General features: G+C 40.3%; 3 protein-coding genes across 3 annotated transcripts; all 3 read left to right on the top strand.

Annotated features, from left to right (window-relative positions):
• The first annotated feature begins 64413 nt into the window (after positions 1-64413).
• LOC127226837 (glyceraldehyde-3-phosphate dehydrogenase-like) lies at positions 64414-65037 on the top strand. The gene has a single exon (XM_051190957.1). It carries the CDS (start codon positions 64414-64416, stop codon positions 65035-65037), a length of 624 nt encoding a protein of 207 aa, XP_051046914.1.
• Positions 65038-65061: 24 nt separating this feature from the next.
• LOC127227233 (glyceraldehyde-3-phosphate dehydrogenase-like) lies at positions 65062-65373 on the top strand (the record flags this gene model as incomplete). Its single annotated transcript, XM_051191568.1, has 1 exon — positions 65062-65373. A coding segment is annotated over one exon (312 nt), but the record flags the coding sequence as incomplete, so codon positions are not given.
• A 65225-nt stretch (positions 65374-130598) lies between these two features.
• On the top strand, positions 130599-279367 carry P3h2 (prolyl 3-hydroxylase 2). The gene is made up of 15 exons (XM_051191244.1): positions 130599-131240; positions 242226-242378; positions 243665-243854; positions 249086-249217; positions 251351-251493; positions 251804-251893; positions 253497-253537; positions 254970-255061; positions 262552-262679; positions 263231-263326; positions 264102-264252; positions 265064-265181; positions 266029-266104; positions 269021-269161; positions 277963-279367. The coding sequence occupies exons 1-15, from the start codon at positions 130773-130775 to the stop codon at positions 278053-278055; spliced, it is 2112 nt and encodes a 703-aa protein (XP_051047201.1). The 5' UTR covers positions 130599-130772; the 3' UTR covers positions 278056-279367.
• Positions 279368-288358: the final 8991 nt, after the last annotated feature.

Here is a 288358-nt window from a genome sequence, read left to right as displayed (position 1 = left end):
TATCCACCCCTAAATGGCCAGTCCTAACCACAGGTACACATAACCAACATTGAATGGTTTCAGTAAGCTGAGGGAGAAAGAGAGAGAGTTTGTGTGTAAAATAATAAAAAATGGATCATGAATTTGAGAGGGAGTTGGAGAATATAAGAAGAGTTGGGGGAAGGAGAAGAATGGATAGAAATTATGTAAATAAAGAATTAATGTATGATTTTTTTAAGTGAAAAGACTAGGAGGAATTTTTGTGTTTTATCATAATGAAATGGTAACATGTTTGTAGATAGTTTTAACCTGGTTTTAAGCATTAACATGTAAATATTTTCTTGTCAGTTAAACATTTGTATGTTCTTGCCTTTTCCTATAATAAATCAAGTTAATTCTTTGTAAACTCAAAAACCACACTCTGATATCTAACAGAAGATTTAAATTTGTATCACTGAAAGGCAAGACTTAATTCCCACCTCCCCTCCCCACTGTCGAAAGCTATCTATTTTCAGGACTTCCTGAACTCAGCCATGTGCACAGGCGCGGTGCTTAGACAAGCTTCCAGGGGGTCTACTTGACACTTTTCCTACCCTCACACACTCTGGGCAGCACACAGAAGCTCTAGTGTCTCCTCTTTTCAGATGGAGCCCTAAACTCACCATGTTCTACCATCGCACTGGTGGGCCCTAACTCAGTCTCTAAGGCCACAGTGTTCCTTATGGCACTGCTGTATCCTACCTCAGTCACTAGGAGTTCTTGCTACTCTTTGAGAGTGACAACCCGAGTGGTTTTCTGTGCCTCCTTTTTGTCTGTTATAGCCTCTTCATCTTCTGTAGAGCAGTCGGAAGGATTTTAAAGAACAGGGCTGTATACAGCTCTGCAGAATCAGCAAGCAGCCTGCTTTCTTTCTCTACTGTCTAGGAAAGGCCAGGCTTGCTTTCCATTGGCCTCTTCAATGCACCCATCTCATTTCTCTGCTAAGCTTCCCATGCTTACTCCTTTCTGGAATATGCTACTGCCCTAGATTGTTAGGCAATACTAAGGCTTAGAAGGAAAGATCTGTCAAATCTGGTGACCAACTGCATGGCTCAGGGATTGACCTGACTGGGGTATGGAGGGAATGAAGAAATGCCAAACACATGGACACACAGACACAGAAAAGGCTTGGATCGGGTGCCCTGGGCTCTACATGAAAGGCTGCAGCATGTGCATTGCACACAGTTGAACAGGGAGGAAGGGCTATTGCCCACAGCTGAACAAGGAGACAGAGTTCTTACATACTGATAAACAGGGAAGCAGGTCTCTCTATAAACTGAATGAGAAGGCTGGTTTTGCTAATTTGGGTAGGAACTGTCTTAGTGGAGCTGGTTTCAAGCCATAAACATCTGAAGCGGAAAGTCATGGTAGATAGTTTCTGTACATGTGTCAACATTTGCACTGGAAACAGAAACCTCTCCCAAGCTAACCTTGGGGAGAAGGGAGAAGTCTTTGTCATTCCCATGGGTCTGAGGCATTGTGTGTGTCTGATGTGGCTCTGCCCAGGTCACCAACAATACACGTTCATTTAGAACTTCACTCCCTCCCTACACAGTAAGACTTAAACTCACTAATAAAAATAGAAATCCAACGGTAAGGGAAAAACTGTTGGGAGCATGACTGCCTAGCATGTGAGATGGGGTTTAACCCCCAGAAACCACTCACATTCTCCCCCACTCCTCTCTCTCTGTCTCTCTCTCTCTGTCTCTCTCTCTCTCTCTCTCTCTCTCTCTCTCTCTCTCTCTCTCTCTCTCTCTCTCTCTCTGTCCCACACACAGGCTTACTACACAGTAAATTATCAACAGATCTATACCAAACTCCTTAGTCCACTAAAATATTGCCTTCTTAAAGAGGTTTCTAGTGGCCATTCTTTAGGAATATTGCCTCTGTCTCTTTCTCCCTTCTCTATTTTTGTTTTAAATGAGAAATCAGCATATTGGACATGTTTCTGTTTTATTTCTCTGCATGTTTATAGACCATCTCTCCTTCATCGAATGTCTAAAGGAACCAGGTTTGTTTTGATCACTGGTGTTACTGAACATGAGATGCTCCATACTGTTATAAAGGGGACACAGAAGGAGATGAGCAGTCTTAAGGAAACAGGGAACAAGAAAGCACAAAGTGATGAAGTGCATATGGCATGAGAGGAAAGAAAGGACAAGAGGACAATGTAGTTTGGAGGAAGGAGAGGAGCAGGATGGGGGAGGGGAGGTGGAGGAGACAAAGGGGGGTATGAATAAGAACAAAGAATGATGACCTATATGTGTGAAAACACCAGAATAAAACTCATCGCTTTGTATGCTAACTTTAAAAATTAACTTAAGCAAAATGCCTGACTCATGACTGAAAGTCAGCAAATATTTATTTTGCATGAATACGGTGCAGGCGCTCAGGAGGTGCTCAGTGGGAATTTGCTCAAATGAATGGTATTAACATATTTTACAGAGTGCTTACCCGCTCACAGAAGCTGCTTAGACCTTGAGAACTCAGGACAGCCTGTACCCTGTCCCCTGATAAAGCACAATGGCACTATTTGGGTTTTAGCCTTCTTCAAATAGTCTAGTCTGGAATAAAAAAAAAAAAAAAAAAACACACATTGGGTTTTCCACATTTTAAACATGATTGCCCCTGAATGTTCCCTGATTTGAAGAATTTCACATAAAAATTTTCTCCTCAGGCTTTCTTGGTTTTGGTTTGAAGACTCCAATCCCCTAAAATCCTCAAAATGTAAAGTAGTCATTATTTGAAAAGAACAGTTCCCAGAGACAACTGCTCTGACTAACAGGTGACTCGAATCTTGTGCATTTAGACTCTCAAGCTCCTGCATTAGCTTCTCACACAGGCATAATGAGCACAGCCTCCTTAGGACTACAGAGGAATGAGCTTGGTCAAGCTGTTCATTTGACAGAGGACAAACAAGGCTTACAGAGGGGACAAGTCACCGTCAGGACCAGAGGCTTATCCATGATCATTGTGGAACATCATCTGATGTCTTTCTCTTCACTTAAGTCAGCAATTCCAAACCCTCCAAGTTCCCCATGTTGTGGTGACCCCAACCATAAAATTATTTTCATTACTACCTCAGAACTGTAATTTTGTTACTCTTGTGAATCATAATGTAAATATCTGTGTTTTCTGATGGTCTCAGGCGACCCCTGTGGAAAAATCATTCAGCTCCTGAACAGGTTTGCGACCCACAGGTTGAGAACGATTGCTTTAAGTAATTTCTCTCCTAATTTTTCTTTTTCTTATTCCAGTTTGTTTCATAAACATTTTTGGACAAACAAAAAAGACAAAACAGTATAGCAAAGAGGCACATCTACATCTAGATTGAATTCTCGTTCATATTTTGCTATATTTGCTTAACCTGTGGAAAATAAATTTTAGACAGATAGGTATTTTATCCCCTCTATGCCTTCCTGTAAACCAAGTGTAATTCCTCATGCAATCCCGGTACATTGCCAGTCTTCACATTATTACGATTAGGTACTTTTTAATACTCAGAGCATGTTCAAAGTCCCCTTACTGCTATAAGAATGTTATTTATACTTGGTTTACCCAACTGGTATCTAATTGCCTCTTATTCATGTCTTTTAAATTTAAGCAAAAATGTCCTACCTTTCAATGCCATACCATTATCTCCATGTCATTTTTTTGTTTGTTTTCATGACAGTGATTCTTTACAGAGACAGGTCAGTCATAGTATTAAATATCTGCCTTCTGGCTCAGTCAAAATTCTTCCTTGTTGATGCTTAATTTGTTCCACTGCTTTCCATGTTTCTTAAAAATTGACCATATATCTAAAACTTGAGTAGCTTACTGTCAAAGTACCTCTGTATTGAAAACCCAAATTTACAGCTATTTGTTTGTTATACTGTTAATCACCAAAAATGGGAGTGGAAAGACCACTGACTCAAATCAACATAACTACATTAACTAAAGCAAGAAATTAACTAAAGCAAGCTTTTTCTATTCCTGTACACAGGCTGCTCCCATCTCCAATGCTGGATTCGAGCGGTTAGGAATAGATGTGAAGAAGACAAGGTTTTTATAGCTCAGGTGTAGGAGGTTTCCAAGTTGGGGGTGTTGGGTGGGCCAAATATGTGGGTTTATAGGAACAGCACAAAAACGTCCTAAACAGCACAAAAACAGCTCAAAATTAGTCCTAATGATCTCCTGAAACAAAGATGCTATGACTACAACAGGTAGTCATAACAAGGTGGCCACATAACCTTTTGAAACAAAGGTAGGGCTGCAAGATGATTATAAACAACTTTTTAAAACCAAGACCCGATACCCTTCTTAGAAGAGGCATCACAGCCATTTGTAGTTAAGGTCCCAGGTGGGGAGCATAGCCCAACCCTTGAGAACCAGATATTTAATCATCAACAGGAATGAACATAGTTTGTCATTACTATAAGATGGCTTTTAAGCATATAATGGAGGCAGGCTAGTTCTTCAGTACAAAGCTCTAAAATGTAGTTGAAGCTTGAGGGAGGTTCAGGAGACAAGGAAGAAAGGGGAAAAGCTAGCAGGTGGGGCAGGGTAACAGGGCTATCTCAACTAAGCTCCCTGCACCCTGGGACCTGACATTTGGCCAGGGGCTTGAGAACTACAGTTTGGTCGGGATCCCAGAATGGATTTATGAAACACATAAAGTATGAAATACACACCAGAATATTAATTTCATAATGTATAACGAGAAACAAAGCTGCTAAAGCCATTGGAATGTTGCCCTTGAAAAGACTAACGTATTTTCCCCACAGGCTTGTGGTTTTCAACCCTGTCTGTGTGTGTGAGAGTCATCTGAGAGTCACAAAAATACCACCCTTAGAGATTCTGATTTAATTGTTCTTGGGTGGGGATCAGGGCTTGGTCGTTTTGAAGAGCTCCCCAGATGTTTCAACTATGCTACCAGGGAAGAGCAGTATTGCTGAAGGGAGTTCTACAGCAGGAGCCAGTTTCTTATCAGAAATTTCTTTTGTGAAAATGAGACTGGAACTTGGGGTCTAGGCAATATGAATCAAGTAAGTTTAAAGAGCTAGTGTGAACCAGTGGTGTCAGACATCTGTGTGCATGAAGGTGTGTTTTAAAGTGTGTTTACTTTAAAGATTCTCTATTAGTGAATCTCTGGATCCCAGGTTTCCTGTTAGTTCTCATTTCCTCACCCCTATGAAATTCTGATTAAACTTCTCTTGGCTAGACCTTTGGATGCCACTTTGATACTAAACAACCAACATTCTGACCTTGCTAAGGAAAGGGCCTCATGCCCTGTAATATCCGCTCCTCTGAAATGTCCTGGCTAGGAGACTGGAAAGACCAGTCTTCTGAAACCTTGGTTTCCTCAGAACAAGCTGCACGGCTTGTTAAGAGATTGCTAAATCTTGTCCTATAAAAGGTTTTAATTCTGTAGAGTTGGGGTGGAGCCCCACAACAAGAGGCAAGTCGGCCTCCCAAGGGACAAGTGGAAGTATCTCAAGACATTTTCTTCATCAGGCTATGGAGGTGGAGTCAGTTCCTGTGTTTAGTGGTTGAAGGTCCAGGATCTGAAAACTATCCATACTATTTAGGGATAATGATATCAGACTTGACAGGAAAAAAGAAAGAAAAAAATATGATACTCAGCTAAATTTGAATTTCAAATAAATGACAAACAACTTTTCTCCTTTAAATCAGCCCTGAACATTTCATGGAACATAGTACTATTAGAAAGTTCCCTGCCAGACAGGCTGTTGTTGAATCATAGAGAAGTTCCCCAGCACTCCTGAGACCCGAAGTTCAAACTCTAGCCCTGTAAAACAAGTACATATTTAAAAAAAAATTATCTTCTGTCTGAATTTCAAATTCTGATTGTCACCCTGTTTTGTTTGACCATCCCATCTGGTCAGCTTCACATGATAAAAAAAAATGTATGTGTTCCAAAATGTAATAGTTGAAAAATTCCATGCTAAGGTAATACTGTTGATTCTTGGACAAGTTGGTAGTTGGAACATAGATGCTGAACCCAGTCTGAGTTCACTGTGACCTGAGGTGTGATGGGAAGGTGAGGTTTTTATAAGGCTCCCAGGTGTTCTGAAGGGCAAACATGAGAGTCTCGGTATCATGGAGGTGGAGTATACTTATACCATGCAGAGCCTATACTAAGAAGGCAACAGGACTAGGAATATAACTCAGTAGGAAAGAGCTTGCCTAGCATGCACATGATCCTAGCTTTGGTCCTCAGCACTGATAAAAGGAAAAAGCAAATGAGCAAAGCAGGTGTCTGGGAGTCTATCCTAGCTTTTGATCAAGTCCCTTGAGAGTATTGCTACCTAAAGATCCTCACTTGGTTTAATTAAAATGCTTAATTTATATCTATCCTTATGAAGATTGTATTTTTTTTCAGTTATATGATGTTCTTATTACTTCTTTGGGAAGTGAATACACATATTTAAAGGGTTTTTTTTTTTGCTTTTTATAATATTTTTGTGAATTATTTGAGAATTTCATATATGCATACTGTAGGGTCCAAGTAAATGCTGAAGGAAGACCCCAGACTCAAATAGTATGCAAAGACAAAGATTGTTTATTCTGTATAAATAGTCAGCATTCATGTCTGGTCAAACACCTGTACAAAATGCTGACCAATGACACCCAAATGAGCATGCAGGTTCTTTTTAAACATAGCTAGAGGAATTTCAGAGATGGTTAAGTTGTCTCAAACATAATTGGTTAAGCAAGCAGCAGTTAAATTAATATACTTTTAATTGGCTGAGGTTTTGTCTTTGGACATACTTGGGTAAGTGTTAGGGGTTACAGGAATTGTCCTTGAGACATTGCGGGGCTGACTCATGCCTTTGTTCGTGTTTTCTCCCTCGTCCCTGAATATACTTTTTTGATAAATGGCCCTTTGTTGGGAGAGACACCTGTTTGCCCTCTCAAAGAACTGAAACCTAAATTTAGTTGTAAAAGTGGGAAGGTTTAAATCCTTCAATGCTATGTGTTTTGATCATATTCACCTCCTTTTCTTCCCCTAACTTTTCCTAGATCTAGCTTCACCTCCCCGCCACTCATAATTTCCTGTCCTCTCTTAATTTATTAAATTTTTAATTTTTAAAATTTATATCTTTTATTTTTAAGAATACATGTTAGGTTACAAAGCAGACCCCAAAATGTCAGTTCTGGTGATAATGTTTTAACATGACAGCCTGTCTTTTCATTAACTGCTGTTATACATGCTTTTTCCTGAATATAACTTACTTTGTCTGTACACTTGTTTCCTTTGTTTTAGTTTTATGTGTATATGTGTTTGTCTGCATCTATGTCTGTGTATCACATGCTTGCAGTGCCTACAGAGGCAGGAAGAGGGTGTTCAACCCTCTGAGACTGGAGCTACAAACCATGGCAAACCATCATCTAAGTCCTGAGCTCAGGTTTTCTGGAAGAACAGCCAGTTCTCTTAGCCACAGGGTCCTTTCTCCAGTTGCCAAACAATGTGCTTTGATCAAACACATGTCCCACCCCTCCTCAAGTTCTTCCCAGATCCACCTCTACCAACCCAAACCCTTCCCAACTACATAGCCTTCTCTCCTTTATTCTGTACTTTACCTAATTATGCTGCTCTTAAACTCATGGTTATGGGGCCACACTGTTAAAGAAAAACAACATCCCTTCCTCCAGAAGCATCATCTGTCAATAAATCTTCAGCTATAGATGGGGTTCTCATGTGCCCCTTCCCCTTCCATGTGGAAATGTTGACTGGTTTAATCTCATGTGGGGCTTGTGCAGGCAACCACAGATACTGTCAATTCTTGAGTGCATTAGTCTTCTCATTCCCAGAAGATGCTGGTTTCCTCTGCACCTGACTGATCTCTACTGTTTTCAATCTTTCTACCCAGATTTCTACCTATGGTCTTTTAAGTTCTGAAGGTAGGAAATGAATAGAACTCCCATTTGAGGCTGAGCACTTCATAGACACGTTTTCTCTGCACTCTGGCCAAGTATGAGTTTCTGCATCTGCTGCAATGTGAATAGTTTATATTATTTTGGGTGATCTCTGGGACCTCTCCAGTCAAAAACTTGACTTATGAAAAGGGCATTATTCACTCCAATAAAACTCTTTTACATGAATCTCTTCCTTTGTGTGTATGTGTCTGTCTGCTCTCTCTCTCTCTCTCTCTCTCTCTCTCTCTCTCTCTCTCTCTCTCTCTCATACACACACACAGAGAAACCTTATAGAATAGTAGGTTTCTATATGACCTTTATAAATATTCTTAGTATTACTTATCCTTAGTCCTCCTCCTCCACCATATCCTCCCCTCCTTCTCCTCACTTAAACCTTCCTCCCAACTATTTCCCCTTCAAATTATATATATATTTTTAAGGAAGACAATGATAAAGAAGAAGAAAGTAAATAACCTATATTTATTACATTATTTTAAAGACATAAATAAATGCCATAATAGTTAAGAAATATAATGCCATAAAATATGCTGAGAATAATAATGAAGAATTCTTGGAACTTGAATCAGGACAGATTAGTGTATCTCTCACATCTCATCAGAGAAAATTTTCTATATAATAGATGGATAATAACACAAGATGTAAAGAATATGAGGCTTGAGGATGCTCAGCACAAACTGAGACATCCATTTCATCACGTCGCTTCCTTTCCAGGCTCAGATATCATTAAGGAAGAGGGGAGTAGAAAGATTCTAAGACTCAGAGTCAGTGGATGACTACAAGGAATCAGTATTTTGTAGTCATAGCAAAAGGCAGTTGCACATATGAATTCACTTTATCTGCAATATAATTCACAAAATCTGTGCAAGCTCAAGCCAGAACAAATTTCCAGCATGGAGAGGGAAGTAGAGACGTGGTCCAACACCTAAATGAGGAGTTACTGGCAATTGATAGATTCTTGGAGAGTGGGTTTTCATTAAGGGTGTGGCTCTTGGTAGGTTGATCATGCTCCAGATTATATACACATGCTCAGGATTATATATGCAACACAAACTGGACTCAATGTGTTTCAAAGGAAAAAAAAAGCATAGGAAGTAAGATGAGGAGGAGAGCAGGCATGGATCTGGGAAGAGTTGGAAGAAGGGATGAATATGATCAAACACATGGTACAAAATTTTCAAAGAACTTTAAAAAATCAATATAAAAAATAAAAATCATTAGAAGATTAAAGTGGGAAACTTTCCAAATCTTGGTGAAAAACAAAAACAAAAAAAAACAAAAAACAAAAAACAAACAAACAAAAAAAAATATGGAAAGTGTTCTATAGGAATAACAGAAACCCAGTGAGCTTCCAAGATCCACAAAAAACTTATACAAAACTTATACCTGTTCCAACTGATAGATAATATAGAGAAGAAGGCCATGGTCAGGAATAATTGGAGAAAATGTATTTCTAAAAGTAAAATAGATAAGATTCTGGATTAAAATACTCTCCTGGTCACTAGCACTGTGAACACAAAGCAGACATGGAAAATAAAGGGCTTAACAATATAATTAAAGATGAAGATGACATTGACTTTCATGACAGCAATTTTAGAACAATATATATGAAAATTTCCCCAATCCAGGATCTTAGACCCAGGCAAACTAATCATTAAGTGGTAGACAGCAGAAAACCTTTTCAGAAATGCAAGGAATTAAATTCCTTCACAAACAAGAGTGTATCCCAAAACATGAAAGGCTGAAGACAGAAAAACAGGTGTCACCAGAGAAGAAAACTGTAAGGAACTTTAGAATGGCAGTTAAAAGTGTTTCTAAGCACAAAAGGTTCGTGGGATGTATAAAGTTACTGTATGGAGTAAGGTTTTTCCTCCTGCCACTGGTCTTGTCCCATCAAGTTGTTTACTATAAAGCTCCAGGGTCCTGCCCAGTGACTTGAAAACAATAGTCTCCCTAGCACATCTGACAAGTGAAAGAAAAATATTCGCTACTTAAAAGGTGCTAAATTAGTGGCAAGTACATTTAAAACAAATACCTACTGTGTCCCTTAAGGAGGAAAAAAAAAAAAAAAAAAAAAAAAGGACAAATAACTAAGTCCAACAAGAAGTAGCAGATTGTATCAGAAAAGAAAAAGAAATCATAACATATACTTATGCACACAATTATAATAGTGTGAAAGCTGAATTCCAGTACAGGCATGACCTTGATGTACTCACTGTGAATGTAGAACATGAAGGTTGTATATATGAATGGGAAGGCAATAAAAGTCAATCCAGTCCTCATCCTCCCTAGGCACTAGGGAAATGTCCAGAAATACACTAGGATGACCCCAACTAAGAGTTTAAACAATAGGGGAGAAACATTTTACCTTTAGGTTTCCCAAGCCCTAGGGGAGCTAAGAACTTTCCAATGCCTGACCCACCTTGTCTTTAAACCATAGAAATAGTAGTTATGCATCTTTAGTTTTCTAGAAACATTGTGGTTGTTCCTAACAGAAAAAAACAAATGAATCTGATTGGTTGCACTAAAAGGATTGCATTATGTATCCATTGACAATGTTGGACCATTCAAGGAAGCCCCTAATCTCCAAGTCCTGATTGATGAAAACCATAACAGAGGAAGCTCTGATTGGGGGCCAGTGAGATGGCTCAACCAGTAAACACACTTGCAGTCAAGCAGAGTAACCTTAGCGAGATAACTGGACCCCTGTGGCAGAAGGGAACTGACCCCCTGCCAGTTGTCCTCAGATCAGAGCATGTCTACAACAAATAAATAAGTGTAGACAGCTTATTTCTGTTTATTTTTCCTAGATGCTTCTCTTGCAACTGCTCATCCCTGTACCCTTCTTTACCCTGCAGAAAACAGTAATCAAGTCATATAATTTACTCATTTTCTTAGTTATCTCTCATGTGTACATAAGATATACCTATTGTTTAACTTCTATACATCTTTTTCTTACCAGCAGGCCACTCCAGACAAGACCTATGAATAAAAACAGATAGACATTTTTCCTCTCTTACAAGATTTAATCAGAATTAACAAGCAAATCTGCTGGAAAAAAATGGTAATTCTCACTTACACTTGATGTATAAATCCAACCCTCCCTCAGCTGTTTTCAGCAGGAGATGTTGCCAGATGTGTAAAACACATCTTGCATTTTGAGCTAATAGGAATAAGGAGTCATTATGTTTAGAAAAATTAAATATTGAGTGTACAGAAAACAAGCATAATTTGTAGTCTTTCTTGGCTCACTGATCAGATGATGCTATTAACTCAGCTGGTACTTATGATGTTTCCTTCTATTCAGTGATGGAGACTGCTCTGTTTTATTCTCAGCATGGTCCATACAGAAGTACTCTAAACATTTTCACTGTGCACACATGCAGTGTATAAAACTGTAATCTTTATTTTTATATTTTATTTTATATTGTAGTAATGTAGTATCTTGCCAACATGTACTGGTCTCATATGACAATGAATATAACTTAGGTTTCTCTTTCCTCATGCTAAGGATGCATGCATTTCTATGTTTCTTCTTAATGACAGCAAATAGGTAGTCTAATATAGAATTTAGGGTGTGGCCCAAACTTTGAGAATCAGTTGCTTATCACATAGATAGTGTGTTCTAAAATAACTTAGCTCTTCACTGTGAACATTCTCTCTTTCTGAAAATGGCTTGAATCAAGGGTGTACCTCTTAGAGGACCTTCCTCAACTCTTATCTCTGCACAGGCAAGCTTTGCCCCTAATGGATGCTACTCTGAGGCAAGGGGCTCAGAACTAGTAATTAACACAAGTGCCCATGGAAGATGCCTAAGAGCTATGGTTGATCCCAAAGCTGGTATGTCAAGTAGGGGATGGGCCTGGACAAGCTTGTCAGGACATCAGTGAAAGATGAGAAGAGGCAAAGAAAGAGAGCAGGGAAAAAAGCTGAGGCATGCTACTAGTCACAGATTTGAAGAAGATTCTAATGGCAGAATATGAGACAACTTTGACCACCAAAATAATTAAATATAATAATAAAGTATAAAATCTCCAAATTATAGACACTTATTTATATATATTTTATTATTAAAAATTTTGGAAATAAATAAAAGTATCACACACCTAAATTAATCAGACCAAAAGTCCATACAACTTAGTGAACTTGTAAACAGTTAGAATTGGCATCCCAAAAGGAAGCAGTACAGCTTCACATTAGCATTGAGCCTTTCAGAATGGAATGCATTTTATGTACTTATCCATGACCCAGACAAAAACAATCCATGGAAGAGTTAGAACTAGAAAATCAATTAGTTTTATATCCTCCTTCATGATCACATCCTTCCGCATCCCTTTATATTTAGCTTCCTGTGGTTCTCTTTTCCTCATATTGTATGGTACTCACACATGTATTTGTTTACATATATTACTGGCTAGATTTCACATCAGAGAGGAAATATGCAGTTCACTTCTTTCTGAGATTGTAGGAACTTGATTAATACTACATACTGTAAGTCCATGTATTTTCCTGCAAACTCTTTAACTTCATTTTTCTTTAGAGCTGTGTAATATTCCATTTTCGTTACTGAATTTTCATTACTAATTCATCTATTGATGGACTACAAGGTTAATTCCTCCATATATATATATATATATATATATATATACACACACACACACACACACACACACACACACATGTATAAAACAAAGGATGTCTAGTCATAAAAGTGCATATCATACGTTAAATTCCATATATTACTATAGTAATTATCTGTCAAGTGTTTATCTTGGCTTGTGATTTGCATGAAGTGATTGATCGTTTTTATTACCAAATCATTCACATTGTTTTCCTTACTTTATTACACAACACTTTTGTTATATCTCTGAAGAATAGTAAGACTTATTCAGAGATTTGAAGTCAACCCCTAATTCTGTGAATGGCAACCTGAATGATTTAGAAAAGTTTTCTAACCTATTTAAGATTTTATTGAAATAGGAGGAGGGTAATTGTCTCATCTGTCAATAATTCGGGATTCCATCTATTCACATTTTCACAATTCTGAAGCAGAGAATTTTGCTTTATTGAAATACGGTGGTAATCACACAGTGCATTAATGAAACAATATACTAAGTATATTTTTCACTATTCATGAAACAAATTAGAATTACACAAAATGACAAATGTAAATTGCTGAGAACAAACAAGACTTTCCATGGACTGTTGCTCTGTTACCACTCTAACTACATTGTTGATGTCTCTATATATAAATGAATTGCTGAACTGTGTTGAATTTGGGAGCTAATAACACGTGGAGCAACATACACAGAGTTCAGCCTTGCTCAGTCACTGTCCTGTCATCCACATTTGCTGAGCTATGCAACCCTCCATGATTCTCTGGCCCTAGTGTCCTTCTCCAGAGAGGGAACAGTAGAAGAAGAATAAGGCTAAGGAAGCTGAGGACTACCCAAGGTCAGCCAGCAAGGGCAGAGCTGCCCTTTCAAAGACTGAGAACTGGAAACTCTTGCCAACCCTTGACTCCCCCATGTGGTTGAAAGCCATTTAAGTCTCTCTAGATGGAACCTCCCCAACTCATGGTGGCCTAAATCTGTATTCTACAATCAATTGTTAAAATAGTCTCTCTATTTGTGCTTTCTGTCTTTCAAGTTTATCTAATCACTAAAGAAATTAAAGTACCCTCTGGACACAAATAGACTATCTTTTCACATATTTGTTGACAGTAAAAGGAAGCCCAGGAAAGCTACAGAAGGCAACAACATTCGTTTTGGTGGTCTCTCTGACAGTAAACACCATAAGCAAGGACCTAACCTTGGTCTGGTTTTGCTTGGATGAGTTTGTTTGTTTGTTTTATTTGTTTGTTTGATTGTTTGTTTGTTTTGGTTTTTTGTATTAATATAATGCTTCTCTGTATAACCTAGATGGCCTGAAACTCACAGTAATCCTTCTACCTCCTGAGTTCTGAATTACAGGAGAGTACTTTGACACCTAACTTTGAGTATATCACTTATGTATACTTGTCTCTGACAAGGGCTAGTGTGTGAAACTTTTATATTGTGGATCACTTGATTCTATAACCCCTAAAACAGTCTTCCTTCTAGGCCAACTAGGCTTCTGTCATTTCAAGTTTTATTTTCCATTTTTATGTCCCTTGTGAGACCTCCATGTCTGCACCACTGGAATCCTTTGCAGAATCTTTGTATTTTTGTTACCTGCTTTTTTGAGCCATCTTTCTTGAATCAGACTTTGTCGTGAAATAATTACTAGTTTTGAAAAAAAATCACTTGAAATTTTTTTCATCTACACAGATTGAGAAGGTAAATATGATTATGCAGAAAGCCAATGGGACCTATAAAAGTATTTATTCTTTTAAGTTTAGTTTTTACACCATATGTGACCCAAATACTAATTTCTTAAAGATTTCTTAAAAGTCCTACAGTCTTGCACATGTATCAATACTGTAGTCATGCAAGGCACTGGGTTTGGGAATGAGAGATGATAGGTGGAACTTTTGTGAAATGAGAAGCTCTCTTTAGTAAGGCTGGAGAACAAGTCCTACCAGTTCAGCTACAGCCCTGGGCACCAGGAGCAACCTCAAAGGACCATAGTGTTCGAGGGTATAATCAGGCCTTACCCACTCACTGCACACTTTAAGGGCAAGACCTGACATTTCCTAATGTGTGAGAGAGATCTCTGTTCTAGCAGTGAGTTATTATTGCACCCACATTTCAGGATGAGCAAATCATTAGTATTATGAGAGCTTGTAAACTCATGCAAACAACTAAATCATAATCTAGCAAAATAGATGGATACAAGCCCAATAAGAGGCACTAAAGATTATACAGTTGACAAAACAGGTAGGACACCTAAATGCTGGACACCTAAACAGGACACACACAGAATATGAGCTGTGGTCATTATTTACTGGGGAAGAGTCCAGAAATTCATTCTGTAAATGACACCAGGGATTTAGAAGGGCAACATTGATAAAGATTGTTTCAGGATAGAAGTATTCTAGAAGCATGGATATATGGGCACATGGAGTTAGGTGGGACAGTAATGCAGAGGTTAAACACACTCTGTGAAGCAGTTAAGGATCTATTAGTGGACAGAGAAGACCTGTGGGGAACAGAAAGCCATTTCTTATTGACCTTTACTTAACAGAAATATCCACCCCTGGTTTTGTTCTCATTTTGTGAATAACTCTGAGAAGAGCTTCTTGCTGAGGTTTGCACAGGTTTCTGGCCTTACAGCTCTAGGGCTTGTTGTCTTCTGTGCTGCAATGAAGGGCTAGATGAGATGGTAAGAGGTCACAGGGCAGGTGTCCCCACCCAGAAATCCAACTGAGCTCACTCAGACAATTTCACAGACTTAATGAAAGCCAGGCAGCAGCAGAGCATGGACTTACTGTCTTCAATATTGCCTGGACTTTTCACTCTTCCCTTTTCAAACCCACTGTATCTGTATTTTACATGTCTGGTTGATCTCACAGATGAGGTTCCACAAGTCATTGATAAGAACACATCCCCAAACCACAGCATACTTACTGCTATGTCAAACATCTTCGTGTGTGTGCATGTATGATGAGCTTGGAGATATTGAAGGAAGAATGCTGGGGAACGTCTATCTACATCTTCAAGCACTTCTAGTAAGCAAATGAATCAGGCCCTCACTTAAATGATGTATGTGGTCACCTGGGGCACCTTAGAGAAGGCCAGTCAGCCACCAGGGTTGGGCAATTTGAGGAGTGGCAGTCTGTAATAGTAGCATTCTGATGATGGGATCAGCCAGAAATGAATGCACAGAAAGACTTCCAAAGAGCTGATGTCATTTAAGACGTCAACTGTTCAAGTATTAAGAAAAGAATGAAGTGAGAACTGCCCTGGTCTTCTCCTTCGCACAGAGCCAGTGTCTGCAGGTACCACAGACGGAAGCATTGCTTCCTCAACTGCTGTCAAGCTCCCTCTGTCAGGGGGCAGGGTTGTTGAAGTAGGATGTCATTGTTCTTTGCTTTAAAGTTGAGAAGGATTGCCACATCTAGTTTCATAGATGATAGACAAGAGACATGAATGGACCGAAAGAAGGCTATCATGAAGGATTTTGACAATCTGCAGTCAAATCCCTCAGCTACCAAATGAGCCATTTCAGTCTGACTTAATTTCTAATTTCTTCACATTACTCCAGAAAAAAAAGAGGTTTTGCTGGTGAGGAGTTACAAACAGTGTTTGTAATGAAGCAGAAAAACTAATAACCAAATAGAATTGTTTACCTGAAAGAGTCTCATAGGCTAATCTTGAACATTCTCATACCATTAACCAAGAGCCTTGTCATAGTTTAGATTCTGATTTGGTTCATCTGGGATGGGGTCTGGGACTATGCATTTCCCTTAGGTCCCCCAGATGTTGCTTCATGAGACAGGTCCATGAGGCACAATTTGGTGTTAGAGTCTGAAGTGGCATATAGTAACTGGTTGGCAGTAGCTCATTTTAGTAAGTTTGCAAGAGTGAATAGCCTTTAGCCTTTACATGAAACCCCCCTTCATAATTCTGATTCCAACTCTCTACATTAATTAATATACCCAGCAATAATACAAATGTCTGTTCAGCATACTGAACCCCACTTCAAACCACACCAACCACTTCATTGCATAGAAAGCTTAAGGGGGAGCAAATGATTTTCTCCATTTTAGGTTTTACATGAAATATTTGCACAGTTATTTCTGTTTATGTAAGAATTAATTAAGGACTGTGATGAAACAAAAAGCACTTGAAAAGGAGTAGCTTGGAAAGGTATAAGAGATAGCGAAGTCTTTTATAAGAAGCATCCCTTGGAGGTCATCATATATGATTTGTATTCCACTTATTTATGTGTCTAATACTCCACATATATTTCATTATTTCCAGGCCACTTTCATATATAACAGTTAATTATTTTCTTAAAAAAAAAGATATAGGCTGAGTAAGTATTATTTACCCTATTATATAAATGACCAACTTGGAACATGATCGCTCAGACAGAGTTGCTCAAAGTCACACAGGAGCACTAGGATGAAGTGCTCTGAGTCCTAAGTCAGTGCTCCTTCTGGCTCCCATCCACAGTGCTCCCAGCACAGAAGCTTCACTTGGGTTTGCTGAGCCCTCGTTATGGACCAAAGTTCCCACGAGCAGAATATGAAAGGTGGTGGCCATTACAGATCTGGCTGTTGCTGGGTAAACAGAGAGGATGTGGCCCTTAGGAGTCTGTTCTTCACATCAGATTAAAACCTACTCCAGGCCTGGGTTTTCTGATGACTCATTTTCTTGCTTCTCCTCCAGCCAAGAATACAATGTACTATTCCTTCTGGAATGTTTATAGATGAGAGCACCTGGGGAGTGGAGGACAAGCTAACTGTTAAAGTCACCCAGCCTGAGTGCTGGTTCCCCAGTGACGTCCCCCTCTTTCCTACTTCACTCCTACTCACAGTCTCGATCTTACTCCTTGTTCATGTTTCATCCAAATACATCTAGTTTATGACAAGCAAAATTAGAAGTGTTTGCTTATCTGTTACTCAGCCTATTTTGGCAGTGCTGCAGATGGAACCCAGGTCCTTTTATATTCTAGACAAGTTCCCTGCCACCAAGCTACATGCCCAGCCCTTGCTTTTTGACCTACTTTTGTATCTGAGACTTGCCTTCAACCCACTGTGCATCCTTTCCATAACTCCCAAGGCTTTGTATTACTCAACTAGAACTGAAATTAGGGATTGTTTGTGGGCAGATGCAAACAGGTTTCATTTGCGTTGAATGGCTGGGAATGGAGATATAATGGAGATAGAGTGAATGCTGTGTTCAGCTTGGTATGGTGTGATGATCTAAATGAATTTCACTTTAGTTGTGTGACCCTAAACCAACTTCACTGGACTGGTCCTCTCTCATCCAAAATACAAGCATTCTGCCAAATTCATAGTACTGTCGTGAAAAGTTAATGAAATGCCATGTGTGAAATTGCTTTCGGGCTCACAAGAACTGTGCCAGTGTCTTTGTCTTTACTTCACAAATAATAACTTTAAGTGGGATGAGGCTAGTGAAAACCCAAAGCATGGCATATGTTTACTCCTCCTAAAGCACTTCCCATTCATTGACCTACGAATGCATATAAAATAGGGACTTGGCAACGGCATTATTTAAAAGCACCGTGGAAAAAGTGGCAAAGATAAAAGACTTGTGATCTGAGTTTGGGGTAATCCCGACAATAAAAATGTTCACTAAGAGCTGTCAACACTGTAGTTGAGTCTGGAAATTCCCTTTTGAGCATTCACTATTTCTGGAGCCCTATTAAACAAAAAAAGAGCACAACTTTGAAAACCTCTACGGGGAAGAAAATGAATCATTCTCTAGAATGAGGATCTGGATACAAACATACCTGCCAGAGGCTCTGGAAATGATTCTAAAACCGCAGCCTGCCCTTCCCTTCCTGCTAATCTGCGTTCTGTTGGTGTGACCACAGCAAATGCTACCTGTTGCTGGCCTTGAGCACATGCTGCTGTGTTCCTCTTCATTCTGTCATCTAAGCGCCTTCACATGGCAAAGTATCAGCAGCAGTTTAGAACATCTAGGAAGATGTTGTGAGCTGTGGTCAGCTCCATTATTTGAATTTTCCATTTACACTTTGTAAACATGTGATGTCTATTCCCAAGTTATAGAATCAAAGACCTCATGATCCAAGTAAACTACCTAATAAGGCTCCTTGGGTGGAGCAGAGAAGCCAAAAACTCTTGGTATCTATGGTGTTATACCACAGTAAGTATCAGAAAACATTGTTTCTCTCTTGAAGTCTCACCTACATTTTTTCAAAACCATTTAGATCTATCCTCATAACAGTTTCAGTATAAATAATGAGAATATTATATACAATGTGAATACAAAGTTTTTAAAATTAAATGAAAAGGTTGCACATATATAGCTATGATCATATATGTACATAAATACATACATGTGAATAAAAGCACATGATAATATGACATGTTTTATGAAATTGTTCAACACAATGCTCACATGTTTTTGAATCAGGGTCTTGCTACATAGACCAGGCTGGACTGGAACTCACACGGATCTTCCTTAGTGCCATCATGCCTGAATATTCACAGTATATCTAAATATTGTAAAACTCTATCTTTCTTTTTCTTTTCTTGGTTTTTTTGAGACAGGGTTTCTATGTGAAACAATCCTGGCTATCCTAGAACTTACTCTGTAGACAAGGGTAGCCTCAAACTCACAGAGATCAGACTGCCTTTATCGCCAGAATGCTGGGATTAAAGGTGTGAGACACCAATGCCCACTCTGTCTTTCTTTTTAACTAGGAAAATACATGAATTTACAACAATGGAGGACATTATTTTTCCTAAAACATATGAAACTTAGTGGACAAATTTTCAAAATATTCATGCACATCTAAATGTAAATATAACCAACTATACAAATGATTATATTTTGGGAAAACCAGTCACCATAAATATTTAGACTCTATATACAAGTCATATTTGTAAAAGATATCAAAGGAAAGATTACAAACAGGTTTTGCTGCCAGCCTGGTCCCACAGCCTCGCCAGCCCCAAATAACTCACAGAGATGCTGTATTAGATAAAAAGCTGTTGGCTTGTTATTAGCATTGCTTATTGGCTAGCTCTGTCTTAAATATTAACCCTTTTCTATTAATCTAAGTATTTCCATGTGGTCTTATCTTACCAGAGAGAGGGCCTGGAGTTCTCTCTCAGTCCTACATTTTGAAACTCCTCCTCCTCTCCCCGAAACCTCCTTGTCTTCTAGTCCTGCCTATCTTGCTTTCCTATTGGCCAACAGTACTTTATTCATTAACCAATAAGAGAACATATTTACAGAATAACATGTCCCATCAGAAAGATATAAGGAAAGTTATTAGGGAATGATACTACTATCTTAGCTACTCACATTTTTTATCCTTCACGCCCATGCAGTTCACTGGCCTGCCTGTCTTTGAACTGCTTCCTCACCACATGGCCCCAAATGACTGAGCCTTAGTGCATAGGGAGCTGTGTGTAAACATTATCATTTCCCCATTATATTGGTCTCTACTAGAAAACTAATGGACAATACCAACGAAACATCCAAAAGTGTACTCTGTCATGATTGGAGACAGCACAGAGTTCTCATTCTGTTCCAGGGACCCTTTATTAACTTTATTAACTACATTTTAACTACATTCATCACCTCCAGCGGTCATCCTGGCTGTGGGTGACCCTGGGAAGGATGTTATAAACAAGCTCTGATTTCCTTTTGAGCTGCTGTGTTGGTGGAGAAACAAAGGCACTTGAGAATCAGATAAACTGCCCTGTAATCCTAGACCTAGCACTCACTATGCACGTGTCAGGAATAAGGGAATTAACAGTCCTCTTCGTCAAAGACATATGTGAAAGGGGATCCACAGTGGGGCTCATGAGACAAGTGAAATAACATGGGTGAACTACCCATTGTGCATTCTGTCAGAGATCCGATCAGGGGCTAACTGCATGTGAGTATCTGAAATGCAATTACTAAACAATATTTCTTGCTGGGAACATCAGCTTACTTAGTTTTAATTAAACTGCATTCATTTCTGCTCTCCAAGGAAAGGACTGCCCATGTTACAGTGTTTTTCCTCCTTGAGTTAGCTCTTGCATCAGAAACCCAGTGCTCATCCCGTTCCTGTTTCTGAACTGTGGGGAGATGATTTGAAAGCAGAACTAGACTCTCTGTTTAATCCCACCTGGCTTACAAATGCACCTTTCTCAAGACTGCTCTCTGATAACATTTTCAAGCACACTCTACCCACACAGGGAGTGAAATCCATTCAAATAGTCAGTACAATGGTGATGTTATCAGAATATAAGTAATGGTGACGTGGAGAGTCATTCTACTCTTATTTTGGTCTAAACTTAACTGCTTCCCTAAATTTAAGTAGATTCACAATGGTTGTTCATATTATCATTAGACTGCAATAGTTTCTGCTAAATTCATTTACTATATTTTAATTTTGTTTTATTTTTTGTTTTGCTTTTATTGAAAATAGGTTTTTTTCTTATATAATAAATTTATCCTGATTATGTTTCCCTCCCTCTGAAACTCCTCCCATTTCTTCCCCACCTCCTATCTGCATGCACCCTGTTTCTGTCTCTCATTACAGAGCAAATAGGCTTCTAAGGGATAATGCAAGCTAAAATAAGATAAACAAAAAACAAAAAAGGAAAAGGGCCCTAAAAGTTACAAAACACAGATATGAATATGGAGGCCATTCATTCACACACTCAGAAAACCCACAAAACCACAAAACAATTAAGCCTCTCTCTCTCTCTCTCTCTCTCTCTCTCTCTCTCTGTGTGTGTGTGTGTGTGTGTGTGTGTGTGTGTGTGTGTGTGTGTGTATGTTTTGTTTTTCGAGACAAGGTTTCTCTGTGTAGCTTTGGAGCCTATACTGGCACTCACAGAGATCCACCTGCCTCTGCCTTCCCAGTGCTGGGATTAAAGGCCATTGCTACCACCTCAGGGCAAAAACCTGTCTTGAATAAAAAGGGAAAAAAGAGTTTGTTTCTCCAGTGAAATTCCCTGAGAGAAAACTAGTTTTTCGTTTGCAAATGATTATTAGTTGGAGATAGCTTCTGAGTGAGTTAGGGATGGGCATGTGCACACCTCTCCTTTCAGCTCTAGGACCCTATCTGGTGCAGACCTGTGCAGGCCTTGTGGGTGCTGCCTCAGTCTCTGTGAGTTCATAGGAGCATAACTGGCTACTGCCGATTTAGAGGGCCTTGTCTCCTTGTGTTCTCCATCCTCTCTGGGTCTTATACACTTTCTGGTAGAGACATCCCACTAAGGGCTAAGTGTTCTGAGGTCTCTAATTGTCTACATATAGTCTAGCTATAGGCTTCTATGTTTGTTCCCATCTGCTGCAGGAGGAAGCTTCTCTGGTGATGTCTGAACAAGACTCTGATCTATGAGTACATCAGAATATAATTGGGAGTGATTTGATTGTGATTTTTTTTTCCAGTTCTCCCGCTGAATCCCTGAGCTATTTACTCTCAGGTTTTTAGACAAACAAGCAGTGTCAGGTATGGGTTCCATCTTGGGGAGTGGATCAAATCAGAGATTGTTAGCTGATCACTGCCATAAGCTTTGTGTCACCATTGTACTAGCATATCTTGCAAACAGGACAGCATATTATATTCAAATAGTTTACAGCTACATTGGTGCTTTCCTGTCTCCTTTGATAGCCTGCAGATGACCTTCCTGTGTGAAAGATGCTAGCACATAGAGGTAAAAGTTCTGCATAGGCAACAAGCTCAACTTCTCCATGTTCAGTAAATTGTGTGGGTGTTGTCTTCAGCAGCATGTCCTTGCTGTCAGTTCGTGGAGAGGAACCTATAGTCTTCACAATAGCCTGAGTTGTTTTTAGGTTCCCATGGGAGTTATTTGGCCTACAACTCCATTAAATGTAACCCATTCCCAAAAATGGAAGACAAGAGATGTCCAGATGGGACTGTCTCCCTCATTTTTGTATTTCTTTGTTTGACGATTTTATTAGATCACCTTCACATATTTATATATTTTAGGAAGATCCTACTTCTTAGGTTTCTATACTACCCCTCAATTTGGTCCTTAATATTAGTTGTCTCTCCCTATACTTTCTCCCTCATTAACCTCTTCCCTTCCCCTCCCCACTTGACCTTCCCATTCCAGTTGTCTACCCCCAATCAATACAAGGTATCTATTTCCCTTCTAGGGAGATCCATCTGCCCCCTTTATTTCCTAACTCTATATTTAGCCTTGTAGTTCTATAAAATATAGCTCATCGTTGACTTACTTACTAAATAAGCAAATATAATACCATATTTGTCTTTCTGGGTCTGGGTTTCCTCACCCTAAATGTTTTTATTCTAGCACTATCCATTTACCTGCAAATTTCGTTTTTAACAGATGAGTGATATTTCATTGTATAAATGTGTCACATTTTCTTTATCCGTTAATCTGTTGAATGAAATTTAGATTGTTATCAATTCCTGGCTATTATAAATACAGCAGCAATGAACAGAGTGAAATAAGTATCTCTGTGGTATGATAAATAATCTTTTGGTAATATGCCCAAGAATGGTATGGCTGAACATATAGACTCCTATCTTTCTAAGGAACTGCTGCACAGATTTCCACAGTGACTGGACAGTTTGCAGTCACTCCAATAATAGATGGTAGTGTTCCTCTTACTCCACATCCTAGTCAGCATGAACTGTCATTTACTGTGTTGATCTTAACCATTCTGACAAGTAGTTTGATTTTCATTTTTCTTATAACTAGGATGTTGAACATTTCTGTAAATGTTTCTCAGCTATTTGAGATTCCTCTACTGATAATTTTCTGTTTTAGATCTATTCTCCACTGTAATGAGTAGGTTTTTCTGCCTGCCGCTGGTCTTGTCCCGCCGCCACCGTGGCAGCGGGACAAGACCAGCGGCAGGCAGAAAAACCATACTCCTTACATATGGTGCCCACGTGGCTAATAAGAACTTCCACTTAGAATTTAACAAAAGCTTTAAAAGGGTTTTAGAAACAAAAGAACAGAGATAAGCAAGGATAAAAGGTAGCAGCATTTTTCTCGATTGGACTCTGCTTTGCGAGAGACAAGTAGATATTTGTGCAGCTCTTTTAAGGGAAATTTCCTGACTCAGCATAAGCGGCAAAAAAAAAAAAAAAAAAAGAACGCATGGCTTTTAAAAAGTACTGCTAACAATTTATTGGTGTGTATGAGAGCTGGCAATGGCAGCAACCACATCTCCAAGCCAGCAACATGCTGCTGGATGGCAGTGCAAACTAAGGCAGTGAGCAGAAGCTCTCACTGCTGGCAGTAAAGTTACCAGCCATCATTTTTGATAAACCTCGACAGAAACAACTATGACTTACATTTTAGCAATGTTGTTGTTTACCAGATAAAAGACTTGTGGCCAGAAAAAGATAAACATTTACAGTAAAGACAGGTCCATATTAAGAAAAACCTCTAAAGGTTTACAGTGTGTTTTAAAATATACGTAGACATGGGAGAAAAAAAAGAATAAAATGATTTTAAAAAGACAAAGAGGAACTGGGTCTGGTATCACATGCCTTTAATCCCAGCATTCAAGAGACAGAGGCAAGCAGATCTCTTGTGATTTCAAAATAAACCTGGTATGCAGAGTAAATTCCAGGACGGATAAAAGTTACACAGAGAAAAAAAAAAAAGTAAAAGAAACACAGTAATAAAAAAGCCAGGATGGAGAGAATATGGATACTGTACAGTGTTATATTGTCTTTGTATCTTTTGACTGCTGAGGAAATAACAACTGTTAAAACAAATGTGCTGGATCAATCCAATTTATATATTTTAAAAATGCTTTGACTTCAAAATTTAAGTCTAAGGACAAGTTACTGGAGAAAAAGATTTCTATTTTTATTTCCACAGAAAATGAAAAGCTGTGGATTCCTTCCAGACTAATGTGGTTTGAGCAAGCCAGATCCCCTGAAACAATGTCCCAGGTGATCCAACATTCAAAACAGTTGGGACAAGCCAGCCTTACAGACTACAGCCAGGATTTCATCTTCTTAGGATCCCCCATGACAGTGCCCCTATCAGCAGGAAGTAGTTTGGAAAGAACAACACCCAAATTCCCAAATATGGTTTATAAATGTTTGTTTTCATTTAAATGGCGTTGGGTATAAATGGTTAATGACCACAACCAATCTTTTTAAAGGTTAAAAACGGGATTATGGTATAGATATGAATACTTTGTTTTGGAATGGATTTTCATTTATTGATACAATTTAAGGTCAATTTTGTGATATGTATATTTCTCCTCTTGTTTACATATTGTGTTTGCATAGTTCGTTTAGAAATGTAATGTATGATTTAGTACAGATTATAGATAATTACCTATAATAGTCAAAATTTATAGTGCTAGTTAGGTTTTCTAGATATATAGAGATGTACTTGAGATAGATAGGCATTCTTCAAACCTTTCAAAGACCTACAGAATATGGCATTTAAAATGCTTTAGGGTTTTTCTTGACAGTGAGACATAAATGCTCCTCGTAACACTACCTACATCAAAAAGGAAGATCAACATCAAAGAAACTCGTTATGGAGTTTGCTTTCAATATGGCAAGACTAGCCATATTGGACTAGTCTGGACTGTTTGACTTTATTCTGTATAAACTGGACATGCAGGACCAGGAAAGTGACTGCTGATTCAAGATGGACAGAGTTCCTGCTTCATGGAAGAGTCTTCCAGACAGTCTGCAGGACACAGAAAAAAAAATGACTGACAAACTGCTGATACAAAAAAACAGTTTAAGGTTTCCTACTTTGCTGAGGAGTCTGCCAGACACACTATGGCCTATGGGGTGAAGATGGAAGATTACAGAAGAACTTCGAGAGACTGACCAGGCAGTAAGTTGTGTCTGTCATTTCTAGAGTTTATATATTATCCTTCTGTGGTCTTTGAGGGAGTTGAAGACAGATAGTTATGGTTATAGTTTTCCTTAGTTAGAATTAAAGATAAGTTACATAGACTTTAGACACACAAAGATAGGATAGATAATGGAATATTTTCTTCAAATCTTGCTGAATGTTAATGGACTAAATATTGTTAATTGTGATTCTTATTTGATAACTGTTGTGTGATATATTTTGCTATGTTAAGGTTAAAACCCTTCTTTTTATTTTAGACAATAAATAGGAGATGATGGGAGGTGTCATTCTGTAAATATGTTTCTCAAACTGGTTAATGAATAAAACACTGTTGGCCAATAGGAAAGCAAGAGAGGAGGGACTAGGAGGCAAGGGAAAAAAAGGAAGTAGTAAGGAGGAGTCAAGATGGAGAGTCTGGAGAGAGCAGGATGCCAGCAGGCTCTCTGGTAAGATGAGACCACATAGAAATACATACATTAACAGAAATGGGCTAATAATTAAGACAGAGCTAGCTGATAAGAAACAAGTAACTGGCCAACAGAATTATATCAAATACAGAGTCTCAGTGTGTTAATTGGGGCTGGCGCAGTGGAGGGACAAGAACCCTACTCTTTACACTCTAATGGATTATTTGTTTTACTGACATCTAAATTTTTTGAGTTCTTTATGTATTTTGGATATTAGACCTCCATCAGATGTGGAGTTGGCAAGAAATATATCCCCATTCTGTAGTCTGCCACTTTGTTGATTGACAGTATTCTTTGCCATGCAGAAGCTTCTCAGTTTCGTGAAGTCCCATTTATTAATTGTTGAACTTAGTGCCTATGGTAACAGTGTTCTATTCACAGAGTCTTCTCCTGTGCCAATGAGTGCAAAACTTTCCCTCCACTTTCTCTTCTATCAGGTTCAGTGTGTCATGTTTTATGTTGAGAGCTTTGACAATCTGAAGTTGAGTTGTGTGGAGGATGATAACTATGGTATGGATCTATTTGTATTTTTCTACATGAAGCCATCCATTTTGACTGGCACCATTTTCTGAACATGCTGTCTTTTTCTGGTTTTTATTTCTGGCTTCTTTATCAAAAATAAGATGTCCATAGGTGTGTGCATTTAATTAAACTCCATTATCAGTGTGTTTGTTTCTGTGCTAGTACTGTGCTGTTTTATTACTATAGCTCTGTAGTAATCTTAAATTTGGGATTTCTTTGATTCAGGATTGTTTTAGTTATCCTCAATTGTGTGTGTCTCTGTGTGTGTGTTCAACAACTATGAGGAAATGTGTTGGAATTTTGATGAGTATTACTTTAATTCTTTATTGGATTTGGTGATATGGCCTTTATTATCATGTTAATTCTACCCATTCATGAGAATTAGAGATCTTTTCATCTTCTGATAACTATTTAATTTCTTTATTTGTTGTCTTAAAATTTTTATGATACATGTTTTTCACTTGCTTGGTTAGAGTTAGCCCAAGATATTTGTGAAATGTTTTGTTTCCCTGATTTCTTTCTCTATCATTGTATATAGGAAGGCTCTAATTTTTGTGAGTTAATTTTGTATCCATAGACTTATTCATAAGTTTTGCTGCTCTAGAGAGCCCTGGCTAACACAATAGGCATTCACTTCTTTAGGTTAGGAAAATTTTCTTTTATGATTTTGTTGAATTTTTTTAACTTTTCCTTGGGTTTCTTCTCTTTCTCTATTCCTATTTATATTATTCTCACATGTGATACTTCCATAGGGTTCCAGATTTCCTGGAAAGTTTGTGCCAAGATTATTTTAGATTTGACATTGTCTTTGACTGAGTTACCCATTACTTCTATCATGTTTTCAATGCCAGAAGTTCTCTTCTCTGTCTTTTGTATTCTAATGATAAGTTTTATTTCCAGATTTCCCTCAGTTTCAGTTTTCTTTATTGATTCTATTGCCATTTCCAGGTCTTGAAATAATTTATTCATTTCATCTTTAGTATCTCCTCTACCCTATATTCATAGAGGCTGTTTGGGAGTCTTTGTTTTGTGTTTTAGCTATATTGCAGTACTCAAGGCCTACTGTTGTAGGGTAGCTGGGCTCTTTTGGAGACATACTGTGCTGGATGTTATTGACTGTGCTTTTATTCTGCTGTCTAGGCATCTCAGCAGATTGTAATTCTATCTGGTCTCATCTTTGTTGGATGGTTATCCTGCTCCTTTGTTTCTGTTGTCTTCTCTGGTTCTTATAAGGGTATGGTGCCTGTTTTGCCTGGTAGGGAATTCTTTTCCAGATTCTGATAGGTGTGGCGACATTGAAATGTGTTTTTAGGTAATGGGAGTTGACATTTAGGAATGGATATGTGATGGGAGATGTCATTCTGGGTTGGCGTGTGACAAGGAGGAGGGTCTACAGGAGGGTGGAAAGCAAGGTGTTCGATTAAAATTTGCTTAGTCCTCTGGGGGCAGGGGCCTCAAAGAGAGACCACAATAGGTAGTCTGCTATAGAGCTGGGGAAGAGTCTGGGGAATCTTATTTGGAGGAGGGAAAGTGAAAACCTGAAATTTATTTAGCTGCTTTGCTGGTCTTCTTGCTTGGCTGGCAGGTTCCTAGGAATGCCTGCTGGAGTTGGTAACAAGATGGTGTGTGGGGTTGAAGTAAGTTTGGAGGGGGAAGATCTATATGATCCACTGGAGATGGGGGTAGAGAAGGAGGGGACCACTGTAGGTGCTCTGCCATAGAACTGAGGATGAGACTGGGGAAATTGGATTTAGAGGAGAGGAGGAAGAAATAAAGATTTGCAGTTAGCCTGTCTGCCTCCTTCATTTACTATTTTTCAAAATAGTTTACCTCTCTCTCTTTCTCAATATATATTCTCTATAAAGCTAAAAGTGGTCTTCCTTAAAGTGACAACCCAGATCTGTCTGCGAGTTCACATACAGTCCCCTGCCTTCACATAGGGGAGTATCTAAAAGGCCACTGAGTCTTCCATGCAAACTGTACTATCTTTCCTGTTGTCAAGTCACTTTTCTCCTGCACACTACTATCTTTTCTTCTTCTAGTAATGGAATGCTGTGGATCGAGTTGATCTCTGGGCAACCCCAATTGTATGGATGTATGGTACATTTCCAGTGACTACCTAAGGGTTCTCATGCCATTCAAACAGACTTGGGTCACTTTTACTTTAAAAGGCTCCAAAAACAAAACAAACAGCAACAACAAAGAAAAATATTGATGTTTTTTATTTCAAAAGTAATTTGCCAGAAAATCAAATGTAATGTGTTTTGTAACATGAGCCACTAGGATACAGATTTGAAGATGTTTCTTTCTGATGTTTAAGGATCTGAAAGGTCCTGGCTTCTCTGCAAGGAATGGAAAAAGAAAGGTCATAAATTTTTTCATATACACAATGTATCTTGAGCATATCTACCCCTTACTTCCCATCCAATTCCTCCAGAATCCTCCATCACATTGACTTTCCAACATCACGTTCTCCTGATTTGTTTATTTGTTTGTTTATTCAAATCCACTGAGTTCGGTTAATGTTGCTAACATACACACTTGTATGAGGTCATCCACTTGAGTATGAGGAACATACAGGTGCCTAAAAATGACTCTTTGTCAGCCACCATCAATTGCCAGGAGCTCCTCAGCTGGGGTTGGTACCTTGGGAGCCTTCTCCCACTACAGGCTGGAAGTTTTAAATTTCTATTATTAGCATGTGTTAGTTTTATTAGTTGCATATATTAATGTGGTTCTAAGTGGTATTTCCATATATGCATGTGACATACATAGATTAAATCCAGCTTGCTTTCTCGAGAAGCTTTCAAATGGGTAATATTGTTTTATTCAGTAATTCTCAATAATTCTTTTTTTTTTTTTCAAGATGACAGGGTTTCTCTGTGTAGCTCTGGAGCCTATCTTGGCAGTATTTACCTTTTATTAAAGGCAGGTCCCACAGCACGAAAAGAACTTTATTTTTCACTATAAACACGTTTCTGTTTGTTTTACTTTTTTAATTTATTCTTTGTGTCTCTTATATAATGCATCTTGATCCCATTCATTTCTCACCCCTTTGTATCTACCCTCTTGAAACACCCCCTCAAAAATTGAAATAAAATAAAATTTAAGAGAAAAAAGAAAGAACAACAAATCTCATCATGGAAGCTGTAGTGTGACATAGGGAGTCATGGAGTAAACCCTTTTGTTCATGTTTACTTACCAGCAAGTGTTCGTTGCAAAGAGTCATTGGTCTGGTTTGAGGTCTCTGATTTCTGCTACACCATGGATGCTGGGCCCTCAATGGAATTCCTCTTGGCTATCCTGTTGCTGCCCTGTGTTGGGAATATCCTGCATGTGCTCTAACAGATCCTAGATGGATGGGTCAGTTCATGTCCCTGGTACTTGTCATGAGTAGTTGCAGGGTTGTTCAGCCCACCAGCTCTTCCCTGTCCTCACCACCAGGGTGAGCTCTCCAGCACTGCTGTGGCTCATTTATCTTTTGCAGCAATGATCAAGGGGTTGGGCCAGATCTCCTGCTTTCACATCCTCAAGGTCAGCTCTCCCACACATATACCTTCAGGGCCAGTTCTCCTGGGTTGCTCAGGTGAGGTAGAGGGGTCACTCTCCTTAGTGCTGCAGCTGGCGAGGGGCAGGGACAGTTCTCCCACTCATGTCCTCAGGGCCACAGGCAGGGAGGTGGAGCTCTCCCCCACCCACACCATCATATGGCAGATTAGTTTTTGGTGCCAGCTCACCTGTGCCCCTGTAAACAGAGTGAGCACCAATATGCTGCCCAGATAAGGTGCAGGCCAACTCTCCAGAGTGTGTCAGGTCCCCCACTTACATGAGGCATGAGGAGAGGAGGACACCTTCCCTCATCTACACCACCACATGGCAAACAAGCGGGGCACAACCTGCTTTCGCACTCTCATACCCTCACGGCCAGTTTGCCCATGCCCCTGTGAACAGGGTCAGCTCTATTGTGCTGCCCCCCAGGTGAGGTGCAGGACCCTCTCTCCTCAGTGCTCTCTCCGGTGACAAACAGGACCAGTTCTCCCTAGTGATGCAGCCAGTGAGGGGTGGGAGGAACTCTGTCCAACCCTCTCCTTTCTGCTTTTGGTGGCATCAGGAGCCTCAGGCATCAACACAGACTGTGGTTACGTTAGGTCCAGGAACACTGAAGCATGCCTCAGCAGCAGCCTAGGCCCAAACCTAGGCCATCAAGCCACCCACCTCAGCCTGTTCCTCACCACTTACATCTCTTCAGATATACCTCTGTCCACAGGAAATAAGCCATTCTCCTCCCCCCCTCTCTTTTTCTCTCTCCCCACGCTCATACCACACCATACATTTGCTACATTTGTTCCCCATAATAGTAACCAGCCCATCTGCTAGATACCACAGGGCACAGGGGAGCCCATGTTTTCTCGTCTAAGCCTGGGACAATCCACCCTGGCTTTTCCTGTGTGTCTCTTTACCCCACTCAGTCTGTCATGGCAGTAGACAAAAACGTGCTTCCCACACGTTGGGATTTTTAACCAGATCAATATTATGCAGTTCTTATATAGGTAGCCATAGCTGCTATGAGTTCATGTCCCAGGACCCCTCCCTCATCCTCTGGCTCTTACATCTTTCTGCCCCTTCTTCCACAATCTTCCCCGAGCCTCGAGTGGTGGAGTGCTGATGTAGATGACACATTTAATACGGAACACCAAGAGTCATTTATGCTCAGCACATTGACCAGTTATCTTTCTCTGTAGTAAACACTACCCACTATAATATGTAACTTTTCTGACCAAGGTCAGAAATGCACAAATACATTGACATAAACATAAATATTTAGCAGGCATTTAACAACATGATCATTTAGTAAAACAGCATTGTAAGTTCTCCTCTAGAGCCTATGACAAGTCATGGGTTTGGATCATGTTTCTGGTGTAAGGCATGAATCCCTTCTTAAGGAACAGTTCTGAAAGATAACCAATAGAGCAGTTGATAACCCTTATAGTCTTGCCTCTGTTGCATCAGTGAACACATCTTGCCTGGCAGGTCAGTATTATCTCATGCAGGGGCTAGTAAGACTATTTGATGTCTTTTCTCTCCCAGCAGCTTGAGTAGCATCTTCCAGCAGGGAGAGTTTCTGGGTCAGTTCACTATTGATTTCTCTGTGTTGTGCAACTGAAGTGTGTATTGTCTTTAGAACTAGAGTCTTCGCGTCTATCTATGATGGACAACCAACACCAACTCGGTAACTTGTCTTGTTTTAGGTACCCCTTGACCAATAGCTTATAGGGGAAAACTGTGGTAAGGACATATTATCACCTCCCCTCCTACTCTTAGTGTGGAATGTGTTTTTGCTATTCCCTCATGCTGTAGGTACCCATTTTCTTTCCTTTTCCTCCCTTCTCCCTCTCTCCTTCTTTCCTTTCCTTTCCCACCTGCCTCTCATTCTTGTTTTGCTTTGTTCTATTTCTCTTTTCTTTGTGTGTGTGTGTGTGTGTGTGTGTGTGTGCCAACCTTCCTGATGATTTTAACTCTCTACAAAACCATCATCCACACACTAGGTCCAAATCTGGTTTTTGTTTTTGTTTTTGTTGTTGTTGTTGGTGGTGGTGGTGGTGGTGGTGGTAGTCTTTTTGTTTGTTTCCTTTTCAAGGAAAACTAGTACTGTTGTAATTGGACAGAACTAAGATATTTGATATGGTGATCATGGAAATGAAACACTCCTCACATGTGTAAGAATCAATTGATTTGTTCTATAGAACAAAAGAAAGAAATTGCTTCTGGAAGTTGTGCTACATGTAGCTTATCAGACAGGAAAGAAAGGTTTCTAGTGAACCCAAATCCCTAAAACTTTACCCCTAGGAACTGGTGCAGAAGGGGCTTGAACACCCAATGCATTTTTGACAACTTGTTTTTGTGGGTTTTTTGTTTGTTGTTTTTTTGTTTTTTTAGGGGGTGTTTCTACAAAATTTCCTTCTAATGAAGAAAGAAAAGTGCAACAGATAGAAAAAGAAACAAAGAGCAAAAAGATAACTGTGTGAATGGGGGAAGAGAAAGGAGGAAAAAGGAGAGAGGCAAAGAGGGAAAGGGGAGAGGGAGGAAGAGAAGGAAAAAAGGAGGGAGGGAGGGAGGGGGAGGGAGGGAGTGATGGACAGAAGGACTATATCTTCTGAGGATTTAAGGTTGAAGGACTGCCAGAGCAGCTTTAACATGTGTTCCCATGGCTCCACCTGCTGGCAGAAACTTTTTGAACCTTTGTCAAGCATTTCCAAGCATAGCTGGATTTAGCAGTGCATATGCAGGATGAGCCAACCTGAAGACACATCCTTCCAGACAAACTTATCCTCATTCTGCTCCGAATAAGGAGATGAAGCTTGATATGTGGAGATTTGTACATGTCTGTTGGGTTTTATTTGTAATAGCTACATTAAACACTTTATTGTTAACAGGTGGTCATTTCTTTGTGATCTATTACCAGTAACTACAAATATTTATAACAGGATCATACCTTTATAGAAAATAAGACATTTTTTATTAGTTTACCATCAAATTTAGTTATTTCCATCCTCTCAGATGTCAAAAATTAACATTGTACTAGTTTGAATATTACATAATTTCTCAGCCTAAGTATCACTTTGACATTGTGCTAAAGAATTTGTGGTTCAAGAGCCAGCATGCCAAGTATTGGGCAGAGTGGGGCAGAAGGATCATGATTTTGTCATCATTCGAGGCTACAAAGTGAGGAGAGGAAAGGAGGGGAGAGTAAGGGAAAGAGAGGACAGGGAGAGGAGAGGCAGAAGGAGCAGAGAGGGGAGGAAAGAAGAGAGAAAAGGAGATGGGGGAAAGAGAGGGGATGGGAGGAGAGGGAAGGGGAGGGTAGCGAAGGGGAGGGGAGGAAAGCATGCAATGCCAAGAATAAAGAGAGCCATGGCCGTGGTAAAAACCCAAATAACTGTGTGGGGATGAACAAATTCCATTGAACACTTATTGATAAGTGAATAAATAAACCAACAGAAAAGGGGACTTTGAGAAGTTCAACTACAGAGCAATTAAAGATTCCTAGATTCCCCGAGACATGAACATCAGTCCATGCGACATCAACATCAGCAATGCTCTGTGAACACAGTGGAGTCCAGGACTGAAGGAGTGTAGTGTGCATGGCACCAGAAGTAGGTCGGGGCTTTGTCAGACCGTAAGGCATTTCCTGAGCAGGAAGCAAAGGATCTGGGGTAGCCTGCCTGTTACATCTCTCAGGCACTGTATGGCATGCCCTGAGCTTACATGGATAGTTGTAGTCAAGGCTGCCATAGTTCACACCTACCCCAGCAGATTGTTATCTATGAGACTTTCAATCTTAAACATGCCTCTTTTTAAAACTAGAATGTATTTGGATACAAAGTCAATTTTGTAAATAAGGTAACACGTTTGATGTTTGTTTAGCATCAGGTATTGCAGAGATTGAAATCACAAAAAGAAACATTGAGTTTGGAAAATACTACAACTAGCCAAGGACTGTACTTTGGTAAATGAAAAATGTTTCAGATGAACATAATTTATTATTGTGGTTTAATAAGGATCAGGATAAACAATTAGGCCAAACAGATGTTTATTCAGGGAGAAGTAACTCACAGCATAGACTGAAAGACAAAAAGAAAATTAAAGAAACCCCCCCACTTGAAATGAAGGAGGTCTGACCTGGAAAGCTAACCCAGACCAATATCTGTTCCTTGGAATTTGCTAACTTCCCCTCACAAGGCCCTGAGACAACAAGATACCAAGAATTCACACTGCCCCTCCTTTCTTGTGAGTCAGCAGGTGGTGAATAGGGTCCTTAACAAACAAAGAGATAACTGTACCTCCGGTTTGCCTAGACAAGATTAATTAGCACACCCTGAGGCCCCAAGGTCTGTTGACCCTAATAGTGAGACCATCTGCCTCAAAGGGTCACATACTCAATGGACAGAGGGTCCCACCCCCTCCCTAAGCTTGTGGGTTTTGCCTTTAAAGACACCTGTGACCAGGGAAGGGGGCTTTTTCTCTAGTCTGCATGCTAAGGAAGCCCGTTTGTGCAAACATTTTCTGTTCATTAGAGCCTCTTGTATGTTGCAGCAACTGGACTGGACATTGCGTTCTTGGGGGTACTGACCGAAATTGGGAGACTCCTTATTCTGAGGGTCTTACAGATAGTTGAACACCAACAGGTTCCTGCTTCCAAGAATTCCTCTGGAAGTCCTCCTGTCCCTGTGTGGCTTGCAAGAGAGCTCTCCCTGGCCTCCTCTGACTTAGTTCCCCAGGTCACTTCTGCCTCTGGCTCCACCCCACAATGGGTGTGGTCAGTGCCACAGAAGGAAATAAAATGAATATCCCACTACAATTTATAGAAAATCAGCTTAGGGGAAGCAACAGCAGATGGTGACCAGCTTTCTAACCACCAAGTTCCACGGCTAAAGCGGACTTGCTAAGTCTATGGATTGTGATGCCCTGGAAGTCATACATGCTTCCAGACTGACAATAGAACAAATATAGGGCCCATTAGAGAAAGGAGAGTGTCCTTCCTTGGAGACACATAGCCTTCTTCCTGAGAAGACACACACCAACATAGTGACATCAGGAAGGGGGTGCGCATGTTCCTTAAATGAAATATTGAAAGTGCAAAGATGAGCCCAGCATTGGTGGTGCACACCTTTACTCCCAGCACTTAGGAGGCAGAGCCGATGGATCTCTGAGTTTGAGGCCGGCCTTGCCTACACAGTGAGTTATAGTACAGGCTCCACAGGAATACAGAGAAACTCTGTCTCCAAACAAAACAAAACAAACAAACAAAAAGCAAAACTGAGAGAAGAGATAAAAGGCCCTGCATAGCACAAGTGAGTGGAAATAATCCCAGTTAATGTTTTAATGACCTTGCTTAGAAACAATTAAAAGCATAGATTCTGGAGCAAAAAAATTCCAGGACTTAAAAACTGTTATGTTCTTTTTTGTTTGTTTATTTTATTTCCAAACTGCACAACAAAGGCAAGTATGTAAACTATCTTCTAGTCCTATTTCATAATATGTAGAATAGAATTGCTAGTGTAACTTACATAGAATAAATGAATTAATGAATACTAATAATTTAGGACATGCATGGTATGGATTTGTACTCATTAAATAGAATTTGTTTTGTTTTGTTCCAGTGTGTTTATCACTTGCTTATTTATATGTCAGACAGTCTAATAGTTTACAGTACAAAAAGTGAACAACTTAAGCGAGAACATAATATTTACATTGCAGTGTGGTTTAGGAAGATAAGTAGTTAATACAAAGTAGTGATAGGCAAGGACTTTGGCAGAAATACATACAGACAATACAGAAACCCATGGGAAGACACCATCATGGCAAAAATGACCAGGAAGGGCTGTGGTGAGGATGTAGAGGGTGGCAGAGGCAGAGGAAGGGAGAAAGCTAAGCTAAGTGGTGGAGAGACAACATATATATATATATATACATATATGTGTATATATATATGTATATGCCCAAAGGGAGATAGACATAGAGCATGGCACCCTCACAGGGCACATATGTGACCATTGAACATGTTAGGAACCTAGAGTAGGTAAGTTGTGGTGTGAGGAGTTAAGAAAAACCCAGATTCTGTGGGGGGCATTCGGGCTCTGGCTCAGTACATTCTGATTTTATGGTGGCATCATATTTAGGTGGAAAATATTTAGGGAGGAAATGGCAAGTAGGACTTACTTTTCAAAGAATTACAGATTTATTGAAATTTCAATAATTTTGAAATTAACAAACTAGTTGGAAGATTTTTACCCAGGCAAAAGATGGTTGGTTTGGAATAGGATGGTGGTAGTGGGCTTGGAGGCAGATAGGCTTGAAGAGTGAAGCTGCAGAAGTTGATGACTAATTGGAAGATTAAAAGGAGGGAAAGGAGGTATGTAAAAGTTAGGATTGGATGCTATATTGATGGGATCCTTCCGACTGTGACAGAAAAATAGAGCAGTGGGTTTGGGCACAACAAAGAGAATGACTTTGATTTCAAGTGATTTCTGTTTTTTAAGGATTCAACTTCCAGTCTAGTTTAATGTCCTCTGGTTTAAAAGTGGCCCATATTCACAGTTGCACTTTACATTTTGATGATTTCTTTCCCCTAGGCAAGCTACACACCGAATGCTGCTGCCTTGAAATGCTGAGAAAAGGCAGCAACGCAAACTTCCAGGTCAGCCACACAGTCATGGGATGAACAGCTGACATACATAGAACAGTGTACTTTGTTTCTAAGATTTGTCTATACATGTAGCATTTTCGATGTATAACAAGGTCCTCTTTGTTACAATGTCATTGTAAGTTAAAATCCAGCTATTCTTCTTGGATAACCCAGAGGAAATGTTATGATCACTCAGATGATGCAAGGCCTCAAGATTTGTGACATACCGACTTAATGGTGGATATCGGCCCTTCTCATTATCCAAATGAGTTGCACAGCTGCTTTTTCTCTGTGTATAAAGAGTGAAGTACTTAAAATAAATATCTATATAGATTCCTGGCCAGGGAAAAAATTAATTAACTGATCGAAAAGAAACAAGTTTAAAATATCTGAATTACACAAAAATTGGATGAAGAGGGACATGTATGCATCTATGGTAAACAGCACAAAGTCTAAGGTTGTGTTTCACACTAACATTCTTCAGAAGTCACTAAGGAGGAAGATTTCATCCTGAGGAAAAATGGGATACTTCTTCCATAGAGTGCCAAGAAGCCACTCTACTAGGTCACACAAACAGAAAAGCAAATGAGGGGGCAAGTGGCAGCACTGGAGGTGACAGTTGGGCCATTGTCTCAGAGTTCATCTAGCTACTGCTGCAGCCACACCAGCCAGTAGTGGAGACGGCTGCATTCTGAATTTTCCTTTGAAGAAGCAGGACAGTAATTTAGTCAAAAGGTTTGTAGGCAAGAGGGTGAACTAGATGACACTCTGTGAGATCCGCTGAAAAATGGAAGCAGACTAAGAAGTAATGCACTCTATTCCCATTAGGAGAAAAAGAACTGATGAAAAAATAGGCCTGTGTCAAATTTTCATCTACCAAGAAGCAGCCAGGGGAGGCAACCATCAGTGTCTAGCTGCACCATGCTGACAGATGGCTGTCAGCAGGGGAGGACATCATCAGTGTCCAAGTGCACAGTGCTGGTCAGTGGTGGTTGTCAGGAAGGTGTTCTCCCTTCTTAGATATAGGCACTTCCCTCAACAACAAGGACCTGGAGAGGCACTGGCCAGCTGGAGACTTGAGTAGGGGCTGGATGCACTGTGGCCAGAGTGATGGTGTTAGCAGCACAGGCTGAGGAGACAGAGGCCAAAGCACAGCAGTATATTGTAGAGATTCTTTATGTCCTAGAGTGAATAGCCAGAGTGAGGATCACCCATGGGAGAGCCACCTTGGAACGGGAGAGCCACCCTGAAATGGGAGAATTCTGCTGGTGAAAGATGAGCAGGTTCTCAGCTTTCAAGAAAATTCAGAGTCCTACTTTTAAAAAAATTAATAAGCACATAGGGATATAAACAAACAAGAAGTAAGGAAATCAATTCAGGAAGCTAGAAAAGTTGAAGAAATCATCATCACTTTGGAAACGCAAAACCACAGAGGATGAATTCAGCAAGGAACCAGAACTCTGACAGATAGCCAAACAGAAAATAGTCAAAATGGAAAAATCAATAATGATAATAATAAAAGCAATACTGAGCCCCAAACTGAGAACTATGGGGCAGAATATGGAGCGAAGGTAATTCTAAAGGCATTGATTTGTTGAAATTACAGCAGAAAAATTCTCAAACATGGAGACATACATACACACAAGAGCTATTTGGAACCTCTTCACAGCCTAGCACAGTGAAGATGTAAAAAACAAAATACAAAGCAAGTAAACTATGTCAAAAGACTTATGGAAAAAGAAAATCAAACTAAACTCAAGGTAAGTACATGTGATCAACATGAAGCCTCTCTTTAGGACAACCTGGAGTGAGAAGTTTTAAATCATGGAAGTAAATGCCTACCAACCAAGATGTTGTATCCAGCAATGCTGTCTTTTCCTCAAGAAAATGGGAATCAGTCTACCACAGGACCTGGCAATTCCACTCTTGGGCATATACACAAATGAACCACATCCATGCAACAAAGACATCTGCTCAACTTTGTTCATAGCAGCATTATTTGTAATAGCAATAACCTAGAGGCAACCTAGATGCCCCTCAACTGAAGAATAGATAAAGAAGATGTGGCACACAATGGAATACTACTCAGCGGGGGGGGGGGGGAATGGAATCTTGGAATTCACAGGCAAGTGGATGAAACTTGAAAAAAAACATCCTGAATGAGGTAACCCAGTCACAAAAAGAGGACTATGGTATGTACTCACTCATACATGGATTTTAGGCATAGAGAAAGGATCACCAGCCTATAATTCACACTGTCAGAAAAACTAGGATAGAGGGGGAACCTATGATTCGTATAAAGTCCCTCACAGAAAGGGAAAGGAGCAAGATCCCCTGAGCATATTGGGAGTGGTGAGGGGCAGTGAGTGGAGAGGGAGTTAGAAGAAAGAGAAGGGGAGGAGAGGAGAACATGTGGGACCAGGAAGATAAATAGAGGAGAGCAAAAAAGGATTCCATAATAGAGGGGGCCATTATAGGTTTGAAGAGAAAACTGACTATAGAGAAATGTCCAGAGACCTACAAGCATGACCCCAGCTAACAATCTGAGCAACAGTGGAAAGGCTACCTTAAATGCCCTTACCTGATAATGAGACTGATAACTAACTTATATACCATCATAGAGCCCTCATCTATTAGCTGATAGAAACAGAAGCAGATACCCACAGCTAAACAATGAGCTGAACTCCTGGAATCCAGTTGCAGAGAGGGAGGGGTGATAAAAAAAGGGGTCAAGATCAGGCTACAGAAACCTAAAGAGACAGATGACATGAACAAGGGGGAGCACATGGACCCCCCAGACTGATAGGTGGGAAACCAGCATTGTACTGACTCAGACCCCCTGAACATGGGTCTCAGTTAGAAGGCCTGGGCGGTCTATGAAACCTCTGACAGTGGAATCAGGATGTATCCCTGGTGCACAAAAGGACTCTGGGAGCACATTCCCCATGGAGGGATACTCCCTGAGCCTAGAGGCAGGAGGGAGGGCCTAGACCCTACTCCAAATGACTTGACAGATTTTGGTGATCTGTCCTGGAAGGCATCACCCTCCCTGTGGAGTGGGGAGGGGATGGGATGGGAGGGAGGTCAGGGGACATGAGAGGGAGAGAGGGAGAGGGAACTAGGGTCGATATGTAAAATAAGATATATATATATATATACATGTATATATATATATATATCTTAAGGACATTAGAAAACACATTCAAACTAAGAATTCACAACCAAAGCAATGCTGCAGAAAATGCCTGAAAGAATATTTTACACAGAGGAAAAAGCAAGTCCCGTCTATGAAAGCACCGGAGAGAGTTATGAGGTGAGCAGATGAACAAAGGAAAGCTAAGACATAATCATCATGCAGCATACAGTGAGCCAGTACTTCTGCAACTCACAGATCAGAAAGCAAATAACCACAGCTTTAACCAGAGGAACTACCAAAACCTACAGGGTTTATCAAATGCCTTCAATAACCACCTTCAAAGCAATTACCCCCTCCTCATCATTTAAAATACAAAGACAGGCTAACTGGATAAAACCAAGGACCAAATGTCTTATGCCTCCAAAAAAAAAAAAAAAACCCATCTCACTGACAAAGATACCAATGGACTGATAGTCAAAGGATGGTTATCAAAGAGGAAAACAAAAGAAAAGGAAGCAAGCTGAGATGATGTTCCACTTTTCTTTCTCTAGCTGTGATAAAAAACACTTTGACAGAAAGCAACTTAAGGAGGAAAGCATTGATTTAGCATATACTTGCAAGCCACAGCCCATTTTTGAGGGAAGTCAGGGCAGGAACTGAAGTGAGAACTAAAGTAAAAGCCACTACTAGGTCAATCACAGACTCTTGCTTAGCCAGCTTAGGTCAAGACCACCTATCCAGGAAATGTTAAAAGCCACAGTGTTGTCAATTAACATCAATTAACAATCAACACAATCCCTCACAGATCAATCTGATAAGAACAGATACTCAAATGAGATTCTTTGCAGGTGATTGTAGGCTGTCCAGTAGACAGTTAATGCTAAATAGAAGAAGAAATTTTTCTGATATCTTATAGACTTCAAGCCAAAATAAAAAAGGATAAATATGGCTACTACATCATAATGAAGGTAAATATTCACTCAGAAGGTTTAATAACTTTAATACTATATACATCTGATGTAGGGGCTTTTAAACTATAAAATAAGTATTAAAAATCATGAAAGGTTGTGCCTGATCTTGATACAATGGTATCACTCTTACCTTTACATCATTATCCAAATGAATTTCAGGATAAACTACAGCATAGTTTGATTGAACGAAACAAATATCAGTAGAATACATATGCTTCTGAGCAACCTGGGAAGTCATCACTAAAATTGATCACATTTAGAGATAACAAAACAAGCCATAATAAATACAAAATAATCTAAATTAGTATCTGAACATTAATAGCATATAATGAAATACAACCAAAAAAATCAGCAAAAAGAAACCACAGAAAATAGTCACATACATACTTGGACACTGAACCTTGTGCTCTTGAATTAGCCATGGGTTATTTTATAAGCTGAAAGGATTCCTAGAATTAAATGAAAATGACAGTGGAGTCTCACAGGACCTAGAATACAATGAGGGCAGTTCTCAGGGGGAAAGCTCGAGAGCTTACATTCTAAAAATCAGAGAGATCCAAAACAAGCCAAGCATCATCCCAAAGCTCTAGGAAAAAAAAAAAAAAATAAAGGCTGAACTCAAATGCAATATACAACAAGAAGTTGGAAAAAACATGGATGAAAAGGAAACTTGAAAATGGGGTGGGGTGGGGTGAGGCAGGATTCAAGACGGCATTGGCCACCAGTGCCCACCATCGCCCACAGGGCTGAAGGCACTCCTAGGGGCCTGAGAGACCCACAGAGGCTTCAAGGGAGAGGCAAATGGTGATAGACGGTGAGTCTGCAGAGTGCAAAGTATCTCCGGGAAAAAAAAAAAAAAAAAGGTAGGCCTTATGAGAAGATGTCTTTTTAAAAAAGTGGTTTCATGAAACTGGAGAAAAAAAAGATGGCAGAACCAAGGACCGGCCTTACTGGGTCAGGATACTTCCCTTGTTTGCTGGCTATGTCCCTACACCTGCGCGGCCAGCCTCTCTACTTCTGCTTCCCTCAGCCATGGGGCCACTCGGTTCCTGGAAAATCTGGAAAAAATAAAATGAAGAAACTAAATTGAGTAAAATTAAATCAAGTCAGTGTAAGCAGCTTAAACAGAAATATAGCAGGTCACGGTATTGCTGCAATAAATAAAAATATGCCCAAGGAAAAACCCCAAACTTGGCAAGTTCACTGACAAATTCCCTCAAACTTTAAAGGCTGATTTACTACCAACACCTCTCAAGCCGTTCCAAAAAGCAGAAAGCAAGGATATACAGCCAAAATACTGTATGAAACCAGCAGCCTTCTGCTATCAAAACTAGATAAGGAAACAGACAAAAAGTTCTCAGCAAAATATTTTCAAATTGAATTCAACAACACATCAAAAGCATTGTGCATTATGACCAAGTTGGTTTCATCCTAAGGATGCAAGGTTGATTCAACATCAACAAGTTAGTAAGTGTAATACAAAACATAAGTAGGCTGACAGTCAGAAACCATGTGATCGTCTCTAAATCACAGGTAGTGAAAAAGCACTCGACAAAGTTTCAATACCACTCCATGATATGAATCCCAAAACACTGGGACAGCAAGAACGTTTCTCAATGTAGTAAAACTATATATGATTCATCTAGAGCCTACATCACCTCAAAGAAGCAAAACTAAAACATTTCCTCTACAATTAGAAATGAGATAAGGGTTTTTGTGTTCTCCATTTGATTCAATATAGTGTTTAAAATCTCGTCTAGAGAAATTAACACAAGAAAAAGAAATGAAAGAAACACAGGTAGAACAGTATATCAAATTATTCTTACTGGAAGATGACAGCATCCCATAATTAAACATCCTATATCAAAGACCACCTGAAAACTTTTGATATGATAAAGTAAAATCAATATATGAAATCAGAAACCTTTCTGTAGCTCATTCATGAGGGTGCTGAAAAAAAATTAGAAGCATCCGTTCACAATTCCTAAGAATAAACCTCACCAAGGAGGGAAAACATCTCATAAGAAAGAACAATGAAAACAAAATTGAAGAAGATGCTAGATGATGGAGAAAGGAAAACAGTCTAGAAAGTTACTGCAATCTCTCTAAAAGCTTCAGTTACATCCATCACAGAATTTTAAGAGGCAATCCTAAAATTAAGACACACATAAAAAAGGCAAAACAATCCCAAGCAGAAAGAATAATGTTAGAGGTATCATAATTCCCAGTCTCGATTTCACCATACCAATGAAGACAGCATGATATTGGCACAAACAGACATGCATACTAATGGAATAGAATGGACCACCCAAAATAGACCTATACAGCTATCATAATCTAATTTTACATTTTTATTATATTTTTAAATTTCCATGTATCGCTTTGGGGCATGGTATGTGCATATGAATGCAGAGGCCTATGACTGTCAGAGATTCCCCTGGAGCTGTAGTTCTAGCAACTGTGAACTGCCCCACTGTGCACACTGTGGGACAATCTGTCTAGCGGGTCTAGCTAGAATTAGTAGGTTCTAGAATGGGTATGAGAGGCATCCTCACTAAATAAAATTGAAATCCATAAGGAAGACACTAAATGTCAACTTTGGGCTTCTATGTACATGTGCAAATATGTGTGCATGTGTCCAAACATACATGTGTGACCATACATAGATAGTACACATATGCATACAAAAAGCAAGGTAGATAGACAGAGAAAGAGACAAGGAGACAAGAAGGAAAAGAGAGAGGGAGGGAGGGGGAGGGGAAGGAGGGGGGAGGGAAGGTGAGCGCGTGGGCAGGAGGGCAGGCAGGCAGGCAAGCTCCCTCCCTGGGAATTAATTCTACTGGACTCTTACCTATCTTTTCCAAAAGTGTAAAGAAACACCTTTCTGACTTGAGGCTTATTTGCTGTTTCTGCAATGGCTAATACAGGGACCTTCCAAAACCAACAACAGTTCACAAAATACTCACAAGTGAAACTTATGTCAGTCCCAGGGTCTTATTTCATGGTAAATGAGTTGCACGGTAGACACCGATCCTAGGTATCTATCAATCTTCCCATAAATTGTGGCAGTGGGAAGCATCTGGCCTGGCAGAATGATGGAGTGACCTATTAAGTGTTCATCGAGGACACTGGCTGTGGACTCACATCCTGCTGGATTAAAGCATTTTCTCCCAGGATGCTGTATATATTCTCTGAACCCCACAAAAATCAATGTATGGTGTCATATTTCCAAGAGAGAATGCATTAGCCTAGGAAACAAAATAAAAATAGGAGGCCTGATTTAACTCCCATACTATAATGATCACAGTGACCCCATGACAGAATTTGTGCTTACACAACTACAATTTTGTGTTCTGCTAGATCTTAGTTGTATGTGCAAAAATGCTTCTACTGTTAAAAGTTCCCACTTAGCCTCAAGGCATGATTGGTATCCTAGCTTAGGCTACTTGTTCTGTTAATGTAGGCTGCTTATTTGGTAATTCAGAAAGAAAATACATTTATATTTTATAATACTGGGGCTGGAGATGCGAAGACTGTGACATGAGAACTACTTGCTGCACATCACATGGTAGAAGGTAGAAGAGCAAGTGAGCAAGCTAAGAGAATGATGTATGCGTGGTGGCTTGATGGAAAGGATCCCGCTACTGGCAAGTCAGCTCTTGTGGCCCTTTCATCTCTGCTGAAGTTGGTGGTATTGCCACTGATTGCTGTGAAGATAGAGAGGGTGAGGCAGAAAGTAGTATAAACTTTCAATGAACATTGCCACAGGATAGGAGAGGTGGCTTTAAAGTGTCACCGGGAGACAAGAACAGATACTTGCTTTGAATAAGTAAGGTTGCAAGAAGCGGATCCTTAGACAGCCTTTCAGATAACAGGAATGAGAGATGAGGCTGTTTGAATAAGAATGGCCCCCATAGGCTCATAGATTTGAATATTTGGTCACCAGAGAGTGACACTATTTGAAAAGATTAGGAGTGTGGCCTTGTTGAAGAAAGTGTGTCACTGTGTGTGTAGTTGGGGGGGGGGGACCTTTGAGATTTCAAGGGTACAAGCCAGGCCTAGAGTCTGTCTCTTCCTGCTGTCTATGGATCCTGATGCCAGGAGGAATGTTCCATCTCAGTTCCAGCTTGATTTCTTTCTTTTTTTTTTTTTCATTTTTTAAAAAATTTTAATTAGAAACAATCTTGTTTTACATGTCAACCCCAGTTACCTCTCTCTGCCCTCCTCCCCTGTTCCCTCCACCCCATCCCCTTTCTGCTCCCCAGGGAGGGTAAGGCCTTACATAGGGGATCTTCAAAGTCTGTCATATCATTTGGAGCAAGGCCCAGGCCCTCCCCCATGTTTCTAGACTAAGAAGAGTATCTCTCTATGTGAGCTGGACTCCAAATTCAATTCATATGCTAGGGATAAATACTGATCTACTACCAGAGGCTCCATAGACTTCCCAATCCTCCTAACTAACACCCACATTTAGGTTGTCCTATGCTGGTTTCCCAGCTCTCAGATTGGGGTCCATGAACTCTCCCTGGTTCAGGTCAGCTGTTTCTGTGGGTTTCTCCACCAGCTTGATTTCTTATACAGAGAAATGCACAATATTCATTTATCCAAGATGTGTGGTGTTGTCTTCGGTGTAAGTGTCTTAGTATAGCATTGTGTTGGGCAACCAAGAGGAATGATAAAAGTCTGTATTGTTTGGAAGGCAGGTGAGCTTGGGATACATACATACATACATACATACATACATACATACATCTCTCTATCTGGGCATGATGCTACAAGCCTTTAATCACAAGCCTTTAATCCTAGCACTCAGGAGGCTGAGGCAGGTGGATCTTTGTGAGTTTAAAGCAAGCCTTGCCCACATAGTGAGGTTCAGGACACTCATACTTCATAGTAAGGAAAAAAAGGTAGGTGAGAAAGTCAGGGGAAAGAACCAGAGGAACTAGGATACAAGGTGTATTCTAAGAGATTCCTATAAAGTCCCTCACAGAAGGGGGAAGGGACAAGTCCTCCAGAGCACAGGGGAAGTGGGGGGGCAATGAATGGAGAGAGAAGTAAGAGAAAGAGAAGGGAGGAAAGGAAAGTAAGTGCGACTAGGAAGATGGAGTCAGGGTAGGAATAGAACACAGAAGAGAGAGAGAGAGAGAAAGAGAGAGAGAGAGAGAGAGAGAGAGAGAGAGAGAATGAACACAAAAGAGGGAGCCATTATTGGTTTGAAGAGAAAAGTGAACCTAAAGAAATGTCTAGAGACCTACAAGACTGCCACAAACTAACAATTTGAGCATCCGTGGAAAGGCTACCATAAATGCCCTTCCCAGGTAGTGAGATCAACAACTAACTTATCCACCATCATGGAGCCTTCACCTAGTACCTGTTGGGAACAGAAGCAAACACCTATAACTAAACACTGAGTGGAACTAGAATCCAGATGCAGAGGGAGAGGACAAGATCAGGTTGTAGAAACACATAGAGACAGCTGACCTGAACAAGGAGGAGCTAACGGGCCACCAGACTGATAGCTGGGAAGCCAGCATGGGACTGACTCAGGCCCCCCTGAATATGGGTCTCAGCTAGAAGGACTGAGCAGTCTAAGGGACCTCAGACAGTGGAACCAGGATGTATCCCTGGTGCACAAAATGTCCTTGCTAACACATCCCCCATGGAGGGATAACTGCCTTAATCTAGAGCCAGGAGAGAAGTCCTAGTTCCTACTTCAAATGACTTGACAGATCTACATGACCCCACCTGGATGGCATTCCCCTACATAAGGAATTTGGGTGGGGGGATGGAAGGGGAGAATGGTCAGGGTGCATGTGAGGGGGCAGAGAGAATAAGAGGGAGGGAGAGAGGGAGGGGGAGAGGAAACTGGGATCAACATGTAAAATAAAAAATAAATATTAAAAAAAAGAAGAAAAAGAAGCAAGTCAGTAGGCACCACTCCTCAGTCATCTTACTTCAGTTTCTGACTCTAGTTTCCTGCCTCGGTTTCTCTTGATGATGTGAAGGACCATAACCTGTAAGCTACAATGGCCCTTTCCTCTCCAAGTTGCTTTTGGTCATGGCGTATATCACAACAACAGAAAGGCAACTAAAACAATATGCATTCTATAGGCAAGACAGGACACAAGATGCTTTTGTGTTTCTGCTTTTCTTTCTTTGTTGTTTTCCTTTGGTAGGCTTTTATTAGGCTTGTTTTAAGAGGGAGTTTCACTATGTAGCCTCAGCTGGCCTCAAATTCATCATCTTGATTCACCATCCAGAGTGCTGAGACTGCTCACAAGCACAGCATCTCTGTGGCTTTCTGTGGCTGAGATGCTATTTGTATGTAAGAAGCAAAGCTTAGTCTCAGTATGACTTCTCAATACACTTGCAATCTTCAGTACCATGCTGAAGTCAAAGAGCTTCTGGCTGTAAGTGGACACTAGATTTAGAAGAGAAGAGCAAGTTTGTTTTTCAAATTAAGACTGAGATACTGTAGAAGAGCAGATATCAGACCAGCAGGGAGGGAGGGAGGGAGGCAGCAAAGGAGAGGAGAGTTCAGAAACCAAAGTGCATCCTAAGGTCAGCAGCAAGCACCATGCACCAATGGCAGAAGACAGAGCCAGCAGACCTGCAAACGAAGTAAATGATTGTTCAACTTTATCATTTGCCTAGTTTGAGACTGGGCTGTCTGTTGGGCTGTTTCCAGAAAGGTTACTTTGAAGAAAAAATTCACCCTGGCAAAAGTGGCCCCATTGCATGGGCTAGGATCATAGACTCAATAAGGGAGGGCAAGAGAAAGTGAACTAAGAGCTAGGGTTCATCTCTCTTTGCTTTGTGAGTGTGGACACACATCCCACTGCCACGGACGGCTACAACTGCTCACCCAGTATGTCACCAAGACGGGAGGACTGTAAGCCTAAAGGAGCCCTTCCTTCCTTCAGTTCTTTCTTAACAGCTATTAGGTCACAGTAATGAGAGGAGAAACTGATAAAGGACTCTTGGCAGATGAGGGCGACCCAACCTAGAGGGAGTCTTAACTACCCTGGAAAGCAAGGCAAGTGTTGTGCTTTAGAAACAGGTTAAAACAGTTTAACGTGTTTCTTACTTTTCAGCATTGTTTTTCAAACTAGAGAGAGTGCACTTATGTTTGTGGTCAAATGTGAATACTTCCTTAGCACTGAAACAAGCTCTCCTGTAAGGGTCACAAATGCCTGTAAACCCTGGCAGTCCTGCCAAGACTCTTTACCAAACCTCAGCAGCTCCAAGAGTCTTTCAGACTTGTGCTTTGTAGTATCAAACTTACCTACTATTAACACTTTAAAGACAAATAAAAGGTCCCTTGATTATTTTTGATCAGGGTACGACTGGCCATCATTTTATTGGCTCCTTGGCTGCCTGTGTGTCTTTGGAATCCCAGAGATTGACCCTTCCTTCTGTTGATTCGTGTTGCTATCGGTGTGCAAGTCACTTTTGTATTCTGAATTTGAGTTCCAGTCTGTCCCTTGTTTATGTTTCTTTCATCTCAGGGAAATCGAGCATGTTTATGTATTCAAGCCCATTGGCACTTTTCTTTATGGCTGTAGGATTTCATTTTTGTCAGAATTTCTGGCGGTAGTTATAAAATTCATTTCGCATTTTCTCCTGAGTACTTTCAGATTTCGTTGTGAATATTTGCCTCTATAAACATGAGGAATGCGTATCGTAAATGGCTGGGGGTGAAAGAAACTTTTTTTCTGTTTTTGTTTTCCAAATTCACACTAAATTTTCACACCACCATCTGTTGCATACTTTCTCAGTTTCCCCACCAATGTGATGTGTTACTTTATTCATCGTGAATCTGTATCTGCCCTCTCTACCTTCCTATGTAATGCTTGTACTTTCTTGAAAACTTTTATTGGTAGAGTAGTATTAGTAACACTATCTGGGGTGTATGTATGTGTGTGTGTGTGTCTTTGTGATGTGTATGCATGTGTGGTATGTGTGTATGTATGTGTGATTTGTATGTATATGGTGTGTGTGATATGTATGCATGTGTTTGTGGTGTATATGTATTGTTGTTTGTGTGTTTTATGTATGTATGTGTAATATATATGTATGTCTGGTGTGTATATGTATGTGTTTGTGATGTGTGTGTTTGTGTGTGGTGTGCATGTATATGGGATGTGTAAATATGTGAGGGGTGTGTTCATGATGTGTGTGTATGTGTGAAGTGTGTATGTGTGTGTTTGTGATGTGTGTGTATGTGTGTGTGGTGTGCATGTATAGGGGATGTGTGTATATGTGGTGTGTGTGTGCGTGATGTGTGATGAGTCTGTAGGGATACAAATGGTATTCATAGGGGAACTTGTAGAGTCAGTTCTCTGAGTCCATTTCTAGGTGGCTGTGCCTACTGCTTCCATCCTCAGTCTTGCACCATCAAGTGGAAAATGCCCATTCAGCCATCTCACTGGTCCCATGCTTCTCTGCATTATTTTTTAATTTGGTTAACTATCTCACCCACATTTTCTTTTTTATTTGAACTCTGAAGAAAATTTGTGTTGGCCAAATAGATAGGAAAAAGCTTTTGGAGGATTTTGTTCACTGGGATCTTGGAGCATGGGAACAGTATCCATATTTACAATACCTAGCCTTCTTTTTTTTCTTTTTGCCTCTGTTCTTCTGGAAGACTGTATTCCAGACTGGCTTTGAACACTTGGTCTTCCCACCCCAACCTCCCTAGTGCCGGGAAGCTACCACACCTGGCCAATTGTGAATCTTCATTTACGTACAGTGGGACATATTTTTATTTCACTGTTCTCTTTGTAGAGTTAAACTTTTTTCTTCATAAATATATTGCTTATTTCATGTTAAAGGTATTCCTACTCCATGGTTTTTACTTAGAACTTTTTGAGCAGGAGTATTTTGAAAAAAGGTGGCATATTTCAACATACTGAGGAGGATCAATATCAGCTTTTGATTTCCCCAATAGTATCACCCGATACTATTTTTAAAGGATACACTATTGTTAAAATATTTCTTTCTAGCTATCCTTTTCCCAGCCAAAGGCTGGTTAATTTGCAGTGGGTAATAACAAAACCGACCACTAGATGGCAGAACAAGATACCTTTCTTTCATTTTCACACTTAAGAACCTGGTTCATAAACTCATGTTGTATAGTTTACAGTACTTCAAAATATACTAGTGTTGATCTTTAGATAAATAGAAAATAGAAAAATATATGTCTGAATCAATTACTAAGAATTATTTACACTTTATTGACTTAGCTGGTATAAACACAGCAGTAGAGTGGAAGTTTGAATCTACTGGTTTACTTTTTCCTCTCAAAATAAAGTATCCTCTCCAGGTGTCAAAACTGCACCTGTTGCCTTAAATGTACTTTCATCTGTAAGTGTAGTGTTTTTAATAATTGATCACTGTGTTGCGGAGCTGCCTGTATTCTTCTCTTCATGCTGAGCACAGAGTTTACATGCACTCAACTGCTTAAAGACGTTCAGGCAGTGCTTTTCAAGCAGGACATTGTGTTTCCTCACTGGACTATTAAATAAAGTTGGTCAGATCCAACCACCTATCTGTCTAGCATCTATCTAATGTAGAAAAATGACAGAATGTAATGCTTAGAAAAAGGCAATTTCCTTCAGTAAATTATTTGTATAGATTGTGTGCATTGGGTTGTGGTTTTGAAATGTATTCTTATTGTGTGTCATCCCCTCCCCCACCAAAAAAGTGCAGAAATGGAAAGGAAGCTGCTAGGATCTCTCAGACTTTGTGTCTCCTAGTGCTTTGTGGATCCCAAATCTCCACTTTCTGAACCATTCCCTGGAACCCCACATGTCATCTTAGGAGCCTTGGCAGTACTTCCAGGGGTGTGGGCTTCAAACTGCACCCAATGTTCTGCAGAAGTCTCAGAAGCCCCAGTCACTCAGGGGGTGCAGAGTCATCTCAAATCCTTCAATTTCTCCTGAAATAGTGAGCTTCCAGTTTCCAAATAGCATCCTCCAGACCCACGCCTGATGCTCTGGAGGAGTCTGTATGAAGTCATGCTCTCTCAGTGATACCTAGATAGGTGATTCAGTCTCACTTGAGAGTGAGCACCACTAGCTTTAACTCATCTTCCTAGTCCCAAATCAACCTATATCTTGAATGTTACTACAGCAGCAGCATCGTCTTTCTATTAATTGGAGTGCAATTTAGATATAAGCATTTAGATATAAGGATATTGTGTTTATATTGAGAATGTCAGCATGACCATGTTTCTCCTGTAGGTCTTTGTGAGCATCTATTTCTCAGACTTCCTTGTTTGTAAAATGGAAATGATTGTAGTATAGGTCTATTAAATCAATGCTGTAAGACCATCTCAGGCCAATAGTGAAAGTATAATATCATTAATTAATAGTAGGATTCTAAGAGTAGGAGCAAACTTAAAGAAGCCAAAAGACAAAAAAAATTTTAAAAAGTATTTCATCAAAAAAAGGAAGTCAAGAGATTTCCCAGTTGCCATTAACTTTCTAATTTTAATATTCTCTAATTATATATTTTAGGTGTTTTACCATTCTTCTAGTATTCATAAGTATAAGTATTTGAATTTTATATAAAATGATTTCATTTTTTTCTTAAAGTAGTGTTTCTACTACAGCCTCCTGTGATACAGACAGTAAGGAAAAAGTGTTAGATGAGCAGTGTGCATTTTCTCTTCCTCTTCCTCTTTTCCAAATAAAAAATAGCTGAGTTAAATCCACTTCTGTCATGCAGTCCATGACTACTGTAAAACGGGCAGGTGCCAAGTTTGGATTCTTTGAAAACTGCCCACGAAGTGCAGTCAGAACACATTTCTTGATATTTGCTATGCTTTGGAAAATGTAAGTGACCCACTCACTTCTCTTACTGCTCTGGCAGGTGTGATAGACAGAGAGCCAAGGACCTTGGGCACTCTGTCCTCACTGTAGAAATGCACCTTGGTAAGTGTCTGATATGGGCTTGAACAATATTGATTGAAAAAGGAATGAAATTGAAAAGATGGAACCTAAAATTTTTCAATTAATAGTCCTATCTTAGTCAAGTTAGTTGACTCTGGAACTTAACTTTATTAGTCTCTGAACTCTATGTAGAATACCTTGTGTGTCTACCATGATATAAAAAATGTAAATTACATAAAGGGCAGATATGAAGCCTGTTATTGATTTGTTCTTTAAATGCTAATAGTCTAATAAGGTGTCAATACATGCCTAGGTCAGTCCTATTAGTAGATGCACCCTATTTACTAAGAGGTTGGTTGTGATTGTTTTACATTTAATACTTCATACCTCTAATATACTCCAGGAAAGGATTTTAGGCCCTGCCATCATACTGTTTCATTTTATGGATGCTCCAATCCCCCAGAAAGATAGTGGCATTGTGGAAATGAATTCCAAATCCCTTAATTCTCAGAATGAGATACACCCCCTACCTCTCCTTTTCCTCCCCATTCCTTCTCTTTTTCTTTTCTCTGTCCCCCTTCTTTTCTTCCTCTTACTTCCTCTCTCCTATTTCTGCCGTATGATAAGTCAGAGTTTAAATACCTGGGGGAAACTTTATTCTATCTTTCTCCCCTGGGGACTAGCAGATGCTGGTTGGGTGTTAGGACTGAAGGCTAAACTCTTCAGGATGCTCTGACTGCAAGGACTAATTTGGGTCTCAGGATTAAGTATGAGATAGCTGATATCTTGGAGGATCAGCTAGGACAGCTGGAGTTGACTGAGATGTCCCAGGCCCCAGCCAACAGAGCCTCTCAGTGTGGGGTCCTAATCTCTGGAATTCCAACCATATGCTCTGACAGAGAACATTTGTTTTCCTTCTAAACTGGTTCTTGCTGTATCTAATGATAAAGACCCATCCTGTGTGTCACTGAGTCCCACAGCTGGGCACAGATCTAGAGTTGAGAACATTGGCTGGTCCTAGTGGACACAGAGAGAGATGACGCCTTACCACTTCACAGCTTTGCTTTGTTCCAGAGATGACTGCAGATCAACATTGCTCCAGAAAGAACATGTGACTTCTGCTAAAACACAAATGGTATTAATAGGGAGCAAAGATCAAATTTAGCTCAGCTATAGTAATTGGACTCTTTGTGTCAAGCACCATGTTAAACATTTTAAAAACATTAGCTCATGTTTTCCTCAAAGCAATCCCTTGAGGTAAGAATTGCTTTTCCTCTTTTACAGCTTACTTTGCTATGGCAGCCAGACTAAGGGGCTTCCCAGGCTCTACCCACAGCCCACCTCTCAGGGAGCCAAATTTTGCACCTGGGCCTGACTAACAGCAGAGCCAGAGGTCTAAAGAGAGGAAGTTTTCCTCTTGGAAAGAGCACTGTATCAGGAGTCGGGCAGGACTTCACTCCTCATTACAATGTATGTATTGTCAATGTCTCTTGCCTTCCATAACCCAAAGGTGAGACACGATACTTGTATTTTCTATCAATAATTTTTGTGTAAATCAATTAATTAATCCATGTATAGGAGAGTCTGTCGTGTTAGAGTCTGTGTACAAATTAACTACTGCTTTGATCTTTTCTCGAAGCTTTAGTTTTCTCATCCACATATGACCCTTTATCAGAATTCCCAACAATCTTGGGAGAATTAAGATGACCTAGGAAAGCATTTTATAAACTGTACAAAGCGCTGTACAAATGAGGTAATGTGCAAGCAATCCCCTTATAATTCTAATACAGTGTAAGGGATTGTAGTAGCTTCAGCCAGCTCCTGTGAGACTAGTAACATGTATCACTATTTAATATTGTTTAACTTTTATTAGCTTCCTTCAAAAGCTATGGCATATATTTTCCAGTAACTTGGCACAGACTTTCTCCTAGGCAGTGCTCCCCACACCCCCTAGTGCCACTCTGGAGAGAGATGACATCATTGTGAAAGCAGCAGCAGGCTCTTTGAATGGTCTGCAGGAGCCAGAGCCTTATGCATTGCGTGGCCTCAGAGCTGCACATGCATTAAAGCCATGAAAGCAGTTCTGTGAGGGAGACAAATACAAACACATGAGGTCACTTCTTCCAGAGTGTAGCAGGATGTAGACTCTTGGAGGAAAATAGCCTAAATGTCTTCTTGGAAAATTTTATCTGAGCACAGAACGCTTTATAATTTTTTCCAACTCTCTGCAATGTATACTACATCAAGCAGTGGGCCTTTTTTACTTTATTTTCTCTCACTCCCTCTCTCCTTAAGTTGTTCTTTTGAGTGTAAAGAGGAAATAGGTAGACACAGTTTTTGGTCACTAATGATTTCTTCTCTGAAAGCCCCCATCTCTGCAGGGAGAAGAGCATAATATGGCTTGAGAGCTGAATCCAGCTGGGTCAATAGTTCAATTTTTATTCACCTTCATCTGACATGAGAGCAGTATGGCACTCAGCTGAAACACACTGAAATCAGGAGACCTGGCTCAGTTGAATAATTCTACAAATAACTATTACATCACAAATGCATCTATAAATGCAAAAACCAATTATGCTTATATTATGTATATATGTGTATATATGTATATATGTATATATGTGTGTTTGTGTATATATGATGTACATATGTACATGTAAAACAAAGTATGTGCATATATGCTGTGCATGCATACACACACAAAACAATGTGTATATATGATATATGGGTACACACACACACACACACACACACACACACACTTTCTTCTTTAGTTCTGGCCCTATATTGCAGCACTTAAGAACTGAAAACCTCTATACTGGGAAAAATTTTTAACTCTCAAACCAAAGCCCACATTCCAGCAACTAGTATGAAACACACAAACAAATTTACTTTTTCCTTATAGATAGACAGTAGAATACAATTTCTTGCAATGTTCAATTATAGGGTTTGGTTATTTCATTACTGAGTTTATAATAAATGAATACATTAAATATTCTCAGAGGATCAGTTGTGACAGATGAGGTGACTCTGATGCCCCAGATCCCTGCTAGAAGAGCTGGGAAACCATTTACTCTCATCATGTTCTCTTGGTAATTTATTAAGACCTTTAGGCTGTAAGTATTTATTTCACATCTTTTCTTTGAACCATACTTATGCTTGACTGCATATAAAGATCTTCTATGCATAAAAATGTTCAGACTCAATTCTCTGCAATTCTGACTTAATTGAGGAGTAGTCTAGGTATTTAAAAGAAGCTGTGAAGATCCTGGTGTGGTGTAGTGAGCCTGAAATAGTAGTTGCTCATGAGGCTGAAGCAGGAGGATCACAAGCTCAAGACCTGCTTGGTAATATAGTGGGACCCTGTCTCAAAATGCCTGTTAGGTGAGAACTTGGATGAAGTAAAATGGTAAAGAAATTACTGTCTTAGTTAGGGTTTCTGTTGGTATGAAGAGACACCATGAACATGGCAACTCTTATAAGGGAAAATATTTAATTAAGGTGACAGCTTACAGTTTCAGAAGTTTAGTCCATTTCAGAAATTTAGTCCATTTCAGAAGTTTAGTACATTATTATCATGGCAGGGAGCATGACAGCTGGTAGTATGATGGTGTGTAGGCAGACATGATGTTTGAGAAGGTAGCTGAGAGTTCTACAACTTGCCAAGGTAATAGGAGGTGGTCTGAGTGTCACACTAAGTGAAGCTTGAGCATATATGACACCTCAAAGCCTGCCTCCACAGTGACACAGTTTCTCCAGTGATGCTATACCTACTCCCACCAAGCCACACCTCCTACTAATGCCACTCCCTTTGCAGCTCATTTTCTTCCAAACCACCATAATTACCTAGCATGCATTTGGTCCTAGGTTCCATCTCCAGTTTTTTTTAAAACAGCTAAATAAGAGTATTTAGGTTATTCTGCTAGGCACACAGTGTTGGGAAGTCCTCTAGAGTACAGTTTAAGATTGCATCTGAAGTGAACCATTGTAGATCTTGTTAAATTACTGGCATTTCATAATTCATCTAAAAGGATTGTGATTTTTAAATTTTATTTTGTGTGTGTATGAGTGTTTTGCCTGCACATGTATTGAACCGTGTGTGTGTGTGGTTCCTATGGAAGCCAGAGAAGAACATCAGATCCTAAGAAACTTAGAACTGAGTCATTTATTGGAGATAAATCTCAGGAAACATGCCATAACTTCAAGATTAGATATAGATCTTTGGAGAGAGAGAGAAAAATAAAAATAGGCGAGACAGATAGATAACACAGATAGTCTATACATAGATAGGTAAAGAGATTTAAAATTAAGAGCATTTTGTTTTTGAGATAGTTCTGAGTCATGAATCTGCATAGTAGTTCCCAGGGAGAGAGGTGGTGTGGTTCCTTCATGGAAGTTTGCATACCCAAGATCCAGGGGAACTGATGTTTTAAAGTTCAAATCTTAGAATGAAATAGGATTCCTGCAGTTTAAGCTATACACAAGGTAGGCAATCCCTATCATATGCAAAGGATAAACATTTTGCTTTCTTCAGACTTGCATCTGATTGGATGAGATCAACCCATGTTACAGAGGCCAGTCTCCTCTAGTTAGTCAATATCTTGGGGTTTTGCTTTTGTTATTTAGATTTGGGTTTTCTCTTTTTTTCTTCCTTCCGTCCTTCCTTTCTTTCTTTATCTTACTTCTTTGAATCACAGAGATGCCTCCACACTGACAGGGAAATCAAAATCCTTTATACATCTCAAACTGGGAAGACAAGAAAGGGGGTTATGATAGCTAATAATTCAAAGATAGAAATGTGCTAAGGCAGAAGAATTATAATAATGTGGTACACAATTTACACAAAAGCTGCTTTACCTCCGCTGCATGGAAACCCAGTATGGACAGGGCCATCCTCCTTTCTGGAGTTTTGGGGAGTATCCTTTGAGAGGATAAGGGACTTACTGCAATCATGATTCTTATAGCTACCTGGAATGACTATAAAAAACAAACAAGCAAAAAGCAATGTACAATTGTTACATCCTTGGCCACATTATAGAACTTTGCCTTCACCATTTTTCGCCAAACCCCAAGCCAAAAGCACTAACACAAGCAAAGCCAATTTAAAACAAATAAAGCCATGCTAATGTCTCTGTTTCATTTGTTTTTGTTTTGTTTCTACACAAGTTGGTTTTTGTCAAGAAAAGGTGGGACACCACTCAATCCCCATCCACATAGAAGCATCTATAATGTGGAATAGAGGACAGGACTTGTCCTACTCACAGCTATTGATTCATCTCTGCTGCAATGTGGATGGAGGGTAAGCTCCAATCCACAAAGTACTAGTACTCTGGGGAGCACTGGCCTTGATCTTGATGGTGTTTGGAATCTCAGCAGTTATCTCCTGCATCCTATCTTCAATGCCTGGGTACTAGTAGTGCCATCATACAGCACTGTGTTGGCATAGCAGTCTTTGCAGATGTTGACATCACACTCCTTAATGGAACTGAAGGTAGTTTCATGGATGCCACAGGAGTCTACACCCAGGAAAGAAGCCTGGAAAAGTACCTTGGAATAATAATCACATGTTGCAAATAGTGACAAACTGCAGTGGGTCAGCTCGTATCTCTTCTCTAGGGAGAAGGATGATTTAGAAGTTTTAGAATGGTACCCTGATGTCCTAGTTTGCTTCTACCAGATTAAATACCATTAGCAAAACATGGATAGGGGAGGAAGTGGTTTGATTGGCTTACAGGTTTCAACCCATTATTAGGGGAACTAAGATAGGAACATGGAAACCAGAAGCCATGGAGGAATTCTGTTTACTGACTTGCTCTACATGGCTGTCTTCTATTGTCTCAATAAAACACTGTGGACCAAAAGGCAAGTTGGGGAGGAAAGAGTTTAATTGGCTTACTTCAGCATTGCTGTTCATCACTGAAGGAATGCAGGACACGAATTCCAACAGGGCAGAATCCCATAGGCAGGAGCTGATGCAGAGGCCATGGATGGGTGCTGCATACTGGCTTGCTCTCCATGGCTTGTTCAACCTGTTTTCTTACAGAACCCAGGACAAGCAGCCCAGGGATGGTAACTCCTACCATAGGCCTGGGCCCTCCCCCACTGATCACTAAATGAGAAAATGCCTTAAAGATGAATCTCAAGGAGGCATTTTCTCAGCTGAGACTCCTTGCTCTGATGATGCTAGCTGTGTCAAGTTGACACACAAAACTACCCAGGACAATGGCTTCCTCAGTTTGCTTTCTTATGAACCCCAAGACAACCTGCCCAGGTACATCACAGCCTACAATGGCCTAGGTCTTTCTTTATCAATCATCAATTAGGAAAATGTCCCATCAGCTTGTCTAAGTGCCAATCTGATGATGTATTTTCTCAACTGAGTTTCCTCTTCCAACATGATCACAGATAATGCCAAGTTGACAAACAGAACAAAATAAAAACCTACCACCAATGAAAAACTAACCAGCATTCTTGCTCTTCTTGACTATTTTTCTTACTTTTTATACATTCTATCCAAATAATATTCATATCCATTTTAATATTTGTCTGTGAAATCACATAACGTGGTAATACTTATTAAAAATGATTTCTCTAAATTTCAATTAGGTTTCATGAGAAAAGGCAATACAGCATGGTCATGTTCTTTTCTCTTCTAATGTAATACTTTTTGTTGATTATTTGGGAATTTCACATAATGCACCCTGATTATGCTCACTCGACAGTCCTCTGTTGTGAGTAGGTTTTCCCTGCCAGCCTGGACCCACCACAGCTCCAGCCCCAATTAACACACAGAGACTCAGTATTTGATATAATGCTGTTAGCCAGGTACTAGTTTCTTATCAGCTAGCTCTGTCTTAATTATTAACCCATTTCTATTAATCTAAGTACTTCCACATGATCTCATCTTACTGGAGAGTAGGGCTGGTGTTCACTCTCTCCAGTCTCTACATGCTGACTCCTCCCTACTACTTCCTCAAATCTTCCTTGTCTCCTAGTCTCGCCTATCTTGCTTTCATATTGGCCAACAGTGCTTTATTCATTAACCAGTATGAGAAACATATTTACAGAATGACATCTCCCATCATCTCCTCTTTTCTGTCTAAACAAAAAGAAGGGTTTTAAACTTAACAAAGCAAAATATATCACACAACAGTTATCAAATAAGAATCACAGTTAGCAATATTTAGTCCATTAACATTTAGTAAGATTCAAGAAAATATTCCATCATCTATTCTTTCTTTGTGAGTCTAAAGTCCTATATGTAACTTATCTTTAATCCTAACTAAGGAAAACTATAATCATAACTATCTATGTCTTCAACTCCTTCAAAGACCACAGAAGGATAATATATAAACTCTAGAAATGACGGAAAAATCTTGCCTTGTCAGTCATATGAAGTTCTTCTGTAATTTTCCATCTTCAGCCCATAGGCCATAGTGTGTCTGGCAGACTCTTCAGCAAAGTAGGAAACTTTAAACTGTCTTCTTGTATTGAAGTTTGTCAGTCACTTTTCTCTGTGTCCTGCAGACTGTCTGGCAGACTCTTCCATGAAGCAGGAACTCTGTAGCAATGTCCATCTTGAATCAGTAGTCACTTTTCTGTGGGTCCTGCATGTCCACTTTATTCAGCATAAAGTCAAACAGTCCAGACAAGAGCAGTATCTTGTCCAAATAGCTAGTCTTGCCATATTGGAAGTAAACTTCATAACCCGTTTCTTCGATGTCCATCTTCCTTTCTGATGCAGGTGGTGTTGCCAGGAGCATTTATGTCTCACAGTCCAGAAAAACCCTAAACCATTTTAAATGCCATATTCTGTAGGTTTTTGAAAGGTTTGAAGAATGCCTATCCATCTCAAATACATCTCTATATATCTAGAAATCTTAACTAACTTAACTATAAGATCTGACTATAAGATCATAGGTACTATCTATAATCTGTATTGAATTAGACATTACATTTCTACACAATACCTAAACAAGAGGAGAAATATACATATCACAAAATTGACCTTAAATTGTATCAATAAATGAAAATCCATTCCAAAACAAAGTATTCATATCTATACTATAATCCTCTTTTTTACCTTTAAAAAGAGATTGGTTGTGGTCATTAACGATTTATAACCAACCCCATTTAAATGAAAACAAACATTTATAAACAATATTTAGGAATTTGGGCGTTGTTCTTTCCAAACTGCTTCTTACTGATAGGGGGCACTTTCATGGGGGTCCTAAGAAAATGCAGAAACCCTGGATGTAGTCTGCAAGGCTGCCTTATTCAAGCTGTTTTGAATGTTAGATTACCAGGAATTCTGTTTCAGGGGGTCTGGCTTGATCAAACCATGTTAGTCTGGAAGGAATCCACAGCTTTTCATTTTCTGTGGAAATAAAAATAGAAATCCTTTTCCCCAAGTAACTTGTCCTTAGACTTAAATTTTAAAGTCAATAAATTGGATTGATTCAGCAGCATTTGTTTTAACAGGTGTTGTTATTTCCTCAGCAGGCAAATGATACAAAGACAATATAATACCGTATAGTATCCAGATTTTCTCCATTTTTACGTGGCTTTTTTATTACTCTGTTTCTTTTACTTTTTATTTTTTCATTTTTTGAGACAGAGTTTCTCTGTGTAACTTTTACCTGTCTTGGAATTCATTCTGCATACCAGGTTTACTTTGCAATCATGGAGATCTGCTTGCCTCTGTCTCCCGAGTGCTGGGATTAAAGGCATGAGCCACCACACCCAACTCCTTGCTGTCTTTTTAAAACCATTGAATTCCTTTTCTCTCCCAAGCCTACATATATTTTAGAAAACACTGTAAACCTTTAGTGCTTTTTCTTAATGTGAATCTGTCTTTACTGTAAATCTTTTTCTTTTTCTGGCCACGAGTCTTTATCTGGTAAAGAACAACATTGCTAAAATGAAAGTCATAGCTGTGTTAGCCGCGGTCTATCCAAAATAGTGGTGGGTATTTTACCACCAGAACTGAGAGCTGTGCTCATTGCCTTGGTCTATGCTGCACCCAGAAGCCTGCTGTCGGCTTGAAGATGTGGTCAGTGCCATTGCCAGCTCTTGTACACACCATTCAGTTGCTAGCAAAGCCTTGTGATTTTTTGCCACTTATGCTGAGTCAGGAAATCTCCCTTAAAGGAGCTGCGCAAGTCTCTGCTTGTCTCTAGCAAAACAGAGTTCAACTGAGAAATATGCTGCTATCAAGAAGCCTTGATTGTCTTTGTTCTTTTATTTCTTAAACAATTTCTTTAGGTTTTCTTAGTTTTAAGTGGAAGTTATTATTTGCCACATTGTGGTGCCATAATGTTGTGAGTAGATTTTCCCTGTCAGCCTGGACCCACCATGGCGCCAGCCCCAATTAACACACAGAGACACTGTATTTGATATAATGCTAGTTTCTTACCGGCTAGCTCTGTCTTAATTATTAACCCATTTCTATTAATCTAAGTATTTCCATGTGGTCTCAGTCCTCCAAGGTCTACCCCACACCCTTGTGACTTACTCCCAGAGGGAAAAAAAGAAGAAGAAAGAAAAAATACCCAGACCATTTTCTGTTGCCCATGTACTCAGTGGAGCATGGTCAAACTCTCAGTAGCCAGACCCTTAAAGAAAAGTGAGTGCCCCTCTCACTCCCAATAAAACCCCCTCCAGAAGCCATCAACTATGAAGAGTTACACTCCAGCATCCCCATCACTAGTTTTCTTGGAGGTGGGGATCAGGTGTAGAAGCTGTCACAGAAATCTTTGTCTCTCATTTTCAACAGTCATTGATACCACTGCAGAAAAGCTTTCTTACCCTTTGCAGTTAGTTGCAGCACAAATCATGGGCTTTCACATGGTTTACAGTGACAGTACAGACTATGGACATTCACATGGCCTCAGGGGTTAGCAAGGACCATGGATCAGAGGCAGTGCAAACCGTGGACATCAACATGGCTTTCTGCCACAGCACAGAAGACACCATCCTGGTGCTCTAAGCATCACAGACCAAAGAAATCAACATGGCTTCTGGTGGCAAAATGGCCCAGGGACATCTACATGGATTCAGGCAGCAGCACAGACCTCTGACATCCACAGAGCCTTCAGTGGTAACACAGGACATAGACATCAGCATGTCCCCCAGCCACAGCAAGACCACAAACATCAACATAGACTCTAGTGGTAGCACAGACCACATACATCCACAAGGACCCTGGGCATCAACATGGGCTCGGGCAGGAGCACATACCACTGACACACCTAGGCTGTAGTCCAGAATACAGATAACAGCATAGCCTCCAGTGGCATCATGAACCATGGAGATCTTTCAAGGAGGTCCAATCCAGAAAATGAACTGTTCTCCATCTCCAACATCTTATTGTTACTAAGAGCCAGGACTATCATACAGCTGGGTGGGATTTTCAGTGACAGAGCTTGCATGAGTTCCAGGCTGCTGAACATTACCCTGCCAGCCCTAATCAACACTGGCATGCTCCCCCATTCAAGTATGGTGAAATTTTAAACATATATTTAAATCCAAGATTTCTGCTTTTCTAACAATGTGGCATTTCTCCCATGACTTTCTTTTCTTTTCTTTTTATAATCATTCATGAGGTGGAAAAGGGTTAAAATAATGAATGGAGAGGTGATTGTATGAATGCCAGTTCTCATTAATAACCTATCTGTTACCCTGCCAGGACAAAGGATCAACGGGAATAAAAACCAACAGTGCGAGCACAAAGGGCATGTTTGAAATGAAGCAGATAATCCACATTAGCTGGAACATATTGGGGCTGCAGGGGAAATGGTCTAATGAGAGGGTGAGTTGCCTGCTCCGGGGCTTTTAAGTATCAGAAGGAGGAGCTTGCACTTAATTTATCAGTTTAATAGGCAATTCATTTTATTGCAGATTATTGCCCTTGTTACTTTATACCAAAGTCATAACTCTGGGGAACTCTGCAGCATCTGGTGGTACTGATACAGCCTTTATAAACACAAACATTTATGCTGCCATATTTGTATCTGCTTTATAGACATGCTTCTGCTGTTTCCAAGTCCACACAGTTTTAAGTCGGGTTCCAGAAATGGCAACATTTGAAAGGTATATGAAAAAAGAAAAGTGAATATTAGGCTCCACTTTGAAATGCCTTATGATTTCCAAGAGTATGAAATATGAAATATGATTTTTTCAATAGCTTGAGTATGCAAAAAATGCCTTATGATTTCCAAGAGTATGAAATATGAAATATGATTTTTTCAATAGCTTGAGTATGCCTGTGGAAGAAGGAGCGTGGCCACGTCAGCCAGAAAGATGATGGAGGTAGAAAAACGGTAATTGTGAATCAAGAGTCTCCGGGGAGAGGGCTCCCAATGCTTTGGGGTGTTAGACAATCATTTGAGACCTCTTGAGAAACATGCACTTTCCAGAAGGGGGGCATGGAAAGGCTTTTATTAGTTCCCAGAGTTTCACAGGGAGACCAAAGAAGTATCTAATGTCTTTGAAAACCCAGGATCCTGGAAGCAAAAGATGTGGTTCCAAGGTCCAGCTAAGAACTGAGTTGAACTCCTCAGGTTGTTTCACCTTGTTAAAATTCAGTTTCATCATCTGAAAGTAGAATTAAACTTCTTTTATTTTTACCATCACCTAGAGAAATAAATAATATACCTGCTTAAAATGTATTTAGATATAACACAGGACAGAATACATAAATATAAATTAAATACACATAACACATAAAATATATATAATTCAATTAAAATGTTGAAAGTGAGAATTTTGGGAGGTATTATTTACAGTACATTTCACTCTAAAGACTTGGCTAGTTTGAACCTTGGTATGTAGCCAAGGCTAGCCTTGACTCTTGATCCTTCTGACTTTACTTCACAAATGCTGGGGCTACAGATGTGGGTCCCTACTAAACCGTGCTTTGAACACTACTGGTATTAAGAATACATTAGAGAAAGGGGAACACTCCTCCATTGTTGGTGGGAGTCCAAACTTGTACAGCTACTTTGGAAATCAGTATGGTGGTTCCTCAGGAAAATGGGAATCAGTAAACCTCAAGGTCCAGTCATTCCACTCTTAGGCATATACCCAAAAGAACAAGGACATCTGTTCAACTATGTTCATAGCAGCATTAGTTGTAATAGCCAGAACCTGGAAGCAACCCAGATGCCCCTCAACTGAATAATGGATAAAGAAAATGTAGTATGTTTATACAGTGGAGTATTACTTAGAGGGAAAAAAAACCAAAACAATGAAATCTTGTAATTCACAGGCAAATGGATAGAACTAGAAGAAACCATCCTGAGTGAAGAGGTAACCCAGTCACAAAAAAAAAAAAAAGACAAACATGGTATGTACTCACTCATATATGGATATTAGACATAGAGCAAAAGATTACCATCCTACAATCCACACCTTCAGAGAAGCTAGAAAACAAGGAAGATCCTAAGAGAGACATGCATGGTCCCCTGGAGAAGGGGAAAGGGACAAGAGCTCCTGAACAAATTGGGAGCTTGGGGGAGGGAGAGGCAGAAAGGAGGTAGGAAAAAGAGAAGAGGAGGAGTAAGGAGGAGAACATGAGGGATCAGGAAGATTGAGTCTGAGGAAGAGTAGAGGAGAGCAAGAAAAGATTTACCATAATAGAGGGAGCCATTGTAGGTTTAAAGAGAAATCTGGCAATAGGGAAATGTCCAGAGATCTACAAAAATTACCCCAACTAAGAATCTAAGTGAGGCTCTCTGCTCCTCCATGTTCTAGAGACAGCCACATCTTTTTGTGCAGTGCCAGCCTCATTTCTGAGACACAATGATGAAGGTCAGAGTAAACAGATTTGGCCGTATTGGACGCCTGGTTACTAGGGCTGCCATCAATTCTGGCAACGTGGACATTATTGCCATCAGTGACCCCTTCATTGACCTCAACTACATGGTCTATATGTTCCAGTATGACTCTACCCATGGCAAGTTCAAGGGCACAGTCAAGGCTGAGAATGGGAAGCTTGTCATCAACGGGAAGGCTATCACTATCTTCCAGAAGCGAGATCCCCCCAACATCAAATGGGGTGATGCTGGCGCTGAGTATGTTGTGGAGTCTACTGGCATCTTCACCACCATGGAGAAGGCTGGGGCCCATTTGAAGGGTGGGGCCAAAGGGGTCACCATCTCTGTCCCTTCTGCTGATGCCCCCATGTTTATGATGGGTGTGAACCATGAGAACTATGACAACTCCTTCAAGATTGTCAGTAACGCTTCCTGCACTACCAACTGCTTAGCCCCCCTGGCCAAGGTCATCCATGACAACTTTAACATTGTGGAAGGAATCATGACCACATTCCATGCCATCACTGCCACCCAGAAGACTGTGAATGGCCCCTCCTGGAAGCATCCACTGGTGCTGCCAAGGCTGTGGGCACGATCATCTCAGAGCTGAACGGGAAGCTCACTGTCATAGCCTTCTGTGTTAGCCTTCTGTGTTACTACACCAAATGTGTCTGTGGTGGATCTGACATGCCGCCTGGAGAAAGCTGCCAAGTATGACGTCATCAAGAAGTCCGAGGGCCCACTGAAGGGCATCCTGGGCTACACCGAGGACCAGGTTGTCTCCTGCGACTTCAACACTGACTCCCATTCTTCCACCTTTGACGTTGGGGCTGGCATCGCTCTCAATGACAACTTCATAAAGCTCATTTCCTGGTATGACAATGAATTTGGCTACAGCAACAGGTGGTGGCCTTCATGGCCTCCAAGGAGTAAGAGCCCATCCTAGACCATCCACCACCAACAAGGACATGATCAAGAGAGAGGCCCTGGCTGCTGAGCAGTCACTTCCCAACAACCCCCGACACTAATCTCCCTCACATCCTCCATCCCAGACCCTCAGAATTAAGGGGCGTAGGGAGCCCTGCTCTCTTGAGTACCATCAATCAAGTTCACTGCACCTGTCCAAAAAAAAAAAAAAAAAAAAAAAAGAATCTAAGCAATAGGAGAGAAGCTATCTTAAATTCCATTCCCCTATAATGAGATTGATGGCTACCTTATATCCCATCCTAGAGCCTTCAGCCAGTACTTGATGGAAACAGAAGCAGATACCCACAGCTAAGCACTGAGCTGAATTCATGGAATCCAGTTGTAGAGAGGGAAAAGTGATGAGTAGATGGTTCAAGACCATGCTGGAGAAACCCACAGAAACAGTGAACCTGAACAAGAAGGAGCTTATGGACCCCAGATTGACAGCTTGGAAGCCAGCATAGGACAGAACGAGGCCCCCTACACATGGGTGTCAGGAGGCCTGGGCAGTCTATGGGGCCCCTGGTAATGGAATAGCATTCATACCTAGTGTATGAATGGTCTTTGGGAACCCCATAGTGGGATATTTTCTCAGCCTAGACACACAGGGGAGGGCCTAGGCCCTTCCCCAAATGTTGTGACAGACTTTGATGAACCCCCATGGAAAGCCTCCCTCTCCCTGGGGAGTGGATGGGAGGGTGGGATGGGAGGAGGGTCAATGTGGGGGGCTTGGAATTACAGGAGGGAGAGGGAACTGGGATTGATATGTAAAATAAGATTGTTTCTAATTTAAATTAAAAAATTTGTTTTTAAAAAAGAACACATTCAACTCCTAGGTGTCTTAAACACTTATAGGAGTTATTTTTTGGTAAAAAAAAAATGTTTAAAATTTCATTTGATACATATAAAGTCTCAAAGTTTAGAAAATAGTCAGACAATTATGAATCTGTGACATCATAACATTAAGGTGGATGCAAGCACAAGGCACCATTGCCCAACTTTAGCTTTTACAAAAAAGCATGATGTGGAATTCAAAGCTGTAAATGTAAACAATAAGTGCCTTTAGATAAATAGATAAATAGATAAAATAAAATTTCAAGACTCAAAAAACTGAAGAGGCATAAATATATAAATATGTCTACTTTTATATCTTTATCTTTTCATATGCAGTTATTTAAACCTAGAGGAAACGAATACCCAGAAGTACCCAGAAGAGAAGGAATAGCAGAGGCATTATACCTGACCTCAAAACTTACATCCAGTAACTGAAAAGCTGCATCAATGCACACACCTACACAGAGCTATGAACACATCCATATCCATTCACATTGGTAGCTGTGATATTAAGTGTTAACTGTCAGCCGAACATGATCTGGAATCAGGAATCAGGAAACAGGTCCAGGCACAGGGAGTTTAACCTCTAGAAATGCCTGTAAGGGAGTGTGTTGATCAGGTTCACTGAAGTGGAAAAACCTACACTAGAGCAAGTCCCCTGCCCAGGGCTCAAGTCCCCTACTGTATAAAAATGAGAAAGTGAACTGGACACTGACATTAGCTACTCTCGTCTTTCTGTTTATGGATATAACTGTGGCTGACCCTATCAAGTCCCTGCTACTTTGAATTCCCACCACCATGGGCTGCCCTCCAAACTGTGATCACAAATAGATTCTTGCATTTAAGTCACTTTCACCAGGGTATTTTTTTTATAGCAATAGGAAAGCAAACCAAGAAAAAAAAAATCAGCTGATCTCCAAGCAGCAGCAAGTACATGCATTGAAAAAAGTAATACCTCCCACAGAAAATGAAAAGATGTGGATTCCTTCCAGACTAATGTGGTTTGATCACGCCAGACCGCCTGAAATAGAGTACAAGGTGATCCTACATTCAAAACAGCTGGACAAAACAGCCCTACAGACTACAGCCAGGATATCTGAATCTTCTTCGAATCCCCCATGACAGCGCCCCTTACCAGCAGGAAGTAGTTTGGAAAGAACGACGCCCAAATTCCCAAATATTGTGTATAAATGTTTGTTTTCATTTAATTGAACTATGTTATATAAAATTAAATAAAATAATAATAAAACAACAACAAAAACAAACAAACAAAAAAAAGAAAAAAAGAAAAAAGTAATACCTCTTATATAAACAGTACGGAAGAAACTGGTTATCTATTTGCACAGGGGAAGAAAAGCGACATATAACAGCCAGGGTAGCCGAGATATGCATCACCTCTGATATAGCTGATTTCACTCAAAATCTTCTTTACATGCTGCTTTTTAATATCTTACTAGTTGTTAATTGACATGGTTATTTTATGTACTTACAGAAAATAAGAAAGTATACATATCAACTCCAAAAGGATCAAAGACTCAAGGGCACAACTCAAAATTATAAATCCATTATGAGACAATGTAGAGGAAATACTTAAGATAATGTCAGGCCAAAGATATATAGATGATAGATAGATAGCTAGAGAGATAGATGATAGATAGATCAGAACCTCCCAACATACAAAAAACAAAAATTGAATGACAACACTACATCTTTATTTCTAGCAATAGGAACAGAAAAGTTAAGACAAAACCTTCAGAAGGGGAGAAAATATTTTTAAATTATTCATCCAGCTAAAAATCTACTTCCAGAATATATAACAGGATCAAACAACTAAACATTAAAACCAAATTAGACAAAATTGATGATCTAACAAAATAAAACAAATGAACAAACACCATTTGTAAAAAGTCCGTAAAATGGTCAAATGGCTTTATTATACATTTCTCAAAAAGAAAATATACAAGTAACCAGAAAAACTATGAAAAAAATGTTCAGAGTGACAAATTATCACACAAATACACATTCCAATCTCAGTAATTAAACCCCATTTAGAACAACTACTGGAAATAAGGGGAACAATTTCTGGTATGGGTATGCATAAACAGGAACTGCTTAGATTGTGGAGAGCAGCATGGATCTTCTTTTACAGAGTCAGAAATACAAACTACTTATGACCTAGTACTTGCCCTTTGCATATCTACCTAGAGAAACTGAAGCCAATGGAACATCTTTTCAGGAATAAAAATGAGTTGAGATGCTGTTATTTGCAGCACCATCAGTAGAACTGGAGGACACTGCCCTAAGGGAAATAAGCGACCAGAGAAGACTGATATGCTTAGCTTAATACACATGCAGAGAGGCAAAATCATTGCTCCTAGGGAACTGGACCATCACCAGAGCCTAGGAAATACATGCCCAAGGAATCCCTGAAGAGATGCCATGCTGTTCAACAGCACAGGGTGCAAGCGGATAAGAATGACTTCTGAAGTTCTGTAGCATAACTATAAATAAGAAGAAAGTCACAGTTCCACATGGCTCAGAAAGAATATTCTAGTCCCAAAACAAAAAGACACACATCTGAGGTGGCAGATATGTTTGCTACATGGTTCTGATCCTGATACATTGAATAACTATTGAAAGGCTCACCTTACCTTATAAATGTGTATGACTGCTATGTGATAAATAAAAATAAATAGGCTTTTGCAAATAATAATAATATAGCATATTGGCAAGGAAAGAAGGGAAAAAGAAGGAAGGTAGGGGAGGGAAAAGAGAAAGGGAAGGGAGGGAGGAAGGTTGGTTCAATATTCCAGTACCAGATTCCAGGACTTTGTCTGTTGATCAAGTGTCATGCCACCTTAGACCAAACATTTAGTCCTTGATTTCATCCCCATGGTGTGAGTTCTTTCTTCTAGAACTGGTATGCATTCTTGAATCCTTTAGCTTTGAATATTGTTAATGAATGATGGGGATTTGGCTCATGTTTAGCATTCCAATCATTGCTCTTAGCTCTTTTGGGTAATAAATACCCTTGGTGCCATAACCTTGTCCTTTCTCCAGGATAGAGTTGGTGTGCAGCACTCATTGTGGTATTATATGGAAGCGTGTGGCTGGCTTAGGTAGGCGAGCCACCTAAGTGAAGAGCAATGGGCTATGCCTCCCTGCAGGAAACTGTATCTGAGCCTCCAGTTTTCCTTGCCAGTGATGTTCAAATAAATCACGAGTTATAATGGCTCTACATATTAATAATTTCATCTGCACTCTCCAAGCACACTTCAGTCTAGTTACTATACATGACTCTGGACGTATATAGTCTTTCTACCATCTGGCTTTCCTACTTGAACCTTCCTTCAGTATTTAGCTGAAATAACATCTATCATGAAGACTTCTAGGTTTGACCAGTTCTATTCTTTGTCTTTCTGTCATTTTCTGAAGAAATGAGCAGCAATGCTGTATTTTCTAAGGTTTTCAAGAACGCACATATGTCCACAGCCAAACTGCACATTCCCTCTGCTTCCTCACTCCTAGAAAACTGCCAAACACACAGGAAGCACTACATAAATGTTTAGTGGAACCAACCCAGAAAGCATCACACCTACCACAGTCTCCTGTAAGTGTACAAGGAAGTTATTGAAGTACAAAAGACCAGATGGCCAGCCCAAGAGTCCCTAGCCTCAATGTAAATTATCTGAACCTCACTGTGCCATTCTTTCCCTCCAAAGTGTTTTCAAATTAAGATAAGTAATGTACCATAAACAGACTTGTTACAGGCCACAAGTAGGGCAAAGCCTGGACATGCTACAGAAGGACATGAAGTGCTCTGTGTCTCCACCTCAGAAAAGAGTTCTATCTGGTTAGCATGTGGCTTGCTCTCCACTCGGTAAGAAGATGTATTCCCCTTGATCTTGTTGGAGGGGGACACACTTTGTAAAAGTTAGAGCTAACATCATCAGCGAAGCTCTATACTGGTGAAAAGTTTAGTAGTAAAGGATTTTTCTGAGCTTTGCAATGCACTGTTGTATTTTCACGGTCATGTTCACATTTAAAATTATTAATTTCTACAGGAATTTTTTAGGAAAACTTAATATTTCTCCAATTTCACTGGGTGAAAAAGGTTTTAGAACAACTCAAGCGCAGTCAGGAGTCCTCAACGTTTTGGCTTACTGAACTTGATGATGAGTCAAAAAGCCCATCTCATCCTGTAGCCTCATCCTCAATCTGGAATGTAAATCTTTTTTTCTTTTTTGACAATAGGGCTTATTTACACAGAAATACCATGGGACATTCAAGGCTGAGCTGGTCAACTGACTGTACTCTTGAAGAGCAATAGGCTTCTGGCTTCAAAGGGTATTCCCAAGCTGTGTCATCATTGCTCTGTGAGCCCATTCCTCGGCCTCATCTTCACTCAACACTGCAGCCCTTCAGTTTACTGTCTTAGCAACCCAGATCCACTATCTATTCCAAAGCCATCCTCTGGTACCACCATTGGCTCATTTACCCCAGCTATTATAGATATTATAGAAAGAAAATAGGCCTTTAACATTAATCCAACCATTCTACACCTGGAGCTTAGTTAAATCCACCATGTTTTTATTTGGCCTCTATGTCTCCAGTCCTGTACCACTTCATCTACCACATGTGGTGGGACCAAACTAATCTTTAAAACAGAAGGAAAGCTGTGGCAGGCAGTCTCACTCTGTTAAATTCCCTTCACTTCTTCTTTGGCTGACTTGTCCACCCCAAAACAATCTAATCTATTTATCTCTTTCTTTAGGACATAGTTCAAACACTTGAAAGTGGCTTAGCAGACTTTTAAAAATCTTGAGTCGGTATCTTAAGTTCATCATCTCTCTTATTCCCAGTTTGTACTCTACACTCCATCCAGACTAAACACCTTCCAGCCAATGACGGCATGTTTGCTGCCCCCTCAAACCACCATAGGCCTAAGCCCATGGAACCACGGTTCCCAATATTTGTCTGTTTACTTCATTCCAGCCCAGGTTTTCTTGCACCTTTACCCTGATGAACCAGCCTCAGCCAACTCAGCAATGCTTCCAGGAAGCCTCCCAAAGCCCAGGGTAAAAAAGTGGGTTAGAGGTTGTTTGGCTTGACAACATCTGCCGTTTACTCCGGATGAAACAATTGCATATCCAGCGTGGGTTTCTCCATGACACTGCTGAAGACAGAAAGGGAAGATAGTGCTTTGAAATAGTTGGTGTAACTTCACAGTAGTTAACCATAATATAAACACCAAAGCATCTAACTAGTGATAAAAGGTAGCAAGCATGACGTAAACTGATGAGTATTGTCTGCAGGGATTACACTCACACCTCCATAGCCTTGCCCTTACTACTTCATAGGAAGACGAATCCATCTGTGTAACATCAGCAAGTGTTCATTTTTTTGTTGCTTGTCACCAGGAGCAGAGCAAATGATTCCAGATGGAGTCGTGATAAACAGGGCAGCTTTGAATTTGAATCCTTCGTATTGCTTCCATTTTGCCTCTATATTGGCTTTACTTTAGGATTTTATCAAGCGGTGGAGCGCCTAACCCAAGTGTTTTGGCATCTGTTAAATAACCACATTTTTATTAAATGCACAATGAGTCAGTCTCTCCTCAGAGTCTATAAAGTAACGTCTCGTAATGGTTTGGACATGCTACTTTACTATGTGTAAGAATTCTGAAGAAGCCATTTCTCATCCTAGTCCCCATCCTCCAAAGTACCCGGGAGCTTTAAGAATCTGAATATCTAACACGTTTTGTGGCTTAAGCAACAATCTACTGGTATGCCCCGAGAATTTGCTGCCTGAGGTACTGCAATTTGCAACAGTGAAGGGAGGATCTGCTTGAAGTGTGTGCAGCCACTTCTACTCACTTCTTACTAGATCCTGGCTCACACAGAGCTAAGGCAAATAAGGACACCTGTGCTTGCTGAGGGTCCCTGTTGTGCTGTTATAAAGGCAGACTGTGACACGGGTTATAGCCATTAAGGTAAGTCACTTGACTCCTCTCAAATGTAGAACACAATAGAAATTATATATTCATATATATATATGAATACGTATACTCATATGCATGAAAGGTCATTTCAGATAAGAAAGATAGTAAGGGCAATCTTCAGACATTGTATGATACAGGGAAAACAAAATTTTGAAAGATGAATGATGCTGACAGCTCCCTGGAAGGCTGAGAACAATTTTGTTTTTTAAATTTAAAGCTTTTTTCATGAAATATATTTTAATCAAGTTCCTCTTCCTACCTCCTCCAGTTCCTCCCTACCTCCCTTATCTACCAATGTCATGGTCATATTCTTTCTCTTGCTATTGCTCAAAACAAACAAACAAAACAAACAAACAAAACATGCCAAGAAGTCCATGGAGTTCATTTGGGGGTTGGGCAACTATTCCTGGGCCTGGGGCCTATTCTGGAATGTATTTAATGTACTCAGTGAGATTTTCACGGTGATACAAATGGCCTCAGAATGGAGAAAAGGAGAGTGGTCGAAATATGATTGTTGTCGCCCCAGCAAGATATACTTAACAGCATGTGGTGGAAAGGACCAGTGAAATTATGATTTTAACCCAAATATACAGTTCTCCCCAGGAACAGCAGGACAGCTCTTGAGCTCTCTAACTCCTCACGATGGCATCTGAGGTCCTTTGACTTCTCAGGATGAGCTACTCCTTGGATATTTTTTTTCTTTGTGTTGAAATAAAGGGAGGAACCAAGTCTGTTTTATATGCTGATACGTTCCTAGCATGTAGTAAAGTTTCTGGCACTTAATAAGTGTTAAATAAACATATATTGATTGACTGCCAATCTAGAAAAAGCTATAGGCATCATATAAAATTATTTCTTCTTTATTTGTTCATAAACACAGAAATCAGGGTGAAAGGAAGAAAGGAGTAAAACTGTACATCTGGCTGGCAATGAGATTAAAAATGGACCCCGCATGCCTGGCCTTCCAGCCCAGTCTTTCTTGATATCACACCAACCAGTGTTCTCAGGCTTCTATTTTTGAGTTCTGGATAATGAGGTACTTCTGTGTGACCTCATTGTTTTCTATTTGCCTGCCACAGGCTGTGGTCTGCCAGACAGCAACTCATTCAAGTCATCATCTTGCAGCCAGTGGTGTCCCTGATTAGAACAGTTAAGTGTGTTTTCTGTAGTCTGTGTCCTATTTCAAGTGGTTTGCTTTTGCTTAATTTATACTTCACTCCAAGTGAAGCACAACTTAATGCCATGGAGAAAAGAATGACCTGACAAACAATGACTGCTCAGAGACAGTTAAGTCCACCCTGCTACAGCATGCATTGAAAAATATATCACATGGAAAATACACCAAGCTCTGCTGGCCAAGCTTTATGAAGTATCTGCCTACTGTGAATGTTCCTGGCTCTGGCTTCGGTGAAGTTCATTAGTAAGTGCATTGCCTGGGTGTCAGAATATGTGTTCTGGGTAAAATAAAGAGGAGTGGAGCAGAAATACCAGGACTGGTAAAGGAAAGTTGGCTGGACCTGTGTGATCACATCTGTGCATCTGCATGACACCTTACTTCCCTTCATATGTGTTATGGTAATGTGGAGCGTCTTATCCCTAGACAAGGGAGAGCACCTGGATACAATCCCACAGTCCTACATGTGGGTCACTACACACAGGGTGGTCTAGATACGTGATACTCCATGTAGACACATACTTTCAACGCGTGGTCCCCAGCTGGTGGTGCTATTTGGGGGATGTTCTGGGAAACTTCAGAGACAGAATCTAGCTGGAGAAAGTAGGTCAATGACGGTACATGGTCAAGAATATCTTGTCATTGGTCCTTCACTTCTCTCTCTACTTATCTGTGTATGAAGAAATGAAGACCAGTGTTTGCCATATACTTTTGCCATACTGACTTTACACAGATATATAGAGCATGAACTCGGCCTTGTAAAACTAAAAGCCCAAAGAAATCCTTCTGCTTTTAAATGCTTTTTATTCACGGTTTTCTAATCATAGCAGCAAAAAGCTAAGTAATACACAAACTCAAAGTTACTTCACATATCTGAGTTAATTTCTCCGAGTGTAAGTGGAAATAATGCTTTACTAATGCCTGAATTTCATTTAGTGAGAAAACAAGGAATTCTAAAATGCCATGTACTTAAACATTTACAAGGAAACATCAATGCCTCATTTTGATTTTTCTGTTTAGTTTTATAACCTCATTATGAGGGACAAAAATCAAAGAGCCTCATTAGAATATGCCCACGAATATCAAGAGACAGAAGGACAAATATTTATATTTCTATCCATAACCACTTTCATTTATTAAGTACTTACTGAATGTGATGGATGATCATTGTATGAGTGTTATATGACTGTTAGGAAATACTGAGATGACCTATTTTGCAAATGAAGAAGACAAGTTCCCAGGGGTCAATACCTAGCTCAAAGGCCATGCCAATCCCAGAAAACATAGGGTTGTAAAACAACACCTACTTGGTAGGAGTTGTTGGCCAGGAAGTTGTTGGCCACAACAACTTCTTTACTGAAATAAAATACAGTGATCAAAAATAACAAAAGGAAGCAAGTTTATTTTGCCTTATGGTTCCAGAGGGATAGATTCATTAATGGCGAGGATAACATGGCAGCAGGCAGTCACAAGTATTGGCAGCAGGAAGCTGAGAGCTCACATTTCAACCATCCACAGGAAGCAGAGAAATTTACCAGGAAGTGGGGCAAAGTTGTCAACCCTGAAAACTTACCCTCAGTAATGTACTTTGTCCAGCAATGCTACATTTCCTAAAGGTTCCATAGCATTCCCAGAGAGCACCATTGAAAACAAAGTATTCAAATACATGAGCGGATGGGTGACAATTCTCATTCAAATTATAATAGACCTTTAAAATTATACTGGTTACCCTCATTACCTTTGTTTGCCCTTCTACCATAACTAGATGGTAATACCTTCTTATTGAAAACACCACAAATACTTCTATAAATAACACCGCAAAAACTCATTGGTTCATTAAGTTGGACTTTGGCACAATCATTACCTTAGCCTGTCATGGATTCCCTTACTGGGATGAGTAGATGTGTATGTGTGTTGTGTCTATCTAGTGAAAGTCTCTCACAAAACAATATCATTGAGTACTCAAGCTCCAATGGAAAGCTCCATACTCATGCCCACATGGTAAAGTCCAGAAGATCACAGAATAGAAACAAAACAATGTGGGAATGGGGTGAGAGCTTGGTGGACTGGGAGGGGGGGGGGAGGGCTGAGGAACCATTCTAGATATCTGCCACCAATTAATATCAAATTTAAGTTTTTTTGTAAGCAGATAGCTATCAACTATATGACATGATTCCTTTTAATTGTACTGACTTATAAAGGCCTTTGTAAATTCTGTACATACTTAAGAAGAATGTGTATTTCTTCTTTGCCAATGGAGTATGATCAATCTCATTAAGTTGGATAAAAATGTTATTCATGTCTTCCCTTTGAAGTTTCTGATTACTCGAGTATCTTCAGTTACTTCATGAGAAGAAACCCATACCTGACACTGCTTGGGTAACCAAAATCCAGAGACTAGATATCCCAGGGACCTATGATGAAAACAAATGCTACTGTTCACAACAACAAAAAAAGTAGCAATAAAATGACTCCTAATGATATTCTGCTATACTCATAGATTAGTGCCTTGCTTAGCCATCATCAGAGATGCTTCCTCCTACAGCAGATGGGAACAAGTATGGAGACCCACAGCCAATATGCATAAAGTGAGAGACTCTAAATGGATAATTCCACCAAATCCATTCCTTCAGGGTTCAGGAACCCAGCAGAAAAGAAGGCAGGAGTGTACAAGCCAGAAAGGATAGAGGATACCAGGAAAACAAGCCCCTAAATCAACAGGACTGATGCACTTAGGAACTCCTAGAGACTGGGACAGTTTGCACAGGACCTACAAGGATTTGCACCAGATGGGGTCCAACAGCTTAAGGGAGAAGTAGACTCATTTCTCCATCCCCAAACCAGAAGCAATCTCCAACTGAAAACCATTTACAAATGATAATTTAGTTTCTTCCAAGGGCATCTCACTGGGAAACAAAACTACTTTTAAGGGTAGGTGGCATGCCCAGCTGTAGATGAGTGACACACAGTGGCATCTTTGGAGGTTCTTTGTTTCATAATGTCATGTCAAGGTTTTTCCTTTAAAAAAAAACTATTATATTTTTCACTTTTGTTTTTATTTTATTTGTATTTTTTCTCCTCTACTTTTACTCTACAGGTCTTTGTGTATATATTATGGCTGTCAGTTTAGTGGTTTTTGTTACTGTCGTTGTTTTGTTTTGTTTTTTAAAATAGGATTCCTGAGTTTGCAAATGAGTAGGTCTCTGTTTTGTTTACCTTCTCTTGGACTCTTTTCCTTCTGCTTGTTTTGTATAATTCAGGTGTCAGTTTTTGTTTTATCTTATTATATTACATTGTATTTTAATATTATCCTATAGATGTCTTTTTGTTTTCTCATGAGAGACAAAAGGAGAGTGGATCCTGATGGGAGGAGAGGGTTTAAGGACCTAGGAGAAGTTGGGGGACACTGTAAACAGGCTATATTATGTGAGGAAAATATCTATTCTCAATAAAAGGAAAAAATAACTTCAGCTAAATGTGTTTTCCTCCTTGTGTTTCTATCAAGGTTTTGAGGTCTTTCATTTGCCAGCTATGTTTTAAATTATGGGTGTGTCTTCTTGAATAATTGAACCTTTATCACACAAAATACCCTTCATTATCTACAAGGGTATTATTTGCTGTGAATGCTTTGTCTGCTTGTACTACAGCTCTCTTGGTTCCCTTCATATTAGTATTAACTTTTGTTCTTTTCATATCATTTTAGGTTGAATCTGCAATTCATATTTAAGATTTTTATATATATTCCATGTGTATTATAACATGCATTTTCTTTTCTATTCAATTTGAACATCTCCTGTATCATCACCTCTATACTTTAAAACACTTAACACAACAATGTGTTTAGATTTAAATCATCACTCTGTTCTTTGACTTACATTTGCCTCATCTGTTCTTTGTTTCCTCATCCTTCTCCTTCCTCTCCTCCTTCCCTTCTCTTTCCTCTGGTCCTTCTCTTTGTCTTCTTTACCTAAGATTTGTTCTGATATGATTGCACAGTCGTTTTTCTCTTAATGATCACAGTTCTGTTTTTCTGTAGGCTTTGACCTCACTGTGTTCTGTGTTTTCAAGCATTTCAGAGATGTCCCACTTCAGAGATAACACAAGACACTTGCCATCATAGGTTTCAATTAGATCTCTCTTGAATTTTTGTTAAAGTGTGTATACACATAAATATATGTTACTTCTGTATATCATAAACATAAAGCTGCATTGGTATTTTTTTAATAGCTAAATCCTTTCAAATGGATTTAAATGATAGTTTTGCAACCTTTTACATAGTTTACTTGAGATATCTACAAGTTTAATCTTTTTAATTCCTTTGTTTTCATCTGGTAACATGTTTCATCAGTTTGAACAGCTTTACTTAACATTTCTTGTCTTGGTCTTCAGGAAAGAATATTTTTATTTTCACATCCTTATCTGTTTTAAAGTCTTTGTCTTAATTTTTAAAAGGAGACTTCATTCATTATGTACCCTTGACAATTTTCTCCCTTAAATATTTTATCACTGAAGGTTAATCTGGTTAGATGCTTGTGTTTTTTCTTTCAGGACAAACAACTTTGCTTTTGTTAATTACTAATTCTCACTTTTGCTTTCCTGTTTTTTCTTTGACTGTAATGTTTTCTGCATTCTTAAGCTGCAAAGTGAAGTAATTAATTTGAGACTTTCTTATTTTCCTAGCTGTTTATAGTCCTCATATTTTAAGTACAAATTTTGGACATGTCATTGGGGTCACAATGTTCTAGTCTTGTAATGCTGCCTTGAGGGTCCTTCACAAGAAGTGTTCTGTATCCTTTGTTCCTTGGTATGGATCCCATTATTTGGACTTGTCTGACTTTTAAAATATTTTTTTCTGAATTCCTGTTTTTGAGCAATTTGATCACTTCTTAGTATAGTTGTTTTTTGTGATTGTTATGTTTGAGACTTGTCCAACCTATGGAATCTGTAAGGTTTTAATTATAATTTCTGTAGTTTCTCTGTGCATGGCTGTCAGTTCCCTGATGTCTTGCAGCATGAGTCCTGTGAGCCTTTCCTTAAATTTGAAAAAAAAAAAAAAAAAAAAACAATGAAAAACAAAAACGAAACTTGCCCATTTTTCTGCATGTTTTCCCTTCATCCTTCCTCACCAGGATGTGCTTTATATGCAAGATCAACTCCCTGGCATGTCCCTGCCATTAAGCCAGACATTTTCCATCACAGATACCATATTTATCTTTAAAATATCAATTTGAGTCATCTAAAACTACCTTCCATGTGTTTACTTAATATGATCGGTGTTGACTTCAGCCTTTGAACACTTCAAATACATTTATCATAACTATTATAATTCCTCATTTCAAGAATTTAAAGTATGCATCAGTTCAGGGTTGGATTTGATAATGGACATTTTAGTTATCAGGGATTGTATATACCTGTTTGTTTTCATGAAAGATAATTTTTTGTTGGATGTTAGACATTGTGAAAATTTACATAGGTGGATGCATACTATGAAGTGAATTGTACCTAAGAGGTGCAATTCTAAAAATGAAAAATTCAAGGTGATCCTAGAAGATGCCACCAATCCAAGATGATCAGCCCTTTTATAAATGGGGAACTTTGGGTAATGATAGAGACACATAGGAAAGACCATAAGAGGACACAGGAAAGAAAAGCAGTGGCGTGGGCATAGGGGGTGAAGAATAGGGGGTTGCCACATTAAAAACTGAGGCTTGGAGTAATGTACCTGCAATCCAGCGACTACCCGAGGTGCCAGAAGCCAGGCAAGACCACACACCACCCCCAACACACATACACACACACACACACACACATACCTGTATGCACTGGGTGAGAACACATCACCCCAACTGCACAAGAGCACAAACAACCCTTTCCACCACTATCAACAACGAGCATAAGTTTTGGATGAGTTCTGGCATTCAAAAGGTGTGACAAAATGAAATTTTGTTGTTTGAATCTGTTCAGTTTGGGGATTTGGTTAAAAATTTGGGAGCCCAAGACATTCATGGAATGTCTTGCTTCTCATTTATATCAGAATTTTGACCTGTAGTTGAGTTAGTCAGAAAGAGCTTGAGCCTCGGAGTTTTGCTATTAAACTTTTCTTAGAGATGGTGGAATGCCATTTATTCTAGGGTTGATTTTACTTCTCTCCTAAGATGAGCCACCCCCAGCCACCACACTCAACATAATGCCAAGTTCCCATCTGGCTATTCAGAAACAGGCACTTTTCCCAGCCTATCACTTATCAAGTCCAAATATTGTTACTAGAAATTCTGTCTCTTATAGCAACTTACTCTCAACCATCCCTTGGTTGCACGCTGCTTGAATGAGAAAACCTGTGCAGATCCTGCAGCTACTCTGTATATGATGTTAACTCTGCTCCACTGGCCACAGGAGTCGGGTGACTTCTGACTTTCCTTGGGTCTTGGTCCAGGTTCTTGTGTTGATTACTCTTCTTGTGGAGTCTGGAAACTCTTAAGACAGCAACCTAGGTCCAGAGTCATTCTCTATAAAGCCCTACTTCTCTGTTGTGTTCGCATTCCTTATTGATCCCTGTTGTGGTTGCTTGACATCCATTTTGTTTCAGGTATTCAAGTGTTGTTTCAGGTGTCAATAGCAAAAGTTAAATTCCACCCCACAAACTCCACTGACCATAAGTAGAAGCTGTGTGTGTGTGTGTGTGTGTGTGTGTGTGTGTGTGTGTGTGTTCTCTGTTTTGTTCATATAGTTGTTCCTGTTGAAAAAGCTTAGAAATAATGATGTGAAAGCCAGTACTGCCACAAGTCTTCCAGCATCTAGACTATAGTCTTTTCATAACACCATGTAAGGATGGAAAAATTTAGCCTAACTCTCCCTAGACTCTTCCCCCTAGCAGTGAGTAAGCAAAAGGTCACATTCTCGACTGTATACGACAGGGCGGTTTACTACAGCACCTGTGAGTGAATGAACAGGAAATGAGCCTTGTCCCACCACCCTGAAGTCCTAGTGAAAGCAGACTTCCTGGGCTAAGCGCGGGCTTAGATAGTTCAAATTGATTGGTCCGCACTGGATGCTATGAGATGATTGGTTTGTGATGCACGGGCTTTGTTGTAACCCTATAAAAGCTGTCTGAACCCGGTACCCAGGGTTCCCAGTCCTCTACCCCATGTGGAGTATGGCTGTGGACCCCAGTGCACTGGAATATAAAAGACCTCATCCTTTTGCATCAAGACCGCTTCTCATGAGTGATTTCAGGGGACTCGCCTTTCCTGAGTCAGCGTGAGGGTCCACACCCTCCACAGGTCTTTCAACCACAAATGTCTTATTCCAGAACTGTAGCAGAAAAATGTCCTATGCCATTTAATCTGCATCTGAGCAATAGCAAGGCAGTTGAAAGGGTATTAAGCTTATGAGTCAGGGAGTGTTCTGCAATGAATCCAGTTAGCCAAAAGGGGTAACTCTGACAGTCAGTGTAATATTAACTCATGAATGACATAAGAGTGTTTCATCTGGGAGTAAATTATTAAAATCATCATGAATATATGTGGAATGTTATGGAAATCCACTCATTTAGAAAATTGAAATGAAATGTAAAGAATAAACTTTTTTTATTTTTTATTTTTTAACCTAAGTTTTCATGGTATAATCAAAGCTGCAGGGGAAAATCTCTGCAGAACTGTTTTACTGATAAATGATGTTTCATAGAATTGAAATATCCCCAGATTTTCTGTCAATACAAGAATGGATCTAAGCTTGGTTCTTTGGCTGCTTCTGACATTAAAGGAAGATAGAATGAGAAAACATCCATCTGTCCATGAAGAAAATGAACAGTATGAACAAGTGGTTCAATTAAAGCTAATTCAGACCACGCACATGCACACCCCCACAGGATTGGAGGTCTCTAGAGGTCAACACACTCTGAGCCCCTTATCTTTTAAGATGGGTTTGTTGTTGTTGTTGTTGTTGTTGTTGTTGTTGTTGTTGAGCATAAAGCTCACTAATTGGCTCGTAAGCCCCAGGGGCTGCTTGGCTCAGCCCTCACCCCATGCTAGAATTATAAATGTGTAGGTGCCAAGAGTCTAAATTCAGGACTTAATGCTTCCACAGTAAGCACTTTCTACAATGAGCTGTGTCTCCTGCTCCTACCATGTCACAATCTAGTGATTATTTTCATAATGGAGAAAAGACTAGGGACTGCTTGCAAGGAAGGCTGTGGAGTGCTTCTTGGGTGGCTTAGCAAAGCATGCTGGTTACCAAAGTACACACTTACTACATTTCACCTTTTTTTTTTGTTCTGTGACAAAAATTAAAGAGAAAATTTTTAATTTTGGATCATAACTTGAGTCCACAGTGGGTGGGTACCCTTGCCTTGGGCCTGAGGTAAGAATAACCACATGCTGATAAGAGCACTGGGCTAGCTGCTCACTCCATGTCAGTTAGGGGGAGGAGTTTCTTGATCATTTAAGAATGGGAATTCAGTGACTTACTTCCTCTCACTAGACATAGTAACTGTCTTAGGGGTTCTATTGTCATGAAGAGATTATTACAACAACTCCTCCAAAGGAAAACATTTTATTGGGGCTGGCTTACAGTTCAGATGTTTAAACCACTACCATTATGACAGGAAGCATGGTGGCATGCAGGCAGACATGATGCTGGAGAGGGAGCTGGGAGTTCTACATTTAGACAGCAGGCAGCAGGAGGAGAGAGAGAGATTAGGCCTGGGTTGAGCTTCTGAGACTTCAAAGCCCACCCCCAGTGACACACTTCCTCTGACAAGGCCACAACCACTCACACAAGGCCACACCTCCCAATAGTGGCACTCTCTATGGGCCTATTGTGGGCCATTTTCATTCAAACCCCCAAAGCTTCCAAAGTTCACCCATTTAACTATAAACTCATCGATTTACCAGTCCACTGAGGGAGATTACATCATTATGATCTAAAACTACCAGACTAACAGCTGGGAACCCAGTCTTCAACTTAGAAGCCATTGAGGGGTACAAATCTACACCACAACTCTTACCCAAGCATGCCTGTAATGTGCCTTTTTCTTCTATTTTGCAACATCTTATAATAAAAGTATCTTAGAAAAAGAACACACATCACTGAAGACAAAGTAGTATGTGAATACAAATGCTTACTGAGATTAAAAAAAAAAAAGTAAGTAATGGGACTGGGCAGATAGCCCAACAATTAAGAGCAATTGATGCTCTTCTGGAGGACATGAGTTCAATTCTCAGTACCCACATAAAATCAGTTGACTTATAACCATCTACAAGATACTCTGGTACAATAGTGGCACAAAAAGTTGTGGAGGTAACCAACTACTCTCTGATTTTTACATCATGAAATGGAATCTATGTCCAACACTGCTTGGGTGGCCAACAACCTAAAATTATATAGGCTATTGATCTAGGGGAAAGCAAAATACTACTGTTCTGCTAAAGAAACACAGCAATAAACAGATTTCTAATGACATTCTGCTATACTCATAGACCTGTGCCTTGCTCAGACATCATTAGAGATGTCTGATCCTAAAGTGGATGGAAACAAATACAAAGACACCCCCAACTGGACAATGTGTAGAGAGTGAAAGGCCTTAGAATACTCAACTCTAAATGGAAAGTCCCCATTGAACCCCTCACTTCAGGGCTCAGGGAACTCTGTAGAAGATTCAGAAAGATTGTGAGAGCCTGGGAAGTTGGAACACATAAAGGAAACAAGGCCTTCTAGATACATGTGAATTCAGAGAGACTGTGGTAGCATGCACAGGGCCTGCACATATGCAAGCCAGATGAGATCTCAGTGTTGAGAGGGGAAGTAGATACAACCCAGAAGCTATCACCAAAATTGATGGCTGCTTGCAAAAGTGAAATTACTTTCCCCCCACTAAGTCTCACTGGGTATATAGTCACAGGAGAGGCCCCATGTCCAGTAGTAGACAGTCAGCACAAAACAAACTCAGTGGTATTTTTAGTGGTTCTTGGTCTCACAGTGCTTTTTCTAAACCTTTCATTTTTCTTAACTTACAACACTTTTGCATATATATTACGACTTAAAAATGTTTGTTTGTATGGTGTTTCTGTGTGTGGATGTGTCTCTGCATCTGAATATATTTCTTGAGCTTTTTCTTTTGGGTCTTTTGGTTTTGAATTCTTTTATTTTAAGAAAAAAATAATCTGTCTTACACATTTAATTTCAGTTTTAATTTGAATTCTAAAGGTGACTGGACAGGTACTCAAATTTTAGTCTCCAGGGCCCTACTGCATTCTCATGGAGTAGTAATTGAGGCAGCCCAATCTAATGCAAAGAATATTGGCTTGTTCACTAAAGGGCACATGGCCACATCCTATCTATTAGCAATCCTTGCTAGGATCTTCAATGAGTCATTTTTCCCTCTGTGTTTTCTGTACCTACAGGTATCAGAGGAGGAGGGTAAGTGTGCCTGCATGTAGCACTTGTTGCCTGTGGATTGATTATGACAGTTCTTAACATCCTTGACACTTGCCTGCAATGAAACTAGTAAATCTTATCAAATGTTTCACAAGATAGTGAAGGAAATTTTATTTCTGCTAGATCTAATGCAGAAGTGACTTATTTTCCATGTACCTTTTCTAATAACTCATTTTCACTTTTCAAAAATTATCAGCAACTCACATATTAGGGACATACAATTAAATTCTGGCCCTGCCTACAGAAACACAAGATTAATTGATTCTCAAAGAGCATTTTTGTTTCTAAATTACACAACAAAAGTTATCATTTCCCGAAAGTTCAGAGAGAGGAGCATCTGTCCAACCCTCACTTCCCTCTACAGCAAGCAATTTATAACAGCATGGAAACATGGCTTGAGGCTTAGTTTTAGCCAAAGTTCTTTCCATTTGCCAAGTCCTCTGGTTAAGACAGGGCATCTGAACTCAGCACAACAGCAAATTTGAACTTGTCCAGACAAAATCAAAGGTGGAATGAAGCACTCTCTACTGTCAAGAAACTGAGCAGAACATAGGCTCTTCCCAGCTATGTTATGAAAAGGTTTGGTTAGTTCTAATTCAAGCAAGAATCACACACTTCCAAAGTAATCCATTTGCTAGTAGTTTTTAAAGCAAAATTAAGAGAGATACTCTTTACCAAATATAGCAGACCAATATTTTTATATACTCTCATACTCTAGAAACTAAAAATGCAAGTTAGTTATTTGATCATGTATCGTGCTCACTTTGAAACTCATCATCTCATGATCAGAAATAGTGTGCCAGCATGGCTACTGTTTAATGACAAAATCAGCATCCCACACCTCTCCAGGACAAAGGCAGGCACATAATAAATGAGAATTTTTAGCAGATATGTTTTTTTAAGGACTCATTCACAATTATCTTCACTTTAGAATTCCTCTGTTCTCTTGTTCTATAAAGGGACTCTCTGATCTTTATTTTTATTAGGCATAAGGCAAGGACTGTGCCATGAACCATTGGTAAATCAGCAACTGTTCAAAACAAATAAAACTGTGTTATTCTTCCATATTGAAATCTCTTAAGCCAGGTGGTAGTACCTCCCAGCACTCGGGAGGCAGAGGCAGGTGGATCTCCGTGAGTTCAAGGGCAGCCTGGTCTAGAGAGTGAGTTCCAGTACAAGCCAAAGCTACACAGAGAAACCCTGCCTCAAAAAAAAAAATCTCTTGAAGCATTGAGATTCAAGAATAAACCCTGAGCCTCCCAATTTGTGAATGATGATGAGCCTTTTCATATTAGCTCTAGTATGCAGCCCTGGTAGTGTGCAGGGTCTATATTCCTTGTGACCCTGGGACCAGCTCTCTTGCCTATTGTAGGTAGGAAGAGGTAAAGGATGGAGGGTGTCTTTTCCTCATCCATGCCACTATGTGGCAGACTTGGGGTTGGGTAGGAGATCACTTTTGCTCAGAGCCAGCTCACCTATGTTCCTGGCAACAGGGTCACCTCTAGTGTGCTGCCCGGGTGAGGTACAAGCCTGTGGTGAGGGGTGGGGCCATCTTCCCTGATTATAAAGCCAGCTCTCCTGTTGCAGTATCCAGGAAGGAGCAAAACCAGCTATCCCAGGGCCAGTGAGGGGCAGGGCCAGCTCAGCAGGGCCCTCGGATTTCAACATATTTGGTTCCTAGGACCCCATGGTAACACAGTGGTAACATGGGCCACGAACATCAACATAGATCCCGATGCAGCATGGCCACAGACCCAGACATAGCCTTGGCAGCAGCTGAGACCTGGGCATCACTATGGCCCTAGTGCCAGCACAGGCTACTCAGGGTAGTATGGCTCTGGTAGCAACATGGCCTTTGGAGACCAACATGGTCTCAGGTTGCTGACCACACCCTGGGTATGTCCACAGACCTTGGAGGTAATGGGAGCAAGACATCAGCTTAGACCCTGGCTGCTGTAAAGCTATGGACCCAGGTGTCACCATGACCCCAAGTGATAGCACAGGCCACCTGGTTTGGCATGACTCTCTCAGTGGCATGGCCCTTGAACACCAATGTGGTCCCAGGAGACTGCCCAGAACCCTGGCATCAGCATGGTCTTCAGTGGCATCAGGAGCCAAGGACATCAACTCAGATCCTGTTTGCTGTAGGGTCACAGACCCATAGATGGCCTTCAGCAGCAGCCCTGGCCTGAACAACACCATTACCTCAGATGACAGTGCCAGTCACTCAACTACTCAAGGCCCTCTCTGTGACCCAGACCCTGGGCATCCAAGAGACCCCTGGTTGCACCATGGGCAACCGGCCATAAACACTGACTTGGGCTATGGTAGGATCACAGACCCAATCATGGTCCTTGACAGCAGCCGGGACTTGGAAGTCACCATGGCCACACATGTCAGTGCAGGCCACTCAGATTGACAAGGCCTTCAGACACAAACCTGACTCCAGGTGACAGCCCAAACCACAGGTCTCTGCCCTCATGTCAACAGGAGCCACAAACATCACTTCATATCCCTTCAGCTGCTTCAGGGCCTTAGACCAAGATTGGCCCTGGGCAGCTCCTGGTTGAGTCCTGTTCCAGCCAGCGACTTAGTATGGTGGGTAGGTGTTGCTGTGTCAAGGTCCAGGGTTAGAGGCTCCAGACAGATTATCTTCACCCCCCCCAATAAAGCCACAGGGTTTTATTTCCATCCCATTAGGCAGGGCTCAGCAAGGCAGGGAGCAAGCCAGCTATGAGTGGGTTCAATAGCACCACAATGACTTGAAAGTCCCCCATGCGGGAACATCTTGGAGATGTAGTGTTCCTATTGACAAGTTTTTAGACATCATGACTATTCTCCAAACATAGTCATATTTTGAAAGGTTAGAAGATGAAACTTCAGCGTGTAAATATCACAATGGGGTATCATAATTTGGTTCCTAACCACATACATTGTATATGCACTTTATTTGTATATTTATAGAATATTCTAGAAAAATCTATATCCTACTTTTTAAAAATTGTATTCTTTATCCTTTAAACAAACACCCACACAAAACCAAACATAACTGAACCATGACCTTTTCATTTCATGGTTGTGAGGAGAACTAGCTTTATTCCCTTCTCTTTTCTTTCTTTTTGCTATTATAGTTAAGACAAAAATCAGACATGAGGTAGAACCGAAAAACAACCATAACACATACAGACACAGAGAGGTGGGGGGGAAGAGACAGAGAAAGGACAGAGAGAGACACAGAGACAGAGACTTACTTGCACACTGGCTCTGTTGAATAAAGTGCTTGCTTGATACCATTTGACAAAATCTCCCTCTTTCCTTTCCCTCCTCTCCTCTCCCCTTCCCTCCATCTCTTCCTTTCTCCTGGAGTGGGTTTCTTTTCCTTGTACTTTATATAACTACATTATTTCTATTTATAAAAAAATCTTAAGGGAAGTATCATAATTCCCAAATGCTTACCTAATAATGATAATATTCCTTCGTTTTGTATGAGTTTGTCCTCTTAGAACAAACTAATTTTTGAACAAACTAAGAGACCTTTCAATATACATTCAAGTTGATTTGTTTCTTGGTATTTTCCTGAATTAGAACTTAGAAAATATTAATCCCTCTCTGAAGTCTCTTTTCTTCATTTTCATCTTTACTATTCTGTAGATTAAGAACCAGAGTGTATAAATCTGTGTATTAATACATCCTGTTACTGGTTTATAGACCCAGCAACTTGAATATCGATCTCCTCTAACACAATAAATAAATGACCCAGAGACAGATATTAGGGTTCAACCTGATGATCAGGGATGCCAAGCAGGCAAGCTACCAGAGACCCTTATTTCTAAATGGGCTGGGGTGTTCCTGTTCTCAAAGTGGCTGGAGAATGAAGGCCTGGTACTGAGACCTTGCTCCTGTCTTATATAGCTCCCTAATGCCGGGATTAAAGGTGTGAGCTCTGATTCAATCTCACGTATTCCTGGGTAGCCTAGAACTCAGAGAGATCTGTCTACCTCTGAATCCTGAGTTCTAGGATTAAAGGTATGTACCACTACCTCCTAGCTTCAGGCTGCTAGAATTAAAGGTGTATGCCTGGCTTCTATGGCTTGTGGCTGACTTTGCTTTCTGAATGAATCTTCAGGCAAGCTTTAATAAATCATCAATAAAATATCACTACAATTTCCCTTTACCTTCTGCCCAGGAAGCTAATTAATAGGAATGATTTGCAGATAGCACCAGGTGATACTGAGCCATGTGGGAAGTGTCACTAAACACAACAATGAAGAAAGTAAAGGAGAGAAAAGCAGGACAGATGGACATTAATGGAATGGAATGAAATTGTGTCAAGCCATTATGCTAGATCATCTCTGGATTGCACTTTATATTTTAGAAGGTTTTTTTTTTTCTAAAAAATGTGTAGATAAGCCAGGCATTAGTGGTGCATGCCTTTAATCCCAGAACTTGGGAGGCAGAGGCAGGTTGATCTCTGTGATCTACAGAGCTAGCTTTGGTCTACAGAATTAGTCCCAGGATAGGTTCCAAAACAATACAGAGAAACCCTGTCTCAAAAAACAAACAAAATATTGTATTCTTCCTTTTATTAAAAAATAATTTCTAAAACTCATTTGAGAAATTCTGCATCTTCATGATGCTTTTGTATTATAACATGATAAAATATTATGAACATAGATAATATTCAAGGGAAAATGGAAACTGTAAACTACTCAGAAATTAAGATATATTGCACAAAGTCGTACACTATCAGACAGTACCATAGCTAAAACCTGATAGTTTTGGGCTGGAGAGATGGCTCAGCCGTTAAAGGCTAGGCTCACAACCAAAAATATAAGAGCTGATAGTTTCCAGCTGAAAGACTACTTTTCCAAGCTTTCCTTGTGAACTAAGAAAGTCATCCTTGCGCCTATAAGGGGACTTATCCTGTCTTCCTCTGTAGGATTTCTTGGCCTTCTACTCACAAGACAAGATACCATCTACATCTCCCGTCTCATCCTCCCCCTCCCTCCAGAAAAGGTCAGACCCAGCCTCACTTCCTTTGCACTTTGGATCTATCTATAGCTGCTTTTATAAAAACCTAACAAGATGGGAGAGCCATTTGCCTTTCTAATGACTAGAAGTGGGACTCTGGTGTGTTACACTGCATGCACTGGCTTAAGATACTGATTGCATGAATCTCCACAATTCCAAGCAGGACAGAAATGTCTTTGTTTTTCCTGCTAGCTACAGTGCTAAGGCTACCCACCTTTATGCCTGGGAATGCCCAACCCCTGGATTTATGGTATGGACAGCTTTGCTTTGCTTTTGGTGGCATTATTAGTTGACTGTGCATTTAAAATCTGAGCTTTGAATGTGTCATTTCACAACATCCTGACTCACATTTTCTCTGCCGAGAAGTCTGTTGAACATCTGTAAGGATTTTTTCCTCTTGTGTGATAAACATCTTTCCTCTTGTTACTGTCTTAACTTTGACAACTCTAATGAGTCTTGTGGTATCTTTCCCATTAATGTTTCTTCTCTAGGATTTGGGGAGTTCTCGGCAATCACTGTGTTATAAACTTTGTAAGATCTATGTCCACTTCTCTGGCTCCCCCTCTCTTCCCCTTCCTACTCTTCTCTCTCCCACTTTTAAGAATTCCACTTCTCTCTGCCATCCCACTCTGCCTCCCGCCTCTGAAAGTTGTATTATTAATATTCTTTGTTGGTTTTGTTTCTTCACATGTTGACGTCCCACTGTCTCTTAGTCTGTCTTGACATTTTTTCATCCCTTTCTTTTTTCTTTCTCAGTTAAGTAGCTCCAAATGATCTATCTTTAGGGTTAGTGATTCTGTCTTCTATTCTATCATATCTGTTGTTAAAGGTATCTTCTTAATTTTTCCATTCTGTCACATACTTATGCAGCTGCTGGACTTGCATTATTGTTGGTCTTTTCAATACTTTCTATTTTTAATGAAACATCTTGTTTGTTTCATTGTTTTCCAAAACTTGAGTTTTCTATGCAAGTTCTGTTGTGGTTTTTGGAGCTTTTTTGAGGGTGGTTATTTTGAATTGCTTGTCTGGCATTCTGATGAACTCCATCCTGGAGGAACTGGCCAGTGGTACAGTATTAATAATCTTGGATCATATTTTCATGACTCTTTTGGCCTCTGTGGTGCTGTATTGATGTCAGTAAAACAAAACTGTGCACATCATTCTCAGTCAGTAGTGACTGAAAGATAAAGGTGTAAGGAGTATGGGTTTTCTGCCCGCCGTCAGTTTTGTCTCGCCGTCGCGCCAGCCCCAATTAATGTATAGAGACTCTGTATTTGATATTATACTATTGGCCAGTTATTACTTTCTTATCAGCTAGCTCTGTATTAAGTATTAACTCATTTATGTTAATCTATATATTTTCACGTGGTCTTCTTACCCGGAGCAGGCTGCCGCATACTGCTCTCTCCAGACTTTTTATCTTGGCTCCTCCTTCCTACTTTCTATTTCCTCCTTATCTCCTAGTCCCTCCTATCTTCCTTTCCTATTGGCCAACAGTGCTTTATTATTAACCAGTATGAGAAACATATACAGAATGACATCTCCCATCATAAAGGCATGTTGGATCTCAGATATGATGAGATTGCCACCAATGAAACAGGAGTGGGGACAGGGATCATAGGACTCCTACTGGTTGCTAAGGGACTGCTGGGAAGATTCCAAGGTTGACGGATGCACTATGAAGGGTTTGGGTTAGCATGAGTTCAGTGTAGCATCTCGGAGTTCATGGCTCTCAGAGCTTGGATAGAAGATTAGTATGAGGGCAAATGTCTGCTTTTCAAGTCTTAGCTGAGTCTTTGCACAAAGCATGTTAGTAGGAACACAGACTAGTGCAGTTCCTTGCAGATGTCCAGGAACTCTCCCATTTTGACATAAAGTAAGTCTCTGAACTGTGGCTGGGTTTGGCTGGGACTGTCTCCCTCTTGGCTGCTTTAGGTTTACAGCTAAGACTAAGTCCTGCATGCTGCTTCTGGAAGTTTAGATGTATAGAGCTTGGCAAGTCTTGAGTGGCCAAAACATCTCTTATCTTGGTTAAAGACTCACTAGCCATGTTGTAGAACCTCCTTAGAGTGATCTTCCAGGACCCAAGTTGGTGGACCTGTCAACTGAGTCATGGATTGACAAATGATTCTGGTGTTAGAACCAAGGTCATGTAAGGTTGTAGCTAAGTCCACAGAGGATAAAATCTATTCCTGACTACTGGGTTGGATGTGAACCCAACTTCCTAAAATATGCCTTTTCATCCTAGGGCTACATAAGGATTTCAATGTCTATAACTCCTAGGGCTACATAAGGATTTCAATGCCTATAACTTGGATCTTAAAGTCCCCCCAACCCCCAAAAGCACTTTGTGCATGGATGGCTGTCGAATGCTTGTCACTCTAGGACTACTTGCTGGGAAACTCCTCCTTTGCCATCTTTCTGACATTACTCGGGGCCTTACCATCTTTCTTCCATTGTTCCTGTCCCATTGCTCATTAGTATACCTATCATCTCTGTATCAACTCCACTTTTTAAATTTTTTTCTTTTTACAGTAAGGATGGTTCGTGCTTACATCTCAGTACATTTTCCAGACAGTTATCTGATTATAGAACTCTAACAATGTTTTCTTTTTTCCCCCAATCTTTTAATTCCTTTTAGCCAAACTTGAAGGAAATTTCTTCAGTACAGTTCCTTTGAGCTTTTTGTGTTTTCTTTGTTTTTCGTTTGTTTGTTTGTTTTTGTTTTGTTTTAAGACAGGGTTTCTCTGTATAACAGCCATGGCTGTCCTAGAACTTATATTGTAGACAAGGCTGGCCTCGAACTCACAGAGATCTGCCTGCTTCTGCCTTCTGAGTGCTGGGATTAAAGGCGTGCACCACCAGCACCCAGCCCTTTTTTGTGTTTTCTATGACACCGAGTATCACTGCCTACCCCAAAAAATGTATCTACAGTATTTTTCAAAGAAATATCTAGATTCCAATTTACATGTAAAATTCTCAAGAACTTAGGATCTTTTGTCAGTTGAGAATGTTCTAGGACCCAAAGAAACATTTCAAGACTGCCACCATCAGCTTTGTTAACACCACTTTATGTGAAATAATAGGTGGAGAATTGATCATTGGAGTTAGTTTATACAATCTGTTAGCAAATTTGGTAATCTCTTTTAGTGGAGGGTTGGAATGGTGGCCTGGTGAGAGTATATTTAGAAGTAAATAGGAGGTAAAAGGGAGCCTGGCATGTACAGACTATTTTATAAAAAATAGAAAACATGGACTCTGTGTGAGTAGTTTGAAAGAGAAATTATCCCATCTGATCAATGTCAATGAAAGTGATTTTGAAGAAGTAAAATCTTTGAGACTAAAGAAGTGTGATTCACTGTACAATATGGACTTTAATAGGAATAGGCGCAGGCAGGAGAGAGCATGAGTTTTGGTACAGCCCTGCTTCACTGCGTTGGCAGTAAAATGGTGAGGCTGTATCATAATTGCTTCTGCTTTCCAGGTGAGTGTGAAAAGCAATCCTACACTATCAGAGAAGACTTGGGATGTGGAAAAGGTTCCAAACAAGTGTCTAAAGGGAGGTGGAATGTGTGTTCACTCATGAGTCTTAGTTGATTGCCTAGTACCCGGAGGCACTCCCATTCCAAGTCTGAACTGAGACCACATTCTCCAGGCATGTTTGGTTACTCAGCCGTGTGCGGAACATTGCTTTGTGATTGGTGATAGTGCCTGTAGTGCTGTACTCAGCTGTGACTTACAGAAATCTTGAAGTTCATCTTTTCTCATTCACTTCAGTGGCAAGACAGAGGTACATTGCTTTGTGATTGGTGATAATGTCTGTAGTTCAGCACCCAGACAGGGAGATAGGGAGAAGTTCAATGAGACAGGGAGATAGGGAGAAGTTCAATGAGACAGGGAGATAACACCCGCCCCCAAATTCTACCCTATCCTTACCTGTTACAATTCATTCATGAAAAGTGTATTATTTGTCTTTAGAAACTGGAATACTAAGCTATCCATCTTTTTTTTTTTTTTTTAAACAGGATTTCTCTGTGTAGCCCTGGCTGTCTGGGAACTCACTCTCACTGTGTAGCCCTGGCTGTCCTGGAACTCACAGAGATCTGCCTGCCTCTGCCTCCCGATTAAAGGTTGCACCACCACTCTCCAGCACTAAACCATCCGATCTTAATTCTGAAATACAAGGCTGCTTGCTGATGGAGGGTAGCAGCCTGTGCCCATGGCTGTCTTACTGAGTGTGGTACACTGAGTGGCACAGTGACTTGCACTGCAGCTCCTGCTCCATGAACAGTTTCTTCCTCCTCATTCTCCTGGATGAACCTTCACTAAAATGACAACTGTTATAAGCAGGGTTTTTAAAATTATTTTTGCTGTTGTGTTTGTTTGTTTGTTTTTGAGACAAGGTTTCTCTGTGTGACCCTGGTTGTCCTGAAACTCACTTGGTAAACCAGGCTAGCCTTGAACTCACGGAGCTCTGCCTGTCTCTGCCTTCTGAGTGCTGGGATTAACGGTATGTGTCACCACTGCCTGGAAAATGATTTTAATTATAAATTCAAAGCACAGACATGAAAACTATTGATAAGACAGGAATTGACTTTGAAATGATCCAGAGCTGATCCATTCCAAATGTCAACTTTATAGTGCCAATTCTTCCTTGAATTTACAAGCAAAACTTGGAGGTAGAATGTGAATACAGCTCCAACCTCAGTATAAAAGACTTGATGAGACTAGATGTCAAAATAGCAACAAGAGCCATACAAATGGTTCCAGGTGGTAAACAGAATAAAAAAAAAAAAAAAAAAAAAAAAGCCAGAGACAACTTACCATGCTAGGAGAACCACCAAGCGCCAAGCCCTTGATTCCTTTGTGGTCATTAGGCCACACAGATCTTCATCTGAGTGTGACTTAAACTACCACCCTGTGTTTAACCCTCTAAAGATTGCTAACCACATTTGGGTCAGCTTTTTCTCAAAAGCTACAAACTACATATGGAATTTTCATATCATCTCCAGCATTTCCTTTGCTTGAATTAATGGAAGTGATTTGAAATACAAATGAATTAATAAAGTTAGTCAACTACTAAGTAATATGGTTATCATTGGCTCTAAGGCCAATAGGAAGTTAGCTGAGATAAACAACTTATTTTCATATAAAATAATTAGTTCTAAGTGGATTAAATAACATTCTAACAATGACATAGGCAAGATCCTGTGTAAAGCAGTGTCTACTGTAAACAGAGTAGGGTAGAGACAAGAATAAAATTTTAAAAATTCAGTCTCATTAATAATGTCACCTCAAACATCATGTCTCTCGGACAAGTGATTCAGGATTCTTAGTGGTTTATTGAAAATCCTTAATTTTCCTGTGGAGGATTCAGTCTGTTTTAGCACTCCAGCCAAGGTGTCCCACCCATTGCAGATTCATCACCCCTTGGGGATGTAAAGACAAAGGGCTCATATTTGCAGTATTGCTAGCTTTGCTGAACAAATAAAACCATCTTCTCCTAAAGAATTTTGATCATATGTTATTTTTTCCTTATTATGAGTAATAGATGGCCAGCATAAATTCCCTGTGAGGAGTGGCACTGTGTTCTAGTTTGCTGGTTTTTCCAACATCAACACTAGCTTCTTTTGAAAATGATCCTCAGTGCCAACTTGTCAATCTTTACACTTCCGGCCATCAATGTTTTTGAAGCATTGATGCTAAAATGTTAGAAAGTGGCATGGAAATGATGCTACCTGTCTCCCTCGTGGTATAGGGATTAGTATGTGGAAGGAAAGGAAGGAACACTTGCCTGGATCCCTTCTTCAGATGAACATCTCTTCAAGTTACCCTCCAGATTTTCTTTCATATTGATCTTAAGATTTCCTTTTATTTTGTCTATGTACCCGTATGTGTGTGTGTGTGTGTGTGTGTGTGTGTGTGTGTGTGTGTGTGTGCCTGTGGAGGCCTCATGAGGGAGCAACAAGCACATTAGCCTTCACCCTCTAAATTTTCAATAACAGTGTTATCAAAACTTACCCTGACACTTCAAACTTCTTAATATGACATTCTAGCCCCTTTGCTAACAGTTTCCATTCTCATTTTCTGCCACTCACCTCTCTTATTTCTATGGTCCCATCTGTAATACCAAACACTGTTATTAGAAATGTCTACTTCTTTTGTAATTCTGTACTTTATTTATGGTGCTGATTTCTGAACACCATTTGCCTAACAACAATTCTTTCTAAGTTGTTCATCTAACATATACTATTTTTTATAGTTTTGTAGATATTTAACTAATTAAAACCTTAATAGCATATTTAGAGGTCTTCCCACAAGCAGTTATGTTTATCCATATTACTGTGTGTCTGTGTACATCTCTCCTTTGGGTGTTGTGAAATCCTTGAGCACAGACTAGCTGTTTGGTGGCCTTAGTGTTATCAGTGTCCTGTACAGTATCTTGGCAAATGGAAATCATACAACTCAGCTAATATTGTGAATATTGTGAAGAGCACCAGCCTTGTTCTTTCCTTTTTTTTTTTTTTTTTTTTTTTTTTTGCTGTTTCCTGTTTGTGGGTTTGTTTGTTTGTTTTTGTGTTATTCTTATCTGCATATAGAATTTTTCATGCTTAGCTTTAGGATACATAAAGCCAAAAGAGGATATATGAATATATACAACTGTTTATATTGAAAAAAACTGAGTTTATAAATGATTACACTATTTAAAATGAGCTTTCAATTTAAAATTATATTGTCTGTTGCTATGATAATATTTCAAAGGACTACTCCCTATTTGGAATCAATTATTCTCATGAATATGATGAATATACAACCTATATTTTACACATTTTGTAAATATGTACATATCAATGCATAAGCTATGCTATTATTTTGTTTTATAAATACTTAAATGCTATCATACTATCTTCATTTTTTAAAGGTACATTTTTGCTTATTATTTATGACTGTCAATTCTTTGTGTGTGTGTGTGTGTGTGTGTGTGTGTGTGTGTGTGTGTGTGTGTGTTTCAGTCAGGGTTTCTCTGTGATACCTTGGTTATTTTGCAATTGTGTTTGTGATCATCAGCATTGATGTAAACATTGGAGAGGATACCATCACAGTTTCTGCTATGTATGCCTATTCTTTGTTATCATGGCTGGCTGTTGTATCTAATCATAAAGTTCTGCTATTTTAAATTAACCAGAGCTATCCCTAGGCTAGATCTTGTCTCTTCTGTGTTAAAAGGTATGCAGATTCCTTGAGATGATTTTCCATTGCCTTCGGATGCACTTCCTGCCTAGCTTTCTCTCCTCCTGAATTCCTGACAAGACCCTTTAATACAAGCACAGGCTGCTAGCTCGCTGACTTCTCTGTCTCCCTGATGTTTCCCAGAGCTTCTTCCTAGCCATAATCTGGCACTGATGTACTGATTAGCTGACTCATCACCTTCTTAATGTTTGTTCTTTGGGATCCCTGGGCCATAGCCCTGGAAAAAGATTCCATTCACTGCCTCCACCCACCTGAGTCATCAGCAGCAGCTCTGGCACCTGGGGTACCTGCCCTCCACAGGTTCAACACAGACTCATGCCCTGGCAGCTTCTGTCCTTTTGACTTTCAGGGTGTTGGTCTTTTAACACCTGGATAGAAAATCTGGGTGGAGTGCCCATACCATGAATCATCCCAGAACAGACAACACTCCCTAAGCTGAGGAATAACACTGCCAGGCAAGTTTCTAGTACCTGGTATGGCCACAGTCCCTTCAAGGAACAAAGAAACATAACTTTACATGGTACAATAGCACTGCCACCATTGCCATCACCACACATGATGTCTAAGCAAACAGAGCATAGTCTAACCTGGCTTCATATGAGGATCGTGGCTACTGGTTCACTCTCCTAGTTGAGCATGAGAGTCATTGCAAAGCTTACTAATATTCAAGTACCTACCTCTGTTAGAAAAACAATGAATGGCTGCAGGTTGGATGAACTGTGCTCTTTTTTCTCACTGAGGTGATTATTTAGAGATACACTGTGAACTGAGGACAGAAAACCATGAATAATATGTGGACTAAGTAACTTCAGGGAACCCTAGACAAAAATAGGAATTTTTAGAAGACCTGGCTTTGTTCCAAAAATCTCTCCCCTCAAATGTATCTATATGCACAACACACTATTGCTCAGTTATCCTGACACCTTCTGTCTCGTGTGTGTGTGTGTGTGTGTGTGTGTGTGTGTGTGTGTGTGTGTGTGTGTGTGCCTATCCACAAGTGTGTTTAGGTGTATAAGATGGACATGTACCCAAAATATGTATAGATGTGTAAGTATGAGAATGTAGAATATTGTGTTTTTGAGGAAAAGTCTCTTCCCTGACCTGGAGCTCACCTAGTAAGACAGACTAGCTTGGTAGTAATCCCCAGGGATTTACCTGTCTCAGCCTCTCTAGCACTGGATTCACGAAGCCCAGCTTGTTAAAGTAGGTTCTGGAGAGAAACCCAAGTCCTCATGCTTACAATGCAAGCCACTTAACAGCTGTGTTATCTCTCTGCAGACCCTGGTTATGAATTTTTGCATAGTTTGCAAAGTAAAAGGTTTCATTGTGATGTTTTTATGAATAATTGTCAATAAACTTTATCTTTATTTGTTCTACCACCAACTGCATTTCCCTGTTTCTCCTGCCTGGCTTGTCGCTTGTCCCCTTGTTACTTTCATAGGCTTGTAGTCTTCTTTTGCTTTCTTATCATATCTATTCAAATTCTTGGGGTTTTTTTTTTCCCTTTCCGTTCCTTACCATTGTTCTGTCCCCTCTTGTATTCATCTTTATAATTTGGTGCATACAAATGTGAGGCCTTCCTTCCACTTAGAAGCACATATAAAAAGATGCTCAGCTATAATGTTGATGCTTCCTGCGCCCCTTGTGTTCTCTAACTGCAGCTGTGTTGTGGGTCTTACTTCACCTGCCTTCTCCCTTACAACCTTGCTCTATTGTGAGTGACAGCTCTCCTTCCTGGCTGATGCATTCCACTCCTTCAAGAACCAGCAAATCCTCTTCAGGTATACTCCACATCCCAGCCTCAATCTCCTCACACACACTAGGCAACTAAACTCTTGTCTGTAGTTCTGTGTCTAATTATATTTTTGGAAATTATTCCTTGGATTATAGTTAGTTATTTAATACAGTTTCTAACTCCCTTAACACAAAAAGGAATCTGATAGAAGAACATGACTCAGCTAGTAAGGGCACTGGCTGCCAAGCATGAGGATCTGGGTTTGAACCTACATAGTAGGAAAGAATGAGCTCCCACAAGTTATTCTGAACGTACAGGTATGCATGCACATGCACACATACACACACAATAAATTAATATAAAAATATATGCATATACTCTTGCACACTTGCATGTACACACACACACACATTTAAATTTACATTACACTTACAAGAGACAACGGCAGATTTGTCCTTTTGAATCTGGTTTATGTAACAAAATTTCCATTTCCATCCATTTCCCTACAGAGTTCATTGATGAATTCAGCTCATGAGGTTTCAGAGGAATATAAGGAATATGTGAGTCACTGGACCTGAGGCTGCCCCTGTATTTGCTGTTTCTCAGCTCTCTGTATTCCTTCATTGGAGAACTACCTATGCAGCTCATCAGCCCATATATGGAGTAGATAATTTTTTATTAAATATAATTACATTATTTCCTTTCTTTTACTTCCTCAAACAAGTTGGAGGCTTTGGGTTTTAAGTTTTGCAAATCTTTGTAGATCCTCAATATTTATCTGTTGTCTGATGCAGAGTTGGTATGAGGATTAAAATTGGTTATCAACTCAATAAGCTATTAAGTACCTCTATGAGGGATTTGATCTTTTTAAAAAATTAGTTTTCTTAAAAATGTATAAACTTCCTCTTTTAAAAAAAGCACCCTTCTGCTTGTCTCCCCTACACCTTCCACTTGAGGTGGGTCTGGGTTCCACCCAGGCCCAACTCTGCCTGTCCCCTCCCTGGAGCTTCATGGGTCTGCTCAGCATATTAGTAAACCTGCCCCAGTAGACCAGACCTTCTGGAATGGGCCCACATCTCAGTCTTGGCCTCCCTACCCCCTCCAGTTGAGGTGAGTTGGGGTTCTGCTCAGGCCCAACTCCCACATCCCCATTTTGGAGCTTTCTGCATCTACTCAGAATGTAGTAAACCCTCCCCAGCATGTTGGACCATTTGGAGCCTGCCCACATCTCAGACTTAGCCCACTTATACCCAGCAGGAGAGAAAAGAAGAGGCAGAGACTGCACCTGCATTCACTGAAAAAAGGAATGGGAAGAGGACAGTATAAGAACACACTGGATAATAGAAACATGAATCTGACAACACCAGAATCTAGGGAATCTACACCAGCAAGACCCAAACATCCCAACGCATATGAAGCAGAAGAGAAGGACCTTAAAAACAACTTCATGAAGATGACAGAGACCCTCAAAGAGGAAATGAGAAAATACCTTAAAGAAATGGAAGAAAAAGAAACAAACAAAAAATACAGGAAATAGAAGAAAAGACAAATCAAAATATTCAAGAAATAAACAAATCTCTTAAAGAAAGCAAGGAAAGCCAGGAAAAAGCAACCAAACAAGTGAAAGAAATAATTCAAACAGTTCAAGGCTTGAAAGCTGAAATAGAAACAATAAAGAAAACACAGAATGTGGGAATGCTGGAAATAGAAAAGCTGGGTAAACAATCAGGAACTAAAGATGTAAGTATAACCAATAGAATACAAGAAATAGAAGACAGAATCTCAGGCGATAAAGATATACTAGGAGAAATAGATTCATTGACCAAAGAAAATCTTAAGTCCAACAAATCCCTAACACAAAAAATCCAGGACACCATGGAAAGGCCAAACTTAAGGATAATAGGTATAGAAGAAGGCAAAGAAATATAGCCAAGAGTACAGAAAACATATTCAACAATATCATAGAAGAAAACTTTCCTAACCTAAAGAAAAAAATGCCTATGAAAGTACAAGAAGCATACAGAACATCAAATAGAGTGGACTCCCCCCCTAAAAAAAGTCCCCTTGCCAAATAATAATCAAAACACCAAACTTAAAGGAAAAAAGGCTAGGAAACACATAGGCAGACCTATCAGAATTACACCATAACTTCTCAATGGAAGCCAGAAGGTCCTGGATAGATGTTCTACAAACACTGAGAGACCAAGGGACCATGGATGCCAGTCCAGACTAACATACCCAGGAAAACTTTCAATCACTACAGATGAAGAAAACAAGATATTCAATGACAAAACCAGATTTAAACAATAGATATCCACAAATCCAGCCCTACAGAAACTACTAGAAGGAAAACTGCAACTCAAGGAAGTTAGTTAACTACACTCACAAAAACATAGGCAAGAGAGAATCACACTTTACCAACAGCCAAAGGAAAAAAGGGGGTGTGGGGAGGGTCTACACATAACACCAACAACAAATCCAAAACAAACAAGAATTAACAATCAATGGTCTTTAATATCCTTCAATATCAATGGTCTTAACATGCCTATAAAAGGACACAGGCTAACAGAATGGATACAAAGACAGAACCCATCCTTCTGCTGCATACAAGAAACACACCTAAACTTCAAAGACAGATGTTACCTTAGAGTAAAGGGTTGGGAAAAGATTTTCAAATCAAATGGACCTAAGAAACAAGCTGGTTTAGCAACCCTAATATCTAACAAATTAGACTTCAAACTAAAATCAATCAAAAGAGATGAAGAAGGTCATTTTATATTCATCACAGGAGAAGACCATCAAGATGAAGTCTCAATTATGAACACCAATGCCCCAAATACAAAGACCCCACATTCGTAAAAGAGACTTCAATCACACATGAAACCCCACACACTTATATTGGAAGACTTCAACACCCCACTCTCACCACTAGACAGGATCACCAGACAGAAACTTAACAAAGAAGCAAAGAAACTAACAGAAGTTATGACCCAATTCGGTTTAACAGACATTTATAGAACATTCCATCCAAACATAGAAGAATATACCTCTTTTCAACACTACATGGAACCACGGAATGGGAAAAGAGCTTCACCAACCACTTATTGGGGCTGATCTCCAAAATATATAAAGAACTCAAGAAACTAGACATGAAACTACCAAATAATACAATTAAAAAATGGGGTGCAGATTTAAACAGAGAATTCTCAACAGAAGAATCTGAAATGGAGAGATACACTTAAAGAATTACTTAGTTATTTCCTAACCACTGCAAGATACTAACATATACCTATCAAAATGGATCAAAAACACCAATGATAGCCTATGCTGGGCAGATATGGAGTAAGGAGAATACTCCTCCACTGCTGCTGGGAGAGCAAACTTATACAACCATTCTTGAAATCAGTATGGCAGTTTCTCAGAAAATTGGGTATCAATCTGCATCAAAACCCAATGATACTACTCTTGGGCATTTACCCAAAGGATACACCCTCATACCACAAGGTTACTTGCTCAACTATGTTCATAGAAGCATTATTTGTAATTGCCAGAACCTGGAAACAACCCAGATACTCTTTAACAGAAGAATGGATAAAGAAAATGTAGTACATCTACACAATGAAATATTACCCAGTTATAACAAAATAAATAAATTAATTAATTAATAAAAATAAAAGATGACATCATAAAATTAGCAAGCAAATGGATGGAACTAGAAGAAACCATGCCGAGTGAGGTAACCCAAACCCAGAAAGACAAACATGATATGTACTCACTCTTAAGTGGATATTAGGCATAAACCAAAGGATAACCAGGCTGCAGTCCACAGTCCCAGGAAAGGTAGGTAACAAGGAGGATCCTAAGAGGGACACAAGGATCTCCCTGGAAAAAGAAAATAGAAGGTATCTCCCAGGTAAACTGGGGGTAGGGGTGTAAAGGGGAGGGGATGGGGGATGGGAACATGAGGGATAAGGATAGTCAAGTTGGGGGAAGGACAGAGGGGAGAATAATGAAAGAAATATCTTGAAAGAGGGGGTCCTTATGGAGTTAGGAAGAAACCTGGTGCCAGGGAAACTCCTAGGAACCCACAAGAATGATATCAGCTAAGATTCCTAAAAATAGTGGAGAGGGTACCTGAACTGGCCTTTCCCTGTAATCAGATTGGTGACTATCCTGTCATCTAAAACCTTCATCTAGTAACTGATGGAAGCAGATGCAGAGATCCACAGCCAAGCACTGGGAAAACTCTGCAAGTCCAATTGACAAGAGGGAGGAGGGATTGTATGAGCAAGAGGCTGCTCAATCATGATGGGGATATTCACAGAGACAGCTGACCTGGGCTTGTGGGAGCTCGCAGACTCTGGACCCACAGCTAAGGAGCCTACATGGGACTGACCTAGGGCCTCTGTGTCTATATGGCAGTTGTATAGCTTGGTCTCTTTGAAGGGCCCCTAGCAGCAGGACCAGGATCTGTCCCTGATGCATGCATGAGCTGGCTGGCCCTTTGGAACCTATTTCCTGTGGTGGCATGCCTTGCCCAGCCTTGATGTAAGGGGGAGGAGCTTGCTCCTGCCTTAACTTGATAAGCCATACTTGCTTTGTTATCCCTTCTGAATGGAGACAGAAGAAGAAAGGATTGGAGAGGTGGGTGGGGGTGGGGTGGGAGGTGTAGGGGTAGGGGGGTTGGGAGGGAGTGCAGAGAGGGAACAGGAGGGGAGGAGGGGGAAAATTGTGGTTGATACTAAAATAAATATTTTTTTTAAAAAAAAGAAACTAAACTGACCAAAGTATTTAGATCTAATCTCATTTAGCTGACTAATAAGCCATGTAATCTGGAGGAGTAATTTATCTTTGAGGTTTGAGTTATTCTGTACATATATAAATGCATTAAAATTATAAAAAAAAGAAGCCTAGTGCTCTTCACTGAAACAGCCAGAAAGGTGCTCTGAGGATTAGACCTCCTCCACTCATTTTAAAGGAGAGCTAAAAATGTCTCTGAGGAGTTCTAAAAGACAACTCCTGAAGAATGTGTCCCCAGGATCTGCACACAAAGGCAATGAGAAGGTGGTCTACACGGGGCTGGGTACATCCAGAACTGGCAATAGAACCTGGCAGTGCCATCCAAATGATAGCAGTTTTTCTGAAACTGCGGAAATAATGCAGACTTGCATGATTTCCACTGAGGCCAGGGAGCATATGGCATTGTCAGAGTTCTTCAAAGGGTACACTGAATTGTCAATATGCAAATCTGTACAAATAAAACTCATGTTGCAATGAGGACCCTAGGTTGCTGAGATGCCAGAACATGGGATATCCACTGGGGAAGGCTTGGAGTAGCGCTGGTTCAAGAGAGAGGGTGTGAGTGCTATACGCTGAAGGGGCAGAGCTAACCAAACACTTTGGCGTGTAGATGATTTACTCATAAACCTCAGATCATAAATAGTGGTGGTAGATTTGGTATGTTTCCTGCTTTGTTTGGCTTTTACTTGGTATTTCCCCATTCTTCCTTTTTGTAAATAGCTTGTTTTTTCAATGTCATTGAATATTGGAAATACGAAATATTTCTATATTGATTTTATATGGCTCCCAGCTAAGATCTGAGAAGAGACTTTGGACTTCTGAATAGTGTTAAGTTTGTACTTGTCTGTTGATAACCCTTTCTTACCGTGTCTTTTATCAGGCTTGCTGACTTTCACTTTTAGAATTTCTGATTTTACTTTTTTTCTAAATTTCAGTTTCCTTGCTGGATATTTCTCCATGATATTTTTCTTGTCTATACTGGTTTATATTTTCATCAACTTTAGCCATGTTTTCTTATCTAGGCACCAAACTGATTTCCTTACTTTGTTCATCTATTTATGTGATTGGTCATTGATACTTTTTACAAGATCCCCAGTGGTTTCTAGTATTTCAATTAAGTCATTATCTTCAGCATCTCTCTTTACTTTCTTACAGAAACAATTCACTTCAGTTAGCTTATCATAACATGACTCACTCTCCAACTGTTAACCACACTTCATCATGTCTAAAAAGCTTTAAACATGTGTTCCAAACTTGTCCAAGGCAAATTTATCCTCAGCATTCATTGAAAGACTTACCTAAAATTAAACATCTGTCGTGGTTTGAATGAGAATGGCCCATGGGAGTGGAACCCTTTGAAAGGATTAGAAGGATTGGGAGAAGTAGTCTTGGAGAAAATATGTCATGGGTGGTGGGCTTTGAAGTTTCAAAAGCCAGGCCCAGTCTCTCTCTGCCTCTCTCTGTGTGTCTCTCTCTGTCTCTCTATGTCTCTGTCTCTTTCTCTGTCTGCCTGAAGATCAGGATACTGCTCCAGTGCAATGTGTGCTGTCATGCTTCCGACCATGACGATAATGAAATTATTCTGAAACTGTAAGCAAGCCCCCAACTAAATGCTTCCTTTTATAAGAGTTGCCTTGATCATGGTGTCTCTTCACAGCAATACAATGGTAACTAAGAAAAATAATGATACCAGAAGTGGGCTAAAAAAGCCATTTAGTCAAGTTGAGAGTGCTCAGTGAGCTGTTTTGTAGGAGAGCGTGCTGGATAAATATATTGAAAGCAGACCTCACTTGGGAAGTTTCAAAGTGAAGCAAAGCCTCCACTGGGCCATTTGTATGAAGACTTTGTGGTTTCTGTCCACGTGGATATGAAAAATCAGCAGTGATTAACAAGAAACCAGAACCACTGAATCCAAACCTTTGCTTTTCTGGGATAGTAGATGCTGGTCAGCTGGAGCTAAAGAATCAGCTATGGTTAAGAAGAGACCAACATCACTGAGGTGAAATCTCCAGCCTTCTCCAAGACTATGTTTTTAAAGAGACAACTTTCAAATTATTTAAATATGTAAGGCTATGGGAATTTTTACCTTTTTAATCTGTTTTATATTGTGATATTTTTATTAATATGTGAACTTGGGGGATGAACAAAAGTTGTGGCTTAACAGTGATGTGTTTGTGTGTCAAGTTGGAAAGCATTCATTTGTTTTGTATGGGTTAGTTTAATGCCAACTTGACACAAGCTGGCGTTGTCAGGAAGGAACTCCAACTGAGAAAATGCCACCACAAAACTGGGCATTTTTTAAATTAGTGATTGAGGGAGTTGAGGGGGGGAAGGACCAATCAATTGTGGTTGGGGTCACCCCTAGACTAGTAGTCTAAGAAACCAGGTTGAATAAGCCATGGAGAATAAGCTAGTAAGTAATGCTCACCCATGGTCTCTGCATCACCTCCTGCCTTCAAGTTCCTGCCACGTTTGATTTCCTGTCCTGACTTCCTTCACTGATGAACAATCATAGGGAAACATGAGCCAAATACACACTTTATCCCGCAACTTGGTTTTGGTCATGGTGTTTCACCACTGTAATAGTAACCCTAACTATGACAGATTTTGGTTCCAGGGACATGGGTATTGCTATGACATCCCCGACCATGCTGTTTGTTTGAGGAATATGAAAAATTTGGGGACTTGGGTTAGAAGAATAATTGGATGTGTTAAGCAAAACTAAATAGGCTTTCTTAGTAGGGGCATGGGAGAGAGTTCTGAGAGTTATTTGAACTCTGGAGGCCCAGATTAAGAAGGTTTGGAGGGAAAGAATATTAGTAAATGGCCTAGAGGCTATCCTTATGGTATTTTGGCAAAGAACATGCCCTTGTCCTGAAATTCTGCCTGGGAATAAATTGAAGAGTTTGGATTAATGGCATTGGCACGTCTGACTTTAAGACAGCCTACTATTGACTGTGTTTTGTAAGTAGTTACTTCCATGCAGGTCTATAATAAAAAGGAGCAAGCTGGTCAAGAGATAATTCAAAATGTATAGTTTGAGTAGAAAAGGAGCACTAGAAAATGTAATATTTGAGCTAAATCCAGTGTTCAAAGAGTTAAAACGTTTAAAGAAAAGCACAGTGCTAAATGGATAAAAGGAGTGGTGACCTCAGGGCAAGACCCCACCCAGCTAAGCTTCCAACTTGTGGAAAGCAATTTAAAAAAGCTTAAACAGTGAAGGAAACCATCAAAAACAGAAAGCTGATGCAAATGTAATTGAAAGAAGGGGCCATGTTCCAGCCCCATCAAGCAGTAGAATTTGGCAGCTTTGGCCACATAGTTCAGGCTTTAGAGTCAAGGACATTGGAAGGGGGTTGTGAAATCTTCCTTCATGTCTAAGGAAAGCAGCTGAGGCCAGGTCAGGGTTATGCCTCCATGGAGGCTATCATTTAGTCGTAGTGTCTCTTCACAGCATCAGAACAGTGAGGAAGACAACATCCAAATCCTTCAATTTGTCTTTTAAGATGCTAGAGGGACCATGAAAACATTGGTTTCCATCACTGCAGAAAGCAGTGAATCCTGCTGTCATTTATCAAGAAGTTATTTTGACAACCTACTGGTGTGGGAAATCCATTGGGAAAGACCAAAGTCTTAAAACTTAATTCAGATTTAGATCAAACCTATTTATTTTTACTGCTAGCAGAAGAGTAGCTGCCTTAGAGCCAAATAGCATGCTGTGCCAAAGGAGCTAAAAGAAGGGGTTATAAAGGTAGATACTAAAGGTATACAATTCAATTATTTATGGAAGGCACAGGGACAAGAAAATTGTTTTACTTCCTCAGTTGTTTCCCTTTCCAGTTGTATAGTAATAAAAAGACTAATTCATCACAGTCCCACGGGGATAAGAGGGTTTACAAAAGCAAAGCAGAAAGCAAGTAGTTCAATACATCACAGCAGGCTACCATTATCCCATTCACCTGCAAGCCACTAGGATCCCACAGAAATTCCAGGGTAAAGGTCAATGGTCCTTAAGGGATGCCTGGTACCATATTAAGTTTCTTTAGCCATCACAAGGGAGTTATGTGTAAATTATTGCAAAGATTCAAGAACTCAAGGGGAAGTATCTCTAATTCATTGGGTAGAGCCCAGCAGTAACACAGTGCCATCAGGATAGGGCTAGCTGTCATGTCCCAACACTATGAGGTATCTTGATGGTATTTTCAGGCAGCCCATAATACAGAGAAGCATTAATATGAGCTAATATGATTGATATCTTATGTAAAAGACTTAGAAATTGTTGTCAGCTGAAGGTAGATTCAGGGCCTTAGAAATCATGATGTAGCAGCCAACATCATCATGACAATGTTTTGTATTTAAGATCAATGTACAGAAGAAGCTGGATAGCATAGCAGATGAAGTAACTATCTAGGAAGGGTGCAGAAAGGAATTAGTTTATTTTTCTTGCAAGCAAAATGCTTAATTAGAATAATATTTTTGTATATGGTATGAAAGAATTTCTAAGACAATATGTTGAACTTCAAAATTACTGTTGAAGACAAATGAATTCATTTCCAATTCGTCACTATCTAATTGAATATCCAATTTTATAGTTAAAGTCAAGGTTGAATAATTTGCCCAAATTCAGATAGTGTGCTGAGGGCAGCATGATCGTAACCTGGGTCTCTACACAATAGATGTTAGTAGTCATTTTCCCCATATGTCCACTATTTCAGCAATGCTACCACAGTGTTTCCAAAACCATGTTATGGAGGAGAGCCCATGAAGAATGGTGGGGGTTAAAGGAATTATATTTTTCAAAAAATGAGCAAATGCTTCACATCTTATAAAACTGAACAAATAGAACATACTTGCATGGAAAGGAAAACAAAGATGATGACAGCCCCACACTGTGATTTTCTCTTAATGGTTCCTAATGTTTTCAGGCAGCAGACTTCCCTAACTTGCAGAAGGAGCCCTTTGAAAAATAGCTAGATCGTTTTCTGAATGCCAAAGCAAGCTATTTCATTTTAATTTGGGTGCTTTTCAGCGCAAATCAGAACTTTATTATTCTCAAAGAAGAAGCTCGTTCCTAAGAGTTTGATATAAATCAGAAGGGAAAATGCTGTTTTATGTTTAACTCTTTGCTTATTTAAAACTATAATTAAGGATTATTGAACCTTTCATTGTGAATACCCAACAGTTAATCATTTAGGTAATTGGGTGAATTAGAAGTTTTCATTTTTTTTTTTTTTGTCTTTGAGCTCTAGATAATAATGAACAGCTAACATTACCCAATAGCAGTCCGGAGTCAGCAGCTACTAATGTTTAGAATGATGTTCTTTAAATAAATTGCCCAATTCCTGAATGTGTTAATGAGTGGGCGTCTCTATATTTGTCTCGTATCACTTTTCTTGGGCTTCTTCTCTTTGTTTTACCTGATTCTGATGTGTTAATTTTTGTTTTATCTTACTTGTTTTATTATTATCCTGTAGAAGCCTGTTTGTTTCTTAATGGGGAAGAGGAAGGAGGTGGATACAGATGAGAGAGAAGGTGGAGAGAAACTGAGAGGAGTAGAGGAAGAGGAAACTATAATAAGAATATATTATATGAGAAAAATTCTATTTTCAATAAAATTTTAAAAGGAAGTAATACTGCAGTTAATGTAGCTGGGAAAAAGGAATTTAGATGTAATTTAACAAAGACAAAAATCACCACATGTATAGTTACCAAAATAATACACTCTGGCTTTAAAATTCTTTTCCTAATAAAAGATTGTGTTTGGAAAAAATAATTGCCCTTGTTTTAAAAAAATCCCTGTGAAATTATTATGAACACATTTGCTTTTCATTCTGAATGCAGCCTAGTATCATTAAACTAGCAGAATCAAATGCTGTTTTGGCCTGTTTTTGTTATAAATTCTTTAGGCTTTATTAAGAAAATATTGGCACAGTCAAGGGTAAACTGCATATTCCTGCACTTTTTGAGAGTTTACAGAGACTTATTTGCTATTTAGGGGTCAGTCATTTATTAATCTACTACAACAAAGTTGACCATCTAGAGCCACAGTTATGCAAACTGTTCTGTTTCTGAGTACCTAATCATCCTACCTGTACTATTTGTTTAATTTTCAACTATTTTACTAAATAGTTAGAAAACAAAAATAGACAAAGTTCTTGTTTTAAACAGCTTAAGAGGAAGACAGACAGACATATAAATATCTTTGTAGGAATGTCATGCATAAATTTGAAAACACAAACACAGATCTCATCTCACTTTCCTTGGAGGCAGTGAAGAAGGTAGGCTTATGAACACAACATTAAGATGCTCAATGCTGCTGCCTCTGGCTGCTATGGGCAGGGAAGCTTTTTTTGCAGTGGTGTCTATGGTTGCAGACTCATATTTGAGAATGAGAGTCATTGAAGGCTTCTGTGACAGTCCCCACACCCACCTAAAAAGAGAAAGTTCAGACAGGAAGCTATTGAAGAGAAGCCTTAAAAATTGTTAAAGTTTGTAATAAAGATCCTGAAATGTGGTACTTCACAGTCTTCTGGTGGAGGGGTGGAGAAGGACTCCAGTTTAAGGGACTGGCCATTGAGAGTTTGACTGTGCTCCAATGAGTACATGGGCAATACAAATTGGACTTGGGTGCCCATAAAGATGGCTGCACTCCATCTTGGCACAAGGGCAGAGAATTCAAAGCTGTCAGCAATCCACAAGACCTGAAGGTCAAAGGTGTGGCTACAGAAGGATCCTTTGGCTTTGTTAGTCTAAATAACAGACCTGAATCTGAGGAGTGGCTGCTCCTGACTGTCAAGGCTAAGGAAGGAAAAGTTGAATCTGAGGTTTGGCTACTCCTGAACTCAAGGCTAGGGAACAAGAAGTTGGAACTAAGGTGTAGTTACTGAACCCTTAGAATAAGTGAGGTAGAAAAGGCTGCTTATTCTAAATACACGACACTGAGTTCCCCTTTTTAGTTATGGTATATAAGAGGGGTGAAAAATAAACTCGTGGCATTTCAGTATTGACTGATCTGCCCTCCTCCTTTACTCTGTCTCTCTGTCTTTCTTTATTGTTTATAGTTAGCCTTTCCCTCAGCCACACTCCACACCTCAGGTATGGACTTGGGTCCCCAATCAGCTGGCTCCGATTGCAGCCCCACAAAGAAGGCTCCTGACAGTGGTGGTGATGGGGAGGGAGACACGAGACTGGGAGGAATGGGAAGTGAGTATGATCAGAGTGCATTATACGGAATACGAAATAGTTCATAAAAATAGTATGCTACATAAAAAAAATAAAACAATAACCTGAGAAATTGGGAAAAAATACATTGATTTTTAAAAAGAGACACCTAGAGAAACAGCAGTTAAGCATAATGAAGACTTACATTGAGTTACAGCAAGACGGACATGTATTAACTCATTTAACACACCTCACATACTGTTATCTCATCTAAATGTGTGGCATTGAAGCATGGTTAAGTCATCTACCTGGTGTCACCTGGCCAGGTAGCAGAGGAAATATTTTCCTTATTTCCAACACAGTCACCAATAAGATAAACATCAGTTATCAAAACAAATCCTTTTCCAACCCTGCAGTTTTGTCCACACAATGACATCTAATATGCATGAAATGGGACCTCAAGACTTGCATGACATTTTCTTTGGCAACAGATGGTGATAGTCTAAGTGCTGTTGCCTCCACCTGCCAAGGGACACTATTAACTTCTCACCTCTAACAGAAGGCAAAGAGATTCCAGAATATAACTGAAAGATCTTTGGGAGGCTTTTACAGCAATTGAATCAGTGGACATAGAATGGAAAAAAGAATAAGAGATAGAAAGGAAAACACATGACTGCTCCTAGGTATGGTGGAGAAGAACGTTTACTATAGATATGTGGGAGAGCATAGTTGGAGGCAGGGGCATTGGGAGAGTTCAGAATGGACATCACCAGACTGAGCTGGCCCATGTGGGAAAAGAGGAGGGAAAGGGGGAGGGGAGGAAGGGGAAGCAGGTGCAGCAGCCAGGAGGCTAAAGGTCTAAGAGGGAAGGGCAAGCAAAATGTCTGGATTATATGGGGAAGAACCAGTAGGGGAAGGGCAGATGAGCTTCTGGGCTGGAGAGTTCAGGGTAGAGGGTGGAGTTTGCTTCCACTCATGTCCTATAACAGGTAGGAACTGAGGGATGCCAGGAGAACTTGGCACCTAGGTGTGCTTTGATATGTTAAATAGGCATCTCAGCTGTTTGGGGATTTAAAACTTGGCAGATGGCCTATGTCTTTCCCACCACGAGATAGTTTCTTTTAGCTGGAAAACCAAAGTAGTACACACAAGAGTTAGTGTCTACATCAGAATCCAAACTCTCACATCAGTTAAGGAGTGGTTAAGATCTTCAAGAGCCTGTTAAAGGTCATGTGAGTGATGGGAGATAGAGAATGCTGGGAAGAGGAATGCCAAGGGTGAGTCTGCTGAGGAGCTGCTGAGGAAAGAAGAGACCCTGACATCACTAGTAAGCCAAGACCATGTGGAGATACACAGACTAATAGAAATGGATTAATAATAAGAAAGAGCTATCCAGCTATCTCTGCGGGTCTACTCTGAGTTCCTGCGGGCAAGATCCTTGACCTCCAAATCCTGGCCTCTGCCAAAGAAAGAGGTCTCAGCTGGAGACCTTCAGTTTCCAGTGAGATCCAACTATCCTGCAAAACCTTCTCAAGATCCAGCTCAGCCCTTGCCGTCTTCTGCCAGCTATTGGCCAGAGCTATTGCCCAGAGGACCACTGTGAGTACCTGCTGGCATCTTCTTCTGGACCTCATCCTTGACCCCATCCCTGGATCCCTGTCTGCGGAGAAACCTCCTAGAGAGCTTGGACCACACAGAGCTACAGATATTGAATCTCAGACCCACATAAGCCCATCGGGGAAGTACCATAGAGAGAGGGGGAGACACCACCAACACCTACTGGAAGAAGCTATGGGAAGAAGGCACTACAAGAGAACACCTAACAATAGAAAGACAAGCATGACACCACCAGAATCTAGGGAATCTACACCAACTAGAATGGAACACAACAACAAAGCAGAGGAAGCAGAAGGGAACGACTTAAAAATTACCATCATAAAAATGACAGAGGCCCTCAAAGAAGATGTGAGAAAATCCCTTAAAGAAATGGAGGAAAAAACAAACAAAAAAGTGGAAGAAATGAACAAATTCCTTAAGGAAAGTACAGGAAGCCAAGAAAAAACAATTAAGCAGGTGAAGGAAATGGTTCAAGACTTGAAAACTGAAATAGAGAAAATAAAGGCAACACAAACTGAAAGAATGCTGGAAATTGAAAAGCTGGGCAAAAAATCGGCAGCTACGGACACAAGCATAACCAACAGAATTCAAGAGATGGAAGACAGAGTCTCAGGCACAGAAGATAAACTAGAAGAAATAGATTCATCGACCAAAGAAAATCATAAATCCAACAAATCCTTAACATAAAATATCCAGGAAATGTGGGACACCATGAAAAGGCCAAACCTAAGAATAATAGGCATAGACGAAGGTGAGGAAGCCCAGCTCAAAGGTGCCAAAAACATATTCAACAAAATCATTGAGGAAAACTTTCCAAATCTGAAGAAGGACATGCCCATGAAAGTACAAGAAGCATACCGAACCCCAAATAGGCTGGACCAAAGAAAAAAGACCCCTCGACATATAATAATCAAAACACCTAGCATACAGAATAAAGAAAAAGTATTAAGAGCAGTGAAGGAAAAAGGACAGGTAACATATAAAGGCAGACCTATCAAAATTACACCTGACTTCTCCATGGAAACCCTCAAGGCCAGAAGGTCCTGGATAGATGTTCTAAAAGTATTAAGAGAACACGGATGCCAGCCTAGGCTACTATATCCAGCAAAACTCTCAATCACTATAGATGGAGAGAACAAGATATTTAATGACAAAACCAGATTTTCCCAATACGTATCTACAAATCCAGCCCTACAGAAAGTATTGGAAGGAAAACTCCAACCCAAGGAAGGTAACTATGCCCACAAAAATGTAGGCAACAGATAATCCAACTACACCAGAAACCAAGGGTGAAGCAGAACTAATATATTCACAATACCACTGCCAACAACAAACCTAAATCAAACAAGCATCAATAATCAATGCTCCTTACTCACCCTCAACATTAATGGTCGTAACTCACCTATAAAAAGACACAGGCTAACAGAATGGATACGAAGACAGAATCCATCCTTCTGCTGCATACAAGAAACACATCTAAGCTTCAAAGATAGACATTACCTCAGGGTAAAGGGTTGGGAAAAGATTTTCTAATCAAATGGAAATAAGAAGCAAGCAGGCATAGCTATCCTAATATCTAACAAGTGAGTCAAACCAAAATTAGTCAAAAGAGATGAAGACGGTCATTTCATTTTCATCGCAGGAGAAATCTATCAACACAAAGTCTCAGTTCTGAACATCTATGTCCCTAATACAAAGTCACCCACATTCGTAAAAGAAACACTACTAAAACTCAAAGCTCATATAAAACCTCACATACTTATAGTGGGAGATGCAGATGGAGAGGACAAGACCATGCTGCAGAAACACATACAGACAGCTTACCTGAACAAGGAGGAGTTAACGGCCACTAGACTGATAGCTGGGAAGCCAGCATGGGACTGACTCAGGCCCCCCTGAATATGGATCTCAGCCAGAAGGACTGAGCAGTCTAAGAGACCTCAGACAGTGGAGCCAGGATGTATCCCTGGTGCATAAAAGGACTTTGCGAACATATCCCCCATGGAGGGATAACTGCCTTAACCTAGAGACAGGAGAGAAGCCCTAGTCCCTACTTCACATGACCTGTCAGATCTACATGACCCCAACTGGATGGCATTCCCCTACATATGGAATTGGGGTGGAGGGATGGGAGGGGAGGGTGTTTAGAGTGCATGTGAGAGGGCAGAGAGGGTAAAAGGGAGGGAAGGAGGGAGGGAGGGAGGGAAGGAAGGGAGGGAGGGAGGGAGGGCTGAGGGGAGGGAGAGAGAGAGAGGGAAGGAGGAAGAAGGAACTGGGATCGACATGTAAAATAATAAATTAAAAAAAAAAAAAAAAAAAAAAAAAAAAAAACGCTTTGACTCCAAAATTTAAGTTGAAGGACAAGTTACTGGGGAAAAGGATTTCTACTTTTGTTTCCACAGAAAATGAAAAGATGTGGATTCCTTCCAGACTAATGTGGTTTGATCACGCCAGACCGCCTGAAACAGAGTACAGGGTGACCTACATTCAAAACAGCTGGACAAAGCAGCCTTACAGACTACAGCCAGGATTTCTGAAGCTTCTTCGAATCCCCCAAGACAGCGCCCCTTACCAGCAGGAAGTAGTTTGTAAAGAACAACGCCCAAATTCCCAAATATTGTGTATAAATGTTTGTTTTCATTTAATTGGACTTTGTTATATAAAATAAAATAAATTAATAAAAAAAAGAAAGAAAGAGCTATCTAATAAGAAGCCTGAGTCATTGTCCGAACAGTTTTTAACTAATATAAGCCTGTTTGTGTTTAATTTGGGACTAAATGGCTGTGGGGACTTGGCAGGACAGATTTTTTTTTTTTTTTTGTCACTATGTGAGAGAAAATCCACACACAGACTTTTGGACTTGCCTTGTAGGGTTGTCTGCAAGGGTAAGGAACTTTTAAGGGCTTCACCAACAGAATGGCTGGGATTTTGTCATCTACTAGCCTACACAGGACCCAATTCCTATGTTGGGTCTGCAGAGCTGAAACCATCCACCAGACAAGCAATGGGAATATCCTTGTCTTCCTTTCTTTATTTGGCTAACACCAGTAGAGAATGAAGCCTGAAATGCAAATATATAATTAGCTGAAAAGAAAGTAGAAAGCATAAAGGAAGGGTGTTGCTATGTTCAACTTTACACTTTCCCCCAATGAGGACTAGGAGTCTAACATTGACACAAACTTGACCAGGGCAGTGATAAACCTGTATCTCAGAATCTAGATTCTGGCTAATGTCTTAGATAGGATATTAGAGTTTCCCAATTCAGATTGTGTCTTAGTTAGAGTTACTATTGCTGTAATGAAACATTATGACCAAAAACAGTTTAGAGAGAAAAGAATCTCTTTGGCTTACATTTCCAGTCAGAACAGGAACTCACGTAAGGCAGGAACCTGGAGGCAGGAGCTAATGCAGAGGCCATGGGGGCGGTACTGCTTACTGGTTTTGTCCCTCTGGATTGGTTAGCCTACTTTCTTAGAGAACCCAGGCATGGCAATACCCAGAGTGGGCTTGGTTCCCCCCCAACCCCCCGTACCAATCACTAATTTAAAAAATGCCCTGTGGGAATGGAGGCATTTTTCTTAATTGTGTTATTTAGCTTGTGTCAAGTTGACATAAAACTATCCAATAGACTGAGTTCACGTGTAAAGTAAACAGAAGATTTTATGTAAAAGTTAAAGCAACAGGACTGTGAAGAACTCATCATGGAACAGGGATATTTACTGCCAACAATTAAATGTAGCAGACAATGGGAGCAATGCATGTGGTTGTATTAATTATGTGTCTCAAGCTTAACTTTCAAGTTACACTAGCAGAAGATGAAGTCATGATATCCAAAATCTCTTTATCTCTCAAAAACAGTCAGAGCTCCAAATATTCCATTGGGTTCCATCACTTGACATCCCATGACAATGCCTCATGCCTCTCTAAGTCTGATTTGCCTGTATATAAATGATTTAGTGAGGGACCACAGCAAACAGAACTGGAATTAGAATAATTACAGGTAAGCCTGTGCTCATGAATCTTAGTAGTTCAGTTAACATTCCACCTGAAAGTGTTATAAATCCGAGTGTTGTTTGCCTTATATGCTTTTATTTGCTTTTGTTTTCCTTCTTTCCTTGTGTGTGTGTGTGTGTGTGTGTGTGTGTGTGTGTATGTGTGTGTGTGTTTCCATGTGTTTGAACCCATATATGTGCCTGAGGTGGATGTTTGAAATCTTCTTCCATTGTTCCTCTATGTATTCTCTCACTAGGCACTAACTAGACATAATATTACCTAATTCTGATTCGCTTTCAACATCGAAAAAGATCTACTTCAGGTATGGTGGTATGTCTATAGATTCTCCTTAATTCTTTGAGGTAGGGTATCTTTTCAGATCCAGAGCTCACAGATCAGGTTATTCTTGCTAGGCAGCTTGCTTGTTCTTCCGGTGCCTCTCCCTTCTCAAGCTGGAATAGGTGACTTATCACACTCATCAAACGGTATTTGTTTTCTGGGGGTCTGAAGCTCCAGTCCTCTTGTTTGCATGGCAAGCACTGACCACTAAATCATCTCTCCATCCTGTATGGCCACCTGAGGAAAACATGTTTAGAAAACATGGTAGGTAATTGATATACTGTAGTAGGACTTTCTTGGCCCAGTTACTAACTTTGAAAGTTTGGTCTTTTTAGCTTAAGCTTGTTCCCAACTTGTTCTTATATCTCAAATTAACCTGTTTCTATTAATCTACATTCTGCCACATGACCATTTACCTCTCTTCCATCCTATATGACTCTCTTAGCGTCTCTCTGGCATCTCTTGTGTGCCTCAGAGTCTTATCCAGTTCCTCTCTCTCCTGGAAGTTCTGCCCATTCTGTCCTGCCTGGTTGTTGGCTATTCAAATCTTTATTAAGCCAACCAGAAGGTACCTTAGGCAAAGACACATCTTCCCACAACACATATGTAATCCTAATATGAAAGAACTAATGGACAATAGAATACACCATAGAATTTAAAAGTATCACCCAAATGCAATAGAATATTATGCAATGTTTATGCCAGTATGTGTATGTTTGTATATGTATTGTGTGTTTGTTTGTACATGACTGTATGTGTGTATGTATGTGAGTGAGTACATGCTATTGAGTGTGAGAGAAACAGACCTTAGGAATATTTTCAAATGTTTTATTTTAGCAATGAGGAGATTGCTAATAAGTTTGATGATATGGGAATGATTTCAAAAGTGTAAATAATTGCTATCAGGATGGCTCAGTTGTGAAAGGTGCTACTCCCATACCAACAATCTGAGTTTGAGCCTCTGAACCCACCTGGTGGAGAGAACTGACTCCCATAAGTTGATCTTTTCATATGTAGCCACACATGTATTACACACACACACACACACACACACACACACACACACACACACAAATAAATAAATAAATAAATAAATAAATAAATGTGAACTTGAAAAAAAAATGGGTTAGCTAGGCATGGCAACACAGGTCTTTAGTCCCAGCACTCAGGATGCAGAGGCAGGCTACAAGAGCTCAAAGCCAACCTGATCTACAAGGCAAGTTCAGGACAGCTGGGGCTACATAGAGAGAAACCCTCCCTCAAAAAAAAAATACAAAAAACAAAACAGACAAACAAAGATGAGTTTGTAAGGAAGAACTAAAATAAAGATACATGCCTGCATTTCTCTGATGTCCGAGGCCATTAGGTTGGGATTGCCTTGCAGGTCTGGTTTTATCTTGCAAGCTTATTCTAGCTGGACCTTACACTTGAACCACTGTCTTGAGTCCTTCTCTGAGGCCTCACTGCACCTGCACTGTTTGTACATTCTCCTGTATACTCTGTTGTTCTTTCTATTATTCCTTTGTTTGTCTTTTCTTTGCTCATTCTTCTTGACCTGGAAGTGAGAACAGTCCCATGAAATGCAGAGCACAGTACATTCAAAAAGCAAAGTAAAAGAACAGTATAAATTTAAAATTTTTTCCAAAATTGTTGCTTCCAACTTTGGTTTTTTGGGAAAGTAGTGTGCTTTCTTTGTCTTGTGGGCTGCCTTCTCCAGGGATTCTGCCTGCTCTTTTCTAAGGCTATATTGGCTGGGTACATGGTGTGTTTCAAAATTAGAGGCTTTCAGAGTCTCAAAACATGAGTAACTCATTTCTTTTCTAATACAGATCTCACAAACAAAATCCAAGGAGATGGCCAAAGTGTGTGAGAGAGGATCCAATGCCCTCAAGAACTTTTAAACACCTCTGGAAACATCATGCATTTTGCTCCCACCAAGATTTTAGAGAAACCAGTTAGTGCTGTATAGCAATTTCCTCCATGATAAAAAGCTTCCATCTTGGAGGGCATCTCCTTAAGACAGGGGTGTCTGAAAGGAAGGCAAAGCACCCTACCCACATTGTGCAGGGAAGCTCCTTAAGCTTAGGAAACAAATAACTCACAGGCTTCAGACAGTCCTAAGAAATAGCCTATAGACTGGGCTCCTCCAAACTGGACCAGCCACCTGGGAGCAGCAGAGATCTGCCTAGACGCCTGAGGGGCAGGAGTAGGGGTGGAGGATGGCTGAGGGAGAATCTGTTTTGCTGCCTGCAAGGTGTGTATTGAGACCCAGAGTTCCCTTTTCAATAGCCCTGCTCCATGCCAGGGTGGGTTTTGGTGATGCAGCTGTCTTTGAGTCATGTCTGCTCCTGTAAATAGGCCCTCAACCATGCTTCTTTAAGTAACCGCAATAATTCTGTCTCCTTCACCAAGCTGGTCTTCCATGGTTTCCTTATTTTGGTCTGTTGTCAGTCCCTTATCACATCTCTCCAGGAATAGTTTCACACAATGGAAAGGGAGAATGTCTCAGTCCTGGTAAGTTCATCCTCCTCCCCCATCCAAAGGAATCTAAAATCAAAGCAGCTTCCCATGTTAGTTCTGGTACTGAATCACCACACTCTTATCAGCTGAGAAGTCATTTTCCTACCTAAACTGGACGATCATAAGGTGTCCTCGGAGCCTTCACAGGCTTGTCATGGTTGAGTCTATCGGAAATGATCACTGTGGTGGAAACAGACTGTGTCCCTTGGCTAGTAGCTGTTAGGAAGCCAGCCCCTGAACCTCATTCACTGACAAGTCCAGATGAACTGTGGCATTTCAGATAAGCAAATGCTAAGGTTGTGACATGTCGCCTTATCAGGAAATATTTGAGAAGCTTTGATCTATACCCAGGGAAAGAGTGTTGACTATGGATAAATATAAAACCTGGTCATGCTGTTCCATTCTCAAAATGTGAAATGAAAGGCAGACACTCTTAAAAGGAAAGCTACTGAAGAAAAAAAAAACTGAATAATAATTTATATCCAACTTTTAATGTTCTTGTCAGAAATTTTTAGTCAATATTGACACATCTATTTTAAGGGAAGGGCCAAAAATTTTGTCATTTAAAATGAGGCAGTGTATAAAACACAAGGATAAATAAAGTCACGTTTTTTTTTTTTTTTTTCTTTTATCCTCTAAATTAGAGAAGCACATCGCTGGGGGATTTCCACCTTTGTGAGTCTGTAGTGGGCTACTGAACCATAGTCATGCCATCTCATGAAAGCATGCCTAAGAATACTTGAGGAAAACTTGTCCCTGGACCAACCCCAAATTCCTATGGTAAACTGAACTCTAATTCCTAGTCCTAAATTCCTACACAATATGACCTTGAGATAAAGGTTAATTTACGGATCATTTAACTGTAATCTCTCCACTTTTTTAAACAATGCTTCCTTTCTGTATTTATCACAATTGCGGTTTTTGCCCTTAAAAGCTCCAACAGGAGGATGAGATGGCTTCTGCTAATCTGCTGGGTAGTCCCCTCCCCCAACATACACCTCCCACTGGTAGTTAATAAAGACTTTTCTGCTTCTTCAGGGCTCTCCTTCAGGTACCTGTAATGAGACAGATTTGCAGTCTGAAAGGCTTTCGGATGCACAGTGTGGAAGTTGATGTGTCTAGCTCACTTATTATAGGGTGTCAAGAATGAGGATGGGGATAGAGAAAGGAGACCTTCAGTGGTGACTATGGTGGATTCAGAATGTTTTTATTTAATTAGTTTTTTTCCCCTCAAAGTGTAGCAAACTCTAGAGTGCAGAGAATTTCTCCACAACGTGAAGAGTAATGCTTTAATGCGATTGTTCCTATATAGCAAATGATGTGGGGAGTTGGCAGGGCTATGGAGAAAGAGGAGACACAGACAAGAATTTCCCCAGCCTTACAGCATTACCCAAGGGCCCTGTGCAGGAAATGTCTAAGGGGGCCGGCTAGGCAAGGAGATGATCGTCTCCCTATCATTTTTCATGGGTTTGTGTGCAAGCTCGAGCACATTTGTAGATGCTCTGAGGATGGTCAAATGATACCTGAAGTAAAGCTACTGTTTGCCATCCAGTATTCTTACTATAGAAGGGATTATTATTCTGGAATCAATGGACAGCCTGTGACTCTTTAGAACATTAGCTTCAACCACACTTTAATAAGTAAGTTGGTGTCTTTTGAAATGCACCAGAATTGGGGAAATATGTAAATGTCACCTAAATTTGGTTATAGGAAATAAGTTATGGAATATGTTTTTTCAAAACATCAATTTTGATTATAAAGTAATGTATTAAAATTCTCTTTAAGTTCTTCCTAAAGCGTTAGTGTCAACACAGAGTTACATGGAGTGTCTGAGTAGAAGGGAGTAAATGATAAGATCATCTGTCTTCATTTTAACAAGTCCTTTTACAACTAAGAGGCAGAGACAACAAGAGGATAGCAAATGCAGAACAGATTGAACTGGGAGGGTTTCAGGGCCCTGGAGGTGGTGTTCGCACACTGTGGCTTGACTCAAAATAAGGTCAGCCCCTTGCTCTGCTTTCAGAGACTAGCTAAGGTTTCCAAAGCCACATGATCTGAGTAAACTTCTAAATGACTTAGGGGAAGCTGAAAAGTGGGCTTGGGAACCCACATTTAACTTCATCACAGAGCCAGCTGTAGCAAGAACATCACAGTGCTTTGGCACTCCCAGGAATGGGATAATATTGCTGTGATTTTGAGTGAAAGATCTGAGATTACAGAGAGTGGGGAGGAATTTGAGGGTCAAGTTCCATTCATTCCTATAGTATTAAGGGTAGGAAAGGCCCAGAAGGAAATGGTCTGCTGAACATATCAAAACTAATTTGTGGCAGAATCAGCCAATCCAAAGTATTTTGACTTCATGCCAGAATATATGTTTATCTCTTTAAAATATAAGTCATTTTTAAAAAAATTTGTTTATGCATGCATGCATGTGGACATGTTCAAATAGATTTGAGTGCAATGTGTATGTCAGGAACATTATACGTGTGCATGATGAAGCCAGAGCTTTATTTACATAAGGAGCTTCATCCAATTCTTTCCAGCTCATTTATTGAGACAGTGTCTCTCACTTGAACCTGAGATTGATGATTCCACTAGTCTATCTAGCTGGCTTATTATCCCTGCTTCTCAAACCCTTGGGGTACAGGTGTACTGATACATGCACTGGGCTTTAAAAGGGTACTTGAGATAGGAACTCAGATCTTCATGCTTGCATAGCTAGGATTTTATCCATATTTTATTCCCCAAACCCAAATTTTATTGTATTGTTCTTACTCACTCAAATAGCATTCAGATATCAAATAGACACAGTACTGAGATCTGAGCAAGCTCTTTTCTCCCAGGCAGTTGTTGGGTGGACAACTGTAAGTTTCTAGCTGAATTGGTTTGCTTTTGTATGAAATGTACTTGGCCAGGTTATGACTTAGTAGCCATCTGGAAGTCAGTATGGAAGGGAGCCCTTGGGGATGTCTGGGTAAAGAAGCCACGGACTGAAGGCCTGTAGGTGGTCAGGTGATCAGAAAGTTAGAATATGTTTCCCAGGGGATCCAAGAGAAGTAGCAAGATCAGAATTTAAAGCATCATGGATGAGTGAGTCCCACACTGGTGAGGTTGATGAGTTCTACTAACATTTTTTAACTGAATTCTTTGAAATCATATTAAGTAAAATATTAATTTTTATACAGATATACTTGGTAGTTAACTTAACAGTTTAATTTTGCTCCTAAGACTTTGTTGAGTGATTTAAAATTTTGCTAAATAAATTCAATATCAATTTCTTTACTAAAAAACAAATCAAACCTATTTTTTTCTTCTTTTAGATTTTCTCTCTCTCTCTGTGTGTGTACCCTACTCTAACATTGATACTAAATCATACTAAGGTTTATATTTGTAACAACGACCATACTTTGGTGAACATGTTTCCCATGGGCCTGGTCCCACTACTGCGTCAGCCCCAAATAACACAGAGACACTGTATTAGATATAAAGCTGTTGGCCTATTACTAGTGTTTCTTATTGGCTAGCTCTGTCTTAAATATTATCTAAGTACTTCCACGTGGTCTCACCTTACCAGAGAGAGGGCCCAGACCTCTGTTCTCACGGTCTTACATGTTGATTCTCCCCTCTCCCTCTTCCAGAAATCTCCTTGTCTCCTAGTCCCACCTATCTTGCTTTCCAATTGGCCAGCAGTGCTTTATTCATTAACCAGTACAAGAAACATATTTACAGAATGACATCTCCCATCATCTCCTCTTCTCTGTCTAAAATAAAAAGAAGGGTTTTAACGTTAACATAGTAAATTATATCACAAAAGTTATCAAATAAGAACCATAGTTAATAATGTTCAGTCCATTAACATTTAGCAAGATTCAAAGAAAATATTTTTTCATTTATCCTATCTTTGTGAATCTAAAGTCCTATATATAACTTTAATCCTAACTAAGTAAAACTCTAACCATAACTATCTGTCCTCAACTCCTTCAAAGACCACAGAAGGTTAATATATAAACTCTAGAATTGATAGAGACAACAAGCCTGGCCAGTCACCCGAAGTTCTTCTGTAATGTTCCATCTTCAGCTTAAAGGCCATAGTGTGTCTAGCAGACTCCTCAGCCAAGCAGGACATTTTAAAATGTCCACCTGCATCGGCAGTTTGTCAGTCACTTTTCTATGTGTCCTGCAAAATGTCTGTCAGACTCTTCCATAAAGCAGGAACCCTGTTTATCAGCAGTCATTGTCCTGTGGGTCCTGCATGTCCAGTTTACACAGCATAAAGTCAGTCGGTCTAGACAAGAGCAGTATCTTGCCCAAATAGCTAGTCTTGCCATATTGAAAGTAAACTCCATAACAAAATTCTTCAATGTCCATCTTCCTTTCTGATGTAAGTGGTGTTGCCAGGAGCAGTTATGTCTCATTGTCAAGAAAAACCCTAAACCATTTTAAATGCCACATTCTATAGGTCTTTGAAAGGTTTGAAGAATGTCTATTCATCTCAAATACATCTCTGTATATCTAGAGATGTATATATATACATCTCTGTATAACTCACTTAACTATAAGTTTTGACTATTATAGGTAACTATCTATAATCTGTACCTAATTATACATTACATTTCTAAATGAGCTATATAAACACAATACCTGAATAAGAGGAGAAATATATCACAAAATTGACCTTACATTTGTTTCAATAAATGAAAATCCATTTCAAAACAAAGTATTCATATCTATACCTCCTTAATCCCCTTTTCGCCTTTAAAAGGAGACTGGTTGTTATCATTAACCATTTGTAACTAAGCCTATTTAAATGAAAACAAACATTTATAGACAATATTTGGGAATTTGGGTGTCGTTCTTTCCAAATTGCTTCCTGCTGGTAGGGGGCACTGTCATGGGGATCCTAAGGTGTAGAAATCCTGGCTGTAGTCATCTGCAAGGCTGCCTGTCCAAGCTGTTTTGAATGGAGGTTCACCTGGGACATTGCTTCAGGGGGTCTTGCTTGATCAAACCATGTTAGTCTGGAAGGATTCCACAACTTTTTATCTTCTGTGGAAACAAAAATAGAAGTTCTTTTCCCCAGTAACCCATCCTTAGACTTAAATTTTGAAGTCAAAGCATTTTTAAAATATATAAATTGGATTAATTTAGCAGTATTGATAATCAAGTGTATTTCTTCCTTAGTAATTGAGCAATTTAAAGACAACATCATAGCATATAATATCCAGATTTTTTTGGTGTGCTTTCCATCTTTACATGGCTTTTTTTTTTTTTTTTTTTTTTTTTTTTTTTGCTCTATTTCTTTTATTTTTATTTATTTCATTTTTTGAGACTGGGTTTCTCTGTGTAATTTTGGCTGCCCTGGAATTCACTCTGCACACCATGTTTACTTTGAAATCACAGAGATCTTCTTGCCTCTGTCTCCAGAGTGCTGGAATTAAAGACGTGTGCCATCACACCCAGCTAATCTCTCCAGCTGCTCATACGCAGCAACATTGAATTGTTAGCAGCACTTCTTAAAAGCCCTGCAGTTTTTTGTTGCATCTGATGAGTTAGGAAATCTCCCTTAAAGGAGCTGCTCAAGTCTCTGTCTCTAGCAAAACAGAGTTTAACCAAGAAAAATGCTGCTACAAAGAAGCCTTGCTTGTCATTGTTCTTTTGTTTCTAAACCCTGTTTTTAAGCTTTTGTCAGGTTTGAAGTGAAAGTTCTCTGCCCCAGATTGGGTGCCATTTTGTTACCAGCAATTTTCCCACTGGCCTGGTCCCACAGCTGTGCCAGCCCCCAATAATACAAATATAAAGCTGTTGGCCTGTTACTAGTGTTTCTTATTGGCTAGGTCTGCCTTAAATATTAACCCATTTCTATTAATGTAAGTATTTTCACGTGGTCTCATCTTACCGGAGAGAGGGCCCAGACCTATGTTCTCCAGGTCTTGCTGTTGACACTTCCTCCCTCTTCTGGAAACCTCCTTGTCTCCTAGTCCTGCCTATTGCTTTCCTTTTGGCCAGCAGTGCTTTATTCATTAACCATCTCCCATCAGTGTATAATTGAAATTATGCTTTCTCAAATCAATTTCTTCTAGATTTTCATCAGACAAGCATGCTCGATAATGAGATAATGTAATTTCTAGAGGTGGAGAGGAACTTCTTGGGAATTGGAGAGGCTTCATCCTGTAGTGGGTTGAGATGTGTCACTCAGATACTCAGCATTAAATCACCAAAAAGAAGAGAAAACCTAACAGCGAGGGAAAGAAGCAGAGATGCTGGGCCAAGTGCATCAAGAGTTTCCTCGATCATTCTATTGAGCAAAGGCAACAAGGGTGGAAATGACTGATAAAGCAGTCTAGGATGAGAGGCAGGTACCTGGCAGTGGAGCCCATGGCTCTTCCTAAGTCTCTCTAATCCCACCATGAGAAGGTTTGAAGCCTTTAAGAAAATGGTTAGAAAAGTTACTAGACTTGGTAGCTTGTTATTAGAAGGGATTTGTTCATTGGAATCTGAAACAGAAAGGAGATTATTCCCAGTTATGTGGGATTAGGTTTAGGTTAAAGCATAATTCTGTGACTATTGTTTTTAGATCCTATCTACTCTAGTTAATTTCTATTGCTGTAACACAGCACTGACCAAAACCAACTTAGGGAGGAGTGTATTTGACCTACTCTTCTGTATTACCATCCATTACCTAGGACAGTCAGGGCAGGGCCTCAGGAAGCTTCTCAGGGAGTAACTGAAACAGAGGCCACAGAGGAAGGCTGCTTATTGGCTTGTCCCCTCTGACCAGCTTGATACCCTTTCTAATATTGTCCAGCCTTACCTGCCCATGGGTGGTACCACTCACAGTGGCCTGAGCTCTTCTACATCAATCAGAGGTCAAGAAGTGTCCCACAGACCACTCTGATGGAGGAAAATTTCTTGACGGAAGTGCCCTTCAATCAAAAACTAACCAGTACACTAACCAGAACTCCTCCTCTTCATTTATAAGTCTGTATGATTGATCTCTTCCTTTCTTAATAAAGTTAAAAAGTATACCTGGTTTAGGGTCTTTCATTTGTTTTTGTTGGAGCTGAACAAAGATGATAATTTCATAGCCCAGGGGAACTAGATGTAAATTCTCCACAAATCAAGTAGTGTCATCATCCTTATATTCCCTATGTTTGGATTTCTATCTAGAGCTCCCCACAAAATGCAAAAACGTTTTCTGGAAGTCAGTTCAGAACATCATTATTTTGAGGTGGACTTCTCCAAACTTTTCCCACTGAGTTGAGGCCAGAGAGGAAGTATTTCAGCTTTGCTCTAGACAGACAGCCCAGGGCAGAGTCAGCCAGGATCCCTGCCACAATCAGGCAGGGCAGTGCATGAGGGATGATTCTGATAAGGTTGGAAAAGCACGGTAGGCTACACTTAGGCTATGGCAGCAGCTGAAACCCAGGCATTTGGGACAGAGATGTCTCTATCAAGGTTGCTTGTCTTTTCCTTCCCCTTTCTCTCCCTCTGTATTTTCCTCCCCTTTTCTTCCCCACTTAAAGTTCCTCTCCCCTTTCTCCATTTCCTTTTTCCCCAATCTCCTTCTCTAGAGCTGCCTTGCTCTGTCCTTTTATGCTTTCTTGATTTCTGCACTTTCTCTGGGTTCTAACACTCACATATAAAGGTTTGTACTGGTTTAATTTTATCATTGTCATTATTCTTGGTTATCCACCAAACTAAAACAGAACCATGCCTTTCTCAGTTTGCTTTCTTATACAACCCAGGACTACCTATGGCACTAGCCATGGTTGTCTGGACTCTCCCACATCAATGGTTAATTAGTAAAATGCCCTACAGATATGCCTGTAGGCCAAGGTAAGTTTTTAGTTTAAGTTCTCCTCCCAGGTAACTCTAGCTTGTGCAAACTAGCAAACAAGAACAAAAACAAAAACAAACAAACAAAAAAACCCATGGAAATTTATGGTAATAGTGCTTTACTCAAAGAGACTCTTTAAAGTGACAGTACGTGTGACAAAACAGCCTGGCATATAGTCATACTGCATTGCCAAGTGAATCCTGCTTTTTAGCCTCTTACATTTCTTAGGAATAGTTAGCTTTGTTTATTTATACTCCTCCATTTTTGTTGTTTAACAAAATCTGGATGCTCCCAAGGAAAGAAGTTAGGCTGTCTCCCTGACATGAACACAGAGGCTGGGTGTATCCATGGTTTGTTTCACTTGGAAGTTTAAAGCTCCATCGAGAAGGAAGGTTAAGTGTGGAGATGGAGCCACTAAGAAAACTGGAAAGAAACACACAGTCTTGGAACATGGCAGGACTGTTTGATTTTAAATGTAGGCTAAATATTAATTTTTTTCTAAAAAAAAAGTTCTCTTCCTCCTCTAGGAGTCCTTTTTCTACTCACTTATGTTGACAGACTGTTGACTGTCCTTTCACACCAACTTGGTTGGAAGCAAAAAGAACTTCAGATGATCCTATTTGTGTAAGAAAAAAAAAAAAAAACAGTCTTCCAAACAACTCCCTTGTCGCCAGCATCAACAGCAGCTGAACACGGGCTGAGTTGTTGCACAGTGAGAATTATTCCTTTCATTTCAAAGGCATGAGATGTTTGGGGCAAGCAAAAGCCCTGGCTGGTTAAACACCATCAAAATAAACCAGTATCACATTTGCTTAGGGAATGCACTGATTAAATCTCCCGATGCAGTCTGAATACACTGTTTGTTCCTCCAGAAAGGTTTTATAAGGAGGGAGGTCAGCTCAAAAATCTAAGCTGATTTGGAGAGCCTAAGAAGTGTCTGAAGAATTTCTCTATCCAGAATTCCTTTCTTCTGATGAAACCCTGCTGCAAGTGCACTTGAGCTGTTGATGACTTATAAACAGAAGTCAAAGGGAACTGGAGCTTCTGTCAAGACCCATTCCAAATATAATAAAAAGGGAGACGACTGGATGTCTCTTCAGGGCTCTGGATGAGCACTCTTGTGCTTTGGCTGTTCTTTGACATTGAAAGGAATGGGGATGCAGTTTCAGACTCTCATTTGTTACCTGTCTCGGCAGAAATGTCAGCAGTTTGTGTTTCCAGTAGCTCTTCTCTCAAACCATAGTGTCTCTCTCATTTTCTCTCTCTCTCTTTCCTGCCTTCTCTCTTCTCTTCTTTCATGCATTTTTTTTCTTTCACCTTCAAAAAGAAGCAGCTCATAAAAGTACATCACCCAGTGTTCTATGTGCAATTAAGCATCTTCTTCCTGCCATGACTGTCTCTGTGTTGTGACCGTGAATCTTAACTTCATCATTTGTATATGGCAACTGGACAAAGTCTGCAGTGCTAAATTACTGTCCCAAGGTTCCTGAAGTTTAGGTGTTGCACTTCTTTCTTAAGGCACTTGTCCTGTACCTTATAAGACATTCAGCACCATCCTTTGCTTCTACACAATTGTAGGCAGCAATTGTACGATATTTCTTCCCACACCACTGAGTTGACAATGGAGACTATCTCCACTATCAATTGTACCTGGGTGGGACATCATTCCTGGCTGAGAATTCCTGTATCAAAGCCCCTTAGACATGAGTACAAAGAAGGGCCAGGCCTGGTCATTGCAGATGTTGTTGTTGTTGTTGTTGTTAATTTAGTCTTTGATAATAACATAAAGCTCAAGAATGGGTCTTTATGAGAAATTAGATAACAAAGCACGGGATTCTGCTTTAAGAGTTCCAGAATCAGCAAAGAAATTGATGAAAAAGCAAAATCAGGGTCCTGTCACAGATCTCATAAACCAGGAACCATGAAGTGGGCTCCAAAACTTATAATTCAACTTTAAAGGTGAGTCATATCGCGCTTATTAGGGAAGCATATCACCAAGATAACACAAAATCACATTATTCCAGGGACTCACGAATATGACAATACCACATGGAACCCCACCTAACTGCCTTACTCCTCCTCTTGAGGCACCTTCAAAGGTAGTATCCCCAACCTTGGTTTCAGAATAGAAACATCAGAGAGACTTAGGAAAGTCCCATTGGTTAGCTCATACATCATAGGTTAGGTACGGTCCACCATACCAATTCAATAGAGTCCCTCAGAGCTGGGACCAAATAGAAATATTTAAGTCCATTAGGTTATTGCAGTGTTCAGAAAAGCCTAAGGGATTATCTATTGTTAAGTTGTGGTTGTGCACAGGTATGACCCAGAAGTCTTAAAAGAGCTCTACCAGCTGGGAGCCAGAAATTTGTTTGTGGGCTACTGACTGAAGGCTTTTGATTTCCTCCAGTGTCATTTCTCCCAAGATCTCTTAGCTCTGTTTTGCCAGAAGGTTCAGCTCCTGTGTTACTAGAGCATGCCGAATTCAACTTAGTATGGTCCACATTCTTATCATTTTGTATTAAAGAATGTGGATCATACTAAGTTCTATATTTTGTGTTCATATCTGCATACCACTCTAAACTCCCAGTAATAAGAATTCAGATGGAACCATCTCTTCCTTCCCCCATACAATACTCCAGGGGTAGGCTTCTACAGATATTAATTTAGTGACACTTACTCAATGATATAGAAATATCTCTTATGTAGAGCTGAGATATGCAAACGCATCTTGGCATTTGGTCTGTATCCCAAACACACTATTTCTGATTATGTGCTTCAAACCCTTCTCCAAGTGGGTTGATAAACTTTAGACCCTAGCGTCTTTATCTGAATAGTTTGTCACTAGGAGAGAAATCTTTACTACATCTGGAGCTCTGACCATCCAAGGCAAGCCTCACACTGAAGCTTTGCCATCAGTGGAAAGAGACAACTTAGAAATATTAGAGAATTTGATGAAAAAATAATATGTACACGAACCAGTTTTCCTTGGAGTTATATAGCCAGGACTGTTCATGACCAAAGTGGGCAAAACCCACCAAGAAGAACAAGGAAATGACATGACACTCTGGCCACCTCCTTGCAGAGAGACCATTTCTTACAAAACATTACTGAGAAAATCAGATAGGCTGCACAATGTATGTGGTTCTTTCCCACTGCTCATCCCTCCAGAGACTACGATGAGATTTCAACAGACAATCCTGGACAAGCAGAATTCCTCCCAGGGAGTTGCAGGCTGGACTCTGGAGTCTACTCCTTCCCCCCTCTCAGAGTGTGCAGCCAAGGAGCAGAAAAGAGAACACCTTGGCCATGAAGGTATTTATGACCAGCTGAAGGGGAGGAACAGGAAAGCCTCCTTGGACTCTGGCAGCTGTTTCTGTCAGCTTTCCCATTTCTAGATTGATGTTCACTGCTTAAGTCCCAGGGTACCGGGTTTGTTAAACTGCCTCTTTGTTTAACTCTCACAATAGGGATTTATGTCCAAACATCACTGGACATGTTGGGAATCTGGTTGCTTTGGAAGAGGTAACCGAGGCTCAGTTGCACAAAGTCACACACATGGAAAGCTGCCAGAGGCAAATGCGAAGTACAGCTTCACCTTCCTCCAGGGGTCTGAACAGGAAACTCGGGTTATTTATCGTCCTCTTAGCATACTGTCCACATGCAGTGCGGGATCACATCCACACACTGCCAAAGGAGACGTCAAGAGAGAGGGCGGGAAACTTCTCTTCCTGTGGCCCAGAGTTAGGTCCGACCTTTGCTTGTTCTTAGCTGTGTAAACTAGGCAAACCACTTTTCTCCACAAAGCTCCGGAGCCACTCCCTCTCTCCAGTGCTTTCCACACAGGCTGGGATGGACCTTCATGTTGCATCTAAGGGTGAAGAACTGCAAGGAGCGTGGCTTCAGAAACGACTATGAGCCTCTTGGTGCAGGTGTGGGTTCATGTGTCTGTCAAAAGAAAACTCAACCCTTGTGGCTGCAGGGGGCCTCAGCTTCTAGTACCTTCCTTATGCCCAGGGCATTTTTCTTTTTCTCTATATTTACACTTTAGCGAGTTGATTACCGTATGCTCAGAGCGACTTGAATGAGGCTTCCAAAAAGACAATGCCATGTGCAAAGACTCAAGTCATAGGTACCACAGTTTTCCAGAGTTCCTGAACCAAGTTTTGCATAGGCCTTTGTCTTCTTGGGAAATTCCCAAACCAATTCACATAGGGGCACAAAAGGTTTCTGGTCAGTCAAAGGATGAATTAGGCTAGGCGCTAGCTCTTAGGAGCTAGTTGCCACTCAGCGGGTAGTCAGTGCTAGTAGCTATCACTGTGGTGCCAGGCCAAGAGGGTACGGCTACACTTGTCCCCTTGGTCTGCCTCTCGCGGTGTTAGCTCTGAGAGTGCTGGAGCGCGGCTCGCAGAGGCTCGGCGGGCGGCAGGAGGAGCGTGTGAGTTGGAGGCGGCCCTTTAAGAGCGGCCAGACGGACTAGCCTCCGCCTCTAGAACCGCAGCGCGCCGGCGGTCACCTGGGGCTGTCCGGCAGGGCAGCGGATCGCAGCGGGAAGGGCGTGCTAGCCCGGGGGAGCCGGAGCGGGGTTCGGACGCGAGGTGCGGCGAGGGCAGGCACGGAGCGCGGCGGTTCCCCCGCGGGTCTGGCGGAGGATGCGGGAGAGCACGTGGGTGTCGCTGCTGCTGCTGTTGCTGCTGCCCGAGCCACAGTGGGGCGGCCCCCAGGACGGCAGCCGGGAGCCGGAGCCGGAGGCAGAGCACGGCCGGCTGCAGCCCTTCGACCTGCTCTACGCCAGCGGAGTGGCTGCCTACTACAGCGGCGACTACGAGAGTGCGGTGCGTGATCTGGAAGCCGCGCTGCTCAGCCACCGACGCCTGCTAGACATCCGCACGCGCTGCGCCCGCCACTGCGCCGCGCGCCGCCCGCTCGCACACCCCGGCTCCGGCCCCGGAGCCGAGCTGCCCTTCTTCCGAGCGCTGCTCGCGCGGGCGAGCTGCTCCCGCAGCTGCCAGAGCCAGCGCTTGGGCGGCCCCGCGTCCCGCCACCGCGTCAGCGAGGACGTGCGCAGCGACTTCCAGCGCAGAGTGCCCTACAACTACCTGCAGCGGGCCTACATAAAGGTACTGAGCGTGTCTGCGCCCAAAGCTCTAGCACCCTTTCCTAGGGCTGGCTCAGGGCATTGCTGTGTCCGCCAGCCAGCCTTTTACTGTGGTGTCCTGTGCGTGAAAGTAGACGCCCAGGGACTAGATGGACTCGGGCTCTCAGCATTAGTTTCACAAAGCAAAAGTGGGCTGGGCAGCCGATAACCCTGTATCAAAAGTGTCCTACTACACTCACGTACCTGTGGTCTACCTAGATGATAGAGTAAAATTCTTGACATAGCCTAATCCTGATTTCCCTTTCTTCTGGCCATCCCCTCCTGCTCTGCACTCCGAACCTTCTAAGCTTAACAATGTTTTCTCAAGCTAAAAGAAAACATGGTCTTAAACGAAGTTTTTTTTTTTTTTTTCAACGATGGAAGAGCAAAGAGAAAAGGTAGAGGAAGTATTCTTGAGGCTGTGTGAGGCAATCTCATTGAAAATTGGACTTTTGTGGATTACTGGGGGTTCCTATTGTCCTGGGCTGCTTCACCTGGAGCTCTATGGTTTTCTTTGCATTTGTTTAAACCCCCCGAAGTTGTTGTCAAGAGGTATGCGATGTAACTGGCATATTTCCCACACCCACAATTTAAAAGACATAACTGGACATATAGCAGACAATAATTCCCCAGCCTCTCTCTCCCATGAGCGCGCGCATGCGGCACACACACACGCACGCATGCACTCATGTTTCTCCAGTTCGTCCTACCTTCTGGCTTTCTGGGTGGATATATCCAGGTCTTTTCCACAGTGGTGGGAGGAGTTAATAAAGTCACAACAGAGAGAGACCTATTCTCAGAGCTCCAGTGTGGGAAGGGATGAATTTCAGGAGTTGACAAGGCTGGATCAATGAATGAGGAGGCCAGAGTCCTGTCCAGGACGTATGAATTGTTGGTCCTCCTGTGCTTTCGAATGGATTTGCTAAGACATGCATTAAGCATACCCTTGCTTTTTTAAAAAGAGAGTGGCACAATTTTTCTTGTCCTTGCAGATATCAGTCAGTTCTGGAAGGGCCCCTTGAGAGCCAATAGCAAAACATCCCAATCTGGTTGCCAGAGCAGAGTATTGACAGTCCTGTAGTGTGACTCCCTATGTGTGGGTCTCCCTGAAGGGGGTTGTCTCAAGTGGTTCTGTAGTACCTGCATGGCAGACAGCGTTTCCCTTAGCAGGGAGAAAAGGAAAAGAGAAGGATGCATACTCACATTGGGTCCTTGGAAAATAAATACCATGCAATCAGTATATGGGTTGCTGTGGTTCTTATTTCTCATCCCTTTGCCCTGTTCCCTGCCTGGAGGTCAAAGAAGATGAAGCTCCAGGCTCAACAGCCTTCAGACTTTTATGGAGATGTTGATTCATATAGTTGACAATTTCTGAATAAGGAAATATGTTTGCTGTTTTGGAAATTTGCTTGTTAAGACGTAAAGGATACATTATGGTTCTTTTCTACTGTGCTCCATGGAAACTCTAGGGGGAAGCCTTGCCTTTGCTTCACAGGGAACCTCTCCCACCTCCATACCTCCACCCCCCCCCCCACAACACACACACCAGCACAATACCATCATATAGACTAAAACATCCAAAATAGTAAAAGGCCATTCTTGGGCAGTGTGAGAGATTTGGACTGTAGGATGTTCACTCACTGGCAGGGTGACCAGCTCCTGTGTACTTGGATATGTTCATAGTGTCTTGGTATAATTGAATTAACTGCAGTCAGAAAGCCACACATAACTGAATTACTTCTGTTGACTATGACACTGTACTTAGAAGTCTACTCCTAGGTCAGCTATAACTAAGCAGCAGAAGATGTCTCGGAGTTAAAGTAACATAACCATTCTCAGCTAGAAGATAAACACATCGCACTGGCTCTCAGGGGTAATTCCCTCCTATATTCTGGACAGTGAGCTGCTATGGCAACAGCTCCCCAATGCTCATGAGTTGGGCAGTAAGGAGAGTCAAGAATTGTAAACTCTGGCTCCTTGCACTCAAATTTCTCTTTTGAGAGATGAAGATTGGGATGTTCAGAAAGGAAAAGGTACTTGCTCCTTGTCACCCAGTAGTAGTGAAGTTTAGCATGGCTTAGTGAAGTAAGCCCAGAACCTAGAGTGGGCTGGAAGCTACTGGACTCCAGTCTGTGCTGTGCCCACAGTCCTTAGGAGATTCTGAGCTCTGTCGAAAGATGCACTAGCAGAGATTACACTGAAGCCATATTTGGACAGCTCTGGGGTCAGCAGGTCCTTGTTCCCTGCAGTCACAGGTACTCCCCTTTAGTACTGTGTATTAATCTTCTCAGAAGTCTGGCATGTTGGGGAATCACCTGGACAGTTAGTAGCTCTACACAGGCATGATTGTGGGTGTGTAAACAAAGGCAGGGTAAGACGCCTCCCAACTATTAAAAGTCTCTTCTGTAAGATATAATTCATTGACCATAGCCCGAGGCCTAAGATACACTTATTAATGTGATGTTCCTTGTAAGAGTGCATAGTGGCTTCTCTTTGCTACTGTATAAAGCCTAAATAGTTTAACCTAGCATCCATGGTCTCTCTCTGCCCCTTACCCTTTATCGTCCTGTTTCCTCATGCCTAACACTGTGGATCTTAGCCTTGCTATTCTCCTTGGGAGCTTGAAGGACCCAGAATTGAAAAAGATTGGAGATTCAAGTCTGTTGTAGACTATCCCACCTTTCTATCCCCCATTTGCAAGATTGGGTGACACTAGCTACCTGCTTGGTTTGAGGTGGGTTTAAGACAGCATGGGACCTGACTCTTAACAGACACTACAGGTGCAATTATTTGTATTGCTGTTGTGCAAATAAAGGATTCCATCCCCCCCCTTTTTTAACATGTTGGAAATCATCAATATCCTAACACCAAGAGAGACCTCTGTGAGGTTTTTAGTGTCCTCCCATTGCTCCCAGCAGCTGAATGCTCCTGGCAGAGGACATTCCTCTTTTGTCTTTTTATTTCATTTTAATGTACTTTTTAAGTACATTAAGTGTGTGTGTGTGTGTGTGTGTGTGTGATTACTTCTTTGAGCTCCCTGCAATCAAGGACCACTGATCATTTTTGTATTTTTCAAAGAAGGGAGTCCTAGGCAGGCATGCTTAGCAGATGTATGATCCTGTTACCCTTTGGGGCATGAATATGTTACTGAATAGTAGATATATGTGCTCAAGAGGTCTGAATTGGCTCATCAGCAATCCTGTTCATTCTAAACATCTTAAGCAAGATGGGTGGGCATCAATGTTGAACATCCATTTGCTGCATGGATACGAAGTCAAGCTCTATGCATGTGGAATATTGAGAGGCATTTCTGTATGGGTAAAAGGTGATTTACCACATTTGGTCTGTTTTCCTGGATGCCAGATGGGGTGAAAAGCGACTTTTTTATTTTTGTTTTTTGAGGCAGAGGTTCTCTGTGTAGCCCTGGTTGTCCTGGAATTGGTTTTGTAGACCAGGCTGGCTGAGAACTCACTGAGGCCTACCTGCCTCTGTCTCCCAAATGCTGGGATTAAAGGCTTGAGTCACAACTGCCTGCCTTGCTTGATTTCTTACTGTTTTGTACTTAGGAGTTTTGGGTGTTGTTGCAAACCCCCTTCCCACTCTATCCACTTTGTTGGTTTGATTTTTTTTTTTTTCTCTTCTTTAGCTTTTATCACTTAAAGCTGTACTTCAGAGAATTGTCCATCCACTATACCCACTTTATGGACATCAGTGGCTTTTAAAAACAAATGTAAGAGAGATTTTTCTTTTTTATCTGTGTCATGAATCATCTGGGATGATTTTCTGTATCTTTTTCTTCCACTGTTCCTAGCTGCCTGAAAAGAAACAGCAACAAACCAGTGCTGTTGTTTATTTTCTTACTTAAAACAAGCTTGCTCTTGCATGTTTTATCCTTGAATTGGTGCTTTGTGAAATTTGACCCTTGTTTTTCTTGCTAGGATTAAGTGAAGGTGGGGGTGGTGCATTAACTTAGGCATTTCTTCCCCTCCAGTCATCTTCAGATCCCTTTATCTGGCATCCTTCATTTATTTCAGGAGGCATGGTTTTGCCTTCTTGAAATACTATTCTCAACTATTGGTTGCTCTTCAAAATTTGAGCACCCCCACTCAAAAAAAAAAAAAGCCTTTCTTTTTTAGATCTTGAATCATCAAAATGTGTCACTACCTATCCTCTGTCCCTTAGGAAGGAAACCTGTGAAATTCATGGTATAGCCAGTTACTAGGTACTGTATAGTCTTCCCTGTTGTTTCCACATTAGGTTTATGCATCCTACATCCAACCAGCTCTTCACCAGTCTGTTCTTGTAACTGTCCAGTGCCCCGAGGGCTGACAATTCAATTAGACCAGATCAGTGTAGCACTCACTGCTTACAGGTTTTCTTCCTTCTCAGCCCGGGGCATCATGGATTCCTTTACAGATTTTAATAAAGGCAAGTAATAAAATTGCGCTTCTCATTTTTTTTTAAAACAGACTCCATCTATGGGAATCAAATAGATTCTGTCAGAAATATTACTTCCTCATTGATAGACCCTAAAGAGGTCATAGGTAGATTCCTTGAGAAAAGGGTGAATTTCTTAGAGGCTTAGGTGTCAGGGCTAGGGGACTCCAGGTGGGTTTCATCTAGTCAAGTTTTGTTGGGCATGGAAGTAGGAGAGGTAACAGTATGGTTCTAGAAATTCAATCCAGCAAAGGCAGAGATGCTGAGTATGGTCACTAACATTCATTGGCCTGGAAGACCCCAAAGACCATGAAGGTTTCTAGCCCTGTCACTTGACAAACAATGTCACTGGCCCTAGATTGGTAAAACAAAGAAGGGCAGCCATTCTAGGGAATCCATGGTGCTCTGAGATTGACTCTGTAGTCTTCAGAGGCAGAGCAGAGAGACAGCAAGCCTTCCTAGGCTCCCCACCCCTTGCCTTTTCATTCACGTGGTACAAAGTTCAGTCAGCCAACCATCACCATTGTCTGGTGGAAAATTTTGCATTTCTCATTAGGAGCAACAATTCTTTTTTTTTTTTTTCCATTCCACACTCTTCCATAATTCTCTTCCTGTCCTGTAATTCATCCCTCCTTTCCTGCTGTCTGACTTCCTAACTAATTTCTACCAGACCTGTCCATCACTTGCCAAATGGATGATCCAGAGACAGCTTTTCATGGGATGTGCTTTTGTGAGGAAGAGGCTGACTTTGCTTGTACTCTGTTTTGCTGAACTGTGCTGTACAGTTCTCTATACTCTCCTCAGCCCTACTCTGCTTTTTCTTTTTGTTGGTTCACGGGATAAAAGCATTTCTGAAAGGGGGAAGGTTAGGATGCTTCTTGTGCAAATAGCCTAAACCAAACCAAATTAAACAAGTAGAAATCTGACAAGGTCAAATTTCTGGTTCATGTTAAATGAAAAGCATAGAGCCACTTACTAGTGAGGCATACAGTTTGAACATCTCCAGAGAGCTTTCCTTTACTCCCTGTCCCCATGTGTTAGGACTTTAGCACAGATTGGAGAAGATATTCTCCAGATCTGCATCTTTCCACAGCTCCTCCTGTCACACTCATGGAACGTTGTGCACCAGGCAGCTGTTTTACAGAGGAGCAAATGAGGGAGGATAGGGCTGCTCAGAGTGAATTCACTTAAATAGAAGAGCCGAGAGTAGAACTGAAGGAGTAGATTCCCTCGCTCTGTTGGGATCTCACCCTGACCATTGTTACTTTATCAAGGACATACATGGAAAATGGCAGACTTATAATAGAAATTACATTATTTTTATACTGTTTCTATGTGTTCTGTTCAGGATAAGGAAAAGAATTCAACTAACTCTAGAGGTACTAGTCATTTCTGTAAGCGTGAGGCTCCCTCTGAGCTTTTGTGACTTAAGTGGTTTTACCAATTCAATTGCTTGGGTTCCTCCAGCTCTGAGATTCTGAGACAAAGGCTATCAAGAACACTGTTGATGCTGACTGAGAGTTCCCGTATTGGGTGGAGTCAAATTAGAAGGGCTTTTTCTGAAATTTTATGTCTTTGTGAAAGTTCACAGGAAAGGGGACACCACCTGGGCAGGAAGAACTAGGTGTCGTGGAGGGAGTGATGACACAGGGAGGCCATTTCTAGGATGCTAGTCTTCAAGTAGGAATTTGGATAAAAAGCAACCATCTTGGAATGAAGCTGCAGCAGGGACTTTGAATAAATCCGAAGGAGAGCTGGTTGGTTGAACAGAAGCAGGTGGCCCTCCTCCACACCAGTCAGTCATCTCCACAGTTTTCCACAGTGGTGCCCAGCCACATTCATGGCGCATCAGAGCTTGAACAATCCTATTTTACGAACAGAAAACATATTCCCAAAGAGATTGCAGCTGCACACATTCATGCAGAAGTTTGATGGGAAAGTTAAAAGTCAAGGTCTCAGACACCCCCCCACCCCCCCACGTCCCCACCCCCACCCCCGGCTGAGACCTTGTCACTGATGCTGTTTACAGGACACACACTGAAGAAACAGACTGCATGACAGCAGCAAAAGACATAGCATTTCATGTGTATTATCTGGTCAGTGGGAGTCCCTATACATAAAAGCCAGAGTCTTGTTGAGTAATGATACTGCTTGTATTACTATTGAGCCTGATTCTGGAGAAGGCTTACCAGTACCACCTGGGTCACCTCTGTTCCCTGTTGAATGGTTGAAGAAATCTTTTCTGGAAGAAAAAGGAAGGAGTAAGAGACAGAAAAGGAGAGAGCCAAGATGTCAGAATTTCCAGAAGTCCTGCCTATCATAATGAATCTGTTGGACTTTGTCATCTGAAAATAACTGATTTGGGTTTTGTGATTAGGACTCTACTGGGGATTGCAGCATGACTACAATGAGACTCTGGAAGGGACTGGGATAAGGGTAAAAGATACAATAAACAAAAGGGTATGAAACAAAGACGCATATGGAGGTTAATTGAACCAATCTTATTATTCTTGCCCAAATGCTAAATATTTAGCTTTAACTGTGCCAAGATCAATAGTCATGCATGTTAAAAATCAACACACAACTAAGAATCCAGGCACAGAGAATTCCTCCACCACCAGATTTGTCTGTTTGTAAGAATCATCTCAAATTATGCTATCAAAAGATTAATCCAGTAGACCATACAAATTATTTCCCACTGAAGCAAAACACGCTCCTTATTATTTTAAGATAGAATCTTGGCATATTCTCAGATTCTAATAGCTCTTACAAATGCCATCAGGGACAAAGTCTGTCACAGTCACTCATGACTTCTATAGGATTACCAAGGGGATTAATTCAACAGTGGGGCCAGGGATGAATTTCAGGTCAGTAGGTTTATAAGCCTAAGTCTCTCAACCCTAACTTTACTGTTTAGAGAAAGGACATTCCTCCTAGTAGGAGGCTTTCCTCTTCATCTTAGGGTGGCAGCCAACATCTCTGGCCCTTAATTACTTAGTAGTTATCAGTAGCACATACCCTACCCTTGTCCCAAATAGTATGACAAGCATAGAATTTTCCCTTACATTGTATTCATCAGAAGTCTCAATGGCATCAATCTGAGAACTGCTGAAATGAACATCTAACCATATAAGGCATGACTATGCATCATGGCTTGAAGATCTCAAGTCAAGTTCTGGCAGGAGATATGTGATGATATTGTGCCCACTGATGAATGATGAATATTTAGGGAAAAGTTTGTCTTGGCATCATGCTGAGGGAAGTCCACTGGAAAGAGACTTTGTTCCTTAGATGAGGAGCACTGGGTTTATGTGCCGTGGATGGTTCTGCCTTTCTGTTATTGGATTTGCCTGCCATGGATGGTCCTGTCTTTATGCTATTGGATTTACCTGCTGTGGATGGTCCTGCCTTTCTGCCATTGTTCAGATTGGAGAAAAACAACAAGAGCATTAGCATTTCTGCTGCTTTTCATCCCAATATGATCCAACATGTTGCTTTAGTGATGCAAATACCTCTTGGCTGTGAATTCTAGACTCCAGAATGTACTCATGTATTTACCTACCTACATCTATCCATCCACACACAAACACATCCCTTTCATCTCAGATGTTTCCCAAACAGTATTCTACTGTGACTCTTGAGTTTCTTGTGTTTAGATGAGTTGTCTTAGTAACTACCTTGAGCAAACTAAAAACCAGAAGTCAACTTATACAAGTTTTGAAGAGTGGAAAATCAGAGGCTGGGGGCTTGGGGAGAGAAAGACTCATCCTGTGGAGGGAAGGTGGGATACAGAGACAAGAAAAATGAAATAAAAGGAGTTATAAGGCTGTGTATTGCATTAGGAAGTGAACCAAGCCAGGTGTCTGGGACAAGCTGAGGCTGCTCTAAATAGGAGCCTGTCTCTGTGATAAAACCAGTAACTCAGAGGCAGGGTATAGGTCTTCCCTCAGTTCTGCCTGACCACCATGACTGCTTCTTTGAGGCAGTTTGGCCCTAATGAGCCCAGAACCACAGAACCAGTTTCCTCTGAAGAGTAAAAAACCCTCTTGAGGGAGATTCCATTTGCTCAGCATATTTACCAAATACCATAATCCCCTCCAGACAGCAAAACAAACAGTCCAGGGAAAGACTGACCGCCCCCCGCCCCCTGCCCCTCCCTGTCCCGCCCCACAAAAGCCAGCCACTCATTTCCATTAAAATACCATTTTTTTTTCCAGTTAAAAAATATTATTGAGTCCTTTTAGATATAAGTTTCTTTTTAGGTCCTAGAATTGAAGAAGGAAAATTAGATACTTTGTCTTCAAAAGGGTCACAACCTATTGAAGGTTAAGGAGATGTGGTCTTGTGTGCTTATGCAGGACCTTGTGTTCAAAGGCAGTGTACTTGAAAGCAATGGGATTAGCTATGGAAAATGCATACAAAAACAAAGAAAATAGCAACAAACAAACAAACAAAAAACCAACCAAAAAACCAAAAATGCAAAACAACAAAAAACAAACAAAAGAAAACAAAAATACAAAGACATACAAGGAGCAAGTTATAAATACTAGCAGTTAAACATTTTGATAGCAAAGAAGGAAGGAGATCCTGTTAGATGCAGAGAGAAAAGAACACGAATAATTCATTTAATAAAATGTAGTACCAGGCTGGGCACTGTGCTTTACACTTGGGACTCCTGAGCTGGTAAGAATGAGGTAGGAAGTGAGTTGTAGCCTAGACTTCGTCTCAGTAAACAAAACAAAATGAGATAAAATAAGAAGAGTACAAGCAGTTGAAAAACTAAATTTGATGGATCATTTTTCTTAAAGAATGAATGTACTTTTTTGAGAATTGAGAGGTGGGAAGGACCCTGGAAGGAGTTGGAAAAGGAGGGACCATATCACAGTACATTGTATGAAAAACTATTTTCAATAAAAAAATTGAGTGATAAGGAGGATTTTTAGAGAATTGAACTTGTAGTTATAGAACATAGTGCCTCAAAGCCAAATCCAATGAATTTCAGTTTTAGCAATTATTTAATATTAAAGGAAATGTCATTTACCAATTCAGGTTTCCTTGTAATCATAGATATAGTTATTTTTCTTTCTGTGGCTTTTTTTCTTCACTCTTTGTGAGTCTTAATCTGCATCTTTATGAAGAAAAATAATTCCCAGCTCATAGGGCAGATGAAAGGATAAAATGAGAAAATATTTAGGGAAGTAATTTATGAAAGATATATACATGTATATACTACATGTATTTATGTATTAATATAGATACAGATAATTTAATACATATATGTATTAAAGGAATTAAAGGACTCCACATGATATCTACAGTGATGCTATGAAAAGATGATCAGAGGAAAAACTGCCTTGTGCAGGTGAAAAGGCCACAGAGATATCTCCTACTTTACCGAAGTAATGAAATTATTTTTGTACTATGACTGGTAAGTACACACACACACACACACACACACACACAAAGTTATTAAACTGCTAAAAGAATCGTTTATGTATGTGATGCAGAATCAGACCATAGGTAACACATAGGCCCATTATTGTTTGCAAAACAGTTTATACCTAATGTTCCAAAACAGCCATGAAAGGTTATTGAAAACAAACAGCTAGATTTAGCTTTGAGGAAGAGTATTTTTATGACTTTTAAGTTTTTAACAATGCTATATATCAGTTATTAACTATTCCTGTGCTCCAGCTCTGCTATATTATTATGTGGATTTTCTTTCAATAAGCTTTAGATAACCTATCTGGTGATTCTTCCCTTTGCAGCAAAGATTCTGAGGGTGAAAGATAAAACAAGCCACACCAGATGACACTGCCAGTATTGAGCTGAGATGGAATCTGAAAGATTAATCCAAGTATTTCTGGTCACAAACTCTGAGTTCTTGCACACTTTTTTTTCTTTCTTCTTATTTATTCTTTTCTCATAAAATACATCCCAATTGCTGCCTCCTCTCCCTCCATGCCTTCCAGCCCCATCCACTTCCACCTCATTCTCTTTATCCATTCTTTGGTTGAGGGATATTGGTGTTGTTGCTCTAAGTGAAACTGTCATTTCACCATGACATCTATGACCCAGAAAAGACGCAAGACTATTCTTACAGTCATAATAAGTCCAAGAGAAGCTGGAAGCTGGAACCCAGTGTTTCCTCTGTAGCAAAACATTTTCTCTAGTAATTCAATCACCTGTGGTTTTTCTAATTCATTGTTGGTGTGTGTGTGTGTGTGTGTGTGTGTGTGTGTGTGTGTGTGTGTGTATGTGTGTGTGTGTGTATGTGTGTGTGTGTGTATGTGTATGTGTGTGTGTGTGTAGTAGTAGTAGTAGTAGTAGTAGTAGTATTAATATATGTGGAGGTCAGAAGAAACATGTTTTTCCTGTTACTTTTACATTGATTCTGGAGATTGAATTAAGGGCCCCAAGTTTGTGTGACAAGGACTTCTATCCATTGATACACCTCACTGGCCCTGATGTCTTTTATTGAAAATTGATAGTCTAAGTGAAATGTTAACCATGAAGGTAGAGATGCTAATGTATATTTATTGCTGTAGACATTTAAAGATAGCTAACTTCTTGAAATTCTTCAAGCCTGTGAATATATGTGGTTATGTACAGGGGTGTAAGGAATGGAGAACAGACTTCTAGCAGGAAAAGATTGATTTCCTAGTTGTTTGACAAGTAATTACACAAGTTATCTTACCATCTGCTGCTCCTCAGTCTAAACAATTAAATATGTTCTTTGTAAAGAATTCATTATTTAAAGCTGCTGTTCCTATTATAAATGACTACTATATGCTCACTTTTATAGAGTATTTTTTGTTCAATATTAATTATACTTCAATCTTTGGTTTGAAAGTTTGGAAGACACAGAAGGGAGAGTATCAATATTTATATACAAAACTTACTTATATGTTATTGTTGTCATTTTCAATATTTTTTATGATTTTTCAATCTACTCATGTACATAAAATACAATATGCCTTTATTTTGGTGACAAAATCTTCTTTAACTTATTGTATCTTAATCCTTAAAATGCACACTTTTTATGTTACAAATAGTTTTACACAAGTAAAAGCATGCAGCTGTGTAAACTCTGCATTACAGGCTTTCTGAGGTAGCACTTTTCATAAGTTTTCCCCATTTACTGGCTATTATGAATAAAGCCACTATGAACATAGTTTAGCAAGTGTCCTTGTCATAGCATGGAGGAACTTTTAGATATATGTCCAACATATATGCTATAGCCGGGTCTTGAGTAGATCAATTCCCAATTATTTGAAGAACCACTATATTGGTTTCCATATTAGCAGTGTAAGTTTGCACTCCCACCAGCAATGGAGGAGCATTACGCTTGCTCCACATAGTCTCCAGCATGAGCTGTCATTTGTATTATTGATCTAAGTCCATTATGACAGGTGTAATATGGATTCTCAAAGTAATTTTGATTTGCATTTCCTTGATGGCTAAGGATGTTGAACATTTATTTGTTTCTCAGCCACTTGAGATTCCTTTATTGACAATTCTCTGTTTAGATCTGTACCCCATTTTAAAGTTGGATTGAAGTGATTCACTGTCCAAAGATGAAGTCTGAGTCACAGGTACTCTGGGAAGTCCTTTCTTTTGCTCCTTTAATGTCCTTTCTCTCCTTTGCATGTCTATTGCATGTGCTACTAGCTCATTGTTTCCCCTTAGGTCTACTTTTGGTTCCATATACCAGTACACTGAAGAACTTGAAGCTCTGCAACTGGAAAAAATAGAAGAGCACTACTTACAGACCATTTGGCTCAGAGCTGCTCTTATCTTTAGGGTTTCTCTTGAAGTCCTCCCTTTGGATAAGAGCACTTCAAGCAGCATTTAAAAGAAGACACGTTAATGTTTAAGTATGTGGTACTTTAATACGATAGACAGAGTAGGCCATTTTCAAGAGACCAAGCTAGAATGGTAACTGAGAACAAGGGCATGTGAGAAGCCGTTGAAATGGATGAGTAGGCAAACAGAAGACAAGGGACAATCCAAAACTTCAATTGCTCTTGGTTTTAGTGACATTGAGGAATCAAAGCTCTAGGACTGTGCAACAAGATTCATAGAACAAGGTCCCATTTAATAGAAAAGCCACTCTTTACTAGCAGTGTTATGATATGGCATAATATGTGTTAAGATAAGATGCTCCAGAAGAACTTCAGAGAGGAGACAGTCAAAAGCTAACAGGGAAGCTATTTTGTGGTCCAAGAATTTAGTGATGTCAAAATAGATGAAATTTTCTAATGTATCCGTAGCAGGACTCCGTGTTTCCAAAATTTGTTTTTTACCTGTACATGGAATCATTAAAGATTTCCCAATTAGAAATGCTTATAGTTTTGTATCTTGATTTTTTAAGTCTGCTTCGCATAACCTTAAGCCAGAGTCACCAACATACTCTCTATAGGGAATCTACAGACTTCAAAAAAGAAATTGGATACACAGTACCAAGACCTTAAGTATTCACAGGGATCTGCCTCCTCAGAGTAGGAACACGGTCAGCATGAGACCTTTGGCCTCCGACTCCATTGTGATGGCATCTGAAGCAATTTTACTCATTACAGAGAAGCCTGGAAGCTTTAAGTTAAATGCTACATTCTCTGCAACTGACCAGAACATACCTAGCGGAATTGGAAGTGTGTGTACCCCTCTTCAGAACATACTAAGAAAACCATTCCTATTCTGATTTGCTTCTTTTGTGTGTTAATGGACATCTAAAAACTTAAAGAATGAGATACTATGGATCAGCTCCTAAAGTTTTTTTACCAGTACCAATTCTGGTCAGGTTACTATGTGTGTTGCCAGGGTGTCTGGGCAGATAGTATATATGAGAATATTACAGTTGGGAAAAGGTAGTTGCTGGATACAAGCATGGGACAGATTGGGAGTCAATGGTGGGGGCACATGGAAATCTAAGGGGGAAGGAATGTGAAACAAAATTCTGGACAGGAGGTGGTGGGTGAGTGGAACTAGAAACCCAGGCTCTCTAAATACCATGCTGACACCAACATGTGCTGGCACAAATCCTCCCCCAGGTTGTTTTGCTTCAGTGTACTGGCTGTTTTGACACGTCAGAAGTTTCAGCTGTATGACTAATTAGGCCTGGCCCTTAGACAGGAGAGGACATGTGAAATATTACTGTGTAAAGATGTATTACATTTGTTTATGTTGTGGAATAGTACTTTAACCATGTAAAGATGGTGTGCTGCTTTTGTTTAGCTATGTAAAGAGGTGTTGCTGTTTTACCTAAAGGCACCTGATTGGTCTAATACAGAGCTGAACTGCCAATAGTTAGGCAGAAGAGGGATAAACATGGCTCGTGGGCAGAGAGAATAAGTAAGAGGAGGAGTCTAGGGTCAGGAGGAAGGGAGAAGAAGAAAGAGAAGGAGAGAACTGGGAGAGCCAGCCAGATATGGAGTAGGAATTCCAAAATGAAAGAAAGGTAAGAAGCCCTAAGGCCAAACATATGTGAAGAGAAATAGGTTAATTTGTTAGAAGAGCTAGTGGGTCAAGGTAAGGCTGAGTGAGCATCTATATCTAATAATAAGTCTCCGTGTCATGATTTGGGAGCTGGTGGTTGTCCAAAAGAAAGGGCACATTTAGATGATTTCCTTTTTGCTCTCTTTTGCTAGTATTTCTAGGTTGTAGGCTTCTAACATGCATGGAAGCAGGAATCTACCCCTATGGTGATGAGTTGCTATGGTCCCTAGCTTGTCCATCTTCTTTCTCATTTTAGGTTTCTTTCTATTATTGTACACTGTGTTTTGTCCAGACTTTTTAGCTGCACTTAAGAGAAAGTCTCAGTAAAAAGTTGGTTTTCCCTATCATTTTCAGAACCGGAAGTCTTTACATAGATTCAAAAAGGTTTGATAATGACGATGATGACACGATGGGGGTGATGCAGATGATAATACTATGTGGAGTATATCTAATTCTAGGATTCTAAATGGGGTTTACTAATAATATTTTATAGCAAAAAGCAGTCACAGAGTCTTTCTGATCTCAAATAAACTCCTCCAGCCAGCTTAGGTCAGAATCTCTAACTCAGCTCTGAGCAAGAGGATTGTGGGAATTGTTCCTTACTTCTACTTGTGAAGTAAACCAGTTTAGTCTTTCACCTGGCTCTAGAGCTGTAGACCAGACTTATCAGGAATGAAATCTGTGAATTAATTTTGCATGCATGAATGAATGAATATTTGACCATCCTTGCCTATTCTTCCAACAGAACAGTTAACAAAGGCTTGATAAGTAGGGGTGGCGGTGTGAACTCTCATCTTAGAGTCTTTAGGATCACTTAGCTAACAGGCTAACCCAGGCAACATAAATCTGGTTATATCTGGGGTCATTATCCATGAGTGAAGACTTCTTGCCTCGCATGCATAAGGCCCCAGTATCTATCCCAAATACTTCAAAATAAATAAACAAGCAAAAAATAAAGGACAGTGACTCTCTCTACATCTATAAAGGATAGTGACTGTGTGTGTGTATGTGTGTGTGTGTGTGTGTGTGTGTGTGTGTGTGTCTGGGTCTGAGTCTGTGTAGGAGGGGAGTGAACAAGGGCAGAAAGCAAAGAGAAATTCACCCCCAAACAAACAAAATGGTAAGGAGTTCATTTAATATATTATATGTGAGATAATGATTTAGATTATGAATAAAAAAATAATATTTTTGAGCAATAATTTGTAGCATATACTATCTCAGAGTAAACATAGGAATACCATAATTAGTACTTCACAAATTCTAAATTCTTGTGTATATTTGATGTAAATTGGATAAAGAGGTAGTCTTGGTACTTGGTAAAATTTCCAAAAGTATTTAGTGACATTGAAATATCCATTCTCACAGAAAATCAATTTATCCATGATTCTTTGAAGAATTACATATTTTAAAATATTTAAATGAAAATAATCTGTGCACTTGATCAGACTTCTTAAGAGATCCTTCTTCAGAGGAGGCAAGAAGGATGGATTTATGGTTAATCATAATGAGTTAGGTGAGATGCCAGGAGTTAGGACATTTTGACTCTGATTTCATAATAACCTGTCAAGTTCTGTACTGCTTTCTTGTACTTAACCTTTTCATTAGTTTAGAATCTTCATTTATATTTTACTTGGTGCAGTAATGGGATCAAATCAAGGTCTTTCCACATGCTGAGTAAAATACCTGCCTCTGAGCTACACCCCATCCATATCTTTATTTGCAAAATAGGGCAATTGGGGTGTATGATTTTGCAATTCTCTACCAAACACAGGCTATTTTGATAATTGGCATAACATTTTCTCTCACCAACAATTTATTACATGCTACAGAACGGTCTCTTCATTTTGACCTTAATAAGTCCTTGTATCCTCCCCTCCACAGCATAAAAGTGTTACGTTTAGATACTAAGAATAAATGGAAAGTAATGGCTCTTCACTGTTGTTGTCTGGGTGTGGAGCAGTGCCTTTAACTCTCACCGGGGGAAGGTAAAGTTCTTTCTCTATTGCACATGCTGTTTTCTCTCGTCTGATGTCTTCCAGTAGCACTTGAAAGGGAAACCCTACAAAATTTCATTCATTTTACTTTCTAATGTATACTAACTTTGTGATGTTCTTCACTAGCAGCTACACAAGAGTAATTCATGTAGCTATTTTTACTACAATGGCCCCTGGAGCATTAGCCAGTTACATAACTTTTAGTTCTATTATATATTAGTACTTTTTATCTCTATTGGCAGACTTCCATTAGTCAATAAGGAACAGTACATATATGAGTTTAATTCATGTATACCAATATATAGCAGTGTTAGTAAGATTGCAAATTTAATAAAGCATTGATGTCTGACTATAAAGAACAAACAACATAAAATATTTCTTTATGATTAATTGGTGACTATCCATCAAGAGACATGCCATAGAAACTACTGATGACTTCATGTGAGTTTTAAAATGCCATAATTATCAAGAACCTAGTGAGATTGCTTTGAAAATCATAATAAAAGCATGCACTTCAAATTTGTGCAATATACCTCTATCAAATATCTCTATATCTAAAATTGTTGGTGGTCTCCTGTAAGCCGTGCATGGGTGCATTTGTTACACAAGTTTGCAGTGAGGACTGAAGAAAATGTACTTGACATGTTCAGGACCCTCAAGTCTACTGGAACCATATCTCACTCCTGGGAGACTTTATTTCACTGATAGCTTCTTCTACACTGTAAAGTAATTTTGATGAGCTAATGAAATGTTGTTTTTTTTATTTTTCATCACATCAGATTGCTCATTTCCATTTATACACATTGGTTGGTTATGAAATTCAATAGATGTTGAATAATTTCCCCAACACTTCCTAGTTTACATAAATCAGATAAGAATAATGTAGATATAAATGAACATGTTTCTATTTGCCCTTAAAATACCGAAGGCCTCTGACCTCCTTAATACATTCCAGACTCACTAATGCCCTTATCTTTGGGGAAAGAGGAGAAACTGTGCTTAGAATAGCACTTGGGATATGTGTGTGTGTGTGTGTGTGTGTATGTGGGTGAAGATCACTGAGTAGAATATTTGTAGCTTCTTGCTTTGAATTGCTATGATAACACCCACTCCTCAAGATTATCTATTGATGCCTGGGCAAGTTAGGAATAACAATTAGGTATTCAAATGAGTCTTTCTAGAGGATGCTTGAGACAGAGTGAAGTTAGAAAGCCTGCAACACAAGTTCCCAGGCAGCCCATATTGTGGTAAAGATCTCATTTCTCTTTAAGTTATAACCGGTATGCTCTAGTTGTGTGTGACACACACACACACACACACACACACACACACACACACACACACACACACACGAGATGGTGTGTGACCGTGTGTGACTGTGTCTTGCAGCCCATTTGTTGGTGGTGTCAGTCTCTTACTGGCTTCTTTGCTGAATGTTGCCTGAGAACCCAGTATTAGCATTTTTGATTTTCTAGGTGTATGAAAGCAATCAGCATTGGGAGGCCCAGAGCAGTCTCTGTCTAAATCACCCAGCCGGTGAGTCAGGATGTGAGCCAGATGACCCAGCATATAGACCCTTATTCACCCTATTCTTATGAATAGTTGGAGTGGGTAATAAGATAATCACCTCCCATGTTTGAATCATGCCATGATAAAATTAATGAACTATGCTAACATAGTTCCTTTGTGAGCCCTTGGAGGAGGTTGAGAGTCCCTGAGTCAGATCCTGAATGCAGCAGAGTTGCGACCCAGTAGAGGACTGCAGACTCAAAACCAGTGTTCTGAAAAATGTTAAGTACTTTGTAGACATGAAGCTACAGAGTTGAATACATTTCCACTTCAAGACTCTGATGTTGCTGATTCTATGTGTGTCTTTGTTCATATATAGTTTCCATGCTACAGAGATCACAACTTTGCAAAATACCATGCACTGTGTAACTATATATGTGAATTGTATAGAATACACAATATAGAAAGACAGAGTAAATAACATTTTTTTGAGCCTTGACTAGTGTAGGGAATTTGGATGTTGACTGCGTACAAAGGAATTTTTTTGATGAAAAAGATATAAAATTATATTTCAGAGAGGTTGCACAAATCTCTGAATATGCTTGTAAACACACAAAATTATATACCACAAACTGATGCTCTGATATATGGATTAGATCTCAAAGATATCCTTTCTGGGGGAGGGAGGGATCTGAATTCATTCATTCCACTCTTGAGTGTTTGGAGACCCTTTGGCTTTTTAATGACATTTGTGTTTACTGATGTGGGACAGTCATAGGAGGAGCTGGATGTGAGAATACTGTTTTCAACCAGAAGTTAGCACAGGGGCACAGCTAAATATGGGACCACCTAGAGGATTTTCCATCTGAAGCAGATTAATACTGGAGCCTAGATGCTAGTTCCAACTGCCAATCGAATTTAGCAGATTGCACAGCTGTGTAAACCCAGGTCTCTTTGTGTGGCTCCTGATGTATATGCTTGTGTTTTGTTTGTAAACTTCCGTGTTCTGTTCTGAGTAAACACTGATAGATTTCATTCTCTTGTCTGAGTTTCAGGATCTAAAATAGGACACTGAAAACTGGTTTCCGATGGCATGCATATCAGTGCCGTTGTCTTTAATAGTGCGTGGATTGGCTCTTCTTAATGAATCCCAGTTAGAACATGTGATTAGTTTTTAGTTTCTGCTTAAGTTGGCATAGCCTTGTGGGTTTTGCTGTCTCTTTACCCTTAGTGTGTATCACCACACACACACACACACACACACACACACACACACACACACACTCATTGCTTAACATCTGAAGAGTTATTCCTTGTGATATTTAGAATGAGACAACTTGCCATGAGATATGGTTCAAATTCAAACTCTTTTGTACAACTGAATTGTGTTGGAATGTCCCTAATGATGTCCCTAAGACATTAATGTCCCTAATACTTGGTTATATCATCTACAAAGTGGACATAATGTTAAGCCTCAGTTTCCTTGCCTGTAAGAAGGGCAGTTCCTCAGAGAGCTAGCATTAGTTCAGCTAATAGGAATGTAGTGCTTGTGACTAGCCTGTCATGGGTAAGAAGCACAGGGTGGCTCTTTCTGCTAAAAACTACCCTTTGGAAAATGTTGATTTGCTTTAGCAAGTTTCCAACTCATGATAATGATTATTGTGGCTGTAGAATATCCTTTATAAACAGGGTAAATGTCAACTATATATAGGTAAGGAAGCCTGGGTAGTCTTCCTAGCCATTCCCTTTCTAGCCTCTTTACTTTGTGCCAATCATTTTCTGTCTTTGTGTGTATTGATTTTCTTTGGTGGGATGAGAAATGAGGCTGAAGCATGTCGCCTTCCCTGGTGGTGGCGTCGGGATGATATCCTTTTATGTGGATGTGTTCAGTGCTTTCTAAATTATACAGATGTTGCATTGTTGATATAGTGGTGAGCATATCTACCTTCTAAATTATACAGAATTATATGCATGCATTTCTAAGTCCCAGATTGATCAATTATTTTGTGTTGTACAGAAAGACAGAGATACCCAGTACTCAATGTTGTTGGTGCATTGTATTCAGGCATAACCAAACAGTTACATCAGGGATGTGACCCTGAGTCAGCCTTTCCAAGGCCGCCACTATCCCAGTGGCTTTGGAAATCATAGGGAAAATGTGAATCAGGGAGCTGTTTAACTTGCTTGCTAAATATAGCTCAATGCTTCTCAAACCAAGACAAATCTGTCTAGAATGGTTCTTGTTGCTACCAGCAACAAGGGTCATAGAATTGAAGGACATCAGATATCAAGCAAATGGAAAACAACTTCCTCAAGTAATGCCTTCCAGAAGAATCCCAAGTCACAGTGCTAAAAAAGAGCTAACTAGGAAGTGTTGCTTATCTTGGGATTTCCCGTTTGTGGTTTAGTGGGGAAGTAACTATAGACTGGAAGATGTGGTTCAGGATTTGGATTTGGATGTAACCTAGCACTGGTACTGGGATACTGAATAGCATCTTTTCAATGTGTGAACCATAGATCACATCAGTCAAGCTGAGGCTAATTTTCTTCCTGAATTCTGGCTGTCTGACATCCCAGGCGGCTAGACATTTCTCTCTATCTAAACTTGTGAAATCAATCAAATTAATCAAAATTCTTTCAGTTAGTGACATGCAAAATGTTTCTTCTGGGAAGCAGAGGGGACAATGTGAAATGATTCCTTTCATTATGCAAAAGCAACTCTAAATGACCTTATTGGAATCTTATAAGCTTGAATTACTTTGTTTGCCTTGTCTGTCTTTCTTTTCTTCTTTCTTAATAGAAACAATCTTATTTTACATATCAATCCTGCCCCCCCCACCATGTATCTAGGCTAAAAGAATATTCCTCCATGGGGAATGCCCTTCTGAAATCCATTCTTGTACTAGGAATAAATACTGGTTCCACTGCCAGAGGTCCTATAGACTGCCCATGTCTCCTAGCTGACACCCACATACAGGGGTGGTGGTGCAAGCTGGTAGTATTTGCTGAAGGAGGCAGAGACAGAAGGATCATAAGTTCAGCTTGAGGCCAGCTTGCTTTGTTTTTCTTTTTTCTTTTTTTTTATATAATTTTTTTTATTTAATTTTATATAACAAAGTCCAATTAAATGAAAACAAACATTTATACACAATATTTGGGAATTTGGGTGTCGTTCTTTCCAAACTACTTCCTGCTGGTAAGGGGCGCTGTCTTGGGGGATTCGAAGAAGATTCAGATATCCTGGCTGTAGTCTGTAGAGCTGTTTTGTCCAGCTGTTTTGAATGTAGGATCAGCTTGTACTCTGTTTCAGGCGGTCTGGCGTGATCAAACCACATTAGTCTGGAAGGAATCCACATCTTTTCATTTTCTGTGGAAACAAAAATAGAAATCCTTTTCCCCAGTAACTTGTTCTTCAACTTAAATTTTGGAGTCAAAGCGTTTTTTTTTTTTTTTTTTTTTTTTTTTTTTTTTATTATTTTACATGTCGATCCCAGTTCCCTCTCCCTCCCTCCCTTCCCTCCAGCCCTCCCTCCATCCCTCCCTTTTACCCTCTCTGCCCTCTCACATGCACTCTAAACACCCTCCCCTCCCAACCCCCCACCACAATACCATATGTAGGGGAATGCCATCCAGTTGGGGTCATGTAGATCTGACAGGTCCTGTGAAGTAGGGACTAGGGCTTCTCTCCTATCTCTAGAATAAGGCAGTTATCCCTCCATGGGGGATATGTTTGCAAAGTCCTTTTGTGCACCAGGGATACATCCTGGCTCCACTGTCTGAGGTCTCTTAGACTGCTCAGACCTTCTGGCTGAGACCCATATTCAGGGGGGTCTGAGTCAGTCCCCTGTTGGCTTCCCAGCTATCAGTCTAGTGGCCCTTAGCTCCTCCTTGTTCAGGTAAGCTGTCTCTATGTACTTCTACCGCATGGTCTTGTCCTCTCCATCTGCTTCTGGGTTCTAGTTCGACTCAGTGTTTATGTATGGGTGTTTGCTCCTATTTTCAACAGGCATTAGTTGAGGGCTCCATGGAGAAGTTAGTTGTTGATCTCACTCTCCGGGAAGGGCATTTATGATAGCCTTTCCACGGAAGCTGAGATTGTTAGTTGGGAGCAGTCTTGTAGTTCCCTCGACCTTTCTTTGTGTTCAACTTTATCTTCAAACCAATATTGGCTCCCTCTTTTATGTTCTCTCTCTCTGTCTCTGTCTCTCTCTCTCTCTCTCTTTCCTATTTTCCATTCCTAACCAGGCTCAATCCTCCTGGTTGCACATGCCTTCCTCTCCTCCCCCTCATTTTCTCCTACTTCTCTCTCCATTAGCTGTCCTCCCCCACTTTACCTGAGCTCTGGGGGACTTGTCCCTTCCCAGTTCTGTGAGGGACTTTATATGAATCTCTTAGAATACACCTTGTATCCTAGTTCCTCTGGTGATGTGAATTATAGGCTGGTGATAATTTGATCTAGTTCTAAAATCTATATATGAGTGAGTACATACTGTGTTTCTCTTTTTGTGACTGGGTTACCTCATTCAGGATGGTTTCTTCAAGTGCCATCCACTTGCCTGCGAGCTTGCTTTGTTTTTCAAGATGGGTTTCTCTGTGTAGCCCTAGCTGTCCTAGAACTCACTCTGTAGACCAGGCTGGCCTCCAACTCAGAGATCTGCCTGCCTTTGCCTCCTGGGATTAAAGGTGTGTGTCAGCGCTGTCTTTGCTTTTTATCGGTTGTCGTTATTTGTCTTGTAAATCCAACAGTCATGAGGTTATCTCGTCAGTAACCTTCCTTTGTCTTATTTTTTCCCTTATAAACTTTCCAGCACCTAAGAGCTTCCCTCAGTGCCTTCCCTCCTAGTTTCATGTTTCAATATGGGCTTCCTGCATGCCAGTGATTGTATAGAAACAGATGGCCATTTGCATTGCCATCAAGACTGTCATTCTTCCCAATGTGGCTTGCTAGGCATTATGGCACTCAACTCCTGTCCATTGAGCACCACAGGGAAAGGACACATAGCCTGTCTATGATGTCTCTTAGTTATGACCGTGTGATCACAGCTGTGGGATTAGAACCAGTGAGGAGTCTTGTGCTGATGCTGCTTAACACATCTTCTCCAAGTTGAGGTTCAGAATTACTTGTAGTCCTTGGATCAGTATCCATGGGTAGAACACCTTTATCTCCAAGTCTGTTAAGGTAAGCTTTAAAAGATACGAAGTTAGGAAGGGAAGGGAGGGCACTACTTGAAATACTTAGCAGGAAAAGTGAATGGGTGTTTGTGTTTTTATAAGCACAGTAGGGAAAAGGAGAATGCGAGGGATGTAAATCTGGGTGCTGGGTATATTGTGATTTTATGAGCCAGAAGAAGAATCTGGGGGGAGGGTGCAGAGTGGGGCGAAAGCATATTACTTTTTACTTGTTTTGTCTTGATTTGCCCTCTATAAAAATCTAATTATTTGTACCCAGTTGCCTTTCATAAAACAGAATGTATTATTGCTTCAAATGAATGGACTTTTAAAATAGCAGGCACATACTACAAATACTCAAAAAGAGTTCCGGTCCTGGCTTCCAGAATGAATAATCTTCTCCCTCAGTGTGCTCTTTAAAGGCAGATGGCTGAAGTAGCAGACTGTTCCTGGGAAAATGCCACGGCACCTTTGTCCCTTTCCTTTTCTTTTTTTAATTTACCCATCTAACAGTATGATGCATCTCTGAAATAGGAACAGTTTCTTGATGTTTGTGTCTTGCCTTAAACACAAACTATTTTTCCAGTTGACAGTAGTGATGGATGTATGGCATGGGGGTAATGTTAGTTATCAATTATTGCATGTGGTTTTGTGTATTGGTTAAGGAGACGTATTCGCTTTTCTATAGACAACATGGCTGAGACTTACATAACATGTGTAGTCCCAAACATGGTCCTACATTTAGCATCCTGTTCATAGACTTAGCAGCTGGGCTACTTTTGTCCTAAAAGAGCAGACTGTGTTCTCTGCTGTCTATGGGGTTTAACATCCCACCCTCTGTTCATCTGGAAACTATGTGACAGTGATATGAAACATAGTAAACCTTGAGCTGGCAAAATGCTATGGCAAACAGTTATCTTAGTGCTACCTCCATCAGTCTTCATGCTATACCTTAGGCGAAAGAGCAGTCAGAAAACTTGAGCTCAGTGGTGGGCCAGGCAAATTTAATTTAGTTTGTCTTGGATTCTGGTATCAGAACAATCAATAAATACAAAAACACATAGCCATAAATACCTTGGGATTGCCTGCATTTTGATTTGTTCCTGCTGATGGCTCTCTTTATTAACATAATAAAAAATAACTTCAGTATTTAAATATAAATATCACACAGTAAGTAATGTAAGCCTCCTTTCTCAGTGCTTTTGTGAGAACACGGACTTACTTTGTCGCATTATACACTGAGGAGGGAGTAGCAGACACATATGATCACATTAGGTGTAGTTGCCAGAATGCTTAGCACTGGTTGGTATGTGGGAAACTCTGGGAAAGTCAAGGAAAACTCCGGGGTACATATATCAGAGTCTACATTCAAATGAAAGCTGTCTGAGACAGAAGGAGCAGGGCGGGGTCCTGCAGGTAGTACGTCAGTGTGTCTGAAGACTCACTGCTGTGTGTTCTCCAGGCAGCCCATTCTCTTAGGTGCTAAAGATTTTTAGGGTCTGAACAAGTTATGTTTCTGAAATATTTGCTCACCTTTCTGTACCAATTCATATTTTGCCTTCAGTGTTTTACTCAACAACTGCTGGCTGCGATATGGGTGACCACAGAAGGAAACGAATGAAATATTTAAAAGAAGTTTCTGATCTCTTTGAGAGCATGGCTCTGTTTAGTTAACGTAGGAAACATGTTTGACCGATGTTCAATGAGACATGAAAAGTTGCTGTGGGGACAAGGCAGGAGCAGTTCTGAAGTCTGATAGCCCTGGGTTAGTGCAGCTACAGGGAAGGTTCGTTGAGTAGATTCTTTCCACACTATGACATAGACCACAAGTTCTACTTCACCAGCCTTGGAGACTTCACCCAGCCTAGACGCCTCCCCCCACAAAGGCTCCATTCATCACTTCTTCACTCTGTGATTGAAATGCGATGTGGTATTGGTGTTACTAGCTAAATATGGAGTCAAAACCTCAAATTGCTTTAGGGTGGTGGCTTTGTGGTAGCCGAGCCTTTTAAAGCAGACCCCACAAATAGGACACCCATCTTGCCCTGCCCATACAGTTATGACTCAGTGGACTTCAGAAACACCCACATGACAAGCGGCACTTGTCTCTGAGCTGCTGACATGTGTCTTCACACGTATCTCAAATACACAGCTTCTTCCCATAGAGGCTGCATTCCTGCCCTGGCAGAGTACCGAAGGAGCAGGGTGAAGGGTGAGGTATAAGGTCAGCAGCATATGTGACGGCTCTCTAGTCAGGACAGACCACCCAGATCTGCCCCCTGCTTGGAGGGCAGGAACAGAAGGTCACAGGAAAGGGGATACTAGACAGTTCTTAATAATTTAGCATGAGGACATAGAGGCCCATCCTGTGCTGCCCATGTTTCAAAAGATGACTTAGACATTTTTAATTAACTTCAACCCATGATGTACTCAGCTGGGTGCATCCTTAGTCATCTTGTATGAATGGAGTTGGCAGAAGCCCTGGGAGATCAAATAAAGAGCTAGAGGAAGAGATGATGATGTAGAATGCCGCCATGTCTTCCGAAGGGACCAAGTATGTTTCTTATTTCCCCTGACCCTTCTGTACATTCAGTACTCAGCAGGACGAAGTGTGGGAAAGTTCCAGGGTGGCACAGGTGTTAAATGCCCCTTGCTGTGTGGGTGGAGGTTTGCTGATTCACCACATCCCAACTATAACAGAAATTGTTTCTATTGTCATATGTGTGTACAAATACTATCTAAAACTTCTGAGCTTTTCACTGTTATCCCCAGAGGCTGAGAGGCAAGAGGAATGCAAGTTTGAGGTCTGCATAGGCTAAAAAATGTGATGCTGACTCAAAAAACAAACAAACAAAAAATGTTTTCATTTAAGTATAAAAGAATTTTAACTAAACTTTCTTTTAAATTTTCTTTTTCAGGAGTGTGTGACAGATGCTGGGTTAAGTGCTCTACTACTGAGTTATAGCCCTGGTTTGTTTATTTTTAGTAAAGAGAGAATTTTGTAAAGAGAATTCTTCTGAACTTACTGTTCATAAGCATACAGCTGTTCTGGAAAGAAAAAACTATACCCATTTACCTTCCTTTTAATCTTTTCATCTATATTCTGTTATTTTTCACCAAGAGCAGAGTGTGGTACTTACTTCTATTATTATTAATATTACTATTATTATAATCTTTCCACATCACAACTGTAACTCATTTTAGTAACTTTCAGTCTAGTCACAAGAGACATGCACATGTTTTCTTTGTTATTGCTGTTCTTTTGAGAGAAGGTTTCACTGTGTAGCCCTGGCTGTTCTGAACCTCTCTATGTAGACCAGGCTGGCTTTGAACTCAGAGCTCTGCCAAGGCCATGTGCCACCACACCCAGCTTAATGTGTGTGTGTGTGTGTGTGTTTCTTTAATTCAGAGATGAAGAAAAAAGCCCAAGCTTGCTCTGTGTTCGTGTAAAAGAGAACCTTTAAGTTTACTGATATTTTTTTTTGTCATGAAAGAGTCTAGAATGGTCTGGTTTAGTTTCTTCAGGATGCACTGTGAAGAGATCTACTCCCCTACCACATCCTCCTTTAGATGTATTTTAGACTTGCTTTTAGCCTCAGGAAAAAATGGAGTAATTCAGAGACTTAAAAACAAACAAACAAACACACACAAAAAAACTTGTGTTAATTTAAAATGCACCTGAAAGAACTTTACAAAAAAGTTCTTTCTTGGCTTGAAGTTTTATAATTACCAACAAGTGAGACTGCATCTTTTGAAATAAAGATTATATCCAGATGTTCTCTACAGGATGGCTTGAATGGTCTCTGCTACCCTCTCCATGAGAGTCAATTCGAAAATCTGTCATGTAGCATTAATTAAAATACCTTCACAGTATAGTTCGTATGGTGAGATATCGGAAAGCAGTTGCTTTTAAGGAATTGTCGAAAACTCCTGTATTAATTCATTTTGCATCTCAAGTGTATCCAAGTATTCACACAGCATCTTTTATATTAGTTGTCAGGATGGAGGTGGTCAAGTCTGCCTTTTAAATCAAAAGAAGGTAAGTTTTATTTTCCAGGTTCTTCTGTCTTTTCTGTGCTTTCTTCCCACCCATCCAGCCATCATCTTCAAATACAAACTTCAGGATAAAAGGCAGTATACATTGGATCATTGTGTATCGGAATTTAGCATCACTTACTTTGTGTCAAACTATAGGTCCTATAGAGGTTCCGAAGAATTTTTAGTATGTGTTGAATAACACAAGAAATGATGACAGGGACCCTTTCTTGAAAATAATATTAAGTCAGGTGATTCTGACATGTCAGGGATGGGGAAAGAACTTGGAAAGTGTTGTTGTAAACTGGTACTACTACATCCGGCACAGGTGGAATTTGTTTATGTGGTGACTTGTTTTTGTTTGTGTGTTTTGTTTTGTTTTGTTTTGTTTTCAGTTTATCTTAACTGGATCTGGACCCAGAACATGAGTTTGCAACACATTCAAGATGAAACAAATGCCATTTATAGATTCTTTAGTACTGTGTACATACGAATAATTTGAATCTTATTCTCTATAACAAGTCAAATCATCCATACCCTTCTGGGTGAGGTGAGTCAGAGGCTGAGCAATGGGAAGGGCCTTTGACCTACTAATTAATAACAAACTATGGCTTAAATCTTTTAGAAAAAAACTACTGTCTTTCAGATTTCTCCCTTCTTTGTATGCACCTTCCTGGGATAGTTTCAACTGTTACATAATTAGTTGGTGACAAGATTCATTCTGGTCAATCTGCAGCCTTCTAGATCTTGTTCTGGTATGAAATTTGTTTTGATCCCTGAATTACTATGTGGTTTCTCTTGACCTCTAAGGACTGGAATTTGTGATTCTGTAGTCCAGTCCTTCTATGGCATTATTTGTATACACTGAAACCTTATCGCACATCTACAAGGCTCTGAACATCTGCATTTTCCCAGTTGTATGAGCTCGGAGTTGACGCTTGGACTCCTGGACCTCCTTTCAGCTACATACAGGATAAGCAATCCTAGAGGCCAGCTGCAGGATGTAAAGTAGAAAGAGATGGGCTTGTGGAGGTCAAGAGTGTCCCTGGGAGAAAGCCAGGAAAGCAGACACTTCCTAATGTGGCACTTAGGCTCTTTTAGAGAGCTCTAGTCCTTTTGTCCCTTTTTTTAAAAAATTTAATTTAATTTTATCATATTCATAGCAACCCCTTCTCTTGCTCACTCACCTATCCCTCATCTCCTACACCCCATGCACTCCTCAGAGAGGTAAGGCCTCCCTTGGGGAGTCAACAAAGTCTGACATACCAAGTTGAGGCAGGAACAAGCTCTTGTCCCCTGTGTCAAGGCTGAGCATTTCTCACCCTAGAGAATGGGTGCCAAAAAGGTAGTTCATGCACCCGGGATAACTCCTGGTCCCACTGCCAGGGATCCTCTGACAGATCAAGTCATATAACTGTCACCTACATTCAGAGGGTCTGGTTAGGTCCCATGCAGTATCCCTAGCAGTATGTCCAGAGTCCTTGAGCTCCCACTAGCTCAGGTCAACTGTCTCTATGGTTTTCCCCATCATGATCATGATTCTCCTTGCTCATATGACCCCTCTTCCAGCCATTAAAGGTGAGGCTCGCAACCAAAAATATAAGAGAGCTCTAGTCTTTTCTATAGACGTTCCACTGGGTTGTTTTTATCTTCTTTGCTCCTGTGGGAGGAGCCATTCTGGGACACCACTTGGGATAATGAGATACAAAAACAGGACAATGGTAATGGAGAATAAAGGGGACCCAAGATCCATTGATCCAGGAAGAGCATTACCAGACAAATTTAGTTTAGAGTTGAGGGGGTGATAATTCAAGATCACCTCAATATTTGTTCCTCCCTTAAAGGAGTAGACAGTGATGTTGTGAGTCAAAACAATGCATCTGGAGGCAATTTAACAAAGACCAGTTTGGGCAATGAAGGATAAACCTTAATAAGAGTGTTCCACTGTATCTCTTGCAGTTTTCATCTCACCTTTAACTGTCCAGTGAAAAGTGGTACCTCAGAAAGTCTGTAATGCACAGTGCCTGCTGCTGTGTGCTTTTACTTGTGTAAAACTATTTGTAATATAGCAAGCATGCATTTAAAGTTTAAGAGACAATAAGTTTAAGAAGATGTTCTCACCAAACTAAGGCATATTGTATTTTATGAAATATGTCCATGAGTAGATGGAAATACCATAAAAACATATGACAACAAAACATATAAGTAAGTTTTGTATATAAATATTGGTGTTCTCCCTTCTGTGTCTTCCAAATTTTCAAACAAAAGATTGAAGTATAGTTAATATTGAACAAAAAAATACTCTATAAAAGTGAGCATATAGTAGTCATCTAAAATAGGAACAGCAGTTTTAGATAATGACTTCTTTACAAGAAACATATTTAATTGTTTAGAGTGAAGGGCAACAGATGGTTAGATAACTTGTGTAATTTCTTGTCAAACAACTAGAAAACCAATCTTTTCCTGCTGGAAAAAAACCTATTCTCCATTACTTACACCTCTATATATAACCACATATATTCACAGATTTGAAGCATTTCAAGAAGGTAGCTGTCTTTCAATATCTTAAGTAATAAACATATGTTAGCATCTCTACCTTCATGGTTAATATTACACTTAGACTAACAAATCTTTATAATAGACATTGGGGCCAATGAGGTGGATCAGTGGGTAGAAGTTCTTGTCACACTAATTTAAGGATCTGAATTCAATCTCCAGAATCTATGTAAAGGCAGCAGGAAAATATGTTCTTCTGACCTCCACACATGCTACACACACACACACATCACAGATACACATAGACAACAGGCAAACATACATACCATACACACATATACACACATACACATACCATACTTACATATATACACACCACACACAAATACACAGCACACACACATACAACTACACACCAATAATAAATTAAAAACACTACCTGTGATTGTGTCACTAGTGAGAATGTTTTGCTACAGAGGAAGCACTGAATTTCAGCTTCCAGCTTATCTTGGATTTACTATGACTGTGAGACTAGTCTTGGTTCTTTCCTGAGTCATAGATGTTATGAAAAAATAATGGGAGCAACTCAAGAATAAGCCAATACCTAATCCCTCAACAACCCACCTTAGACCATGGTTGCAATCCGACTCTACTTCTCCATCTCACTTTTTTCCTCTGAAAACAGTTGCTCATGAATTTAGAACTTCAGTAGTAGTTGAGGAAAAAATAGAGTGCCCCGACTTTGATGGGCAAAGACTCACCTGCAGCTCCCTGCTAAAAGTTGCTAACTCTAATCTCCACATTGAGGAGGCTGGGTAAAACATCCAGTTCAGATGGTGGAGGAGCTAAGGTCAGCATTCCCTCAAAGCCTGTATATTTTGCACTGCTTAATTTTTTTTTCATTATAGGAGAAGTGAACAAATGGGAAACAAACAAACACTTCGTGGTGTCAATGTATCCAAATGTATATGTGTAAATATTTTACTAGTAATTACTTATATTTACTCAATAATATGTTTTAAATGTAAAACCTCATGCCTAAATAACATTGCCTCTGAGTGTTGATTTATTTATTATATATCAGGATTGCTGGCAGTTTAGCTTTTAAAAATGTGGTATTTTTAATTACTTCTTTGAGAATTTCCTGATGTACTTTGATCATATTCATTGCTATTCGCTAGCTCTCTCCAGAATCCACTCCAGCCTTCTCACCTCCCCCACACCAATGTCGTCTTCAGTTTTATAGAGCCTCCCTTTAAACATGCATTTAGGTTTTACAAATGATGTGAGTTAGAATGAAAGGCTGTCTACTAGGAGATGGAAACAATTAAAACATTAAAAATGATCCTATCAGCAAAAGAATGCTTTTAGTGTGCCATATAAAAAGATGACAAAGGTTTCTGAAGACAGCTTATTTGCCATCTGCAACCCCTTTGTTTGCAGAACTTTCTTACTTTCCTATCCTGAAGCTTGTCAGTCATGAGTATGGAAAAGACTCTGGAGTCAAGGAAGTCATGGGTAAGGAAGAATTCTAGCTATAAGGAAATTCTAATTGTATGCACAACATACATACTATATATAATCTGGGTATTGGGGACCTAATTTATGGAGTAGGTTCAAATCCCCAGTCTACCCTTATCCTCCTTTTAAGTCTGAGTAAACCACTGAGGAATACACTCCCCCACTTCACCCCCAAGATCACTGCTGTTATCATCTCAGTTGCTTTGAGAAAGGTTTGGTTTGATTTTTTTCCCCCTAGGAGATAGCATGTGGACAATTTTAAACTTATAATGTGACAATTGTTATAATAAAATAATTCTCAGTTTGTTTTAAAAATCTAACCAAGTCCATGGTTCATGTTTGTTTGTTCATTTTCAATAATCACTACTTTGAACACAGCTAAGGCCCAGTGGTAGCCTGAAGGATGAGTGCTGTTCTTCAGTCTACTTAAAAAAAGTAAAAAGCTGTGTGTTCATCTGAACTATCGCTGAGAGATTTTCACATGGTATGAGAGCAGATTAGATATCTATGGGTAGCTGGGAAATTATCCTAGTTGGTTAATTTTCGAAGGAACTTTTCTGGAGGGCTGTCTTTGTGCCTGAGATGGGGCAGTTCATATACCACAAGGACACAGCTTCAGAAGGAAGGACCTTTTGGTGACATAATCCTTCATTTTCACCCAATTAAAATGGTGTGATCCTCTCTGCACCAAAACGTTGAAAAGTTTGCAGGAAATTTGTGTCACTAGACTCTCTTATTAACAACACTGCATGGTGCAAGGGGTGTGGTGGGGGACTCATCTCCTTTCCTTTGCCAAAATAGAAAAGGTGCACCAATCTTCCTCGTTTGATGTGTATGATGTCTACCCTCTGCTCTAGCAATTCTGAGGGATAGAAATTCAGTGTTTCTTACTAAAGGACTTCACTGGTTCATCCAGTCCCTCTGTCTTAGTTAGGGTTACTATTGCTGTGAAGAGACACCATGACCATGACAAGTCATAAAAGAAAACATTTAACTGGAGCTAGCTTGCAGGTTCCAGTGTTTAGTCCATTGTCATCATGGTGAAAAGCATGGTGTTGTTCAGCAACATGTGGTGTTAGGGAAGGAGCTGAGAGTTCTACATTTGGATTGGCAGACAGCAGGAAGAGTGAGTGCCACTGGGGCCTGGCTTGAGTTTCTAAAACACCAGAGCCTATCCCCAGTGACATACTTCCTCCAATAAGGCCACACCTCCTCCAACAATGCCACACCTTCTAATAGTGCCACTCCCTATGGACCTATGAGGGCCATTTTCATTCAAACCACAGTATCCCCTTTTCCTCCTGGCTGTTTTATATGTCTTAGACCACATGTGTGCTTGGATAAAGTTAGGCTGAAGAAGCAAAACTGCCAGTTATTTTCATAATTGCCTTTTTGCGGTTGTATGAAGTCAGCATTATTAGAAGGAAATGACCTGAACACACCTGCTTCTTCCTGTGGTGGTGGTGGTGGTGGTAGTGGTGTGTGTGGAGGTGTTGATGACTTTACATGAGTGCAAGTACATTCTTCCTTGTGTTAGGGGATTCCTTAACCCAAACTTGGAGTCTTACATTCCTTCTCCCCAAATAAGATTAGTAGAAAATACCAAATTTTGTTAAAAAATAAACATATATAACATTTCCACAAAAGTGCTGTTATAATAGTGATGATTAATTCTTTTTTATCATTTTTGTCTTTGCTCAGTGCAAACACTCTGCTAAGGATAATACCTTCATAGCCTTATTTATTCCTGATACAAAATTCTGTGATGGGTATTTCTAGTTTTATAGAGGTGGAAACCTGGATTGCATTCTCTACATTCACATAATTACAAAATTTAGGACTTGTGTCCAGGTTCATCTCAAAGTAGAGTCAATGTTTCAACCTTATTTATCCTCTTTGGCTGAAAGCTGTATTTAACTTTAGCTAGTACTCCAGAAATCCCTCGCCATTCTGAACCCTTCTGTAGTCCATCAAGTACAATCATGTTCCTGGAGTGGCTGCGTTCCCCTGCCCTAGCCCCACCACTGACTGTGCTAGGACTTCAGATTTTCACTTCATGCAAATTATTTCATGTTCTAAAACATGGAAGTGGCTTAACCAGAAGTGGATTAAAAGTTTTGCCATTAAGCATTTTGAGGATGATAATGGAACATGGGGAAATATTGTCTTGGGCTGGCATGGCAACAGTGCTGGGGGCTAGCAGGGCTGTCATCATGTCCTTGACTGACCAGAATGATCTCCTTGAAAGAGTCACTTGTTCAGACTGTGTGGTATTTCACTTTAGGGATGATTCATTTCCTTAGACCAAAGGTCCTTTGCCTTTTTTCCAAATCATTTTTTCCTTCTGTTCATATTCAGTTTCAAATTTGGTAAAGATATACAAGTGAATGTCTTAAGATTTTCCATTATAGACACTTAATTTGGCATCAATGGTAATATTAGCCAAGGTTGGCTTCAGGGCTGTATGTTTACAATTTAATGGTCCTTAAGTGGGAGAGAAACTTATTTCATTGTTCAGTCTGTGGTATTCATGCAGTTTGATGCAGGTGTATGTGGGAAGCTATGTTGCTAAGGCATTGATAGATGAATTGTTTGGAGTTGTGTGTGTGTGTGTGTGTGTGTGTGTGTGTGCATGCTACTTAGTGCTTTATTATCAGAACTGTGTCTAGCCCTAGCCAAATGGAATCCTAGAATTTGACAAGTCATTCTTTGTGCCTGACTTCCTCATTAACATAAAGATCAACTTTTGCATCCTAATAATATGTGAAAATTAGTGTATGAAAATGTTAAATATGTCTAGCTATTAAATATATAATTATGCATGAATTTTTAAGCTTCCATGAGCAGAAGTCCTTTTTGTGCTTATTTACAATAATAAATTTTATCACAAAACTTACAGTCTCTGTAGTCCATAGAGTGAGTTATTTGACCGTATTATTTCATAATTTCTTTAGCTTTCTTAAAAGACAGGGACATTTGTGCTGCCTGTGCTATGGATATGGACAAGCTGAGTAGCGGACTGCCAGTGTCTTAGATCTAGGCATAGTACCCCTCAAATGACTCTCAGTTTTTGCTGTTGCTCCATGTATTCTCTCCCTTGTCCCTATCTTCCTTCCTATCTCATCCTGCTTCATCTTCCTGTTTCAGTGTCTTCCTCTCCATCCATAGGTATTTATGCTATTTTCCCTTCCAATCCTTCCCCACTGGTCCTTATACTCTCCTAACTGCTGTGGTGATAAAGCTGTATCCTGATTATTGATGACTTAACAACAAGCCTCTCCATATAAACGAGTACATACCATAGTTGTCTTCCTGGGTCTGAGTTTCGCCATTCAGGGTTATTTTCTTCTACTTCAATTTATCTGCAAATTTCATAATTTCATTATTTTATAAAATGACAGGGTAATATTACCTTGCGTTATCTTTTCTTTTGTGTCTCCATTTCCTCAGATGAGTAAGGCCAGGACTGTAGATTGTAATACCTTGTGAAGCATTTGACCTCATTTGGTTCTGTGTTCACTAACAGGTATCACCGATTTATGTTTAGCCTGCAGCATGGATACTTGGGTCACAGGTAGACATGGAGAGATATGTCTCCTTTTTGGAGCTATGCTGGTAGCTGTCTCATGTTTGTGTGATTGGGGAGCCACTTCGTATTGAAGAGCTGCCCAGCATTTCACTCTGTAGAGCCAGAAAAGAATGTTAGGGAATGTTCTAGTTTATGATAGTTTATGATAAAGTATACTCTTTTCTTGTCAAAATTCCAGGGCGTGGGGATAACTTGGCTCTCTATGTCTAGAGTGTGCTCCTGCCAAAGCCATACATATCCCCCCCCCCAGTAAAGACACTCATTCTTAATTGTTTCAACGTGTCTTTATATATTAGATATTTTCATATCTGGAAGGACTTGAAAGTCATCATTGCTGACTCTGAAGCTTGAACCCAGGAGTAAACAAAGTTGTTCAAAAAATAGGAACTGAAGAGATGGGTTAAAGCATGCTCACTTTATACCTCAGATCTTGAAAAGAGGGAGATTGTACTAATATGAGCCACACAGGATACAGAAAGCTGTTTCCAGATTCCCTTGTAGGATTGGCTCTGAAGGATAATTGAGGCACGTGCAGAAGCGATGCGAATTATGCTAAGGTAGAGACTGTGATGGGCCCCTCCATCACACAGTCTGTAATAATTACAACATGGATAGCCTGATGGTCTTTGCCTGGGACCTATATGTCTCAGCATCTGCCCTAGGCTGTCTGTCTAGCCCTGATCTCCACTAATCCTTTCTAACATCCTGCACACAAATGAATGTCTTCCTAATTTCTCTCTTCCTCGGTATTGCTCTCCTTTTATGTCCACATGTCTACTTCTCCAAATCCTAGACATTTTCCAGTGGCCTTTCCTTGACCCTTATAATTCAGAAGGAAAATTTTCCCTCCTCAGAAGTCCCATGTGATTTTATGTGTATCAATCTTACACACTTATTCCTTGTGGATTGCATGACAGGTATATACCCTTGACTTTGCCAGGAGGCTATGAACTCCGTGAGAACACAGGCCCTGTTTTACCTTTGCACTGGTGCTGCACTCCTCAGTGTGGGCAGTGAGTAGGAGTGGAGAGGAGTGGAGTGGAGGACTGATCCCTGCAGGAAGTACAGAGTATCAGGGTTCTAATGTAGGCCAAGTGCTTGTTGCAGAGTGAGGAGACAAGACCCTAAGCAAGAGAACCTTTGAGCTGTGACTGTAGGGGGTGGAGGATGCTCAGAAGTTAGGAACACACATAGTTTTTCTAGAGAAGTAGAGTTTGGTTCTCAGCCCCTTCTTTAGGTGCCTAACAAACCATCTGAGACTTCAGTTTCCAGAGGGATCGGCACCTCTGGCTTTCCAAGGCACCACAGTATAGTCATGTGCACATACTTCCCCCTACACACATATAATTCAAAAATAAAATAATTATTTTTTTTAAAGTTCCCATTCTGTCCAAGGATTTGTCTGAGTGTGAGCCCTCTCTCTATTGTGCATTAAGATTTTTCTAATTGAATTTTTTTATAATTGATTAAAGAGAACCAAGGTATATGCGGTATTGAAACCAAAGTTATGAAATGAACAGTTGAAAAATCAGAGGCAAGATTGGTCACAGAGCCACTAAACTATTCATTTTCACATGTATTTAATCTCTCTTTTGGCCTTTCCTGGGTCATTTCTTGTATTCTGTGGCTCAAAAACTGGATTCTCTATTTACAATAATGCTTTGAGAGTGTGGCTATAAACAGAACTGCAGTGTTTTCCACTTAAATTCACAATGATTTAATGAATGAGATCATAAGATTCGGTGATCTAATTTCATTTTCTAATTAAGAGATGAAATGGCACTACACTGAGTGATAGAGAATCACATAGCTGGTCCATGCAGGTTCTGGGTGAAAATCAGGCTTCTGACTTATATATTAAGTGTGCTGTTCCCTACCCATGTGACACTTTTTCATCTAATTACATGCTCTGCTTCTGTAGATGGTCTTTTCTCAAAAGGGTGGATGATTATCAAAAGCATTCTTTGTAAGACCTGTTTATTACTTAAGAGCGTCTGGCAAAGTTCAGGCAGATGCAGACATGATTCACCCAGAAGTCCTATTTGTAATTTATTTGAGGTATGGTTTTAGTACAAAAAGAGCAAATATCTTGGGCTGTGTTTGGCATCTCCTTCCAGTGCATGTCATCTGGACATTTCCACACCACTGGCTTTGAAGTTGAGATTCTGTTCGTCATGAACTGAGCCTCTGAAGTCCTGGTCCTACTGTTTGCACTTGTCCTACTTGCTTTGCTCACAGAGCAGTTCCAAGGCACACAATGTCATCATCTGTCAGTCCTACCCTGTGGAGATGCTGCCGTAGTCACCACTTCCTGGAGTACGTAATACCATCCAGATCTCTGTCTGGGCTTTGCTCACTGGTGTTCTTTTTATTATCTGCACTTAACCATGTCTTTGCAGATTAGGGCAGACTGCTTTAGATTCTCACAGGAGGCAGGCTGTTGGAGGTTGTGAGGATGAGGAGGAAGAGGAGAGAGAGAGGGCTGATATTTATCAGTGCTGTGCTGTAGAGGAATGGCCTGTGAGCTATAGCACTTATGTTTGCACTGAGGAAGTAAGGTGGGAGGCTGAAGTTTCCTTCTGGCTCCCAGAGAATCTCTAATATGCCAGCCAGGGTCACAGGATGGGGTTATTTTAATCTGTTTAATTGTGGTGTAATGCAGATATGGAAAATTATATAAATTCACCATTCATTTAATGAAGACTGTAAAGTGAATGTTTCTGGCCCAGCTGCGTCCCACTGCTCTTCATCCCCAAATAAACACACAAAGACATATTAATCTGTTGGCCAATGACTAGGGCTTTTTATTGGCTAGCTCTGTCTTAAATATTAACCCATAATAACTACTAATCCATGTATTTCCTTGTGATCTTGGCTTAGTGGAGAATGCCGGACCTGGAACTCCTTTGCCTGCTACATGATGACTGCTGAGCATCTCTGCAGAGAAGAGAGCGATTTCCTTCCTGTTTGTCCCTGCTTATATCCTGATTCTGCACAGCTATGTCATTTTCTGTCTGGCCAATTAGCCAATCAGAGTTTTATTCATTAACCAATAAGAGAAACATCAGAAGACCATTCACCATCACTAGACATCATTTCTAAACTCCAAATGGCAGTGTTCATCCATTAGGACTGAATTCTAATAATGTATTAATGTATTTTGTAGGGTTTTTTTGGTTCTCTCTCTCCCCCCCCCTCTCTCTGTGTGTATGTATGTGTGTGTGTGTGTGTGTGTGTGTGTGTGTTTGTGGGTGTGTGGTTATGTTCTCACACATACTTGTGCACACGCATGCAAAGACTGGAGGTTAACATTGGGTCACTCACTTCCCAAACAGAGTCTCTAGCTGAACTTGGATCTCAACAGTTGCTGGATGTCTGGTCAGTGATCTGGCTATCTCAGGCCCTTACCCTCCAGTGTTAGGATTAGAGACTGTCACCACTGTGTCCAGCTTTTTATATGGGTGCTGGGAATCATAGCCTCATGCTTGCATATCAGGCAAGATCTTGATTGAGCTATCTTTCTTGAACCTGATACTAAATATTTCTACCAGCTTGGTTATAATCTACTGCTTGTGTTATTTCTGCAGGTACCCTGTGGTTTTCCCTTTGCCATTTGCAAAGTTATACAACTATAATTGTAAACAATACAAGACATGCTAGCTATGATATAAGACTTTTAAAATAATTTTTTCATTTTATTTAAATTAGAAACAATCTTATTTTATATATCAATTCCAGTTCACTCTCTCTTCCATTCTCCCATGGCCCCTACCAACCCACATCCCATCCTTATACTGCTCCATAGAAAGGGTGAGGCCTTCTATTGGGGATCATCAAAGTCTGTCACATCATTTGGGGCAGGGCCTACGTGCTAGTATCCCCAGCCAACATATTTCTGGCACATAACTGGATGTTCAATAATGTTTGTTCAATAAATAAGGCAAGTATCATCAGACATAGAGTAACAGATAATTACTGTCCTTGGCATGTTTATTCTGGGTTTGCTGGTTTGATAACAAAACATGTTTCAGGTTTGAAGATGCAGGCTGTTCCTTTGAGTCACTAGCCAAAGGCAAAGAGTTTCACTCTATTAATTGCCCAAGTTCCTAATGAGACCCTTGGGATAGGGCCTTGCATTAGTTCTCAGGTGCCCCTGTGCCCAGGAATGATTCTCAAGGGAAGTCTTTAGAATTCTAGATTTATAGGCCTGTTTCTCTTTCTGGGTAAACCCCACACAGCACACATAGATTTAGGATTTGTAGAGGTGTCTGCTCTGCTGAGAGAACTTCTGAGGCCACAGGATCAAAGCTTCCCCCTGGAATCTGTCACTGCATTATGAAAGTCCTCCTGACACTCAGGAAATGCACACCTGCTTGCCTTGGGTTATTATTTAACCTTTTCTACTCTGGCTTCCATTCTAGGCCTTTCTGTTTGCAATCGCAGGCACGCCATCTTCTAAGAAAAAATACATGATTTTCTTTTCCAAGTTCTCAAGAAGTAAGTGCATGTTGGTACTCAAAATAAAATAAAAAAGCATAAGAGAAATATTTTTTAAAGTTTTTGGTTTTCCTCCACCCCCTGCTCTCTCTTTCTGATGATTTTAATGGTACTTAAATTTTAGACTTTCTTGGTTACTTTCACAATGTCTGGTTGAGACCTAAAGTAGACTATAATATTCTTGCAGGTTTATTTATTTATTTACTTATTTATTTATATTTTTAGTTTACATATCGATCCCAGTTCCCTCTCTCTTTCTCTCGCTCCCTCTTTCCCTATCTCCCACCCTCTGCCGACCACCCTCCCCTCCCCTCCCCCCCCCACTCCACTTGTAGGGTGATGCCCTCTAGGAGGAGTCATCTAAATCTGTCAAGTGATTTGGAGTAGGGACTAGGCATTCTCTCCTCTCTCTTAGGTTAAAGGAGTATCCCTCCATAGGGGATGTGCCCGCAAAGTCCTTTTGTGCACCAGGAATACATCCTGGCTCCACTGTCTGAGGTCCCTTAGATTGCTCAGTCCTTCTAGCTGAGACCCATGTTCAGGGGGTCTGAGTCAGTCTCATGTTGGCTTCCCAGCTATCAGTCTGAGGGCCCATTAGCTCCTCCTTGTTCAGGTCAGCTGTCTCTGTGGGTTTCTGAAGCCTGGTCTTGTCCTCCTCTGCATCTGGATTCCAGTTTGGCTCAGTGTTTAATTGTGGGTGTCTGCTTCTGTTTCTATCAGCTACTAGATGAGGGCTCCATGATGGTGGATCAATTCATAGGTGTGTAGGTTAATATCAGGATTTTTGATTTGATTCCATTGCTCTACTTGTCTATTTTTGTGCCAATACCAGGCTGTTTTCAGGACTATAGTTCTTTAAGTCGGAGATGGTGATGCCTCCTGAAGTTCCTTTATTGTACAGGGTTGTTTTTGCTATCCTGGGTCTTTTGTTTTTCCATATAAAGTTGATTATTATCCTTTTGAGGTCAGTGAAGAATTGTTATGAGTCTTTTATAACAGTACAAAATTATGAACTTTTTTTCTGAAAATAATAAATGCCAATAAATGGAGGTGAATCTAAGAAATGAGTGAATGTTCATCTGCATTTAGCCACTGATACCATCCTGCTGTGTGCTATTTCCCTCATAATTTTCTATAACCTTATTCATGGTTTTCTATAATCTTATTAATTAGAACTTTCAAAAATATACTTTTAGATGATTAAATAGATGTAGTGTAATTACTATGTTTATAATTTAATTGACATCTATTTAACACATGCCTGATGCAGTTATTCATGCAGTTTTACATTCTGATAAATATTTCTGATATCCTCATTATATTAAATATGAACCACATCATTTCCTTAAAGTTGGCCCCTAGAAGTGGAATTGCTGGATCAGCTATTATGTCTAATTTATGTTATGTACATATATGTTGCAAAATCACTCTTTAGAAAGTTGGTCCATAAGATTTCCTGAATCACTATAGTCTGGACAATGGGAATATTAAATTGATACATTTAAATTAATTAGTCTTAACATGTATTCTACAAATACACTAAACAGTCAGTGCCTGAAATGTTTTATCTTATTTCATTATTGACATTCTCTACCCTGTAAGAGTTATGTTAGGGCCAAACATATGCAGACCTCCCTAGCTCATTTCTGTCCTTTGAATTGTTTGGAAGCCATGTGCAGACCTACAGTTAGCACATTTGCCTACAACTAATGGGAAAGTCTATATACTATAATACTAGAAGAAAATTCTCTCCTCATTTACAGTATGTTCCTTCTGATTTCAAAATGTATGTTACTAGAACATCCATGAAGCATAGAAATAGATGGTAGTAAAACAATTCAAGGATACTTCTAAAATTTCTCACTTGGATAGTAAAGAACAAACACAATTATCATATTTTTAATCTTTAATACAAGTTCATATTGACTGCCAACCAATGTCTGTTGATTGATATTTCAGTTGTCTGTAGAGCTGAAAGTGGGCTCAACTACCACAAAATAATTCACAGATTAGTCGAAGCTTAAATAGGTATTTATTCCAAGAGACATATTAGGGACTGGAGTAGAATTACAGCCACACTGTGACTTATGGGAGATTTTAAGATTGATATAAGTGTTCTGGGGTCCTGTATATTGATAAAGCCAATGAACATGTGAATGATGGCAGTTGGGGGTCAGTGCTTGTGGGCTCAACTTTTCTTTCCAGGGAAATGTCTCACTGCAGAACATGCTGGCAGTTACTGTGGAAATCTGGTCTGTCAGATTTGATTGATCTCTTAGAAGCTAATGGAAAAATATTTTAAAATCCAGATTAGAGCCAAAATTTTCTTACTCAAAATTTCTTCAAAAAAATTTTCCCCCTAGGTTCATTTTATTCTGCTTACATGTACTTTTTGTATCCTACATGTAATATGGTTATGATGTTCTGTTCTGGTCAATGTAGATGAACATTTTTGACTCTTAGCATGAGTTTCGGGAGAGAGGAAGTATATGAACATGGAGATTGAGCTGTAGCCAGAGTCTGGAATTTGAGGCAGCTTTGAGATAATGGAAACTCCCACTTAGCAGACAATGTGTTTTTATTTAAGTAGAAGTTTCTTTATGGATTGGCAGTTATAAGAAATTGTAATGCAAAAAAATGGCTTCACATACACAAATTGTCAAAATTCCCTGACTTATAAGCCCGAGTCTGATTCATGTCTATGGCCCCCTCCTCCTCCACGGGTACTTTTCCAGGGTACTGTGAAGGTGGAGAGAGAAGGTGCTCTTGTACAGGGCACAATCTGGGACATATCAGGAACTCTTGGGTCTCCCTATGAGACCAAGGAGGTTTCAACAGCTTTGACTGGTCTCTGCTCTTAGCCCTTCTTCTATAGCCTTCTAACACATGCCATGTTTTTGATGATATTTATAGCAATGCATTGTTTTTCGAATGTGTGTACTGGGCATTAAGCTCAGGGCCTTGTGCATGGTAGGCAAGCACTTTTCAGCTGAGCCAAATCCCCAGACCAATATGCAAAATTATCATTTTGTTCCATGGCATCATTAGCCTCTATATCCACTGGGTAATTCTAGTCAGAGAACAAATGTATTCCTATCACCCATCTTATCACAACAAACCTTTCTTATCTCATTGCTGTATTCTCACACCTTCAAAACCTTGTCTGTGCTTGTTGTCCCTACCATCTTTCCTCCTGTTTTCCCCATAAATTATGTTAATTTTATTTCCATCTTTACTAATGCATTGAAATGTCACTCAGGCAGTCCCACAGTTGTGCAGTTGTGTACATCTGGCTAAAGCTAGAGTCAGCTGTCTGCTGCCAAAGGTTTCGTCCTTGCAGCCACATTTTTCTCTTCTGATGTTGCATTATGAGATGCTTCCTTCTCTCTGCAATCAGCTTCCCTGTCCTTGTCAAGTTTCCTTCCATTTAAGAAGCTCGTTTCTGAGCTGGCATTGGTGGTGCATGGCATTAATCCCAGCACTCGGGATGTAGAGGTGGGCAGATCTCTGTGAGTTCGAGGCCTCGAGGCCAGCCTGATCTACAGAGTTAGTTCCAGTACAGAGAAACCCTGTAAAAAAAAAAAAAAGCTCATTATTCCTGCTATCTCTTTGGTGTACTCTGTACTCTGTTTGTCCTATTATAGGCTTCAGTGTCTCATTTCTTGAAGAGATTAGCAGGATTATCACACCCAGGGATGAAGACAATCAAGAGAGGAGAAACAAGGAAAGCTGAATAAATACGTTATCAATCCTATAGAGAATTTCTGTTTGGCTGACTAGGTGCTGAGGTCCATTTATATAGAGAGGGGCTAAACATGTCATATCAAATAGATATATTACTTTATTTATGAGCTGGGGAAGATTCCCAGGTATGTGTGCCCTCAATCTCTAACCCTTAAATCAGTGATGTTTCTAAGCCAATTAGGCTTCGTGTGAAAGTGGCAATTGATTTTATTAAAATACAAGTCCTAACGATGTCTTAGAAGGGAAACCATATACTTGGAAGCTGGTGCTATTTCTTAATTACGTATTACTGTCTTCTGCAGTGGTTTTCCACTAAGCACAATAGGTGGTCATTGGAAGCAATTGATAAGCCTTCTCACACATGAAACTGTGGCATTGATCTTCATGAGAGCCTTGTCTAGGCTGGAAGAATTGCAAAATGAACTGAGCAGCACAAATTTTTCAAAGAAAAAATATTGCCAGATATGACCATGCTCTGTAATTTGGCTAGCTTCTCAGAACCACTAAATCTGCTGTGAGATTGTGTCTTCTAGAAGTAACAGGGAGGCCATACCCATGATACCTTAACAGTATGGCTACATAAAGAGGACCTGAGCAATGCCAGTACCAATATAGACATCCTGACATGGATGAGGGGGAACCTAGTCACAGAATATGGACTGCTGAGGGAAGGACATAGTCTTTCTCAGGGAAGGTCCCCTTATGTTAAACAATACCAAGTAGTCAGTCCTGAAATCACAGCTATACAGACAACATGATGACACAGACTCAGCAAGTTACATATTTAAGTGTTTATATTTGTATGTAACAATAATCAAAGAAAGGTCATCACTTTGAAATGGTAGGAAGTTATTGAAGGATTAGAAAGGAGGAAAGGGAGCAGGGAAGTGATATAATTATATTTAATTTAAAAATTAGTATATTTAAAAAAAATAGGTAGCCAACTGACTATGACACCATTTAGAGTTTCAAATGAACCTAGTTTCCCAATTCCGGCATTTCTAAAGACTCAGCAACACAGATGGGAGGACAAAAGGCCGGGTGAGGTCACAAGTGTGTGTGCAGTTCCTACTACAAATGTGTCAGGGTCACATGAAAATTATTAATAGTGAACACAAAGATGGAACACAGAAGCATTGGTTATGGGAAAGAGAAAATTCCAGAGAAATTAAGGTGAGGGTAGGATGTGTCACATGCTGCTGTGCCATTGTTCATGTAGTGTGGATCTGTGATAGAAATGAAGGATGTATGACTGGGACTAGGGAGATGACACAGTGGTAAAGAACACTTGCTGCCCTTTCAGAGAACTTGAGTTCAGTTCTAAGGACCAGCATGGTGACTCACAGCCATCTGTAACTACAATCCAGAAGATCTGATACCTTCTTTTGATCTTCACTAACACCACACACACACATGATACACATACATATGTTATGGCAAAACACTTGTAAATATAAAATAATAAAGAAATATTCTGGAGGCCATGCAAAGATTCTTCACTCCTGTAGAAGAAGCATGGAGCTAGAGACCTTACAACAGGTCATATTTCTCCCTTATCCTCTTTCCCTTCTCTATTTCTTCCTTCAGGTTCACCATGATCTATTTCTTAAGTGTCATGTGTGTGAGAGATGTATCAGATTCAAATCAAGTGTACAGAGAGATGAGAAATGAGTGGTGGAGATGTCTATCAAAATAATGAAACCACAGTACGTTTTACATGTAAACTATTATCTTACCAGAGTCCATCAGGAAAGGCTTTGTGCCATCAGTCACATTGAGTTGGATGTGGGAGGGTGAGGGGAAGGCAAACAGGAACTTTCCAAGAAGACTAAAATGAACACAGCCCAGAAAAGAGGTTCTGTGGCTGACTTTTAAGGAGGCATGAATAAGCAAGCCAATGTGATGCCATGTTAAAATGCCAGGAGGCAGCCACATACTGAGCCTTAGGCCCAGGGTTCTGCTAGCTTCTCCTTCCTTTTCAGAAGTATTCAGGAAAGTGGAAAGTTTCTATCTCTCCTTTTCTTACTCTGGCCAAAACCTGTGCATTTCAGGCTTCTTCACTCTTTCTTCAAAGATCCCCTGCCTACTCCTTGACATGCTCCTGTCATTGACTATATGAATCCTTTGAGAACCTCATTGCTAAACTGCTGGCCTAGGCAAAAATAGTCAACCAACCATGTAGGTGGAGTTTTCCTGTCTAGACTATCAATCAGTTTTGTTCCACCAGCTGCTCCCCAAATAACCACACAGAGACTCATTATTAATTATACATGCTTGGCCAATAGCTTAGGCTTGTCTCCAGCCAGCTCTTCAACTTAAATTAAACCATTTCTATTAATACATGTGTTAGGCTGAGGCTCATTTACCTAATGTATGAACTTCCCATGTTGCTTTTTTTCTGCATGTCTGGCTCTAGAGTCTGCCTTTCTCCTTCCCAGCATTCCCTCTGCCCTGAAAATCCTGCCCAGCTACTGGCCATTCAGCTTTTTATTAAGCTAGTCTTCACAGTGTAGAGACTCCACAATATCCAACAAACCAAGCGAACAATAACAACAACAACACAGGGCTTCCTCCCTTTCTCTGCTCTGACTTCCTCCTCTGGGCAGCAGTTGTTTTTCTTTTAAATGTTAAACAAATTATTCTAAAGGAGAAAAAAAATAAGTTAACAATATCAATAGTGTCAAATGATTTTGAAATCTGTTCAAGCAGACCAATTACACTATCAGACTTTTCTCCCTAAATCTGTATTGATGGCTGTAGGTGCATAGATTGATAAAAGACCAAACAGAAGGCTTTGCAGTAACCCAGGAAATGCTTTTAGTGTTCTAATTACAATGGCAGATAGGATACTTAGGGAACATTCTGAATAATTAAAAACATTTTAAGAGCTGTTAAAATGAGACAGCTAATGCAGATGTTCCTTGACTTATGATTATGATATGTTTTAATAAGCTCCTATTAACTTGGAAACAGTGTGTGTAAATGTGTATTTAATATGCCGAACACATTGGACACTGTAGTTTAACAACATTGCGTTCTACAGTGTTTGTTGTTTATGATCTGGGCTTTATTTAATGCCTTCACTCAGAGTCATGAGAGAATACAGAAGCAAACAGCCAGCCAATCAATCTCTGTCTGTCTGTCTGTCTGCTCTCTCTCTCTCTCTCTCTCTCTCTCTCTCTCTCTCTCTCTCTGTGTGTGTGTGTGTGTGTGTAAGGTCAGAATTCAGAATTAAAAGTAGAAGTATGGCTTCTACTAAAAGCATATTGCTTTTGTACCATTAGAAAGTAGGAAATTATAGATCAAACATTGAAAATTGGGGCCAATGTAAGTTTGGGTAAAAGTAAATCTTTAGTTAAGGTATGTGTGGGAGTTTGAATGAGACTATGAGAATTACCCCCCCCCCATACACACACAAATACACATAGGCTGATATATTTGACTACTTTGTCCCCACTTGGTGGAACAGTTAGGAATGATTAGGAAGTGTGACTTTGGAGAAGGCGTGTCACTGAGGGTAGGCTTTGAGGTTTCAAAACACATGTGAGCTCTGAGCTGTTCCTGCTGCCATGCCTTCATTCTGCCATCATGGACTTTAACCCTCTAAAACCATAAGACTAATTAAATCCTTCCTTTTATAATTTGACTTGGACATGGTGCTTTATCACAACAATAGAAAAGTAACTAATGTAATGCAGTGCTGCTGTTTAAACTTCTTATAGTGCCTGTAATATTGGCCTGGTCACTAAGGCCAAAGGGGAATTCTGTTTCTCTAGATGATGGCTCTGTTGCTGGTAGAGCCATTGAGAGAGTAGGTCTCTGTCATTCTAATAAAACTGAGATTTAAAGGCTAGGATGAAAACCTGCCAGTTCAGGAAGTTGAATAGCAACTGGCTAACTTTCTCTCTTTGCTGGCATCCGGGAAGCACTCCCACAGTGCCCCTGCTAAAACTGCCCATGCTAAGCTCCTCCCTGCTACTTCCTGTCAACCAATTGCTAACCCCACCTGCCTGAGCCCAGGTTAATTTTATTTAATTAAAGCAAATCCAACACATCTTTACATGGTTAACAAATGTAACATGAAAAAAAAAATATCATGTCTTTGCTCAGTTAAAATAATATTCCACACACAATATAATGGAAGTAAGTGAAGGAACTAAATCTGTTTCTTCCCAGTAGCTTAAGGCAACTCTTGTTTACACATCACATAAAGACTAAGAATTGGTGAGACCATCTGGGAAAATCTTTCCTCTGCTATTTTCAACATGGCTCCCAAGGTGATCTGTAATTGACATTTGTCTACCACTGGTAGCAAAGGGAAGATGCTTGTGACTCATTGGAGGCAATGAAGGCCTTGTAATGACATGTTATATTTTGTGATAGTCTTGTGGCCACAGTTAATGTAAGGGGATGTAGAATCTTGTGTCAGGGTGACAAAGAAGCAGGTCTAGTTAGCAAGCACATTGGTCTCTGACAATGGCCTGAAGCTTGAGGGGACTAGGTTCCTCATGAAGATAATTCTCTTTTAGAGGTTTCAGGCTTCATTCATTCATTGCAGTGTGAGGGACTTTTAGGCAGGGGCACATCTAATCAGGGAAGCACAGAAACCAACAGAAAAAAAAAATCTTCATTCACAGGTTGAGGCAGTGTGGGGAAAGGAGGTTTTACCTGGAGACAGAGTTAGGTGAAGGGTCCTGGCAATGACTTGGTGAGCTAAATGGACTCCTCTGTGTTTTGACTTTATTCTGTATCTGAAGATGAAATGGTACAGTGGTACAGAACAAGCATGCATATCAGATGTTCTCTGGTTGGTGCCTCTCCTCTTATATCCTCTGCTAGTAGCCCTCTTAATGTACCCTGGTAAGCCGTGGTGAGATCCGCAAATGCAGAATGGCTCAGATTTTACCCCTATTGATGAAAATGTCTTTGATTTTTAGGAATTTATTCATTTAAGAAACCTTGGAAGGAACCCAGTCTTAGTAAAAAAGAGGGTTTTTGTAGTACAAATTCGAAGATTCAAAACCTGAGATGTATATGAGATGTTCATTGCCTGTCTATCAAGTTATATAGTTTGGCTTGCAATAGTCTGCCAAGTCTACCCTTATTAATATTCATGCCCTGATGGTGTTTGAGTTACAGCTGTCATCTTGGCCCCTCCTATAAAGCTTTATCTGCTGACACATTCAGCACAAGGAACCAGAACACAATCCCCTAAGTATATCCTAGAATTTTAGTCGGTTTATTTTGTTTTGATTTTCAGCTAAGGTCAATTTAAATTTAACCCTGTAGTTATGTAGTTCAATGTAAACACTGTCATATTGTGATGGGATTCCTTTAATTCTTTTCTTGCTGAGAATAAGAAATTAGATGCCCTCTCTAGGCTTTTCCTTCTCCCCTTCTAGTCCTTATTCTGCAGATTCTGGGAAAAAAGACAGCTTCAGATGCAAAATCAGGTCAAAGGGTCTCTAATGCCTCTCCAGGCTCCGTTCCAAGAACAGAATTAGTTCTAATACCAACAATGCCTAGAATGAGTGTCAGGGACATGGGCACATGTATGTATCACAGAACATCAGTGTTAGAAACTTTTGGGGTCACTGTGGAATCACATGGGAAGCACATACTAGTGAACATAAGATTCAAACATAACCTTTCAATCTTACAAAAACATGAAACAGGAGCCTGGAAACAACTTCAGAAATGACTTTAAAAAACAACTTTCAGAGTAAGAAGTGTCTGGTGTGGTTGTCTTATTCAATGAGGACCATTAATCCTGTCCCGGAATGCAGTGGCCACAAATGCTTTAACCAGATGGGGGTTAGCAAACTTCCCTGAGAGCTCACTTCTGCCACTGGCATCCTGGGAAGTAGAATGCTCTGCCTAGACATGGAAATGATTAATTCTGTCTCTTCATGTCAGACTGCCTGTTTATGTTCTAACCATCTACAGTCCATTATAGCCCTGCTATCTGCAAACCATCTAGCTAATGTTATCTGTAAGTTATCTACCACAGACAAACCAGAGGTGGTCTGAGCTTTACTAGTGGCTACATTCTACCATGGACAGACTTTTTATAGATTATGAATCCATTTGTAAAGGCAGAATACCTAACTTGGTAGCAAAATATCCCAGGGAGGACAGGGAAAGATGACTCAATGGTTAAGAGTGTGTACTCGTCTTTCAGAGGACACCAGTTTGATTCCCATGTCAGCCTGTTTGCAACAGACTGTAATTGCATCTCCAGGGGATTCAACCTTCTTTTCTGTCCTCTACAGGGCAACTAAACTCACAATACCTATGCACATGAGTACACACACATGTATTTATAATTAAAACTAAAATAAATACTAAGACAAAAATATTTAAGTAATGGGTTGGAGGAGGATATGGTGCAAGTTCAAATGCTCTAAATCAAAGAAGGCATAGCTTGACCTAAACATATTTATTGATTTATTATATTTTCATATATGGGTATTTTGCCTGCACTTATGTCTGTGGTATGTGAATGCAGTACCCACAGGGGCTAGGAGAAGTTGCTGGATCCTCTGGAGTTACTGATTGTTCTGAGACATTATGTGGGTTCTGGAAACCAAACCCCTCAAAAGAGCAAAAAGTACTCTTAACCACTGAGCCATGTCTCTGGTCCAACCTCACCTTTTTTAAGTGGGTAAAATACTTCACAATGACACATTGAACTAAATGGACAAACAATTGCCCATCAAAACTTGAACAAAGGTTTAGTTTACTACTCATATCTACACTCTTCCCATGAAGTTGACCCATCATGCCAGGGTCTCACTCACTGTTAAATGCTTGGTGGTGGTTGAAATGAGATCTACAAACACGATGAGTCATGTTTGTGGAGGAAAAGCCCCCACATAGAAACAATATAGTATTACCAGTTTTAATTTATAAATGGTAAAAGGATAGATTAAATTACTGCCCTAGATCATACAGTGCATATGATACACAGCTGAGAGTCTATCCTAGGACATCAGTTGTGTATTTGAGAGCTCTGGCATTTACATGTGGTCAGGAGGATTCAGAATTTCAAGACCAGTTGGTCTTAGCTACACAAAGAGACCTTGTTTCTTATAAAAGGACATTACAGTGCTAACACCTAAAATAGTGATGTTATTAATAATCAGCAAATACTCACTAGACACCTACTATAAGCCATGGCTTATATGAATGGAAATTCTACATTCTGTGTGCTGTGTGATGATGCAGAGGCTACAACCTGACTTTACCACTAGACTTGAGCCATGAGAGTATGCAATTACCATTCATCACATTTGAATTTGTTCAATAGGAATGTTGTATGCAAGGCATCTTAAAACCCTTAAAAAAGGGTTGAATAAATGACATTTGCATCATGGGTTAAACCCTCTGGGCATAGAACCAGAATATGTGGAAGACATAGATAAGGAGCTGTTGGACTCAGAGAGTCCAAGATGAAGGCTGCAGGAAATAGGAAGGATTAGAGAGTACTGATACCACATGAACACGAGTGGTATAAGGTGGCTACAGTAAGGATGAAGGATATTATGACAACTGAGGTTAATTTTTTGAAGAAAATACAATTCTATTTATTGTATGGAAAGTGTAATGGAAAGTGAGTATATCACAGAGGTTCTTGAGGAGAAAGAAAATGCAGCTATCATTTACTGAGTCTCTGTTATATATCATGATATCAGATATTTTATGGAATTTTCACAACCAGGAATAGCTGTTTCCCATTCTACCTGGGAAGAAAGGAAGCCTGAACAGAGAGATTCTCTCTCAAGGTCAGTTAGTAATGAATGAGGGCAAATCCACATATGTTTTGGTCCTAGCATGTATTCTTTCCAGACCTTTGTAATCTCCTTCTGGAGGCAAGAAGGAGCCAAGTACTACTTTGGAGGAAGAGTATGCATGGTAACTGACACCTAACAGTTAAAGCAGACCAGACCAACAGGACCTCTTAACCAGGGAATTCGTGGCAAGTGGAATAGAGAGTAAAACATGGTCAGCAAAACAATTCAGAAACAAACCCACTGAGTTGCATACCAGTCCCTGGAATAACATTCTTCCACTTTAGTGTCATTCAGATTTTGTAGGAGCACAGTAGAAGGCATTTGTAAACACAAGCCATGTGACCGATTTCTATGTCTGAACATGTATTTGAACCCATATACCTAGCATACTGCTGCTGCTCTGTGTAATTCTTGATTTTCTTTTGGTACCACCCCTACTTCTGCCTTTCTATGAGGGCTTCATGTTAAGAACACAGAACGTGGTTGTACTAGATGAAATTTACCCATATGATCAGGCCTCATCTTTCGCTGGGCTGGGCCTCCATAGGTATGGCTGTTCTCCCATGGTTTAGAGCGGTTCACTGGGAACTGTGGAGAAATTGCCTAGAGAAAATAAGCTTGAGGTGAGAGTCTCAGGACATTATGGAAGAAATCAAAAGAGAAGATAGGGAGAGAAGGCATTTTAGGTTTGTGTTCAGGTGTCATTCAGGCTTACTTGGTGTGTGTCTTGTTTTTAGGAGCAGTAGCCCTGGAAAACTTATATTCCTCTAAGGATAGAAACAGGCTGCTAGTGTTCTTCAAGGGAGGTCAGAGTAAGACATGTAATTCATTCCTCTTGCCTTCCCCGCTCGTTGCTTGCCATCATGTAACTATTTTGGCAGTGGCTAGATTGTGTTTGCCTCCTTTTCTTTCCTCTGTCTGAAGTTTTTATGAGTGTGCTCACCCATTGATGAGCCAGTAGAACAAAAATAGCACCACACTATAGTGTGATATGAAATCTTTTCTTTTCCCCAGGGACATAGCTCATCTAAGGAAGTAGAAATCAGAGCCCAAAATTAGGACACCAGACTAATATACAGTGCACCAGCCAACGAACTATGACTCGACTGAACACTGGTAGCCATAAAAGCATTGGGAGTTGGTGCAACTGAGAAGGAAATGCGTCTCTGCCTCACCGATGGTTTAAAATAGCCAGGAAATATCCCTCAATTCAGATTTGGCTTTCATGGTTCCTCTAATTCCCACAAAATTAGTATGTGGATTTGAACTGATCAGTGTTCACTTCTAACTTTCAAAAACTTGGGCAGCTTTCAGCCCTTACAAATCTTAAGCCTCCTTTTCAAATAGAGGCCTTGATTATCTGATCCTTTACTAATGGTGGAAGACTCTGTGTGTTTGTGGACATCTTAATCTCCGGGAAGTATAAGAACCTCAAAGCTGTCTGTTTTGAGAAATGTAGTGGTTACAACATTTGTTTCTATACAATTTCCAGATATTGCTTATGAAACCTAAGTGTTTCTCAGACATCAGAATAGCCTTAAGTAAAACTCTTCAAGATTTTGGAGTATACGTTTTTAGATAAAGCCACTGTTTTAGAAGAATGTTTTTAATTTTGTGCACAATCTTAGTATCTCAGCAGTCTAAAATTCCTTTTTGTTTCTTCTTCATTATTATTTTCTACCTGGAAGACCATCTTATTTCCCCCCATGAATGAATCACACCTCTTAAGGTTTCCCAATTATAACTCACATAGCATCAGGTTGGTGTCCTGGGCCTTGCCAAATCTCAGAGTACACATAGGAGAATCCTTGCAGCCTCATAGTGTAGAAACAGAAAGTCAAGGGAATGCCAGCATGCTTAGGGTCCTTGCGGGGTGCCAAAGAACTGCCCAGAATTCCTTTGATTTGTCCATTAGCTGTCATTTAGTTCTTCTTTCCCATCAGAATGAGGAAGGTGACCTCAGTGAAAACTGCTTAGGTGGGCAGTAGACAGAGTGGAGGAGACTGACAGTAGAGCTGCTGGAGAACAGCAAAGAATGTAATGACAGAGAGAAAAGTGCCACCTTTTCCAGTTCTTCTAGGTCATTCCTTCTCATCTGCTTGACCTCTGTTTCTTTCTCTGTGCCACTGTGGCTAACAACCATTCAGTTTCCTACTCCCCTTTTTTGTTGTTGTTAGAGAGTAGTTACCTAATTTGATGCTACCCAATGAAGCAAAGACAGCTTCCTGAAATATATTTGCCAAATGCATAATGAGCACCTACTATCTGAAAGCTTTTGGAGGGATCTGTGAAGATCAAGGAACTCATAGTCAATGATTAAAGACAGCTATGCCAATGTGGCACAGGTTAGACTAAGTAATGTGTCTCATGGGACCATGGAAACAAGGTTTAAGCCAGTGCAACCTGGCCATTTGCCATGAAGTAACTGCTGCCTGTCAGGCCTGACCTCTTCCCCGAGGATCAGTCTTTGTCTAAGGTAAGTTCCAGGTAGCATAAAAGGACCCAGAAAAGTGGGTATGAAAGCAAAGTTTGCACACTGCTATCCATTGCTGTGAGCCAGTGGTTCTCCATTCATTAAGTTAGTGGATGGCAGAGGAGGAAGGAAGCCGCAGAGTATCACTGTAAAGACTCTTTGGCAAGAGTCAGTTGTTTTCTCCCTGAACTAAATCTGGCCTTTGTTTAGAGAATTTCCTTTGGTTTTGTGACTTCTCTGGTCCTTTCCCAGCATCCTTTTATTATCAGAGGGAGAACACCATGACCCTTTGCACAGGGTTAAAATAACAGCAGTAGCCCAGGGGAAGGCTGGATTCTGCTGACTGTTTATATATGCTCTATAACTTACCGTCTGCATCAGCAAAGCTGGGGGCCCTGCTCCCCACAGCTTCCAGCATGCTGTTGAACCTGTCAAGGCAATTAGGCCTCTTTTGCTCCTTTAAGTTGACATAAACATTTCGCCCTCTCCACTCCCCTCCAGTCTGCTCACTCCCATTCCACTGCCAAGTTGGTGTTAGCATTCCCGGGACTCTGTCCTCCCCATTCCATCTCAGAACTTTGGCCTTTGTTTTCATCTTTAAGAGTTTGGCTCTTTTCCATCTTGCTGACTTTTTCCTTCTTTGGTGGGTGCTGAGGTCATCAGAACTCATTGTGTTCACTGTGAGGGCAGAGGCATGACCATGAAGAATGGGTGTGATGGGTGCCATTGATCTGCACATGGGAGGGTAGAGCTCATCACCACCCCCTTGGAGAAAGATTTCTTCAACAAGCCAAGAAACCATCAGGGTACAAATTCTTCAAGACATTTTGAGGGTCCATGTGAAACAATATGTACTCTTCATAATTAGATCAGGTGTGACTGCAGTGTGGATTTAGGGAAATGTCATTCTTTCACTTCGATATTATTATTATTGTTGTTGTTGTTATTATTATTATATGTGTAGAGTCAGAAAAGTGAAGACCTTCCCCCTCTTCGTGATCAGCCTCAGCTGTTTCTCTCCTCTCTCTGATAGTACCATCTTTCATAGCTAGACTCATAATTGTTTTCTCTCTTATGACTTACTATTACACTTTGAACAGACTTAAGCTCCTGTTGGAAGTGCCCGAGGAAGAGAGAGGAAGATGGGAGAGGACTTTTGGGTGGTGACCCTCATGCTATCTTGGGAAGTAGGCTTCTTCTCTAACTACGTTTCTGTTCCTTTCCCGTCTTTCTCTTTGCTCCTTCATTTTTGTGGAAGAATGCTTCCAGTTGTCAATCATCTGAACTGTCTGTGAATTTAAAAGGATGAAGAAAGAAGGCCTCCCACCCCTCCTACCAGTCATTTCCTTCCCCTTAAGTCCTCAAGAGTGTTCTGGGAGCTAGAGTTCAGCCGTGCTTCTGTGTTACTCCCCCATCCCATAGCCAGGTATAGGGATGTTGGAGGACTGGTGTTTGCTCCACATGTAGGAGAGAGGATTCTATCCCTGGGGATGGGAAAGAAAAGCATCCGTCAGCAGCAGGGAGGCAGGGGGAAAGGGGCTGAGATGGGTTCAGATGTTGATGTCACTCAAACTCCAATGACCTTACTCATAACAGAAAACCCGTGCTTCTGCAGCTTTCATGTTGGGGCAAACCACCCCCAGGAGCTCTGGGATGGAGCTTTAGAATAGGATTGACAAATGGTTCCCAACTGATGTCTTTGCTTGTTTTCCTGGGGTCAGACTTTAAACAGGAGGACTTGACCTCACTCATCACTTGTCAAAAGAAAGCAGAAGTCTGGTTAATACTTACACAGTTTTCAAAATTAATTTATAGGTACTCCAGACACACACTTTAAATCCAGTCCTTCTTCTCAGGTTTCCTCCGTCTCTCATGTGTGCAGGGCTGGCAGCAGCTCCTGGGTTCTCATTGCTATAAAGAAACCTTGGTTACCCTGGGATGAGGTCATATTTTCCAAAAGCATGTTTGTAGTCTGTGGTGAAGGGGAGGGTCTGTTTGAACAGTAGAGGCCGGGGAAGCATGTCCTTCCTAAAACAGAGTAGAGTTCTGGGCCAAGCCGGATTTGAGGACATTCCCCAGGCAGAGGAAATGGGGAGGCCCAAGCAGCTGAGTGTGCTTTTGGAATCCAGTCTTGGTTGGCAGGGCCAGGACATCCCAGGGAACTGCTACCTAGAAAAGTCTCCATTATTTCTATCTGAATTAGATGCTTCAGTACAGCTGAAACTTTTGAAGAAGGATAATTAACCTGATTATCATCCACAGACTTCTCAAGCTTGTGGTCCTGATCGACAATGTTGCTCAGAGAGCTTTCAATATTAAATATTATGAAGTAAAAATTTTAAAGCCTTCCTAAATTCATGTTTAAAAGATTGTTTAAAAGTGCATTGTCATCCACAGGGTGTATTCAACACTACGCCCCTTCTCTTGAGCACTGGGGAATGCAGGGCTGAGCCAAAGTGAGGGGGCAGCTGCTCTCCCTGCCCACTGTCCACTTTAGGGCAAAGGCCTGTCAGGCTACTCCAGACACTATAGCAAAATCACAGGGATTGGCTTATTTCAATAGCCTTCATTTACTTTCTTACATCCCAGAGCTGGAAGTCCAAGGTTGCAGCTTTAGCTACTGTAGTTTCTGATAAAATAATTTTCATGGCTTGTAAATGGTCTCTTCCTTTCTGAGACAAAGGCATTGGGAAGTGAAAAAGGACTCTCTGACATGTCTTCTTAGAAGAATACTAATTCCATCAGCCCTCTGTTCATGACTTCCATTTGAGCAAACTTAGTTTCCTAGAGGCCCTTTCTCGCAATACAGCTATGTTGGAGAATGGTGTCAATGCATTAATCGAAGGGACAGATGCTCAGCACCTAACTAAAACCCAATTATGAAGTGTGACAAAGATGAGTGCTCTTTGTAGAGCCAAAATCCTTGGAACTGTTCTTAAATACTTCCAGTATTCATTAAAAACAGAAATCAGAAGAGCCAAGAAAATTTGAGAATTGGTTTTGTGTATAGTCCTCAGGACCCTATTTTATTCATACATACCCTCAACACCCACTCTGACTTTCTTCAAAGTGTTATCATCTTCAGAATCTCAACAATAGGTGTTCATTCTGGAGATGCAGTCATTAGACACCTTATGTGACAAATACTGGACCCGCTGGTATTCAGGAAAACCAGAGGAAGGGAGGGAAAAGAGTGTTTTGTATTTGGCAAACACTCATTTCTCAGGATTTCATTTTCATTTTGCTTGTCCTCTAAATGTTCTTATACAGAATTGAGATGTTTTGTGATTGTGCTTGTGGTTCACATAAAAGAATGTATGCCACATGTGGATCGCTGTTTTCATACTGCATGTCCTGAAGTACAGATGATATAATCCCAGCTTAAGACTCTGGCATAAGAAAATCAGTTTGGGAAATTTTAGAAGTTTGCAAACCAAAACCAACTAGCATGAATAAAGAGACTATTGATTATAGGCCTCTTTATGGCATTATTATTATTATTTGAAATCCTGAAATGTGTTATTAAGGTTCACTTATGAGCACAGACAGAGGTCAGGGCTAAATACCATTGGGTCTACTAGGCAAGATGGATGAGTTTCATGCTAGATTTTGTCTCTCCCTAAAGAGCAATGAGTATACACTCACTTCTACTAATGGGTGAATAAGGACCTAGGCATGCCTGTTACACAGAAATACACAAAAACAGATGCTCCTCTTATTGTGGAATCTTTTTTTCCCAGACATTGTGTTTACATTGAGGCTGATATTTTATGAAGGGCACAAAAAACAGTTTTTAAAAAATGGTGAAGAGGTTGGCAAGGTGACTCAGAGCAGTGTGAATAAGGAGTACTTAGAAGTTTAGTTGTCATAGTTTCTGTGAGCGGTACTGGGTAGACTGTGAATACTGAGCTAGTGCATGAGTGTCCAGACAGGTAGATTCTATGTGGTTTTATAAAAGTTGAATTCAGAATGCTACAAGTCACAATGTGAGAAAACTTTAAATTAGAACTCTCTTGAGAGACTGGCTGCCTTGAGTAGCAGAGAAGATGGGATTAGCCTCTTCAGGGTCCCTTTAAAGCTTGCTGGTGGGGGATATGTGTTTAGATGCTAAGTGTGATTTCAGATCCAAGGAGTTGGACCATAGCCAATACCATTCCCAGACAACAACAATAATAATAGTACAACCCTCCATTCCAAAGATAAGGCAAGTCTGGATATGCCTGTGAGGTGGGTTGTCAGGTCAGTGGGACAGGGAAGAAGTCAGATCCACAGTGATGAAGTAGCCACCTGTGGGTTATTCAGGCACCTGTTCCTAAGACTATGACCATTATAACTACAGAAGCCAAAGTCTTTTATTGCTCAAATTGCTTTATTTGGAACAAATTAGGCATAAAGTAGTTCAGCCATGTTGGTGGAAGTGTGAAGTTCTCATTAAGCAGGTACTCAGCCTTTCCATTTGTCGGTAGCTATGGATTGCTTTACAGTTCTGAAGCTATGGATGTGAGAATAGCATCCACTTACAGCCCCACAAATATCAGTTGATTTCTAGTGATTGTAACAAGGAATAAATCTTTTAGTAAATGGCCATGAGAATACTGGATCGACAAATGCAAAGGGGATCATTGCAATCCCAACACATAAAAACTCAAATTAGACTTATGTATAAGAGCTGATGTTAGAGACCTAAGAAAACAGGACAATCCATCTAAACACCTTGTTCGTGTTTTCTTAAGTAGGATATGAAATGTCAACAATTTTCCACCTGTTAAAAATTGAACATGGATGCTCTTCAAAAGATGTACATAGAAATGAGCAGGTAGTCACAGGCTGGGAGAATGTACTTGGAAAATGTAAAGTTGCAGAAGGGTGTGTATCCAGAACACAGAAGAAACTCTTAAAGATATTTCAGCAGGGAGAATACACAGTTGGTAAGTAAGTCCATGAGAAAGGATTCAATGGCATTACATAAATGAGAGTTCTTATGTTTTAATACCTTTGTTAGGAATAGTGTAAAACCTAAAACACATTTATCCACAGGCATATAACACAACAAACTGTACTATTACTGCTAGACAGTGGAGTACTATTCAGCAATAAAAAGAAAAACGATCAATGTGTCATCATGTAACGACTGTATCTCAAATAGTTCTTTTAGTGAACGAAAGAAGTTAAACAGATTAAAAAGTACATGCCATGTGATTCCTTGAATGTGAATTTCTAAAACATCTGAAATGGAAGCAGATGAACAAAGTGGAAGACAGAGATGAGAAAATGACTAAAAGTAACCTATAGCAACAATGGATATGCTCATTGCCTTGACTGTAGTTTGCTTTCATATGAGGACACATACATCACAACTCCCAAGGTTTTATTTTTAACATGTACAGTCCATTAGCCATCACTTAATTAGCAAACAGTAAAGATACTTGAATGTGTGTGTATAACGCTTATGCACTTGCATGCAAGTGTGTTCTTGTCTACAGGGACATATATTCTTAGGTAATTTAGTGAGTTGTCTATCCTCAGTTTACATTTACACAGCTTAGAAACGTAGCCTCACCAATTCAAGAAGATCCTAAGCAAGTTATGTGTGTGTGTGTGGGGGGGGGGGGCAATGTAGTGATATTTTGTTTGTACTCTAACAAATAAAGCTCACCTGAAGATCAGAGTGCAGAGCTAAACCACTCACTGGTTAGTCACAAACCTACTTAAAGGCTAAGCCACTAGTTAGCTATAGAGGACAGGCAGTGATAGCCACACCTTTGATCGCAGTACTCAGGAGACAGAGGCAGATGGATCTCTATGAGTTCAAGGCTACCCTGGGCTTCATGAGTATGAATCAGTCTAAAAAACAGAACTCACACTTTTGATCCTAGAATTTGGGATAGCATGCCTTTAATCCCAGCACTAGAGAGGAAAATAAGGTGGGAGGAGACAGGGGCAGGAGTCTGAGGTTTGGTGGAGAAAGATGTAGTCCAGAGATGCAATCTGAGGTCAGGATGGCCCTTTGGTCTGTGGTAGAGATAAAAGCTAGTGGCTGATTACTTTGCTTCTCTGAGCTTCAGGCAAGCTTTATTAGATCATAAACAAAGTATCACCACACCCCAACATCCACTAGAACAGTTATATTGTTGTAGTGATTCACTTCCCTTAAGTTTGATTTATTTATCTTATTTCGCCATTTTGCTTCTATTTTTCAAACTGTTTGTTACCAGTGTTGAAATTGTCCCCCTTCAAGAACCATCTCCTAGCTTCATGTTCTTTTATTGTCCTTCCAAAGTCTGTTGTCTCTGGAAGTGACCAAGACAGACGGTAAGCAGTGCTCTGAAATGTCATTTCCACCCCACCCTCCCTTTGAGGGAAGTCCTCTTTTTAGACTCTCCAGTCCTTCACCCCTACAGCCGAAGTCCTCCCTGAGCACTAGTGCCCTTTCTGCCATATCGGCTCAGCTGCAAGAATTCATTGTGGGCTGAAATCTGGCAGATCAGAGCTGAGGGAGGAAAAGTGATTTGAAAGTAATATTTGTTCTTAAAATGACAAACAAGCTTTGCAGGTTTCTGTTATTTTCCATGTTCCAATGAAATTGTTGGGGATTTCGTTGACATTTTGATTTGCCAAATGGTAGGCACTTTTGCTTCTTTTAAGAATTTTTAGAGGAAGTAAACTAAGCTACAATTTTAAAGGCCATTTCTTCTTCAATTGTGCTCCTACCAGAACAACCACTAAATGTGGAGAATTCACATGTATTTACTTTCTAACTGGAGTTTTCTGTGCCACAGAGTTGAATAAATTACCTCCCTTTTGCATGTTAAATTGCACCAGTTGGGCAAATGTTAAAAATGACATTGGATCATCTCCATGACATAAAGGGTTAAGTCATTTTTCCCCACTCACACATTTTATAGAAGAGAAGCAAAAACTAGAACAAGTCCTCAGTTAAGGCTTCCCCCAGGCATGACTGTGGTGAATTTTCAGTGTGTGACCTCCAGACACTCCTGTGATGTAAATTAACATGTGATGTAAATTAACCTCCCATGGACGGTCTGTTCTCCCGTCATGTCCCAGTGTGTACCTACTCCATTGCCAGTCTACATTCATGCTACATCGTGACATAATGGCTCTGTGGATGCCCTTGTGTATAGAGAGGACATGGTGTATCCCAACTTTGGGGTCATATTTAGTATCTTAATTACAAAAATAATTTGACAGTATCTTCCGTTACATTTGGATACTCATCACCAGCCTAGAAGAATGTTTCTGATACTATCTGGGTTGTTACCTCACTGGAAGACTAACTTGCTCTCAACTCATTTATATCCAACTGGAGAAGGTCTGTATAAGGAAGTTCCCTACATTTCCCACCTGGCAAAATATACATAAAACTGAGGTGCTGTTGAGGGAATGCAAGTAAACTACAGTGAGTTCATATTTATGCAATAATCTTCAGAACACTCTATGTGTGCTAGTGCCATAGAGAATAACAACTCTAAAGAATTAGATACAGTATTTATGGATACTCTTCATTCTAATGAATGACTTAAAATCAAGGCCAAGTCATGTTTGCCAGAATTAAACAAGTGAAAACAATCTAGGGTACACATCTATGGGTGTGAATTCAATTCTTAGCGATACATCTTAGAGGGGACATTGACAAATGGATGTGCAGCTGGTGGTTTGGCACATGTAGTTAAGAACTACATGGGAACTGTGGGGATGATTGTTGCTCTCAGATACCTGAAAACTAATCAAAGGAAAGCAGAAGTGAATCACGTTTTTCTATTCTCTTAAAAACACAAAGTTGGGAACAATGGTAGAAGCTATAAAAGGGTAGGTAAGGGTTCTGTGTTCGGAAAAAAAATGTATATTTTGATTTCAGTCTATTTTATGGTACCAAGAGTCAGGGTCAGCTAGGTTTGAGGAATGATATATATATATATATATATATATATATATATATATATATATATACATACACACACACACACACACACACACACACGCACGCGCGCGCGCGCGCGCACGTGCACGCACACTCCCTCTCTCTAGAATATTAGCAGCGGGTATCAATCAGTATATTAGAAGAAACCTGTTTAGCATTATGTGAGCCTGCGTTTCCCACATTTGTTGAACACCACAAGTTTTCCCCATATTGTAGAGCAAGCATGCTTCAGCATACATGTTGGGGAATGTAGTCATAGGAAGCAGGCCAGATCAATTTCGTTCCAAGAAGCCCCTCTCTCCATATGTCTGAATGTGGTCTTTAATGTATACTCGGGCACACACGTGTGTAACAGAGAGTGGGTATCAAGGCTTATTTATGTGTAGCTGACAATTTTGAAAGGACTTCCTGAAGAAATTATAAATTGATAGCACATTGAATAAATAATCCTTTAAGAATCTTAACTGCTTCCAAAACACTGCAATTTTTAACTTTCCCTTGGAGAGGTTTTTAAAGCCAGCTGTATTCACCACACATCAACAGCCACTCATCAGAAGGAGAATAACGCTATAGCCTATAACTATTTTCTTCTTTCATCTATCCCTTTTTTGCATTTAGGCAAACAGCCAATTTCTTGGAAGTGGTACAGGAGGTCCAAAGGGGATGTGAGAGAACACAGGGTAATGGTTGGACCACATCTTAAACATCTGGTTTTAATTATGTGTAAGCACCATGCAGGGAACGTAATTAGTGTGACTGAAAATAACCACGTGTCCCTTGAAATGTTAGGTGTGTGCCTTTTACCCTCTTGAACACTTCTGCCCTTCTCCGCACACGTCAACATCCAGTGACCAATGACACTCTGAGTGTGCAGTTTCTCTTCCTTGTTTCTCTCTTGGCTCTATTTTCCCTTTCCCGTGGTTTGCTATCTAGAGAACTACCACTTTGGCAAGGGCTGAGAACTGAGTCACAGACGTAGCCTTGCTCTTGTGTCTTCTGTAATCTGAAGGCAGGGTCTGACATGCATCCCAGCACAGCTGGCATAGGCAGCTGGTTCCATTCTTGAAATGCTATCTGCTCACATTCAAACACACCTGTGAGGCTATTTCCCTCTCTATTGGAAGGCTCTACGGCTAGGAGGACATGGCGATGGAAGATTGTGGTGGGGTGGGGGTGGGGGATTGGTGTGTGCGCCATCTCTTCCGGTCCCCCCTTTTTTCTTGACTGCTTTGAGGTTTACTATAGATTCTCTTCCTTAGAGTCCAACAGACATTGGGTCACTTCAGTTCTGATAACCCTCTTTATTTAAGATGACATGCCTTGGTACATTTAGTCCAACAAAAGAATTAATGGCTTTCAAAATGACCCAGGGATGACAAGTGCTATTTATGTAGTTAGTCAAACTCAGCATAAACTTGTCAACCTTTATGTTTACAATTTTTTTAGTATATGTCCTTTATTATATCATATACTGGCCATTAATATAATAATGACCTCTCCAAAAAAAAAATCTCTATTGCAACAGAAATCTAGGTATCTATTTTCAAACTCTTTTTATTAATGGAACTCTTCTTGAAACCGGTATCTTTTGAATTATTGTGATTGTAAAAAGAATACAATATGGAACGCGTGAGGAGAGATGTGCTGGTGGACTCTCTTCATCCTGCTGTTCCTGAAGCATCTCTAGTGACTCAGGGTGGACTGTGCAGGAATCCAGGGAACCAGAAGATTCCTCCATGTTATGATGGGAAAGATGAGGGTTCTATAATGAAGTTGAAAACTACAGATTAAACAGAGTCTCACATGAAAACTTTTACCCCATCTATAAAATAACACTATGCTCTTCATGTGTTTTGTTATTATCTTTGTAATCTTATCACAAGCAAGTGAAATATAAGAGCCTGCAGTTAGTAAGACTTTCCAAGGAGTGTAACACATTTCTGCAGCACACCCCTGGAGCTCTAGACTGAGGGTTTGTGTTGGATTTTGGCATCTGCACCTAAAGATCTAACGTAAATTAATTCACAAACCTATCTATATTATGTTTTATACTTCCAGATTTGGAAAGTTGTAGTTTTAGATTAGCCCTCTGTTCCCACCCTCACCCCAGCAAAACACAGATTTTTGAGTCTCTGGGTTTTCTGCTTCAACATAGTTAGGGTTTTTTCTTTTTTTTCCTCTTTCTTTCCTTTTTTTTTTTTTTTTTTTTTTTTTTTTTTTTTTTAATGCCAGAGTGATACTTGAGGAAGAACAGATTCCTTTTCGTTTATATTCCAGATTATTACAATTCTCTTCACTACTCTTTGGTATTTATCGTGGAAAAATATTAAGATGCTGAAAATGATTAGTTTTTAGAGGAAGATGGAAGAGTAGACCATGTAGGCTGAATATTCTGTCCTGCCAGCCAGCTCCTAAATAACCACACAGAAACTTATTATTAATTACAAATGCTAGGCTGATAGCTTAGATTTGTTACTAACTACCTCTAACCCTGAAAATTTTAAGGAATAGATTTTGCTGGGTAATGGGGTATAACACTCAATTGCAAAGATCTTAAAAGCAAGCATCATCAAATGTTTGTTTAGAAATTATTACCACTTTTTTATGCATTTCTAAAACAAAATTTAATAGTTTTTACTACTTATTTCAAAAAATGCTAATACCATTGTCAGCCAATTTCTTGTTTAGTATGCTGTTGAGTTATTTTTAAAATAATATTCTTTATTCTTACACCATACCAGTGGTTAAATCATTTTATGGTGAGACGTGGTTCTACAATAACCTTCATGATCCATCAATTCTCTCTAATGTTGTACATCTCTATTTTGCTTATTTGAGAGCAAAGCATCTCTTTCAATGGTTTGATACCATTTTGTACTTTTGAACAATTTTTTTTCTTCATACTAATGCTAGACATTTAGTTACTACAGTCTTATTTTTGTTCCAGTATAAATGTTATTGTACTCCTTGATTGACGATGTCTTTGTGCCTGTTTCTTTCCCATACCCGTGGGGGTATGGGAATGTGTGTGTGTGTGTGTGTGTGTGTGTGTGTGTGTGTGTGTGTGTGTGTGTGTGTGTGTCCCCTTCCGTCTGTCACCCACCCCCACCATATAGGGATGTCTACACACCTCATGGCTGGCAGAGTAGAAAAGGAAGTCCAATTCAGCACTACCCAGTATCTGCTTCTGGTTCAAACTTCTAGAGTCTGACCCCAGGCAGTTTATTTTGGCATATTTAAGTACAGTGCAATTTGGAAAAAGGTTTTTTGGTGATTGTTAACTCAGTCCTGTGTACATAAAAAGTCTTAAGGCATGTTTACATCAAAACTCTTGTCCAAGTATGTCTGACCTCTTCGGTTAAGATTAGTTTTATTGATTGAGAAACAATGTTCTATATAAGCATCTAAGGGGAATGAGTAAGATAAACATCAGAGTCTAGGGGAGCCAAAGCCCTTCCATTTTTTTTCTAGAGAGATCATAAGATATAAGTGGATGGCCAGGGAAGTTAAAAGCAGTGTAAATGGGAGGATATCATAGAGTCACAGTGATAGAATCCAATCCAGTACATAGGTCACCATGCTATTAACCACCTGGGCTTCCATTTATAAAGGTCATGTGACATCTCCCGTAAAGAGAGTTTCTATTGACTGAGTAATAATGCTCATGATAAGGAACTAGGGAGGATGACTGAAGTAAACATAAGAGTCTGGGGGAGCCAAGCAGATGTGCAGAGGTCACCAGGCTATTAACTATATTCATCCCCAGCCTTCTGGATGGAAAATAGATATTCATCTCTTCCTTTGAAGAGAAAATCCTGTGTGTTTAATGTTCCTGGTTTCCCAAGTGCTTATCTTTGAGCACAAGGACCTATGCCTTCAACACCCTCTAACAAAATTTATGATGTATAGAAGAATTTTAATAAGAAACTCTAGAGGTATTTAACTAACATAAAGCTCAGATCTAAATATTAAGCTCAATGACATTTATGTTCTCCTTATTGAGAAATCACCCAAGGTCTTTACCTTGTCTACTGGTGTCCTGATAGTTCAGGTTCCTCTGCTCTCAAATACCCACCCCTACCCCCTCGCTTTGTCCTTAAGTCATGCATCTTGCATGCTTTCCTAAGGTCCTCAAATACAAAAGCTCCCCCAGAGCCTCTTTCTCCTGACTGCCTGCCTCCCACTTTTCTCCTTCATGGACTTGTGACTGAGCTCTCAACCAAGTGTTAACTCCCCAGGAAGGTCTTCTTGGCTGCTGTCCCTCAAGGAGACACATAACTATGGTGGGAAGTTGTATCTTTAGGAGTCTTAGTGATTCAGCCATTTTCTCAAATGTTGTACATCCTTACTTTGTCTGCCTTTTGGGGAGAAGAAAATTGATTTTGTTCTCCACAGAATAACAGTAGCAAGAATCTTACCTGGTAAAGACCAGACATGCTCATGTTCATGAATGTGAACTTGACATGCATGCCAGTTCCTTTGTAAGGTCCAATCCATCACATTTTCTGACCCTAATCTTGTTCTTAAAATAGAGCACATGCTCTATTGACAAATGTGTCTCTTGCAGAATTAATCAAGTCCCTAGAACAGAGTTTCATAATCTAGTTTTGAGTGGATTATAATCTGTCAAGGTCATAGAACTCTTCTGGAGAACACAAGGGAGGCAAGTGTGAGTGCTATATTCAATGTGTAGTTAGGACTGGGAATCTCACCAGCAGCTTTGAGGGAACTGAGGTCATAGGGAATGTGCCTTGGCTAAAGGCTTCTGTAGCGTTCCTCCATGCTGATTACTCTGTATTGTAAAAATTTCCCCCTTTGCCATCTGGTTCAACCGAAGCTAAAGCTATGTGTTAGGGCTACGAAGTGTGGTGGGAAGGCTTGGGCCCTGGGAATAACTTCTAACAAGTGCAACAAGCAATGCCAGCTGATGAGGTTCTGAGCATTGGGAATGAGTTGACACTTATTTACTCACTTGTTTTTGCTTTTGTTTAGTTTTTCCTTTAATAAGCTGCTTATTTGACCTTTCATGTATTTTAGCCTATGTGTAGTATGTAAACTAAAATCGAAGTAAGATGTGACAAGTTTGCTTTCATTTTATGTTTATGTATGAAGTGTGCATTACTGCACAGGAAGTTCAGGAAGGCAATATATTTCTATTGCTTGTTTTATCTTGATTTCCGTATGGAACTCAGCCAAATAATTCCATTATTCTCTTAATTCAGAAAAAATATAAGCATTTCAAAGCCAGAAACTCTCTATTAAAGTTCTTTTTAAAAAATCATTTATTGTACCTTTTCCCTTATGTTAAATATGTATATTAAAAGTTGCTATTTCTTTTTTAGGCATTTATTTCTTCAGAACCTGAAGACCATAAGCAATGCATAGCATATTCTGTGAAAACAGTTTCTACTGTGTTCTCTGTTGCCTATTCTGCTATTTGGGAAGGGTGTGGACCTGCATAAAGTATAATTTAATTGGATACGATTTTAGTGAAGTGATGAATTAGGCATTATTAGGGATTATTTTCTTTCTAGGAACCCATGCAAGCCAGAGAGTTCCACAGATCTTTGCTAGCTTCTTCTCTGATAATCATAACAGGACATACAATACCACAGGTGATAGGTACCAAGTACAAAATTCAACTCCGAAGAGCTGCTGATGTTTGCTAAGGAGTAATTATGAAGAGGTAATATTTCATGATTTATTGCTCTCTGCAGATGTGTATATTCTAGTTTTAGAAGGAAAACATTTTCTTAAATGTCTTGTGCTTTGGTAAAGTCATTCTTGTATGACGATCATGTTTAGTCTGTATCCTAATGTGCTAAGACCATCCATATCTCTGGTCTTATTTGGATTATAGAATGACTTAGTGACTAGATATCATTTTTATGGGCTATTTTTACATAGATAAATGCTGACCATTCATATTTATATACATGATTCTTTTAACATTTGTCTGTCTGTTTGTTTGTTTTGCATTTGGGGAGGTTGACTGACCTGCAGTGGTCAGCAGTGGTCAGTAGCTCTGCTGATCTCCATCAGTTTCATAAGTTACTAAAGGAGTATTGTCTGTGATCGAGGCTAGTTTAGAAAGTTGTAAACCTATAAGACTAAATAAGAGGAATATTGCACACAGAGGCCCAAATTGTGGTGTTATCCAGATCAGTTTAGGGTTAGCTGTGGACAAGATTTAAAACAGACAAATGAACAACTACTTTCCAACGGGTCTGGATGAGTAGTGACTATATGAAATAATGACTTGTGCTGTTATGGTGTACCCTGACCCTATGCTTTACAGTAAAATCAAGTCAGTTATAATAATTACCAATTTGAAAGAGCAAAAATAAAATACAATTCACTGAACTTAAAAAAAAATCTCTACAGTTTAACCTGGAGCAGAAATCATAAGGGTCCTATGAGAGCTCTTATTATATACTTTAGTTTATTATATATATATATATATGCATATATATAGTTTATTATATATCATCCACCCCCAGTGCTGGGATAACTGTCATGTGCCACTGCACAGGAATGTGATATGGTGCTGGAGATCTGAACTTAGGTTCTCATGTTTGCACAGCAAGACTGAATTACTGGTCCTGCCATAATGTTCTTGAAGGACTGTTAAGATATAAATGGATGGCTGGGGAAGTCAAAAGCAGTACAAATGGAAGGAAGGTTATCATAGGGTCACAGTAACAGAATCCACCTCAATCCAGTGAGTACTGAGCTTTCATTCTTGAAGACTTCATCGAAAGCCTAAACAAGCCAGGCGTAATAAACATTCAAACAGATGTGAAGAAACTGACTGGAATGTTTGTAAAACCATAGACTTCAAGGTGTCATGTTTCCTTTATGCACTGTCATTTTCTGAGCCCTTACTATATGAAAATTATTTCCATACAAACTGAGACAAACTATATGCATCCATTTTATCCTACCAAAACTTTGTGAGTAAAGCTCACAGAGGCTTAGTATTTCTTCTGTCCTTAATAAAACTGACTTGATGCTTGGTCTGTGGTTTCAAGGGTTAGTGTTTTGTTTTGTTTTTCTTGCTTTTGCTTTCCTCTTACACCTTCTCAATGTATTTCCCGAGACAAAGAGAACTTTAGAGAACATGGCCTGCTCACCCTGCTTACTCTCACTCTTGTGTGACTACAGAGGGATCTGAAGATAATTAACTAGGGATGGGAAAACTGTAATGCCACATCATACCCACATTGCTCTTATTGTTGTGATAGTGATTTTGGTGATTTGTGTTTCCAAATAACTCCTCATAATCACCACAACTCTTCACTAACAGGATATCTGTCTAACTAGTTCTCACACTGAAGGCTGTGTTAGGGCCTGACTTCAGGAGCATCTTTAACAGTTACATTTAGGGTGACAAGATCTACTACTTTCATTCTCAGCAGTAAAATCAATCCGTTTTCTCTCCTACTCTGGCTTCCTACCAAAGGGCTTTTAGATGGATGGAAAACAAATCTAAGTGTTAGTAGGCTTCTAAGGATAAACAGTGGTGCTCTGGGGACAGATTTTGATTGCCTTCTTTTACCTCTTGTTCATTAGAACAGGCAGCATGCTTGAGTCCCGCTTACCCTTAAAAGGAAACATAACCATGCCAGTGTCAAAGAACTATTCATTTGAATTCAGGCCAAAAGCTTAGTGTAGGACCAATGTGTGATTAAAAATGGAAAGTACAGTATTTACAACCAAAGGGCTGATCTGAAAGAAGAAACTACACATATTTTTGTGTGTCTTTTCCTATAAAGGAAGGAATCTTTTATGTGCTTATAGTATGGGTAAATATACTCTGCCATATGCCGTAATTCATGTATAGATGGGTGGCCACAACAAAAGTATATTTCTCTCAAGAGACAGAAATGTTCTTATGTAAAGAATAAGCAATATTTATGGAGAAATTATTTCACTTAGGTTTTACCATGATAATAGAGGGGTAGCAAAGCCCACAGTAGATACCAAACTGTTGACCTGTATTTAGGGTCCTTCAGGCTGCAGAATAGGTTGTACTGTAGTTAAGCATTCACAAGTCAGACATGGAAACCTATGCACTGGTTTGAATTCTGCAGCTGCCCCAAACAGAAGCCAGCTGTGAGTCCCTTAGGACTTACTTACTGGAGTGAGTTTAGTGTTTTGCTGAGTAAACAGAAAGTTTTTCTCCTTTTCCCTCCCACCCTCTTTGTGAAAATTCCCTGTAAGCTTAAAGGAAATGGGATATGAAAATAATAAAAACAAGAACTTGCATTAAACACAGATTTTAGTACTGAAAGTTCATGCACTCCACCATATTGAACTTACTTTGCTGTTATTGTGTACCAGCTTTGCAGTAAGTGTTCCTTGGATGTTTGTTGACTAGCTTGCATATTGGCTACTTTAGCTTTTTCATAGAGTGTAGTGGAGATCTGTTCAATCTGTCTACAAGTCCAAAATCTTCCCTTACATCATAATGTAGTTTGTCGTACTCAGGGACCTTGTAAGACTCCAAGATTAAGAGACCAGCAAGCATGAATGACTCAAGGCAAGACTATCACCATTCCTAGAAAACATCATAGTGCATGTTTTTTAGTCTGTAGTGAGATGTCCTTAGGGGACCAAGCAAATCACCTTCCATGACTTCAGGAGAAGATAGTGCTATTCATCTTGACTGTGATGAGACAAGCTTGTTAACTAGAGTTATTTGGTAGCCTGTATAACCATCAGTTGGCATTCATTCTTAAGAGCCTCAGGTAACCTCACTGCACACCTGGAATGTGGACTAAATGTGTAGCACAGTGGTTTATAGGCCTAACAAAAAATGATTTAAATGTCCAGTAGTGCTGTGCAAATGTCTATTCCAGATCTTTCAAATGTCTGCCAGAACCCCTGCTGCCCTGTGAGCTGTTGTCTTTTAACTGGTGGTGTCCTGTGTGTCATTTGATAATCTATAATAAATCTCTGTGATACCTGTTGCTGTGAATCATGACACACAATAAAAATCAAAGCTCTTGGCAAGCAGCTAAATTGGATATGATCAATGTATTTTCATTGCCCTGGAATTTTTCATTCAGTGTTTTTCCACTATAGTGCAGAATACTAATTTTAGTAGCAAATATCATAGGAAAAAATCAGGAACCAAAGAGTTAAGGCATTCATTTATTCATTCCTCCCAACCAACATTTGTTGAGCCTCCCCAAAAGCATAATACACTGTGAGAATCAGAATGAATGTATATACCTCATTTCCACCATTACCATATTCACAATGAGTAGAAAAATCATCTCTTGCTATCTTTTACTAATCTCTCTTCCTTGACTTTCCATGCATGTGAGAAGTTTTTGGGAAATGTATCATACTCTTTGTGACTTGACAATTTTTTTTTTTGGTTTGTTTCTGATGTGCTCTCATGTAACCTTTGAGTTTAGGGAAGGAAAGGGGGAATCTTTCTCTTCCCAATCCATTTTCCAATGGAGATAAGACCTTTAGTTGGTTGGTGATTTGTAGTTATTGAAGCCTGTCCTTTATCTGGGAGGATAATACACTGTTGCCTCTTCCAAATGTGTGATATTAAATGAACAGAACCGAAAGTGTGTAAACTGAGGAGCATTATACTGAACCCTAGAGTCACTTGTAATTAATAGATAGTTTTCCTAATGCTTGACTCTTACTGATGATGTTTAAGGGATACTATAGGAATTTATTAATAGAGAATTCAGCTATCATATGCCCCCTGTGGTGGGAAGCTTATAATTTTCAAGTGGACACAACATCAGCTAGGAGAAATTTCTCAATGAAGGAGAGCCTACATGGGTTGGCTTGTGGGCATGTCTTTGGGAGATTGTCTTAATGAAGGTGATTGATGTGGGCAGACACAGACTACTGGAGGTGGGATCATTCCCTAGTCAGGAGACTCTGAGCTGTGTAAGAAAGGTGCTAGGCAGCTGAGGGCAAAGAAGTGAGCGTGTGTCCATTCATTTCTCTTTGCCTGCTCTCGACTATTGATACAATGCCACTTAACTGTTTGAAACTCCTGCCTTGACTTTCCCACAATGGTAGACTGGATCCTGGAACTGTAAGATGAAATAATGCCCAACTAGTTTTCTATCAGGCATTTACCAAATCAATAGAAGAGTAACTAGGATACCCCCCAAATTTCTGTTCTTAAAACATCTCAATTAGTAAGGAAAATGACTAAAAATTAGTCTCTAAGGAAATACAAAGCCCCATTTATTTGATAGAGGACGTCTTGTGTGCTGTGAATTTATATTTCTCTTATTGGTTGATGAATAAATGCTGATTGGCCAGTAGCCAGGCACGAAGTATACTACCAGACGGGCTACTAGACAAGGAGAATTCTGGAAAGAGGAAGGCAGAAAGGACCCGCAAGGGAGATGCTATGTAGCTTCCCAGAAGATAGGACATGTATTTCTACATGGCCTTATTTTAGTGGATAATGCCTGAATACATAGATTAATAGTTTGGGTTAATAATTAAGAGAGAGCTAGCCAGTAAGAAGCCTAAGCCATCAGCCAGACAGTTTATAATTAATAAAAGCCTCAGTGTGCTTATTTGGGGCTAAATTGCTGTGGGACCAGCCTGAAAAACTCTGCCTACATTTATTCTTAATGTTTGGCTTCTGTTTTTGTTTATAAAGTGTGAATTATTATGGCGTATGTTTCCATTCATAGCATGGTAGGTCTGAGTGCATTTTAGGAGAAAGCTGTAAGGTATGTTCCTGTCTTTTCCAGAGGGAGAAGTAAATAGGCCATGTAGTCGCAATCTGGGTTACAGTGATTAATGTGTCCTGGAGGAAAAGGTTGTTTGTGTTTTAATGCCAGCGTCTGTCTGTGTCATCCCTGGAGTATTAGATGAGCTCAGAATCAACAGTTTGTATTTTACATGACCTTTTCCCACCTCTGCTTGGATTTACACAGTCATTTCATTCTGCAGTTAGTCTTTATTGACCATATCTAGGTTTTTATCTGGGAGGGTGTGAGGCTGATGGTGGTGGCAGACAGCAGGGACTGATTATCTGGAGATCAACTGGGTGCAGGACATCCCAGGAGAGACCACAGCAGCCCTGGCATCCTGGGTTCTTGGTGTCTTACCATGTCATCCTCCCAGTCTCTAGGAAGCTTGAGGCCAGTGAAGGCTCCTGATTATTAATTTGACAGTTGTGTTTTCTTAGACACAGTAAGAATAAAATGTAACAGATTAACTAGGAATTAGCCAAGATTTCCCCCAGTTTTCTATTTAGCTATATCACAATGCTGTAACCTTCTAATTTAGCTTCATTTTCCTTATTTTCCAAACATGTTTTCTATTACCAGTGTGTTCTAGTGTATTTGCCAATACATCTAGGAAGTAATGCAAATTTTTGAGTAAAGAAATGTAAATTTAGTACAGGTTAGAAAATGAATTCTTATGAAACTAATATTGGTAATGAATTCTAGATGTTATTTGAATACATATATTAATTACATTGTTATAGAAATAATCCATTCTTATATTTTAAGTAATAATAATAATTTCTGGAATGAAATTGAGCTTTGGAATATAAGGCACTAAGGGATAACAAATCATATTAGACATAATTTCAATAGTGAAATGATTACAAGTTTTCTGGCACTATCATAGAGTCAAAATTCATATTTCAAATCACTAATACATGTTAGCTATTTAAAATAACTTCTCAAAGCATGGTTAGAGGTCGGCCAGTGGTTGACCATTTGCACAGGGTCCTGGTTTCACTCCCAAGACTGCATGCACATGTGCATGCATGTGTGTACACACACAGTGGTTAACAATTATATGAATATGTATCGTGCAGATAACCATCGTAGCTTCAGGAAACGGAGGCACTGCGACTACGGGAAAAGGATGGATGGAAAGTTACTAAGTCAGTGTGTGTGGGGGTGGGGAGAACTACAGACTCTGTCTGGAATAGCAAGTAGCAGTTCTTTCCTAGGGTTCACATTGAGAATTAGTGGTTTATGAAACCCTTAAACTTTGTGGAAAGTTCTGTATATATGAGCATCTTTCTTGGAAGGAATTTTTCCAGGTAGTGAAGTGATAATCTAATGCTGTTAGACTCACTAATCACTGCAAATGTTTTGAGTTATAATTTGCTTTTTTGTTATAGGGAAGGCAGCATGTTTAGGGGCAAGATTCTAGATAGTTTTCTCCTTCCCTGCTCATCTAGAATGTATGTATGGGTAAAAGGAGCAACCAAGCCAAGCCTTTTCTTTTTTACGCTCAATCAGATGGGCTGAGTGAATGCTCAGAATAAACTATAAGCTACTTTTAAATGTAAATTTTTAGTGTTGTTTGGGCACCCGAACCTGCCAACCCATGACATTTTTTAATTAAAATTTTTATTCATAATCTATTGAAATACCCTCATATTGTGCCAGTGCCTTCCACTAAATGTTTCCAGGAATGATAAACAGTTCAGCATACTTTACCCTTGTTTCACATGTTAAGTATCTGAAGCGCATGACTGGAGCCGACTCTTCTATCAGTGTGGAGTCAGGGTGATCAACAGTACGTCAGGGAGAGAGAGTGTCTGCCCCGGCCTCACTCTGGGAGATGTTAAAAGAGCTAATTTTTGTTTTCTTTGAGTTAAAGTGAGAAGTGGAATAGAGTTGAGGATGGAGTGGAAAGAATGAGAATATTTGTCTTGGCATTATGTTAACAGCTGCATTCAGTGCCTTGCCACACGGCAATCTTAAGCAAGTTCTAATTCCTATGAATCTCGAAGTGCTTGTTCTTAAAGTAGATTAAACAGAGTACTCTCATGAGATGATGTTAAACCTGAAATAATTCTGTCTGTGGGGTACCATTTACTAATTGTAGACTGACATGACAATTTTAAAGTTATTAATTATTGGGGAGTAATCATTTCAACCAAATGCACTATATACATGTACAAGTTACTGTTTATTTGGGAAATTATTTGAAGATACAGTTATATGTGGAGTGTGTCATTCATTGAGAACAAATCTCTCAAATAAGACAACAGGCTACATAAAAAGTGAGAAAACTGGGAGAAAGGTGAGAATCTTGTGCTTTTAAAAAGTAAGAAACTGCAGCTTGGTCTTCAAGTATGAAGGAAGTGGGGAGGAAGCGGTATTGGCTTCCAGGGCTTTTAGAGGAAAATATGGTCCTGGGTATAGAAGAATGGGAAGGAATTCAAGTGGCATAAGCAGAGGAGTGAAGCCTCTCACAGCAGAAAGCACTGGCCAGAAAGGCTCATCCCACAGGAGGTTACCAGAGACCCCTTTGCAGTTTACATCTGCATTTAGCAACCCTGCACACAACCTGTCTACCCTTCCTTTTCCCTGACTCCAAATCTGACTGTTGACCAGGGATGCATTCCTGTGGAAGTGTGGAAGACATTGCAATTAAAGGTGTTGGTTTGCTTTAGAGTCTGTAATCCCCTCAAGCTCCACGCAAGGTCTGGGCCTTTGCAGCATGTCTAAATGGAGATGGCTTTGAGTCTTCAATAGTGCTCCCATTGTGTTGTCTTGTACTGCAGATTAGCAACAGGGGATAGCAGACATGGAAAGCAACCTAATGGGTCCACGAGACTTGCTGCAGAAACCATAGTTGGCTGATCAAAGGGAAGTGACAGCAAGAGGGTTCTCAGAGGTCAGGGGAAGTTTCGACAGTGTTGAACAGTGCTTTTTCAGGAGGGAGCACTCTTGGATGTGAAATAATTCAAAATGTTTTGCCATTTTTAAATGGATTTTAAATTCTTGTAAAATTTTACTGTGACTTTATGACTGACTGAATTGGCAAGCATAATGCAGGCTAGATAGCTGGCGTACAGCACCCTTGTGATGTATGAAGACACAAAGAAGTGAAGCCCTGTCTCTTAGTCATGCAACAAACAAGTGGCAACCCCAGGTTCAAAAGCTGATCTCATCTCAGGTCATTTCCTATCAGTTGTTCCCAACTGTGAAAGGAGCAAGGTAACCACTTGCTTAGCCATTTGCTTAGGATTTAAAATTTCTTTCTTTCAAATGTATGTATATTAATATTCTGTTGTCATTAGTGTGCAGATCTGCTGCTTCACAGAAATGCATAATAATGCACTAACCATAAGGATGTGCAATTTTATCACTGCAAGAACTTCCCTCATGAAGCCCTTTTAACATTACCGCTTTTCTCCCCTTCCATCTGATAATTACGGTCTGTCCTATGACCTTAAAGACTTGCCTATTTCAGAATGTCTACAGATGAGAAGCCTTTTGTCTTCTTCCCATTTTCCAGTATTCTCTCTGGTGGTGGCAATCATGGAGAGTATGCCACTCTTTCCAATATAAGTTTCTGCTTATATCAATAAGTGTGCGTACCTACAAAAATTTGTGAACTCCCTTGTTTATTGTGAAAACCTGATATCCAAATTCTGAGGCAAACTGCAAATTGCATCACTTAGAGACTATGTCAACGGTTGACAGCACCACATGTGTAAGTCCCCGTGTCACTTTGAGTGTCTGCTGTCATGGCTGAACCTAATTTTTGCATTTTTGCTTGGGTTTGTGAGGAATGATGGATACATAAGATTTTTTTTTTTTTTGCTAACTCTATCTGTTCAGCTAAGAATCATTTGTGTAAAAGTTTTATGTAAAGTTTTAGATGCCTTGACAAAATGTTCAGAACTAATGTAGCAGTGATGGGAAACCACAGGAAATGTTTTACAATATTGTGTTGAATCTAAGTATCTTTGCAGAAAGTATTTTGTAATAGGAGCTTGAAATTGCTGCACAACCCCTAGTAGGAAAGTAAATTTGTTTTTAGTAGCTAAAAATATGACCTCCAGTGGTTGCCAATGGAAACACTGTATGCAAATTTCTATCATCATCTCTTTCCTTGCTCTCCCTCTCTATCCTTCCCCCAACATTACTTTCTGGATCCTTCCTGTATTCCCCTCCCCACTCCCTTACCTCTCTTGCCCCTCCCTCATGCTACTCATTTACTCGGGGGATCTTGTTTGTCTATTTCCCCTTGGGGAGAGTGTCCATGTATGTGTCTCTTAGGGTCCCACTTATTTCCTGGCTTCTCTGGGGCTATGGACTGTAGGCTAGCTGTCCTTTGCTTTATGCCTAGTACTCACTTATGAATGAGTACATACCATGTTTTCCTTTCTGTGTCTGGGTTACCTCACTCAAGATAGTTTCTTCTAGTCCCTCAATTTGCCTTTGAATTTAGAGATGACATTGTTTTTACTGCTGAGTAGTTCTCCATTGTGTAAATGTACCACATTTTCTTTATCCATTCTTTGGATGAGAGGCATCCAGGTTGCTTCCAGGTTCTGGCTTTTACAAATAATGCTGCTATGAACACGGTTGAATAAATAACCCTGTGGTATGAGTACGCATGCTTTGGGGTTTATGCCCAAGAGTGGTATTGCTGCATCTTGTGGTAGACTGGTTCCCATTTGCCTGAGAAACTGCCTTAGTGATTTTCAAAGCAGCTGTAGGAGCCTGCACTCCCACCAGCAGTGGAAGAGTGTTCCCCTTTCTCCACATCCTCTCCAGCCTAAACTATTTTTGGTGTTTTTTATTTTAGCCATTCTGGCAGGAGTAAGATGGTATCTCAGAGTTGTTTTGATTTGTATTTCTCTCATGGCTAATGATATTGAGCAGTTCCTTAAGTTCCTTCTGACCATTTGTGATTCCTCTGTTGAGAATTCTCTATTTAGATCTGTGCCCCATTTTTTATTGGATTATTTGGCATTTTGATGTCTAGTTTTTTTAGTTCTTTTTATATTTTGAAAATCATCCCTCTGTCAGATGAGGGGTTGGTGAATATCTTTTCCCAGTCTGTGGGCTGCCATTTTGTCTTGTTGGCTGTGTCCTTTGTTTCACAGAACCTTTTTAGTTTCAGGAGGTCCCATTTATTAATTGTTGCTCTCAGTGTCTGTGCCCCTGGAGTTATGTTCAGGAAGCAGTCTCCTGTACCAATTCATTCAAGGGTACCTCCCACTTTCTCTTCTAAGAGGTTCAATGTGGCTGGATTTTATGTTGAGGTCTTTGATCCATTTGGACTTAAGTTTTATGCATGTGGCTAGATATGTATCTATTTGCATTCTTCTACATGTCCAAAGCACCATTTGTTGAAGATGATGCCTTGACAGAAGGAGCGATTATAGGGTTAACGAAAAATCTGTCACTAGGTAAATTCCCAGGAATTCACAAAGATGACCCCAACTAAGAATCTAAGCAACAGTGAAGAGAATACTTAACAGCCCTTCTCCTGTAATCAGATTAATGACTACCTTAATTCCCATCATAGAACCTTAATTCAGTAACCGATGGAAGCAGACGCAGAGATGTACAGCTAAGCACTGGGCCGAACTCCTAGAGTCCAGTTGTAGAGAGGCAGGAGAGATAATATGAGCAAAGGGATCATGACCATGATGGAGAAACCCACAGAAATATCTGATCCTACCAAGTGGGAGCTCACTGACTCTGAACTAACAGCTGGGACCCTGCATAAGACCGAACTAAGCCCTCTGAATGTGTTCACAGTTGAGGAGCTTGGGCAGTCTATGGGGCTGCTGGCAGTGGAACCAGTATTTATCCCTAGTGATGAACTGGCCTTTTGGAGCACATTCCCTATCCTATGGAGGGTAATCTCTCAGCCTAAATATGGTGTGTGTGTGTGGGGGGGGCTAGGTCTTGCCCCAAATGATGTAACAAACTTTGATGTTTCTCCAGGGGAAGCCTCATCCTCTCTGAGGTGTGGATTGGGGGTAGGGTGGGGAGATGGTGGAGGGAGTGGGAGAGTGGGAGGGAGAGGGAACTGTGATTGGTATGTGAAACAAGATTGGTTTAAAAAGTTTCTATCCATTTAATTATTTGTCTCTAAGAACAAAACTGGTGAAATGGAGAGAAACTTTCAGCCTTAGATGACAGAATATGAATATAATTCATGTTCTGGTTCAAAAAGTGAACAATTTGGGACTTTAAGTTAGACATATGTATTCTTTTAAATGGCTTGCACTTGCAGAGGTCCTGGTAAGAATAGTTTCATGGAGAGGTTAGGTAGGCACAAAGTCCGAATCTATGGAAGGAGCTACTTGCAATTGGTAGCTGCTAAGAGGGACAGAGTCAATTTTCCTTCAGAATAAAATCTTTGGTAAGTCTGCTATGCTCCTGTAGAAAGATGTATTCTGAGGATATAGATGCATTGACAAAAATTGGACTTGATGGGTATAGAAAAGGAGGACCTGATATTGGGTGGATATATATCTGTGAGGAGTTTGGGGAGAAGAGTGAAAATAATCAAAACACATTGTATGCAATACTTAATGAACTAATAAGCTTTAAAATGAACAGGTTTTCTTCCACAGGAATTTTAGATACTATCCATATATAATGCAGTGTCTGCCATGCAGTACATGGAAGGTAGAGATTCACCCTGGATCAGCCTGTTTCAGTGTATGATCTCACACACTCAGCATAAATTCACTGAGCATAGATAAGTCACATGAGTGTCTCTGATGGGATGTATGAACAGCCAAACCCTGTAACCCTGTGTGGCCTGATAAGTTCACAAAGCCCTGCTCAGTTCTGCTTGACCCTGAAGCAATCCACAAGCAAGAATTCCTGGGAATCCCCTTTCTGAGTGCAAAGACTCTGAGAAATAAGAGATTGGTTCAAGTTCACACACATCATGAGGAAGCTGGGATAAAACACTTTTAAATTTCATTTGAATAAAATAAAACCTACACGTTTGTATAAAAGGTCTGAGAGAAGTCCAGCTCTCACCGAGCTGGAAAAATACTATGATGGATGGCAACAAAACGAAAGGGAAAATAAAAATTGCAACTCCAAATGGCTTACTTACTTACTGGGAAGGCAAATATGTATTTATTTTATGTTTTGTTTTCCAATATACTTTAAATTTTTAACTTGTGAAATTAGGTTTTGAAAAGAATCTTAAGTAGAGTTTTTGTTTGAGTGTTTGTTTTTACTGTGTGTGGGATCTAGATACTATCATGCTGGACGAACCGGAAGATATCCCAGGCATCCTAACTGAGACATACTCTGTCTACATTTATACCCATTGGTTTCACCATAAAAGTGTGAATTTATTATCATCTTTTCATTCAAATGTACACTTGTTCATTTGAGAACTACAAAGAAAAGAAATATATAGATACAAGGAAGGATTAATTGATTTATCAAATAATTATTAGAAGAAAGAGACAGATCCCAGTGTTTGATAAATATCCAATGCACATTTGTCACCATAACACTCAGAGATAAGCACTCTAATTATCTCTTAGCATCGTGGAAACTGAGGCATAAAAGGCTAACCATTGTGGCCAAGGCAACAAAGATAATTACTGACAAATTAAGATGAAATTCAGCCAATTTTGTTAAGAATGCTTGGCTTCAATTTACCAAGCCTCCTATCAGTGATAGATAAAGATCTCTGAGGAAAAGGAAGTTTAACTTTCTGTCCTAGTTAGGATTACTATTGCTGTGCTGAAACAGTATGGCCAAAGCAGCATGGGGAGAAAGGGTTTATTTGGTTTATATTTCACAGCACTGTTCATCACTGAAAGAAGGAAGCCAGGACAGGAACTCAAACATGCCTCCTGGAGGCAGGAGCTGATGCTGAGGCCATACAGGGATGTTGCTTACTGGCTTGCTCCCCATAGTTTTCTCTACCAGATTTCTTATAGAACCCAGGACCACCAGCCCAAGGAATGGCACCACTCACTTGGGCTGGGTTCTCCCCCATCAACCACTAATTAAGAAAATGGCCTACAGGCTTTTCCACAGCTGGATCTTACAGAGGCACTTTTCTCAATTGAGGGTTCCTCCTCTCAGATGATTCTAGCTGTGTCAACATGACATAAAACTAACCAGCACAACTTTTCAATCTAATAAAGATGAAATAAAAGAAACAACTTTATGTGCTGTGGTCTAGGGTATTGTGACTTTTTATAGGAACACTACTTCTGGGACAGAAAGAAAGAGAAACATCTAGTGACTATCTGTGAAAACTTCCTCAGAGGAAATGATTTTCCAAACAAGAAGCAAGAGACCGGCACATGTGTGCTTTGTTTACTCTTGTGGGTCTTTCCTAACTGCTAAGATAGCATATATTGAGGGCTCGATTCAGTGTGTATTATATAGTCCCTATCATTGCCATCTCTGTGTGTGCTTGGGTCTTGGGGACATATGCATGGAGGTCAGAAAACAACTTGCAGGAGTCAGTTCTCTTCATGTACCATGTGGTTCCCACATACTGAAATCTCCTGAGCTATCTCAGTGATCATAGATCTTGGCTTTGATTGTTTTCATCTTTGATGAATCTGTCTGCTTATTGTTGGTTTTTTGTTTGTCTGTTTCTCTGGCATCATGCACAAACACTTGGCACACTTGGGTGGCAGCTGTAAGGACAGAGACAGTGTCAGTGAATGACTCTGTGTAGGCCTACTCAAATGACTCCAGTGGCATTTAGGAAAAATACCATTCTGTGCTTTTTCTCATCCCATTTGTTTGACATCTTCCTTTGCCTTCTGGGGTGTCTTTTGTTTAGGTAAACTAAATATTTCTCCAGTGCTATATTGTTTGACAGCTCTTCAGGTACAATAGTCAGTAGAAAATCCCAAAGCACAGCACACATTTACTAAGTGTTCTGTCAGTGCAGATAAATGGGGATATGCATCCCCAGTGTTTAAATCATCAGTTCTAAAACACAAGCTTTGAAGGGTACATTATTTGCTAAAGCTTGTAAGGTAATGTCTGTCTGCTCTATGCACTAGGCACTCTTGGAGATACTTTGAAAGTTAATAACAATTGTGTGTACATCATTTAACAATTGTATATGCATTGTTTTTGTAATAAGTTGGGTGATTACAGCCAACCATGTACCATGTCCGTATCTCACTGGATATAATTATTTGTCCTTAGAAGTATATTTATAAGCCTATATTATAAAACCTAAGAGATAGCAGTTGAATCACTCGCTTTATATTTTACTACCAACAAGGACCAGGGTTCTTGACAGTTTTCTGGATAATATGTTCTTTTTAAAATACCTTATAAGATTGTTTTTTCACACCCCAAAGAACTGCATGAAGTTTATCAGAGTGCAAATCTTTAGCCTTCAGGGCAAATCCAAGATCTTGCTTTCTTTGGTCACCATATGTAGACCTACACTCTTGTTTTAGTACTTAATTTTATGCACATAACTTGATTCTTATTGCCTCCATAAAACCTGAAGCATTTATGGAATTCAGCCTTTGTTGTTAAGACTATTAAATGCATTATGACCCTGCCATCGCCTTTAGTAGGCATCTCAGGGTTGCCCTTAGATCATCTACAACAGCAGCACTTGGGAACAATTCAGAAGTTCAACTTTTCTTGAAACTCCTCATATCTACTTTGTCAGAAACTTCAGGACCTGTTTGAATATGATAGGCCATTGTTTTGGAGGTATCCACAAGTTTGAGAGCCATTGTTGAACAGTTTTTCCAAGTACCCACCTGCTTATTGACATTACCTGACTGATGTCCAAAGGTATTTGGGGTTTTGAGCTACTAAGAGATCTTTAGACACCACAACTTTGCAGAGAGGTGTGTACACACACATTCTTATTAAGTAAACATCTATTTCTCCTTATAATAATGTTTTTATTTAAATTTGAAACAATTTTGTTTTACATGTCAATCCCAGTTCCCTCACCCTTCCCTCCTCTTCTGTAACTCCCAGTTTCTATCCCATTGCCTTCCTGCTCCCCAGGGAGGGTGAGGCCTTCCATTGGGGATCTTTAAAGTCTGCATTATCAATTGGAGCAGGCCTAGGCTCTCCCCCATGTGTCTAGGCTGAGGGAGTATCCTTCTATGTGAAATGAACTCCCAAAGTCCATTTGTATGCTAGGGATAAATACTGATCCATTACCAGAGGTCCCATAGATTGCCCAGACCTCCTAACTGACATCCACGTTCAGGGGGTCTGAGTCGGTCCAATGCTGGTTTCCAAGCTATCAGTCTGGGATCCATGAGCTCCCCCTTGCCCAGGTTAGCTGTTTCTGTGGGTTTCTCCAGCCTGGTCTTGGCCCCTTTGCTCATCATTGCTCCCTCTCTGCAACTGAATTCCAGGAGTTTGGCTCTGTGTTTAGCTGTGGGTGTCTGCTTCTACTTCCATCAGCTACTGAATGAAGGCTCTAGGGTGGCATATAAAGTAGTAATCATCTCATTATCAGGGAAGGGCATTTAAGGTAGCCTCTCCACTACTGCTTAGATTGTTAGTTGGAGTCATCCTTGTAGGTCTCTGGACATTTTCCTAGTTCCAGATTTCCCTTTAAACCTATAATGGCTCCTCTATTATGGTATCTCTTTTCTTGCTCTCCTCTATTCTTCCCCTGACTCAGTCTTCCTTTCCCTCATGTCTTCCTCCCTCCTGCACTTCTCCCCTTTTCCTTCTCCTAACTCCCTCTCCCCATTTGTTCCAGAGATCTTGTCCCTTTCCCCTTCTCAGGGGGACCACTAGTTTTTTCTTATATAAAAGTACTTCAAGAAAATTTTTAGCACATTGCCTTTTAGTTCAAACGATATAAATATCAAATCTGGAGATTATCTTTATTAGTTACTCTAAGTTTAGAAAAGCAAAGTCATTGCTGGGTGATAGTGACACAAACCTTTAATCCCAGCACTTGAGAGACAGAGGCAGGTGGATCTCTGTGAGTTCAAGGCCAGCCTGGTCTACAGAGTGAGTTCCAGGACAGTCTCCAAAGCTGCGAGAAATCCTATCAAAATAAAAAAAAAAAAAGCCATTTTGACTGAGGATTTGTGGTCCTTCTGCACCCACTGTGGGATTCTCTATATCTCAGCTTAACTACAAATTGACTACTTCCTTAAAGTGTTTTGAGTCATTCCCAGGGGGTTATAACTGTGAATGTTGCAACTATAAATTTTAAGGTGCTATTGTTTCTTATACAGAATATAATTTGGACTGTGCTATTTGAAGGCTCCCATGAGACAAATATTAACTCTGTAATAAAATGTGTTATTATCTATTGGGAGAATTCTGCTTAAATAAACATTTGTTACCAGGGGAGATGGTCAGTACTTCCAACTTGACAGATCCTAGAATCACATGGGAGGTGAACCTCAGGCCCTGTCTATGTGGGATCATCATGACAGCAGAACTGAGATAGGAAGACATGCTTACTGTAGATGCAGCTATCCCTGGGATGGACTCTGTGTAAGGAGTGACTGAGTAGCGGCAGGTTCTGTCACTCTGTCTTGGCTATAGGTGTAATGTGACCAGTTGTCTCATGCTCCTGCTGCTGAGAATTTTGAATTCTGATGAACAATTATCTGACATTTTGAGCTTCAATAGAGACTTTCTTCTTTAAGTTGCCTTTGGCACAGCAACAAGAAAGTAACTAAAATGCCAGGGTATCCCCAAAGGTTTTAGAGGCAAATATCACTGTTACCTGTAAAAGCACCATGTTCATTGATGTGTCCTTAGACAAATCAGTACATTGACAGTGGATATGTGCTCACTTAATATTTGTGGAATATGTAGCCAATGGGGAATCTGTGACAGCTATCTTATAGTGTCATTTACATTACAAGAATAGTCCATCATATAATATCATACATAGTTATTTTTTTAGTTTCACTCACCTAGATCATTGAGGCCAGGGATTTCTTTGTTTTACACACCCAGTTTACCCAACACTAGTACTAAATGTGACACAAGGAAGTGTTTTGAAGACAAGAATTGGCTCCATAGTCAAGAGCACATTGAAGCTACTGCAGAGGATCAGAGTTCAATTCTTTGCATCTTTATCATGCATCTCACAACCACCTGTGACTTCAGTCCCTGGAGATCTGATGCCCTCTTCTGGCCTCCTTGAACACCTATGCACACATGGTGTACATCCATGCACTCAGGGTCACACACCCATTCACACTAAAAAAAAAAAAAAAAAAAAAAAAAAAAAAAGAATTGGTGAAGACAATGAATAGTTTGGGAAACTATAGATGGGTGAATGGGTAGCAAGACAGATGAATAGCTAGCTGAATAGATATCTATTATAGTGACTTTTATAAGATCCTATGATTAATGTCTAAAGTAAGAATTTTATTTTTAAAAGGTTATGTAATTGAAGGAAAAGAAATTACTCTAAAAATATTATGAAAAAAGCTTGGTTTAGATTTGTGCATTAAAACAGTGTCGAAAATCCAAGTGTAAAAAATGAAGAAGAGGAAGAAGTCAGAAAGATTTTAAAAACAAAGTGATCAGGTCAACTGGATTTCAACTATTCAGCCTTCAGACAACTGCCAAAAACTCTGCAGAGACAGATGCAATGTTTAAGTGGTTACAGTGATGAGTAAGGAAGGGACAGCCTTTATCCTTCCCTAATGGTGTTTCTTTTTCAACCAGACTCAAACGGCTGCATAAATAGTGCGAAATTTCAGAAATCACCAAAACACTTTCTGCTATGTTAGTATATTTCTGATTGTGTGGAGGCAGTTGACGTGGGTACTCCTGAGTGCAGACTTGCAGATGTCTGTAGTTTGCTGTTGTTTAGACTAAGCACTGAGAAGACACTAGCCTGGTGACAGGCGAAGATAATCAGTTAAGGTCCTCCTCACTGATGCTTCTCAAGTAACTCTCTTATTTTCCATTTATGGGTCTCAGTTTCTACTTTTTTCAATTGAAGGGTTTGGACTAACATTTGCCTGAAGCTTTTTGTCATCCTGTAGCCACCCAGTTTTCCCTAGCATTTCTGTTTGCTTTACAGTTTAAGGGTGTCCACTCCTTAGAAAGTGGCTTCTTGGGAAACCCTTCTAAAAGGCCTTTGGGCACTTAGGCAGGCTAAAGCAGTCAACATGTGTGGCAGCTACCCAGCCAGACCATGCTCTGGAAAACTGTCCCACCCCTGGAGCGACTCCACACTGGAATCCCACACTGTTACCTTGTGTAACTGCTGTGTCTCCAGGAGGTGAGCAAAATAGGAGGCTTTCATGAGAGGGGAAGCCTTTGGCTTTAAAGATGGAACCTGGAGGTCAGGACTGTTGAGACTAAGACAGGTACTGTAAGAGCAGGCCCTGGAAGGACTCACTGTGGCTTCTTTGAAGTTGCCACTGATACTATATTTGGGGACCCAGCCACTCAGCTGCTTCACATTTTCAAAAAAACAGGAATATTTTTATAGTCCCCACTAAGGTGAAAAAAAGGAGTGGTAAACTTCGCTGTTAAAATTTTCTTCTTCCATAGTGATATTCTAGTTTACTTTCCTAAAACAAATTTGGCTTTTGTACTATTTTACACCCATAGCAGGACACATTTGTATGCTGAAATTGAACCCTAATTTCATGCCCAGTGCTTGTGGGTTACCTGGTGTAGGTTTCCTAACTTGCTATGGTTATTCTTACCAGTAGCCTGGCATTGGATACTTTGTAGCCTTGGTGAGAGGTCTCAGCTCCTGGAAGCAATTGAAGAGGCTGGGGGACCTTGTTGAATTCCATCTTCCCGTAGAAGTCTGCCAGTCCTGAACCTTTCTAATAAAAATCTCACGTTGTGCCCCCTTCTCTGGCCTGTGATTATGACTATAGTCAGAACCCTGTCCCCCACGAAGGTGCATTACACTTCTTTCTCTCCATTATTATATTATTAATATTTGTATCTGTTGGATGACTACTCATCCTGATCATTGCAGTAATGTGAAGCATAGGACACACTTCTACTGCAGTTAGAAAGGAAACAGGCTTGCATAGAGAGAACAGAATCATTTGTGGATGTACCATATATTTTTCTTGGTATATTTTATGTGCATGCTACTTTTAAAGTAGCACCATGAATTTCCACATTTCTTCCTCCTAGCCAGTCCTTGATGACCTCTGCTGAGGTCACTGCTGAGGTCACCATTGCCATTCTGTTCATGTGGTTTTGAGCACTCGAAGACAGTGAAGGGACTTGACAATAGTTCCATAAGGACATTCTCAGGCTGTCTGTCCTTTTATTTGTATAAAGTGCCATATTATCACACTTAAAGTCAGTGTAGGCATCCTGGAACATTTGGCTGTAGCTTGAGAAGGGAATTCTCATGGAAAAGTAAGTAAGCCCCTCACTGACTGGGGATCACAGAGTATCCTGTCTCAGAGCTGGAAACTAAGTATGCTGTTTTCAGATATCTGATTATGAGGTTCTCAAACTGTACTTCTGGGATGGAAAGAAATAGCTTGCCATTTGACATAAAAATAGGCATTCATTCCAGGAGGAAATGTGGGTTAAAAATAACATCAGTACCATTAATCTCCATTGCCTGTGAGGACACTGAGAGAGTCCCTCCCTCCTTTCAACTTCCTTTTTGGCTGTTTGCCTAAGTAGCTCTTCGTGCCAGTTCAGAAAAGTGAAGGTGTTGAGTCTTCGCTATATGCTTTGGAGAGGGAAGAACACTACATAATCTAGAACTTTCCGTGTGTGTGTGTGTGTGTGTGTGTGTGTGTGTGTGTGTGTGTGCCACAGTGCCACCAACCTTTGTGCATTTATTTTCCTAACAGTTTGGGCCTTTGCATATAAGGAGTTTTAGATGGCTGTATTAGAAGAAAACACATAATTATTTTCCCTGCCCAGAAATAATGAATCACTTAGATGAGAAAAACAAAATTCCCAAGTGAAACATGCAGAATAAGCATCCACCTGTGCCTCATTCCCACATTAAGTCTACATTAAAAATAAATTGGTAATAGGAATAGATATATCTGTCTTATCTATCACACACCTTTGTTCTGTCATTTATTTAAAAAAAAGGAGAAAGAGAAAGACTACCATAGAGTAATAATTGGTGAAATATGGTAACATACTTAAAAACTATAAAAACAAGCCAAAGAACCAACCACCAAACAAGGAGATAAAATGTAAACGTTATTTCTGCTAAGTCTGTTTAGAGTTAGTGTGCATGCTTGTGTGTGTGTGTGTGTGTGTGTGTGTGTGTGTGTGTGTGTGTGTGTGTGTGTATGTATGTCCATTATCTGTGATGTTGGCAACTCTTTTCTAACATTAAAGCACTTTTCTGCCCCCTTGGGGCCAGTTTTCAAAATTCTGGTGTCAGTTAAAATTCTGGTGTCCCAAGTAGTTTGGTTTTCCTTACTCAGACAAAATCATGAAAGCTAAATAGAAAACCCTTCCAGGAAACAGACTGCTTTGAGAGCTGATTAGCATTCATCTGTTTTCTGTGAGTACACAAACAAGCTTACTTTCCACTCCAAGACTGTGGAGGGCTGTAGCGTGGGCAGCTCTCTGTAGTATCTCAGACCACATGAGTAAAGCATTGGGGCTTAGGGGTGCGGCTCAGCGGCCAGCACAGAGCTGTGTGCTGCTGGCAATGAAAGTGCTAAGGAGAAATCCAGAGGACTTTAGAAATCTATTTCCCATTGCCCAAGCTTCTTTGGAACTTGTCTTGGTTATTGTCAAGAGTCAGATATATTTACCATGCTGTGGCTGCCTCCTTGGAGTCAACAGCTCTTACACATCCCATGTGTGTGCTATTTAGCCTCTGGAAACAATATCTGTTTTTCTTTTTAATATTTGGGGAATGATTCCCAAACTTTTGTAACTGGAGAACCACCAGCAAATAGTTTTTTTTTGGGGGGGGGGGGTTTGTGTGTGTGTGCTTTTACTTTTTTTCTTTTTCTCTTTTTTCTTTTTTTCTTGAAAGAACAGCTGAGCTGGCTTAAACCTGATTTAATAAATAGAATATCACTGCGCCATTCACAGCTGACTTGTAGAAAAAAGCAAGGACATCACCCTATGCATGCATCACATATCACAAATTTCTTGAACAAAAAATCCTTTATGATTTTGAGACTACTCCTGTCTGACAGGGTAGCTGTGAGGGGACTGCTGAGCAAATTGAATTAACACAAAGAGGCTGTGGTGAGTTCCAGGTGCAGAGAGAACCACCCCATGTGTGTGGATTGTAGCTAAGCTATGGGCTGTCCAGGATTTAATACTTCTTTTAAAAATGAGCTCAATTTGCATACTTACTTTGTTGTTTTGCACTTTTCTTCAAGACTGTGATCTGAAGACTCATGGGCAGACCCTTGAAGAAGATGGATTGTAAAGGTCACTAGAAAAGCTGATTTATCCATAGCCAGATAGTGCTGTTTTGGAAGATAATAGATTTTGTGTCAGTGGGTGTGTTCAAAAAGGTACAGAACAAGTGAAAGATTTTTGCTGAGCATTCAAACACTGGCACAGAAGATGCGGCTTGGCCAGGTGACCATGAAGCACCTGTTCGAGCTCTATGATCACAATGCAGAAAGCAATGGGAATCTCCTCAACTTATAGATGATTTAAATTTACAAACATGATTCTGTTCATAAATTATACCCCACATTAATATTATAAAAAATTAAGAGTTGGGGTTAGGGTTCTCATTATATACAAACGGGAGTGCAATTTTAGATGGTTAAGATTTCTCATAGCCTTGAAATAGCATTGTAGTAAGAAATACTACTAACGTTGTATGTAATGGATTTCTCTTGTCCTCCATCATGAAGGGGACACAGATATAATGACTGACAACTGAAGAAGAGGACTAGGAGACAGAGGGGCCAATTGAAGATGTTTTCACAGAGAAAATTCACAGATTGTTTTCACCCGCTGTTATACCTTATACTTTTTGGTTTGGCCCTTTGTTACCAGATCTGTCCTTAAGGAATGGTTGCAAGCCAGAATGCAACAATTTTGATCTTGCCCAAAGCAGTTTCCAGTAGCATTGATCCAAATGTAGCTTATTCAAGAGAATACCTAAAAGATTATGCGCAGGACCCCATCCTTCGCCCTCTGGAGGTCCTGCCCACAGAGACTGCAGTGATGCTGACAGATCCGGATTCTTCCATTGCCAGGTTGGGGAAGACCAGTAGTTTTGAAGCTACCCTCATATAGACTGTTTTATCTTGGGGGATAACTTAAGGTAGTCGAGACAAGATGAGTGAGAGAGAACAGAGTTCATGAAGTCCCCAAGTCTGTGCTTGTATGCTTGTAACACAGAACCCTGTCACTTGCTGTTCCAGAGGAAAGGCTTAGACAAAGAAAGCAGAGGTTCTTCAGGAAATAAAGAGGCCAAGAGGTCTCTAAGCAAGAATTTTTATACGCTGAAGCAGCCTTCCAAATACCCATATTCAGTTTTAAAGATGAATTAAGCAGTTAAACCAATGATGCTTTTCTTTGTTAGAATTTATACAACGTCGCTATGTGTATATAGTAGTTAGAAGTCATGATGGGGATTACTGGCATAATGCCATAGTTTCACATGAAGTAGCCAATTCTAAGGCATTGAGAGGCTTATGAACGTCACTGAGGAAGCCATCAGTGTGGCCAGAGCCCCTAGTGGGGCTCCTCCTAGGCTTATGAGTCCCACTTCCTCAATTCTACATCACTCTTTATAAATCCAGTTAAGAAGTTACTATCTCTCTAAAGATGTCACTTGAGTATGGGAAGAGTGACATAGAAGAGAATGAGTGCTTCTAGAAAACTTCCACACTGAGGTGAAGGACCCAGGGAAGCCCCAAGGCTGCTGGGAGTGGTCCTTAGATACTCAGTGAGACTCTAGCTACTAGAGGGCTGTGTTGACACTGGTTAGACACATTTGGAATGCGAATCTTCCTTCTTCCTCAGGATCCCACTGCCCGCAGTCCTCAACTTCCTCTGCAGCCAGTGACAGCTCCTGTCTAGGGGAGTCTTCCTGTCTGGTCCCCTGCTTTACTCAGTTGTGGTGACCTCATCTCAATGTTCTTCATCTTCAGCTATAATCCCCAGTTCGTACGTGGGGGTGGAGGTGGAGGCTGCTGTTCACTTGGGGTTTAGTTTAACCAGCCTTTGCTGAGCCTCACTTCTCAGTTCTACATTACAGTTGTCTTAGTTAGGACTTCTACTGCTGTGCTGACACACACCATGACCAAAGCGCCTTGGGGAGGAAGGGGTTTATTCAGGTTACTCTTTCCACAGCACTCTTCATAGTGAAGGAAGTCAGGATGGAAACAATAACAGGGCAAAAATGTGGAGGCAAAATCTGGTTCAGAGGACAAGGAGGGATGCTGCTTACTGGCTTGCTCACTGTGGCTTGCTTAGCCTGCTTTCTTATAGAATCCTGGACCACCTGCCCAAGGATGGCACCCCCCCCCCACACACACAATGGGATGGGCACTCCTGTATCGATTACTAATCAAGAAAATGGTACAGAGCTTGCCTACAGTCCAATCTTATGGAGGCATTTTCTTAATTGAGGTTTCCCTCTCCCTGGTGACGCTAGCTTGTGTCAAGTTGATATGAAACTAGCCAGAACAATAGCCTCCCCCCCCAGGTGTTTATGCAAATATTGTGTTCTTTTGGATCCTTCCTTAACTTCTTACCTGTGGGTAATGAATTCTTCTCAGAAATCATCTATTTATTGTCTATATTTTGCATCAGAGAATCTCCCTAAATAAGTAAAAGCAGTAAATTTTCAGTTAGTTTATTTCAGAAAAATACCAAGAAAAGATAACACATAGTTTTTTCTTATTATTTTTTTAAAATAAAATCAAAGATTTAGTGATAACTGTTCAAACCAATTCCTTGATCTCAATGCAATATTTTATTTGCTTTAATGAGGAGGTAATTATTTAATTGAATTTTAATCACAGATCCATCCTTTGTGGGGCATTTTCAAGTCATTAGCCCACGTCAACCAAGATTGGTCCACTCCTCTCTGGTCCTGGAAAAGAGATTTGCGAATCCAGCAGCAGGCAAAGCCAAGCTTGTTAAAATCATCATTTCCCTAAAGGATGTCAGAATCCTCAAGGGAACTATTTACAAGGAAAATCTGTTTTCTCTTTGGAATTTACAGATTTTATTTGTCTGTTTTTCTCTTCTTACATTTCTACTCTTGCCTAATCCCACGTGGCAAGAACACAGATCCACCTGTCCTTCCACAGATGTCTCTTGCCAGTAGTTATCTGAGCTCTGCAGTTTTTCTTTCACATAAATGCTCTTGCATTAATCTAACTTTGCAAGTAAATCCTCAGCCTTACTGGTTTCTTTCTGATTTTAAGAATCAAAAGAATGACCTACTAGATCCAGTTGAAGCAAGTTGTAATTTTTTTTATTAGTAGCTATTAGGAGACCACTATGCTTTTAGCTAAATACCGTAATTTAAACAATTGGTTTTATATAGCAAATTGCAAGTCACGTGTTACTCTTTCCCATTTAACCAGCCACTTGACTGTATTATATTCTTGCTACAGCACTTCACAGTGCTATGTCATCTTATTACTGTGATATTGATTTTGATTAAAATTACGTTCAGTGTCCCTATCATGTACTACTGATTACTAGTTCACGGCCATGTATTAACAGCCCTCAATGCTCAATGAATGAGCAGGTGATATGAGTATATACAAGTCCCTCCTGGGAGGTTTTTAGTCTTGTTAATAAAAAGAAGTTAAGAACACACTCAAAAGGAAGCTCCAGAATAATTTTAATAGAATTTAAAAGAAAAACCCCAAGGGAAAGCTGAAAATCCCAGAAGCTGCCTTTGGGAGGAAGAGCAGGAGGAAGGGAATAAGGTATGGCCTTTGTGTTAGGCATAGAGGCCAGTCACATGGCAGGCAAGTAGCCACTTAGGGAAGAGAGCTTTAGTGAGAGATAACACTGAGAAAGCATGCTTGGGAAAGAGAAACAGAAAAGCTACCCTTTCTAAGGGATTTAGCAGAGTGGGCAGACTTACAAAGCTTGATGCCTATATCTCTCTAAGGATCTGAACTGCAGGATGGGGATTCTGGGAAGGAAAGAACATTATCTCGTTGAAGGTATGGTTATTTCTCCTGTCTCTTTAGCATGGCTTAAGGGGAACCCACCATCCTGATGGATGGTCCCTTGCTCATGCAATTAACTTATACAATTGGATCATCTCTTAAGGGAGGGGACAAGATCCTATTCTCTCCTAGACATTCTTTATATAACAAGAGCCTACTCTCCTAGACATTCTTTATATAACAGAATTCACGAACCAACATTCATCAATATCTTATTGGAACCTGTGATAACAAATTCCTGGGACAAAAGTATGTGTTCAAGTCTAAATGATGGATGGACCAAAAGGTCAATGAACAAGGACAGATTGGGATGTCAGAGTTTGAGAGCCCAAGCTACGGTTTATCTTGGTGATCTTTAGCCTGCCAAATAGCCATCCTAGCCCACTTGTGTCAGATATAGCAGTCTAATGACCAAATAAAAAGCCGGAGCACAATGTTGACTTACGAAACCCCTTTCCTTCATTAATGGGAAGGCTATGTATGAATGATGCTGGTCTCTGAAGTTCCTACCAATGTATTTTAAACTCACTTTATTTATGACTTTTTTTTTTGTTCTGCTACCATAAAACATCATGAAATTCCTTCCACATAGGAACCTGGAACCTGGAATTACCTAACTCTGCCTTCTCAGGCCCTGGCCATCCATCTTTGGCTCTAGAATAAACTGTCCCTATTCCCTTTGAGGTGAGAGGTGTGTATTTTGCATCAACAAAGCCCAAGTTATGCCAAGGAGAATTAGTCATTGGAAAGAAAGAATCAGAGACTTTTGAATTGAACAGATCATTACTATTTTGTTTTTCTGCAAATTATTTCATTTATTCTTTATCATTATCTTTATTTTTTTATCTTTAAAATATATTGTCTTAACTTTTTTTTTTGTGAGGGAAGAGAGTCTCACTCTGCAACCCAGGCTGGTCCCAAACTTAGAATTCTGTCTTCCAAGTGTTGGTGCTATTCTTATGGGTGTGTGCCCTGCTGACTTCATGTTGCTTAACTTGCAAATTTTTCAATTTTCCTCTGAATACTGGTAAATAGTACCCTTAAAAGTATGCCAGGAGGAAGAACTCTGAAGTCAAAAATGATTTTTAACTCTGTTGAAGGGGCACTTTGAGGTGAGCTTCAGAGGTCTTTGGGAGTATGCTATAGCATTTGGATATTGATGAAAAACATAGCAGAAAAAACGATGTCAAAGCTAACCACAAAAGCAAGTGAAAAGTGCAAAGCTGACATTTGGAAGGGAAATTTTCCAAGGAAATGGACACAAACTGAGAGCAGACTGTGACTATCTGAGGCAAAACTAAATGAGATGTTAGCATAGAAAATAAGAGAGAATTAAAGTAGGGCAAGTAAGGTAGACCAGAAGGAGAGGAGTTTGTGAACTACGAATTTGAACTTCATCTTCTGAGTAATGGAGGCCTTTGAAAGCTTTAAATCAGGGCAAGATAGATGCAGTTTGCATTTGAGAAAAATTATGCTGGCTGTCATTTGGTAAATAGATTAATGGGAACATGAGTTCACATTAGAAATCTCTATGTTGTTTTCCTTTATGCATTCAAATATCATGCCTTCACACACACACACACACACACACACACACACACACACACACACACACACACCACCACCACCACCACCACCACCACTACAACACCCCCTCTCATAGTATTTGACTTGTCTTGCACAAGTGATGTAAGCTATATCCATTTGCACAATTGCTGGATCTTTTTTCTTTCCTTCAGTGTACCTGAAAGATTTTGGTTTTCATATAGAAAATAATGATTTATTTACATATCCTGCCTCCAATTTGTTAAGTTCATGTGACAGTCATACATCTTATGCTTGTTCTTCATATAAGAACAAAAAATAATGATGTCCCTGTCTTTACCTATGCATATAACACTAACCTTTAGAATACAACCATGTTCTTCAGGATTTGTATCATGTGTGTAGGATAATACTACACACTGTCACTGACTCTGCTTTTTCTGCTGAAAAAAACACACTCTGAAGTCCTTCATGTCTCATTCTCAATGGACAACACGTAATAGTCATGTGATTATTTTAGTACAGCCCCATTAGAAAATATCTTTTACTTTAATTATGAGGTTTCTACAGAGTCTTAGAAATCTGCCTTTACAAAATTAAAATGGATTTCCCAGGGTGGTTCCCCTCCCCCCTTATTTTTGTTCTCTGGGTTTTTAACATTTTTCAGAAACTTGAGCAATTAATTAAAATCATGCTAGGAAAGTATCTTCCCCTTGGGAGATTTTCTTTATTAGAAAATCACTTAAAATAAAAAATGAAAGAAGGTGCCTAGAGGAGAGTGTCTTGATTAAACATATTTTTTAGAATAAATCAAAAAGGGAGGTTTAAGTAGCATAAATAAAAAACAGATGTATCACTCTAGAATGCCTGCAAGACAATGTTTATATGGCTTTTTTTTTAACTCATTCTGAGAGATTATAAAGGAAAACAGTTTTCATTTGCACCTTTTCCTCAACCTTGTGACTTGCTGTTTTAACATTATAATGGTTCTACCAAAGTTACTTGAGGATCCATTGTAGGAAGAAATCTGAATTAAGAACATGAGTGATAGATACAATGGAATTTTATTAAACCACAAAGAGAGAAACAAAATTATGGCACTTATAGGAAAATTGGTCCAACTGGAGATTATCATTTTAAGTGGATTAAGTCAGTCTTCCAAAGATAAACACCCACAAGTTCTCTCTCATTCATGATCCCTAGACTTACTATAAATTGATAATACCATGTATGTACAAGACATGAAACTAGAAATGAAAGTCACTGGGGAGCAAAAATTAACTAACTGGAGGGGGAAAGAGCAACAGGGGGAGGCGGGGGAACATGTTCAAAGGTTATTGTATACTTGTACAAAATATCCTTAAGAAATCCAGTGTCACCAAAAAATCAGCACAACTGAAGTTTATTGCCAGCTTTGTAGTTGATAATCTACTGGAAGAATATAGCATACCGATTACAGGCTGAGTTCTGATGCAAGACAGTATTATTTAAAGTCCTATTCAATTACATAGTTTTCTTAATTGCAAATGAAGTTGTCGATGCAAACGTCACTATTAATTCCAGTTTTAAATGTAGCTAGCACATTGTTTCTGAGGTCTACCATAACAAAACATACACTGTGTGGGTGAAACTACAGACTCAGTTCTCCCAGGTAGAGGTACTGGCATTCTCACTGAGTCCAGACTGGTCTTTCTTGGGTGTATGGACCTCTGTGGCAACTCTGTGGTGCTTTGATCTCCTCTTCTTATTCAAATAATAGATCGTATCAGGACCCACTACAATATCTTTCTTAGAATGTAATCTCCTTTGTAAGAGCCTTATATCCAACTACAGCATATTCTTTTTTGCTTAAATGTTTTTAAAAGACTTCTTTAAATTATGGTGTGTTTGTTTTTTTACTTTTAAGAATTTCATACATGTATACAATGAATTGTGGTCATATGTATTCTCCAAGTCCGCCTGACTTCATGCGTTTGTTAGTCCTTCCTTCCTTCCTTTTCTCTCTCCCTCTCTCCCTCTCCTTTCTCCCTCCCTCCCTCTTCCTTCCTTCCCTCCCTTCCTCCCTCTTTCTTCCTTCCTTCCTTCCCCCTCTCTCCTTCCTTCCCTCCCTCCCTTTCTCCCCCTTCCATCCTTCCTTCCTTCCCTCCCTCTCTCCTTCCTTCCTTTCTTCCTTCCCTCCCTCCCTCCCTCTTCCTTCCTTCCTTCCTTTCTTTCATTCGTTCTTTCTTTCTTTCTTTCTTTCTTTCTTTCTTTCTTTCTTTCTTTCTTAACCCATTAAGTCCCGTTAGTCCCTATATGTGCATGAGTGCAGGGATCACCCACTGGAGCATAAGAAATCTATGAGTCGCCTATGCCTAAAACAGACATGTGTGTGTGTAGGCACAGGCATGTCTTGCTGTGCATTTGAGATCAGAGGACTGCTTGTGGGAAGGGTTCTCTCCTTCTTCTACCTGGGTCCCAGGGATCAACTATAGATTCATCAGTTTGATGGCAAATGCCTTTACCAGTTTTGTGTAAGCATTACCACATTTTCCAGTACTAAGGGTTATGGAATCGTTATGTACATATCAGGGAAGGATGCAATTCATCTTGTAACACATGATAATACATGGCATTTATTTCAGTAATTATTTGGTAATAGGAGTGGCTAATAGCACTTGTCCTCTCAGACATTCATTCGAGAAGTTGATATATCAATACATAATCCATCTATATATGATAATGCCATGAGATAATATCCCTTAAAGTAACTGGTAGGGAACTGTTGTTTTAGATATATTTATATAAATGTGAGTGCGCTCGCATGCTCACCCCCCCCACAAACCCCTTTTTCTCTTTAACAATATGTGCATTGTACGAGCTTCTCTACATTAAAGCTGATTTGGAAGATAGTATTTGTGTGTCTATTGATCTTTTCATGCTTGAAGGATCGTAAGCATCCTCATCTTCTACCATGGGAAAACAAGAGATTAGTCCCTGGCACCTATCCAGCCCACCAGCGAGGCTGGAGCAGTGAAAGTATAACTGAATCATCCCTCTTCACGCCTTTGAAGAACAGGCAACAAAGAATAGTCTACTCTGGAGAAGTGTTTGCACGAGAGAACAATGACTGCTCAGGCCAATTTGTGATAGTTCCACATGGTCTTCTGTGCAGGTAGAGGTGAAGTGGCACCTGTCAGATGAAACTCTTCTTTTTACTGCCTTGCCTGAAGTTTCTCTAGTTTAAAATTGGACATAGCAGTCCTGTCCTTAAAATGCAAAATTTTCTCTCTCTCTCTCTCTCTCTCTCTCTCTCTCTCTCTCTCTCTCTCTCTCTCACACACACACACACACACACACACACACACACACACACACACACACATTTTTTCTTTTATTCAAGATAGATTCTTTTCTCATACAATACATCCTGATTATAGTTTCCCCTCCATCTTCTCTTCCCACTTCCTCCTTAACTCCCCTCTCCTCTAGATCTATGCCTCCTCTGTCTCTCATGAGCTCAGAGAAGAGGGTTGTGATGGAGACTTCCCACTTAGATTCACTCCACATGATGGCTGGTTTGTTCACAGGGGATGCCTGTTGGTGTTGAAAGATGGGTAATTGGGATGAGTTGGGAGAGGGAAGATTGGAAGAGAAGGTCTTTGTGCTCAGTTGAGGATGGGGTCAGAGAAGAAGGGGTACCACAGAAGGTTTCCAAATGCAGATGAGGATGAGCCTAGAGGACTGGATCTACAGAGTAGCTGGAGAGCTGTAACTCTGCCTTCAGCCTACTTGTTTTCCTGGGAGGGCTGACCGTTTGGTTGGTTAGCAAGGGGTGCATGCTGGAATTGGCGTCCAGGAAAGAGAGGCTCTTCAGGGGAAGGAGATTAGGAAGGTCTGGTCTGTGGGGTCCATGAAAGACGTGGACAAGGGTGAGGGAGGACTGCAGCTGGTGTTCTGTTGCAGTCCTGTGGAGAAGACTTGAGGGTTGGGAAACAGACGTACAAGAGAACAGCTTCAGGTAGCACACCTGATTTTCTGGCAGTCATGGCCTGTGGTTTATCAGGGCATGCCTGCTAGAACTGAGTGCTGGAATACAGCAAAGCACAGAAGGATGGCGGTCAGGAGCGAAGGTTTGTAAGATCCAGAGGTTATGGGCAGAGGGAAAGGAAGGCTGAAACTTGTGCTCTGTTTCAGTGTTGGTGGTGAGATTTTGGGATTGGGTCTGGGTTCAGAACTAGCTGGGAGACTTGAATGGAGGCATCGGGATAGGTTATTACCTCCCTCAACATGATTGGTCTCACTTGTGTCTTATGCTATAGTGAAAATTAGCATCTTAGACTTTCCTCTGCAGCCAAAAGCAGATGTTTCCAGAAATGAATTTTTAAATGTTTTAAGTAATCCCTGTGTTCTAAACTTCTTATATATTTCTTCAAGTTGGCCTAGTCTACACAGAATTCTTCAGTATTCTTGGTTAACCCAAAACCTACTCCCTTCACACATATTTCCAGCAAACTCATCCTCACAGATGGGTGAGACTTTGTCCACATGTCTTGTTCATGGCAATCTCATTCTGGCATCCATACCTGTTGAAGTGCAGCCTTCCTTTTGTTCATTTACAGGGTTTCCAGAATCAAACCCACCTGTTGAGACCTGCTTTGCTCTTTGTATCTTCATAGTAAATGCTTTTACTTCTCTTGTGATTGCATACTTAACCCTGAATCATAATGTTTAATTTTTCATCCTATCCTGAAGATTAGCTAATCAACAGTAGGAATAATCTCAGTTTTCTCCCCATCTTCCTGCATTGGTTTAGAAGTATTAATAATTAACTCATAGCCACCAATAATATGTTGGTGTCAAATTAGGGACAGGAACCAATAATGTAAATTTTTTAAAATAAAATATATCTTCTTTGTGTCAAGAGAGAGGTTTGAAATTTCTATTTTACTTTTCCTGTGTCTTCCGTCATTCCTGTCTGTCTGTTGTATGGGTCATAATGCTGACTTGTGAATCTATCCCTGTGTTTGTATCTGTGTCTGAGTGTCTGTACTTAACAAAGGGATTCTTTCTATCTTTTGTTGAACAGCACAGATGAAGGAGAATAAGGAAGAGTTTACAGAAATCTTTAACAGAGTTTTACAAAGGATGAAGTCACTGATGCCAACTGACCCATGTAACAAACATTATGAGGCAATATCCAAATGATGCTTCCAACGTTTATGGTGGCTATTAATTTTATAAGATTGCATTAGACCTAAATTGCTTGTTTCCAGCAAAGTATTATTACAATGCACAGAAACACACACACACACACACACATTACTCGTGTCAGGGGCATGGAAGAGTACATGATTTAAAAATACAGCTGGGCATTATTTAGGTTATAAAAGTTGATTGCAGAGAAATCCAAGGATGTAAGATTGGTTTGTTGCATTTTTCTCTCATAGGAAAGTTAAACAAACAGGCTGAGTAAAGAGTAGGACATTGGTTTTAGTTCTTAAATGATCTCAAGATGTATTATTAACCTTGGCTGTGAGGTCAGGCGGAAGTTCCAATCTCTTGCCTTGGATGGCCCATGCAATTAAGTTTTATAACCAAAATAATGTGCAGCTATAATTTTAAATAATGTACTATTCCATGCACTTGAACTAAGAGTAATATGTGCATTTCTAAATGTAAAATAATTTTTTATCATAGTAGGTTGCCACACAGTCCTACCACCTAGTTGCAGTATAGAGCCTTTCTTAAATATTGACCAGTATGAATTGAAAGATGACGTTGATACTGAACCTCAGGACATCTGGAAGTACACAGTCAATGATACCATGTACTGAGTTGGAACTCTGGAATGGCAAAGTTTTCCTAGCAAAAAACAAACAGCTAACTTCTACCACAGTGTCACATTTCAAGGGTTCAGGGAATGAAAAAATATCAACCCACAGTGTTTATAAACTCTAACTCAGAAACCCTAAGTTTTTTGTTTTGTTCTGTCTTTTGTTTTTTTAACTACTGAATATAATTTCACAGTCTGTTTGATATGATTTTTTTTCCTGGCTTCTTTTTTGTATTTTGTTTTGGAAGTAAATTCAGACCAGCCTTTTAGTTTGAACACTCCCATAGTCTTTTTCTATATTCATTTGCACCTTTAATTTAGCCTTATTCTGGGTGGTGTAGGCTTCTTCTGTCATTGGTTTTCAAGAGATATATTTGAGGCTTAACTTTTTAACATATTGATTGGTTTAAAGTAGCAAATATCTCATTTTCCCTGAAAAACGTGGTTCAGCCATTTCATCTTAGGTGTCATGGTATACTACAAAAAATCTATTGACTTTGGAATCCCAAGAAGGATGATGGATTCCAGCCCCTTTGTCAAGGTGCACATGACTATAGGGCTCTTCTCATTCAGTTGTCCCAGTCACATAAGCAGAGATTGGGTTGAGGTGTTCAACGGGATGGTTGCCAGGGAGCACTGTACCACATTTTAGAATTCTGATACCAATTTAGTGACACTTTCATAATGAAAATCATTCTTGAAAGTTACTGACATTTGCCTTAGTCAAATATAGTCTCAGAAACTTGATCAGTCTTTTCAGACACTCCAAAGCAAACAGAAGTTTTTGGTTAAAGGAAGAGTACAGTGGTGCAATGAAGACTCCAGATACCCTGCCCTAAGGAAATGTGTTTCACTTGCAAGTTTACCTTACACTCTATTTATTAGTGATAAAATGTTTCGTAGGGCTTTCATCACTCAGGAGGATATACTTAGCAAGAGAAGAGCTATGTGTAAGTCTCCTATAATTTTTAAATCCTGAGTTATACAGTCACATGTATAATCACTGATGAGATCCTCAGCTCGGAAGATTTTTGTTCTGCCTTCCTTTGTTTCAAAAACCTCAAGTATGTCTCAAGTGAATACTTGCTGGTACTCAGTTGGCCAGATCAAGGTTAAAGTTTTTACTCCTAAGAAAAAGTGCTTCTTTGATTGTCTCCACATTGCATCAAACATAACCTTACTTAAAATGAAATGATGAATTTCTCCAACCCACAAACAAACTACACCCATACAAAACCCTTCTAATTTCTTTACTGCTTCCATCCTATTACTCGTTGATTACCTGATGAGAGATGAAGCCTTCCATAGCTGGCACTGATATATTAGTTTATATCTTTCAAAGCCTTTAAAAAAGTGAAACAAGATATACTGTTCATGAGCACCCTTGCTACCATTTATACATAGACCCATACATAGACCAAGCACTTCCCCTTTTCCAGGAGTGAAGCCTCAGATCTCAGCTTCTTGTGAATTTCTTCCAGTGATCTTGTTCTATTCAACTGTGTTTCTGTTCATCACCACATATGCATCACTCCTGTTGCTTCTCATTTTGTTCTACAGCCAATGTACTCACATGGTTTCTGTTCTTCAATCCATTCTGCATTCTAGGATACCTTTCCATCTAGGTTACTGTGCCTTGACATTTCTGTCTGTAGTAATGTTGGTTGCCAACTATTTACACTGTCACTGATCCTGTACAGACTTAATCCTTCCTTTCTTCCTTTTTGTTGTGTGTGTGTTCTCATATGTGTGGGCATATATGTGTGTCATGTACACATGTGTAGATATATTGCAGAAGCCAAACGTTGACCTTGGATTATCTATCTATCTATCTATCTATCTATCTATCTATCTATCTATCTATCTATCATCTATCTATCTATCTATCTATCTATCTATCTATCTATTTTTTGAGACAATGTTTCTCTAAGTAGCCCTAGCTATCCTGCCACTCACTTTGTAGACCAGGCTAGCCTTGAATTAAGAGATCCACCTGCCTCAGCATTCCAAGTGGTGGGATGAAAGGCATACACCCACCACCTGACTGGATGTTTTTCTTAATCACTCTGTACTTTATTTATTTGAGACTGGAACATCCAGTCTAGCTGTTCACATTACTCCTAGGATAGCTGCTCACCTTATTCTGAGGATAGATGCTCACCTTACCCCTAGGATCCATTTCTCTGCCTCTGACTGACAGGATTACAAATGGGCACTATGTCTACCTGGCTTTTATGAGGGTGCTGGGATCTGAGCTTCAATGTGAAACACTTGGACTATAAACTTTCTCTATGGAGTCATCCCCCTAGCCCACGAGCCTTTCTTCTGGATGTTGACAATCTATATATTCCTAATGGGATTGTATGTAATAAAAGGCCAAGATCATTTATTTTGAATGAAATAAATGTTCATGTACTTGAACCCTGAGTGGGCAGTTGGTGGCGCTGTATCAGGAGATTATGGAACCTTTAGGTAATACAGCCTTGCTGGAGGAAGTACTCACTTAGGGTGGGCTTTGTCGTTGTATAGCCCCATCTTACTTGCTGTTAGCTGTCTTCTTCCCATGTGTCATAAAGTTATACTTACTCAACTTCTTCCTCCTGCTGCCCTACGTTCCTGGCCATTGTGGACTTTCCCTCTGTAAAAGTAAACCCAAATAAATTGTTTCTTCTGTAAGTCACTTTTGATCATAGTATTTTACTGCAGCATTAAAAAGGAACTTATATAACCATGGCACGCGTATTTTGTATTCTCAAAAGCCTTTGTATTCAGAAGAACTACGGAAGTTCTTTTGTTGAGACACGGATGAAATCTCTACTGACTTACTTTGAGTTGGAGAGAGCAGCAAGTGAAACCCCAGATATGTGTTTGTGAATGTATGTTTTAGTTAAAGTTTATCCCCCCACCTTTTTATTTTGTGTGTATGTAGGGGTTTCCAGGGGCAGGGATGTTTGTCTTGGCATGCATACATGTGGAAGTCAGAGGACAACTGTCTACTTGATGCCCTTCATCCATCATGTAACTCCCAGGGTTCACATGGCTTTTCAGGCTTGGTGGCTGAGGGCTTTGCTCTCTGAGTCCTTTTGCCAGCCTAAAGACATAGATCCTAATTACATCCTGCTACCAGCTTTCTGAACAAATCTTTTACTATCTGTCAGTGGAGCAATGGGACTAAGTACATCCTGCTACCAGCTTTCTGAACAAATCTTTTACTATCTGTCAGTGGAGCAATGGGACTAGATGTTGAACATTCTTTCAGGCCCATTTCCCTAGGGTTATTATTGGGGGGTAAATGTATGTAAGAGCCATAACAGGATTAACACTACCTGACATATTTAGACCATAAGTATATTTCTTAAACTTTTAACATTCACAGAAATTCAGATAACCTGCCATTTTCTTTCCATTAACTTTTGTTGGCTGAAGTATAAAGAAAACTTGTATTCATATATGACCTGTGGATGTGGTGGGAATGTTTCATTTGCTCCCTAGCCTGGAGGTCATTGCTGTGGCTGGATGCTTGGAAGGCAGCAGGTGTGAAGCCAGAGGCATTTATGGAACCCTGAGAGACTGTCATCGATACTACTTCCTTAGTGAGGCCACATGGCCCAGCAGGTTTGGAGCACATTCTAGGAAGCTTAATGGGTAAAGTTCTCAAGGGCCTCAGACTCTTCCAGAAGTTTTCTCCAGGAGGGATCTGGAAGTGAACTTCTCTTTGGCTGTCAACCATGACACATTCTTTGCATATGCTGAAATAAGTGCTTGGAAGTAAGTTCTGAGGGCAATCCCCATTCTTACAAGAGCAAAGATCTATATTTCATCGAAGAATTTGGCATTTTTGTCTTACCAATAAGGTATGAGTGGAAAAAGCATTTGATTTACTGGCTTGATTTCCCTGCATTCCCCTGGCAACATGGTTGAAGGGAATATTATTTTTTATTTGTGAAATAGGAAGTCTAACACATTAGAAGTTGTAATCATGAACTTATTTATATATTCACAAACCCTCAAAGCCTTTTCAAGATATGATGCTGACAAAACACCCCCAGTGTTGTTCTAGCACTGTTACAATGTTCAGCAGCCCAATGTCCAACTGATGATTTATTTTCTCTGGCCCACAGACATCCCTTTGCAGTCCCCTGGAGAATTTTAAGTGGTTATGTGAAACATAGGAACAATAGCCCTACATTTTTGCTTCCTACTCCCCAGCCTCCTATCCCTTCTTGTCTATCGCATTGAAGCTGTCACCTTGCCATTTCACAGACCGATCCCACAGGCACATTAAAACAAACAAACAAAATCCTCCATTTTGTTTTCAAAATAGTCTCAAGACCAGAAAAACCAGTACCAACTTTTTATTAAGCAATTGCCCTGTTGATTATCAAGGAATATTTCAGAAGCAGAAATCCGCAGGTCGATTATTCATCAAATTAAACACGATCACTGTGATGTTGTGCTGTTTCAGGGAGAAGAGATATGGATGCTAATACTGCAAAGCTTGACTCAGAGTGAGCAAAGAAGGACCTGAATTTTTGATGTAGTAAAACTCTGGCCAGTGGGTTACCAGAGAAAGATGACACACCCACAACACCATGAAGTTTATCCAGAGTCCTTCTCACCTCAGCACAGCTTTCTACTGGGTGCTAAAAATCCCTGTTTGTAGGTCAAGATGCCCTTTCACATAACGATCAGACACCTCTGCATTCAGAGATTATCTTAAGGCTAGGGATTGATCTCTAGATCCTTGAGGAATTTCACATTCCTATTGGGGGATACCCAGTAAATCTCCACTTTTAGTTTCCTTGTAATGTGCACTACAAATTATATCACAATATACAAGACCAATTCCTGTTATTAACAACTTTACAACTGTATTCTCCCTGTCACTATCAAGATCAGAAGAGTCCAGTGGTGATATAGTAGGGAGAGTTACCAGATTACTATTATGTTTTCTTTTTTAAAATAGATGAAGATGAGAGTCCCTGCACATTGAAACTGTGGCTCTCGCAGCATTCACACGACACTGACCAAAGTGTATTATGAAATGTGCAGGGTATACTTCCAGAAGAAATTTCCAGAGAGCAGTAAAGTTTTTCGTCCAAGAACAGTAGCAGGAAACAAATGTCAGAGAGGTCTTGGCACAGACTGTCTTTTCGGTAACCATTAGTCACCCTCTGACACCTCGAGGGAGGCTGCTGGACAAACACCACAGAGACCAAGATGCCTGCTTCATTGCTCATTCCATCTCTGCCCTTGTGTTTAGAACCAAATTGACAACAACATACCAATAAGCTACATAAACTGATTTCACTGTAGCCAAGGCCAGGATGACTGGTCCACATTCTATCACCAAGACAGGTCTGTGCCCAGCTGCCATCCAAGTTTTTGTTGCTTCCCTCCCCCATTTTGTTGTTGTTAGAAAGCTAGATGCTTTGCAGATGGGTTGAACAATGTTGTCTAATTATGCATGTAGTTAGTTTTGATTAATACTCTGAAGTTTAGTGTTTTTTGTTGTTTTCTTCTTTTTTTTTTTTTTTTCTTTTTATAACATCAAGAAAGTTTTGTCCTGTATCTTGGTGTTTGCAATGCCTGGGAAAATGGGTCTCCTTTATGTGGGAACCTCCTAGAATATTTAGCTGATAGATGGAGTCTGATTTTCAAATGAGTTCACAGGGTATGACATTCTTGGTGGCGGATCACCATGAATGTTTAATGTTAGCCTGTAAGCTTAGGACATGAACATGTTGTAGAAAGCAGCAGGCGTCTATTAGTCAACCTCTGCATATTAAGCAAAGGAATGGAAGCACATAAGCGGTTGGCAGATGAGAGCTCTTTAGACAGCCCATTCCTTTCCAGCTTATTCCACGGGGGAAATGACACTCTTCTGAAGTCTCCCCTTAACCCTCACCAAATAGCATTTGGAAAGCCATAAATATTTACTCATAACCATGGATACGTTCTCAGACTAACATTCCATGAATACAAGGCTAATTCATTTTCTACACTAGCATGGACACCTAGTTTCTGAGTTACCGTGAGAACATTAACATCATTAACAGCATTTCTGAATGCCCTACATGGAGATGTAGGAAAGAAACAGGATGTGCCCGAAAGGTTTTTGAGTTTCCTGGTTAGAGCAACTATTTTGATAATTATGTTTTGAAATGGAAAATATAATAACCCAGAGAAAAATGCTCCATTTTCAGTTTGTTATACTACAGATTCAGTATACTATCCCTATTGTTAGTAATACAGAATTTAATATTAAGCTTCCCAAAGTCAAAGCAGAAAAACAACAAAGTTATTATGTGTTCCCAGGGTATGGTGAAATTAATTATATAAATTTTTCAGGAGAGGCTATTACTTCTTACACTGAATTATGAGAATAATTCCATACATATGTATTTTTAACATTATGGTAACCTGATATCACTAGGAAGCAAAGTACTGAGTCATTTCAGATGGTTGCTTTTTTATTCTCTAAATATCTGATTCTATCCTATAAAATCTCCAGGGCCCTTCTAAAATAAAGTGTAATTCTTTTAAGTAACGACTTTTTCATTTGCTGGACTGTAATGTATAAGGTTAGCTTAATTTGTTAGCTCCAACCAATTGCTAAATTTTATTTCAAAATTCATGTTTTCTCAAATACTCAAAATTTGTCAGTGTTTTGGGGTTATGATTTTACCTATGTGATCTGGAAAAGAAAACCAATAAGTCAATAACAATTTGAAGTAGACCTGGTGAGATATTTACCAACAAATTAATTTGGTAATACAGTGTGTATTTTGTAGGTTCCTTCAGGAAATGAAGACTGCTGTGGCAGGAGAAATGGCTCAGGGGATAAAATGCTTACTGGAAAAAGAAGGACCTGCATTTGTTTGTTTCCAGTATCAGTGTTAGATGCACATGATGATCAATACACTATGGAAACTCCTCCCAGTACCAGTGTAAAACTTGGACAGATGATATGGATATGAAACTTAGTGCTAGAGAGGCAGAGTCACACAGAATCCCAGAATTCAGGGCACAGTCAGCATAGCTTATCCGTAAGCCCAGAGCCAGTGAGAAACCTGTCTCAAAAAAGATAAGGAGCAATAGAGGGACACCAGTGGTGACCTCCAACCCCTACACATGTGCCCACGCACTCCACACATGTGCCCACACACATACATGCACACAAACCTATGCTTCTTCTAATGGTATGCTTGCATTTTTGCTTCCCTTTGTCCTATCTTGTTACTGAGTTGATAAGCACTGTTATTAGTAGGATGGGTGCAGGAAGAGGAAAAGAATGGAATGAAGGGCAAGGAAGGGAAAGTGACTCACCTCAGCTGTTTATTTCACAAAAACTCTGAATTTGACTGAGTGCAATACCTTTCTGACTGTTAGAAAAATCTCTTCTCCAGATAGCAGCCTCAGCGGATTATCATTTAAAGACATGTACTAGATCTTATCACATCCTTTCTTGAATCTCTTTAAGAGTTGGCTTCCTGTTACACTTAGTGTGGCTTCCAGACTTTAGCATAACCTTTCAGCCATCTGATCCTGTACTCAGTTCTCCCTCCTTCCTCCCTGCCCTGCCCTGCTTTTCAAGCACATCTTGCTTTTCCATGCCCGTGTACCCATCATTGTCCTTTCCCTGAGGTGAGCTTTCTTCTCTTATTCTTATGACTGAATCCCCTTTTAGTTCTCAGCTAAGAAGCTGTCTTGCAGCTTTCTTGAGAAATTTATTCCTAGCATTCCTCTTCTGCCTCAAAACATGCATGCTCGCAGTATTGGTCATCTATACCTTTAAACACCTAGCAAAGGCATAAATGACTTTCATTATCATTTGAGATTTATCTCCTCCTCTGGAAACACTAGAAAGCAAGGCCTTTTATGGTTTGGATCACATGGACCTTTTCATCAACTCTCTGGGTCTGTAAGCAGAGTGTGTAAAGTGAATGTTTGCCAAATACACATGTGGATGGAGTAAAGAACTCATATATGACTGGGTTACTGGATTGGCATGTAAATTATACAGTGTATGGAAGTTCAGCTCATCTGGGCAAATTTGCTTGATGACAGACATAATTAAAGTACAAAGACTAATACCTCTAACTCTAATCTACAAGTTGTTGAATGCATGGTGCCATCTGATGTCTCTCTGTGACTGGCAGATGGCTCCTGAAGGTGCATGCATTCATCTTTACTGCATGCTCTGCAGTGTCTCTAGGGCTGCCCGTGGAAGATAACCTGCATCAGAGCTGCATTCCTACACTAGTCTGGCAGTGTGACTTCCACATGCTCACAGAGTGCTGACTTCCTCAAGATTCATTTTTTTTCCACACAGCATGGCTGCCCCATGCTGTCCAGCTTCTAGGCTGGCAGTTTTCCTCGTTCTTCACGATGTGAGTGACGTGACGTGAGCCAGCACTTTGAGAAGGGCGCTCACTGTTCCTCACACTTCTCACAGCTCAGTGGTGTGCTCTTCTTGTCAAACCATCCTCTTTCCTCAGTTGTTCTGTGATTCACAGTTTATTTTTCTACTTCACAGCGTGAGCCTCACGTCAGAGTTCCCTCTGTATGGTTTGTTATAACTATGTCTTAAAGGAAATGCCATGCGGGGCCTTTAAACGCAGCCTGGGTTTGTGGGTAGTTCATTCTTTAGCTAAAACCTGGTGCTTATGGGACCTTGTTATAACCTTCACCCAATAAATGGCATCGTGTATAGCATTTACATGACCGCCTGTGCTTTTTATTACCGGGCCCCTCTACAATGAAGCGCAAATACACAAAGCCTCCAGTTACTCTGATGGTTGAATTTATAGATTCTGGCAGATAATTTTAGTTTCATGAAGTGGTTTACAGTAATTTAAAAGCCAGGAACAGTGCATGAAGAAATTATGAAGGAATTTTATGGTTCAGTGTTAGGTCAAGGAATGTACATTCTGTGCTGGGCTGTTATAAGGAATGAAAAGAAATAAGCACACAGCTACTGCAATCAATTTAAGGAAAGGAGCTTGATGGTTACCGCTGAGAAACCCTTTAAGATACTCATGCTCAGCTGTGATTATCTTCACTGGGAACATGAGTTTGCTCAGTGACTTCAGAGATACCTTCATTACATTCTCATGCTGTTAGCTCTGCTTAGTGTATGAGCTACACTCACACATAATAGCTTTTGACAATTGTGTATTTGAGCCTTTCCTAGAAAATGCTAAGAAAGGAATAAGTTATAGGTTTCTTTCCATAGAAAACCATTCACACAAATATACTTGGCTATCACAGGGCAAAGTGTGGTAAGTCCCTGTCACAATAGGTCTGAAAAAGTATTTCTTCAGACAGTATTCAAGCTTGGCCTTATGGGACAAGTTAGATTTAAAAAAAAAAAAAAAAAAAAAAAAAGGACAAATACTCTCTGTTTCCATTTCAGTTAGGATGGTGTGTTTCCCTATGACTCCCCAGTCATTCAGAGACTTAATATCAATTGTAAGTTCTCAGCCCATAGCTTAAGCTTGTCTCCAGCCAGGTCTTATAATTTAAATTAACCCATTTCTATTAATCTATGTGCTACCCTGAGGCTCATTTACCTCATCTGTGAACTTCCCATGTTACTTCTTCTGCATCTGGCTCAGGATTTCTCAGATTCTGCCCTCCTTCTTCCCAGAATTCTCTCTGTCCCCAAAATCCTGCCTCTCTATCGGCCAATGAGTTTTATTAACAATGAGAGCAGCATGTCTTCATAGCATACTGAAGGATTATTTCACAGCAAGGGCGAGAAAGTAAGGCTCATAAATATCAAACTGTGTCCTGTCAGTGGCCATGCCTCAAGCTACAGGTCCAGTGTGTCCACGCTAACCTGTTTTATTCATTACCGATAGCTTGGCTATTACCCAGAGGCAGTTTCTGTGGAGCATAAGTACACACTGTATCCATGTAAATGCTGCTTTTATGGGCAGTATACATTCTATGCTTTGGTAATGGGGATAAGCCCAATTATTGAATTGATAGATAATTCCTAAATTATGTGCTATTGTTTCTGAAACATTCACACGAAGGGCAGTTCATCCATCCAAAGCCCACTCATACAGTCTTTAATGAGTGGACTCTGCTCCCTGTGTGACTAAAGCACAAACATTTGAGTAACTTTTACACATTAACTTGACTGATGTATTTGGATTTATATGCAATTGACAATTTGCTCATCTTCTCATATAAATATCAACTTGTAGATGCCCAAATTTTTATATTTCTATGTAATAGTGTTTTTTATATTGAGAAAACTAAAATTGAACAAAAGAACAGGTCTAAAATTGGTTATATGGACAACCAGAATATTTGTGGGTGCATAGTTTCAACTAATATCTAAGAGAAAGAAGGTCTGCAGTGTATATGAAAAGGAAGTGAACAAGTTAAAGGCTTTGGTACTAGGCTTTGGTACTAATGGGAAAAAGTAAGGACACCAGATCATAAAATGGGGGCCGTATATGTTTTCTGTGGCGAAAGTGAGTTCTGTGTGAATTTCCACAATGCAATGGCTGGGTACCTGTGAATATACTATTTCTTTGTGTTTCTTAATCACTGAATAGATACTTTCTTAGAGAAAGGCCCAGCTGAATAGTTTTATGACATTGGGTAACTTCATATTTATGTATTGAATAACAGTGATTTCATTTCTTCATATCTTATGATAAGTCAGACAGTCTTTTGGTTTATAAAAAGACAACTAATATAAATGTTCACATCTATGGTATGAAGGCAGTGACTCTTTATGTAGGGATCCTCCATGACCCGAGCAGAAGCCCAAATGTTTTTATTTTGAATAAATTTAATTCCTCTTATTAAAAAAAAAACCCTCATTTCACTATGAATACTTATTGCAGTTAAATAAGGATCAGGATAAACAAATAGGCTGAATAGATGTTTATTCAGGGAGAAATAACTTACAACCTAGACAGATGAATACCAGCAAGTTCCACCAGATGCTCTCCTGTCCGAGTCCTGCCAGCAAGAGAGCATTCCCCAGTTCTTCCTCAGACCTCCTTCCACAGGTCACTTCCGCCCATGGCTCCACCCCACCCAATAGGCATGGTCAGTGCCACAGAAGGAGACAAAGTAAATATCTCACTACAAACACTGGCACAGAGGCTTTGGAATACTGGCACAATGATTACTCAAAATCTGTTGCTTTTGGTGCTGGAGAGATGGCTCCATGGTTAAGAATATGTATAGCGTTTGCAGAGGAGCTGAGTCCAGTTTCCAGAACATAGGCCAGGCTGCCTATAATCCCAGCTCCAGGGATCTATCATCCTCTGCTGGGATACATGGATACCAGCACTTATGCACATTGATTATAAATAATACACCTCTTTTCATTAATGAATATTGAAGTTACAACTTAGCCTCTTTTCATCCTCACACTAATTTATTTCTTTCAACTTCCTATTCTTTCCTTTCTAAAGCTAAAGAACTAATATGGTGAGGAGGAGAGTTTACCCAGTTCCATCATTTAGAACATCATGGGTACATTTCCACTTTCATGAACATGAAGTTGTCAATCCCAATGTTGAAATATAAACTAAAGGGCAACAATCCTGGCCACTATTTGTTTTGAATAACCAGAAACCAAGTAAGAGGGCATAGGTCACTTCCTTTAAAACACAGATATGTAGAAAAACAAGGGAAGAGAATAAGCTGGAAATAAACCCCATTTATTCTCTCATCAGGACCAAAAAAGCCCCATATAATCACATGAGCAGTTTATTAACAGCATGAAAGAATAGAATAGAGCAGAAAACATGTATGTATATATCCATAAAGTATGTGTGTTTGTGTGTCTGTAGGTGTCTGTGTGTGTACATGTATGTTTATGTGTTTGTGTGTGTCTGTGTGTGTGTCTGAAAGAGACAGAAAGAGAGAGGGAGGGAGAGAGAAAAAGAGAGAGAGAGAGACAGAGAGAGAGTGTGGGTGTATATTTTACCTTGAATCCTGTTCTTACTACTTCTCTGCTTTGAGACCTTGCAGTGATCTCCTTAGTGCTCCAAGCCAAGTCTACAAAACATTTCCTTGATTGCACCCTTTTCTTCTACAGCTTAACCAGCTGGAAAAAGCCATGGAAGCGGCCCACACGTTCTTCATGGCCAACCCTGAGCACATGGAAATGCAGCAGGACATAGAGGACTATAGAGAGACAGCAGGGGTGGGAGCCGTCCAGCTGGTAGACAGAGAAGCCAGGCCACATCTGGTGAGTTCTGGGGACCCAGGTCCCTGCCATGTGAAGCTAACTCTGCCTATTCAATGAGCTCCAAGCTGAATTGTGTATTGGATTCATATATCAAGTTCAGTGTCAATGTTCACTACCTTCCATATGTTTAGAATTCTCAGATGAAATACATTAAAATTTCAATAATTAAAACTGAAGTTGAGAGAAATGAAAACTCCCTTAGAAAAATCAGATTACAGAACAGCCTAAAATTCCATGAAGTTATCTGTCTCCTCCATAAAGACTTGGCTTTTACTTAGCGTTTTTTCAGACCATATTTTTTAATTAATAATTGATATTTGACAATTTCACCCTATGTAAAAAAATGCATACTGACCACTTTTACCCCAAACTTCTCCCTCCTACCACTGCTTCATATCTATTTGTATTCTTTAATGATAAGGTGTACTGTTCTATAAATGTTTGTTAGTATGTAAGACTATTTTTGCCAGCTACCATTCCTGATTCCTGATGTTTTCTTTTTCTTTCTTTCTTTTTTCTTTTTCTCTTTCTTTTTCTTTTTGAGATGGGATTTCTTTCTGTAACAGCCCTCGTTGTCCTGGAACTCTTTCTGTACACCAGGTTGGCCTCAAACTCACAGAGATCCATCTGCCTCTTCTTCCCAAGTGCTGGGATTAAATGTGTAACCACCACCACCCAGCCCATTCCTGACATTCAACATACTTATTTTTCACGTGAATTGTTCATGGTTACACTACTTGTCTTATGTCTTCCAATGTGGAGGATTTTCCCTTGTACCTCAAGTGTTCAATTTGGAGTTTGAGAAACACACAGTATTCTTCTTATGATAAAACATTTTTTGAAATCACATGTGGAAAGGCCTTTGTGCCCCAGCTTTTTTTTTTCCTTGACATTACCATTCTCAATGTGTGACCTCCAAAATTGCTGCTGAGAAGAAAGATAGAGAAATGTTTTAGAAGGAAGATTTAATGGGCCAAGGCTTGAAAGTGATGGTACACTTCTAACCATATTTGCTACCCTATTGATGCTCCATGCCCTTCTCTACAGCAGAGATTATAGACTATCCCAGTGTCTATGTGCAGAAAGACAGTAGATTGATTGACACTGCAGTATTTCAGTTATGTTATATGTTCTCTTTCTTTGAACCTGTGGAAGTGACAATGGATAGACCAGTGAAATCTGTCATTACTTCTGTAGCCCAAAGTTCTGTTCTTGCTTTCCTAAATGATCCTGGGTCTGTGTCCATCCCACCCTTGACGAACAAGACTGTGTCTGTGTCCTTGTAGGAGAGCTATAATGCAGGAGTTAAACACTATGAGGCCGATGACTTTGAAGCCGCAATCAAGTACTTTGAGCAAGCTTTAAGAGAATATTACAATGAAGATGTGGAATGCCGAGCTCTATGTGAGGGACCACAGAGATTTGAAGAATATGAGTACTTAGGGTATAAAGGCGGTCTTTATGAGGCGATTGCAGGTAAAGCTTGGCTTTTTTCATTGTTTACTTATTCTAAAATGCTATGGAAATTGTGTAAAAATATTCTGATGATATAGTACATAGTAGTAAGCAGTCAAAAATGTTAAAGATTCTCATGTGTTTATTCCACCCTGTCCTAGGCTGCTAATTTTTATAGTTTAAATAGTTTTTCTTCCCAACTTCTTCTGGTGTATTTCGTAATCATTATGCCTTCCTTCCTTCCTTTCTTTCCTTATTTATATATTTAATCAATATAAAATGGGAAAGTACTATGAGTATTTCTTTTCAACATATTTGTTTTATTTTATTTTATGCCTCACACCAAAATGTGGACTTCTCATGTAAGTACATGTGGCTTCATTTTCTTGTATGTAGTGGCTAGATAACACTCATGATATAGAACCATCATCATTTTAAATAGTACTCTTTACTAGTGCATACTGAGGTTACAGTTTTTCAGTATTGTAAATAATATAGCAATGAATCCTTTGATACAGTTTTGTGTAATTAATTGACAGACTGTGTTTAAGAATGTTGTTTAAAATAGTAGGAAATGTGTGATATTCAAGAGGTGCTGATACTGGGTCAAATAACCTTTTATTGGAAGAAGTGAGTTCTCTGTATATACCGCATTTGAAAATAAATAGTTTGTATTAATAATATAAGTGTGAAAATACTACTGTCAGGAGAATCAGTAAGAGTGCCTTTGTATAGTACAGAAGAGGTGGAGTGTTTTCTGTGGAACAGAAGGCAAGAGAAAGTAGAAACCATAGTCTACATAAAATACATATAGAATTAAATTGATTACAAAGGTAAATGAACAATATCTCAAATGACTTATAGACAAAATTTAATATCTTTTATAGTAAAGGGAAGTTATAAATTATTATTAGTAGTAATTAGTCTGTCAATTTTTAGTAGTAGTAATTACCAATGCATATATAGCAATTATAACATAAAAATACACACATTCTCTTATTTTTGCTTCTTTTGTGTAATACTGAGGATTGAACCCATGGTATCATGCTAGACAAACACTGTCTTGCTGTGCTATAATGCTATCCCTCCTTTTATTTTTTATTTTGGGATTCTAGTCTCTCTAAATTGCCCAGACTGGCTTTGAACTCACTCTGTCTCCAATAGGCATTGATTCTGTAATCCCTCACCTCAGACACCAAGTAGCTGAGGTTATAGACTTATGGCACCAGGCCACAAAACCATAGCTCTTTCTTTGCTTACATCTCCAGTCAGTGAAAGGGAAAGTTGAAGGCCCCAGAGCCATGGGGATTGCAGAGGAGCCATCATTCCCCTTCACCTTCCACCCCACCACCCACCTCAGCATCCTCCTTCCTTCTTCCACTGAAGCCCTTCTTCTGAATAGGCCCCCCCTACTTCTCTCTTCATCCCTCCTTCTCTTCCTCCATCCCTCCCTTCCTCCTCCCTCCCTCCATCCCTTCCTCTATCCCTCCCCTCTCTATCACACTCACATCCTCTGTCTCTGTGTGTGCGGTTCAGTGAGTTTATTGGAACATGGGTGGGGATATTACTTGCTTGAGAAGGATGGCTTTCTATTGGCTACATTAAGATGACACCTCCTCCACCAACAATCACTGACCACCAGTACCCTGATAGATCTTCCCTCTGACCTTGATGAAATTTTGATGAGCCCAGTATTGGACATGTCTTGTGCGAGTAAACACAGCTACAGTTGAGTTCATAAGTACATAGGCTATGTAGTGTCCAGAAAACATTTTCATACTTCACATCCCCCCATCACTGTTTCTTATATTCTTTCTGACACCCTGCACATCCTCCAGAATGTTTCTTGGTCTTTGGAGGGGTGATAAAACTCTGTCAAGTACAGATGAACACTCCATCATCTGCATTTTAGCCACTTATGGGCTCCTTTGTTAACCACCGCCCCAGTGTAGTAAGCAGCTTCTATGAAGGAAGGTGGGAGCAGCAATAACCAATGGATATAAGCAGTATTTAGGGGAAGTTTGAAAACAAGCATTTTGTACAATGTAGTAACTTCTTTAGTAGTAGATTCCTAGATTCCACCTAGGCCTGTGGTCTCCCCAGCCAAGGGCTGGCTTTATTGTTCTTGATGGTATCACAGGGGCCTCAAGGGTGCTGACCTTTCAGGAAGACGTCTCACACAGACATGCATCTCTGTCTGCTGTTCAGCCACCTCACTGAAGAGACTGAAACAATTGAATGAGGTGGCTAGAAAGAAACTAAGAATCAGATCCAGGCATTTTTTTTTAAATAGAGAGCCCATATTTTAAAGTCAACATAATCAAAAACTAAGTAAAGAATAACTTATACAATAACAAATCTTTTTCACATAGTTATTGATGACATGTGATGTTCCAAGACATACATAATGAAAAAGTGATGTGGAAGTCACTACAGTCAGTTTATCTTTCCAATTCTAAAGTTTTTGTATCTCCTTGAAAGCATGTACTTATTTCACACCAATCCAGGAAAGTGGCTTTTCCATTTAACCTTTCCTCAACTCCTAAGTCCATCTCATTTGGACAAATGCTCCTCTCACATGCCACTTAATACTTATTGAGTCAACCTGTTTGCCGTGGGAATTTTGCTTAAATCAAAACTGCATTTAACCAAGCCCCCATGATGGCTTCCTTCCTGTTCTTGGTGTGCAGTTCAGACAGAGCCCAAATTCTGCCCTAACAGGGCTACTGTACATAAAATCTCTCCCCTCATGACTTTCATCCCACTTGGAATAAAGCCAATAACCTTGAAGAACTTCCCCTTTGTGTATTTACAGTCTCCATTCCTGCCTTCTCAAGTTCTTTGTATTCTTTGAATGTGCCTCTCTGTCTCCTTGCATATCTGGGTGTTTTCTGGTATCATGTGACCAATGTCCTCTCTTGTTCAGTCTTATTCCTTGGGGATTGGCTGATCCCTCATCTACTTAATAAATATTGGCTAAATGAATGTGCTGATGAATGCAAGAATAAAGAATGTGGCATTTACACCAATAACTATGTATAGATAAACATGATAGTAATGCCTTGTGCTTTGTGATAATGTTGGTTATAAATAAAGGTGGATGATTTTTATAAGCTAATTAGAGAATGGCTACAAAATGTAAACTAGAATCAATATGTCTGTTACACTCAAAATCACTGCATTAAATTATCAGACTCTGAAGTGCTCTATTATTCAAAGTAAATTTAAGTTACCTAAAATCAGTATATTTGTATGCGTTACTTTAAGGATTTAGTTCCAGAACTTTTATTTCCTTGGACATCTGCTATTCCCTGTATTTTTGAAAACATCATTCATTTCAAAGTCAATTTTGTGCTTCTTTTACAATGTAATTACTTAATTTTTCCTCAGCACACAGTTAGTTAGAGTAATATATAAATAGATACGAACTACTTATGTAGTAGTTTACTGTGCTGTGGTTTTGTGGAATGGCATGCCCTTTCCTCCAGAGCCATATTTGCGTCTGCACCTGTGCTGTCAGTGTCCATGGAACAGATCTGGCAAATGTTCTAGATCCTGTTACAGCAACTGATCTCGATGTGGGTTAGTAGTTAGTGCTGGTCAAGATACTGCAACCCATTGACTGCTGGGAAAGTACAGCTGTCTCCACATTCCGTTTCTTTGATTCTTAACTACCGCAGCCAGCATCCCAGCTCCCAGCAAAGGAAAAAAAACTGTTGAAAATAAGTCACAGTCTCTGCAAATCCAGCCTAATACTCACAATTACAGTAATATAGTAAGATTTCCTGGAAATCTGAATTCTGAAACATGCTCATTTTATTGTAGCAAAAAAACCTGAGTATTCCCACACAGTTGTGAATCTCAGTCTTATTAAAAAACACATTAATTGCACAATGACATTGAAAGGAAAACAATACAACAAATAAAATTACTTTGATGACTTTTACCCTGCAAATTCTTGTCTTACACGATTGTCCTCAATTTGGAGTTTAGCTGCCATTCACAAAAGAAAATGTATTAGAAAAACCATAGCATTTGAATTGTACAGTTAAAAAAAAAATCTTAATGTTGGAGGACGATACAAATATGGTCAGCTCTGTTTGTGAAGCCAGAGGCTATCTTTGTTATTCACACTTTGAACATATATTCCTTCAAATTTTGAATTGTTAGTAGATAGATTTTTCACCTTTTCCTTTTCTTGTCACCTGATAGTAGAATAATGGTCCTTAATCTGTGACTTGCGACCCCTTTGGGGGTTGAGCTACCCTTTCTCACAAGGATCTCATGTCAGATACCCTGCGTATCACATATTTACATTACAACTCATAACAGTAGCAAAATTACAGCTGTGAAGTAGTAATGAAAATAATTTTATGGCTGGGGGTCACCACCTTGTGAGGAACTGTACTAAAGGGTCCCAGCATTAGGAAGGTTGACCACTGAATTAGAGTAAACACAGATTTGAAGGTAAAGAAGATCTTGGGCTATGGAAGAGTGACAGCTGGCTGTCAAACACCACTAGTGTTTTATTCCTAACATTCAGATCGTATGTGTAGATGTCATTGTTTTCTCCATATCTCCAGCTGGAGGCAAAAAAGCAGTGAACTGTGGTTTTGATTCTGTTTAGCTGTTCTGTTTGGGCTCCACCCTCCAAATACTCCTTTCCTTCCTGCCTACTGACCTCATTTTGCAAGATTGCCCAGATCCAAGATGAACTCTGACTGAACAGAGACCCTCTTGAGAGAAGCTGTTGCAGTCAATTAAATTGTTGAGTGATTTTCTCCACAGCCAGGGAGCCTACTCAACCCAAGCGTGAATGAACCATTCTCTCCCTGGAAAACATTGCACCATCTTTGCTATAGAAGTCAAAGTTAGGCAAAGAGGAAAGGGAGTCTTCCTTGTGACATCAGCTGCTTGTGTCTCTTGGTGCATGCCTTGATAAAATAGAGTGTAGTGCTAAGGGGCACTGACTTCCCTGTATCTCTGCATCAGTTTAAATGAGAACAGCAACCACCAAAGAGGGTGCAAAGAGGACAGTGTTTATTCTAAGAACACTTTCTGCCATTTTGTCATGCTCTGTCAAACAGTATCCACCGTCTGTCTGAAGTTTCCAGACTAGCAGATGTTACTACAGTGTTCTCTCTCTGTTGTGTGATAAAGCATGCCCTGTAGAGATGCTGCACTGGCCTAGGTGTGGCCCAGGTGTGGTCTCAGCAGCCAGAGGACACACTCTCTCTTTCTTGCCTTCCCAGATCACTACATGCAGGTGCTGGTCTGTCAGCATGAGTGTGTAAGGGAACTTGCCACACGCCCAGGCCGCCTCTCACCAATTGAGAACTTCCTTCCCTTGCATTACGACTACCTACAGTTTGCCTACTACAGAGGTAAAGTATGGATCATCCATGAAGACCTTTGGGCTTTCCTCTCATCACTGTTTGCTGCCTTGTTCCATGGAGCTTCCCCCTAGGAAAGGGGGCCAGTAGGCATTGAGTTAATGATGCAGACTCCAGGAGACAAGCTGGATGTAGTAAGCTCAGTTTATTTTAGGAAGGGGATACCTCCACCCGCCCAGGGGAGGGGAAGCAGCAGCAACCCTGCCTCTGGGTCTCTCAAGGTGGCTAGGGATGGTTCACATCATCTTGTCTCATGGCATAGCAGCAGTTGCCAGGGACTCCCTTGGCAGACCTCGGTTGGCTCAATTTGGAGAAGTTAACATACCATATGTCCAGACAGCCGGTTTACTCCGGTTTAGGCCAGCAAGGGTCTTTTGGCGGCCAAACCCTTTGTGCCTGGGCCACTGTTCCCCCAAACTGTTAGCATCTGTTCACCATCTGGACCCCAGCTTTCTTTCATTTTATCCCCCAAGCAGTGTAGGTTTGTGCACTTTCTTTTTCTTGCCATTTGGCAGCAGCTCAGAGCAAGCAAGGAAGGCAGGACACTAATGGTGGATGAAGCACAGGACTGACTGTGATAACGTCCTAAAATTTACACTAGATTTGCAAGACTTCTTTTTCAAACTAAGCTGCTTTTTCAATGCACTTTTAGTAGGATTGGATCCCCATGTTTGAAAGAACCAGTGTTCTAAAATCATCATCCTCTTTCTTTATCCATGGTATACTTTCACAGCCTTCAACTGGGTGGTTTATATGTCCAAAATTATATACATATAAGCAAATACATTCAGAATTTTCCTTTTCTTTTATGTGAAGAAAGTATATTATTTATAGCATTTTATGTATCTTTATTTTCTTAAAACATGCCAGTTGACTTTTAGTAGGTTAGGCTTAGGAAATTATCATATTTTAGGCCAAAATTAAATTCTAGTAATATATTATTCAACTTTAATAGATGAGTACAGTGAGTTTTTCTGATCTCTCTAATACCATTATATTAGAGCTTACTTCATGCGTCTTCTTATTGAGGGATGGTTGTGTTTTGGTATCTTTTGTAACTGCAGTGAACTTTCAAGTAGATATGCATTACATACATATTTCTAAGAATAAATATCTGGGAGTCCAAATAGTTAATCCATTTGTGTTTTTGTGGTTTTGATTCACATCACCAAATTTTCCTCCATATGGACTATATTTTCCAGGGATCATCATCAGAATATATTACAAGTGTTTAGATATTCTACAATCTTCTAGGCAAAATTTAGTAATTTGAAATAGCTGTACCTTCCTTTTTATATTCAAGAAAAGACACGGAGTACTATCTCTTATACTCTGAGAATATATACACCCATGGAGAATATATATGTGTGTATGTGTTTGTGTACATATATATGTATATTTTGTGTGTATACATATGTGTGTGTTTTTGAAGAGAGAGGAAGTGTCTTTTTTAAAAGAAATATAACTTTATGAACTATTTGAGAAGGGTCACACAGCATTTCAACATACTGTTCCTAACAGTTAAACATTTCTTTTTGCAATAGCTAAATATTTCTATAATAAAAAAATCATATTTGAAATATCCTGGATTGCTCATTGTAACAACTGGATACTGTTACGTTTGCTCCAGTTATGTGAGAAGGGCTAGAAGAGATCATCTGCAGCTCTGAGACCCTCTCTAGGTTACCTCATAGAAGCAACAGTTTACAATGCTTTCCAGCGATAAGAAACTTCCACACTCATTTTTTATTTATGGATGCTATATTATCATTTTAGAAGGTCATGCACAGAATATTTACTCAGGCCAAAATGTACAAAATAGTCACAGTGAATTCATACAATTTTGCTTTGCTATTACAGGGATCACACATAAACATTTTCAGATAGAGTTTAGAGGAGTTCCTCAAAGTGCCCAGACAGAAGCAAACAAAGGGTTATCCCATCTGAGTACCTGAAATCATGTCTGTCCTTCTGTGTAAATGCTGCTGACCTTTCTGCTCAGCCTCAGTTTATCTCCCGTTTATGATGGTCAGTGCTGACGTCAGTAGACACACAAACGACTTCCCCTGAAGCCATGGGGGCAGATCTAGCTGACTCAAATGTGGCAACACCTTGTGTTTCCAGTTGGTGAATATGTGAAAGCCTTGGAGTGTGCCAAAGCCTACCTGATGTTCCATCCAGATGATGAGAATGTCCTGGACAATGTAGATTACTATGAGAGCCTGCTAGATGACAGCATTGACCCAGAATCTATTGAAGCCCGAGAGGTAAGACCAGAGTGAAGAGAGAAATCCCAAACTGCAGTGTGTTTCTAGGAGAACTGATTAAAAACCAGTTGACAGATGGCAACAACAAAGACGACAACAAAGTACCATAGTTAAGGACACGTAGAGATTTAGTGGTTGTTCCAGATCTTAACTCTTTCCAATTTTAGCCATGATAGAAGCACATTTCTCATAGGTGCTAGCTTGTGAAAACCTGTTGCCAAGCTCATTAGCCGTTTTAATGAAACGTTCTACTCCAGCATCTATCATGTCCTGTAGCTGTTATTTAAACACGAATTCTTCTTCTCTCTAGGATTTAACAGCATTTGTCAAACGTCATAACCTTGAATCTGAACTGATAAAGTCAGCTGCAGAGGGTCTGGGATTTTTATATTCTGAACCGGTAAGAACCAAGTGGGACAATTTAATTTAAAAATTAAATAAATTAAAAATGTTATTAAAAATCAATAAAAATGGATATTTAAGGTTAGTGCCCCAGCCACAAATTAAAAACTGATTAGGAGACATCTTTAAGTTATTCATGTGGTGAACTTTAAAAATTTTGATAGATTTCCATGATGCTAAGGCCCAAAGTCAAAAGCAAATATTTTGTACATGATTCATTTGTCTTGTTTTCTAACCTTTAGACGTAAAAGTTTTGTATATTTAATGCATATTGTTCTTTAAACAACGAAACACACCTTCAGAAAGGCTGGGCTGAGTCACCTTTTGTGCTGTGCTTTCCCTACCCCTCCCCATGGTCCCCCATTGTCCCCTACTACTCCCCCATGGTCCCATTGTCCCCTATTACTCCCCCATGGTCCCTATTGTCCTCCACTACTTCCCCATGGTCCCTATTGTCCTCCACTACTCCCCCATGGTCTCCCATTGACCCCACTGCTCCCCCATTGTTACCCCATTGTCCTGTGAAAAAACACCCTTTACAAACCTCATCACTGCTGTAGATAAATGCATGTTTTCATTTTTATTTAATGAGATGCTTGGCTTCACTTTGTTAAGGCTTTAAAATGTTTCACTACATACATGAATTTAATATATGATTAATTCCTTTGATGCTTGAATTATTTCTGATTTCTTTCAAACATGAATAGTTCAGTGACCTTTTTTTATTGAACCTTTGAATAAACTAAGCGTGGGCTCACTCTGCATGAAAAATATGAGGTTTGAAAATTCTTGAAACTTAACTGCCATACTAAGAAAATGTTTTGGATACCTTCACTGCTTCTAATGCTATATAAAAGTACCAGTCTACCAAACTTATAGGAGGAAAATCGACTGCACTTCTCCTACATATAAAGTTCCCATTTCTATATTGTTGCTATTCTAACTTTTATTATTCTGATGGCCAGTTTATAGTATTTTCCCATAGTATTATTTTTCCTCTTTGAATTACAGAGGTATACGTTTTTCCACTTATATATTGATGACTGAATATTTTTATGCAATATCCATGTTAATCAGTGGAGGAAACCAATAATTTCAACATGTTTTTAATCTTTCTTAATTATGGCTTATTGTCATTGGCATTAAACATTAGGTTATTTTAAAGTATATCATCTACAATATATTTGTTCCTACTTTAACATGCTGAAGAATTGTGTTTTCACAAGAGGCACCAGAGCATGACATCTACTTCATGGATCTGTACAGGGTTAGGTCCAGCATGGTTTCTTTGTTCCAATTTTATTAATGATCCACAAAGCCATTGTATTGAAGGATCTCTAAGTCCTTTCTGTTACAAGATTTCAAGTTACTATCCAGAACAAAAGAACAAAGGCCCTAACTAAATCTGTGGGGTGACTGATTCATTTGTTGTCCATGGTGCCTTTGCCAAAATTGTATCAACATTCTCCTCATCAATACACAGTACAAGTTTCTGAGTATTCCAAGGCTTCTTAATATTTCATTAAGAGTATTTTAAATTTCTTATACCTATAAGTGGTGTTTTAGTAATAAATTTATACCTTTTTCTCAACTGAAAACAGAATTACTGGGTCAGTTACGGAGAACGGCAGGATGAGAACCGGTGAGTACTCCATTTGGAAAACAATTTAAACAGAGACAAAGTGCACAGAGGCAGGACAAAGTATAGGGAACTTAACTCCAGTGGACTAGAGAATGGGGTGTAGTTACATTCTCTGAACTATACATTAGGAACTGGGTTATGGCCCCACTCTCTTCTGTGTGGTTTATGACTGATTATTTTCTCCTTGTGTGTGAATATGTTTCCTTAGTTACCCCAGGAAGTCTCCAAATGCTAATTGGCATTTGGATTAATCATTGTTCCTGTGATTAATCATTGTTCAAAATTGGATGCTGTTTTTGTTAACAAATTTTATGAAATTGGCTTTTTAAAATGGTTTTTATCCTTACCAGGAGGTAGTGATACATGCTTTTAATCCCAGCACTCAGGAGGCTGAGGCAGGCAGGTCTCTGTGAGTTTGAGGTGAGCCTAATCTACAAATCAAATTCTAGAACAGCCAGGGATGCTATACAGAGAAACCTTTTCTTGAAAAACAGCAAAAAAAAAAAAAAAAAAAAAAAAAAAAAAAAAACCAAAACAAACAAACAAACAAATGGTTTTTATGCTTTGAGAATTGCATACATTGCATTTTTAACATATTCAAAATCTGCTTTCTGATGGCAAATTCAGTTACTCCATTCATTTGAAATCAAGATCAGTCATAGTGAACTATGTGTTATTACAGAACAAATCAAAAGTAAGGGAATTCATTTTTAATATAATTGTAGTCAATTCACATGTTTTTAAATAACTCAAGCTTATCACACATGTGAGTTACCTGTTGTGATCACACAGTCCAATTGACCTGTCTTCACATTGAGACAGGCCTTGTCAATGGAAGACACTTGCTTATGATTTTGCCACAATAAACTGGAAGATTTGGGTTGTAGAACTTTGCAATCAATTAGTGACATAAGATGACTGAGAATCAAAGACATATAGGAGTGTTTGGACATTCCCAGTTCATGTCAGTTAAAAGGCCATCTATTCTCACTTGTGTATTTGCCAAGCTTGACACAATTATGTCTTCCTCCTCAGAATAGTCAAGAGCCAACTATTACATTAGGCCACGATTTATCTCCACTCCAGCATTATTCAGTGATGCAATCCCTGTTCAAGAGACAGTACAACATGGAGAATTATGAAGGTGCACACAACCACATTTTTCCTGTCCTTTGGGACAACAAATTGATATGTAGGGAGTGAAATTAGGGTTGCAATTAATTTTAGTAGAAGCTGCGAAGAAGATTTAGAGAGAAAGAACATCTAGCAGATGCTGAGAGACCCACGCAAAAGCACGGGTGTATCACTGAATAAAAACAGATGAATAGTAAACAATACAGATACAAAATCTGTCTAGATACAGTATTTTTTGCCTTTGGACATCTTTATTTAATGAGAAATTTCAGTATCAACTTTTTTTTTTAATGGACAGGGTTCCTTTAGGAGTGAACATGGAGGGGGCAGGACATGGATTGTCAATGGGGAAAAAGTCACCACCCAAGATAGGCCGAGACTTAAGAGAAGGTAAGTACCTGCAAGCTTTTACTTCTATGAAGATAGAGGAATAGGATATGACAGGGAAAACCTTGAAAGTTTTTTTCTAATTTCTTTTCAAAAGTTGGAAGTTAAATTGGATGGGATCTTGCCCTGAGATCACTACTCCCTTTATTTTATTTAACATCAGGTGTTCCCTTAATCTGTTCATCTCCTTGAAAACTGCACTTAGCTCCATTCCACTTCCTGGTGCCCCTTTCCTCTTCAAATTGTACATTTTGTAATTTTCCTTACACAGCTTGCTCCTTTTCATTACAAATCTGCAGAAAAGTTAACACTAATAACCACATCATAGAGTCAATATTAAGCTGTTTTAATATTTCCTCTGCTAATACAATTAATCCAGTAAATTAATTTACTTTATCCTCAGGCAGATTTTTAGAAAATATGGAAAGAACAGGCTGTAGGTCATATACTAAAATTCTTCTCTGAAACCTCTTGATCCAGGCCTCTACAGTTCAAATCACCCTCAGCTCCACTGTCTTCCATGTTCCTTCCAGGATGGCCCATTAAGCCCCATTTAAAGCATTCCACTGCTTTCCTAATCCATAGTCCCAAAGTCTATATCCCTCCAAATAAAAGCATGGTCAGGCCAATCACAGCAATGCCCAAGTCCCTGGTACCAACTTCTATCTTACAGTTTTATTTCTGTGAAGAGACACCATGACCATACAAACTCTTATAAAGGAAAAGATGTAATCGGGGCTGTATTACAGTTCAGAGATTTAGTCCATTATCATAATGGTGGGAAGTATGGTGGTATGCCTGCACGCATTGTACTGGAGAGATAACTGAGAGTTCTACATCTTGATCTGCAGGTAGCAGTAAGTAACTGACTTGAGCCTCAGATCTCAGATCGGTATGTCATTGCAAAAGTGTTTCCCAATTCTGCTCCCATCCTTTGAAATAGATAGGAACTATGTGGTCCTCCCTGTTCTCGGCTGGATACTTGAGGCTTAGAGAGTTCACTAGGCTTATTTCTGTTGTCCTGCCAGTTAGTGAATGCTAGGTAGTATGGGATGTCCAAGGATCTTGGAGAAGACATAGGTCATGTGGGATACTGGATTAGTTCACTTGAGATACTTGAATAACAAAGATTTAAGCAGGGCTTTGAGTAAAAAGAGATTTTATTTTTATTTGTTTAATTATGTATGATATGGTAGAAGTTTAATTCAGGTCTTTGTGCATGCTGATCTACAATATCATCCCTAACTGGTCTTATAGGGGTGTTCAGAGAGCCAGCCAGTAAAACAATTGGAACAAAAGCATAAGAGATAAGAGAACAGAACGTAATATGAACTGAAGAACAGAATTAGTGGAATTTCAGAGTACTGCCAAAAGCAATTTTTACATAGAGCCAAGCATTGTTGTAATAAAATACATTAGCAAGAGTACTGTTGACAATGTTAGTAGTACTTCTAAACAGCCATTATTGTCTGCATATATAATTTTAAAAGCAAATTTACATGCCTTCATTTTAATAGTAGCAATTTCTTTTTTTTAAAATTATATTGTGGTTTATTTGTAAATGAGAGCAAGATAACATTGAGCAGCACTGCAGTGAAGAAGTTGAAAAAGGCAACATTAACAGAGTAAATACACTGTAGCCAGGTGGTGGTGGTGGTGCACACCTTTAATCCCTGCACTTGGTAGGCAGAGGCAGGCAGACTGAGTTCAAGCTAAGCCTCGTCTACAAAGCAAGTTCCAGGATGGCCAGTGATACACAAAGAAACTCTGTTTTGAAAAAGTAAAAACTAAAACCAACCAAACAAACAAAAAGCCAGAACAAAATACGTAGCCTTTATTTCTTCCAGATCAGGTATTTTTGGGCTGAATCATATGAAGATGAAGAATCATGTTAGCAACCTAAAAATACTTATTAAACCTATATTAATACTTTAGTAAACTGTACCAAAAAAAGTAAGGAGACAAAAATCTACATTTATAGAACTACATGTCAATCAGGCCAGATCCCGTAGAGGGAATTCCCATCATGACCTCATTCATCTGTGAGGATACAGAACAGTTCTTATTTAGACATACACCATCCTGTCCTGTGAGCTGCTCTTTACCTCTTGATGGCTTCCTTCTACACATGTGTATGTTCTTAGAGCAGACATTTACCTTCCTCATCCACCAGCCACTGGAGGAGGGCTGGGGCCTTAAAGATAACTGATTTGACCCATTCTTCCTGGAGGGTTTCCTGGTGGCCCTCTTCCATCATCAAATCTGAATTAGATGAGCTTCTGTAGCCTTTTCCTTTTTTCATATCTTGCTGAAGCAGAGTTTTGAAGAAAAAAAAAAAAAACCACAAATTCTGCTATTCCCCAGAAGAAATCTGTTATAAAAGACAATCTTCATGGGGACTGATTTCGGCTGTCCAACACTTATCCATTTGAGATGTAAACCATCTTGCCTCCAGCGGCCAGCTTCCGAACCATAGTAGCAGTTTCTTAAGAGCGCATTTAATCACTTCTCCAAAGTCTCACGTGACACCAGGCAAGCACTTGAACCTACAGTCATGTTCAGAACCTGATTAATTTGTTTTCTTCTATACCTACTGCACTGATTACACATAGTTGTACCTAAAACATAGACTAAAGTATAAGCCCTGACGACAAAACAAGGTATAAATATCTGTGATGATTAGTCCCAGGACTGGCCCTGCCTTAAACATAACAGAGTCTGAGCTGGGCATGGTAGTGCACACCTTAAATCCCAGCACTGGCAGGAGGCAGAGGTAGACTGATCTGTGAGAGTTCAAGGCCAGCCTGGTCTACTGAGTTCCAGGGCAGCAGTTGGGGCTGTTACACAGAGAAACCCTGTCTCATGAAACCATTTATAAATAAGTTAATTAATTAACAAAAAGATTTCTTTGGATTTTGTAAATTTGACAGATGTGTTCAGACAACTCAGAAACATGCTTAGCAGTTGACTATGAAAGGTATCATGCAGGATGCAAATGAAGAACCAGATGAAGTATTCACAGGTCAGAGATCTTCCTGTAGTCTCTTTGCACACTGCCCTCCCCCCACCAACATTGCAGTCTTGTATAAACCTGGTGTTCAAGACCTTCACACAGCCTGATTTCCACCTTCTCCATCCCCCAAGCTGCAGGTTGAATTCAATAAGCACTTCATTAGCATAATCAGCTCAAGTGTGATTTTTTTTTTGGCAAAGACTATGAATAATAAAATACACTTCTATTATTCAGGAAGCATCAAGTGGTTTAGTAGTGTTGAACTAGGAACTGGTAACAAAGTGCAAATGCATTTCTTATTCTGCCACAATGGCAGTGCCCTCAGACTCTTGAATGGGACCCAGACTGACATTGGGGTAAGCTATAAAATTACCAGGCCCAGAACACTGCACAGGGCTGGATAGAAAACATATGCCAAGGTGGACAAGGCAGAGGGCAAGTGCCATAAAACACCTTTCCTATTGCTTGCAAAGAGTCCGTCAACTCCTTGGGTTAGTGTTTAATAATATTCACACATCACAGTTGCTGGGGACCACCTCCCAAAGTAACTCCAGCCTAAGTAACAGTCATGATGACTCACAGAAGACACCTCTGTCACCCATTCTTTTAACCCCCATTTTCCAAAGATCAGACTGATTAATGATTCTGGAGTCACTGGGGACAAGGCAGAAACAATGTTGAACTTGGAGTCTGAAGGCTTGATTTCAGAATGGGTTATGATAGGATGCATACTATAAACATCACTCCTTACTTCCTCTATGCCTTGCAGTTGTCATCTCTGAAGGATGATGGTAACTATTCAGGAGATGAGGAGTATAAAGTCCTTTATAACCTTAAAGGGTTGCTCTCATGGCAGGGCTTATTAGCTTGCACCTCGACCCATGCCTAGTGAGATGTGATATTTATGGAAATCCATTGCTCTTGCCATGAGCCTCAAACAGAGACCACAAAGGCACAGTTGCCTAGATGAACTTTGTTGCAACTAGGGAGACAGAGCCAGGCACATACTTTATGAATGAGAGAAGAATTAAGTTGTTTGACTAAATCTCCCTCCACAGCAGTTAAAAGTTGGCAGCAGCCATCAAATCAGGGCCCAGGAACCACAACCTATTGGACTACATTTTTATTTTAATTTTCACATTTTCCCCTGTCTAGTTGTGCTACTGTAAGTCATCTTTGGACTGGTTGTATCCTCATGAAAGGCAAGTTTCTTTTTTTTACCCCTTTCTTTTGTTTACTTTTTGAACTATACATTCTGTAGTAATTATATTAGCTCATGAAAAGCATATTTGAGATACCAATACTCCCAATTTCCTACATTCTACATATTTCAGAACACACATGCAGCACCCTGCTTGTATGTGAATGTTTGAATGTTGCTTGTCCCACAGCTTAGGATACAGTTAATACCTCAAAGCCTGCTTTAAATATACCAATCAAAGCAAGCTTGTTAACATTGACACCATCATCTGATATAGTTTTCTAGTACAGCTAACTAATTCAATAGTAGTAATGACAACAACAAACACTCATGCTGAGCTTGGGTGATAGGAATTTTTTCCTAAATGTTTTAGCATAGTGACACTGAAATTCATACTTTAATAATAATCTTATTATGATTAAGTAAATTGCTTCACCGAGAGAATAATGGAAACCAATCTAGTTCACTAAACTCTATGTTATATTTCTATTTGAACTCTATATTAGTAAATATTTTTCTGTGAATTTTGTCTTTCTTGACAAGGGAGTGTTTTTCATTTCTAAGTTATAGTAAATATGCAATTTTCTGAGTTTGAAGGGCTCTACCTCAATTTGACCAGGACTTTAAATTGGTTACATGGATTGGAACATGCTTTCCAAACTATATGAAGAAGACTTATAAAGGGGGAGTCACTATTTTTGTTTTACCTAGTTTCATCTGCTTATAGCATAGCCATTTATTATCTCATCTTTTCTGAGGTTCAGAACCTGGAGACAACATGGATAAAGCCATTTATCCCAGTCTCCAACAAAGCTTATCCCAACATCTAGGTGGAGGCTTGACTGGTATCTTAGTTAGGGTCTCTGTTGCTGTGATAAAACATCATGACTAAAGGTAACTTGTGGAGAAACTGGTATATTATATCATCTTGTAATTCCATATCACCACCCACCATGGGAAAGAGATGGGGCAGCCACTCAATCAGAGTTTGGGGATCTCTATGATCACCATGGCCAGTGTGGTAATGGTCCACAGGAGGCAAGAAGACAGTTCAGTTCAACACAACTAAGAGCAAGTGTTCATTCAAACTTTGGGAGCCTGAGCCCCGCATAGTTTATTTTAGGTATATTTAAGCACAGCACAATTTGGTGAAAATGTTCCTGGCAATAATTATCTCAATTCAGTGTGCACAATAAAGTCTACTTAAATATACTTGAACATAATAAGATAAACAAAGATTAGATGTGACTACATTGGAACTCTTGGTGAAGTACATAAAGATGGATTGTATAGATTGACTACATATGAAAATGTCCATAAAGAGAGGTTCTACAGACTGAGCAAAACAAGCCTATGATAAGGGTCTGAGAGAGGGTCTGTTATCTTCTCCTACCACACAATAATGCAAAGTTCACCAGGTTTTCAAACACGCCCCATCCCAGCATTCTGGAAAGATAAATGGCCATGCATTGCCTGTTTTCAAGAACAGGCCCCTGTGTTTAACATTCCAGGTCCCTCCAGTGCTTTTCTATGAGCACAAAGACCTCCATGCCACCTACAGCAGGGCAGGACCCTACAGAGTGTTGCCTCCGGGCATGCTTGCCATAGCTTACACCGACTGCTCTCTTATAGCAACCAGGACTACCAGCCCTGGGGTAGCATGTCCACAATGAGTTTCACTGTCCCACACCAATCATCAGTCAAAACAAATGCACTAAGGTTTGTGCATAGGCCAATCTGGTGGGAGCATTTTCTCAATTGAGGTTCACTTTTCCCAAAATGACTGTATCTTTATGTCAAGTTGGCATAAAATTAGCTAGCAAAACTGGGAAATACTTCCAGTTCAGACGGCAGAACTCATTTTCTGGAGAACTGATGAGCGATGGCTGTGCAGTTCTGGCTACTTCTCAGCCAGAGGATGCCCTCTGTTCCTTGCTAAATCAGTAGTGATAGAACTACTTGCCTAATCAAAGCACACATGCTGGCAGTGAACTGGGCCAGTGAGCCACAGAGAAGTCACAGTCTCTGGTGACCTCCCATCTCCTTTGTTGTATTCTGTGACTCAGAAACAGTTAGCAAGCCAACCTCACATGAGGACAGAGATCAGAGATCTAGAAGGCAGTGAGGACTGTCTTAGAGTCTGCCATGAGGAAGGAAAAAAAAAAAAAAAAGAGGCGAGAGGAGAGGAGGAGAGAGGAGGGCAGGAGTATAGAGGGGAGGAGTTGTGGTGACATAAATCTGAAAATTACTTCCTAGTATATAACTGTCTGGGAACTCATAAAGCCTATTCACACATTTCAAGTTTCAAGAGGTCTTGAGAGTCTATCCAATTCAGTAATTTTCAAGAACTTTAAGACAAGTTTTAAGAAACATCAAATTGTAAAAGCAAACAACTTATTTTTCTTCTTATCCAAAAGATGTGATTCTGAAAACTAGGGCTCTGTGGATTTATTGTCTCAGAATCAAAAAAAAAATCTACATTTCTAAGTCTTGATAATAAATTTTTAAAATAAAGGTATGTGATGACTAAGAAAGCTGAATAACTATCTTTTAGCTGAGTCCTGCCTTAGACATTTATCTTGATGAGGTACAAGGCCAATTCCCACTGATTGCTTGATTGAATGTTTTAATATTAACAATAAATCAAACTGATAGGCTTATTAATAATGCAGTAAGGCCAGATGAAAACTAAAATTTACAGATTGACTAAAAGTTCAAAGTAGCTTCAAGATAAAAATTTGTGATAAAAAGCCAGCACTAGGTGACAAGATACTGTAAGGTATGCTTAGCTAGCCCTAAAGAACCTTTCCCAGTCATCTGGGAGACTTGTCGTGTGGAATCTGGTATTGTATTTTAAGCAAAAATAATATCAATCTTTTCCATTAATAGTGCTGACTTGGCTGCAGTTTCTTTCACATTCCTGCTCCCATTCCATCTCATAATTTTTGGCATTAAGTTATATGAAGCATCAATGTAGACAACAGAGCCAAGTCCCTTGCATTAGAGAGTTCAGGGTCAGGGACAGGGTATGCCAGGTACTGGTTAGGCTGAGAGACTGACTGACAGGGTCTGCTTTGCCATGTTAATAGGCACCTCAGTTAGCAGTTTGTTCCCGGGTTTGAGACCTGATATGTGTTAATCTTTGTATGTGTGATTTGTCTTGTGTTTCTGTGTTCCTGTGGATTCTGCATCTCTAGGATTGTCTACTATAGACTGATTTCTGTGCATCCTTTTAGAGGGTGGTAGCAGCAGGGAAGATGCTCTGCTTTGTCCCTCCAGGTGGCCCGCTGCTCTATGAGAACATCACCTTTGTCTACAACTCAGAACAGCTGAATGGGACTCAGCGTGTTCTTCTAGACAACGTCTTGTCAGAAGAGCAGTGCCGGGAGCTACACAGCGTGGCCAGTGTGAGCATTGGGAAGGGGAGTCCTCCATGCTAGCCCAACTAGAGCCTGGAGGCAATGGTGTAAAGGATAAAAGCCCCTTTGCCAGTCTGTCTGTCTTCAACCTTGAGGGCATTGTCCTGGAGGAGTGCAGGGCAGCTTTAGGGAATTAGAATTTACTTACTTAGGCGAAAGACAATAACCATGGATGTGTGTTCATAGCTATTAGGTTGGAATGATCTGAAACTCCCACTGACTTAGTTCTTAACATGGTAGCCATTCAGCAGCTGACCTGCCTCCCTTAGAAGTTGCTGGAGAAATCCCTCTATTTTAACCAGTGATTGGCCAATATATGAATACTGCTTATTAAATGTCTATTCTTTAAAAGTAGAATTTTATAATGAAGATGAACAAAAATAGTCCCATTAGTTAGAATTGGTTATACCTGAACCCTGGGGTTAAATGGTGCTGAGTGTTGATTTGACTTCTCAGCTTTTGGAAGCCAAAGCAGAAAGGGAGTCCTGGTGCATTGTGGCTTGTCACTAAAAGAGCCTTTGAATGCATTTTGTCCTCAGGGAATCATGCTGGTTGGTGATGGATACCGAGGGAAAACATCGCCCCATACACCCAATGAAAAGTTTGAAGGAGCAACTGTCTTGAAAGCACTCAAAGTAAATCCTTTGCGCCCTTTAAGTTTGGGTTCCTGTGGATGGTGGAGCAGGGGGTGGGGTGGGGAGACCTTTGTAAATGGCAGATTCAGGAAGAAGAGTTCAGAAGGAACACTGGAATGGAGACTCGGTGGTTTTGTCGTTTGTGCTGAGGGGACATTCTCAGCAGACACTCTGCCTCTGAACCACACCCCCAGCCACTTCCCTGTCTCTGGTGATTCCCTTCATATGGGCATCCATTTAACAAGCTTCATGGTTCCCAAGCTTATATCACCAAAAACTTTGCAACCACTGTCTTCAAGGGGCTCATGAGCTAGTGATGAAAACATTCCTAAGTCAGTAATTCTTCTCAAGAAGTATGAGAAGTATTGGGTTTTGGTGGCCCATGCCTTCAATCCCAGCACTCGGGGCCAGCCTGGTCTATAGAGCTAGTTCCAGGATAGGCTCCAAAGCAATACACACAATCCCTGTCTCGAAAAACAAAACAAAACAAAAAGCAAAAAGAAGAAGTATTAGGAGATGCGAGTGAAGGATATATTTATTGTAGAAGAGGTGGGGGGAGAGAAATTAGCTTCTGACTTTCCCTCTGCCATAGGAAGAGTTGTTTCAGTGGCTTACCATTATATCTGAACCCACAAACATGCGGTATTTATTATTCATTTTAGTTAGTGCAGAGATAGCCAGTCTCTATTCTCTTCATGAACCCTAGAGCTTGTTTGTTTCCAGCCCTCCAGTCAGCCCCATGGTCTGTAATGTCCTCAGCGTTTTGTTTTCTCAGTTTGGCTATGAAGGCCGAGTGCCACTGAAGAGTGCACGCTTGTTCTATGACGTCAGCGAGAAAGCTCGGAAGATTGTGGAATCCTATTTCATGCTGAACTCAACCCTGTATTTTTCCTATACACACATGGTCTGCAGAACAGCCCTGTCTGGTAGGTTTCCAGACCCTGAACTTGTCCCCTTCTTCCCAGAATGCCCCAGGGAAGCAAACAGTCCACAGCAAAGGTCTGTTATGTTCTACAGTGATAATGTATGAGAGCGCCAGACTTCTAAAACAACACTTACTCTTTTCTTTTTTCCCCTTTGACTCCTAAAGTTCTGTCAGATTCTCATCTGTACATTTTCTGTCTTCAAATCCATTTCTTGTAATGGCTAGGACAGGCGGGGAAAAGAATGCTTTTCTTGTCTGTGTCTCAGAGACCCAGGCGGCTGGAAAGTACAGTTATGTCTGCAAGCAGAGAGCGGAGGGGCGGACAGTGAGGGGCTCACCACAGAGCATTCGGAGAGGCAAGCGCCCCTCACGGCTGCTTACTGTCAGTTTTTGGTTTTCTCTTCCACTCACCCGACTGGGGGTGGGAAGAAATATATGTCAGAGTACTTTACACTTGTGGAGAGTCAGAATGAGTCAAAACCTTTGGTTTCCATCTCGATTCCTGCTGAGGGCTTTTGCTACCATACATGAAACTCAACCCATAAAATGCATGGGATTTATCCAGGGGTATGCATCCCCTCCTTTATAGCAGAAAGGACAGTGTGGCTTGGCCAGAGCGTCACGTCCAGTTTATGTTCAACCACAGGACTGTCTTGGCGGTGTTCCTTCTGTAACCACACTCACTGCCTTCCCTGTCTGCAGCTTTGCCAAGGACCGAAGAAGGCAGTTAAAGTATGCCTCTAGGTGTTGCGTGTTGGTCTCCTCTGCTCTCTTTGCTCTTCTGCTCTCATTCTTGCTACTTCTTCCGGCAGGGCAGCAGGATAGAAGAAATGACCTCAGTCACCCAATTCATGCAGACAACTGCCTTTTGGATCCGGAAGTTAATGAATGCTGGAAGGAGCCTCCTGCTTACACTTTCCGGGACTATAGGTAGGGCCACTTCTGGTCAAGCTTTTGTGGAAGGCAGAAGCTGCTTTGCTTTGCAACCTTGTTCAACTCTGGAAAGTAGAGATCTCTAGGAGTCACCTGCAACAGCAGCCATGGCCCTGGGACCAGTCTTCTTACTTTTGTCTTAAGCGTCGTGAACAGGTTACCTCCTTCGAAGTAGGCACTCGATTTATAAGCGAGTGTGAGTCACTAAGGCATATCATTTTGTGTGTGTTTCCCACTCTGAGAGCGCAAGGGCATGGTCACCCAATGTACATAGCACCTTATCACACACGTGCATTATTCACAATCTCCAAAAACTATGTCTGTATTTTTCCCATTAGTAAAATAGAAACTCAAAAGGGAATACTGTTGTATTGTATGAGGAGATAGGTTAGTACATCAAGAGAAGATATCCTAGCATGCAACAACGTATCTTAGTATGTAGTCACTTTGTATAACACATCAGTTGTTGCTATATTTTATTTGATTCAAGACATTTAGAGAGTAGCCCCTGTCTGCATGGCCAGGCTAGGTCACATGCAATTCATTAACTAAGCTAAAGAAGGAAAACTCCATCCTCTGGGATGAGGTTAGAGGGCTATATGAAATAAATCCTGATTAGGCATTTACAATGTAAAGTGCATTTGAAATGAGACTAAAACCACGTGTGAGCGGAATCAGTAAGCATCAGGAACTTAAGCCAGGCTATCCCTGAGCTTAATTCCAAGGGCTTGGTGGGTCAGTGTCAAAGGCAACTTACCGGCCTTTCAACAGTAGTCTTGGATAGTTTACAGTGGTGCCATTGAGAGCTACATTGTCATTTCAGTGGTTCCCCCTTTCCTTATAGTGCGCTCCTGTATATGAATGACGACTTTGAAGGAGGAGAGTTCATCTTCACCGAAATGGATGCGAAAACCGTGACTGTAAGTAAGCTGCTGCCTGAAAAGTTATCTTTGTTTCAATATTGCCATCTTCCCAACATCTTGCAGGTTGGTAAGTTTCAAATACTTCTGGGCTAAAGAATATAGGAAGTAAAGAGGATCCTGTGATTTATAAATAATACAAGTGTTTAGCATATATGATATGACTGTTTTAAAGCAAATTGAGAAAGAGGGATTTTTTTTTAAGGATTTGCTCACATTCTATAAATGATGTTGGATTTGGAATCAAAGTGGTTCTCAACCTTCCTAACATGTGATCTCTGTGTACAGTTCCTCATGTTGTGGTGACTCCTGAATAAAATTATTTCCTTGCTACACATAACTATAATTTTTGCTACTGTTATGAATCATAATGCAATGTCTGATCTGTGACCGCCAAAGGGGTCACACCCCACAGGTTGAGAACCACTGGCTTAGGTTCTGGGCCTCTGTCAATGCTCTGATGGGAACCTTTAAGCATTGGTTCCTAAAGTCCTTAGGTCTAGTTCAAGTCAACGGCTCCAAGTAACCAGTGTGCTTAGATTGAGTGTGAACCTCCAAATGTGTATGCATACAAGCTGGTGTATATAATTAAGTACAAGCCATGACATTTCACCCCCAAATGGGTATTTATACTCACAAACATTTAAATCAAAAGTCACAGTCATACAGCAACCTCCTTAGCACTTACAGACCTTATAGTTAGACTCTTGTGATCTTTAAGGCAAAGATCTAGCATACCATGAGAACACTAAATCTCAAATGAATAACTTATGAATTATAAATTGATTATGAGGCATCTTTCTTCCTGAAAAATCTAAGTAGTCAGGACATGTGCACAATGAACTTCAAAATGTTGGCATTATATAAGCAATTTTCAAAACTCCCCACATGTTTTGTACATTCAGTCTTAGCTTGCACATTTTTTTTTCCATAGCGAAATATACATGGTCATTCAGGGAACACCACACATATATCCCAAGCTATATGCCATTGGCTTAAATGAGGATTGTGGGGATAGTACATAGAAGCGTGGTTATAATTTAAAATAGTTCATGAAATTGAATACAATGGTGTATGTTTAAACCAACATGTAGCCTCATTTTTTGTTTGAAAAGAAAAAGAAATGAGAGGTTTGGGGTTTCCTAAGTTGAGAAAAATAAACCAAGATTAATGATTTGGACTGGAGTTTAAATACCTCTAAAGGATTCTCACTTTTAGAAGAACTATGCATGGAAAACATTTTATTCCCAAGCTTTGAAAACATGGAAACTGAAGAAGAAAAATGGTCACTTCTTAAATCATTTGGGGCGGGGGGGGGGAGTCAGATGGTTGAAGATTCCTTTGCCTCTACTCCATCTAGTGGCCACATTTGGAAGTGTCCAATGATTGATGGTGCAGGGACTGGAGTACTATAGCTCAGTCCCAATGTTTGAGGAGTCTAAGTTAAGTGCTTTCCTGCTGCTTCTGTGGGTGAAAGCGGGGACATTCTCATTTTGCAGTTCTACAGTTCTAATTACTGAGGCATCCCACAAAACCCAGAATCTGCTTCCCACCAAAAACCGAATGAAAAAAGGATAAGCGTTTAACAGAAAAGCTGAATAGCACTTCATGTTCATTCATGTAGCAGACTCTTAGGGCTTTTGTAGGTAATTAAAATGATCAGGTTAGGAATTCTCAAAAAATTCCCATTTATCTCCTTTTATATAACAGACTTCTTGAAATCGCAGAAGTGGGCAGATTACCTTGTTTTCTTTCCACACTGGATACTGAAAGACACAGACTTTGGTTCCCAGGTGGCTCACAACTTCCTCTAAGACCAGCTATAGGGGACCTATGCCTCTAGGGACACCTGCACACATTGCATGACCCCACCCCCACACACAGAAGTGGGGGGGGAGTCTCAATTTCGATTTTCCCCTACTTCTGGCTTCCTACACACAGTCACAGAACCAGAGTAAATCTGTGTAGCATCCAGAGACTTTAAAAACATCCAGATATACTCCTGAGAAGGTTAGAAAGAAAGGGTCTCATAGATGTAGAATGCACTCATCTTCCCACATCCACAATGGCCAGGGCTACTATTGTGCATGGGCTGTACCTGTTCAGGCTCAATGGGATAAATACGCTTTCATTGTTTCCTAAAGGGTACAAAATGGTCTCTAGTCCCTCTCCACCCCCCTTAAGACGCAGGACCACGGCCCCTAACACTCTGTTGCCTATGCTTGCTCTCTTGCCCAGTGCCCTCAGTGTGTTCCTTCATACTGTCCTGCCAAAAATCAGTGAAGGGCTTAGTAGTGTGCAAGCTTCGAATTATTCAATCAGTCATTTCATATCTCTGAAGCCATGAGTAGGCCATCCCAAGGGCTGGTGTGGTCTCATCACCAGAAGTAGCCAAGTGACACCTGTATGACTCCTGCACAGGAATAACATAAAGGAAATGAATTCAAATCGTCATGTTGTGACAACTACATAAGCCATAGGTGTACGGGCAGAGGATTAAGAGGGTGTCCAAACCTGTAACTGTGGCCTAGGTTTCCTTCTGATTTCACAGATGCTAAAATGCACACCCACCTTAAGAACCAACGAACTGATAGTACCACAGGGTATGGTGGTGCATTGAAGTGGCAGGTCTGTGCTCTTGAGTGGTCATGTTATCACCAGTATACATGCCATGTGATTCCTATGTGCATAGGATGTACCATTCATGTTGCTAAATGTTTTTAGTATATAAGGTAAATTATTTTGAAACTATTTATATTTTACAGGTAAAAAATAAGGCAATCTATGTTTTCTCCAACACTAAGATCCTATCGTTCCTTGCTTCAAAATTTAACACAAATAAGTCATCTCACAGACAGAATGACTTAAGGACCTGTGGTATGGGAATTGAAAACCTAATTTTCATTTTGTTGCCAGGCCTCTATTAAACCAAAGTGTGGACGAATGATCAGCTTCTCATCTGGGGGAGAGAACCCTCATGGGGTGAAGGCGGTCACCAAAGGCCAGCGCTGTGCTGTGGCACTGTGGTTCACCCTAGACCCTCTTTACAGAGAAGTGGTGAGTTCGCAGCTACCCAAAAGGCAGCCCTGCTCCTTGGAAAATCCTTTGCTTTGTTCTCAAGCCTGGGGTGACATCTGCATTGACATCTGGAGAGGAGAGGGGTTGAGCCTGTAGTGACTTCTGCAGTGACATCTGGGGAGGAGGGAGGCTGTTGAGACAGGAACTCTCATTGTAGCATTGTCCTTGAATTCACTGTGTAGACCAGGCTGGCTTTGAACTCACACAGATCCAGCCTCTGCCTCCCAAGTGCAAGACTTAAAGATGTGCGCTAAACCCAGTGAAGGATTCACTTAGTTTTTGATTATGTGTATGTGTGTGAGTTTCTGCATGTCTGAGTGCTGGTGGAGTTCTGATGAGGACACATAACTCCCTGGAGTAAGAGTGAGCCACCAGACAGGGCAGCTGAGAACTAAACGACACCCATCCTCTGCAAGAGGTGGTCTCCCAGCCTCTGAAGTTCTAATCTTAAAACGATGCCATATTACATTTGGAAACTGAATCCCGTTTCAGCAGTAGCAGTTTAGAAATAGCCCCCTTTCCATAATCAGGATCTCACTTTCCTTTTGCCCACACTCTGGAAGCACGTTTTTGCTGCCTAGGCAGGGCTTTCGGGAGCAGAGGTGAGCAGGAGAAACCCGGACCACAAGGACAAGGAGGTTCTGCAGCTGGGGAAGGAGTCCTGCAGTGGGACCTTCAGGACAGCTTGCATTATCTCAGACACAAGACTATGACAGCCTGGCACAGGACGGCAAGGACAGGCCCTGATGGAGAGAACCCCGCAGAGCCCGGGAAACTTCCTGGGGCGCTCAGCAGCCTCCTTCATCCCCTTCACTCTTTCCTTGAATTTTTAATCTACAAAATGCCAGTACCACTCCACCGTCTCAAAGTCCAAACAACAAATTGTGGCAAAATCAGCCCCCTCCCCCAATTTTTAGTATTAATTTGGTGTTATTTTATTTCCATCAGACCCTCGCAATGCATTGTAGCATATACTGAAATCATTAATGCAAGCTGAGTGCTCTGCTCCCTTCTATTCAATTTACCTCAACATTAGTGTCCCTGCCTCTTGGAAAAGTACTAAGAAACTTCTCCACACTACAGGCTGTAGCGACATCTAGTGGCCACTGTAGGAAATGGCAAGAGCCTCTTGGTGTTGCTAATGGCAAATTTTCTCTGCTGCGAGTCCCAGGAATCTATAAAACACTAAAGTCTAATTCCTACCTTCAGATTTTCAGATCTAATTATGTAGGGAGCTATCTCAGTGCCAGCAGTTTAAAACTCCCCAGATGGTTCTAATGTTATAAAGTTTGTGAATCTCTGGCTTAAACCCGACTTAGACTAGATACGTGAACAAAGAAAGCCTGTCCCAAAACAGTGAGTTAATGTATATATGTATGTTTGTATGTATGCATCTGAATGGGTGGTTGTGGCATATGCCTTTAATCCCAGCACTTGTGACTCAGAGGCAGGTGGATCTCTAAATTCAAGGCCAGCCTGGTCTACAGAGTGAGTTCCAAGAAAGTCAGGTATATACAAAGAACTCCTGTCTTGAGAAATAGTAAATAAACAAATAAAGCTCCTGATCATCAACAAGTATTCAGTCATATACACACAGAAATGTCAGATGCCTTGGAGAATCCATCCCAATACTGGGTCCCTTGTCCTTTAAGAGAAGCATATGCTTATTGTTTCTAGTGCCCATCAAATGTGAGAATTTCACGTATGTTAGCTTGCTAAGCACTGAGTTTTCAGATGTAACTGTAGTTTTCTATTAGTTTGTGTGTTTGTTCCTTTTAGTTGCCCTGTGTTCCATCATTATTAATGATGAGCTCCTTCATGGAAAGAGTTTTCTTTTCTGTCGCTCTTTTTTCTCTCTTTTTAAATTTAAATTTGAAACAAGGTTGTTATACATGTCAATCCCAGTTCCCTTACCCTCCCATCCTCCCCTATCACCACCACCAACCCCCATCCTATCCCCTTTCTGTTACCCAGGGAGGGTGAGGCCTTCCATGGTGAGTCTTCAAAATCTGTCATATCATTTGGAGCAGGGCCTAGGCCCTCCCCCATGTGTCCAAGCTGAGAAAGCATCCCTCTATGTGGTATGGGCTTCCAAAGTCCATTTATACAGTAGGGGTAAATACTGATCCATTACTAGAGGACCAATAGACTACCCAGTCCTCCTAACTAACACCCACATTCAGGGGGTCTGGGTCGATACTATGCTGGTTTCTCAGCTATCAGACTGGGGTACATGAGCTCCCCTTTGTTCAGGTCAGCTGATTCTGTGGGTTTCTCCAGCCTTTGCTCATCTTAACCCCTTTGCTCTTCATTCTCCCACTCTGTAACTGGATTCCAGGAGTTCGGCTAGTGTTTAGCTGTGGGCATCTGCTTCTGCTTCCAACAGCTACTAGATGAAGGCTCTAGGATGGCATATAGTTGTCAATCTCTTTATGGTGGAAGGGCATTAAAGGTAGCTCTCCACTATCGCTTAGATTTTAGTTGGGTTCATCCTTGTAGATCTCTGGGCATTTTCCTAGTGCCAAATTTCTCCTTAAACTTATAATGGTTCCCTCTATTATGGTGTCTCTTTTCTTGTTCTCCTCAATTCTTTCCCTGTCTCAATCTTCCTCATATCCACCTCTCCCCTCCTCTTCTCCCCTTCTCTTTCTCCCAACTCCCTCCTCCCCTCCCTCCATGCTCCCAATTTGCTCAGGAGATCTTGTCCCTTTTCCCCTCTCCAGGGAACCATTCGTGTCTCCCTTAGGGTTGTCTTTGTTTCCTAGCTTTGCTAGCAGTGTGAACTGTAGGCTGGTGATCCTTTGCTCTATGTCTAAAATCCATATGTGAGTGAATGAATACATATTATGTTTGTCTTTTTGTAATTGGGTTACCTCACTCAGGATAGTTTCTTCTAGTTCCATCAATTTCAGGATTCCATTGTGTTTATCCTCTGAGTAGTGCTCCATTGTGTAATGTACCACATTTTCCCCATCCGTTCTTCAGTTAAGGGGCATATAGGTTGCTTCCAGGTTCTGGTTATTACAAATAATGCTTCTATGAACATAGTTGAACAGATGTCCTTGTGTATGAATGTGCACCTTTTGGGTGTATGCCTAAGAGTGGAATTACTGGATCTTGTTTTGACTGATTTCCATTTTCCTGAGGAAATGCCATACTGATTTCCAAAGTGGCCACACAAGTTTGCACTCCCACCAGCAGTGAAGGAGACTTGCCCTTTCTCCACATCCTCTCCAACATATACTGTGCTGTTTTTGATTTTAGCCATTCTGACAGGAGTAAGATGGTCTATCAGAATTGTTTTGATTTGCATTTCCCTGATGGCTAAGAATGTTAAGCATTTTATTAAGAGTTTTTCAGCCATTTTAGATTCCTCCTCTATTGAGAATTCTCTATTTAGTTCTGTGCCCCACTTTTAAATTGGATCATTTGGTGTTTTAGTAACTAGCTTCTTTAATTCTTTGTATATTTTGAAAACCAGCCCTCTGTTAGATGTGGGGTTGGTGAATATCTTTTCCCATTCTGTGGGCTGCCATTTTGTCTTGTTGACTGTGTCCTTTGCCTTACAGAAGCTTTTCAGTTTCAGGAGGTCCCATTTATTAATTGCTGATCCCAGTGTCTGTGCTACTGGAGTTATGTTCAGGAAGTGGTCTCCTGTACCAATTAGTTCAAGGGTACCTCCCACTTTCTCTTCTAAGAAGTTCAGTGTGACTAAGTTTATGTTGAGGTCTTTGATCCATTTGGACTTAAGTTTTGTTCATGGTGATATATATGGATTATTTTCACCAGTTATGCCAGTACCATTTGTTGAAGATGCTTTCTTTTTTCCATTGTATAAATTTAGCTTCTTTGTCAAAAATCAGGTGTCTGTAGATGTGTGGGTTAATATCAGGGTTTTCAATTTGATTCCATTGGTCTACCTGTCTATTTTTTGTGCCAACACCAAGCTGTTTTCAGGACTATAGCAGTATAACAGAGTTTGAAGTCAGGGATGGTGATACCTCCAAAGTTCTTTTATTGTACAGGGTTATTTTGGCTACCCTGGGTCTTTTGTTTTTTCCATGTAAAGTTGAGGATTGTTCTTTCAAGGTCTGTGAAGAATTGTGCCACAATTTTGATGGGGATTGCATTGAATCTGTACATTGCTTTAGACAAGATTGCCATTTTTACTATGTTTAAGATTGCTTTAGACAAGATTGCCATTTTTACTATGTTTATCCTACCTATCCAAAACATGGGAGATCTTTCCATTTTCTGGTATCTTCTTTAATGTCTTTCTTTAAAGACTCAAAAGTTCTTATAATATAGGTCTTTCACTTGTTTGGTAAGCGTTACCCCAAGATATTATATGTTGTTTGTGGCTATTAAAGGGTAATGTTTCTCTGATTTCTTTCTCAGCCCCTTTATAATCTGTATATATTAAGGCTACTGATTTTTTGAGTTAATCTTGTATCCTGGCACTTTGCTGAAGGTGTTTATCAGCTGTAGGAGTTCCCTGGTAGAATTTTTCGGGTCAGTTATGTAAACTATCATATCATCTGCAAATAGTGACAGTTTGACTTCCTTTCCAATTTGTATCCCCTTGATCTCCTTTTGTTGTCTTATTGCTCTAGCTAGGACTTCGAGTACAATATTGAAGAGATATAGAGAGAGTGGGTAGCCTTGTCTTGTTCCTGATTTTAGAGGAACCACATTGAGTTTCTCTCCATTTAGTTTGATGTATATTGCTTTTATTATGTTTAGATATGTCCCTATTATTCATGGTCTCTCTAAGACCTTTATCATGAAGGGTGCTGGATTTTGTCAAAGGCTTTTTCAGCATCTAGTGAGATGATCTTGTGGTTTTTCTTTTTCAGTTTGTTTATATGGTGGATTACATTGATGGATTTTCATATGTTGAACCATCTCTGCATCCCTGGGATGAAGCCTACTTGGTCATGGTGGATGATTTCTCTGATGTGTTCTTGGATTTGATTTGCCAGTATTTTATTGAGTATTTTGGCATCAATGTTCATGAGAGATATTGGTCTGTAGTTCTCTTTCTTTGTTGTGTCTTTGTGTGCCTTGGGTACCAAGGTAATTGTAACCTCATAAAAAGAGTTAGGCATTGATCCTTCTTCTATTGTGTGGCAGAATATCTATCCAGGACCTTCTGGCCTTCAGTGTTCCCATATAAAAGTCAGGTGTAATTCTGACATGTTTGTCTTTATATGTTACTTGACCTTTTCCCTTTGCTTCTCTTAATATTCTTTCTTTATTCTGTATATTTGGTGTTTTGATTTCTTTTGTGGTCCACTCTTATTTGGTGTTCTGTAAGCTTCTTGTACTTTCATTGGCATGCCTTTCTTTAGGTTGGGAAAGTTTTCTTTTATGCTTTTTTTCAATATGTTTTCTGTACCTTTGAGTTGGGTTTCTTCACCTTCTTCTATACTATTATCTTAGGTTTGGCCTTTTCACTGTGCCCCATATTCCTGGATATTTTCTGTCAGAGATTTTTTGGACTTAAGATTTTCTTTGGTTGATGAATATATTTCTCCTAGTGTATCTTCAATGCCTGAGATTCTCTCTTCCATCTCTTGTATTTGTTGGTTATGCTTGCATCTATAGTTCCTCATCATTTGCCTAACTTTTCTATGTCCAGCATTCCCTCAGATTTTTTTTTAAATTGTCTCTATTTCAGCTTTCAAGCCTTGCACTGTTTGAATTGTTTCTTGTAATTGTTGGTTTGTCTTTTCCTCCATTTCTTAAATTTTGTCTTCCATTCCTTTAAGGGATTTTCTCATTACCACTTTGAGGATATCTATTATCATCATAAAGTTGTTTTTAGGGTTGTTCTCTTCTGCTTCATCTGTGTTGGGATGTTCAAGTCTTGCTGGTGTGGAGTCCCTAGATTCTGGTGACATCATGTTGATCTTTCTGTTGTTGAGTACCCATCTCTTCTTCCAGTATGTACTGGTAGGGTCTCTCCCTCTTCTGGTGGGTACAGGATCAAGGTTCCCTTCTGGTGGGTGCAAGCAGTTTCAATACTCTGATGGCTCTCCTATTCTAGTGAGTGTTGGTTGGACTCCTCCTATGGTTGGAGGCTGGACCAGAATTCTGGCAGACTCCAGATAAGTTGGTCTGCTAAGACAGACTCCTCTGCATGCAGTCCTCACCTCAGTTCTTAGTCCTGAGGGCACCAGAAAGAAGGCAGGCCAGAAACAGGCCCACCAAGAGCTTTGTTTTCAAATCAGAATATCTGTAAACTGGCCTAGGGACTGCCCTTGAGGAATAGAAATTGGATGAGGCACAACCCTTAATTTCATGGAACTCAGTGTCAAACTAGGGAGATAATAACAGTTATTAAAACACTAGGCAAGTCAGACAGTATTGGTGCACACATTTAATCCCAGCACTCTAGAGGCAGAAGGGCAGGTGGATCTCTTTGAGTTTTAGACCAGCCTGCTTTACAGATCAAATTCCAGGATAGGCTCCAAAGTTACACAGAGAAATCCTGTCTTCAAAACAAAAACAAACAAGAAAACCAAATAAGTAAATTAATTTTAAAAAATTAAGGGAAAAAATGGAGCTGTAGAGATGGCTCAGAGGTTAAGAGCACTGGCTCTTTTTCCAGTAGACCAGATTTCAATTCCCAGAAACTACATGGTAGCTCACAAACATCTTTAATGAGATTGATATCCTCTTCTGGCCTGCAGGCATACATGCAGGCAGAACACTGTATACATAATAAATAAATAAATTTATAACAAAAGTACTATTCAAGGTATGAAAGAATTGTCTACAGCAAATGATGACTTAGGGACATGAAGAGTCACAGAGGAAAGGTTTAATTTGGGAGGCAGGGTTGGAAATAAGCTGCAAAAGATGGGATTCTCTAGGGAGATGCATTTTAGTCCTTCATCTACATAAATAGTTCTTTAAGATAGTAGAGCCCTTCACAAGAGGTTGTAGCTTTTATGGGCACTGAGAATATATCAGTGATCCAGAAATCAAGATTCTCCACTCTCCTGACCTATACTCTAAAAGAAGAAAGGAGACAACAAATAAGCAAAGGAAATAAAAAGGAAATGATTGGAAGGGGTTTTTTTCCAACAGCAATAAGTGACATATTGAAAGCAGGATACAACAACTGACTTAACAGTAGATGGTAGACCAACTATGATGTTTTCAAACTTGTGACATGAAAGCTACAACCCGAGTCGCAGCATGAACCAATGAAAAGGACCACACAGGGAGAAGTATTCCAGGCAGAGGACAACTTGCAAAAGGCCAGAGATAAGAAGAAGTTTGGAGAAGGGTAGTCAAGAAACAAACATGGCTGGGGAAAAGGTCTGTCTCAGAGCACACACCTTGCATGGGTGAGCTCCTGGGTCCAATTCCTAGCACCAAGGAATCAAACAGAGAACACAACCCACAAAGAAAAAAAAGTCAGAGCAGCTAGAGCAGAAGGTTTTATGAATGTAAGATTCACATGGATGTAAGGATACAAGGGAGACAGGGCCCACGTTTTGTATTTCGTATTAAAGCACATGGATTTTATTCTAGCTATAAGAAGCCATTGTGCCCACTGTCTGTCTCCTCACCTGTGGAAGCTCCCTAGGCCTAGGGAATGACTGGAAAGAAAAGATGATGTCAGCCAACATGTGGGCTTAGATTAGATGAATGGCAATGGTAAATGACATGGAAGTTTGCCAGTGTCACGTTTAGAGGAAGACCCACTGGCCCCACACTGTACTACTATGGGGTAAAGGAAATACAGGCTATGCTGGGAGCATCTGGAGCATCCAGGGGAGTGTTTTTTTCCAGGTTAGAGCTATGTAACTGTTTTGAGTATGAACACTCAGGGACTGTGGGGTAATCTAGAGTTGTGGTATAAAGTGAGCAGAGAGGCAGGACACAGAATAACTGGAGGGGATTGAGAGGTATGAATATTTTAATACCTGACAGCCCACCAAGAAAACAGAACCTGCCACCAGCTGGAGTTGTGAGCCTCACATAGGACAGTGTTGAAGTTTGCCTTGAGGGAGAATGTCCACCAGGAACCTGAATGAGGAGTGACACTTGTTTGGAACCTTCTAGAGCACTTATTCTAGAGCACTTGCCAAGAAGGATCTGAACAAGTTTTCTTACGATGTAGCACATAGCTATTTAGGAGACGTTTCACAATGTTAGACATATTCATAGTTCTCACAATGTGGGGACATCTTGCAGGGATGTTAACATCTGCAGAACACATGAAAATCCTATGCACACACACACACACACACCACACACCCTAACATGTCAGTAATGCCATGACTGAGAAACTCTGGCCTAAATCAAGCCTACAGCCATGTTCCATGAAGAGATAGGAACATAAACAGGACACAAAATAGCCAGGGCCAAGAGGTGTATCAAATGCAGGAGACCAGGGCCAGGCTTTTAAGGCAAGTGCGGAGTCATAATAGCCTTTTCTGAGAAATAGAAGTCTTGTAGAAGAGTATGACGGGTCTGCAGGGATAAAATGGTGAGCTCAGTCTAAAGACTGAATTGAATGGGAAATAGTAGTGGGACCATGAGAGAGAAAGGGCAGAAAGCCAGTAATCGGATGAGGCTTCATCAGGAACCATCTCGGAAGGTAATTGTGTAGGACATGGGGATGTATGGAGAGTGCACCAGTTTGGATGAAGTAAGCTTTCCCTGACTGTGCACAGATGGCTGGCTGGAAGTGTTGGGGAAGCATCTGCTGTTGGCCTGGTTATTACGTTTATACCCGAAATGTGTCAATTGTCTTTTTACAGGAGCGGATACAGGCTGATGAAGTGATTGCCATCTTGGATCAAGAACAGCATGGGAAGCATGGACTGAATATTAATCCCAAAGATGAGCTATAGAAAAGAGTGTTCTATCAGATATTTATTTAAATTGTTAATCTTATAAGAACCTTTTTATTTTTGTACAGAACCCGGGTATAAATTAACAGGATACTATGAGTTGCTAGATTCTCCCTTCTGTTCCTAACTCTCTTTGCTCTTCCTTGGGTCCTTGGTTTTCTTTCATTCATCATTCAGAACCCAGTCACATACCCAAACAAATATTCCACACAGGTAAATGTACAATATAGATATATTTCAGAAATACACATATGCCACCCACACACTACACAAATTCCCAAACATGACACAGATACTCACACACACACACACACACACACACACACACACACACACACACACACTATACACATACACTATACACATACATGATTAATTTGTTGCACATTCAGAATCTCAACATGATTGGCCGCTTCGTAGCAACCCCTCAGCTAGAATGTGCCCAGGTATGTGAATTAGTCTCAGGCCTCTGGCTTATTACCTTTCCAGCATCTCATGATGCTGATGGCTGAGAATACAGCCTCTTCACAGAATGCTTGGCTTGAGTCTGGGGTGCCCCTGACAGAATATGCATGGCCCCCAGAATCAGAAGCCGCAGCATCTTTCAGACTTGAAAAAGCCACCACTGGGATAATAAGGGACTGTAACATGGGACTCCCTTGCCAGGACTATGAGGACTGGTATTTCCTTCCTTCCTTCCTTCCTTCCTTCCTTCCTTCCTTCCTTCCTTCCTTCCTTCTTTCCTTCCTTTCCCTCCCTCCCTTCTATGTTCTCTCCTTTCTTTCTTTCTTCCTTTCTTTCTGTTTAGTTTTTTGAGACAGGGTTTCTCTGTGTAAACGTGGCTGTCCTGGAACTCCCTTTGCAGACCAGGTTGGCCTCAAACTCATGAAGATCCACCTGCCTCTGCTTCCCGAGTACTGCAATTGAAGATTAAAGGTGTGTGTGTGTGTGTGTGTGTGTGTGTGTGTGTGTGTGTGTGTGTGTGTGTGTCACTGCTGCTGGCAAGGACTAGTATTTTCAACAGAAGTTTTGATTCCCTTGCAAAGTGCTCTGTAAGGGGCAGCCTCCAAGTTGTCCTTAAACAGCCACACAGAGGCTCCAGCAGCACAGGCTCACCCTGCTTCAGGTGCTATTGCTCAGCTACTGGAGAGGGGCTGCTGCTGGTGAAAAATCGGAAACCCTCCTCACAGGCTGCTCCTCTCTGCCTCTGCTGGGTAGCCTGGAGCCAGAACTACTGTCAGTTTACAAAGGCATGCTGTGTCTGAGTTGTTTAATAAAGCGAGCTGTGTTGCAGCATGTGTCTTCTCACAAATGTCCATCTTACCTTCCAATGGTGGTTTGTAATGATCCACAACAACCCGGGAGCTGTGGGCCATGACAATTTTGTTGGCAGACAGTGGGCTGCAAGAAAGCAGACCACTTGCTTTGGAAAGAACAGAGCTGCCTAGCAACTTAATGTTAATCCAGAGTGCTCAAAGACTTAGGGGTTTACTGCAAAGGCAGTGCTTGGCCTCAAGCCTTATCCTAGCCTCTGGGAACCTGTGGCAAGTCTAGCCAAAGGAAGGCCATACCTACTAGTGTAACCTGCACTAGTAAAGGTGAGGGTCACTGTCTGCCACTTGCAATCGGGGTAGTGCTAAGAACAGTTGTGTTTGGAAATTGAGAAATTTAACTGCAGGGCTGTGTGCCATTAGCCTTTCACCAACAAACCAGGATTCTGGTTGCTTCTCTGCCATGGAAGACTGGAGAAAACATGCATTTCCAAGTGACCTAGAGCCACTCACTTCCTCTTTTGGGGCTCCAGTTTCCTTTTCTGAAAATGGTATAATTAATTATAATTGTTTCTAAAACCCTGTGCCTTGCTCAAGATACAAACCAACAGCAAGACTAATTTTAGAATTATTAATAAATATGAGCAAACATTTCTGCTAACATCTGAGAGTTGCAAATATGGTCACTGCAGTGTTTGTAATTATGAAACTTTAAACCCAACTTTAGGTTACCAGTCTGTGAGATGTGAAGAAGTTGATTATTATTTCTTTGCTCTCCACTGCAAAGCACTTGCTGGCACTCAGACTCGAAGAGAGACAGATCTAGGCAAGGACCTAATTTCTGTTTTCTGGTAACAAGATGTCAACAAAGAAATCGGTTGTTGGCTCCTCATAGTTCATGTTTCCTGGGTGCGCTGATGGCCAGGGAGAGGCAGCAGCTTCAGCATGGGGTGTGCCATTCAGCCTGTAGAAAATGGGTAAGGCCTCTGTAGACACTGCTGTTGTGTGAGATCTCATCTGGTGCCACATTGACAGCAGGGAGTGGTTGTTCCCGTTCTGCTGGTTGGCCGTGTTGCTTTACACCTGGAACATCGAGAATATACTAAAGCATTCATGTTTTTAATCTGCTCCACATCAAACCATGCATAATTTCATTTAAATATGTAGGGAGTGCCATCAGATGACAAGACAGGCAAACTCAGAAATTCGAGTCTATAGGTTACTTAGTCCTGTTCCCAAAGAAGTGGAAATTCCCACTTGAATTTTTGATGTTTTGAGAGTTGAAGAAGGCCATAGAAATTCCAACTCAATTTCCTCTTTCTCTTTAAGCAAAAATTGAGGCTCAGATACGATCCTGTGATGAGTGAATTATTGCAGACAGGACCAAACTAAAGCTGGAACTGTTGCAATAGGGGATGCAAGAATGCCTCGTACATGGTGGCTAGAATCTGGGTAGGTCTTCCTCTACCTAGAAAACTGGTACCTATTTCTCATAGGCCAAGTGTGGAGCTTGCTCACTCACCATAGCTCTTCAGATCTGAACCTTTCTATCAGTTTCCACAGAAGGACTCCATGCTCAAGGACTTGGGGACTATTTGTCCCTTCCTTTGTAAACGTTCTAACCTTCACAAGGCTTTTGTTTTTCATCATACTATTGTATTAAGCAGTTTGAACACTAAACATACTCACACCTGAGGAATCCAGGGATTTTCTGAGTGTGGGATATGGTGCCCATTTAGCAGATGAAGACACACAAGATGCACAGGGAACATAGTATAGTGGCTGCCTGTATGAAGTCCCTTGACTCAGAGCACAGAGCTTGAGAGAGAAGCAAGATCTTCCCAGAGAGAGGAGAAGCCAAGTCAGAGATTTTCTCCCTCCGTCATCTCCCCAGGCTTATCTAATATGCTAACAGAGAAGAAGGTCTGATTTTACCGAACCAAGGAAACTCTCTTTCTGCTAATAGTTGTGTGAGGACATTCTTTTCCTTCTGTCCCCTGAGATACAATGGACACAAGTCCGGAATTCAACTTGATTCCAAACATACCTAGGGCCCAGCAAAGTTCATGACAGGCCTGAAGATGATGCCTGTGTGTCCTTTTTCCTGTCCCTCAAAAACAGAGACAGTCTTCAACTTAACTTTAGAAGAGAGTGACATGTGACGGTGCCACCTGGGATGATCAGTGCTTTCTGCACATTCTGCCTTTCAACTAAAAGGAACTCTTCGTTTCCCTGGCTTTGCATCATTAGCCCGTAAGTAACATTTCTTTGGCACTCGTTCAGCTGAAGAGGAGCCATGGAATGAGTCAGTTCCATTTAATAATATATACCTGTGAATTTTAATTGAAGTACAAATGCTGAATTATTTCACATAAGACAGCCACAGGGAACAACTCCCTCGCTGACGTCAAGGAGGTAGTAATGGGGCCACCTCAGCAGCTCCTCATGCCAAAGAGTTAAGCATTCTGAGGAGGCTGATGGTGCTGTAGCTGGAAAGTAGGGGAAGGCCAGAACTGATCCCACATCCTAAGCTCTTGGGGGTAAACAGGAGCCATTTGGCAAACATTCCAAACCACAGGGTCATGGTTCTCCAATGGCTGTTAAGAAGCCTACAATGTAAAGTGACCTCCGGACATGGTCCCAGTAGCCCACCCACAAGTCTCTTTGGCTCCTGAAATATTTGATGTTTTCTATTGGAGACACAGGGCCTGTTTTGCTTTGTTACCTGGTTGATATCTTCAGACACATCGAGACAAGTCACGTCAACCACTGCTGGGCTGGAGCTACAGAATCCAGCTGTCAGAGTCTCTGTTGCCTATCCTCCCTGCAAATCACTGTGCCCTCCTGTGCCCTCCACTGCCCTGACCTCTGAGACCAGATGATGATGAGCTCAAAACAATCTGATCAATGACCCTGGTCTGCTAAACAACAGACAGCAGAGGCCGTGTGAAATGTTAGTGAATCAGCTCTGGCTTCACAACAACACAACACCTCTGGCAGCCATAACCTAAGAGCTGAGGAACATGTTCCTAACCTCTTTCTCAGAAACAAGGTTAGGGAGGGAGGATATGACTGAGCACTTATTCACTGTAATGCATACTTTTCTTCTTTTCTGATCACAATTGTTGTGCTTCTGGAGGAAGGAGAAACAAGGAAAAGACACGCCCTGCTCCTGCTTCCTCCAAAGGCCAGTAACGGAGAGCACCAGGGAGAAAGGTTGGGAACAGTTCCTGCTAACTGCCCTTCTCACTTGCTCTCCTGTCCTTAATAAATGAGAACAATCAGTGTTTCCATCTGAGACTCCATTTCAACCTCAAATGGGATGCTCATCTTATTTATATGTGGGGACCCTTGCCCAGGCTCCTCTTCTCAGACTTGGGTACCATCCTTCATGATGGCAGATCATGAAGAACACAGGTCCTAGAAGTCCTATAGCCCTTAGTAAAGGGTTCATGTTCTCACCCTTGAGTTACTCTCCGGTGGTGGGTGGGGTACTAACAGGGACTGGGCAAGAACCACTGGCCGTGCCTCATCTTTTTTCCACTCACTAAGCATATGCCCCATTGTTTCAAAGACATAATCACAGTTGGCATGTATAAAGTATTTTATGGTCTCGAAGCACTTGGCATTCATGTATAAGTACATAATTATGACAGACATTTAATGCGATCTTTATTCGGTAAATAGGGGACAGGGACAGTCTCGGGGAAGATGTTGGAGCAAAGCTCTTATCATTAATGAGCTCATTTCTCAGATGGTTTTGAGTGGCTAAGTAAGAGGCCAGGCAAGGTATTCAGAATGAATGGAGGGGCTCACCGTAAGGTGAAGAAAAATCTGTGTAATGAATGGGAAATATCAATGTCATAGTGCAAGGGGTATGCTAGACATAGGAAGGAAAGGCCAGATGAATTCAGAGAAGGGAGTGTTTGGGCTGGTGAAAGGTTACAGAGGTGACAGCTGACCGGGTTGTTCAGTGCCCATTCTGCTGTAGATAAGCAAAGGCTGTGACCCCTGAGCCCTCACTGCACCCCTGTTCTCAAGTGGCAAGTCCTGAATATGAACAGGGTCGCTTCTCGAAGTCTACAATTCTGAGCTGTTGGGAGTTCACACTGGAGTTGCTGTTAGGGGGCAGGATGGATCTTCACTGCAGATTGCCTTAGGAAAACACTTTAATGAGTGCTGTGAAAAATCCAAATAAATACCAGGCAAGGAGGAAGTTTGATTTCATTCCCTGGCAAGGGAGGTATTATTTAAGTGGGTGGAGTGGAGCCCTAGGGGAGCATGCTTGCTACCCAAGACAGGAGGAGAAGCTACTGTCAGAAATGGCTGAGAGAGGCCCTCACACAGCCAGAGCCAATGGCTCAACCTGAAGTGTCCCTCTGCCTAGGAAGCCATGGAACTCTCTGCCTCCCCCCCCCCCCCCCACACACACACCCTGGGACCTGTCTACTCACACTGCCTCTTTCACTTTCATTGCAGACTGGGGATAAGGAGGACATGCCAGCCCTGAATATAAATTTGAAAACCTCAAAGCTTTTGCTAATCTCGGTGGCCGGGGTGGGGTGGGGTGGGGGTGGTTTACAGAGGATCAGAAAGCGTGTTTCTTGCTAAGGGACATCTGTTCCCATTGGTACACACAGAGAGTAGCATTTCAGAGTCCCTGGGAAACATTAGAAGAAAATTATCTTCAGCAAGAGTTAATAGAGTCAATTTGCCTTATTTAAAACCAAAGGGTCAAATAGGCCATTGCACAACTGTTGTCCAATCACACCTTGCTTGTTCTCTCTACCTGTTTTTGGTCTGTTCCCCTTTGCAAGTGCCTTTGAAGGTCTTGAGCAATAATATTCCTTCAGTTTGAAAGAAATTACAGAGTCCCTGAGGCTCAGAAGCTGACTTCAAGGCATTTGGTCACCAGGACAATGTTTTAGTTTCTCATGATATCCAGGGTTATTTAGCAACATTTATTAAGCACACACCTGCTCTTCCCCCTTTTTGAAAGTTCAGAGTCTCGGGATATGTTTTCCTTGTGAGATAATATGAAGATGAGTTAGTTATATTTCTTTGAAGTTAATGTTGGTAATTAAATTACAACTGTATTTCCCACCTCCCAGTATTCAACATAAACAATGTCACATTTTCTTACACAATTGGTTTCTGAGAAGTCTTCCTATACTTTATTCTGTTCTTCTTGTGTATCTAGGCTTAGTGAATTAGAGAGTGTAGATTTCTAGGGAGAATGTCCTGCTTGCCTCCTTCCTTCAGGAATGAATCACTGAGCTTTGTCAACATGCAGGCACAGTGGGCTATTACATAGGCGAGCAAAGAAACCTGGCACAAGTAAATCCGCCTTAAAGTCAGTTTCCAGGGAAGCACCAAGTGGCTGGGTTGCAGCTCTAACACTTGAGTTATTGGGATAAACGGGAGGCAGGAGAATGACCCAGAGTTATTTGTTCTTGGGTCTCACCCACTGCACACTCTTGTAGAGATCCTGAAGGGGTGACTCCTCCCAAGATGGCAGCAGGCTGGCTCTGAGCCGTCAGTCTGACTGCACCCTGTCCAGACATGCCCTGGTTTCCTCACAGAGCACTCCCTGCCTTCTCTGAACTTCCAGGCCGCAGGGCTGAGTGCAGGGTACAGATTTTTCCTTCCAGACATTTGGCTTCTGAGTGGAGTTTTTTGTCTCTAAGGGTAATAAAAGCACATCAGATGTGCTCCCCGTACCAGGAACTTTGCTTTGAAGCGCTAGTGAGCCACTTCAAAGACTCAGTACCAGAAAGGGCCATGTCCCGGTGACTCTGAGGTGTGCCTATCCACCATCCACCGGGACTGTTGCCCACTGAAATCCGATTGTCACATATGACTAACTGTCATGTTGAAAACTTTAAACCAGTCTGTCTTCACAATCAGCCTAGACTGTATCATTATGTCTAGAATCCTGTGAAATAAAACCTTCATGTGCGGAAAGACAGACAAATTAAAGAGAAAGAAAGATGTTTGGCCATCTGGGCTCAGCAGAACACCATTGTTGAGCCGAGCCTGTGCAGCCAGTGGACCAGAAACGAACAAGCCCATGGTAAAGGCATAGTCATAAAGGTGTCCAGTGTTCATAGACCAGCAAAGGAAGGCCAGGCCAGGTACTGCCTGGAAGGCTTTCCTCTGCACCTCCACTTCCTATTTTCCAATGTATTGAGGTTCCCTAAAGGGTAGTAGGAGATGATGAATACAGACCCAGTTCTCTCGCTGCTTTGGCCAGCTCTCAGATAGTGGACAACCCTACTCCTCTCTTGGTTTTAAAGTAGTTGTCTGTGAAGAAAAGACTAGTCAAACCTCCCACATGAGATCACAGAAGGTTTATTTGAGATTATAGATGAAAATTCCCTGAAATCAGCATGCGATCTCTAAAAGGCAGTGGTCATTTTAGTATTTAACACAAAACAGAAGGTTAGGGAAGGGAAGGGAAGGTTAGGGAAGGGAAGGTTAGGGAAGGGAAGGGAAGGGAAGGTTAGGGAAGGGAAGGTTAGGGAAGGGAAGGTCAGGGAAGGGAAGGTTAGGGAAGGGAAGGTTAAGGAAGGGAAGGGAAAGTTAGGGAAGGGAAGGGAAGGTTAGGGAAGGGAAGGGAAGGTTAGGGAAGGGAAGGGAAGGTTAGGGAAGGGAAGGGAAGGTTAGGGAAGGGAAGGGAAGGTTAGGGAAGGGAAGGTTAGGGAAGGGAAGGTTAGGGAAGGGAAGGTTAGGGAAGGGAAGGTTAGGGAAGGGAAGGTTAGGGAAGGGAAGGGACGGTTAGGGAAGGGAAGGGAAGGTTAGGGAAGGGAAGGGACGGTTAGGGAAGGGAAGGGAAGGTTAGGGAAGGTTAGGGAAGGGAAGGTTAGGGAAGGGAAGGGAAGGTTAGGGAAGGGAAGGTTAGGGAAGGGAAAGGAAGGTTAGGGAAGGGAAGGGAAGGTTAGGGAAGGGAAGGTTAGGGAAGGGAAGGGAAGGTTAGGGAAGGGAAGGGAAAGTTAGGGAAGGGAAGGGAAGGTTAGGGAAGGGAAGGGAAGGGAAGGTTAGGGAAGGGAAGGGAAGGGAAGGGGGCTGGAGGTTCCCCAGTAGTACTTTGGCAGTTTACCAGAGGTGTTGTGGATTGTTCATGAAAACTTTAGAAGTTTTCAATAAATTTTCATGTAACAACATGTGGAAATAACCACCAGCTGTAAAGAGCTGGTACAATCATAGGAAGAGGGAAACTCATGTAAATCAAAAGGTATTCTTACTACAAAGTAGATATCTACTGCCTGTGTACAAGGAAGGGCCTTTACCTTCCCACAGCTACCTCATAGGGCTTTTTGACTCCCTAAATTTGTGCAGACAAGGCATTTCAGATTTTATTACTATTCTCAGCCTCACACATTATGAAAGACACAACAATTCCTACCTGTCTCACATGATGTTCTTCTACTCTTAATCCACTGCATAGAAAACATGGACCCACTGGTCAGCAGCAGAGGGCACTATTAGCATGGTTTGCACTGCAGGGTTAAAAAAGAGAGAGAGAGAGAGATCTGCATCCATTTGTTCACTCAGACATTCATGTTGTCAAGACTTGATATAGCATCCATTGTGTGTTTTCAATTAGGAAGGATGTTAAATAAACACAAGATGTAGCACTCCATATAGACCAAGAGAGATGACCATGCACAAAATAAGATGATATGCTGGTACCTGCCTGAATACAAAGGAGGTATTTGAGAGGCATTTGATTGGGAGGTATTTGAGAACAGGGTTCAGGGTTGGCTTGCCGAGGATAGGGAAACCTTGCAAGGCATTTAAACTACAGCTTGTTGCCATATGATATAGAGTAGCTAAGACAAAAGGTACCGTAGGTAAAATAAATAATACAAGCAAAATCAAAGAGTCTCTCATCATGAAGAATATTACCTCTACTTTTCATAGCCACCATTGTGACTTATAAGGGTGGCGGCTTTCACAGCCATGATGTCATTTGGCCTTCCCTGCAATTCTGTGACTTCAGCTTTGTAGGTATTATATTGACCTGACTAATGAGAAATTGAACCTCTTGAAGGGAAAGTAACTTGCTTAAAGTCACCCAAGCCATTACTGGTAGGGTCAGAATCAAAACTAATTTTCCTTCTTGCAAATGCAGAAGATACCCTGAATTGGACCAAAGATTGTTATGGCGCACAAGAGTAAATAGAACATGTTTCAGCTATTGTCTGGGCATTGTGGTATTGACTAAGTTAGAATGAGATAACCACAGGAAGACTCTGAGATGTGAGGAAGCCAGAAATGGGTGTTTTTAATGCCTCAGTTGTCATACTAGCAAAATTTGCATTTCTGATATTGGAGGGGGGAAAACGACTATTATGGAAATCAATGGGGAATCGATAACAGTGATTCAGACTGGGAACAAGAAATCTTTGATTGGTCTGCCCCAGTGGGAAGGAGATTTACCATTGTGATTATCCATCCTATTGCCTGCCTCTGTCTGGGTCCATTCCTACTACCAATCTCAACACACATCTTTTTAATTTATTACTTTACATGTCGATCCCAGTTCCCTCTCCCTCCCTCCCTCCCTCCCTCCTTCCCTCCCTTTTACCCTCTCTGCCCTCTCACATGCACTCTAAACACCCTCCCCTCCCATCCCCCCACCCCAATTCCATATGTAGGGGAATGCCATCCAGTTGGGGTCATGTAGATCTGACAGGTCCTGTGAAGTAGGGACTAGGGCTTCTCTCCTGTCTCTAGATTAAGGCAGTCATCCCTCCAAGGGGGATATGTTTGTAAAGTCCTTTTGTGCACCAGGGATACATCCTGGCTCCACTGTCTGAGGTCTCTTAGACTACTCAGTCCTTCTGGCTGAGACCCATATTCAGGGGGGCCTGAGTCAGTCCCATGCTGGCTTCTCAGCTATCAGTCTAGTGGCCATTAGCTCCTCCTTGTTCAGGTAAGCTGTCTCTATGTGTTTCTGCCACATGGTCTTGTCCTCTCCATCTGCATCTGGGTTCTAGTTCGACTCAGTGTTTATGTATGGGTGTTTG

This window comes from Phodopus roborovskii, unplaced genomic scaffold, assembly GCF_943737965.1.
Source record: "Phodopus roborovskii unplaced genomic scaffold, PHOROB, whole genome shotgun sequence".
In the NCBI taxonomy this organism is placed as follows: Eukaryota; Metazoa; Chordata; class Mammalia; order Rodentia; family Cricetidae; genus Phodopus; species Phodopus roborovskii.
This window is presented reverse-complemented; position numbering and strand designations above follow the sequence as displayed.

Bases quoted from the DNA above. Each gene is read 5' to 3' on its own strand.
- P3h2 (XM_051191244.1), top strand. From the start codon at position 130,773: ATGCGGGAGAGCACGTGGGTGTCGCTGCTGCTGCTGTTGCTGCTGCCC. The intron at 251,894-253,496 runs GTAAGAACCAAG...AACTGAAAACAG, and splicing joins GATTTTTATATTCTGAACCG to AATTACTGGGTCAGTTACGG. The intron at 255,062-262,551 runs GTAAGTACCTGC...TTGTCCCTCCAG, and splicing joins AGGCCGAGACTTAAGAGAAG to GTGGCCCGCTGCTCTATGAG.
- LOC127226837 (XM_051190957.1), top strand. From the start codon at position 64,414: ATGATGAAGGTCAGAGTAAACAGATTTGGCCGTATTGGACGCCTGGTT.